General features: G+C 42.8%; 10 protein-coding genes and 1 long non-coding RNA gene across 11 annotated transcripts; 4 read left to right on the top strand and 7 right to left on the bottom strand.

The window, feature by feature from the left end:
- Window positions 1-2,394: 2,394 nt before the first annotated feature.
- On the bottom strand, window positions 2,395-13,548 carry LOC139286340 (ribonuclease inhibitor-like). Its single transcript, XM_070907092.1, has 10 exons — window positions 13,539-13,548; window positions 13,075-13,225; window positions 12,628-12,687; window positions 10,967-11,140; window positions 8,045-8,218; window positions 6,978-7,151; window positions 6,056-6,229; window positions 4,989-5,162; window positions 4,053-4,226; window positions 2,395-3,360 (listed from the first exon to the last, which is right to left on the bottom strand). The coding sequence occupies exons 1-10, from the start codon at window positions 13,546-13,548 to the stop codon at window positions 3,351-3,353; spliced, it is 1,275 nt and encodes a 424-aa protein (XP_070763193.1). The 3' UTR covers window positions 2,395-3,350.
- A 765-nt stretch (window positions 13,549-14,313) lies between these two features.
- LOC139286516 (NLR family CARD domain-containing protein 3-like) lies at window positions 14,314-19,451 on the bottom strand. Its single transcript, XM_070907337.1, is given in 5 exon segments — window positions 14,314-16,163; window positions 16,379-16,610; window positions 17,009-17,138; window positions 18,931-19,080; window positions 19,386-19,451. Coding segments are annotated over 4 exon segments (2,343 nt in total). The 5' UTR covers window positions 19,062-19,080; window positions 19,386-19,451.
- Window positions 19,452-35,866: 16,415 nt separating this feature from the next.
- LOC139286521 (uncharacterized) lies at window positions 35,867-45,367 on the top strand. Its single transcript, XR_011597384.1, has 3 exons — window positions 35,867-36,050; window positions 36,300-36,449; window positions 45,040-45,367. It is a non-coding gene; the product is annotated as an uncharacterized lncRNA (long non-coding RNA).
- An 8,071-nt stretch (window positions 45,368-53,438) lies between these two features.
- On the bottom strand, window positions 53,439-128,787 carry LOC139286502 (uncharacterized). The gene is given in 25 exon segments (XM_070907311.1): window positions 53,439-55,288; window positions 55,504-55,735; window positions 56,134-56,293; window positions 69,256-69,429; window positions 70,183-70,356; window positions 71,250-71,423; window positions 74,197-74,370; window positions 76,213-76,386; window positions 77,254-77,427; window positions 78,497-80,342; window positions 80,558-80,793; window positions 81,344-81,463; window positions 82,516-82,665; window positions 102,592-102,741; window positions 115,815-115,988; window positions 116,736-116,909; window positions 119,645-119,818; window positions 120,712-120,885; window positions 121,635-121,808; window positions 122,676-122,849; window positions 123,965-125,810; window positions 126,026-126,261; window positions 126,812-126,931; window positions 128,148-128,297; window positions 128,635-128,787. Coding segments are annotated over 24 exon segments (9,165 nt in total). The 5' UTR covers window positions 128,279-128,297; window positions 128,635-128,787.
- Window positions 60,331-88,975, top strand: LOC139286517 (NLR family CARD domain-containing protein 3-like). The gene is given in 6 exon segments (XM_070907338.1): window positions 60,331-60,523; window positions 60,783-60,932; window positions 64,866-64,878; window positions 86,167-86,280; window positions 86,679-86,910; window positions 87,126-88,975. Coding segments are annotated over 5 exon segments (2,340 nt in total). The 5' UTR covers window positions 60,331-60,523; window positions 60,783-60,801.
- LOC139286513 (NLR family CARD domain-containing protein 3-like) lies at window positions 104,611-208,542 on the top strand. The gene is given in 7 exon segments (XM_070907334.1): window positions 104,611-104,672; window positions 106,793-107,002; window positions 107,345-107,494; window positions 179,922-180,071; window positions 205,688-205,847; window positions 206,246-206,477; window positions 206,693-208,542. Coding segments are annotated over 5 exon segments (2,523 nt in total). The 5' UTR covers window positions 104,611-104,672; window positions 106,793-107,002; window positions 107,345-107,363.
- On the bottom strand, window positions 157,755-178,088 carry LOC139286514 (NLR family CARD domain-containing protein 3-like). Its single transcript, XM_070907335.1, is given in 7 exon segments — window positions 157,755-159,604; window positions 159,820-160,051; window positions 160,450-160,579; window positions 161,200-161,319; window positions 162,537-162,686; window positions 162,959-163,168; window positions 178,027-178,088. Coding segments are annotated over 5 exon segments (2,463 nt in total). The 5' UTR covers window positions 162,668-162,686; window positions 162,959-163,168; window positions 178,027-178,088.
- On the bottom strand, window positions 198,064-205,460 carry LOC139286515 (NLR family CARD domain-containing protein 3-like). The gene is made up of 6 exons (XM_070907336.1): window positions 205,399-205,460; window positions 202,545-202,754; window positions 202,087-202,236; window positions 200,915-201,034; window positions 200,129-200,364; window positions 198,064-199,913 (listed from the first exon to the last, which is right to left on the bottom strand). The coding sequence occupies exons 3-6, from the start codon at window positions 202,215-202,217 to the stop codon at window positions 198,064-198,066; spliced, it is 2,337 nt and encodes a 778-aa protein (XP_070763437.1). The 5' UTR covers window positions 202,218-202,236; window positions 202,545-202,754; window positions 205,399-205,460.
- Window positions 208,543-209,352: 810 nt separating the features above from the next.
- LOC139286339 (ribonuclease inhibitor-like) lies at window positions 209,353-216,392 on the top strand. The gene is made up of 7 exons (XM_070907091.1): window positions 209,353-209,362; window positions 209,676-209,826; window positions 210,715-210,786; window positions 211,856-211,936; window positions 212,691-212,867; window positions 214,711-214,884; window positions 215,952-216,392. Exons 1-7 carry the CDS (start codon window positions 209,353-209,355, stop codon window positions 215,959-215,961), a joined length of 675 nt encoding a protein of 224 aa, XP_070763192.1. The 3' UTR covers window positions 215,962-216,392.
- A 9,276-nt stretch (window positions 216,393-225,668) lies between these two features.
- On the bottom strand, window positions 225,669-227,134 carry LOC139286863 (C-C motif chemokine 4-like). Its single transcript, XM_070907794.1, has 3 exons — window positions 227,055-227,134; window positions 225,919-226,036; window positions 225,669-225,827 (listed from the first exon to the last, which is right to left on the bottom strand). The coding sequence occupies exons 1-3, from the start codon at window positions 227,119-227,121 to the stop codon at window positions 225,713-225,715; spliced, it is 300 nt and encodes a 99-aa protein (XP_070763895.1). The 5' UTR covers window positions 227,122-227,134; the 3' UTR covers window positions 225,669-225,712.
- Window positions 227,135-236,418: 9,284 nt separating this feature from the next.
- On the bottom strand, window positions 236,419-261,922 carry smpd3 (sphingomyelin phosphodiesterase 3). Its single transcript, XM_070907920.1, has 9 exons — window positions 261,621-261,922; window positions 259,034-259,285; window positions 257,960-258,914; window positions 245,562-245,637; window positions 242,157-242,318; window positions 241,540-241,629; window positions 239,331-239,394; window positions 238,309-238,477; window positions 236,419-236,520 (listed from the first exon to the last, which is right to left on the bottom strand). The coding sequence occupies exons 1-9, from the start codon at window positions 261,920-261,922 to the stop codon at window positions 236,419-236,421; spliced, it is 2,172 nt and encodes a 723-aa protein (XP_070764021.1).
- Window positions 261,923-276,739: the final 14,817 nt, after the last annotated feature.

The raw sequence follows: 276,739 nt of genomic DNA, 5'->3' as shown, positions 1-276,739 counted from the left end.
AGTACAATGACAATTGACAACCATAGCGCGGGATTTGGGCTCTTATTTTGAAAATAAATACACATCACGTCCGCTCTGCTATTGGATGCGTTGGCCAGCTTGGTGCATCTGCAGGGGTCCTGGATCCACCTTCCTATTGGTCAAACACGTATGTGGTCGGCCTCTTGGTCGCGTGTGAGGCCTTCAGTGTGCTGGAGGCGAAAATGTGCTGCCTTCAATGACTGTTGTGAATAGCGCGACTGAACAATTACCGACAACCGACAGCGTGGTGAATGACTTGACATTCATTTGGCCATACCAAGGAGTATCAAGTGAGACAGATGTTATTCCATTTCCTTAACAGCCACAAAATAAAGGAAATAAACTGTAGGCTGTCTTTGAAACGTAGGCTTACCAAACACATATTAGGGGATCTTAGGGGGTCTGGCTCTGAGGACATCATTTCCTGACATACATCAATGTGCCCTATATTAGTATTCTCCTTGATAACAACCAATCTGTTGCTAGATAGTCAGAATAAAGGCATTACTGTTGGTTTGGTGACAAATATGACCATAAGACGCAGGAATTTGTCCGTTGTCCTCGTCCCCTGTCTCATTCTTAGTGAGTGTGCTTCTGTTATCCAGTAAATCAATGTGATAAGATGTCTGGAATGAAACGCAGCAGAGTTATGAGGACCAGTCTGTCTGTGAGACATGCGATAAGACGTCATACCTTTCAACCAAAGGAAGCTGGAGTTTCTGTGGTGGCTCATGAAATATTTATGTCAGTTAATTTACTCCCACCTCTGTCCTGTGGTGCATCAACAAGTCATCGTTGGAGGCGACATTAAAGGCACCACATGTCTCCTCACCAAAGTTTCTGATGGGAACCTTTCTTGTTGTTTAGCCCCCCTGTTAACTGAACAGTCCCAAAGATTTGCATGCACTTGTGATCAGGTCTTTGTAGTGCGCCATTGTTTCTGTAAAGATATAAAAGGTCCATTGGCGCGCTCCAGTGGCAAAGAAAGAAAAACTGCTATCACACATGCTATCATGGATTTCACTTGTCGTTATATATACATAACTCCTGTGCTCTAGTCCACGTGTGACTGTAGGTGACTTTGCAAAGAGCATTTGTGCTGGGACAATAAGTATTTTGAAAGAGATCCTCTTCAAATGTTTACAGAATTGAATAACAAGTTCATACATACATATACAGACATTAAATAAAGTGCAGCCCTGACAAACACCACTTCTCTGGGTGATTCGTCAAGGAAATCTAGTGTTCTTTTATTTAGAATGCTGCGGAATAGTTCACCGAGACAACTGCTGACACCACGGTAGTTAGGAGGGTCTGATTTTGTCCCCACTCCCGTGAATGGGGGAAATGAGCCCTTTGCACCAGATGTCAGGAAAGCATCCTGACCGCAGTATGATTTTGAACCACTTCCACGCTGCACCCTGCATGTCTGGGGTGCTGCATTTGAGCATTTCATTTTTCATGCTGTCTGGGCCCACAAGCGTTCCTTGGCCGGAGAGATTTTGCCTGTGTGGTAGATTCTTCCCAAGTTTTTCTTTTGTAATACACTCATCTGAATTTGTTAGATTCATTGGTATGTCTGTCTGTCAGATTTTCAAAATGTGCTCTCCACATGTCACCATTTTGGATGCTTGTTGGTTTTCTTGGGCTACATGCAAACCAGAAGAGGTCAAGACTCCAGCAACACTTGTAGTATATAAAACAACTTTATTGTTTATTTTCATTAATGGCTCCATAGAAATATTGGAGAGTTGTTTGTTATTGCTGTCAAATAATGTTTATATAAAGTAATGACACTTAAAATGATGTTTCTGAAAGCTATTATCATGACAATTGTATTTTTTTGTACATTGTAAAAATAATATTGAGGAATTTACTGTAAAAAGATTGGATAATCACGTAAAAATAAAAGCCCAAAGCTGAAAGAAGCTAAAAGAGGGTATTTGAATGTAAGTTTACATAACATCCAGAAATATGTACTTTGATACACCACACAGTGGTCCAATAACTGACTGAGCGGGTGGATGAGCGTCCCTGTACTTGGTGGGTGGTGCTGTACCTGGATCAGAGTGTGCTGACTGTATAGTTGTGACATCACAACCTGACGGCTCGTTTAAAGGCTCAGTTTGTGAATACGGCCTGTGTGCATTTCTCCGTGGACTGAGCGTTTTGATACTTTCACAGTATTTATACAGCACCCAGATCTGCTTTATAAACAAACAAGACATGGAACCTCACTTTCTACAATGTGGGACCTTTAAAGAAGCCATGCAGATTTGTATTACAAGTAATACAAGTATTATGAGCAGAACATTATAGATAACATGAAAGACAAACAGCATGTTTTGAATAACACTGAAGCGTGACACAGAATATAAATATCAATCATTTATTTCCATAGAGCTCCTCCCTTCTTCATTTGGCCTCAAAAAACACAATTTATTTGTTTTCCAACAAAACCAGAGAGTCAGGATTATTTTCCAGTGTGTACTTCGAATTGAGTAACAATCAAACATCATTTTTGTACATTAACAATATACAAGATAAAATATTAGGTGCTGACATTCCACAAAGACATGATGTGTTTGTAGTCGGATGAGAAACTGAAGTGAAGCCTTGATTGAATCCAGACTTTGTTCAGGTTTTATCTTCTTCTTTCTGTTTGTTACAAGCAAATCTGTTAAAATATGAGAGAAGGCTGGTATTGGTGGTAATACCCAAACTTTACACATGCAATATCAACTTCCACTGTTATTTAAAAAGATTTGGAAATCAACTGCAACACTCCATCGTTCCACCGGGTGGAGCTGTGACAGAAATCAAAACAGAAATATCCATTTTAAATGTGTTCATCTGCAGTTTATGTTGTCACGAACAGAAGTTTGGGTTCCAAATAGCTGAATGAATAAAAGAATAAAGTCCAGGTCCAGGTCCAGGTCCAGGTCCAGGTGGAGGAAGTGGTTGCGTGTGGAGCAGGAGGAGTGGAGGAGTCTCAGTGAGTCTGCAGAGACTGTGTAGAAGGACAGAGCAGCAGCAGAGCAGTCCAGATACCCTGATGATACATACACAGGGAGGATGGTGGACTAGACATTGTGTCTGACAGTGGAGCTGATCTCAGAGCAGTTCAGGCTGCAGCACCGAGAGTCACCTCCACTTGTTGAGATTCCTCTGTCAGTCGCTGCTGGATGAAGCTCTCCTCTCCACTCTACCTCCCAGTAGCATGGCCCAGTCAGAGCCTCTCCACACACAAGCTGGTGCTGCTGCTTCAACCTCTGTGGATCATCAGGACACAGCTGACCCTCTCAACACCACCACCTTTCTGATCACTCTCACTTCCATCTGATGAGAGAAGAAGACAGAGAGCAGGAGTCATAAATCAGTGTTTACAGAGACCCCCTTCATCAGCTGTCAGTCAGTGATGCAGCACATCCAGCATGAAGACCAGCAGGGACTTCAGTCCTGTTCAGACCAGAAGTGGAGCGGCTGTGTAGCGTAGCCAGCTTCCTTTCAGCTCTCACGTAAACGTATTGGAGTGAACACACTGAGCAGGAAGCTCACAGACCTGCAGAGACTTTACGCATCCAGTCCCTGAAGTACACACGGGAGATAAAGTGCTGAGAGTCCCTGAACGCATCATTACAGAGAGATATTCACTGCTCACTTTAATGATGGATTTACTGTCAATGTTCAAAGCTGTGAAAACCATATCGTCTACTTTTGAAATGTTACATGACAAATGTGTAAATATGGAGTCTGTTAAAAAACAACAACAGTCGTCTTCACATCAACTCAAACACATGATCACAACAAGATTCTGGCTGATCTGATTGGCTGACTGTTCTCTCTCTCTCTCTGTCTTTCTGTCCAATCCTGAAGCCGGTCACCATTCTCCTCTCACAGCTTCACTGAGGAAAGCCGCCACTGAGAAGGTTGGAGGTTTACAGGAAATACTGGATCTTTGCTTTGATACTAACTGTGTTTAGTACAAAACTGCTGAAAGCAGCAGGGACTGAGTCCAAGCCTCTACTGACCTCAGAGTCTCCAGTCTACAGTGTGGACTCTTCTTCAGATCAGACAGCAGCTTCACTCTTGAATCCTGCAGCTCGTTGTTTCTCAGCTCCAGCTCTCTCAGATGGGAGGGGTTGGACTTCAGAGCTGAGGCCACAGAAGCACAGCTGATCTCTGACAACCTGCAGCCCCTCAATCTGAATAAAGAATAAATGATGAAGATAAAAATCTATTTACAATCCAATCAGATGTGTTCAGGTTTGAAATGTGTAGCTCAACATGACTTTGTCCTAATCAATGAGCTTTTCCCTCAAATGAGTAGAGAGACTTTGTCATTGTGTTATTGTGGATCATCATGATGTCAGCCTTCTACACACATCCACCAAATGTCACCACAACATTCACACACCTATTCATGTCAACACAGATTAATAACATGCTGCTGATCTCAGTCAAGTCTGGAACTACAAATACTATATTGATCCTTTAAACAGCTGCATTTGGAAATATGCATGGATCTCTGTGTTCTCGTGTGTGTGTGTGTGTGTGTGTGTGTGTGTGTGTGTGTGTGTGTGTGTGTGTTCTGAAGGATCAATATCACTGATCAGACATTATTTGTCAAAATGTATTGTAGTTAACATCATCAAAGAAATAGTTCTACTTCAGAAAGTAAACTTCATCAATTGAAAACAAAGATTAGTTCAGAGGATCTTCTGTATACAGATGTGACCATTTACCAAAAATCATAAACATTCATTTACTTGAACAACTAACAGTGGAAACATGTTCTACAGTTTCTTTAAGATACAGAAGTCTGTTGTGACTCCAGAAACATGGAAATATGAACAAAAGGAAATGTACAACTTTATGGATGTAAGTTATGTCTGAACATAAATTAGGTTCAACTGTTAATTAAACATATCAGATCTACAATAGAAGCAGAGAGTCAGTGAACTGACCTCAGAGTCTCCAGTCTACAGTGTGGACTCTCCAGAAAACCACACAGCAGCTTCACTCCTGAATCCTGCAGCTTGTTGTCACTCAGCTCCAGCTCTCTCAGATGGGAGGGGTTGGACTTCAGAGCTGAGGCCACAGAAGCACAGCTGATCTCTGACAACCTGCAGCCCCTCAATCTGAATAAAGAATAAATGATGTAACTTCAGAAGACAATGTTCCTGCGTGAAATCATTCAGTGTTTAATAATCCGTTCAGAGCTGAAGAAGGTTTAGAATGTAGAAGTTTAGAAAATGGAAACTCCAAACACCTGAACCCAACAGGATGCAGGTTCAAAACTGTAAAATACAAAAAGTGAAAAAGAGCTCTCATTAATATTAATGACAACGTGCTGCTACGTCAATAGAGACGTCGTGACTTCACCTCTTAAACGCTGTCAGCTCCACCAGTGGCTCCATCTATACAAACTCATGTTGTGCAGCCAAACACAAAGAAAAACCCACAGAAACTGATTTAAGATTCCACTCAAGATCCCAAAGTTTCCAAAGAGGACAAATGTGTCGGGAGGAATTTTGGAGAAATGTGAACAAAAGACATCCACAATATTTCTTTTAGGAAAAGTGGAGTCAGAAATTCAAAGCTTCTTCAGTTTAAACTATTCAGTCAGTATGAGCATCATACAGCTTCATAAAGATGTTGGAAATAGAAAACACTGAATATATTTGTTATTGTCTGACAGCTGAAACAGAGATTATTCATTTATGCTATATTATGATTGATTTTAGAAAGAAAACAACATGACACGAGAATTCAAGGTGAAAATGGAGAGTTGAAGAGTTCCAGAGTGAATTATCCAGTGTGTGTTTTTCTTCTTATATTGAGGTTTTAAATGTGTAGCTCAACGTTGCTCTGCCACAGTCAATGGACTAAACCACAGAAGAAGAAAATGGACTTCAGCATGAAGATACTCAGTGTGGATCAGTATAATATCAGCCTTATGTCTGCAGTTTAGTGTCGCCACAACTTTCACATCATATTAATCTCAGCACAGAAGTTAAACATGGTGTCTGACCTCAGAGTCTCCAGTCTACAGTGTGGACTCTCCAGAAAACCACACAGCAGCTTCACTCCTGAATCCTGCAGCTTGTTGTTTCTCAGCTCCAGCTCTCTCAGATGGGAGGGGTTGGACTTCAGAGCTGAGGCCACAGAAGCACAGCTGATCTCTGACAACCTGCAGCCCCTCAATCTGAATAAAGAATAAATGATGAAGATAAAAATCTATTTACAATCCAATCAGATGTGTTCAGGGTTTAAATGTGTAGCTCAACATGACTTTGTCCTAATCAATGAGCTTTTCCCTCAAATGAGTAGAGAGACTTTGTCATTGTGTTATTGTGGATCATCATGATGTCAGCCTTCTACACACATCCACCAAATGTCACCACAACATTCACACACCTATTCATGTCAACACAGATTAATAACATGCTGCTGATCTCAGTCAAGTCTGGAACTACAAATACTATATTGATCCTTTAAACAGCTGCATTTGGAAATATGCATGGATCTCTGTGTTCTCGTGTGTGTGTGTGTGTGTGTGTGTGTGTGTGTGTGTGTTCTGAAGGATCAATATCACTGATCAGACATTATTTGTCAAAATATATTGTAGTTAACATCGTCAAAGAAATAGTTCTACTTCAGAAAGTAAACTTCATCAATTGAAAACAAAGATTAGTTCAGAGGATCTTCTGTATACAGATGTGACCATTTACCAAAAATCATAAACATTCATTTACTTGAACAACTAACAGTGGAAACATGTTCTACAGTTTCTTTAAGATACAGAAGTCTGTTGTGACTTCAGAAACATGGAAATATGAACAAAAGGAAATGTACAACTTTATGGATGTAAGTTATGTCTGAACATAAATTAGGTTAAACTGTTAATTAAACATATCAGATCTACAATAGAAGCAGAGAGTCAGTGAACTGACCTCAGAGTCTCCAGTCTACAGTGTGGACTCTCCAGAAAACCACACAGCAGCTTCACTCCTGAATCCTGCAGCTCGTTGTCACTCAGCTCCAGCTCTCTCAGATGGGAGGGGTTGGACTTCAGAGCTGTGGCCACAGAAGCACAGCTGATCTCTGACAACCTGCAGTATCTCAATCTGAATAAAGAATAAATGATGTAACTTTAGAAGACAATGTTCCTGCGTGAAATCATTCAGTGTTTAATAATCAGTTCAGAGCTGAAGAAGGTTTAGAATGTAGAAGTTTAGAAAATGGAAACTCCAAACACCTGAACCCAACAGGATGCAGGTTCAAAACTGTAAAATACAAAAAGTGAAAAAGAGCTCTCATTAATATTAATGACAATGTGCTGCTACGTCAATAGAGACGTCGTGACTTCACCTCTTAAACGCTGTCAGCTCCACCAGTGGCTCCATCTATACAAACTCATGTTGTGCAGCTAAACACAAAGAAAAACCCACAGAAACTGATTTAAGATTCCACTCAAGATCCCAAAGTTTCCAAAAAGGACAAATGTGTCGGGAGGAATTTTGGAGAAATGTGAACAAAAGACATCCACAATATTTCTTTTAGGAAAAGTGGAGTCAGAAATTCAAAGCTTCTTCAGTTTAAACTATTCAGTCAGTATGAGCATCATACAGCTTCATAAAGATGTTGGAAATAGAAAACACTGAATATATTTGTTATTGTCTGACAGCTGAAATAGAGATTATTAATTTATGCTATATTATGATTGATTTTAAAAAGAAAACAACATGACACGAGAATTCAAGGTGAAAATGGAGAGTTGAAGAGGTCCAGAGTGAATTATCCAGTGTGTGTTTTTCTTGTTATATTAAGGTTTTAAATGTGTAGCTCAACGTTGCTCTGCCACAGTCAATGGACTAAACCACAGAAGAAGAAAATGGACTTCAGCATGAAGATACTCAGTGTGGATCAGTATAATATCAGCCTTATGTCTGCAGTTTAGTGTCGCCACAACTTTCACATCATATTAATCTCAGCACAGAAGTTAAACATGGTGTCTGACCTCAGAGTCTCCAGTCTACAGTGTGGACTCTCCAGAAAACCACACAGCAGCTTCACTCCTGAATCCTGCAGCTTGTTGTCACTCAGCTCCAGCTCTCTCAGATGGGAGGGGTTGGACTTCAGAGCTGAGGCCACAGAAGCACAGCTGATCTCTGACAAACTGCAGCCCCTCAATCTGAATAAAGAATAAATGATGAAGATAAAAATCTATTTACAATCCAATCAGATGTGTTCAGGTTTGAAATGTGTAGCTCAACATGACTTTGTCCTAATCAATGAGCTTTTCCCTCAAATGAGTAGAGAGACTTTGTCATTGTGTTATTGTGGATCATCATGATGTCAGCCTTCTACACACATCCACCAAATGTCACCACAACATTCACACACCTATTCATGTCAACACAGATTAATAACATGCTGCTGATCTCAGTCAAGTCTGGAACTACAAATACTATATTGATCCTTTAAACAGCTGCATTTGGAAATATGAATGGATCTCTGTGTTCTCATGTGTGTGTGTGTGTGTGTGTGTGTGTGTGTGTGAGTGTGTGTGTGTGTGTGTGTTCTGAAGGATCAATATCACTGATCAGACATTATTTGTCAAAATATTTTATAGTTAACATCATCAAAGAAATAGTTCTACTTCAGAAAGTAAACTTCATCAATTGAAAACAAAGATTAGTTCAGAGGATCTTCTGTATACAGATGTGACCATTTACCAAAAATCATAAACATTCATTTACTTGAACAACTAACAGTGGAAACATGTTCTACAGTTTCTTTAAGATACAGAAGTCTGTTGTGACTTCAGAAACATGGAAATATGAACAAAAGCACATTTACAACTTTATGGATGTAAGTTATGTCTGAACATAAATTAGGTTCAACTGTTAATTAAACATATCAGATCTACAATAGAAGCAGAGAGTCAGTGAACTGACCTCAGAGTCTCCAGTCTACAGTGTGGACTCTCCAGAAAACCACACAGCAGCTTCACTCCTGAATCCTGCAGCTTGTTGAAGTTCAGCTCCAGCTCTCTCAGATGGGAGGGGTTGGACTTCAGAGCTGAGGCCACAGAAGCACAGCTGATCTCTGACATCATGCAGTCTCTCAATCTGAATAAAGAATAAATGATGTAACTTCAGAAGACAATGTTCCTGCTTGAAATCATTCAGTGTTTAATAATCCGTTCAGAGCTGAAGAAGGTTTAGAATGTAGAAGTTTAGAAAATGGAAACTCCAAACACCTGAACCCAACAGGATGCAGGTTCAAAACTGTAAAATACAAAAAGTGAAAAAGAGCTCTCATTAATATTAATGACAACGTGCTGCTACGTCAATAGAGACGTCGTGACTTCACCTCTTAAACGCTGTCAGCTCCACCAGTGGCTCCATCTATACAAACTCATGTTGTGCAGCCAAACACAAAGAAAAACCCACAGAAACTGATTTAAGATTCCACTCAAGATCCCAAAGTTTCCAAAGATGACAAATGTGTCGGGAGGAATTTTGGAGAAATGTGAACAAAAGACATCCACAATATTTCTTTTAGGAAAAGTGGAGTCAGAAATTCAAAGCTTCTTCAGTTTAAACTATTCAGTCAGTATGAGCATCATACAGCTTCATAAAGATGTTGGAAATAGAAAACACTGAATATATTTGTTATTGTCTGACAGCTGAAATAGAGATTATTCATTTATGCTATATTATGATTGATTTTAAAAAGAAAACAACATGACACGAGAATTCAAGGTGAAAATGGAGAGTTGAAGAGGTCCAGAGTGAATTATCCAGTGTGTGTTTTTCTTGTTATATTGAGGTTTTAAATGTGTAGCTCAACGTTGCTCTGCCACAGTCAATGGACTAAACCACAGAAGAAGAAAATGGACTTCAGCATGAAGATACTCAGTGTGGATCAGTATAATATCAGCCTTATGTCTGCAGTTTAGTGTCGCCACAACTTTCACATCATATTAATCTCAGCACAGAAGTTAAACATGGTGTCTGACCTCAGAGTCTCCAGTCTACAGTGTGGACTCTCCAGAAAACCACACAGCAGCTTCACTCCTGAATCCTGCAGGTAGTAGTTGTCACTCAGGTCCAGCTCTCTCAGATGGGAGGGGTTGGACTTCAGAGCTGAGGCCACAGAAGCACAGCTGATCTCTGACATCATGCAGCCCCACAATCTGAATAAAGAATAAATGATGAAGATAAAAATCTATTAATAATCCAATCAGATGTGTTCAGGGTTTAAATGTGTAGCTCAACATGACTTTGTCCTAATCAATGAGCTTTTCCCTCAAATGAGTAGAGAGACTTTGTCATTGTGTTATTGTGGATCATCATGATGTCAGCCTTCTACACACATCCACCAAATGTCACCACAACATTCACACACCTATTCATGTCAACACAGATTAATAACATGCTGCTGATCTCAGTCAAGTCTGGAACTACAAATACTATATTGATCCTTTAAACAGCTGCATTTGGAAATATGCATGGATCTCTGTGTTCTCGTGTGTGTGTGTGTGTGTGTGTGTGTGTTCTGAAGGATCAATATCACTGATCAGACATTATTTGTCAAAATGTATTGTAGTTAACATCATCAAAGAAATAGTTCTACTTCAGAAAGTAAACTTCATCAATTGAAAACAAAGATTAGTTCAGAGGATCTTCTGTATACAGATGTGACCATTTACCAACAATCATAAACATTCATTTACTTGAACAACTAACAGTGGAAACATGTTCTACAGTTTCTTTAAGATACAGAAGTCTGTTGTGACTTCAGAAACATGGAAACATTAACAAAAGGAAATGTACAACTTTATGGATGTAAGTTATGTCTGAACATAAATTAGGTTCAACTGTTAATTAAACATATCAGATCTACAATAGAAGCAGAGAGTCAGTGAACTGACCTCAGAGTCTCCAGTCTACAGTGTGGACTCTCCAGAAAACCACACAGCAGCTTCACTCCTGAATCCTGCAGCTTGTTGAGACTCAGCTCCAGCTCTCTCAGATGGGAGGGGTTGGACTTCAGAGCTGAGGCCACAGAAGCACAGCTGATCTCTGACAACCTGCAGCCCCTCAATCTGAATAAAGAATAAATGATGTAACTTCAGAAGACAATGTTCCTGCTTGAAATCATTCAGTGTTTAATAATCAGTTCAGAGCTGAAGAAGGTTTAGAATGTAGAAGTTTAGAAAATGGAAACTCCAAACACCTGAACCCAACAGGATGCAGGTTCAAAACTGTAAAATACAAAAAGTGAAAAAGAGCTCTCATTAATATTAATGACAACGTGCTGCTACGTCAATAGAGACGTCGTGACTTCACCTCTTAAACGCTGTCAGCTCCACCAGTGGCTCCATCTATACAAACTCATGTTGTGCAGCCAAACACAAAGAAAAACCCACAGAAACTGATTAAAGATTCCACTCAAGATCCCAAAGTTTCCAAAGATGACAAATGTGTCGGGAGGAATTTGAGGGAAATGTGAACAAAAGACATCCACAATATTTCTTTTAGGAAAAGTGGAGTCAGAAATTCAAAGCTTCTTCAGTTTAAACTATTCAGTCAGTATGAGCATCATACAGCTTCATAAAGATGTTGGAAATAGAAAACACTGAATATATTTGTTATTGTCTGACAGCTGAAATAGAGATTATTCATTTATGCTATATTATGATTGATTTTAAAAAGAAAACAACATGACACGAGAATTCAAGGTGAAAATGGAGAGTTGAAGAGGTCCAGAGTGAATTATCCAGTGTGTGTTTTTCTTCTTATATTGAGGTTTTAAATGTGTAGCTCAACGTTGCTCTGCCACAGTCAATGGACTAAACCACAGAAGAAGAAAATGGACTTCAGCATGAAGATACTCAGTGTGGATCAGTATAATATCAGCCTTATGTCTGCAGTTTAGTGTCGCCACAACTTTCACATCATATTGATCTCAGCACAGAAGTTAAACATGGTGTCTGACCTCAGAGTCTCCAGTCTACAGTGTGGACTCTCCAGAAAACCACACAGCAGCTTCACTCCTGAATCCTGCAGCTTGTTGTCACTCAGCTCCAGCTCTCTCAGATGGGAGGGGTTGGACTTCAGAGCTGAGGCCACAGAAGCACAGCTGATCTCTGACATCATGCAGTCTCTCAATCTGAATAAAGAATAAATGATGTAACTTTAGAAGACAATGTTCCTGCTTGAAATCATTCAGTGTTTAATAATCCGTTCAGAGCTGATGAAGGTTTAGAATGTCAATCGCCCCCGCCCTTCCTCGGACCACATCCATCTTGTAATGTTTTGTGACTGCATCTTTCACGGTTGTGACGCTATCACGTTGACAACTTCTGTCCACATATAAACACCTGGCAAAGTACTCAAAACCGCTTCTGTGACAGCTCCGGCTGCAGAAGGTGTCTCCAGGAACACATTTTGCCCTGATGACACATAGACACTCAATAATAACATGGTGCTGATCTCAGTTAAGTCTGCATTTAGAGGATCATTATCAAATCAGACATGTTGGACTAAAAAACTGTTAATTATTTCATTCATGACATGATCTTCTTCTTACTGTATTTGGTAGCTTAGTAGGTAAATGCCATTCAAAGGAGAGGTCCATGTCCAAGTCTTTCTTGAAACAACAGCCACATGTCATATGTACATAAAAGAGTTATCATGCATCTTAGTAATCATTCTGTCTATACCGAGTGTGACGTGGTGCCTTACTAACACAACTACACTGTAAGAAATGACTTCATAAGTTCAGCTGAAACTAATATGAAGCTTCAGCAGTCTGAGTTAACCAAATCAAGTGGGTGTTACAGACTATTCAGTACCAAAATCCCTCTTTGGGTTACTACTCCTCCACTGAAACGGTGTCAAACACAAAATATTTACTCAACTATATACAAAAAAACTACATGCACTACCAGGAAATACTGGATCTTTGCTTTGATACTAGCTGTGTTTAGTACAATACTGCTGAAAGCAGCACAGACTGACTCCTCCCTCTACTGACCTCAAAGTCTCCAGTCTACAGTTTTGGCTCTCCAGTCCAGCAGACAGCAGCTTCACTCCTGAAACCTGCAGGTTGTTTTTACTCAGGTCCAGCTCTCTCAGATGGGAGGGGTTGGACTTCAGGGCCGAGGCCACAACTTCACAGTGAGTCTCTGAGATTCCACAGTCAGAAAGTCTGTCATGACACATATATTACAAAATATGTTATTATGGAAGAGGACACTTTATGTTTACTTCATGGATTTATTGTCAAAACTGTTTGATATATGCTGTTTTGATTAACATCTGCTCGTCATATCAGTGGTTCAGCTAATCTCATCTCACTTTGTTTGAAATAATAACTCTCATCACTCTCTCTCATACCTGCAGACTTTCAATCTTTGTTTTGCTTTAATCTTGCAGATGAAGGGAGACAAAATGTAGCACATTTAGGCTTCCATAACATCCACAGTCTGTCACTGTGACCTGATCCCATGTCTCCACAAAGTTAGCATGAGGTCATCTTGATTAGAAAACCATTTTTACGATTCAGTGAACAAATACAGTTGGGAAAGAGCTCTCTTTGCTAGCTACCCGCTGCTGTCAGATTAACGTCCATAGGCGACCGGTTCAGAAGTTAAACAAATCACTCGACAGCATTAGATCTGTATATAATAATAATAATCAATATCATTTAATGTGTTGATGTGCATGACAGACGACTGCATGATGTTTTGTTGTCATGATTCTTTTCTGAGCATCTGAAAAACTTTTTTAGCACAAAAAGAATCATCAAACCAATCTTTTTTAATTTTCAGCATATAGGTGCTTCCACTCAGCACACATGGGCACTTTTCTACCAAGAGCGACTGGTCATTTTCATTTCTAAAAAAATAAAGTAAATTAAAAAAGGCTAAAATGGCAGCTTGGGGGTCTCCTTGTGGCTTCGGGGGCCCTAAGCAACTGCATAATCCGCACATAGCAAGAGACGGCACTGGTTGTGATCAAATGCTGTTGTGATGAAACCTCAACCACAACCTCATTCATAGAAGAAAAAACTGTAAAATGAAAAACTGAATTTTTTTGCACTCAACATTTGAAACAGCTCAGGAGCATCTGTGACAAAATACAACGATAAATATTTTTTGCAATGAACATGCAGAACGTCATTTTAAGAATAACTAGAATTGTATAGCGTGTGTATATCTGAAGAACTAACCTGCTAATCTACACTGATTTATAATGTTAATCACATCTGGACTTACAGAGCCTTTCTGCAGTTCCTCACAGCTGGAATCAGTCTCCGTCGTCCCTCCACTGACGTGTTGTACTCATTCAGGACCAACTCGTCCAGAACCTCCTCTGATATCTGCAGCATGTAGGCCAGAGCTGAGCAGTGGATCTCAGAGAGTTCCTTCTCTGATCTGTTCTTTGACTTCAGGAACTGTTGGATCTCCTGATGTACTGACTGGTCGTTCATCTCCATCAGACAGTGGAAGATGTTGATGCTTCTGTCAGGAGAGATATCATCACTGTTCATGTCCTTCAGGCTGCTGATGGCTCTCTGGATGCTTCTTGAACTGCTCTTTGTCCGACCCAGCAGGCCTCCTAATAGTCTCTGGTTGGACTCCAGAGTGAGGCCATGAAGGAAGCGGACAAACAGGTCCAGGTGGCCATTTTGACTTTTAAGGGATTTCTCCATGGCGCTCCTCAGGAAGACATCCAGGTTATCATCGTATCCAAAAACCTTAGAAATCCTCTTGAGAGGAGACTTTGATTTTGAGTCCCTGTGTTTGTAGTCTTTTAGAAAAGCCTCCAGTACCTCTGCGTTGCTGTTGGCGTAGCAGTGGAACATGTAGACGGCAGCCAGAAACTCCTGAACGCTCAGATGAACAAAGCAGTAGACTGTTTTCTGGAAGATCACACACTCTCTTTTGAAGATCTCTGTACACACTCCTGAGTACACCAAGGCCTCCGTGACATCAAGACCGCACTGCTCCAGGTCTTCTTGGTAGAACATGATGTTTCCTTTCTCCAGATGTTCAAACGCCAGCCTCCCCAGCTTCAGAAGAACCTCCCTGTCAGCCTCCTTCAGCTCCTGCGGACTCCTCCCACGTCCCTCATCATACTTCTGCTTCTTCCTCTTTGTCTGAACCAGCAGGAAGTGTGAGTACATGTCAGTCAGGGTCTTGGGCAGCTCTCCTCTCTGGTCGGTAGTCAACATGTGGTCCAGGACGGTAGCAGTGATCCAGCAGAAGACTGGGATTAGACACATGATGTGGAGGCTCCTGGATGTCTTGACGTGTGAGATGATTCTGCCGGACAGCTCTTCATCACTGGATCTCCTCCTGAAGTACTCCTCCTTCTGGGCGTCAGTGAAGCCTCGTACTTCTGTCACCCTGTCGACACATGTCGGAGGGATCTGATTGGCTGCTGCAGGTCGGGAAGTTATCCAGACGAGAGCCGAGGGAAGCAGGTTCCCCTTGATGAGGTTTGTCAACAGAACGTTGACTGAGGACTTCTGTGTGACATCAGACACAACCTCGTCGTTGTGGAAATCCAATGAACGTCTGCTTTCATCCAGGCCGTCAAAGATGAACAAAGGTTTACAGACAGCGAGCTTCTCAGCTGTGACCTTCTGTAATGTTGGATGGAAAACATGGAGCAGCGTGAGAAGACTGTACCGCTCATCTCTGATCAAGTTCAGCTCCCTGAACGAAAGCAGAACCACCAGACTGACATCTTGGTTTTCCGAGCCCTCTGCCCAGTCCAGAGTGAACTTCTGCACTGAGAAGGTTTTCCCAACGCCAGCGACGCCGTTGGTCAGAACCACTCTGATGTGTCTCTGTTGGCCAGGTAAGGCTTTGAAGATGTCGTGGCACTTGATTGGAGCGTCATGGAGGGTCTCCATCCTGGAAGCCGTCTCAAGCTGCCTCACCTCATGTTGGGTATTAACCTCTTCACTCTGTCCCTCTGTGATGTAGAGCTCCGTGTAGATCTTGTTGAGGAGGGTTCCACTTCCTGCTTCATCACTTCCTTCAGTCACACGTTCACATCTCCTCCTCAGAATGATCTTATATTCACCTAAAACCTCCTGCAGACCACGATCTCCTGGAAGAGAAGAAAAATGTGAGGCTAAAGAAAAAGATTTTGAGAATCTGGTGATTATATTCATGACCAACATTAAAACAATACAAAAAAATAAAGAAAGGGTTTTAAATTCTGTGAGTTGTGGAAAGAGCTTTCATGTCTCTGCTGTACAACACAGCAAATCTCAATCCTGTTTTCAGACACGATGACATCAGCAGACAGATGTCCAGTCTTACTTTGTACAGTGCTGGTCTGACTGGTTGTTTGCGGTCCAGCTCTTGTTCTGGATCTTTCTCCACACTGGGGACAGGAGGAGTCTCCTGATGAACCAGACTGTTCCCAGTATGAGGTGACGCACTGTCGGCAGAACCGGTGTCCACAGCTGGTAGACACCGGATCCTTCAGGACGTCCTGACACAAGGCACAGCAGGACAGCTGCTCCTCCACAGAAACACCACGTTTCTTCTTCTCTCTGTAAAGACATTTCTTTGTAACTAAAATGTCACTCTGTCAGCTGTCTTGCTGCCATAAACATGTTTCAGCGCCCGTCAATTGATTTTCTAAACATGTATTTCTCTCCGTCTCTGCTGCTTTCTCTGCATTCTTCGATACACATCTTTACTGTGACTTCTACTTGAAGGCGCAGATAAATCCTTAATAAATAAGTGTCATCTCCAACATGGGGGACTGGTGTTGACATGCCTGAATCCGCCAACGGCTAACTGTGGAAATCAAGCTTGTGAATGTTCTTCAACATTCTCAAAGATTGAGATTGATAAGGAAATAACATGAGCATGCACTGCTTTAAAGTTTAATGAATCTGGCCGCTGGTATCTGTTTCCTTCAGGTCAGTTTACAGAAGAAACAGTCTCTCACTTTGTGGTTGAGGGTCCAGGGTCATTACTGAAGTGTGGAGGATGATCTTTGGACCAGTCACTCTTCATAGACAGACAGCTGGATGCTGGAGACTCTGCTCTCTGTCTGTGGTACTGACCTCTGCAAACAGCAAAATGTTTGTATTAATATTATTCAGCATAAATCACTGATGAAGTCTCTGCCTGTGACCCCTACACTGCCAATGCTCAATTGCCTAACAAAAGTAAACTACTGAGAGTGTGTTCATGGTAATGAAGGAACATGTCACCCAGTGCAGCAGTGTGGCTCATTGAGGTGTTTGTATGGTGTGTTTCCTGACTCATTATACCTCACCTTTGTTGCAAATCCAAACACTATTGCTCAGTTTCTACAGTTAAGCTTTGACATCCGCGACTCATCATTAAGGCTGTAAAATTACCTGCAAAATGTGTTCAATCTCTGTTAGACCCAAATTGATCAACTTTAACTTAAACACTGTTTGTTTCTTCTGCGGCTGTTTTTCTCCTCCACCACGGCCCTTTGATTGCTGATCTCTTTAAATCTCAAAGAGGTTAAAATACGTAAAAGGAAAACAGTCAAAATGTTCATTGTTAAGTATCAATACACTGAAATGCCAGAGGAACCGGGAAGAACTTAACGTTTGAAGAACCACGGCAGCTGTAACAGGCCGGACCTCAACACACTAAATGTGGTTCTAGCCGACAGTTTGGAGGTTCAAAGGTATGAAGCAGTTCTCTCACTTTGTGGTTGAGGGTCCAGGGTCATTACTGAAGTGTGGAGGATGATCTTTGGACCAGTCACTCTTCATAGACAGACAGCTGGATGCTGGAGACTCTGCTCTCTGTCTGTGGTACTGACCTCTGCAAACAGCAAAATGTTTGTATTCATATTATTCAGTATAAATCACTGATAAAGTCTCTGCCTGTGACCCCTACACTGCCAGTGTCCATTTGCCTAACAATAGCATCCTGTATCCTCGACCTCAGCTCGACTGTGTCAACATCTGGATCCCAACCTGTTAGCAATCCTCCCCCCCTGATGCCCTGGGAAAAATGAAATGGAAACAAAACAAATGGCTGCTGATGTGTCTGCACTTTTTGCCTATATTGCTTCTTTCCTTGACTTCAGGTTCATTACACACAAGGAGGCCTATTGTGAGTGAGGAAAACACCACATCCTGCTGCCGGCTTCATTTCACCATGACGTTGTTTAACTGACAAAGACACAGTTTGGCGTAGTTGCATTTGTATCCTATTATTCTACATTTTTGTTATTGACAATAAAGTCCATGAAAAGACCAAAACCAACAGAGTGTTAGTACGTCTCTCAATGCTCGCTGACTTCCCTACCCTACCGAAGATAAATTCTCACAAATACATAGTTTCATTTTAAAAAGGCTCAATCATTTCCTGAAACAGCTGCTCACTGTAGTTTTTAATCAAACAAACAGGAGGAAATAGTGCATTTGTTGGGGACTATTTTCAGCGGCGGAGTAATCCACATTTGGTGCTCTAATGAGTATTTGGGGCAGCAGCATGGTGTGTGTGGGACTGAGTCAAAGTAAACTACTGAGAGTGTGTTCATGGTAATGAAGGAACATGTCACCCAGTGCAGCAGTGTGGCTCATTGAGGTGTTTGTATGGTGTGTTTCCTGACTCATTATACCTCACCTTTCTCCTCCACCACGGCCCTTTGATTGCTGATCTCTTTAAATCTCAAAGAGGTTAAAATATGTAAAAGTTAACAGTCAAAATGTTCATTGTTAAGTATCAATACACTGAAATGCCAGAGGAACCGGGAAGAACTTAACGTTTGAAGAACCACGGCAGCTGTAACAGGCCGGACCTCAACACACTAAATGTGGTTCTAGCCGACAGTTTGGAGGTTCAAAGGTATGAAGCAGTTCTCTCACTTTGTGTCTGAGGGTCCAGGGTCATTACTGAAGTCTGGAGAATACTCTTTGGAGCGGTCACTCTTCATAGATAGACAGCTGGATGCTGGAGACTCTGCTCTGTCCTCCTCTTCCTCCACACAAACACTCATCTTCTGGACTTCAGTCGCTCTGAGAGGTAAAACAGTGACACTGACTGTGAGCTCAGAACACAAGAATCAAGACAAACAAGTCTGTTCAAGAGTCACAAACAAGACTGAGACAACAGGAAGTAACACACACACACACACGCACGCACACACACACAGTATATGTGCCACCCTGGACATTTTAGTGGCTAACATTATGAACAGAATTATTTTTATGTCAGATCCCCCCCCCATCATTAGTTATTCTTTTTAGTATCTTTTAAAATGCCTTGAGTCACTTCCAAACAGTGGAAATCTCACCTCCTTTACCTGCAGGGCGATATTCACTGTTGCCACTAGATGGCGGCAGCGGCTTTGGTACGTGAGTGACTGGCCGTAAATCCTTGTTGAGAATAAGGAAGTCAGCGCAGTCGCAACAGCGGACAGTCAGGATAACAGCAGAAGAAGCCGTGATTTATCCAAAGCTGTCTTCTTCTGGTTGTATTTCAGTACAGTAAAGTACTCTGGCACCTGGATGGACGTTTTCATCATTCAGTGTGTCACATATACAGTAAAATAAAAGCAGGCAGCTCTCCACCTGTCACTTCTCTTGAAATCTGGGCTTGTTTTCTTGGGTTACAGCAGGTTTAATGTGTTTAATGACCAAGGCACGTTTTAACCGTTTGTGTTTTGATGCATTTGACTCAGACAGAAACCGGAAACAGGCCGTTTTTTCGTTGTTTTAAATTTTGGACAAAAAACACAAATTCAGCAGGATTTCTTGTTTTCTGTTTTTGCTGACAAAACAAAGTTATCACTCAATGTTTCGTTTTCTTTGGTGGGTGGGCCTTCAGCGCTCCCTTGCTTCTGATTGGCTAGTGTGCTCTATCAATTGTGTTTGCGCTGTTTTCTTCAAAATAAAGGTTCTACCTCTTTGCCTTTAGACAGTGCAGTGTCAACACAAAAACAGATATATTGCGAAACATAAACAGACAGAAAGACAGACAGGGCTGCGTTACGATCACAGACCACATTTGTGTTGGTGGCTATCATTCAATTTTATTTATATATCGCCAAATCATAAAAGACATTATCCTAGGGCACTTTTCATACAGAGCAGGTCTCGACCAGACTCTTCGTAATATTATTTACAGAGACCCAAGAGTTCCCAGTTGGGCTGAGAGAGAAATAGAGAATGGAGAACATAAAGTAGCACAATGCAAGTTCCACAAAGAGATATAGAGTAATGGTAATAATATTAATTTATGATGCCCTTCAGCCTTTAATAATTGACTATAATTGAATAACAATTTAGTATTATGCTTTTACTGACAGGTGCCGCAGATAATTTTGTTTTATGACCTACAATGACTAGAACAAAAAAAAAAATCACAGAAAATGTTCTGTTGGTGCTGCAGCGTTTTACTGTGTTGCATGTTCATGTGCGGCTGAGTGACCATAACGCATCATGTATGTTTCGAAAATGAAAGTGCTTTAGTAAGTTTTAAAGTCTGTTCTTAATAATCAGGAAGAACAGCGGCATAGAACCGACAGCGGACACGTCAAAGGCAGTTACAAGAACTGACCAGCAGGTGTCGCGCTGTGAGAGCCTCCTGTGTGCACAGATGTGGCTGGACAGATTTTCCATTTCCACGTCTTTGTTTTAAAAGCCTGTTTGATGCTCAGTGTTCAGTGTTGATGGTAACTTGTGAATGAATTAAAATACTGTTTGAATATGTGTCAATTGTATATTTAAACAAGTGTTTAAACACAGGCAAACATACAGATACGCATCAGGTAAGTTATGCATGGACAGCAGCTACAGACATAATTGTGCTAAATGATAATATATGGGCTACAAAGCTCCAATGCCCCGTTTTTTCTGACTCAGCGATTTGGCAAAGTACAGATGCAGTCAGTCTGCTGGAGTCGACATGACAACTACGAGCTTCTCACAGCGCGACACCTGCTGGTCATTTCTTGTAACTACCTTCTTCCTGATCATTAACAACAGACTGTACTCTCCACAGCACATCCTGAGGAAAACTTACGGAAGTGCATTCATTTTCAGGATAGACATGACCATTACCATCACTCTATGTGGACCCCCCCCTCTCTTTCTCTCTGTCTGTTAAAGGTAGTTTTTCCTTACCGCCGTCGCCAAGTGCTTGCTCATGGTGGGAACTGTTGGGTCTGTGTAATAATGTTGTAGAGATTGATGTGTATTATTTGATACTAATCATAAAAGTAGTCTTTTCATAAAATGGTATGTAGTACAAAGTTGTCACGTATGCAATGTTCCAGGTAAATAACTAGCAGATGTTGGGGCCCCATACTGATAAGATTCATTATTGTTTGGGTGTCTCCCTTGGAATGTGGGAGTTATGCGATAGAGGTCTCTTTTCCTTGACCCCTAGACTGCTGTCCAAATAACTTGTATATCATAGGTTTTGGGGTACTGAGAGACCCTAGGGAAATATAAGTTTATAGATTCATGAGTTATAGTAGGACCCTATGTATGCCTAAATGTATAAAGGACGAGGTTGAACAGTGTTCGAGGCAGCAGTACTGATTCGGCTACGGGTGCTGTACAGGTCAAGATGCGCATGCCTGTTGATCCTGATCTTTGATGCAAATAAAGAATATTATGTGAAAAGTCAGTATCAGCGGAGTTTCCTTCCATCATCGAATCATCGCCTACATCTGGGGAATGAAGAAGAAATTGACGACATTACTTGGCGTCACGAACAGGATCTGCTGCATCCGAATTGACAGCTTAACCCACGAACTACCACATCAAGACGCCAGGTGAGGCTGGTTCGTTTGGTTAAAACTGTTGGTTGCACTAATAAGAAGAATCTGTGTTGATGTAGTGGTGTGTTGATGGTGAAAGTGAGACTCCGTCTAAATTAATGTAATACTAAGGATGTAAAAGATAGAAATAAGAAAAGTGAAAAGAGAGATGAGAAAAACATAAGGGAATAAGTTCAAGCGCTGGGGGTGTGTTTGAGAGCTGATGTGTGTGTGCTGCAGGATTTTTGTTGCTGGACGGTTTGCCTCTGTCTGTCTGTGTGTGTATGTTGTGTGGGGTATGGCAGTGTGTGTGTGAGGCTGTGGACTGTTAATGTGTACTTGATATATATGTAGTAGAATTTTTTAGACATATAGGTTGTGATTGGCTGCAGGAGATTAACAATTCATAAGGCAAGATATTTTTGTTGATCCAGTGTTAAAAAACCAATGAGCTCTTTTCGAAGGGACTTTATAATGTGATAAAAACATGAGCCCAAAAAGGAGGACATTTATAATTATATAAGAGAATGAGACCATTAAGGGACATTAATAGTTTGATAATATAATGAGCCTCTTTGGGACATTTTATAATAATAATAATAATAATAATAATAGTAAGATATGAGCCTTTGCTAGGTCTGAAGACCGGCAGGGACAGTTTGTTTGCATAACCACTAGACAATTAAAACAGGAAAGAAAATCTCCTGATAAAGAGTATTAAAATGTGTTCTTCTGTGGTTGGTGGATTGCGCAGAAAGTAGAGGAGAAGATTGGATGGTTAAAGGATAAATTCTGTATTTCGGCTGTTGATTGGTAAGATGTGGTTCTGGCTTTTGGGTGTACCTCGTCTTTGTGCTTCATACACTGAGTTAATTTTTCTTGAGGAGAGTTGGGCCGGATGTTTGCTCCCCGACAGTCAGTGTAAACTGGAAGTCTTTGTTACTTTCAAGAGGCGGAGAAAAGAGTGGTGTCTCATTTTTGAAGGCGGCTCCTTCTAAAAAGAAGAGAGCAGTGAGTGAGCCCCCCCACTTTTTTCTTTTTCTCTCTCTGTGTAAAACAGAAAGAGAAAAGGTACAGAGAACTAGAGGACACGCCAGATTGAAATTATATTAAAATACTTATTCTTTAAATTGAGATTAAGTGTTGAAATAATTTGGCAATTAAAGATTTTGTTTTTGGACCACTAAACCTTTGGTTTCCTTTGAGGTTGGCAAATTCAGTAGTTTTTTCTGGATTGTTTGTGATAATAAGGTGCTTCATAAATATACTTTTAATTTGGTTTTGATATAATACGAGAGTACAGGGAAGCCATCACAATGTCAAAGATGGACACTAAAATTATGAAAGCAATTACCCCTGTTGATGTAGTACAGAAGAATAATCCTCTTGTCAAAGGTGTTTCAGAAATGTCGAAAAAATGGAGCAAGCGTTGGCCGGACATTGATCAACCCTGGCCAGTGGAAGGCACTCTTAACCCAGATGTGATTAAAACAATGCAAGTGCTGGTGGCTACTTATAAAGTAGGGCAAAAGAAAGGTAAGAAGGGACAAAAACGTAAGGATAAGAGACAGACCGAGCTTGGCATTTTGCAGTTATTTGAGAGTGAGGGACAGAAAGTAGTAAAAGCCGCAAAGGAAAGGAGAGAAAGAACGGAAGAAGAAATAGGGAAAAATGTGAAGGAAACAGAAAAGTTCATGGCAAAGGTTAATGCTCCCTTCTCACATACTGTCTCAGTAAAGAAGCCCCCACCTTATGAGGAAAAGGTGCAGCTCACTGATGTGTATCCTCAGCTCCCAGTGATCAGCCAGGAGGGCAATTACCACATCAAAGATGAAGATGAGCGAATAATCGAAATGGGCAAAGCCAAAACAACCATAAAAATGTATCCGACCTCCAAATCCAAGAAGAAGAAGACACACCGGAGAGATTTGAGTAGACTGAGGTTCAAAAGGATGGAGTTGGGAGATGAGAGTCAGAATGACTCGGATGAGGCCATTGGGGGATACAGCCAAGCAGTCAAAAAGATGTTGACTAAAGCAGAAGAAAGAGGATGTAGATCAGTCAGGAGTCCAGAGGAGAGTGACACGGATGAGAGCGAAGATGGACCCAGTGATGAAGACTTGGAGGATGAGGGTCTTTTCCCTACAGAATCCAGTACTGGGAAAGAAGATGAGAGACAACAGGTCCTAAGAGAGGTTGAGAACACTCTGGGCAGATGTCAATTGGACCTGGAAGAATCTGTCAGCACAGAGCGCCGACAGGCATTGAAGAAGCAGATACAGGACCTGCGGGCAACAGGAAGAGAATTGCGAAAGAGAATAGTTCAAAAAGCAGACTCTTCAAAATACGCACTACGCCCAAGGAAGGAAAGGGATTTGGATAAGATGTGCCCAGTGGTCATTCGAGGTAGGAATCTGGAGTATAAGCCCTGGCAAAATACAGATATGTCTGACATTCTTGGAAAATTACCTACTCTTCAAGATGGAGCACATCCTTGGATCGCTAAGCTGGAAGAAGTTTTGGTGGGAACACAGCCTGCCATGGGAGACATTAAGAGACTTCTGGCCAGTCTCCTTGGGATCCCAACTATGCAAGAGATTCTGCAAAATGCAGGACTTGATCGATATATGGGGACTGCAGTAAATGATCCGGAGTTGTTTGCTGCCAGTAGAGGTCAATTTTGGAGAGCATTGAGAGACATGTTCCCAACAAATGTACATCCTGACAATATTCTCATTGAGCCATTGGGTCCACAGGAAAACCCGAGGGCTTACGTGTCAAGGGTTCATCAAGTTTGGAGAAATATAACAGGGAATGATCCGGATTTGAATCGGATGGAGCAATCAATCTTGCGAGTTAAGCTACAGAAAGGGCTGCCCCTGCCAGTGAGGAGCAAACTGGCCGAGGTGGTTGGACTTGGAAGCATGACAAGAGGTGTCTACATGGATCATATAGCACACCAAGTGGAACTATATCGGAAAAAGGAGCAAGACCAGAAAGAACAGGACCAGGAGACTCTCAGAAAACTTAATCAAATACAATTGGTAGATAACAAAAAGAAGGACAAAAACCAAGCCGTGGTTATGCAGAGTCAGTCCCAGCCAAATCAACCACCACAAACTCAGCCAGGACAGATCCAATTTCAACCACCACAGTCATCATTTGTGACTCCCATCGCTCCCTTTTCACAATCAGGTTTCGGCCAGTCACAATTGTGGAGAGGAAGAGGACAAGGAAATCAAGGAAGAGGAAGAGGAGGATATTTTAATCCCAATTTTCAACAGTCGACTGAAGGATGTTATAATTGTGGACAGATGGACCACTTTGCTCGTGAATGCTACAGGTCAAGAGGAGGCTTCAGAGGAGGCTTCAGAGGAGGCTACAGAGGAGGATTCAGAGGAGGCTACAGAGGAGGATTCAGAGGACAACCATGTCTACCCAGGGGACCGGTAAACCCTTATAGGGGTCCGGAACCAGAATTCTAGGGGTGCCCAGAAAACTTGCAAGGGAGGTGTCAGCTGGTAGTGTCAGGGCCGGAGCAAGATCCAATCGTAAAGGTGAAAATAAATGATCAACCATTAGAAATGATGGCAGATAGTGGAGCTGCTTTCACCTGTATTCGGCCTGAAGACGCTATACATCTCCCCATGTCTGGCCAATTGATACGGACAATCGGGTTTGAGGGTGTGAAACAGCTGGTTCCTCTCACAAAACCAATTGAGCTCCGCTGTAAAAATCAGAAGATTACAATACCTATATTGGTGTCAGAAAATACGCCAATTGCACTCTTGGGAAGAGATGCTTTGTGCAGATTAAAGTGTACGATACGATGCACACCAGACGGCTGTCTGGTGGAAATGCCAAGTGAAACTTATGACCAGTTATTGATGACAACAGAGACTGAGGCTTCTGAAGCCTATTGGATTGGAAATCTTAGTCCAGAACTACTGGAGCCGGTCAAGTTGTGGGAAGAATTCATCATAGCAAACATGCCTGATGCAAGACTTCCTGAGTGTCCACTACATTGCACTCTTAAGTATTTTAAGAGTGCTGCTGAATCAAATCCAGCAGAGTGGTTAAGTCAACAACCAGAACAAGTGCAGCTCGTTTCGGGTTGTATAATTTTGGGACCACAAGGAGCAGCAATGAAGATAAGCAGTAATGATTATCTTGACAAAGAGCATAATATCAAGAAAAGTGTTCCACATGTGTCTTTGAGAGTGGCTGAAGGATATGAACAAAAACATATAGGGACAATGATGACAGATGCGGAGAAAGCCATTTTTAAACCGATAAAGGAAAATCTTACTATCTGGAAAAGTGAAGATCAGCGATTTATAAAGATTATGATCTCAGCTCAAGGACAAGGGCAACCACAGACGGTGCAGATTACACATGAGTCAATCTTCAGTGCAAAATCAGACTCAGATGGTATGAGAGAGGAGATGCTGCGACAAGTTCCAGAATGTTTGTGGTCAAAGCACAGTACTGATATTGGACTTGTGAAGTCAGCCCAACCAGTGAAAGTTGAACTTCGACCAGGAACCAAACCACCTTGGAAAAGCCAATACCCACTGAAAGAGGAGGCAATTGAAGGGATTGGAGAATAAATTGAAGGACTGTTGCAAGCAGATGTTTTGACGATAACTTCAAACCCTCAGAGCAACACACCTTTATTGCCGGTAAAGAAGCCAGATGAGTCCTATCGTATGGTACATGACTTAAGAGCAGTAAATGAAGTGGTTGCTGATTTTCCAGCAGATGTGCCGGATCCACATACCTTGTTAGCTCAAATTCCCCCAGACGCTACACATTTCACAGTGTTAGATCTGTGTTCCACTAAGCGCAGAAAGTCGAGGTTTGTTTGGCTTTACATATAAGGGACAGTCTTATGAGTACAAGAGATTGCCACAAGGATTCAAACATAGTCCTCACATTTTCAACAAAGTGTTGAAAGATGATTTGGCGGGGATAGATCAGATCTTGCAAAATAGTACTGTTGGTCAGTATGTTGATGACATCATCATCTGCTCGCCAGGTAAAGAAACATGTCATGAGGACTCAGTTAAGTTGTTGCAGATATTGGCAGAAAAGGGACACAAGGCCTCCCAGAAGAAGCTGCAATACTGCCAGGAGAAAGTGATTTATTTGGGTCAAAACATAACACAAGGACGTAGAAGCATCTCTGACAAACATTTGGAGGCCATCCAAAGGGCTCCAAAGCCTAGGACAGTCAGAGAGATGATGACATTTCTTGGCATTGCTGGTTATTCTTCAGCATGGGTAGAGGATTATGCCAGTCTAACGGGGCCTTTGAGGGCCATGATCAAAGCTACTGGAAATACCCAACTTCATTGTAACCTGACCTGGACCCAGGAGGGTCTTGTGGCATTTGAGACCTTGAAGCAAAGGTTGCAGACGGCACCAGCACTAGCATTGCCAGACTATTCTAAGAACTTTTTGCTGTATGTGTCTACATCCACTGGGGGTAGCTATGCATGTGCAGTTCTTTGTCAGCCAACGGGTACGGGGACAAGTCCTCAGCCCATTTCTTATTACTCCACTGCTTATTCAGAAGCAGAGTTGGGGTTACCACTGTGCTACAGAGCAATGGTGGGAGTTCATTTGATGTATGACAAAGCGTCAGCTGTGACTATGGGTTATCCTGTGACAATTCTTACCCATCACAGTCTCAGAAATCTTTTAAATTATGGCAAATATACATTGACAATGCCTAGGCTCAGAGACTATCATAGACTCTTGGAACAGGAAGATGTTACCCTGGCAAGATGTGCCACAGTAAATCCAGCTGAAAATTTGCCAACTCCAGAGGATGGGGAGCCACACGATTGTGTTCTAGAAGCAGAGAAATACTCAAGACTCAGGTCAGATTTGCAAGCTCTTCCATTGCAAGAGGCAGATCTGGAGTATTGGACTGATGGGTCCTGCTATCGAGTAGGAGACACATTGAGTGCTGGCTATGCTGTAGTGAAAGCACAAGGAACTGAATTGGTTGTTGAGAAAGCAGAAGTAATACCACAGCCTGCATCGGCACAACTTGCTGAGCTAGTGGGGCTGACAGAAGCATGTTTGTTGGCAGAAGGAAAACGGGTGACAATATATACAGATTCTGCTTATGCGCATAATGTGTGTCACTTGTTTGGAGCAGTGTGGAGAAATCGAGGATTTAAGAAAACAGATGGTTCTCCTATACAGCATCATGCTCAGATAATGAAGTTGTTGCAGGCTATGATGAAGCCTAAAGAAATAGCAATAGCTAAGTGTGCTGCGCATAAAAAAGACATGTCAAGGGTCACACTCGGTAATAAAGCAGCAGATGAGGCTGCAAAAGCAGTCACAGGAGCAGATAAATTGGGCAAGGTCTTTCTGGTCACTCATGAGGTGGACTTGGAAGATAAAATTACACTCAGAGATGTGGTTTCAATGCAGGAAGCTGCCTCTAGGATAGATAAACAATTGTGGCAAGATCGAGGAGCCACCCAAGATTCCACTGGTATGTGGCGAAACCATGAAGGATTGATGGTAGCACCACCAGACCTACTAGGTTTGATGATTCAAGAAGAACATGGGCTAGCTTATGTCTCAAGGGGGGAAGTAAGGAGAAAGATAACAAAAGAGTATGGTTTTTGGGCACCTTATTTGCTTGAACAAATTGATTATGTCATAGGCAGATGCACTATCTGTTTAAAAAATAATGTTCGGAGAGGTTTGACAGTCCCTCCTGGTCACATTCCAACTCCGATAGGTCCCATGCGTGAGTTGGTTGTGGATTTTGTTGACATGATAAAACCAATTGAAGGCAAAAGATACATGCTTGTTGTAGTGGATAGATTTTCACGATGGCCTGAGGCTTGTCCTACCAAGCGGAAGGATGCTCAGTCTGTTGCTAAGTTCTTGTGTCGTGAGGTTATAAGTAGATGGGGACTTCCAGATCGTATATCCTCAGATAATGGTAAAGAGTTTGTGGATAAAACGGTAAGATTGATTCTACAGAAATTGGGAATTAAACAGCGTCTAGGAGCTGTTTACCATCCGCAAAGCCAAGGAGCTTGTGAAAAAATGAATGGTGTGTTGAAAAATCGCATTGTTAAGATATGCCAACACACGGGTCTAAATTGGGTAGCGGCGCTTCCATTGGCATTAATGGCTTGCCGTTCGAGTGAGCTCCGTGATTTGCACATGACACCCCATGAGTTGGCCACAGGTCGACGAATGCCAACACCTTGTTTACGCACCAGTGGAAAAGGTCCAAGTTTGGCCCTCTTGGAAGACGAAATGCGAATGTATGTTCAGTATATGGCTGCTTTACATAAGAAAATATCCACATATGTTTCTGACAGGCAAAAGCAGGAGGAGGTGCAAAAGAGGCTAGATGAGCAAAAGAGGAACACAGTGCAACCCGGAGACAAGGTGTTCGTGAAGGTGTTTAGAAGAAAGTGGTTTAACGAACGCCGCCAAGGACCATTTGAAGTTGTTCGCAGTACTGGAACTGCAGTGCAGGTTAGAGGGTCTCCGACTTGGTATCATTTATCGCATTGTGTTAAAGCACCAAAGGATGTTGACGGCTCAAGAGAGCCAGGAGAAGCAGAGGTTCATGAGGACCTCCAAGGTCAAAATCCGGATGGAGAAATTGACCATGTTGTGGACAGTCATGTTGGTGTTGATTACACTCCTAATGATGCCAGAGATGACTTATCAGTCAACGAGCAGGAAAGAAGATTTGGTGACATTGTGTTGCAACATGTCCCAGAAACAACAGGGCCTACTGCCCTGCGGAATGGCTTGTCAGAGATTCCAGAGGGCTGCAATACCTCACCTGGAAAATACACAGACCCAGCCAGGCCAAAAAGTCCAAGGCCCGTGCGGAGCAGGGTTAAACCGAAACGTTACGAGGACTAGAGTTGAGGTGGCCTTAGGAAAGTCAGTTCAGCTCCCCTGTCAGTGTACAGGAGAAAATAGCGGACAAGGGAAATATTGAGTACAGTGGGAAGATCCCCACGCAAGAGTCATTGATTTATCAGCAAAGTCACCAATTGGAAGATATGTGTTAATTAATGATAAAAGAAGATTGAAGGTTGAAGGAGACTGTAGTATTTATCTACGAGGGTCTCAGTTGGATGATCAAGGTGACTATAAATGTTCTTACTATGACCTACAAGCTGAGAGTGCGACATCAGAGATAGCCTACAAAACTTAGTGGTGATAGATAAGAGTAAGATCGCAGAGTCTCAAGTGATTAAGAACGCAAAAGAACAGACAACCATAACATCAACTCTTCCGTCAAAGACTATGAAAACGACACAAACGTCCACTTCTTTAGTTTTAAATGTTACTGATGCTAAGAATGTTTCATATTTAACTACAGTTTCAAGAACTACTAGTAGTATTAATATATCAACTCCGGCTATTACTCTAGCTACAATTTTGCTAGGAACAAATGTTACAGCTATGGTGGTGACAACTTCTATTCCTGAAGCATCCGGACATGTTACAAGTAAAATAGTGAAAACAGATACCTCTACAAGTAACATGACTATCATATCTCCAATGTATACAAAATTTCAGAACGTGACACTGACAACGGATATGACATTAAAAACATCTATGACATCTGCGACATCGAAGTTTGGATTGGAGTAATATTAGTAAGGAATTTGGAAATCATGAATTAACTGTTGAAAAGAATGATACAAAGTCATCTGAAACAGTTCAGCTGACTATGGCGGAAGTAGACAATGATGATTTAGATTCTGATTGGTCACCAGAAGACATGACTGAACGTTATCATGCACTACAGAAGCGTGAAGTTAAGTGGAAAGCATTTGGATTTGATTCTTCAATGTTGTGAATATCAGACCCATGGGCAAGTAGAAACTTATGGTTTCAGCAATTGACTCATTCTGTAAGATTAGCTACTAACATGAATTGTCCATGTATAGTGAAAGTTCCAGCTCCAGGCACATGGCCTTCAATTTTAGAGACGGTACCAGAACCGTTGAATATGGTTTGTCAAAGTAATGCATTATCATGGTTGCTTTATAAGCAACGAGCATCAGCAGATCCTCTGATGGCTTTGTCAAAGAATCTGTTTAGACCTCGACGTAATTGTTCTTGGTTGAATGATCTACCTTATGTGAATTTGCTCGATCAGCATGAAAATATTATGACAGCAGTCCCTGAAGCAATGGAAGTGACACCTGTCAAGGCCATGACTTGTTTTTGTTCAAACGATACCCATAACGGGGCTGGAATGTTTGTGGGGATATCAGAGTGTGATAAGTATGGGATGCAATTTGGATTTCATGATCAAGCAGTAGTTAATGAGATATATACAGTAACTTTTCATGCATCTCACCATAAATTGAGTAGAACGTTAAGTGTACAAAGTCAAGCTTTGCCAGTTAACGTGACTATTGGAAGTTTTAAGGATATTTGGTGGATTTGTGGTGATAAAGCATTTATATTTCTACCATATGGGTGGACTGGATGTTGTTATATGGCAATGTTGAAACTTCCCTATGAAGTTTTCTTTGTCCAACAGGGACAGGGTCCTGATGGGGACCAACCTAATGACGTTTCTGGAAATAGGAGGAAGAGAGATTTGGCACAGTTTCATAATCTGGAGTCCTATCATTGGAGGATAAGTTTAGCTGAGAAATGGGGTATAGGTTTGTTGCCATGGTATGGGGTAACATTCTTGGCTGATCATATTGATAATATCACCTACACCCTACAAGGTTTTGCAAATGAGACTATAAGAGGGTTTGACTACCTGTCAAATACTCAAAGAAGTCATAGGTTAACATTGTTGAAGCATGACATGGCTCTTGATTATATTCTGGCCAAACAAGGTGGCCTATGTGTGGCTTTAAACTTAACAGGGGATGCCTGTTACACTTTGATTCCTGACAGCTCTGACAACATAACTAGTGTCATAGAATCATAGAAGCACATTAGAGATGCGTTTGGTGCATCAGGAGGAGCTGGATGGTCAGCTAATGCTTGGTTGCAAGATAAATTAGGACCCATGGGAGCTGTATTGGTTCAAATTCTGGTGGCTCTTGTTTTGTCACTGTGTGTGATGTTTTGTTTTTGTACGTTGTTGTTGACTTTCGCAAAGGCTATGATACTGAGATGGGTAGGAGTGGTAATGCCGGCAGATAATGCCCAGATGCCACTGCTACGAAGAGATAACTTAGGTGAGGATGAGGAGGAAGTAGTGGCAGACGACATAGTGGATCAATATCCAGTTTTGGTTGTTTAACTTTGAAGTAGTCATAGCGACATTTATCTTTTAGGATTATTTTAGGATTTTTATCATTAGTGTTGACATATTAGTTTTTATTTGACTTTCTTTGGTTGGTGTATTCTGTATTATGTTTTGATCGTTGGAGTTACAGGTAGTGAGATTACTTGGGATGAATAAGTTTACATTCCAAATTGGATTTGGAAATAGAAAATTGAATTGTAACATTTGTAAAATTTCTCTACATTCCATTATACATTTCATAAATATGCCATCATTTTGACAATAGGATTATGAACTGAACATTGTGAAAATAGGAAAACAAGGTGAATTAATTGCAAACTACTATACTGCATCTGATGTTTTTGCAAAGATATTGGCTGGTGTTTTCTCTTTTCCCAGGACAATAATGGGGAGAGCAATGTGAAGGTGGCAGCTTGTCCAGGGATCCCCACAGTCTCCATGGACTCAAACACTCACACATGGATATTGAAAATGGACAAGGGGACCCTGAACAAGGATACTGTAACAATAAAATTGATAAATCTTATTCAGCACACTATGGGGACTATATTCAATTGTTTAGTATGTTAGTATAGTTTTTTATATTCATACGTTATTGCGTTTTGTTTATTAATTTGTAACCTGTGTTAGTAATAGCTACGTTATATGTCCTTATATACATCATTACAGGGGACATTGAAGCAGAACAATTAGTTTAGTCAACAATGATCTTGTTCAATTAAAGGTGTTCTTGACTTTTATATAATTACATGAGTGATAATCAAGTGTGTATAACATGGGGTATAAGACCGAGGAAAAGAAAATGTTTTTGGGGTTTATTCATTGTAATTGTTTTGAGTAGAATGTTTTCTGTTATGTTGTGGATACCTTAGGATCTCAGCTTTTTGTTTTGTTTCGGTGGTTAGGGATAGTAATGTTAGGTAGGGAAAGGTCCACTGGAAGGTGCGATGGGTCGACCAGCCTGACTTTGGACATTTTTAATTTTTTTCTGAGTATTTTTAGAACCCTTATTTCTTAATTATCTTGGAGTGCCTGATCGGTGGTTGCCTTGGGCAGAGGGACCGTGAGAGAGTTTTCCTGTCTCGATTGTTTGATGGATATTAAAGGAAAGATGGCTGCCAGACAGGTTTTTCGCTCTCATACTCCACAAATTTACCAAATTTCAAAATTTGCTATACTACAAAATTCATATATCACTGAGGCTATGCTGTGGATGGAAGGGATTTCATGAGTATTCTGTGTGTGTCATTAGATGACACTTACGTGGCTAATTGCAAATATGACTCTTATTTTTCATGTATTGCGGGACTTAAAAAGTCCCGAGGGGGGAAATATGATGTGTATTATTTGACCCTAATCATAAAAGTAGTCTTTTCATAAAATGGTATGTAGTACAAAGTTGTCACGTATGCAATGTTCCAGGTAAATAACTAGCAGATGTTGGGGCCCCATACTGATAAGATTCATTATTGTTTGGGTGTCTCCCTTGGAATGTGGGAGTTATGCGATAGAGGTCTCTTTTCCTTGACCCCTAGACTGCTGTCCAAATAACTTGTATATCATAGGTTTTGGGGTACTGAGAGACCCTAGGGAAATATAAGTTTATAGATTCATGAGTTATAGTAGGACCCTATGTATGCCTAAATGTATAAAGGACGAGGTTGAACAGTGTTCGAGGCAGCAGTACTGATTCGGCTACGGGTGCTGTACAGGTCAAGATGCGCATGCCTGTTGATCCTGATCTTTGATGCAAATAAAGAATATGATGTGAAAAGTCAGTATCAGCGGAGTTTCCTTCCATCATCGAATCATCGCCTACATCTGGGGAATGAAGAAGAAATTGACAACAAGATTCTGGTCTAGACCTGCTCTATACGAAAAGTGTCCTGAGGTCCTCCTTCTGTTGTGATTTGGGACTCTATAAATGAAATTGACTCATAGCCACCAATACAAGACTGGTCTGTGATCGTAACGTAGCCCTGTCTGTCTGTCTGTCTGTCTGTCTGTCTGTTTCGCAATATATCTGCACTGTCTCAAGACAAACAGGTAGAACCATCATTTTGAAGGGTACAGAGCACACTAGCCAATCAGAAGCCAGGGAGAGCTGAAGGCCCACCCACCAATGAAAACGAAACATTGAGTGGTAACTTTGTTTTGTCAGTAAGAACAGAAAACAAGAAATACAGCTGTATTTATGTTTTTTTGTCAAAAAATAATTCTCCACAGGGAGAAAACGGACTCAGAGACTTTGACAGTGAAATAATGAAAGTGTTGGATCAACACTCACCCTGCCTCAGCCTTCACTTTTCCTCCTTCCTCCCGACTGTCGACTCAGAATGGAGTTTGAACTGACACTGGACACTTTCACCCTCCCTGTCCTCATGTACCTGGATCACCTGGTCCATGTGGTTCCTCCCCTCTCATTTACAGGAAATCAGCTTTATCTACGCTGTGTGTGTGTGTGTGTGTGTGTGTGTGTGGACATGTATTACTCATGTTGTAGGGACATAAATGTGTTTACACAGTCACATTGTGGGGACTAGTGACAAGTCCCCATAATGTAAGTCACAAAATTCTAGGGTGAAGACTTGGTTTCAGGTCAGGTTTAGATAAGTAGGGCTTATAGTTAGGCTTAGGGTTAGTCTCCAGGAAATGAATGTTATTTGAATGCAATGTCCTCTGAAGTGAAAGAAACTGAAAGAGCGAGGACATATGTCATTTCCAGCAACCTGGACTTGGACATACAGTCTTGAAAACTTGGGGAACTGGTCAAAAACTTTTATTATTTTGCAACCAGATGTTCAGAAGAGTCTTTGCGGACCCTGGAAATATTGATTAAATGATTATAATTGAATAATAATGCATTATTATGCGCACATTTGTTTTATGGCCTACAATCACAATAAAAAATGTTTTTAATATCAAATGAACGCGCTGACTTTCGTTTTCAAATGTTCTGCAGGTGCCTGGATTATAAAGTCATGCTGCAGCGTTTCACTGTGTTGCCTGTTCATGTGCAGCTGAGTGACCAGAAGGCATCATGTCTGTTCTGAAAATGAATGCACTTTAGTAAGTTTTCCTCAGGATGTGCTGAGGACAGTGAAGTCTGTTGTTAATGATCAGGAAGAAGAACGGCAGAGAACCGACCGCAGGAACGTCAAAGGTAGTTACAAAGAAGGACCGAGGTACAGAGAGACCTCACCTGAGATCTGGTTCAACACAGGACACTGAACTTGAACACATCCAACATACTAAACTTGAGCTGCTGTCCTCTTTAGGGCAGGGACCTTAAAAAGACACTGCACTGTCTCAAGGCAAAGAGGTAGAACCTTTATTTTGAAGAATACAGCGCAAACATCATTGACAAGGCCACTAGCCAATCAGAAGCAAGTGAGCGCTGAAGACCCACCCACCAAAGAAAACGAAACATTGAGTGGTAACTTTGTTTTGTCAGTGAAAACAGAAAACAAGAAATCCAGCTGAATTTGTTTTTTGATCTTTGTCAAAATTAAAAAAAAGAAATTTAAAAACGGCCTGTTTCCGGTTTCTGTCTGAGTCAAATGCATCAAAACACAAACGGTTAAAACGTGCCTTGGTCATTAAACACATTAAACCTGCTGTAACCCAAGAAAACAAGCCCAGATTTCAAGAGAAGTGACAGGTGGAGAGCTGCCTGCTTTTATTTTACTGTATATGTGACACACTGAATGATGAAAACGTCCATCCAGGTGCCAGAGTACTTTACTGTACTGAAATACAACCAGAAGAAGACAGCTTTGGATAAATCACGGCTTCTTCTGCTGTTATCCTGACTGTCCACTGTTGCGACTGCGCTGACTTCCTTATTCTCAACAAGGATTTACGGCCAGTCACTCACGTACCAAAGCCGCTGCCGCCATCTAGTGGCAAAAGTGAATATCGCCCTGCAGGTAAAGGAGGTGAGATTTCCACTGTTTGGAAGTGACTCAAGGCATTTTAAAAGATACTAAAAAGAATAACTAATGATGGGGGGGGGGGGGTCTGACATAAAAATAAGTGTGTGTGTGTGTGTGTGTGTGTGTGTGTGTGTGTGTGTTACTTCCTGTTGTCTCAGTCTTGTTTGTGACTCTTGAACAGACTTGTTTGTCTTGATTCTTGTGTTCTGAGCTCACAGTCAGTGTCACTGTTTTACCTCTCAGAGCGACTGAAGTCCAGAAGATGAGTGTTTGTGTGGAGGAAGAGGAGGACAGAGCAGAGTCTCCAGCATCCAGCTGTCTGTCTATGAAGAGTGACCGCTCCAAAGATCATCCTCCAGACTTCAGTAATGACCCTGGACCCTCAGACACAAAGTGAGAGAACTGCTTCATACCTTTGAACCTCCAAACTGTCGGCTAGAACCACATTTAGTGTGTTGAGGTCCGGCCTGTTACAGCTGCCGTGGTTCTTCAAACGTTAAGTTCTTCCCGGTTCCTCTGGCATTTCAGTGTATTGATACTTAACAATGAACATTTTGACTGTTTTCCTTTTACATATTTTAACCTCTTTGAGATTTAAAGAGATCAGCAATCAAAGGGCCGTGGTGGAGGAGAAAAACAGCCGCAGAAGAAACAAACAGTGTTTAAGTTAAAGTTGATCAATTTGGGTCTAACAGAGATTGAACATATTTTGCAGGTAATTTTACAGCCTTAATGATGAGTCGCGGATGTCAAAGGTTAACTGTAGAAACTGAGCAATAGTGTTTGGATTTGCAACAAAGGTGAGGTATAATGAGTCAGGAAACACACCATACAAACACCTCAATGAGCCACACTGCTGCACTGGGTGACATGTTCCTTCATTACCATGAACACACTCTCAGTAGTTTACTTTGACTCAGTCCCACACACACCATGCTGCTGCCAAAATACTCATTAGAGCACCAAATGTGGATTACTCCGCCGCTGAAAATAGTCCCCAACAAATGCACTATTTCCTCCTGTTTGTTTGATTAAAAACTACAGTGAGCAGCTGTTTCGGGAAATGATTGAGCCTTTTTAAAATGAAACTATGTATTTGTGAGAATTTATCTTCGGTAGGGTAGGGAAGTCAGCGAGCATTGAGAGACGTACTAACACACTGTTGGTTTTGGTCTTTTCATGGACTTTATTGTCAATAACAAAAATGTAGAGTAATAGGATACAAATGCAACTACGCCAAACTGTGTCTTTGTCAGTTAAACAACGTCATGGTGAAATGAAGCCGGCAGCAGGATGTGGTGTTTTCCTCACTCACAATAGGCCTCCTTGTGTGTAATGAACCTGAAGTCAAGGAAAGAAGCAATATAGGCAAAAAGTGCAGACACATCAGCAGCCATTTGTTTTGTTTCCATTTCATTTTTCCCAGGGCATCAGGGGGGGGGAGGATTGCTAACAGGTTGGGATCCAGATGTTGACACAGTCGAGCTGAGGTCGAGGATACAGGATGCTTCTTCCAAGATGGCGCCGCGGATGGCTGCCTCGGTCTGTTGGAGCGCATTGTTTTGCCTTGTTTTGGTTCACGGAGCTCTTTCACCAGAGAAGAGCTCATGAACATCAGGGGAACATCTCCAGTGGATTTGTTTCCCGAATTTCTTCCACCTTTAACTGTTTTATGGGACATTCTGGTCAAAGGTGCTCTCACCTTTGCAGCTCTACGTCGACGTAGAGGGAAACGTGCCGGTGCGCTCGTGCGTCTTCGCCGGCGAGGACAACGCACACCGCTACCCGGAATATTTCTCTCTAACGTGCGCTCACTGGGGAATAAGATGGACGAGCTCCAGCTGCTGATGAGGAGAAACAAGGACTTTTATTCATCTGCTGTTCTGTGCTTCACGGAGACATGGCTGGGGGAAAGAACTCCCGACGCGGCGCTGCAGCTGGACGGATTCCAGCTTCTCCGAGCGGACCGCGACGCGCACCTCTCCGGCAAAACAAAGGGTGGAGGTATTTGTTTCTACATCAACAGCAGCTGGTGTAGCGACGTGACAGTGATCCGACGGCATTGCTCTCCTTCCCTGGAAACCTTTTTCATAAACTGTAAACCTTACTACTCCCCCCGTGAGTTCGCTTCATTCATTCTGGTCGGTTTGTGTGTCCACCGGAGGCCAACGTGCAGGACGCACAGCGCGCACTCGCCGATCAGATACTGGAAACGGAGCGGACCAACCCGGACTCCTTAGTTATTGTCCTCGGTGACTTTAACAAAGGTAATCTCAGACACGAACTCCCAAAATACAAACAGTTTATTAAATGCCCCACCAGGGAGGGGAACACTCTGGATCACTGTTACACCACAGTCAGTAACGCTTTTCACGCCGTCACCCGCGCTGCACTGGGACACTCTGACCACGACATGGTCCACCTGATTCCTGCACACAGGCAGAAATTAAAACTTTCTAAGCCTGTTGCGAGAACTTCGAAGAAGTGGACCAGTGAAGCTGCAGAGGACCTGAAGGCGTGTTTGGACTGTACTGACTGGGATGTTTTCAGGACTGCTACCAACAGTCTGGATGAGTACACAGAGGCTGTGACTTCATATATCAGCTTCTGTGAGGACTGCTGCGTACCAACTCGGACCAGGGTGAGTTACAACAACGACAAACCCTGGTTCACAGCAAGACTGCGACAGCTGAGGTTGGAAAAGGAAGAGGCGTTTAAGAGTGGCAACAGAGCGGAGTTTAAGGAAGCCAAGTACAAGTTTAGCAAGGCGGTGAGGGAAGCTAAACGACTGTACTCAGAGAGACTACAAGACCAGTTCTCCTCCAACGACTCTGCTTCTGTGTGGAGGGGGCTCAGGCAGATCACCAACTACAAGCCAAGAGCCCCCAACTCTGCTAACGACCGACGCCTCGCCAACAGCCTCAACGACTTCTACTGTCGCTTTGAAAGACAATGGGACAGTCCTGACACCATCCCCCACACCATCACCCACCAGCTCCAGCCCAACAGCCCCAACCCCCTCATCACACCTGGGGCTGAACTCTCACACCTCCTACCACCACAGCTGCCCCCCACAGCGCCCCCCACTCCTCCAGCATCGACACCTCTGTCTGTCCTTGAAAGAGATGTGAACAGACTCTTCAAGAGACAAAACCCGCGTAAAGCTGCTGGACCAGACTCCATCTCCCCATCCTGCCTGAAGCGCTGCGCCGATCAGCTGTCTCCGGTGTTCACGGACATCTTCAACACCTCACTGGAGACATGCCACGTGCCAGCCTGCTTCAAGGCCTCCACCATCATCCCCGTCCCCAAAAAACCAGGGCCCACAGGATTAAATGACTACAGACCCGTCGCCCTGACCTCTGTGGTCATGAAATCATTTGAACGCCTGGTTTTGTCCCACCTCAAATCCATCACAGACTCTCTGCTGGACCCCCTGCAGTTCACCTACAGAGCCAACAGGTCTGTAGATGACGCCGTCAACTTGGCCCTACACTTCATCCTCCAGCACCTGGACTCCGCAGGATCCTACGCCAGGATCCTGTTTGTGGACTTCAGCTCTGCCTTCAACACGATCGTCCCGGCTCTTCTTCAGGACAAGCTCTCCCAGCTCAACGTGCCTGACCCCCCCTGCAGGTGGATCACAGATTTCCTGTCTGACAGGAAGCAGCACGTGAAGCTGGGGAAACACGTCTCAGACTCGCGGACGATCAGCACCGGCTCCCCTCAAGGCTGCGTTCTTTCTCCTCTACTCTTCTCCCTGTACACCAACAGCTGCACCTCCAGTCACCAGCCTGTCAAGCTCCTGAAGTTCGCGGACGACACCACCCTCATCGGACTCATCTCTGGAGAGGATGAGTCTGCCTACAGGTGGGAGATTGACCACCTGGTGACCTGGTGCAACAGCAACAACCTGGAGCTTAACGCTTCAAAGACAGTGGAGATGGTTGTTGACTTTAGGAAGAGCGCAGCCCCACCCGCCCCCATCACCCTGTGTGACTCTCCAGTGGACACTGTGGAGTCCTTCCGTTTCCTGGGCTCCATCATCAGCCAGGACCTCCGGTGGGAGCTGAACATCAGCTCCCTCATCAAGAAAGCCCAACAGAGGATGTACTTCCTGAGGCAGCTGAGGAAGTTTAACCTGCCACAAAAAATGCTGGTTCACTTCTACACCGCCATCATACAGTCCATCCTCACCTCCTCCATCACCGTCTGGTACGCTGCTGCCTCCACCAAGGACAGACGCAGACTGCAGCGTATCATCCGCTCTGCAGAGAGGGTGATCGGCTGCAACCTCCCATCTCTTCAGGACCTGTACTCCTCCAGGACCCTGAGGAGAGCAGGGAAGATCGCTGCCGACCCCTCCCACCCCGGACACCATCTGTTCGACCCCCTCCCCTCTGGCAGGAGGCTGCGGTCCATCAGGACCAAAACCTCCCGCCACAAAAACAGTTTCTTCCCCTCTGCAGTCAACCTGACAAACTCTCACTGACACCGCCCCAGAACACTACCACAAGCTATACGTTATATTAACGTACATCACCCCTGTCCCCACTGCGTTACATTAACGCACCCACCCCCTACTGGACACTTTATCTGGACACTAGTGATGTTCGATACCACTGATTTCCTTTCCGATCCAATACTGAGTAAAATTCAGGCTGGTATCGGCGATACCGATACCGATACCGATATTTTATGCGACTACACCTAATATGTCTTTTAAATCTAAAAAAAGTAGTGTATTTCAAATCATAGCTTCCTTAAGAATACAAGGCAGAGTAATTTATTTATTTATTTATTTATTTTAAACTCTGAAGTATATTGAGGTAGCAGCCTCATTTACAATATAGTCGCACTAATACAACAATAGAAAAACCAGAGGACACAATCATACAAAATATGTGAAAATGGTGTTTCGAACTCTGAAAAAAAAGAAAAATAGTACAATTATAAAAACATTAAAATAAATTCTTGTTCTGGCAGCAGCACCTGAGGCGGACACTGAGATGCATTCTGTCTGCCTCATCGTTGTGTATGCTTCATATTCACTGTGGTGATTTAACCTGAGGTGTTTTACGAGGTTCGTTGTGTTGCCACAACTTCTTACTGTTTTCCTACAAACGTCACAGACCGCGTCTTGGCTGTTTGTGGAGCTGAAATAGCTCCACACATGACTCCGTTTGCGTTCTGCCATTGTGTCCACAGACTGTGACTGACTGAGAGCACGGAGCAGAGTGCCGCTGCACTTACGCATGACACACTTACTCATGCGGAAGAAAAAGTAGTCCCACCAACCGCGTGTCACTTAGACAACATCTCAATAGTTTAGTTACTTTTCAACGCGTTCCTGTTAAGGATATACCTTACCTCAAATGACTTAAGTATCAAAAGTATCGATATTTTGATTTGAGAATCGATTTTAGAGCATAAAGATCCGGTATCGGAGGTATCGATATTTCAGGATCGATCCGCACATCACTACTGGACACTTTACTTTATTCTGGTCACTGCACTGTTGTTATTTATCTTATCTTATTTTTATTTTTATTCTTATTCTTATTTTAGCTTTTATATTCTACTTATTTGTTATCAAAACATTAGCACCTTCAGACCACAGCAAATTCCTTGTAATGTATGTTACTTGGCAATAAACAGTTTCTGATTCTGATTCTGATTCTGAGATAGTCAGAATAAAGGCATTACTGTTGGTTTGGTGACAAATATGACCACAAGACGCAGGAATTTGTCCGTTGTCCTCGTCCCCTGTCTCATTCTTAGTGAGTGTGCTTCTGTTATCCAGTAAATCAATGTGATAAGATGTCTGGAATGAAACGCAGCAGAGTTATGAGGACCAGTCTGTCTGTGAGACATGCGATAAGACGTCATACCTTTCAACCAAAGGAAGCTGGAGTTTCTGTGGTGGCTCATGAAATATTTATGTCAGTTAATTTACTCCCACCTCTGTCCTGTGGTGCATCAACAAGTCATCGTTGGAGGCGACATTAAAGGCACCACATGTCTCCTCACCAAAGTTTCTGATGGGAACCTTTCTTGTTGTTTAGCCCCCCTGTTAACTGAACAGTCCCAAAGATTCGCATGCACTTGTGATCAGGTCTTTGTAGTGCGCCATTGTTTCTGTAAAGATATAAAAGGTCCATTGGCGCGCTCCAGTGGCAAAGAAAGAAAAACTGCTATCACACATGCTATCATGGATTTCACTTGTCGTTATATATACATAACTCCTGTGCTCTAGTCCACGTGTGACTGTAGGTGACTTTGCAAAGAGCATTTGTGCTGGGACAATAAGTATTTTGAAAGAGATCCTCTTCAAATGTTTACAGAATTGAATAACAAGTTCATACATACATATACAGACATTAAATAAAGTGCAGCCCTGACAAACACCACTTCTCTGGGTGATTCGTCAAGGAAATCTAGTGTTCTTTTATTTAGAATGCTGCGGAATAGTTCACCGAGACAACTGCTGACTACTTATATAAAGTAATGTCTGAAAGTTATTATCATGATGATCGTATTTTTTTTTACATTGTAAAAATATTTAATATTATATTTAGGAATTTACTGTAAAAAGATTGGATAATCACATAAAATAAAAGCTCAAAGCTGAAAGAAGCTAAAAGAGGGTATTTGAATGTAATTTTACATAACATCCAGAAATATGTACTTTGATACACCACACAGTGGTCCAATAACTGACTGAGCGGGTGGATGAGCGTCCCTGTACTTGGTAGGTGGTGCTGTACCTGGATCAGATGACCTGCTGGGGGCGTGGCCGAGTGTGCTGACTGTATAGTTGTGACATCACAACCTGACGGCTCGTTTAAAGGCTCAGTTTGTGAATACGGCCTGTGTGCATTTCTCCGTGGACTGAGCGTTTTGATACTTTCACAGTATTTATACAGCACCCAGATCTGCTTTATAAACAAACAAGACATGGAACCTCACTTTCTACAATGTGGGACCTTTAAAGAAGCCATGCAGATTTGTATTACAAGTAATACAAGTATTATGAGCAGAACATTATAGATAACATGAAAGACAAACAGCATGTTTTGAATAACACTGAAGCGTGACACAGAATATAAATATCAATCATTTATTTCCATAGAGCTCCTCCCTTCTTCATTTGGCCTCAAAAAACACAATTTATTTGTTTTCCAACAAAACCAGAGAGTCAGGATTATTTTCCAGTGTGTACTTCGAATTGAGTAACAATCAAACATCATTTTTGTACATTAACAATATACAAGATAAAATATTAGGTGCTGACATTCCACAAAGACATGATGTGTTTGTAGTCGGATGAGAAACTGAAGTGAAGCCTTGATTGAATCCAGACTTTGTTCAGGTTTTATCTTCTTCTTTCTGTTTGTTACAAGCAAATCTGTTAAAATATGAGAGAAGGCTGGTATTGGTGGTAATACCCAAACTTTACACATGCAATATCAACACTCCACTGTTATTTAAAAAGATTTGGAAATCAACTGCAACACTCCATCGTTCCACCGGGTGGAGCTGTGACAGAAATCAAAACAGAAATATCCATTTTAAATGTGTTCATCTGCAGTTTATGTTGTCACGAACAGAAGTTTGGGTTCCAAATAGCTGAATGAATAAAAGAATAAAGTCCAGGTCCAGGTCCAGGTCCAGGTCCAGGTGGAGGAAGTGGTTGCGTGTGGAGCAGGAGGAGTGGAGGAGTCTCAGTGAGTCTGCAGAGACTGTGTAGAAGGACAGAGCAGCAGCAGAGCAGTCCAGATACCCTGATGATACATACACAGGGAGGATGGTGGACTAGACATTGTGTCTGACAGTGGAGCTGATCTCAGAGCAGTTCAGGCTGCAGCACCGAGAGTCACCTCCACTTGTTGAGATTCCTCTGTCAGTCGCTGCTGGATGAAGCTCTCCTCTCCACTCTACCTCCCAGTAGCATGGCCCAGTCGGAGCCTCTCCACACACAAGCTGGTGCTGCTGCTTCAACCTCTGTGGATCATCAGGACACAGCTGACCCGCTCAACACCACCACCTTTCTGATCACTCTCACTTCCATCTGATGAGAGAAGAAGACAGAGAGCAGGAGTCATAAATCAGTGTTTACAGAGACCCCCTTCATCAGCTGTCAGTCAGTGATGCAGCACATCCAGCATGAAGACCAGCAGGGACTTCAGTCCTGTTCAGACCAGAAGTGGAGCGGCTGTGTAGCGTAGCCAGCTTCCTTTCAGCTCTCACGTTAACGTATTGGAGTGAACACACTGAGCAGGAAGCTCACAGACCTGCAGAGACTTTACGCATCAAGTCCCTGAAGTACACACGGGAGATAAAGTGCTGAGAGTCCCTGAACGCATCATTACAGAGAGATATTCACTGCTCACTTTAATGATGGATTTACTGTCAATGTTCAAAGCTGTGAAAACCATATCGTCTACTTTTGAAATGTTACATGACAAATGTGTAAATATGGAGTCTGTTAAAAAACATATTTGGACAAAACCAAAGACAAATGGACAGATAAATATATGATGTTAAAGGTCCAACATGTTCATACAAAGACGAAACAGCAAAACATCAGCTGTGATTACTGGACTTCAGCAGAGGTTCTGGTCTGTGGAAAGACCACCTGTTTAGAGACAGGAAAGGCGGGAGAGAGAGAGGACGACATGCAGCAAAGACTGATCTCAGAGCTGTGACAAAGATGAACTGATCAATAGTTTAGCGTTGAAGTGCGAGAACAAACACTTTGAGATCAGATTTGATGGTAGGACAGTTTGATGAATGAGGACCGCTGTCTCTACACATCTTGTAATGCTGTCAGCTGTAATCCAGCTCTTATTCCGTTAGACATGAACACAACAACAACAGTCGTCTTCACATCAACTCAAACACATGATCACAACAAGATTCTGGCTGATCTGATTGGCTGACTGTTCTCTCTCTCTCTGTGTCTTTCTGTCCAATCCTGAAGCCGGTCACCATTCTCCTCTCACAGCTTCACTGAGGAAAGCCGCCACTGAGAAGGTTGGAGGTTTACAGGAAATACTGGATCTTTGCTTTGATACTAACTGTGTTTAGTACAAAACTGCTGAAAGCAGCAGGGACTGAGTCCAAGCCTCTACTGACCTCAGAGTCTCCAGTCTACAGTGTGGACTCTTCTTCAGATCAGACAGCAGCTTCACTCCTGAATCCTGCAGCTCGTTGTTTCTCAGCTCCAGCTCTCTCAGATGGGAGGGGTTGGACTTCAGAGCTGAGGCCACAGAAGCACAGCTGATCTCTGACAAACTGCAGCCCCTCAATCTGAATAAAGAACAAATGATGAAGATAAAAATCTATTTACAATCCAATCAGATGTGTTCAGGGTTTAAATGTGTAGCTCAACATGACTTTGTCCTAATCAATGAGCTTTTCCCTCAAATGAGTAGAGAGACTTTGTCATTGTGTTATTGTGGATCATCATGATGTCAGCCTTCTACACACATCCACCAAATGTCACCACAACATTCACACACCTATTCATGTCAACACAGATTAATAACATGCTGCTGATCTCAGTCAAGTCTGGAACTACAAATACTATATTGATCCTTTAAACAGCTGCATTTGGAAATATGCATGGATCTCTGTGTTCTCGTGTGTGTGTGTGTGTGTGTGTGTGTGTGTGTGTGTGTGTTCTGAAGGATCAATATCACTGATCAGACATTATTTGTCAAAATATTTTGAAATAAACACCATCAAAGAAATAGTTCTACTTCAGAAAGTAAACTTCATCAATTGAAAACAAAGATTAGTTCAGAGGATCTTCTGTATACAGATGTGACCATTTACCAAAAATCATAAACATTCATTTACTTGAACAACTAACAGTGGAAACATGTTCTACAGTTTCTTTAAGATACAGAAGTCTGTTGTGACTTCAGAAACATGGAAATATGAACAAAAGGAAATGTACAACTTTATGGATGTAAGTTATGTCTGAACATAAATTAGGTTCAACTGTTAATTAAACATATCAGATCTACAATAGAAGCAGAGAGTCAGTGAACTGACCTCAGAGTCTCCAGTCTACAGTGTGGACTCTCCAGAAAACCACACAGCAGCTTCACTCCTGAATCCTGCAGCTTGTTGTCACTCAGCTCCAGCTCTCTCAGATGGGAGGGGTTGGACTTCAGAGCTGAGGCCACAGAAGCACAGCTGATCTCTGACAACCTGCAGCCCCTCAATCTGAATAAAGAATAAATGATGTAACTTTAGAAGACAATGTTCCTGCGTGAAATCATTCAGTGTTTAATAATCCGTTCAGAGCTGAAGAAGGTTTAGAATGTAGAAGTTTAGAAAATGGAAACTCCAAACACCTGAACCCAACAGGATGCAGGTTCAAAACTGTAAAATACAAAAAGTGAAAAAGAGCTCTCATTAATATTAATGACAACGTGCTGCTACGTCAATAGAGACGTCGTGACTTCACCTCTTAAACGCTGTCAGCTCCACCAGTGGCTCCATCTATACAAACTCATGTTGTGCAGCTAAACACAAAGAAAAACCCGCAGAAACTGATTTAAGATTCCACTCAAGATCCCAAAGTTTCCAAAGATGACAAATGTGTCGGGAGGAATTTTGGAGAAATGTGAACAAAAGACATCCACAATATTTCTTTTAGGAAAAGTGGAGTCAGAAATTCAAAGCTTCTTCAGTTTAAACTATTCAGTCAGTATGAGCATCATACAGCTTCATAAAGATGTTGGAAATAGAAAACACTGAATATATTTGTTATTGTCTGACAGCTGAAACAGAGATTATTCATTTATGCTATATTATGATTGATTTTAGAAAGAAAACAACATGACACGAGAATTCAAGGAGAAAATGGAGAGTTGAAGAGGTCCAGAGTGAATTATCCAGTGTGTGTTTTTCTTCTTATATTGAGGTTTTAAATGTGTAGCTCAACGTTGCTCTGCCACAGTCAATGGACTAAACCACAGAAGAAGAAAATGGACTTCAGCATGAAGATACTCAGTGTGGATCAGTATAATATCAGCCTTATGTCTGCAGTTTAGTGTCGCCACAACTTTCACATCATATTAATCTCAGCACAGAAGTTAAACATGGTGTCTGACCTCAGAGTCTCCAGTCTACAGTGTGGACTCTCCAGAAAACCACACAGCAGCTTCACTCCTGAATCCTGCAGCTTGTTGTCACTCAGCTCCAGCTCTCTCAGATGGGAGGGGTTGGACTTCAGAGCTGAGGCCACAGAAGCACAGCTGATCTCTGACAACCTGCAGCCCCTCAACCTGAATAAAGAATAAATGATGAAGATAAAAATCTATTTACAATCCAATCAGATGTGTTCAGGGTTTAAATGTGTAGCTCAACATGACTTTGTCCTAATCAATGAGCTTTTCCCTCAAATGAGTAGAGAGACTTTGTCATTGTGTTATTGTGGATCATCATGATGTCAGCCTTCTACACACATCCACCAAATGTCACCACAACATTCACACACCTATTCATGTCAACACAGATTAATAACATGCTGCTGATCTCAGTCAAGTCTGGAACTACAAATACTATATTGATCCTTTAAACAGCTGCATTTGGAAATATGCATGGATCTCTGTGTTCTCGTGTGTGTGTGTGTGTGTGTGTGTTCTGAAGGATCAATATCACTGATCAGACATTATTTGTCAAAATATATTGTAGTTAACATCATCAAAGAAATAGTTCTACTTCAGAAAGTAAACTTCATCAATTGAAAACAAAGATTAGTTCAGAGGATCTTCTGTATACAGATGTGACCATTTACCAAAAATCATAAACATTCATTTACTTGAACAACTAACAGTGGAAACATGTTCTACAGTTTCTTTAAGATACAGAAGTCTGTTGTGACTTCAGAAACATGGAAATATGAACAAAAGGAAATGTACAACTTTATGGATGTAAGTTATGTCTGAACATAAATTAGGTTCAACTGTTAATTAAACATATCAGATCTACAATAGAAGCAGAGAGTCAGTGAACTGACCTCAGAGTCTCCAGTCTACAGTGTGGACTCTCCAGAAAACCACACAGCAGCTTCACTCCTGAATCCTGCAGCTTGTCGTCACTCAGCTCCAGCTCTCTCAGATGGGAGGGGTTGGACTTCAGAGCTGAGGCCACAGAAGCACAGCTGATCTCTGACAACCTGCAGTAACTCAATCTGAATAAAGAATAAATGATGTAACTTTAGAAGACAATGTTCCTGCGTGAAATCATTCAGTGTTTAATAATCCGTTCAGAGCTGAAGAAGGTTTAGAATGTAGAAGTTTAGAAAATGGAAACTCCAAACACCTGAACCCAACAGGATGCAGGTTCAAAACTGTCAAATACAAAAAGTGAAAAAGAGCTCTCATTAATATTAATGACAACGTGCTGCTACGTCAATAGAGACGTCGTGACTTCACCTCTTAAACGCTGTCAGCTCCACCAGTGGCTCCATCTATACAAACTCATGTTGTGCAGCTAAACACAAAGAAAAACCCACAGAAACTGATTTAAGATTCCACTCAAGATCCCAAAGTTTCCAAAGAGGACAAATGTGTCGGGAGGAATTTTGGAGAAATGTGAACAAAAGACATCCACAATATTTCTTTTAGGAAAAGTGGAGTCAGAAATTCAAAGCTTCTTCAGTTTAAACTATTCAGTCAGTATGAGCATCATACAGCTTCATAAAGATGTTGGAAATAGAAAACACTGAATATATTTGTTATTGTCTGACAGCTGAAACAGAGATTATTCATTTATGCTATATTATGATTTATTTAAAAAAAAAAACAACATGACACGAGAATTCAAGGAGAAAATGGAGAGTTGAAGAGGTCCAGAGTGAATTATCCAGTGTGTGTTTTTCTTCTTATATTAAGGTTTTAAATGTGTAGCTCAACGTTGCTCTGCCACAGTCAATGGACTAAACCACAGAAGAAGAAAATGGACTTCAGCATGAAGATACTCAGTGTGGATCAGTATAATATCAGCCTTATGTCTGCAGTTTAGTGTCGCCACAACTTTCACATCATATTAATCTCAGCACAGAAGTTAAACATGGTGTCTGACCTCAGAGTCTCCAGTCTACAGTGTGGACTCTCCAGAAAACCACACAGCAGCTTCACTCCTGAATCCTGCATGTAGTAGTTGTAACTCAGCTCCAGCTCTCTCAGATGGGAGGGGTTGGACTTCAGAGCTGAGGCCACAGAAGCACAGCTGATCTCTGACAAACTGCAGCCCCACAATCTGAATAAAGAATAAATGATGAAGATAAAAATCTATTTACAATCCAATCAGATGTGTTCAGGGTTTAAATGTGTAGCTCAACATGACTTTGTCCTAATCAATGAGCTTTTCCCTCAAATGAGTAGAGAGACTTTGTCATTGTGTTATTGTGGATCATCATGATGTCAGCCTTCTACACACATCCACCAAATGTCACCACAACATTCACACACCTATTCATGTCAACACAGATTAATAACATGCTGCTGATCTCAGTCAAGTCTGGAACTACAAATACTATATTGATCCTTTAAACAGCTGCATTTGGAAATATACATGGATCTCTGTGTTCTCGTGTGTGTGTGTGTGTGTGTGTGTGTGTGTGTGTGTGTGTGTGTTCTGAAGGATCAATATTACTGATCAGACATTATTTGTCAACATATATTGTAGTTAACATCATCAAAGAAATAGTTCTACTTCAGAAAGTAAACTTCATCAATTGAAAACAAAGATTAGTTCAGAGGATCTTCTGTATACAGATGTGACCATTTACCAAAAATCATAAACATTCATTTACTTGAACAACTAACAGTGGAAACATGTTCTACAGTTTCTTTAAGATACAGAAGTCTGTTGTGACTTCAGAAACATGGAAATATGAACAAAAGGAAATGTACAACTTTATGGATGTAAGTTATGTCTGAACATAAATTAGGTTCAACTGTTAATTAAACATATCAGATCTACAATAGAAGCAGAGAGTCAGTGAACTGACCTCAGAGTCTCCAGTCTACAGTGTGGACTCTCCAGAAAACCACACAGCAGCTTCACTCCTGAATCCTGCAGCTTGTTGAAGTTCAGCTCCAGCTCTCTCAGATGGGAGGGGTTGGACTTCAGAGCTGAGGCCACAGAAGCACAGCTGATCTCTGACAAACTGCAGCCCCTCAATCTGAATAAAGAATAAATGATGTAACTTCAGAAGACAATGTTCCTGCTTGAAATCATTCAGTGTTTAATAATCAGTTCAGAGCTGAAGAAGGTTTAGAATGTAGAAGTTTAGAAAATGGAAACTCCAAACACCTGAACCCAACAGGATGCAGGTTCAAAACTGTCAAATACAAAAAGTGAAAAAGAGCTCTCATTAATATTAATGACAACGTGCTGCTACGTCAATAGAGACGTCGTGACTTCACCTCTAAAACGCTGTCAGCTCCACCAGTGGCTCCATCTATACAAACTCATGTTGTGCAGCCAAACACAAAGAAAAACCCACAGAAACTGATTTAAGATTCCACTCAAGATCCCAAAGTTTCCAAAGAGGACAAATGTGTCGGGAGGAATTTTGGAGAAATGTGAACAAAAGACATCCACAATATTTCTTTTAGGAAAAGTGGAGTCAGAAATTCAAAGCTTCTTCAGTTTAAACTATTCAGTCAGTATGAGCATCATACAGCTTCATAAAGATGTTGGAAATAGAAAACACTGAATATATTTGTTATTGTCTGACAGCTGAAACAGAGATTATTCATTTATGCTATATTATGATTGATTTTAAAAAGAAAACAACATGACACGAGAATTCAAGGTGAAAATGGAGAGTTGAAGAGGTCCAGAGTGAATTATCCAGTGTGTGTTTTTCTTGTTATATTGAGGTTTTAAATGTGTAGCTCAACGTTGCTCTGCCACAGTCAATGGACTAAACCACAGAAGAAGAAAATGGACTTCAGCATGAAGATACTCAGTGTGGATCAGTATAATATCAGCCTTATGTCTGCAGTTTAGTGTCGCCACAACTTTCACATCATATTAATCTCAGCACAGAAGTTAAACATGGTGTCTGACCTCAGAGTCTCCAGTCTACAGTGTGGACTCTCCAGAAAACCACACAGCAGCTTCACTCCTGAACCCTGCAGCTCGTTGTCACTCAGCTCCAGCTCTCTCAGATGGGAGGGGTTGGACTTCAGAGCTGAGGCCACAGAAGCACAGCTGATCTCTGACAACCTGCAGCCCCTCAATCTGAATAAAGAATAAATGATGTAACTTTAGAAGACAATGTTCCTGCTTGAAATCATTCAGTGTTTAATAATCCGTTCAGAGCTGATGAAGGTTTAGAATGTCAATCGCCCCCGCCCTTGCTCGGACCACATCCATCTTGTAATGTTTTGTGACTGCATCTTTCACGGTTGTGACGCTATCACGTTGACAACTTCTGTCCACATATAAACACCTGGCAAAGTACTCAAAACCGCTTCTGTGACAGCTCCGGCTGCAGAAGGTGTCTCCAGGAACACATTTTGCCCTGATGACACACAGACACTCAATAATAACATGGTGCTGATCTCAGTTAAGTCTGCATTTAGAGGATCATTATCAAATCAGACATGTTGGACTAAAAAACTGTTAATTATTTCATTCATGACATGATCTTCTTCTTACTGTATTTGGTAGCTTAGTAGGTAAATGCCATTCAAAGGAGAGGTCCATGTCCAAGTCTTTCTTGAAACAACAGCCACATGTCATATGTACATAAAAGAGTTATCATGCATCTTAGTAATCATTCTGTCTATACCGAGTGTGACGTGGTGCCTTACTAACACAACTACACTGTAAGAAATGACTTCACAAGTTCAGCTGAAACTAATATGAAGCTTCAGCAGTCTGAGTTAACCAAATCAAGTGGGTGTTACAGACTATTCAGTACCAAAATCCCTCTTTGAGTTACTACTCCTCCACTGAAACGGTGTCAAACACAAAATATTTACTCAACTATATACAAAAAAACTACATGCACTACCAGGAAATACTGGATCTTTGCTTTGATACTAGCTGTGTTTAGTACAATACTGCTGAAAGCAGCACAGACTGACTCCTCCCTCTACTGACCTCAAAGTCTCCAGTCTACAGTTTTGGCTCTCCAGTCCAGCAGACAGCAGCTTCACTCCTGAAACCTGCAGGTTGTTTTTACTCAGGTCCAGCTCTCTCAGATGGGAGGGGTTGGACTTCAGGGCCGAGGCCACAACTTCACAGTGAGTCTCTGAGATTCCACAGTCAGAAAGTCTGTCATGACACATATATTACAAAATATGTTATTATGGAAGAGGACACTTTATGTTTACTTCATGGATTTATTGTCAAAACTGTTTGATATATGCTGTTTTGATTAACATCTGCTCGTCATATCAGTGGTTCAGCTAATCTCATCTCACTTTGTTTGAAATAACAACTCTCATCACTCTCTCTCATACCTGCAGACTTTCAATCTTTGTTTTGCTTTAATCTTGCAGATGAAGGGAGACAAAATGTAGCACATTTAGGCTTCCATAACATCCACAGTCTGTCACTGTGACCTGATCCCATGTCTCCACAAAGTTAGCATGAGGTCATCTTGATTAGAAAACCATTTTTACGATTCAGTGAACAAATACAGTTGGGAAAGAGCTCTCTTTGCTAGCTACCCGCTGCTGTCAGATTAACGTCCATAGGCGACCGGTTCAGAAGTTAAACAAATCACTCGACAGCATTAGATCTGTATATAATAATAATAATCAATATCATTTAATGTGTTGATGTGCATGACAGACGACTGCATGATGTTTTGTTGTCATGATTCTTTTCTGAGCATCTGAAAAACTTTTTTAGCACAAAAAGAATCATCAAACCAATCTTTTTTAATTTTCAGCATATAGGTGCTTCCACTCAGCACACATGGGCACTTTTCTACCAAGAGCGACTGGTCATTTTCATTTCTAAAAAAATAAAGTAAATTAAAAAAGGCTAAAATGGCAGCTTGGGGGTCTCCTTGTGGCTTCGGGGGCCCTAAGCAACTGCATAATCCGCACATAGCAAGAGACGGCACTGGTTGTGATCAAATGCTGTTGTGATGAAACCTCAACCACAACCTCATTCATAGAAGAAAAAACTGTAAAATGAAAAACTGAATTTTTTTGCACTCAGCATTTGAAACAGCTCAGGAGCATCTGTGACAAAATACAACGATAAATATTTTTTGCAATGAACATGCAGAACGTCATTTTAAGAATAACTAGAATTGTATAGTGTGTGTATATCTGAAGAACTAACCTGCTAATCTACACTGATTTATAATGTTAATCACATCTGGACTTACAGAGCCTTTCTGCAGTTCCTCACAGCTGGAATCAGTCTCCATCGTCCCTCCACTGACGTGTTGTACTCATTCAGGACCAACTCGTCCAGAACCTCCTCTGATATCTGCAGCATGTAGGCCAGAGCTGAGCAGTGGATCTCAGAGAGTTCCTTCTCTGATCTGTTCTTTGACTTCAGGAACTGTTGGATCTCCTGATGTACTGACTGGTCGTTCATCTCCATCAGACAGTGGAAGATGTTGATGCTTCTGTCAGGAGAGATATCATCACTGTTCATGTCCTTCAGGCTGCTGATGGCTCTCTGGATGCTTCTTGAACTGCTCTTTGTCCGACCCAGCAGGCCTCCTAATAGTCTCTGGTTGGACTCCAGAGTGAGGCCATGAAGGAAGCGGACAAACAGGTCCAGGTGGCCATTTTGACTTTTAAGGGATTTCTCCATGGCGCTCCTCAGGAAGACATCCAGGTTATCATCGTATCCAAAAACCTTAGAAATCCTCTTGAGAGGAGACTTTGATTTTGAGTCCCTGTATTTGTAGTCTTTTAGAAAAGCCTCCAGTACCTCTGCGTTGCTGTTGGCGTAGCAGTGGAACATGTAGACGGCAGCCAGAAACTCCTGAACGCTCAGATGAACAAAGCAGTAGACTGTTTTCTGGAAGATCACACACTCTCTTTTGAAGATCTCTGTACACACTCCTGAGTACACCAAGGCCTCCGTGACATCAAGACCGCACTGCTCCAGGTCTTCTTGGTAGAACATGATGTTTCCTTTCTCCAGATGTTCAAACGCCAGCCTCCCCAGCTTCAGAAGAACCTCCCTGTCAGCCTCCTTCAGCTCCTGCGGACTCCTCCCACGTCCCTCATCATACTTCTGCTTCTTCCTCTTTGTCTGAACCAGCAGGAAGTGTGAGTACATGTCAGTCAGGGTCTTGGGCAGCTCTCCTCTCTGGTCGGTAGTCAACATGTGGTCCAGGACGGTAGCAGTGATCCAGCAGAAGACTGGGATTAGACACATGATGTGGAGGCTCCTGGATGTCTTGACGTGTGAGATGATTCTGCCGGACAGCTCTTCATCACTGGATCTCCTCCTGAAGTACTCCTCCTTCTGGGCGTCAGTGAAGCCTCGTACTTCTGTCACCCTGTCGACACATTGCAGAGGGATCTGATTGGCTGCTGCAGGTCGGGAAGTTATCCAGACGAGAGCCGAGGGAAGCAGGTTCCCCTTGATGAGGTTTGTCAACAGAACGTTGACTGAGGACTTCTGTGTGACATCAGACACAACCTCGTCGTTGTGGAAATCCAATGAACGTCTGCTTTCATCCAGGCCGTCAAAGATGAACAAAGGTTTACAGACAGCGAGCTTCTCAGCTGTGACCTTCTGTAATGTTGGATGGAAAACATGGAGCAGCGTGAGAAGACTGTACCGCTCATCTCTGATCAAGTTCAGCTCCCTGAACGAAAGCAGAACCACCAGACTGACATCTTGGTTTTCCGAGCCCTCTGCCCAGTCCAGAGTGAACTTCTGCACTGAGACGGTTTTCCCAACGCCAGCGACGCCGTTGGTCAGAACCACTCTGATGCGTCTCTGTTGGCCAGGTAAGGCTTTGAAGATGTCGTGGCACTTGATTGGAGCGTCATGGAGGGTCTCCATCCTGGAAGCCGTCTCAAGCTGCCTCACCTCATGTTGGGTATTAACCTCTTCACTCTGTCCCTCTGTGATGTAGAGCTCCGTGTAGATCTTGTTGAGGAGGGTTCCACTTCCTGCTTCATCACTTCCTTCAGTCACACGTTCACATCTCCTCCTCAGAATGATCTTATATTCACCTAAAACGTCCTGCAGACCACGATCTGCTGGAAGAGAAGAAAAATGTGAGGCTAAAGAAAAAGATTTTGAGAATCTGGTGATTATATTCATGACCAACATTAAAACAATACAAAAAAATAAAGAAAGGGTTTTAAATTCTGTGAGTTGTGGAAAGAGCTTTCATGTCTCTGCTGTACAACACAGCAAATCTCAATCCTGTTTTCAGACACGATGACATCAGCAGACAGATGTCCAGTCTTACTTTGTACAGTGCTGGTCTGACTGGTTGTTTGCGGTCCAGCTCTTGTTCTGGATCTTTCTCCACACTGGGGACAGGAGGAGTCTCCTGATGAACCAGACTGCTCCCAGTATGAGGTGACGCACTGTCGGCAGAACCGGTGTCCACAGCTGGTAGACACCGGATCCTTCAGGACGTCCTGACACAAGGCACAGCAGGACAGCTGCTCCTCCACAGAAACACCACGTTTCTTCTTCTCTCTGTAAAGACATTTCTTTGTAACTAAAATGTCACTCTGTCAGCTGTCTTGCTGCCATAAACATGTTTCAGCGCCCGTCAATTGATTTTCTAAACATGTATTTCTCTCCGTCTCTGCTGCTTTCTCTGCATTCTTCGATACACATCTTTACTGTGACTTCTACTTGAAGGCGCAGATAAATCCTTAATAAATAAGTGTCATCTCCAACATGGGGGGCTGGTGTTGACATGCCTGAATCCGCCAACGGCTAACTGTGGAAATCAAGCTTGTGAATGTTCTTCAACATTCTCAAAGATTGAGATTGATAAGGAAATAACATGAGCATGCACTGCTTTAAAGTTTAATGAATCTGGCCGCTGGTATCTGTTTCCTTCAGGTCAGTTTACAGAAGAAACAGTCTCTCACTTTGTGGTTGAGGGTCCAGGGTCATTACTGAAGTCTGGAGGATACTCTTTGGACCAGTCACTCTTCATAGACAGACAGCTGGATGCTGGAGACTCTGCTCTGTCCTCCTCTTCCTCCACACAAACACTCATCTTCTGGACTTCAGTCGCTCTGAGAGGTAAAACAGTGACACTGACTGTGAGCTCAGAACACAAGAATCAAGACAAACAAGTCTGTTCAAGAGTCACAAACAAGACTGAGACAACAGGAAGTAACACACACACACACACACACACACACACACACACACACACACACACACACTTATTATTATGTCAGATCCCCCCCCATCATTAGTTATTCTTTTTAGTATCTTTTAAAATGCCTTGAGTCACTTCCAAACAGTGGAAATCTCACCTCCTTTACCTGCAGGGCGATACTCACTTTTGCCACTAGATGGCGGCAGCGGCTTTGGTACGTGAGTGACTGGCCGTAAATCCTTGTTGAGAATAAGGAAGTCAGCGCAGTCGCAACAGTGGACAGTCAGGATAACAGCAGAAGAAGCCGTGATTTATCCAAAGCTGTCTTCTTCTGGTTGTATTTCAGTACAGTAAAGTACTCTGGCACCTGGATGGACGTTTTCATCATTCAGTGTGTCACATATACAGTAAAATAAAAGCAGGCAGCTCTCCACCTGTCACTTCTCTTGAAATCTGGGCTTGTTTTCTTGGGTTACAGCAGGTTTAATGTGTTTAATGACCAAGGCACGTTTTAACCGTTTGTGTTTTGATGCATTTGACTCAGACAGAAACCGGAAACAGGCCGTTTTTTCGTTGTTTTAAATTTTGGACAAAAAACACAAATTCAGCAGGATTTCTTGTTTTCTGTTTTCACTGACAAAACAAAGTTACCACTCAATGTTTCGTTTTCTTTGGTGGGTGGGCCTTCAGCGCTCCCTTGCTTCTGATTGGCTAGTGGCCTTGTCAATGATGTTTGCGCTGTATTCTTCAAAATAAAGGTTCTACCTCTTTGCCTTTAGACAGTGCAGTGTCAACACAAAAACAGATATATTGCGAAACATAAACAGACAGAAAGACAGACAGACAGGGCTGCGTTACGATCACAGACCACATTTGTGTTGGTGGCTATCATTCAATTTTATTTATATATCGCCAAATCATAAAAGACATTATCCTGGGGCACTTTTCATATAGAGCAGGTCTCGACCAGACTCTTCGTAATATTATTTACAGAGACCCAAGAGTTCCCAGTTGGGCTGAGAGAGAAATAGAGAATGGAGAACATAAAGTAGCACAATGCAAGTTCCACAAAGAGATATAGAGTAATGGTAATAATATTAATTTATGATGCCCTTCAGCCTTTAATAATTGACTATAATTGAATAACAATTTAGTATTATGCTTTTACTGACAGGTGCCGCAGATAATTTTGTTTTATGACCTACAATGACTAGAACAAAAAAAAAATCACAGAAAATGTTCTGTTGGTGCTGCAGCGTTTTACTGTGTTGCATGTTCATGTGCGGCTGAGTGAACATAACGCATCATGTATGTTTCGAAAATGAAAGTGCTTTAGTAAGTTTTAAAGTCTGTTCTTAATAATCAGGAAGAACAGCGGCATAGGACCGACAGCGGACACGTCAAAGGCAGTTACAAGAACTGACCAGCAGGTGTCGCGCTGTGAGAGCCTCCTGTGTGCACAGATGTGGCTGGACAGATTTTCCATTTCCACGTCTTTGTTTTAAAAGCCTGTTTGATGCTCAGTGTTCAGTGTTGATGGTAACTTTTGAATGAATTAAAATACTGTTTGAATACGTGTCAATTGTATATTTAAACACGTGTTTAAACACAGGCAAACATACAGATACGCATCAGGTAAGTTATGCATGGACAGCAGCTACAGACATAATTGTGCTAAATGATAATATATGGGCTACAAAGCTCCAATGCCCCGTTTTTTCTGACTCAGCGATTTGGCAAAGTACAGATGTAGTCAGTCTGCTTGAGTCGACATGACAACTACGAGCTTCTCACAGCGCGACACCTGCTGGTCATTTCTTGTAACTACCTTCTTCCTGATCATTAACAACAGACTGTACTCTCCACAGCACATCCTGAGGAAAACTTACGAAAGTGCATTCATTTTCAGGATAGACATGACCATTACCATCACTCTATGTGGACCCCCCCTCTCTTTCTCTCTGTCTGTTAAAGGTAGTTTTTCCTTGCCGCCTTCGCCAAGTGTTTGCTCATGGTGGGAACTGTTGGGTCTGTGTAATAATGTTGTAGAGATTCTGGTCTAGACCTGCTCTATACGAAAAGTGTCCTGAGGTCCTCCTTCTGTTGTGATTTGGGACTCTATAAATGAAATTGACTCATAGCCACCAATACAAGACTGGTCTGTGATCGTAACGTAGCCCTGTCTGTCTGTCTGTCTGTCTGTCTGTTTCGCAATATATCTGCACTGTCTCAAGACAAACAGGTAGAACCATCATTTTGAAGGGTGCAGAGCACACTAGCCAATCAGAAGCCAGGGAGCGCTGAAGGCCCACCCACCAATGAAAACGAAACATTGAGTGGTAACTTTGTTTTGTCAGTAAGAACAGAAAACAAGAAATACAGCTGTATTTATGTTTTTTTGTTTTTTTGTCAAAAAATAATTCTCCACAGGGAGAAAACGGACTCAGAGACTTTGACAGTGAAATAATGAAAGTGTTGGATCAACACTCACCCTGCCTCAGCCTTCACTTTTCCTCCTTCCTCCCGACTGTCGACTCAGAATGGAGTTTGAACTGACACTGGACACTTTCACCCTCCCTGTCCTCATGTACCTGGATCACCTGGTCCATGTGGTTCCTCCCCTCTCATTTACAGGAAATCAGCTTTATGTACGCTGTGTGTGTGTGTGTGTGTGTGTGTGTGTGGACATGTATTACTCATGTTGTAGGGACATAAATGTGTTTACACAGTCACATTGTGGGGACTAGTGACAAGTCCCCATAATGTAAGTCACAAAATTCTAGGGTGAAGACTTGGTTTCAGGTCAGGTTTAGATAAGTAGGGGTTATAGTTAGGCTTAGGGTTAGTCTCCAGGAAATGAATGTATTTGAATGCAATGTCCTCTGAAGTGAAAGAAACTGAAAGAGCGAGGACATATGTCATTTCCAGCAACCTGGACTTGGACATACAGTCTTGAAAACTTGGGAAACTGGTCAAAAACTTTTATTATTTTGCAACCAGATGTTCAGAAGAGTCTTTGCGGACCCTGGAAATATTGATTAATTGATTATAATTGAATAATAATGCATTATTATGCGCACATTTGTTTTATGGCCTACAATCACAATAAAAAATGTTTTTAATATCAAATGAACGCGCTGACTTTCGTTTTCAAATGTTCTGCAGGTGCCTGGATTATAAAGTCATGCTGCAGCGTTTCACTGTGTTGCCTGTTCATGTGCAGCTGAGTGACCAGAAGGCATCATGTCTGTTCTGAAAATGAATGCACTTCCGTAAGTTTTCCTCAGGATGTGCTGAGGACAGTGAAGTCTGTTGTTAATGATCAGGAAGAAGAACGGCAGAGAACCGACCGCAGGAACGTCAAAGGTAGTTACAAAGAAGGACCGAGGTACAGAGAGACCTCACCTGAGATCTGGTTCAACACAGAACACTGAACTTGAACACATCCAACATACTAAACTTGAGCTGCTGTCCTCTTTAGGGCAGGGACCTTAAAAAGACACTGCACTGTCTCAAGGCAAAGAGGTAGAACTTTTATTTTGAAGAATACAGCGCAAACATCATTGACAAGGCCACTAGCCAATCAGAAGCAAGTGAGCGCTGAAGACCCACCCACCAAAGAAAACGAAACATTGAGTGGTAACTTTGTTTTGTCAGTGAAAACAGAAAACAAGAAATCCTGCTGAATTTGTTTTTTGTTCTTTGTCAAAATTAAAAAAAAGAAATTTAAAAACGGCCTGTTTCCGGTTTCTGTCTGAGTCAAATGCATCAAAACACAAACGGTTAAAACGTGCCTTGGTCATTAAACACATTAAACCTGCTGTAACCCAAGAAAACAAGCCCAGATTTCAAGAGAAGTGACAGGTGGAGAGCTGCCTGCTTTTATTTTACTGTATATGTGACACACTGAATGATGAAAACGTCCATCCAGGTGCCAGAGTACTTTACTGTACTGAAATACAACCAGAAGAAGACAGCTTTGGATAAATCACGGCTTCTTCTGCTGTTATCCTGACTGTCCACTGTTGCGACTGCGCTGACTTCCTTATTCTCAACAAGGATTTACGGCCAGTCACTCACGTACCAAAGCCGCTGCCGCCATCTAGTGGCAAAAGTGAATATCGCCCTGCAGGTAAAGGAGGTGAGATTTCCACTGTTTGGAAGTGACTCAAGGCATTTTAAAAGATACTAAAAAGAATAACTAATGATGGGGGGGGATCTGACATAATAATAATTCTGTTCATAATGTTAGCCACTAAAATGTCCAGGGTGGCACATATACTGTGTGTGTGTGTGTTACTTCCTGTTGTCTCAGTCTTGTTTGTGACTCTTGAACAGACTTGTTTGTCTTGATTCTTGTGTTCTGAGCTCACAGTCAGTGTCACTGTTTTACCTCTCAGAGCGACTGAAGTCCAGAAGATGAGTGTTTGTGTGGAGGAAGAGGAGGACAGAGCAGAGTCTCCAGCATCCAGCTGTCTGTCTATGAAGAGTGACTGGTCCAAAGATCATCCTCCAGACTTCAGTAATGACCCTGGACCCTCAGACACAAAGTGAGAGAACTGCTTCATACCTTTGAACCTCCAAACTGTCGGCTAGAACCACATTTAGTGTGTTGAGGTCCGGCCTGTTACAGCTGCCGTGGTTCTTCAAACGTTAAGTTCTTCCCGGTTCCTCTGGCATTTCAGTGTATTGATACTTAACAATGAACATTTTGACTGTTTTCCTTTTACATATTTTAACCTCTTTGAGATTTAAAGAGATCAGCAATCAAAGGGCCGTGGTGGAGGAGAAAAACAGCCGCAGAAGAAACAAACAGTGTTTAAGTTAAAGTTGATCAATTTGGGTCTAACAGAGATTGAACATATTTTGCAGGTAATTTTACAGCCTTAATGATGAGTCGCGGATGTCAAAGGTTAACTGTAGAAACTGAGCAACAGTGTTTGGATTTGCAACAAAGGTGAGGTATAATGAGTCAGGAAACACACCATACAAACACCTCAATGAGCCACACTGCTGCACTGGGTGACATGTTCCTTCATTACCATGAACACACTCTCAGTAGTTTACTTTGACTCAGTCCCACACACACCATGCTGCTGCCAAAATACTCATTAGAGTACCAAATGTGGATTACTCCGCCGCTGAAAATAGTCCCCAACAAATGCACTATTTCCTCCTGTTTGTTTGATTAAAAACTACAGTGAGCAGCTGTTTCGGGAAATGATTGAGCCTTTTTAAAATGAAACTATGTATTTGTGAGAATTTATCTTCGGTAGGGTAGGGAAGTCAGCGAGCATTGAGAGACGTACTAACACACTGTTGGTTTTGGTCTTTTCATGGACTTTATTGTCAATAACAAAAATGTAGAGTAATAGGATACAAATGCAACTACGCCAAACTGTGTCTTTGTCAGTTAAACAACGTCATGGTGAAATGAAGCCGGCAGCAGGATGTGGTGTTTTCCTCACTCACAATAGGCCTCCTTGTGTGTAATGAACCTGAAGTCAAGGAAAGAAGCAATATAGGCAAAAAGTGCGCTCACTGGGGAATAAGATGGACGAGCTCCAGCTGCTGATGAGGAGAAACAAGGACTTTTATTCATCTGCTGTTCTGTGCTTCACGGAGACATGGCTGGGGGAAAGAACTCCCGACGCGGCGCTGCAGCTGGACGGATTCCAGCTTCTCCGAGCGGACCGCGACGCGCACCTCTCCGGCAAAACAAAGGGTGGAGGTATTTGTTTCTACATCAACAGCAGCTGGTGTAGCGACGTGACAGTGATCCGACGGCATTGCTCTCCTTCCCTGGAAACCTTTTTCATAAACTGTAAACCCTACTAGTCCCCCCGTGAGTTCGCTTCATTCATTCTGGTCGGTTTGTGTGTCCACCGGAGGCCAACGTGCAGGACGCACAGCGCGCACTCGCCGATCAGATACTGGAAACGGAGCGGACCAACCCGGACTCCTTAGTTATTGTCCTCGGTGACTTTAACAAAGGTAATCTCAGACACGAACTCCCAAAATACAAACAGTTTATTAAATGCCCCACCAGGGAGGGGCTCACTCTGGATCACTGTTACACCACAGTCAGTAACGCTTTTCACGCCGTCACCCGCGCTGCACTGGGACACTCTGACCACGACATGGTCCACCTGATTCCTGCACACAGGCAGAAATTAAAACTCTCTAAGCCTGTTGTGAGAACTTCGAAGAAGTGGACCAGTGAAGCTGCAGAGGACCTGAAGGCGTGTTTGGACTGTACTGACTGGGATGTTTTCAGGACTGCTACCAACAGTCTGGATGAGTACACAGAGGCTGTGACTTCATATATCAGCTTCTGTGAGGACTGCTGCGTACTAACTCGGACCAGGGTGAGTTACAACAACGACAAACCCTGGTTCACAGCAAGACTGCGACAGCTGAGGCTGGAAAAGGAAGAGGCGTTTAAGAGTGGCAACAGAGCAGAGTTTAAGGAAGCCAAGTACAAGTTTAGCAAGGCGGTGAGGGAAGCTAAACGACTGTACTCAGAGAGACTACAAGACCAGTTCTCCTCCAACGACTCTGCTTCTGTGTGGAGGGGGCTCAGGCAGATCACCAACTACAAGCCAAGAGCCCCCAACTCTGCTAACGACCGACGCCTCGCCAACAGCCTCAACGACTTCTACTGTCGCTTTGAAAGACAATGGGACAGTCCTGACACCATCCCCCACACCATCACCCACCAGCTCCAGCCCAACAGCCCCAACCCCCTCATCACACCTGGGGCTGAACTCTCACACCTCCTACCACCACAGCTGCCCCCCACTCCTCCAGCATCGACACCTCTGTCTGTCCTTGAAAGAGATGTGAACAGACTCTTCAAGAGACAAAACCCGCGTAAAGCTGCTGGACCAGACTCCATCTCCCCATCCTGCCTGAAGCGCTGCGCCGATCAGCTGTCTCCGGTGTTCACGGACATCTTCAACACCTCACTGGAGACATGCCACGTGCCAGCCTGCTTCAAGGCCTCCACCATCATCCCTGTCCCCAAAAAACCAGGGCCCACAGGATTAAATGACTACAGACCCGTCGCCCTGACCTCTGTGGTCATGAAATCATTTGAACGCCTGGTTTTGTCCCACCTCAAATCCATCACAGACTCTCTGCTGGACCCCCTGCAGTTCACCTACAGAGCCAACAGGTCTGTAGACGACGCCGTCAACCTGGCTCTACACTTCATCCTCCAGCACCTGGACTCCGCAGGATCCTATGCCAGGATCCTGTTTGTGGACTTCAGCTCTGCCTTCAACACGATCGTCCCGGCTCTTCTTCAGGACAAGCTCTCCCAGCTGAACGTGCCTGATCCCACCTGCAGGTGGATCACAGATTTCCTGTCTGACAGGAAGCAGCACGTGAAGCTGGGGAAACACGTCTCAGACTCGCGGACGATCAGCACCGGCTCCCCTCAAGGCTGCGTTCTTTCTCCTCTACTCTTCTCCCTGTACACCAACAGCTGCACCTCCAGTCACCAGCCTGTCAAGCTCCTGAAGTTCGCGGACGACACCACCCTCATCGGACTCATCTCTGGAGAGGATGAGTCTGCCTACAGGTGGGAGATTGACCACCTGGTGACCTGGTGCAACAGCAACAACCTGGAGCTTAACGCTTCAAAGACAGTGGAGATGGTTGTTGACTTTAGGAAGAGCGCAGCCCCACCCGCCCCCATCACCCTGTGTGACTCTCCAGTGGACACTGTGGAGTCCTTCCGTTTCCTGGGCTCCATCATCAGCCAGGACCTCCGGTGGGAGCTGAACATCAGCTCCCTCATCAAGAAAGCCCAACAGAGGATGTACTTCCTGAGGCAGCTGAGGAAGTTTAACCTGCCACAAAAAATGCTGGTTCACTTCTACACCGCCATCATACAGTCCATCCTCACCTCCTCCATCACCGTCTGGTACGCTGCTGCCTCCACCAAGGACAGACGCAGACTGCAGCGTATCATCCGCTCTGCAGAGAGGGTGATCGGCTGCAACCTCCCATCTCTTCAGGACCTGTACTCCTCCAGGACCCTGAGGAGAGCAGGGAAGATCGCTGCCGACCCCTCCCACCCCGGACACCATCTGTTCGACCCCCTCCCCTCTGGCAGGAGGCTGCGGTCCATCAGGACCAAAACCTCCCGCCACAAAAACAGTTTCTTCCCCTCTGCAGTCAACCTGACAAACTCTCACTGACCCCCCCCCAGAACACTACCACAAGCTATACGTTATATTAACGTACATCACCCCTGTCCCCACTGCGTTACATTAACGCACCCACCCCCTACTGGACACTTTATCTGGACACTAGTGATGTTCGATACCACTGATTTCCTTTCCGATCCAATACTGAGTAAAATTCAGGCTGGTATCGGCGATACCGATACCGATACCGTTATTTTATGCGACTACACCTAATATGTCTTTTAAATCTAAAAAAAGTAGTGTATTTCAAATCATAGCTTCCTTAAGAATACAAGGCAGAGTAATTTATTTATTTATTTATTTATTTTAAACTCTGAAGTATATTGAGGTAGCAGCCTCATTTACAATATAGTCGCACTAATACAACAATAGAAAAACCAGAGGACACAATCATACAAAATATGTGAAAATGGTGTTTCGAACTCTGAAAAAAAAGAAAAATAGTACAATTATAAAAACATTAAAATAAATTCTTGTTCTGGCAGCAGCACCTGAGGCGGACACTGAGATGCATTCTGTCTGCCTCATCGTTGTGTATGCTTCATATTCACTGTGGTGATTTAACCTGAGGTGTTTTACGAGGTTCGTTGTGTTGCCACAACTTCTTACTGTTTTCCTACAAACGTCACAGACCGCGTCTTGGCTGTTTGTGGAGCTGAAATAGCTCCACACATGACTCCGTTTGCGTTCTGCCATTGTGTCCACAGACTGTGACTGACTGAGAGCACGGAGCAGAGTGCCGCTGCACTTACGCATGACACACTTACTCATGCGGAAGAAAAAGTAGTCCCACCAACCGCGTGTCACTTAGACAACATCTCAATAGTTTAGTTACTTTTCAACGCGTTCCTGTTAAGGATATACCTTACCTCAAATGACTTAAGTATCAAAAGTATCGATATTTTGATTTGAGAATCGATTTTAGAGCATAAAGATCCGGTATCGGAGGTATCGATATTTCAGGATCGATCCGCACATCACTACTGGACACTTTACTTTATTCTGGTCACTGCACTGTTGTTATTTATCTTATCTTATTTTTATTTTTATTCTTATTCTTATTTTAGCTTTTATATTCTACTTATTTGTTATCAAAACATTAGCACCTTCAGACCACAGCAAATTCCTTGTAATGTATGTTACTTGGCAATAAACAGTTTCTGATTCTGATTCTGATTCTGAGATAGTCAGAATAAAGGCATTACTGTTGGTTTGGTGACAAATATGACCATAAGACGCAGGAATTTGTCCGTTGTCCTCGTCCCCTGTCTCATTCTTAGTGAGTGTGCTTCTGTTATCCAGTAAATCAATGTGATAAGATGTCTGGAATGAAACGCAGCAGAGTTATGAGGACCAGTCTGTCTGTGAGACATGCGATAAGACGTCATACCTTTCAACCAAAGGAAGCTGGAGTTTCTGTGGTGGCTCATGAAATATTTATGTCAGTTAATTTACTCCCACCTCTGTCCTGTGGTGCATCAACAAGTCATCGTTGGAGGCGACATTAAAGGCACCACATGTCTCCTCACCAAAGTTTCTGATGGGAACCTTTCTTGTTGTTTAGCCCCCCTGTTAACTGAACAGTCCCAAAGATTTGCATGCACTTGTGATCAGGTCTTTGTAGTGCGCCATTGTTTCTGTAAAGATATAAAAGTTTCCGGATGCATTGTAAAAGGTCCATTGGCGCGCTCCAGTGGCAAAGAAAGAAAAACTGCTATCACACATGCTATCATGGATTTCACTTGTCGTTATATATACATAACTCCTGTGCTCTAGTCCACGTGTGACTGTAGGTGACTTTGCAAAGAGCATTTGTGCTGGGACAATAAGTATTTTGAAAGAGATCCTCTTCAAATGTTTACAGAATTGAATAACAAGTTCATACATACATATACAGACATTAAATAAAGAGCAGCCCTGACAAACACCACTTCTCTGGGTGATTCGTCAAGGAAATCTAGTGTTCTTTTATTTAGAATGCTGCGGAATAGTTCACCGAGACAACTGCTGACTACTTATATAAAGTAATGTCTGAAAGTTATTATCATGATGATCGTATTTTTTTTTACATTGTAAAAATATTTAATATTATATTTAGGAATTTACTGTAAAAAGATTGGATAATCACATAAAATAAAAGCTCAAAGCTGAAAGAAGCTAAAAGAGGGTATTTGAATGTAATTTTACATAACATCCAGAAATATGTACTTTGATACACCACACAGTGGTCCAATAACTGACTGAGCGGGTGGATGAGCGTCCCTGTACTTGGTGGGTGGTGCTGTACCTGGATCAGATGACCTGCTGGGGGCGTGGCCGAGTGTGCTGACTGTATAGTTGTGACATCACAACCTGACGGCTCGTTTAAAGGCTCAGTTTGTGAATACGGCCTGTGTGCATTTCTCCGTGGACTGAGCGTTTTGATACTTTCACAGGATTTATACAGCACCCAGATCTGCTTTATAAACAAACAAGACATGGAACCTCACTTTCTACAATGTGGGACCTTTAAAGAAGCCATGCAGATTTGTATTACAAGTAATACAAGTATTATGAGCAGAACATTATAGATAACATGAAAGACAAACAGCATGTTTTGAATAACACTGAAGCGTGACACAGAATATAAATATCAATCATTTATTTCCATAGACCTCCTCCCTTCTTCATTTGGCCTCAAAAAACACAATTTATTTGTTTTCCAACAAAACCAGAGAGTCAGGATTATTTTCCAGTGTGTACTTCGAATTGAGTAACAATCAAACATCATTTTTGTACATTAACAATATACAAGATAAAATATTAGGTGCTGACATTCCACAAAGACATGATGTGTTTGTAGTCGGATGAGAAACTGAAGTGAAGCCTTGATTGAATCCAGACTTTGTTCAGGTTTTATCTTCTTCTTTCTGTTTGTTACAAGCAAATCTGTTAAAATATGAGAGAAGGCTGGTATTGGTGGTAATACCCAAACTTTACACATGCAATATCAACTTCCACTGTTATTTAAAAAGACTTGGAAATCAACTGCAACACTCCATCGTTCCACCGGGTGGAGCTGTGACAGAAATCAAAACAGAAATATCCATTTTAAATGTGTTCATCTGCAGTTTATGTTGTCACGAACAGAAGTTTGGGTTCCAAATAGCTGAATGAATAAAAGAATAAAGTCCAGGTTCAGGTCCAGGTCCAGGTCCAGGTGGAGGAAGTGGTTGCGTGTGGAGCAGGAGGAGTGGAGGAGTCTCAGTGAGTCTGCAGAGACTGTGTAGAAGGACAGAGCAGCAGCAGAGCAGTCCAGATACCCTGATGATACATACACAGGGAGGATGGTGGACTAGACATTGTGTCTGACAGTGGAGCTGATCTCAGAGCACTTCAGGCTGCAGCACCGAGAGTCACCTCCACTTGTTGAGATTCCTCTGTCAGTCGCTGCTGGATGAAGCTCTCCTCTCCACTCTACCTCCCAGTAGCATGGCCCAGTCGGAGCCTCTCCACACACAAGCTGGTGCTGCTGCTTCAACCTCTGTGGATCATCAGGACACAGCTGACCCGCTCAACACCACCACCTTTCTGACCACTCCCACTTCCATCTGATGAGAGAAGAAGACAGAGAGCAGGAGTCATAAATCAGTGTCTACAGAGACCCCCTTCATCAGCTGTCAGTCAGTGATGCAGCACATCCAGCATGAAGACCAGCAGGGACTTCAGTCCTGTTCAGACTAGAAGTGGAGCGGCTGTGTAGCGTAGCCAGCTTCCTTTCAGCTCTCACGTTAACGTATTGGAGTGAACACACTGAGCAGGAAGCTCACAGACCTGCAGAGACTTTACGCATCCAGTCCCTGAAGTACACACGGGAGATAAAGTGCTGAGAGTCCCTGAACGCATCATTACAGAGAGATATTCACTGCTCACTTTAATGATGGATTTACTGTCAATGTTCAAAGCTGTGAAAACCATATCGTCTACTTTTGAAATGTTACATGACAAATGTGTAAATATGGAGTCTGTTAAAAAACATATTTGGACAAAACCAAAGACAAATGGACAGATAAATATATGATGTTAAAGGTCCAACATGTTCATACAAAGACGAAACAGCAAAACATCAGCTGTGATTACTGGACTTCAGCAGAGGTTCTGGTCTGTGGAAAGACCACCTGTTTAGAGACAGGAAAGGCTGGAGAGAGAGAGGACGACATGCAGCAAAGACTGATCTCAGAGCTGTGACAAAGATGAACTGATCAATAGTTTAGCGTTGAAGTGCGAGAACAAACACTTTGAGATCAGGTTTGATGGTAGGACAGTTTGATGAATGAGGACCGCTGTCTCTACACATCTTGTAATGCTGTCAGCTGTAATCCAGCTCTTATTCCGTTAGACATGAACACAACAACAACAGTCGTCTTCACATCAACTCAAACACATGATCACAACAAGATTCTGGCTGATCTGATTGGCTGACTGTTCTCTCTCTCTCTGTGTCTTTCTGTCCAATCCTGAAGCCGGTCACCATTCTCCTCTCACAGCTTCACTGAGGAAAGCCGCCACTGAGAAGGTTGGAGGTTTACAGGAAATACTGGATCTTTGCTTTGATACTAACTGTGTTTAGTACAAAACTGCTGAAAGCAGCAGGGACTGAGTCCAAGCCTCTACTGACCTCAGAGTCTCCAGTCTACAGTGTGGACTCTTCTTCAGATCAGACAGCAGCTTCACTCCTGAATCCTGCAGCTTGTTGTTTCTCAGCTCCAGCTCTCTCAGATGGGAGGGGTTGGACTTCAGAGCTGAGGCCACAGAAGCACAGCTGATCTCTGACAACATGCAGCCCCACAATCTGAATAAAGAATAAATGATGAAGATAAAAAATCTATTTACAATCCAATCAGATGTGTTCAGGGTTTAAATGTGTAGCTCAACATGACTTTGTCCTAATCAATGAGCTTTTCCCTCAAATGAGTAGAGAGACTTTGTCATTGTGTTATTGTGGATCATCATGATGTCAGCCTTCTACACACATCCACCAAATGTCACCACAACATTCACACACCTATTCATGTCAACACAGATTAATAACATGCTGCTGATCTCAGTCAAGTCTGGAACTACAAATACTATATTGATCCTTTAAACAGCTGCATTTGGAAATATGCATGGATCTCTGTGTTCTCATGTGTGTGTGTGTGTGTGTGTGTGTGTGTGTGTGTGTGTGTTCTGAAGGATCAATATCACTGATCAGACATTATTTGTCAAAATATATTGTAGTTAACATCATCAAAGAAATAGTTCTACTTCAGAAAGTAAACTTCATCAATTGAAAACAAAGATTAGTTCAGAGGATCTTCTGTATACAGATGTGACCATTTACCAAAAATCATAAACATTCATTTACTTGAACAACTAACAGTGGAAACATGTTCTACAGTTTCTTTAAGATACAGAAGTCTGTTGTGACTTCAGAAACATGGAAATATGAACAAAAGGACATTTACAACTTTATGGATGTAAGTTATGTCTGAACATAAATTAGGTTCAACTGTAAATTAAACATATCAGATCTACAATAGAAGCAGAGAGTCAGTGAACTGACCTCAGAGTCTCCAGTCTACAGTGTGGACTCTCCAGAAAACCACACAGCAGCTTCACTCCTGAATCCTGCAGCTTGTTGTCACTCAGCTCCAGCTCTCTCAGATGGGAGGGGTTGGACTTCAGAGCTGAGGCCACAGAAGCACAGCTGATCTCTGACAAACTGCAGCCCCTCAATCTGAATAAAGAATAAATGATGTAACTTCAGAAGACAATGTTCCTGCTTGAAATCATTCAGTGTTTAATAATCCGTTCAGAGCTGAAGAAGGTTTAGAATGTAGAAGTTTAGAAAATGGAAACTCCAAACACCTGAACCCAACAGGATGCAGGTTCAAAACTGTAAAATACAAAAAGTGAAAAAGAGCTCTCATTAATATTAATGACAACGTGCTGCTACGTCAATAGAGACGTCGTGACTTCACCTCTTAAACGCTGTCAGCTCCACCAGTGGCTCCATCTATACAAACTCATGTTGTGCAGCTAAACACAAAGAAAAACCCACAGAAACTGATTTAAGATTCCACTCAAGATCCCAAAGTTTCCAAAGAGGACAAATGTGTCGGGAGGAATTTTGGAGAAATGTGAAGAAAAGACATCCACAATATTTCTTTTAGGAAAAGTGGAGTCAGAAATTCAAAGCTTCTTCAGATTAAACTATTCAGTCAGTATGAGCATCATACAGCTTCATAAAGATGTTGGAAATAGAAAACACTGAATATATTTGTTATTGTCTGACAGCTGAAATAGAGATTATTCATTTATGCTATATTATGATTGATTTTAAAAAGAAAACAACATGACACGAGAATTCAAGGAGAAAATGGAGAGTTGAAGAGGTCCAGAGTGAATTATCCAGTGTGTGTTTTTCTTGTTATATTGAGGTTTTAAATGTGTAGCTCAACGTTGCTCTGCCACAGTCAATGGACTAAACCACAGAAGAAGAAAATGGACTTCAGCATGAAGATACTCTGTGTGGATCAGTATAATATCAGCCTTATGTCTGCAGTTTAGTGTCGCCACAACTTTCACATCATATTAATCTCAGTACAGAAGTTAAACATGGTGTCTGACCTCAGAGTCTCCAGTCTACAGTGTGGACTCTCCAGAAAACCACACAGCAGCTTCACTCCTGAATCCTGCAGCTTGTTGTCACTCAGGTCCAGCTCTCTCAGATGGGAGGGGTTGGACTTCAGAGCTGAGGCCACAGAAGCACAGCTGATGTCTGACATCATGCAGCCCCACAATCTGAATAAAGAATAAATGATGAAGATAAAAATCTATTAATAATCCAATCAGATGTGTTCAGGGTTTAAATGTGTAGCTCAACATGACTTTGTCCTAATCAATGAGCTTTTCCCTCAAATGAGTAGAGAGACTTTGTCATTGTGTTATTGTGGATCATCATGATGTCAGCCTTCTACACACATCCACCAAATGTCACCACAACATTCACACACCTATTCATGTCAACACAGATTAATAACATGCTGCTGATCTCAGTCAAGTCTGGAACTACAAATACTATATTGATCCTTTAAACAGCTGCATTTGGAAATATGCATGGATCTCTGTGTTCTCGTGTGTGTGTGTGTGTGTGTGTGTTCTGAAGGATCAATATCACTGATCAGACATTATTTGTCAAAATGTATTGTAGTTAACATCATCAAAGAAATAGTTCTACTTCAGAAAGTAAACTTCATCAATTGAAAACAAAGATTAGTTCAGAGGATCTTCTGTATACAGATGTGACCATTTACCAAAAATCATAAACATTCATTTCCTTGAACAACTAACAGTGGAAACATGTTCTACAGTTTCTTTAAGATACAGAAGTCTGTTGTGACTTCAGAAACATGGAAATATGAACAAAAGCACATTTACAACTTTATGGATGTAAGTTATGTCTGAACATAAATTAGGTTCAACTGTTAATTAAACATATCAGATCTACAATAGAAGCAGAGAGTCAGTGAACTGACCTCAGAGTCTCCAGTCTACAGTGTGGACTCTCCAGAAAACCACACAGCAGCTTCACTCCTGAATCCTGCAGCTCGTTGTCACTCAGCTCCAGCTCTCTCAGATGGGAGGGGTTGGACTTCAGAGCTGAGGCCACAGAAGCACAGCTGATCTCTGACATCATGCAGTCTCTCAATCTGAATAAAGAATAAATGATGTAACTTCAGAAGACAATGTTCCTGCTTGAAATCATTCAGTGTTTAATAATCCGTTCAGAGCTGAAGAAGGTTTAGAATGTAGAAGTTTAGAAAATGGAAACTCCAAACACCTGAACCCAACAGGATGCAGGTTCAAAACTGTAAAATACAAAAAGTGAAAAAGAGCTCTCATTAATATTAATGACAACGTGCTGCTACGTCAATAGAGACGTCGTGACTTCACCTCTTAAACGCTGTCAGCTCCACCAGTGGCTCCATCTATACAAACTCATGTTGTGCAGCCAAACACAAAGAAAAACCCACAGAAACTGATTTAAGATTCCACTCAAGATCCCAAAGTTTCCAAAGAGGACAAATGTGTCGGGAGGAATTTTGGAGAAATGTGAACAAAAGACATCCACAATATTTCTTTTAGGAAAAGCGGAGTCAGAAATTCAAAGCTTCTTCAGTTTAAACTATTCAGTCAGTATGAGCATCATACAGCTTCATAAAGATGTTGGAAATAGAAAACACTGAATATATTTGTTATTGTCTGACAGCTGAAATAGAGATTATTCATTTATACTATATTATGATTGATTTTAAAAAGAAAACAACATGACACGAGAATTCAAGGAGAAAATGGAGAGTTGAAGAGGTCCAGAGTGAATTATCCAGTGTGTGTTTTTCTTCTTATATTAAGGTTTTAAATGTGTAGCTCAACGTTGCTCTGCCACAGTCAATGGACTAAACCACAGAAGAAGAAAATGGACTTCAGCATGAAGATACTCAGTGAGGATCAGTATAATATCAGCCTTATGTCTGCAGTTTAGTGTCGCCACAACTTTCACATCATATTAATCTCAGTACAGAAGTTAAACATGGTGTCTGACCTCAGAGTCTCCAGTCTACAGTGTGGACTCTCCAGAAAACCACACAGCAGCTTCACTCCTGAATCCTGCAGCTTGTTGTCACTCAGGTCCAGCTCTCTCAGATGGGAGGGGTTGGACTTCAGAGCTGAGGCCACAGAAGCACAGCTGATCTCTGACAACCTGCAGCCCCTCAATCTGAATAAAGAATAAATGATGAAGATAAAAATCTATTTACAATCCAATCAGATGTGTTCAGGGTTTAAATGTGTAGCTCAACATGACTTTGTCCTAATCAATGAGCTTTTCCCTCAAATGAGTAGAGAGACTTTGTCATTGTGTTATTGTGGATCATCATGATGTCAGCCTTCTACACACATCCACCAAATGTCACCACAACATTCACACACCTATTCATGTCAACACAGATTAATAACATGCTGCTGATCTCAGTCAAGTCTGGAACTACAAATACTATATTGATCCTTTAAACAGCTGCATTTGGAAATATGCATGGATCTCTGTGTTCTCGTGTGTGTGTGTGTGTGTGTGTGTGTGTGTGTGAGTGTGTGTGTGTGTGTGTGTGTGTGTGTGTGTGTGTGTGTGTGTGTGTGTGTGTTCTGAAGGATCAATATCACTGATCAGACATTATTTGTCAAAATATTTTGAAGTTAACATCATCAAAGAAATAGTTCTACTTCAGAAAGTAAACTTCATCAATTGAAAACAAAGATTAGTTCAGAGGATCTTCTGTATACAGATGTGACCATTTACCAACAATCATAAACATTCATTTACTTGAACAACTAACAGTGGAAACATGTTCTACAGTTTCTTTAAGATACAGAAGTCTGTTGTGACTTCAGAAACATGGAAACATGAACAAAAGGACATGTACAACTTTATGGATGTAAGTTATGTCTGAACATAAATTAGGTTCAACTGTTAATTAAACATATCAGATCTACAATAGAAGCAGAGAGTCAGTGAACTGACCTCAGAGTCTCCAGTCTACAGTGTGGACTCTCCAGAAAACCACACAGCAGCTTCACTCCTGAATCCTGCAGCTTGTTGTCACTCAGCTCCAGCTCTCTCAGATGGGAGGGGTTGGACTTCAGAGCTGAGGCCACAGAAGCACAGCTGATCTCTGACAAACTGCAGCCCCTCAATCTGAATAAAGAATAAATGATGTAACTTCAGAAGACAATGTTCCTGCTTGAAATCATTCAGTGTTTAATAATCAGTTCAGAGCTGAAGAAGGTTTAGAATGTAGAAGTTTAGAAAATGGAAACTCCAAACACCTGAACCCAACAGGATGCAGGTTCAAAACTGTCAAATACAAAAAGTGAAAAAGAGCTCTCATTAATATTAATGACAACGTGCTGCTACGTCAATAGAGACGTCGTGACTTCACCTCTTAAACGCTGTCAGCTCCACCAGTGGCTCCATCTATACAAACTCATGTTGTGCAGCCAAACACAAAGAAAAACCCACAGAAACTGATTTAAGATTCCACTCAAGATCCCAAAGTTTCCAAAGAGGACAAATGTGTCGGGAGGAATTTTGGAGAAATGTGAACAAAAGACATCCACAATATTTCTTTTAGGAAAAGTGGAGTCAGAAATTCAAAGCTTCTTCAGATTAAACTATTCAGTCAGTATGAGCATCATACAGCTTCATAAAGATGTTGGAAATAGAAAACACTGAATATATTTGTTATTGTCTGACAGCTGAAATAGAGATTATTAATTTATGCTATATTATGATTGATTTTAAAAAGAAAACAACATGACACGAGAATTCAAGGAGAAAATGGAGAGTTGAAGAGGTCCAGAGTGAATTATCCAGTGTGTGTTTTTCTTGTTATATTAAGGTTTTAAATGTGTAGCTCAACGTTGCTCTGCCACAGTCAATGGACTAAACCACAGAAGAAGAAAATGGACTTCAGCATGAAGATACTCAGTGTGGATCAGTATAATATCAGCCTTATGTCTGCAGTTTAGTGTCGCCACAACTTTCACATCATATTAATCTCAGCACAGAAGTTAAACATGGTGTCTGACCTCAGAGTCTCCAGTCTACAGTGTGGACTCTCCAGAAAACCACACAGCAGCTTCACTCCTGAATCCTGCATGTAGTAGTTCTCACTCAGCTCCAGCTCTCTCAGATGGGAGGGGTTGGACTTCAGAGCTGAGGCCACAGAAGCACAGCTGATCTCTGACAAACTGCAGCCCCTCAATCTGAATAAAGAACAAATGATGAAGATAAAAATCTATTTACAATCCAATCAGATGTGTTCAGGTTTGAAATGTGTAGCTCAACATGACTTTGTCCTAATCAATGAGCTTTTCCCTCAAATGAGTAGAGAGACTTTGTCATTGTGTTATTGTGGATCATCATGATGTCAGCCTTCTACACACATCCACCAAATGTCACCACAACATTCACACACCTATTCATGTCAACACAGATTAATAACATGCTGCTGATCTCAGTCAAGTCTGGAACTACAAATACTATATTGATCCTTTAAACAGCTGCATTTGGAAATATGCATGGATCTCTGTGTTCTCGTGTGTGTGTGTGTGTGTGTGTGTGTGTGTGTGTGTGTGTGTGTGTGTGTGTGTGTGTGTGTTCTGAAGGATCAATATCACTGATCAGACATTATTTGTCAAAATATATTGTAGTTAACATCATCAAAGAAATAGTTCTACTTCAGAAAGTAAACTTCATCAATTGAAAACAAAGATTAGTTCAGAGGATCTTCTGTATACAGATGTGACCATTTACCAACAATCATAAACATTCATTTACTTGAACAACTAACAGTGGAAACATGTTCTACAGTTTCTTTAAGATACAGAAGTCTGTTGTGACTTCAGAAACATGGAAATATGAACAAAAGGACATTTACAACTTTATGGATGTAAGTTATGTCTGAACATAAATTAGGTTCAACTGTTAATTAAACATATCAGATCTACAATAGAAGCAGAGAGTCAGTGAACTGACCTCAGAGTCTCCAGTCTACAGTGTGGACTCTCCAGAAAACCACACAGCAGCTTCACTCCTGAATCCTGCAGCTTGTTGTCACTCAGCTCCAGCTCTCTCAGATGGGAGGGGTTGGACTTCAGAGCTGAGGCCACAGAAGCACAGCTGATCTCTGACAACCTGCAGCCCCTCAATCTGAATAAAGAATAAATGATGTAACTTTAGAAGACAATGTTCCTGCTTGAAATCATTCAGTGTTTAATAATCCGTTCAGAGCTGATGAAGGTTTAGAATGTCAATCGCCCCCGCCCTTGCTCGGACCACATCCATCTTGTAATGTTTTGTGACTGCATCTTTCACGGTTGTGACGCTATCACGTTGACAACTTCAGTCCACATATAAACACCTGGCAAAGTACTCAAAACCGCTTCTGTGACAGCTCCGGCTGCAGAAGGTGTCTCCAGGAACACATTTTGCCCTGATGACACATAGACACTCAATAATAACATGGTGCTGATCTCAGTTAAGTCTGCATTTAGAGGATCATTATCAAATCAGACATGTTGGACTAAAAAACTGTTAATTATTTCATTCATGACATGATCTTCTTCTTACTGTATTTGGTAGCTTAGTAGGTAAATGCCATTCAAAGGAGAGGTCCATGTCCAAGTCTTTCTTGAAACAACAGCCACATGTCATATGTACATAAAAGAGTTATCATGCATCTTAGTAATCATTCTGTCTATACCGAGTGTGACGTGGTGCCTTACTAACACAACTACACTGTAAGAAATGACTTTATAAGTTCAGCTGAAACTAATATGAAGCTTCAGCAGTCTGAGTTAACCAAATCAAGTGGGTGTTACAGACTATTCAGTACCAAAATCCCTCTTTGAGTTACTACTCCTCCACTGAAACGGTGTCAAACACAAAATATTTACTCAACTATATACAAAAAAACTACATGCACTACCAGGAAATACTGGATCTTTGCTTTGATACTAGCTGTGTTTAGTACAATACTGCTGAAAGCAGCACAGACTGACTCCTCCCTCTACTGACCTCAAAGTCTCCAGTCTACAGTTTTGGCTCTCCAGTCCAGCAGACAGCAGCTTCACTCCTGAAACCTGCAGGTTGTTTTTACTCAGGTCCAGCTCTCTCAGATGGGAGGGGTTGGACTTCAGGGCCGAGGCCACAACTTCACAGTGAGTCTCTGAGATTCCACAGTCAGAAAGTCTGTCATGACACATATATTACAAAATATGTTATTATGGAAGAGGACACTTTATGTTTACTTCATGGTTTTATTGTCAAAACTGTTTGATATATGCTGTTTTGATTAACATCTGCTCGTCATATCAGTGGTTCAGCTAATCTCATCTCACTTTGTTTGAAATAATAACTCTCATCACTCTCTCTCATACCTGCAGACTTTCAATCTTTGTTTTGCTTTAATCTTGCAGATGAAGGGAGACAAAATGTAGCACATTTAGGCTTCCATAGCATCCACAGTCTGTCACTGTGACCTGATCCCATGTCTCCACAAAGTTAGCATGAGGTCATCTTGATTAGAAAACCATTTTTACGATTCAGTGAACAAATACAGTTGGGAAAGAGCTCTCTTTGCTAGCTACCCGCTGCTGTCAGATTAACGTCCATAGGCGACCGGTTCAGAAGTTAAACAAATCACTCGACAGCATTAGATCTGTATATAATAATAATAATCAATATCATTTAATGTGTTGATGTGCATGACAGACGACTGCATGATGTTTTGTTGTCATGATTCTTTTCTGAGCATCTGAAAAACTTTTTTAGCACAAAAAGAATCATCAAACCAATCTTTTTTAATTTTCAGCATATAGGTGCTTCCACTCAGCACACATGGGCACTTTTCTACCAAGAGCGACTGGTCATTTTCATTTCTAAAAAAATAAAGTAAATTAAAAAAGGCTAAAATGGCAGCTTGGGGGTCTCCTTGTGGCTTCGGGGGCCCTAAGCAACTGCATAATCCGCACATAGCAAGAGACGGCACTGGTTGTGATCAAATGCTGTTGTGATGAAACCTCAACCACAACCTCATTCATAGAAGAAAAAACTGTAAAATGAAAAACTGAATTTTTTTGCACTCAGCATTTGAAACAGCTCAGGAGCATCTGTGACAAAATACAACGATAAATATTTTTTGCAATGAACATGCAGAACGTCATTTTAAGAATAACTAGAATTGTATAGCGTGTGTATATCTGAAGAACTAACCTGCTAATCTACACTGATTTATAATGTTAATCACATCTGGACTTACAGAGCCTTTCTGCAGTTCCTCACAGCTGGAATCAGTCTCCGTCGTCCCTCCACTGACGTGTTGTACTCATTCAGGACCAACTCGTCCAGAACCTCCTCTGATATCTGCAGCATGTAGGCCAGAGCTGAGCAGTGGATCTCAGAGAGTTCCTTCTCTGATCTGTTCTTTGACTTCAGGAACTGTTGGATCTCCTGATGTACTGACTGGTCGTTCATCTCCATCAGACAGTGGAAGATGTTGATGCTTCTGTCAGGAGAGATATCATCACTGTTCATGTCCTTCAGGCTGCTGATGGCTCTCTGGATGCTTCTTGAACTGCTCTTTGTCCGACCCAGCAGGCCTCCTAATAGTCTCTGGTTGGACTCCAGAGTGAGGCCATGAAGGAAGCGGACAAACAGGTCCAGGTGGCCATTTTGACTTTTAAGGGATTTCTCCATGGCGCTCCTCAGGAAGACATCCAGGTTATCATCGTATCCAAAAACCTTAGAAATCCTCTTGAGAGGAGACTTTGATTTTGAGTCCCTGTATTTGTAGTCTTTTAGAAAAGCCTCCAGTACCTCTGCGTTGCTGTTGGCGTAGCAGTGGAACATGTAGACGGCAGCCAGAAACTCCTGAACGCTCAGATGAACAAAGCAGTAGACTGTTTTCTGGAAGATCACACACTCTCTTTTGAAGATCTCTGTACACACTCCTGAGTACACCAAGGCCTCCGTGACATCAAGACCGCACTGCTCCAGGTCTTCTTGGTAGAACATGATGTTTCCTTTCTCCAGATGTTCAAACGCCAGCCTCCCCAGCTTCAGAAGAACCTCCCTGTCAGCCTCCTTCAGCTCCTGCGGACTCCTCCCACGTCCCTCATCATACTTCTGCTTCTTCCTCTTTGTCTGAACCAGCAGGAAGTGTGAGTACATGTCAGTCAGGGTCTTGGGCAGCTCTCCTCTCTGGTCGGTAGTCAACATGTGGTCCAGGACGGTAGCAGTGATCCAGCAGAAGACTGGGATTAGACACATGATGTGGAGGCTCCTGGATGTCTTGACGTGTGAGATGATTCTGCCGGACAGCTCTTCATCACTGGATCTCCTCCTGAAGTACTCCTCCTTCTGGGCGTCAGTGAAGCCTCGTACTTCTGTCACCCTGTCGACACATTGCAGAGGGATCTGATTGGCTGCTGCAGGTCGGGAAGTTATCCAGACGAGAGCCGAGGGAAGCAGGTTCCCCTTGATGAGGTTTGTCAACAGAACGTTGACTGAGGACTTCTGTGTGACATCAGACACAACCTCGTCGTTGTGGAAATCCAATGAACGTCTGCTTTCATCCAGGCCGTCAAAGATGAACAAAGGTTTACAGACAGCGAGCTTCTCAGCTGTGACCTTCTGTAATGTTGGATGGAAAACATGGAGCAGCGTGAGAAGACTGTACCGCTCATCTCTGATCAAGTTCAGCTCCCTGAACGAAAGCAGAACCACCAGACTGACATCTTGGTTTTCCGAGCCCTCTGCCCAGTCCAGAGTGAACTTCTGCACTGAGAAGGTTTTCCCAACGCCAGCGACGCCGTTGGTCAGAACCACTCTGATGCGTCTCTGTTGGCCAGGTAAGGCTTTGAAGATGTCGTGGCACTTGATTGGAGCGTCATGGAGGGTCTCCATCCTGGAAGCCGTCTCAAGCTGCCTCACCTCATGTTGGGTATTAACCTCTTCACTCTGTCCCTCTGTGATGTAGAGCTCCGTGTAGATCTTGTTGAGGAGGGTTCCACTTCCTGCTTCATCACTTCCTTCAGTCACACGTTCACATCTCCTCCTCAGAATGATCTTATGTTCACCTAAAACCTCCTGCAGACCACGATCTCCTGGAAGAGAAGAAAAATGTGAGGCTAAAGAAAAAGATTTTGAGAATCTGGTGATTATATTCATGACCAACATTAAAACAATACAAAAAAATAAAGAAAGGGTTTTAAATTCTGTGAGTTGTGGAAAGAGCTTTCATGTCTCTGCTGTACAACACAGCAAATCTCAATCCTGTTTTCAGACACGATGACATCAGCAGACAGATGTCCAGTCTTACTTTGTACAGTGCTGGTCTGACTGGTTGTTTGCGGTCCAGCTCTTGTTCTGGATCTTTCTCCACACTGGGGACAGGAGGAGTCTCCTGATGAACCAGACTGCTCCCAGTATGAGGTGACGCACTGTCGGCAGAACCGGTGTCCACAGCTGGTAGACACCGGATCCTTCAGGACGTCCTGACACAAGGCACAGCAGGACAGCTGCTCCTCCACAGAAACACCACGTTTCTTCTTCTCTCTGTAAAGACATTTCTTTGTAACTAAAATGTCACTCTGTCAGCTGTCTTGCTGCCATAAACATGTTTCAGCGCCCGTCAATTGATTTTCTAAACATGTATTTCTCTCCGTCTCTGCTGCTTTCTCTGCATTCTTCGATACACATCTTTACTGTGACTTCTACTTGAAGGCGCAGATAAATCCTTAATAAATAAGTGTCATCTCCAACATGGGGGGCTGGTGTTGACATGCCTGAATCCGCCAACGGCTAACTGTGGAAATCAAGCTTGTGAATGTTCTTCAACATTCTCAAAGATTGAGATTGATAAGGAAATAACATGAGCATGCACTGCTTTAAAGTTTAATGAATCTGGCCGCTGGTATCTGTTTCCTTCAGGTCAGTTTACAGAAGAAACAGTCTCTCACTTTGTGGTACACTGAAATGCCAGAGGAACCGGGAAGAACTTAACGTTTGAAGAACCACGGCAGCTGTAACAGGCCGGACCTCAACACACTAAATGTGGTTCTAGCCGACAGTTTGGAGGTTCAAAGGTATGAAGCAGTTCTCTCACTTTGTGGTTGAGGGTCCAGGGTCATTACTGAAGTGTGGAGGATGATCTTTGGAGCAGTCGCTCTTCATAGACAGACAGCTGGATGCTGGAGACTCTGCTCTCTGTCTGTGGTACTGACCTCTGCAAACAGCAAAATGTTTGTATTCATATTATTCAGTATAAATCACTGATAAAGTCTCTGCCTGTGACCCCTACACTGCCAGTGTCCATTTGCCTAACAATAGCATCCTGTATCCTCGACCTCAGCTCGACTGTGTCAACATCTGGATCCCAACCTGTTAGCAATCCTCCCCCCCCTGATGCCCTGGGAAAAATGAAATGGAAACAAAACAAATGGCTGCTGATGTGTCTGCACTTTTTGCCTATATTGCGTCTTTCCTTGACTTCAGGTTCATTACACACAAGGAGGCCTATTGTGAGTGAGGAAAACACCACATCCTGCTGCCGGCTTCATTTCACCATGACGTTGTTTAACTGACAAAGACACAGTTTGGCGTAGTTGCATTTGTATCCTATTATTCTACATTTTTGTTATTGACAATAAAGTCCATGAAAAGACCAAAACCAACAGTGTGTTAGTACGTCTCTCAATGCTCGCTGACTTCCCTACCCTACCGAAGATAAATTCTCACAAATACATAGTTTCATTTTAAAAAGGCTCAATCATTTCCTGAAACAGCTGCTCACTGTAGTTTTTAATCAAACAAACAGGAGGAAATAGTGCATTTGTTGGGGACTATTTTCAGCGGCGGAGTAATCCACATTTGGTGCTCTAATGAGTATTTTGGCAGCAGCATGGTGTGTGTGGGACTGAGTCAAAGTAAACTACTGAGAGTGTGTTCACGGTAATGAAGGAACATGTCACCCAGTGCAGCAGTGTGGCTCATTGAGGTGTTTGTATGGTGTGTTTCCTGACTCATTATACCTCACCTTTCTCCTCCACCACGGCCCTTTGATTGCTGATCTCTTTAAATCTCAAAGAGGTTAAAATATGTAAAAGTTAACAGTCAAAATGTTCATTGTTAAGTATCAATACACTGAAATGCCAGAGGAACCGGGAAGAACTTAACGTTTGAAGAACCACGGCAGCTGTAACAGGCCGGACCTCAACACACTAAATGTGGTTCTAGCCGACAGTTTGGAGGTTCAAAGGTATGAAGCAGTTCTCTCACTTTGTGGTTGAGGGTCCAGGGTCATTACTGATGTCTGGAGGATGATCTTTGGACCAGTCACTCTTCATAGACAGACAGCTGGATGCTGGAGACTCTGCTCTGTCCTCCTCTTCCTCCACACAAACACTCATCTTCTGGACTTCAGTCGCTCTGAGAGGTAAAACAGTGACACTGACTGTGAGCTCAGAACACAAGAATCAAGACAAACAAGTCTGTTCAAGAGTCACAAACAAGACTGAGACAACAGGAAGTAACACACACACACACACGCACACACACACACACACACACACACACACACACACACACACACACACACACAGTATATGTGGCACCCTGGACATTTTAGTGGCTAACATTATGAACAGAATTATTATTATGTCAGATCCCCCCCATCATTAGTTATTCTTTTTAGTATCTTTTAAAATGCCTTGAGTCACTTCCAAACAGTGGAAATCTCACCTCCTTTACCTGCAGGGCGATACTCACTGTTGCCACTAGATGGCGGCAGCGGCTTTGGTACGTGAGTGACTGGCCGTAAATCCTTGTTGAGAATAAGGAAGTCAGCGCAGTCGCAACAGTGGACAGTCAGGATAACAGCAGAAGAAGCCGTGATTTATCCAAAGCTGTCTTCTTCTGGTTGTATTTCAGTACAGTAAAGTACTCTGGCACCTGGATGGACGTTTTCATCATTCAGTGTGTCACATATACAGTAAAATAAAAGCAGGCAGCTCTCCACCTGTCACTTCTCTTGAAATCTGGGCTTGTTTTCTTGGGTTACAGCAGGTTTAATGTGTTTAATGACCAAGGCACGTTTTAACCGTTTGTGTTTTGATGCATTTGACTCAGACAGAAACCGGAAACAGGCCGTTTTTTCGTTGTTTTAAATTTTGGACAAAAAACACAAATTCAGCAGGATTTCTTGTTTTCTGTTTTTGCTGACAAAACAAAGTTACCACTCAATGTTTCGTTTTCTTTGGTGGGTGGGCCTTCAGCGCTCCCTTGCTTCTGATTGGCTAGTGTGCTCTATCAATTGTGTTTGCGCTGTTTTCTTCAAAATAAAAGTTCTACCTCTTTGCCTTTAGACAGTGCAGTGTCAACACAAAAACAGATATATTGCGAAACATAAACAGACAGAAAGACAGACAGACAGGGCTGCGTTACGATCACAGACCACATTTGTGTTGGTGGCTATCATTCAATTTTATTTATATATCGCCAAATCATAAAAGACATTATCCTAGGGCACTTTTCATACAGAGCAGGTCTCGACCAGACTCTTCGTAATATTATTTACAGAGACCCAAGAGTTCCCAGTTGGGCTGAGAGAGAAATAGAGAGTGGAGAACATAAAGTAGCACAATGCAAGTTCCACAAAGAGATATAGAGTAATGGTAATAATATTAATTTATGATGCCCTTCAGCCTTTAATAATTGACTATAATTGAATAACAATGTAGTATTATGCTTTTACTGACAGGTGCCGCAGATAATTTTGTTTTATGACCTACAATGACTAGAACAAATAAAAAAATCACAGAAAATGTTCTGTTGGTGCTGCAGCGTTTTACTGTGTTGCATGTTCATGTGCGGCTGAGTGACCATAACGCATCATGTATGTTTCGAAAATGAAAGTGCTTTAGTAAGTTTTAAAGTCTGTTCTTAATAATCAGGAAGAACAGCGGCATAGGACCGACAGCGGACACGTCAAAGGCAGTTACAAGAGATGACCAGCAGTTGTCGCGCTGTGAGAGCCTCCTGTGTGCACAGATGTGGCTGGACAGATTTTCCATTTCCACGTCTTTGTTTTAAAAGCCTGTTTGATGCTCAGTGTTCAGTGTTGATGGTAACTTGTGAATGAATTAAAATACTGTTTGAATACGTGTCAATTGTATATTTAAACACGTGTTTAAACACAGGCAAACATACAGATACGCATCAGGTAAGTTATGCATGGACAGCAGCTACAGACATAATTGTGCTAAATGATAATATATGGGCTACAAAGCTCCAATGCCCCGTTTTTTCTGACTCAGCGATTTGGCAAAGTACAGATGTAGTCAGTCTGCTGGAGTCGACATGACAACTACGAGCTTCTCACAGCGCGACACCTGCTGGTCATTTCTTGTAACTACCTTCTTCCTGATCATTAACAACAGACTGTACTCTCCACAGCACATCCTGAGGAAAACTTACGGAAGTGCATTCATTTTCAGGATAGACATGACCATTACCATCACTCTATGTGGACCCCCCCTCTCTTTCTCTCTGTCTGTTAAAGGTAGTTTTTCCTTGCCGCCGTCGCCAAGTGCTTGCTCATGGTGGGAACTGTTGGGTCTGTGTAATAATGTTGTAGAGATTGATGTGTATTATTTGATACTAATCATAAAAGTAGTCTTTTCATAAAATGGTATGCAGTACAAAGTTGTCACGTATGCAATGTTCCAGGTAAATAACTAGCAGATGTTGGGGCCCCATACTGATAAGATTCATTATTGTTTGGGTGTCTCCCTTGGAATGTGGGAGTTATGCGATAGAGGTCTCTTTTCCTTGACCCCTAGACTGCTGTCCAAATAACTTGTATATCATAGGTTTTGGGGTACTGAGAGACCCTAGGGAAATATAAGTTTATAGATTCATGAGTTATAGTAGGACCCTATGTATGCCTAAATGTATAAAGGACGAGGTTGAACAGTGTTCGAGGCAGCAGTACTGATTCGGCTACGGGTGCTGTACAGGTCAAGATGCGCATGCCTGTTGATCCTGATCTTTGATGCAAATAAAGAATATTATGTGAAAAGTCAGTATCAGCGGAGTCTCCTTCCATCATCGAATCATCGCTTCATCTGGGGAATGAAGAAGAAATTGACAACAAGATTCTGGTCTAGACCTGCTCTATACGAAAAGTGTCCTGAGGTCCTCCTTCTGTTGTGATTTGGGACTCTATAAATGAAATTGACTCATAGCCACCAATACAAGACTGGTCTGTGATCGTAACGTAGCCCTATCTGTCTGTCTGTCTGTCTGTCTGTTTCGCAATATATCTGCACTGTCTCAAGACAAACAGGTAGAACCATCATTTTGAAGGGTGCAGAGCACACTAGCCAATCAGAAGCCAGGGAGCGCTGAAGGCCCACCCACCAATGAAAACGAAACATTGAGTGGTAACTTTGTTTTGTCAGTAAGAACAGAAAACAAGAAATACAGCTGTATTTATGTTTTTTTGTTTTTTTGCCAAAAAATAATTCTCCACAGGGAGAAAACGGACTCAGAGACTTTGACAGTGAAATAATGAAAGTGTTGGATCAACACTCACCCTGCCTCAGCCTTCACTTTTCCTCCTTCCTCCCGACTGTCGACTCAGAATGGAGTTTGAACTGACACTGGACACTTTCACCCTCCCTGTCCTCATGTACCTGGATCACCTGGTCCATGTGGTTCCTCCCCTCTCATTTACAGGAAATCAGCTTTATCTACGCTGTGTGTGTGTGTGTGTGTGTGTTACTTCCTGTTGTCTCAGTCTTGTTTGTGACTCTTGAACAGACTTGTTTGTCTTGATTCTTGTGTTCTGAGCTCACAGTCAGTGTCACTGTTTTACCTCTCAGAGCGACTGAAGTCCAGAAGATGAGTGTTTGTGTGGAGGAAGAGGAGGACAGAGCAGAGTCTCCAGCATCCAGCTGTCTGTCTATGAAGAGTGACCACTCCAAAGATCATCCTCCAGACTTCAGTAATGACCCTGGACCCTCAACCACAAAGTGAGAGACTGTTTCTTCTGTAAACTGACCTGAAGGAAACAGATACCAGCGGCCAGATTCATTAAACTTTAAAGCAGTGCATGCTCATGTTATTTCCTTATCAATCTCAATCTTTGAGAATGTTGAAGAACATTCACAAGCTTGATTTCCACAGTTAGCCGTTGGCGGATTCAGGCATGTCAACACCAGTCCCCCATGTTGGAGATGACACTTATTTATTAAGGATTTATCTGCGCCTTCAAGTAGAAGTCACAGTAAAGATGTGTATCGAAGAATGCAGAGAAAGCAGCAGAGACGGAGAGAAATACATGTTTAGAAAATCAATTGACGGGCGCTGAAACATGTTTATGGCAGCAAGACAGCTGACAGAGTGACATTTTAGTTACAAAGAAATGTCTTTACAGAGAGAAGAAGAAACGTGGTGTTTCTGTGGAGGAGCAGCTGTCCTGCTGTGCCTTGTGTCAGGACGTCCTGAAGGATCCGGTGTCTACCAGCTGTGGACACCGGTTCTGCCGACAGTGCGTCACCTCATACTGGGAGCAGTCTGGTTCATCAGGAGACTCCTCCTGTCCCCAGTGTGGAGAAAGATCCAGAACAAGAGCTGGACCGCAAACAACCAGTCAGACCAGCACTGTACAAAGTAAGACTGGACATCTGTCTGCTGATGTCATCGTGTCTGAAAACAGGATTGAGATTTGCTGTGTTGTACAGCAGAGACATGAAAGCTCTTTCCACAACTCACAGAATTTAAAACCCTTTCTTTATTTTTTTGTATTGTTTTAATGTTGGTCATGAATATAATCACCAGATTCTCAAAATCTTTTTCTTTAGCCTCACATTTTTCTTCTCTTCCAGGAGATCGTGGTCTGCAGGAGGTTTTAGGTGAACATAAGATCATTCTGAGGAGGAGATGTGAACGTGTGACTGAAGGAAGTGATGAAGCAGGAAGTGGAACCCTCCTCAACAAGATCTACACGGAGCTCTACATCACAGAGGGACAGAGTGAAGAGGTTAATACCCAACATGAGGTGAGGCAGCTTGAGACGGCTTCCAGGATGGAGACCCTCCATGACGCTCCAATCAAGTGCCACGACATCTTCAAAGCCTTACCTGGCCAACAGAGACACATCAGAGTGGTTCTGACCAACGGCGTCGCTGGCGTTGGGAAAACCTTCTCAGTGCAGAAGTTCACTCTGGACTGGGCAGAGGGCTCGGAAAACCAAGATGTCAGTCTGGTGGTTCTGCTTTCGTTCAGGGAGCTGAACTTGATCAGAGATGAGCAGTACAGTCTTCTCACGCTGCTCCATGTTTTCCATCCAACATTACAGAAGGTCACAGCTGAGAAGCTCGCTGTCTGTAAACCTTTGTTCATCTTTGACGGCCTGGATGAAAGCAGACTGTCATTGGATTTCCACAACGACGAGGTTGTGTCTGATGTCACACAGAAGTCCTCAGTCAACGTGCTGCTGACAAACCTCATCAAGGGGAACCTGCTTCCCTCGGCTCTCGTCTGGATAACTTCCCGACCTGCAGCAGCCAATCAGATCCCTCCGACATGTGTCGACAGGGTGACAGAAGTACGAGGCTTCACTGACGCCCAGAAGGAGGAGTACTTCAGGAGGAGATCCAGTGATGAAGAGCTGTCCGGCAGAATCATCTCACACGTCAAGACATCCAGGAGCCTCCACATCATGTGTCTAATCCCAGTCTTCTGCTGGATCACTGCTACCGTCCTGGACCACATGTTGACTACCGACCAGAGAGGAGAGCTGCCCAAGACCCTGAGTGACATGTACTCACACTTCCTGCTGGTTCAGACAAAGAGGAAGAAGCAGAAGTATGATGAGGGACGTGGGAGGAGTCCGCAGGAGCTGAAGGAGGCTGACAGGAAGGTTCTTCTGAAGCTGGGGAGGCTGGCGTTTGAACATCTGGAGAAAGGAAACATCATGTTCTACCAAGAAGACCTGGAGCAGTGCGGTCTTGATGTCACGGAGGCCTTGGTGTACTCAGGAGTGTGTACAGAGATCTTCAAAAGAGAGTGTGTGATCTTCCAGAAAACAGTCTACTGCTTTGTTCATCTGAGCGTTCAGGAGTTTCTGGCTGCCGTCTACATGTTCCACTGCTACGCCAACAGAAACACAGAGGTACTGGAGGCTTTTCTAAAAGACTACAAACACAGGGACTCAAAATCAAAGTCTCCTCTCAAGAGGATTTCGAAGGTTTTTGGAAACGATGATAACCTGGATGTCTTCCTGAGGAGCGCCATGGAGAAATCCCTTAAAAGTCAAAATGGCCACCTGGACCTGTTTGTCCGCTTCCTTCATGGCCTCACTCTGGAGTCTAACCAGAGACTATTAGGAGGCCTGCTGGGTCGGACAAAGAGCAGTTCAAGAAGCATCCAGAGAGCCATCAGCAGCCTGAAGGACATGAACAGTGATGATATCTCTCCTGACAGAAGCATCAACATCTTCCACTGTCTGATGGAGATGAACGACCAGTCAGTACATCAGGAGATCCAACAGTTCCTGAAGTCAAAGAACAGATCAGAGAAGGAACTCTCTGAGATCCACTGCTCAGCTCTGGCCTACATGCTGCAGATATCAGAGGAGGTTCTGGACGAGTTGGTCCTGAATGAGTACAACACGTCAGTGGAGGGACGACGGAGACTGATTCCAGCTGTGAGGAACTGCAGAAAGGCTCTGTAAGTCCAGATGTGATTAACATTATAAATCAGTGTAGATTAGCAGGTTAGTTCTTCAGATATACACACACTATACAATTCTAGTTATTCTTAAAATGACGTTCTGCATGTTCATTGCAAAAAATATTTATCGTTGTATTTTGTCACAGATGCTCCTGAGCTGTTTCAAATGCTGAGTGCAAAAAAATTCAGTTTTTCATTTTACAGTTTTTTCTTCCATCTGTCTTCCTTTGGGTGATGGAGACGACATGCAAACCTGGTAAAACAAATGAAGGACTTTAGAGGTTGTGGTTGAGGTTTCATCACAACAGCATTTGATCACAACCAGTGCCGTCTCTTGCTATGTGCGGATTATGCAGTTGCATAGGGCCCCCGAAGCCACAAGGAGACCCCCAAGCTGCCATTTTAGCCTTTTTTAATTTACTTTATTTTTTTAGAAATGAAAATGACCAGTCGCTCTTGGTAGAAAAGTGCCCATGTGTGCTGAGTGGAAGCACCTATATGCTGAAAATTAAAAAAGATTGGTTTGATGATTCTTTTTGTGCTAAAAAAGTTTTTCAGATGCTCAGAAAAGAATCATGACAACAAAACATCATGCAGTCGTCTGTCATGCACATCAACATTTTAAATGATATTGATACTTTATTAGATACAGATCTAATGCTGTCGAGTGATTTGTTTAACTTCTGAACCGGTCGCTTATGGACGTTAATCTGACAGCAGCGGGTAGCTAGCAAAGAGAACTGTATTTGTTCACTGAATCGTAAAAAATGGTTTTCTAATCAAGATGACCTCATGCTAACTTTGTGGAGACATGGGATCAGGTCACAGTGACAGACTGTGGATGCTATGGAGGCCTAAATGTGCTACATTTTCTCTCCTTTCATCTGCAAGATTAAAGCAAAACAAAGATTGAAAGTCTGCAGGTATGAGAGAGAGTGATGAGAGTTATTATTTCAAACACAGTGAGATGAGATTAGCTGAACCACTGATATGACGAGCAGATGTTAATCAAAACAGCATATATCAAACACTTTTGACAATAAATCCATGAAGTAAACATAAAGTGTCCTCTTCCATAATAACATATTTTGTAATATATGTGTCATGACAGACTTTCTGACTGTGGAATCTCAGAGACTCACTGTGAAGTTGTGGCCTCGGCCCTGAAGTCCAACCCCTCCCATCTGAGAGAGCTGGACCTGAGTAAAAACAACCTGCAGGTTTCAGGAGTGAAGCTGCTGTCTGCTGGACTGGAGAGCCAAAACTGTAGACTGGAGACTTTGAGGTCAGTAGAGGGAGGAGTCAGTCTGTGCTGCTTTCAGCAGTATTGTACTAAACACAGCTAGTATCAAAGCAAAGATCCAGTATTTCCTGGTAGTGCATGTAGTTTTTTTTGTATATAGTTGAGTAAATATTTTGTGTTTGACACCGTTTCAGTGGAGGAGTAGTAACTCAAAGAGGGATTTTGGTACTGAATAGTCTGTAACACCCACTTGATTTGGTTAACTCAGACTGCTGAAGCTTCATATTAGTTTCAGCTGAACTTATGAAGTCATTTCTTACAGTGTAGTTGTGTTAGTAAGGCACCACGTCACACTCGGTATAGACAGAATGATTACTAAGATGCATGATAACTCTTTTATGTACATATGACATGTGGCTGTTGTTTCAAGAAAGACTTGGACATGGACCTCTCCTTTGAATGGCATTTACCTACTAAGCTACCAAATACAGTAAGAAGAAGATCATGTCATGAATGAAATAATTAACAGTTTTTAAGTCCAACATGTCTGATTTGATAATGATCCTCTAAATGCAGACTTAACTGAGATCAGCACCATGTTATTAGTGAGTGTCTGTGTGTCATCAGGGCAAAATGTGTTCCTGGAGACACCTTCTGCAGCCGGAGCTGTCACAGAAGCGGTTTTGAGTACTTTGCCAGGTGTTTATATGTGGACAGAAGTTGTCAACGTGATAGCGTCACAACCGTGAAAGATGCAGTCACAAAACATTACAAGATGGATGTGGTCCGAGCAAGGGCGGGGGCGATTGACATTCTAAACCTTCATCAGCTCTGAACGGATTATTAAACACTGAATGATTTCAAGCAGGAACATTGTCTTCTAAAGTTACATCATTTATTCTTTATTCAGATTGAGATACTGCAGGTTGTCAGAGATCAGCTGTGCTTCTGTGGCCTCAGCTCTGAAGTCCAACCCCTCCCATCTGAGAGAGCTGGAGCTGAGTGACAACAAGCTGCAGGATTCAGGAGTGAAGCTGCTGTGTGGTTTTCTGGAGAGTCCACACTGTAGACTGGAGAGTCTGAGGTCAGTTCACTGACTCTCTGCTTCTATTGTAGATCTGATATGTTTAATTAACAGTTGAACCTAATTTATGTTCAGACATAACTTACATCCATAAAGTTGTACATTTCCTTTTGTTCATGTTTCCATGTTTCTGAAGTCACAACAGACTTCTGTATCTTAAAGAAACTGTAGAACATGTTTCCACTGTTAGTTGTTCAAGTAAATGAATGTTTATGATTGTTGGTAAATGGTCACATCTGTATACAGAAGATCCTCTGAACTAATCTTTGTTTTCAATTGATGAAGTTTACTTTCTGAAGTAGAACTATTTCTTTGATGATGTTAACTTCAATATTTTGTGACAAGTAATGTCTGATCAGTGATATTGATCCTTCAGAACACACACACACACACACACACACACACACACACACACACGAGAACACAGAGATCCATGCATATTTCCAAATGCAGCTGTTTAAAGGATCAATATAGTATTTGTAGTTCCAGACTTGACTGAGATCAGCAGCATGTTATTAATCTGTGTTGACATGAATAGGTGTGTGAATGTTGTGGTGACATTTGGTGGATGTGTGTAGAAGGCTGACATCATGATGATCCACAATAACACAATGACAAAGTCTCTCTACTCATTTGAGGGAAAAGCTCATTGATTAGGACAAAGTCATGTTGAGCTACACATTTCAAACCTGAACACATCTGATTGGATTGTAAATAGATTTTTTATCTTCATCATTTATTCTTTATTCAGATTGAGGGGCTGCAGGTTGTCAGAGATCAGCTGTGCTTCTGTGGCCTCAGCTCTGAAGTCCAACCCCTCCCATCTGAGAGAGCTGGAGCTGAGTGACAACAAGCTGCAGGATTCAGGAGTGAAGCTGCTGTGTGGTTTTCTGGAGAGTCCACACTGTAGACTGGAGACTCTGAGGTCAGACACCATGTTTAACTTCTGTGCTGAGATTAATATGATGTGAAAGTTGTGGCGACACTAAACTGCAGACATAAGGCTGATATTATACTGATCCACACTGAGTATCTTCATGCTGAAGTCCATTTTCTTCTTCTGTGGTTTAGTCTATTGACTGTGGCAGAGCAACGTTGAGCTACACATTTAAAACCTTAATATAAGAAGAAAAACACACACTGGATAATTCACTCTGGACCTCTTCAACTCTCCATTTTCACCTTGAATTCTCGTGTCATGTTGTTTTCTTTTTAAAATCAATCATAATATAGCATAAATGAATAATCTCTGTTTCAGCTGTCAGACAATAACAAATATATTCAGTGTTTTCTATTTCCAACATCTTTATGAAGCTGTATGATGCTCATACTGACTGAATAGTTTAAACTGAAGAAGCTTTGAATTTCTGACTCCACTTTTCCTAAAAGAAATATTGTGGATGTCTTTTGTTCACATTTCCCCAAAATTCCTCTCGACACATTTGTCATCTTTGGAAACTTTGGGATCTTGAGTGGAATCTTAAATCAGTTTCTGTGGGTTTTTCTTTGTGTTTAGCTGCACAACATGAGTTTGTATAGATGGAGCCACTGGTGGAGCTGACAGCGTTTAAGAGGTGAAGTCACGACGTCTCTATTGACGTAGCAGCACGTTGTCATTAATATTAATGAGAGCTCTTTTTCACTTTTTGTATTTTACAGTTTTGAACCTGCATCCTGTTGGGTTCAGGTGTTTGGAGTTTCCATTTTCTAAACTTCTACATTCTAAACCTTCTTCAGCTCTGAACGGATTATTAAACACTGAATGATTTCAAGCAGGAACATTGTCTTCTAAAGTTACATCATTTATTCTTTATTCAGATTGAGGGGCTGCAGTTTGTCAGAGATCAGCTGTGCTTCTGTGGCCTCAGCTCTGAAGTCCAACCCCTCCCATCTGAGAGAGCTGGAGCTGAGTCTCAACAAGCTGCAGGATTCAGGAGTGAAGCTGCTGTGTGGTTTTCTGGAGAGTCCACACTGTAGACTGGAGACTCTGAGGTCAGTTCACTGACTCTCTGCTTCTATTGTAGATCTGATATGTTTAATTAACAGTTGAACCTAATTTATGTTCAGACATAACTTACATCCATAAAGTTGTACATTTCCTTTTGTTCCTGTTTCCATGTTTCTGAAGTCACAACAGACTTCTGTATCTTAAAGAAACTGTAGAACATGTTTCCACTGTTAGTTGTTCAAGTAAATGAATGTTTATGATTGTTGGTAAATGGTCACATCTGTATACAGAAGATCCTCTGAACTAATCTTTGTTTTCAATTGATGAAGTTTACTTTCTGAAGTAGAACTATTTCTTTGATGATGTTAACTACAATATATTTTGACAAATAATGTCTGATCAGTGATATTGATCCTTCAGAACACACACACACACACACACACACACACACACACACACACACACATGAGAACACAGAGATCCATGCATATTTCCAAATGCAGCTGTTTAAAGGATCAATATAGTATTTGTAGTTCCAGACTTGACTGAGATCAGCAGCATGTTATTAATCTGTGTTGACATGAATAGGTGTGTGAATGTTGTGGTGACATTTGGTGGATGTGTGTAGAAGGCTGACATCATGATGATCCACAATAACACAATGACAAAGTCTCTCTACTCATTTGAGGGAAAAGCTCATTGATTAGGACAAAGTCATGTTGAGCTACACATTTAAACCCTGAACACATCTGATTGGATTGTAAATAGATTTTTTATCTTCATCATTTATTCTTTATTCAGATTGTGGGGCTGCATGTTGTCAGAGATCAGCTGTGCTTCTGTGGCCTCAGCTCTGAAGTCCAACCCCTCCCATCTGAGAGAGCTGGAGCTGAGAAACAACAAGCTGCAGGATTCAGGAGTGAAGCTGCTGTCTGATCTGAAGAAGAGTCCACACTGTAGACTGGAGACTCTGAGGTCAGTAGAGGCTTGGACTCAGTCCCTGCTGCTTTCAGCAGTTTTGTACTAAACACAGTTAGTATCAAAGCAAAGATCCAGTATTTCCTGTAAACCTCCAACCTTCTCAGTGGCGGCTTTCCTCAGTGAAGCTGTGAGAGGAGAATGGTGACCGGCTTCAGGATTGGACAGAAAGACACAGAGAGAGAGAGAACAGTCAGCCAATCAGATCAGCCAGAATCTTGTTGTGATCATGTGTTTGAGTTGATGTGAAGACAACTGTTGTTGTTTTTTAACAGACTCCATATTTACACATTTGTCATGTAACATTTCAAAAGTAGACGATATGGTTTTCACAGCTTTGAACATTGACAGTAAATCCATCATTAAAGTGAGCAGTGAATATCTCTCTGTAATGATGCGTTCAGGGACTCTCAGCACTTTATCTCCCGTGTGTACTTCAGGGACTGGATGCGTAAAGTCTCTGCAGGTCTGTGAGCTTCCTGCTCAGTGTGTTCACTCCAATACGTTAACGTGAGAGCTGAAAGGAAGCTGGCTACGCTACACAGCCGCTCCACTTCTGGTCTGAACAGGACTGAAGTCCCTGCTGGTCTTCATGCTGGATGTGCTGCATCACTGACTGACAGCTGATGAAGGGGGTCTCTGTAGACACTGATTTATGACTCTCTGTCTTCTTCTCTCATCAGATGGAAGTGGGAGTGGTCAGAAAGGTGGTGGTGTTGAGCGGGTCAGCTGTGTCCTGATGATCCACAGAGGTTGAAGCAGCAGCACCAGCTTGTGTGTGGAGAGGCTCTGACTGGGCCATGCTACTGGGAGGTAGAGTGGAGAGGAGAGCTTCATCCAGCAGCGACTGACAGAGGAATCTCAACAAGTGGAGGTGACTCTCGGTGCTGCAGCCTGAACTGCTCTGAGATCAGCTCCACTGTCAGACACAATGTCTAGTCCACCATCCTCCCTGTGTATGTATCATCATCAGGGTATCTGGACTGCTCTGCTGCTGCTCTGTCCTTCTACACAGTCTCTGCAGACTCACTGAGACTCCTCCACTCCTCCTGCTCCACACGCAACCACTTCCTCCACCTGGACCTGGACCTGGACCTGAACCTGGACTTTATTCTTTTATTCATTCAGCTATTTGGAACCCAAACTTCTGTTCGTGACAACATAAACTGCAGATGAACACATTTAAAATGGATATTTCTGTTTTGATTTCTGTCACAGCTCCACCCGGTGGAACGATGGAGTGTTGCAGTTGATTTCCAAATCTTTTTAAATAACAGTGGAAGTTGATATTGCATGTGTAAAGTTTGGGTATTACCACCAATACCAGCCTTCTCTCATATTTTAACAGATTTGCTTGTAACAAACAGAAAGAAGAAGATAAAACCTGAACAAAGTCTGGATTCAATCAAGGCTTCACTTCAGTTTCTCATCCGACTACAAACACATCATGTCTTTGTGGAATGTCAGCACCTAATATTTTATCTTGTATATTGTTAATGTACAAAAATGATGTTTGATTGTTACTCAATTCGAAGTACACACTGGAAAATAATCCTGACTCTCTGGTTTTGTTGGAAAACAAATAAATTGTGTTTTTTGAGGCCAAATGAAGAAGGGAGGAGCTCTATGGAAATAAATGATTGATATTTATATTCTGTGTCACGCTTCAGTGTTATTCAAAACATGCTGTTTGTCTTTCATGTTATCTATAATGTTCTGCTCATAATACTTGTATTACTTGTAATACAAATCTGCATGGCTTCTTTAAAGGTCCCACATTGTAGAAAGTGAGGTTCCATGTCTTGTTTGTTTATAAAGCAGATCTGGGTGCTGTATAAATCCTGTGAAAGTATCAAAACGCTCAGTCCACGGAGAAATGCACACAGGCCGTATTCACAAACTGAGCCTTTAAACGAGCCGTCAGGTTGTGATGTCACAACTATACAGTCAGCACACTCGGCCACGCCCCCAGCAGGTCATCTGATCCAGGTACAGCACCACCTACCAAGTACAGGGACGCTCATCCACCCGCTCAGTCAGTTATTGGACCACTGTGTGGTGTATCAAAGTACATATTTCTGGATGTTATGTAAACTTACATTCAAATACCCTCTTTTAGCTTCTTTCAGCTTTGAGCTTTTATTTTATGTGATTATCCAATCTTTTTACAGTAAATTCCTAAATATAATATTAAATATTTTTACAATGTAAAAAAAAATACGATCATCATGATAATAACTTTCAGACATTACTTTATATAAGTAGTCAGCAGTTGTCTCGGTGAACTATTCCGCAGCATTCTAAATAAAAGAACACTAGATTTCCTTGACGAATCACCCAGAGAAGTGGTGTTTGTCAGGGCTGCTCTTTATTTAATGTCTGTATATGTATGTATGAACTTGTTATTCAATTCTGTAAACATTTGAAGAGGATCTCTTTCAAAATACTTATTGTCCCAGCACAAATGCTCTTTGCAAAGTCACCTACAGTCACACGTGGACTAGAGCACAGGAGTTATGTATATATAACGACAAGTGAAATCCATGATAGCATGTGTGATAGCAGTTTTTCTTTCTTTGCCACTGGAGCGCGCCAATGGACCTTTTATATCTTTACAGAAACAATGGCGCACTACAAAGACCTGATCACAAGTACATGCAAATCTTTGGGACTGTTCAGTTAACAGGGGGGCTAAACAACAAGAAAGGTTCCCATCAGAAACTTTGCTGAGGAGACATGTGGTGCCTTTAATGTCGCCTCCAACGATGACTTGTTGATGCACCACAGGACAGAGGTGGGAGTAAATTAACTGACATAAATATTTCATGAGCCACCACAGAAACTCCAGCTTCCTTTGGTTGAAAGGTATGACGTCTTATCGCATGTCTCACAGACAGACTGGTCCTCATAACTCTGCTGCGTTTCATTCCAGACATCTTATCACATTGATTTACTGGATAACAGAAGCACACTCACTAAGAATGAGACAGGGGACGAGGACAACGGACAAATTCCTGCGTCTTATGGTCATATTTGTCACCAAACCAACAGTAATGCCTTTATTCTGACTATCTCAGAATCAGAATCAGAATCAGAAACTGTTTATTGCCAAGTAACATACATTACAAGGAATTTGCTGTGGTCTGAAGGTGCTAATGTTTTGATAACAAATAAGTAGAATATAAAAGCTAAAATAAGAATAAGAATAAAAATAAAAATAAGATAAGATAAATAACAACAGTGCAGTGACCAGAATAAAGTAAAGTGTCCAGTAGTGATGTGCGGATCGATCCTGAAATATCGATACCTCCGATACCGGATCTTTATGCTCTAAAATCGATTCTCAAATCAAAATATCGATACTTTTGATACTTAAGTCATTTGAGGTAAGGTATATCCTTAACAGGAACGCGTTGAAAAGTAACTAAACTATTGAGATGTTGTCTAAGTGACACGCGGTTGGTGGGACTACTTTTTCTTCCGCATGAGTAAGTGTGTCATGCGTAAGTGCAGCGGCACTCTGCTCCGTGCTCTCAGTCAGTCACAGTCTGTGGACACAATGGCAGAACGCAAACGGAGTCATGTGTGGAGCTATTTCAGCTCCACAAACAGCCAAGACGCGGTCTGTGACGTTTGTAGGAAAACAGTAAGAAGTTGTGTCAACACAACGAACCTCGTAAAACACCTCAGGTTAAATCACCACAGTGAATATGAAGCATACACAACGATGAGGCAGACAGAATGCATCTCAGTGTCCGCCTCAGGTGCTGCTGCCAGAACAAGAATTTATTTTAATGTTTTTATAATTGTACTATTTTTCTTTTTTTTTCAGAGTTCGAAACACCATTTTCACATATTTTGTATGATTGTGTCCTCTGGTTTTTCTATTGTTGTATTAGTGCGACTATATTGTAAATGAGGCTGCTACCTCAATATACTTCAGAGTTTAAAATAAATAAATAAATAAATAAATTACTCTGCCTTGTATTCTTAAGGAAGCTATGATTTGAAATACACTACTTTTTTTAGATTTAAAAGACATATTAGGTGTAGTCGCATAAAATATCGGTATCGGTATCGGTATCGCCGATACCAGCCTGAATTTTACTCAGTATTGGATCGGAAAGGAAATCAGTGGTATCGAACATCACTAGTGTCCAGATAAAGTGTCCAGTAGGGGGTGGGTGCGTTAATGTAACGCAGTGGGGACAGGGGTGATGTACGTTAATATAACGTATAGCTTGTGGTTGTGTTCTGGGGCGGTGTCAGTGAGAGTTTGTCAGGTTGACTGCAGAGGGGAAGAAACTGTTTTTGTGGCGGGAGGTTTTGGTCCTGATGGACCGCAGCCTCCTGCCAGAGGGGAGGGGGTCGAACAGATGGTGTCCGGGGTGGGAGGGGTCGGCAGCGATCTTCCCTGCTCTCCTCAGGGTCCTGGAGGAGTACAGGTCCTGAAGAGATGGAAGGTTGCAGCCGATCACCCTCTCTGCAGAGCGGATGATACGCTGCAGTCTGCGTCTGTCCTTGGTGGAGGCAGCAGCGTACCAGACGGTGATGGAGGAGGTGAGGATGGACTGTATGATGGCGGTGTAGAAGTGAACCAGCATTTTTTGTGGCAGGTTAAACTTCCTCAGCTGCCTCAGGAAGTACATCCTCTGTTGGGCTTTCTTGATGAGGGAGCTGATGTTCAGCTCCCACCGGAGGTCCTGGCTGATGATGGAGCCCAGGAAACGGAAGGACTCCACAGTGTCCACTGGAGAGTCACACAGGGTGATGGGGGCGGGTGGGGCTGCGCTCTTCCTAAAGTCAACAACCATCTCCACTGTCTTTGAAGCGTTAAGCTCCAGGTTGTTGCTGTTGCACCAGGTCACCAGGTGGTCAATCTCCCACCTGTAGGCAGACTCATCCTCTCCAGAGATGAGTCCGATGAGGGTGGTGTCGTCCGCGAACTTCAGGAGCTTGACAGGCTGGTGACTGGAGGTGCAGCTGTTGGTGTACAGGGAGAAGAGTAGAGGAGAAAGAACGCAGCCTTGAGGGGAGCCGGTGCTGATCGTCCGCGAGTCTGAGACGTGTTTCCCCAGCTTCACGTGCTGCTTCCTGTCAGACAGGAAATCTGTGATCCACCTGCAGGGGGGGTCAGGCACGTTGAGCTGGGAGAGCTTGTCCTGAAGAAGAGCCGGGACGATCGTGTTGAAGGCAGAGCTGAAGTCCACAAACAGGATCCTGGCATAGGATCCTGCGGAGTCCAGGTGCTGGAGGATGAAGTGTAGAGCCAGGTTGACGGCGTCGTCTACAGACCTGTTGGCTCTGTAGGTGAACTGCAGGGGGTCCAGCAGAGAGTCTGTGATGGATTTGAGGTGGGACAAAACCAGGCGTTCAAATGATTTCATGACCACAGAGGTCAGGGCGACGGGTCTGTAGTCATTTAATCCTGTGGGCCCTGGTTTTTTGGGGACGGGGATGATGGTGGAGGCCTTGAAGCAGGCTGGCACGTGGCATGTCTCCAGTGAGGTGTTGAAGATGTCCGTGAACACCGGAGACAGCTGATCGGCGCAGCGCTTCAGGCAGGATGGGGAGATGGAGTCTGGTCCAGCAGCTTTACGCGGGTTTTGTCTCTTGAAGAGCCTGTTCACATCTCTTTCAAGGACAGACAGAGGTGTCGATGCTGGAGGAGTGGGGGGCGCTGTGGGGGGCAGCTGTGGTGGTAGGAGGTGTGAGAGTTCAGCCCCAGGTGTGATGAGGGGGTTGGGGCTGTTGGGCTGGAGCTGGTGGGTGATGGTGTGGGGGATGGTGTCAGGACTGTCCCATTGTCTTTCAAAGCGACAGTAGAAGTCGTTGAGGCTGTTGGCGAGGCGTCGGTCGTTAGCAGAGTTGGGGGCTCTTGGCTTGTAGTTGGTGATCTGCCTGAGCCCCCTCCACACAGAAGCAGAGTCGTTGGAGGAGAACTGGTCTTGTAGTCTCTCTGAGTACAGTCGTTTAGCTTCCCTCACCGCCTTGCTAAACTTGTACTTGGCTTCCTTAAACTCTGCTCTGTTGCCACTCTTAAACGCCTCTTTCTTTTCCAACCTCAGCTGTCGCAGTCTTGCTGTGAACCAGGGTTTGTCGTTGTTGTAACTCACCCTGGTCCGAGTTGGTACGCAGCAGTCCTCACAGAAGCTGATATATGAAGTCACAGCCTCTGTGTACTCATCCAGACTGTTGGTAGCAGTCCTGAAAACATCCCAGTCAGTACAGTCCAAACACGCCTTCAGGTCCTCTGCAGCTTCACTGGTCCACTTCTTCGAAGTTCTCACAACAGGCTTGGAAAGTTTTAATTTCTGCCTGTGTGCAGGAATCAGGTGGACCATGTCGTGGTCAGAGTGTCCCAGTGCAGCGCGGGTGACGGCGTGAAAAGCATTACTGACTGTGGTGTAACAGTGATCCAGAGTGTTCCCCTCCCTGGTGGGGCATTTAATAAACTGTTTGTATTTGGGGAGTTCATGTCTGAGGTTACCTTTGTTAAAGTCACCGAGGACAATAACTAAGGAGTCCGGGTTGGTCCGCTCCGTTTCCAGTATCTGATCGGCGAGTGCGCGCTGTGCGTCCTGCGCGTTGGCCTCCGGTGGACACACAAACCGACCAGAATGAATGAAGCGAACTCACGGGGGGAGTAGTAGGGTTTACAGTTTATGAAAAAGGTTTCCAGGGAAGGAGAGCAATGCCGTCGGATCACTGTCACGTCGCTACACCAGCTGCTGTTGATGTAGAAACAAATCCCTCCACCCTTTGTTTTGCCGGAGAGGTGCGCGTCGCGGTCCGCTCGGAGAAGCTGGAATCCGTCCAGCTGCAGCGCCGCGTCGGGAGTTCTTTCCCCCAGCCATGTCTCCGTGAAGCACAGAACAGCAGATGAATAAAAGTCCTTGTTTCTCCTCATCAGCAGCTGGAGTTCCTCCATCTTATTCCCCAGTGAGCGCACGTTAGAGAGAAATATTCCGGGTAGCAGTGTGCGTTGTCCTCGCCGGCGAAGACGCACGAGCGCACCGGCACGTTTCCCTCTACGTCGACGTAGAGCTGCAAAGGTGAGAGCACCTTTGACCAGAATGTCCCATAAAACAGTTAAAGGTGGAAGAAATTCGGGAAACAAATCCACTGGAGATGTTCCCCTGATGTTCATGGGCTCTTCTCTGGTGAAAGAGCTCCGTGAACCAAAACAAGGCAAAACAATGCGCTCCAACAGACCGAGGCAGCCATCCGCGGCGCCATCTTGGAAGAAGCATCCTGTATCCTCGACCTCAGCTCGACTGTGTCAACATCTGGATCCCAACCTGTTAGCAATCCTCCCCCCCCCTGATGCCCTGGGAAAAATGAAATGGAAACAAAACAAATGGCTGCTGATGTGTCTGCACTTTTTGCCTATATTGCTTCTTTCCTTGACTTCAGGTTCATTACACACAAGGAGGCCTATTGTGAGTGAGGAAAACACCACATCCTGCTGCCGGCTTCATTTCACCATGACGTTGTTTAACTGACAAAGACACAGTTTGGCGTAGTTGCATTTGTATCCTATTATTCTACATTTTTGTTATTGACAATAAAGTCCATGAAAAGACCAAAACCAACAGTGTGTTAGTACGTCTCTCAATGCTCGCTGACTTCCCTACCCTACCGAAGATAAATTCTCACAAATACATAGTTTCATTTTAAAAAGGCTCAATCATTTCCTGAAACAGCTGCTCACTGTAGTTTTTAATCAAACAAACAGGAGGAAATAGTGCATTTGTTGGGGACTATTTTCAGCGGCGGAGTAATCCACATTTGGTGCTCTAATGAGTATTTTGGCAGCAGCATGGTGTGTGTGGGACTGAGTCAAAGTAAACTACTGAGAGTGTGTTCATGGTAATGAAGGAACATGTCACCCAGTGCAGCAGTGTGGCTCATTGAGGTGTTTGTATGGTGAGTTTCCTGACTCATTATACCTCACCTTTGTTGCAAATCCAAACACTATTGCTCAGTTTCTACAGTTAACCTTTGACATCCGCGACTCATCATTAAGGCTGTAAAATTACCTGCAAAATATGTTCAATCTCTGTTAGACCCAAATTGATCAACTTTAACTTAAACACTGTTTGTTTCTTCTGCGGCTGTTTTTCTCCTCCACCACGGCCCTTTGATTGCTGATCTCTTTAAATCTCAAAGAGGTTAAAATACGTAAAAGGAAAACAGTCAAAATGTTCATTGTTAAGTATCAATACACTGAAATGCCAGAGGAACCGGGAAGAACTTAACGTTTGAAGAACCACGGCAGCTGTAACAGGCCGGACCTCAACACACTAAATGTGGTTCTAGCCGACAGTTTGGAGGTTCAAAGGTATGAAGCAGTTCTCTCACTTTGTGTCTGAGGGTCCAGGGTCATTACTGATGTCTGGAGGATGATCTTTGGACCAGTCACTCTTCATAGACAGACAGCTGGATGCTGGAGACTCTGCTCTGTCCTCCTCTTCCTCCACACAAACACTCATCTTCTGGACTTCAGTCGCTCTGAGAGGTAAAACAGTGACACTGACTGTGAGCTCAGAACACAAGAATCAAGACAAACAAGTCTGTTCAAGAGTCACAAACAAGACTGAGACAACAGGAAGTAACACACACACACACACACACACACACACACACACACACACACACACTTATTTTTATGTCAGACCCCCCCCCCCCATCATTAGTTATTCTTTTTAGTATCTTTTAAAATGCCTTGAGTCACTTCCAAACAGTGGAAATCTCACCTCCTTTACCTGCAGGGCGATATTCACTTTTGCCACTAGATGGCGGCAGCGGCTTTGGTACGTGAGTGACTGGCCGTAAATCCTTGTTGAGAATAAGGAAGTCAGCGCAGTCGCAACAGTGGACAGTCAGGATAACAGCAGAAGAAGCCGTGATTTATCCAAAGCTGTCTTCTTCTGGTTGTATTTCAGTACAGTAAAGTACTCTGGCACCTGGATGGACGTTTTCATCATTCAGTGTGTCACATATACAGTAAAATAAAAGCAGGCAGCTCTCCACCTGTCACTTCTCTTGAAATCTGGGCTTGTTTTCTTGGGTTACAGCAGGTTTAATGTGTTTAATGACCAAGGCACGTTTTAACCGTTTGTGTTTTGATGCATTTGACTCAGACAGAAACCGGAAACAGGCCGTTTTTAAATTTCTTTTTTTTAATTTTGACAAAGATCAAAAAACAAATTCAGCAGGATTTCTTGTTTTCTGTTTTCACTGACAAAACAAAGTTACCACTCAATGTTTCGTTTTCTTTGGTGGGTGGGTCTTCAGCGCTCACTTGCTTCTGATTGGCTAGTGGCCTTGTCAATGATGTTTGCGCTGTTTTCTTCAAAATAAAGGTTCTACCTCTTTGCCTTGAGACAGTGCAGTGTCTTTTTAAGGTCCCTGCCCTAAAGAGGACAGCAGCTCAAGTTTAGTATGCTGGATGTGTTCAAGTTCAGTGTTCTGTGTTGAACCAGATCTCAGGTGAGGTCTCTCTGTACCTCGGTCCTTCTTTGTAACTACCTTTGACGTTCCTGCGGTCGGTTCTCTGCCGTTCTTCTTCCTGATCATTAACAACAGACTTCACTGTCCTCAGCACATCCTGAGGAAAACTTACGGAAGTGCATTCATTTTCAGAACAGACATGATGCCTTCTGGTCACTCAGCTGCACATGAACAGGCAACACAGTGAAACGCTGCAGCATGACTTTATAATCCAGGCACCTGCAGAACATTTGAAAACGAAAGTCAGCGCGTTCATTTGATATTAAAAACATTTTTTATTGTGATTGTAGGCCATAAAACAAATGTGCGCATAATAATGCATTATTATTCAATTATAATCAATTAATCAATATTTCCAGGGTCCGCAAAGACTCTTCTGAACATCTGGTTGCAAAATAATAAAAGTTTTTGACCAGTTTCCCAAGTTTTCAAGACTGTATGTCCAAGTCCAGGTTGCTGGAAATGACATATGTCCTCGCTCTTTCAGTTTCTTTCACTTCAGAGGACATTGCATTCAAATACATTCATTTCCTGGAGACTAACCCTAAGCCTAACTATAACCCCTACTTATCTAAACCTGACCTGAAACCAAGTCTTCACCCTAGAATTTTGTGACTTACATTATGGGGACTTGTCACTAGTCCCCACAATGTGACTGTGTAAACACATTTATGTCCCTACAACATGAGTAATACATGTCCACACACGCGCGCGCGCACACACACACACACACACACACACACACACACACACACACACACACACAGCGTAGATAAAGCTGATTTCCTGTAAATGAGAGGGGAGGAACCACATGGACCAGGTGATCCAGGTACATGAGGACAGGGAGGGTGAAAGTGTCCAGTGTCAGTTCAAACTCCATTCTGAGTCGACAGTCGGGAGGAAGGAGGAAAAGTGAAGGCTGAGGCAGGGTGAGTGTTGATCCAACACTTTCATTATTTCACTGTCAAAGTCTCTGAGTCCGTTTTCTCCCTGTGGAGAATTATTTTTTGACAAAAAAACATAAATACAGCTGTATTTCTTGTTTTCTGTTCTTACTGACAAAACAAAGTTACCACTCAATGTTTCGTTTTCATTGGTGGGTGGGCCTTCAGCGCTCCCTGGCTTCTGATTGGCTAGTGTGCTCTGTACCCTTCAAAATGATGGTTCTACCTGTTTGTCTTGAGACAGTGCAGATATATTGCGAAACAGACAGACAGACAGACAGACAGACAGACAGGGCTACGTTACGATCACAGACCAGTCTTGTATTGGTGGTTATGAGTCAATTTCATTTATAGAGTCCCAAATCACAACAGAAGGAGGACCTCAGGACACTTTTCGTATAGAGCAGGTCTAGACCAGAATCTCTACAACATTATTACACAGACCCAACAGTTCCCACCATGAGCAAACACTTGGCGAAGGCGGCAAGGAAAAACTACCTTTAACAGACAGAGAGAAAGAGAGGGGGGGTCCACATAGAGTGATGGTAATGGTCATGTCTATCCTGAAAATGAATGCACTTCCGTAAGTTTTCCTCAGGATGTGCTGTGGAGAGTACAGTCTGTTGTTAATGATCAGGAAGAAGGTAGTTACAAGAAATGACCAGCAGGTGTCGCGCTGTGAGAAGCTCGTAGTTGTCATGTCGACTCCAGCAGACTGACTACATCTGTACTTTGCCAAATCGCTGAGTCAGAAAAAACGGGGCATTGGAGCTTTGTAGCCCATATATTATCATTTAGCACAATTATGTCTGTAGCTGCTGTCCATGCATAACTTACCTGATGCGTATCTGTATGTTTGCCTGTGTTTAAACACGTGTTTAAATATACAATTGACACATATTCAAACAGTATTTTAATTCATTCACAAGTTACCATCAACACTGAACACTGAGCATCAAACAGGCTTTTAAAATAAAGACGTGGAAATGGAAAATCTGTCCAGCCACATCTGTGCACACAGGAGGCTCTCACAGCGCGACACCTGCTGGTCATTTCTTGTAACTGCCTTTGACGTGTCCGCTGTCGGTCCTATGCCGCTGTTCTTCCTGATTATTAAGAACAGACTTTAAAACTTACTAAAGCACTTTCATTTTCGAAACATACATGATGCGTTATGGTCACTCAGCCGCACATGAACATGCAACATAGTAAAACGCTGCAGCACCAACAGAACATTTTCTGTGATTTTTCTTTGTTCTAGTCATTGTAGGTCATAAAACAAAATTATCTGCGGCACCTGTCAGTAAAAGCATAATACTACATTGTTATTCAATTATAGTCAATTATTAAAGGCTGAAGGGCATCATAAATTAATATTATTACCATTACTCTATATCTCTTTGTGGAACTTGCATTGTGCTACTTTATGTTCTCCACTCTCTATTTCTCTCTCAGCCCAACTGGGAACTCTTGGGTCTCTGTAAATAATATTACGAAGAGTCTGGTCGAGACCTGCTCTGTATGAAAAGTGCCCTAGGATAATGTCTTTTATGATTTGGCGATATATAAATAAAATTGAATGATAGCCACCAACACAAATGTGGTCTGTGATCGTAACGCAGCCCTGTCTGTCTGTCTTTCTGTCTGTTTATGTTTCGCAATATATCTGTTTTTGTGTTGACACTGCACTGTCTAAAGGCAAAGAGGTAGAACCTTTATTTTGAAGAAAACAGCGCAAACACAATTGATAGAGCACACTAGCCAATCAGAAGCAAGGGAGCGCTGAAGGCCCACCCACCAAAGAAAACGAAACATTGAGTGGTAACTTTGTTTTGTCAGCAAAAACAGAAAACAAGAAATCCTGCTGAATTTGTGTTTTTTGTCCAAAATTTAAAACAACGAAAAAACGGCCTGTTTCCGGTTTCTGTCTGAGTCAAATGCATCAAAACACAAACGGTTAAAACGTGCCTTGGTCATTAAACACATTAAACCTGCTGTAACCCAAGAAAACAAGCCCAGATTTCAAGAGAAGTGACAGGTGGAGAGCTGCCTGCTTTTATTTTACTGTATATGTGACACACTGAATGATGAAAACGTCCATCCAGGTGCCAGAGTACTTTACTGTACTGAAATACAACCAGAAGAAGACAGCTTTGGATAAATCACGGCTTCTTCTGCTGTTATCCTGACTGTCCACTGTTGCGACTGCGCTGACTTCCTTATTCTCAACAAGGATTTACGGCCAGTCACTCACGTACCAAAGCCGCTGCCGCCATCTAGTGGCAACAGTGAATATCGCCCTGCAGGTAAAGGAGGTGAGATTTCCACTGTTTGGAAGTGACTCAAGGCATTTTAAAAGATACTAAAAAGAATAACTAATGATGGGGGGGGGGGTCTGACATAATAATAATTCTGTTCATAATGTTAGCCACTAAAATGTCCAGGGTGGCACATATACTGTGTGTGTGTGTGTGTGTGTGTGTGTGTGTGTGTGTGTGTGTGTGTGCATGTGTGTGTGTGTGTGTGTGTGTGTGCATGTGTGTGTATGTGTGTGTTACTTCCTGTTGTCTCAGTCTTGTTTGTGACTCTTGAACAGACTTGTTTGTCTTGATTCTTGTGTTCTGAGCTCACAGTCATGTCACTGTTTTACCTCTCAGAGCGACTGAAGTCCAGAAGATGAGTGTTTGTGTGGAGGAAGAGGAGGACAGAGCAGAGTCTCCAGCATCCAGCTGTCTGTCTATGAAGAGTGACTGGTCCAAAGATCATCCTCCAGACTTCAGTAATGACCCTGGACCCTCAACCACAAAGTGAGAGAACTGCTTCATACCTTTGAACCTCCAAACTGTCGGCTAGAACCACATTTAGTGTGTTGAGGTCCGGCCTGTTACAGCTGCCGTGGTTCTTCAAACGTTAAGTTCTTCCCGGTTCCTCTGGCATTTCAGTGTATTGATACTTAACAATGAACATTTTGACTGTTTTCCTTTTACATATTTTAAACTCTTTGAGATTTAAAGAGATCAGCAATCAAAGGGCCGTGGTGGAGGAGAAAAACAGCCGCAGAAGAAACAAACAGTGTTTAAGTTAAAGTTGATCAATTTGGGTCTAACAGAGATTGAACACATTTTGCAGGTAATTTTACAGCCTTAATGATGAGTCGCGGATGTCAAAGGTTAACTGTAGAAACTGAGCAATAGTGTTTGGATTTGCAACAAAGGTGAGGTATAATGAGTCAGGAAACTCACCATACAAACACCTCAATGAGCCACACTGCTGCACTGGGTGACATGTTCCTTCATTACCATGAACACACTCTCAGTAGTTTACTTTGACTCAGTCCCACACACACCATGCTGCTGCCAAAATACTCATTAGAGCACCAAATGTGGATTACTCCGCCGCTGAAAATAGTCCCCAACAAATGCACTATTTCCTCCTGTTTGTTTGATTAAAAACTACAGTGAGCAGCTGTTTCAGGAAATGATTGAGCCTTTTTAAAATGAAACTATGTATTTGTGAGAATTTATCTTCGGTAGGGTAGGGAAGTCAGCGAGCATTGAGAGACGTACTAACACACTGTTGGTTTTGGTCTTTTCATGGACTTTATTGTCAATGACAAAAATGTAGAGTAATAGGATACAAATGCAACTACGCCAAACTGTGTCTTTGTCAGTTAAACAACGTCATGGTGAAATGAAGCCGGCAGCAGGATGTGGTGTTTTCCTCACTCACAATAGGCCTCCTTGTGTGTAATGAATCTGAAGTCAAGGAAAGAAGCAATATAGGCAAAAAGTGCGCTCACTGGGGAATAAGATGGACGAGCTCCAGCTGCTGATGAGGAGAAACAAGGACTTTTATTCATCTGCTGTTCTGTGCTTCACGGAGACATGGCTGGGGGAAAGAACTCCCGACGCGGCGCTGCAGCTGGACGGATTCCAGCTTCTCCGAGCGGACCGCGACGCGCACCTCTCCGGCAAAACAAAGGGTGGAGGTATTTGTTTCTACATCAACAGCAGCTGGTGTAGCGACGTGACAGTGATCCGACGGCATTGCTCTCCTTCCCTGGAAACCTTTTTCATAAACTGTAAACCCTACTACTCCCCCCGTGAGTTCGCTTCATTCATTCTGGTCGGTTTGTGTGTCCACCGGAGGCCAACGTGCAGGACGCACAGCGCGCACTCGCCGATCAGATACTGGAAACGGAGCGGACCAACCCGGACTCCTTAGTTATTGTCCTCGGTGACTTTAACAAAGGTAATCTCAGACACGAACTCCCAAAATACAAACAGTTTATTAAATGCCCCACCAGGGAGGGGCTCACTCTGGATCACTGTTACACCACAGTCAGTAACGCTTTTCACGCCGTCACCTGCTCTGACCACGACATGGTCCACCTGATTCCTGCACACAGGCAGAAATTAAAACTTTCTAAGCCTGTTGTGAGAACATCAAAGCAGTGGACCAGTGAAGCTGCAGAGGACCTGAAGGCGTGTTTGGACTGTACTGACTGGGATGTTTTCAGGACTGCTACCAACAGTCTGGATGAGTACACAGAGGCTGTGACTTCATATATCAGCTTCTGTGAGGACTGCTGCGTACCAACTCGGACCAGGGTGAGTTATAACAACGACAAACCCTGGTTCACAGCAAGACTGCGACAGCTGAGGTTGGAAAAGGAAGAGGCGTTTAAGAGTGGCAACAGAGCGGAGTTTAAGGAAGCCAAGTACAAGTTTAGCAAGGCGGTGAGGGAAGCTAAACGACTGTACTCAGAGAGACTACAAGACCAGTTCTCCTCCAACGACTCTGCTTCTGTGTGGAGGGGGCTCAGGCAGATCACCAACTACAAGCCAAGAGCCCCCAACTCTGCTAACGACCGACGCCTCGCCAACAGCCTCAACGACTTCTACTGTCGCTTTGAAAGACAATGGGACAGTCCTGACACCATCCCCCACACCATCACCCACCAGCTCCAGCCCAACAGCCCCAACCCCCTCATCACACCTGGGGCTGAACTCTCACACCTCCTACCACCACAGCTGCCCCCCACAGCGCCCCCCACTCCTCCAGCATCGACACCTCTGTCTGTCCTTGAAAGAGATGTGAACAGGCTCTTCAAGAGACAAAACCCGCGTAAAGCTGCTGGACCAGACTCCATCTCCCCATCCTGCCTGAAGCGCTGCGCCGATCAGCTGTCTCCGGTGTTCACGGACATCTTCAACACCTCACTGGAGACATGCCACGTGCCAGCCTGCTTCAAGGCCTCCACCATCATCCCCGTCCCCAAAAAACCAGGGCCCACAGGATTAAATGACTACAGACCCGTCGCCCTGACCTCTGTGGTCATGAAATCATTTGAACGCCTGGTCCTGTCCCACCTCAAATCCATCACAGACTCTCTGCTGGACCCCCTGCAGTTCACCTACAGAGCCAACAGGTCTGTAGACGACGCCGTCAACCTGGCTCTACACTTCATCCTCCAGCACCTGGACTCCGCAGGATCCTATGCCAGGATCCTGTTTGTGGACTTCAGCTCTGCCTTCAACACGATCGTCCCGGCTCTTCTTCAGGACAAGCTCTCCCAGCTCAACGTGCCTGACCCCCCCTGCAGGTGGATCACAGATTTCCTGTCTGACAGGAAGCAGCACGTGAAGCTGGGGAAACACGGCTCAGACTCGCGGACGATCAGCACCGGCTCCCCTCAAGGCTGCGTTCTTTCTCCTCTACTCTTCTCCCTCTACACCAACAGCTGCACCTCCAGTCACCAGCCTGTCAAGCTCCTGAAGTTCGCGGATGACACCACCCTCATCGGACTCATCTCTGGAGAGGATGAGTCTGCCTACAGGTGGGAGATTGACCACCTGGTGACCTGGTGCAACAGCAACAACCTGGAGCTTAACGCTTCAAAGACAGTGGAGATGGTTGTTGACTTTAGGAAGAGCGCAGCCCCACCCGCCCCCATCACCCTGTGTGACTCTCCAGTGGACACTGTGGAGTCCTTCCGTTTCCTGGGCTCCATCATCAGCCAGGACCTCCGGTGGGAGCTGAACATCAGCTCCCTCATCAAGAAAGCCCAACAGAGGATGTACTTCCTGAGGCAGCTGAGGAAGTTTAACCTGCCACAAAAAATGCTGGTTCACTTCTACACCGCCATCATACAGTCCATCCTCACCTCCTCCATCACCGTCTGGTACGCTGCTGCCTCCACCAAGGACAGACGCAGACTGCAGCGTATCATCCGCTCTGCAGAGAGGGTGATCGGCTGCAACCTCCCATCTCTTCAGGACCTGTACTCCTCCAGGACCCTGAGGAGAGCAGGGAAGATCGCTGCCGACCCCTCCCACCCCGGACACCATCTGTTCGACCCCCTCCCCTCTGGCAGGAGGCTGCGGTCCATCAGGACCAAAACCTCCCGCCACAAAAACAGTTTCTTCCCCTCTGCAGTCAACCTGACAAACTCTCACTGACACCGCCCCAGAACACTACCACAAGCTATACGTTATATTAACGTACATCACCCCTGTCCCCACTGCGTTACATTAACGCACCCACCCCCTACTGGACACTTTATCTGGACACTAGTGATGTTCGATACCACTGATTTCCTTTCCGATCCAATACTGAGTAAAATTCAGGCTGGTATCGGCGATACCGATACCGATACCGATATTTTATGCGACTACACCTAATATGTCTTTTAAATCTAAAAAAAGTAGTGTATTTCAAATCATAGCTTCCTTAAGAATACAAGGCAGAGTAATTTATTTATTTATTTATTTATTTTAAACTCTGAAGTATATTGAGGTAGCAGCCTCATTTACAATATAGTCGCACTAATACAACAATAGAAAAACCAGAGGACACAATCATACAAAATATGTGAAAATGGTGTTTCGAACTCTGAAAAAAAAGAAAAATAGTACAATTATAAAAACATTAAAATAAATTCTTGTTCTGGCAGCAGCACCTGAGGCGGACACTGAGATGCATTCTGTCTGCCTCATCGTTGTGTATGCTTCATATTCACTGTGGTGATTTAACCTGAGGTGTTTTACGAGGTTCGTTGTGTTGCCACAACTTCTTACTGTTTTCCTACAAACGTCACAGACCGCGTCTTGGCTGTTTGTGGAGCTGAAATAGCTCCACACATGACTCCGTTTGCGTTCTGCCATTGTGTCCACAGACTGTGACTGACTGAGAGCACGGAGCAGAGTGCCGCTGCACTTACGCATGACACACTTACTCATGCGGAAGAAAAAGTAGTCCCACCAACCGCGTGTCACTTAGACAACATCTCAATAGTTTAGTTACTTTTCAACGCGTTCCTGTTAAGGATATACCTTACCTCAAATGACTTAAGTATCAAAAGTATCGATATTTTGATTTGAGAATCGATTTTAGAGCATAAAGATCCGGTATCGGAGGTATCGATATTTCAGGATCGATCCGCACATCACTACTGGACACTTTACTTTATTCTGGTCACTGCACTGTTGTTATTTATCTTATCTTATTTTTATTTTTATTCTTATTCTTATTTTAGCTTTTATATTCTACTTATTTGTTATCAAAACATTAGCACCTTCAGACCACAGCAAATTCCTTGTAATGTATGTTACTTGGCAATAAACAGTTTCTGATTCTGATTCTGATTCTGAGATAGTCAGAATAAAGGCATTACTGTTGGTTTGGTGACAAATATGACCATAAGACGCAGGAATTTGTCCGTTGTCCTCGTCCCCTGTCTCATTCTTAGTGAGTGTGCTTCTGTTATCCAGTAAATCAATGTGATAAGATGTCTGGAATGAAACGCAGCAGAGTTATGAGGACCAGTCTGTCTGTGAGACATGCGATAAGACGTCATACCTTTCAACCAAAGGAAGCTTGAGTTTCTGTGGTGGCTCATGAAATATTTATGTCAGTTAATTTACTCCCACCTCTGTCCTGTGGTGCATCAACAAGTCATCGTTGGAGGCGACATTAAAGGCACCACATGTCTCCTCACCAAAGTTTCTGATGGGAACCTTTCTTGTTGTTTAGCCCCCCTGTTAACTGAACTGTCCCAAAGATTCGCATGCACTTGTGATCAGGTCTTTGTAGTGCGCCATTGTTTCTGTAAAGATATAAAAGTTTCCGGATGCATTGTAAAAGGTCCATTGGCGCGCTCCAGTGGCAAAGAAAGAAAAACTGCTATCACACATGCTATCATGGATTTCACTTGTCGTTATATATACATAACTCCTGTGCTCTAGTCCACGTGTGACTGTAGGTGACTTTGCAAAGAGCATTTGTGCTGGGACAATAAGTATTTTGAAAGAGATCCTCTTCAAATGTTTACAGAATTGAATAACAAGTTCATACATACATATACAGACATTAAATAAAGAGCAGCCCTGACAAACACCACTTCTCTGGGTGATTCGTCAAGGAAATCTAGTGTTCTTTTATTTAGAATGCTGCGGAATAGTTCACCGAGACAACTGCTGACTACTTATATAAAGTAATGTCTGAAAGTTATTATCATGATGATCGTATTTTTTTTTACATTGTAAAAATATTTAATATTATATTTAGGAATTTACTGTAAAAAGATTGGATAATCACATAAAATAAAAGCTCAAAGCTGAAAGAAGCTAAAAGAGGGTATTTGAATGTAATTTTACATAACATCCAGAAATATGTACTTTGATACACCACACAGTGGTCCAATAACTGACTGAGCGGGTGGATGAGCGTCCCTGTACTTGGTGGGTGGTGCTGTACCTGGATCAGATGACCTGCTGGGGGCGTGGCCGAGTGTGCTGACTGTATAGTTGTGACATCACAACCTGACGGCTCGTTTAAAGGCTCAGTTTGTGAATACGGCCTGTGTGCATTTCTCCGTGGACTGAGCGTTTTGATACTTTCACAGGATTTATACAGCACCCAGATCTGCTTTATAAACAAACAAGACATGGAACCTCACTTTCTACAATGTGGGACCTTTAAAGAAGCCATGCAGATTTGTATTACAAGTAATACAAGTATTATGAGCAGAACATTATAGATAACATGAAAGACAAACAGCATGTTTTGAATAACACTGAAGCGTGACACAGAATATAAATATCAATCATTTATTTCCATAGACCTCCTCCCTTCTTCATTTGGCCTCAAAAAACACAATTTATTTGTTTTCCAACAAAACCAGAGAGTCAGGATTATTTTCCAGTGTGTACTTCGAATTGAGTAACAATCAAACATCATTTTTGTACATTAACAATATACAAGATAAAATATTAGGTGCTGACATTCCACAAAGACATGATGTGTTTGTAGTCGGATGAGAAACTGAAGTGAAGCCTTGATTGAATCCAGACTTTGTTCAGGTTTTATCTTCTTCTTTCTGTTTGTTACAAGCAAATCTGTTAAAATATGAGAGAAGGCTGGTATTGGTGGTAATACCCAAACTTTACACATGCAATATCAACTTCCACTGTTATTTAAAAAGACTTGGAAATCAACTGCAACACTCCATCGTTCCACCGGGTGGAGCTGTGACAGAAATCAAAACAGAAATATCCATTTTAAATGTGTTCATCTGCAGTTTATGTTGTCACGAACAGAAGTTTGGGTTCCAAATAGCTGAATGAATAAAAGAATAAAGTCCAGGTTCAGGTCCAGGTCCAGGTCCAGGTGGAGGAAGTGGTTGCGTGTGGAGCAGGAGGAGTGGAGGAGTCTCAGTGAGTCTGCAGAGACTGTGTAGAAGGACAGAGCAGCAGCAGAGCAGTCCAGATACCCTGATGATACATACACAGGGAGGATGGTGGACTAGACATTGTGTCTGACAGTGGAGCTGATCTCAGAGCAGTTCAGGCTGCAGCACCGAGAGTCACCTCCACTTGTTGAGATTCCTCTGTCAGTCGCTGCTGGATGAAGCTCTCCTCTCCACTCTACCTCCCAGTAGCATGGCCCAGTCGGAGCCTCTCCACACACAAGCTGGTGCTGCTGCTTCAACCTCTGTGGATCATCAGGACACAGCTGACCCGCTCAACACCACCACCTTTCTGACCACTCCCACTTCCATCTGATGAGAGAAGAAGACAGAGAGCAGGAGTCATAAATCAGTGTCTACAGAGACCCCCTTCATCAGCTGTCAGTCAGTGATGCAGCACATCCAGCATGAAGACCAGCAGGGACTTCAGTCCTGTTCAGACTAGAAGTGGAGCGGCTGTGTAGCGTAGCCAGCTTCCTTTCAGCTCTCACGTTAACGTATTGGAGTGAACACACTGAGCAGGAAGCTCACAGACCTGCAGAGACTTTACGCATCCAGTCCCTGAAGTACACACGGGAGATAAAGTGCTGAGAGTCCCTGAACGCATCATTACAGAGAGATATTCACTGCTCACTTTAATGATGGATTTACTGTCAATGTTCAAAGCTGTGAAAACCATATCGTCTACTTTTGAAATGTTACATGACAAATGTGTAAATATGGAGTCTGTTAAAAAACATATTTGGACAAAACCAAAGACAAATGGACAGATAAATATATGATGTTAAAGGTCCAACATGTTCATACAAAGACGAAACAGCAAAACATCAGCTGTGATTACTGGACTTCAGCAGAGGTTCTGGTCTGTGGAAAGACCACCTGTTTAGAGACAGGAAAGGCTGGAGAGAGAGAGGACGACATGCAGCAAAGACTGATCTCAGAGCTGTGACAAAGATGAACTGATCAATAGTTTAGCGTTGAAGTGCGAGAACAAACACTTTGAGATCAGGTTTGATGGTAGGACAGTTTGATGAATGAGGACCGCTGTCTCTACACATCTTGTAATGCTGTCAGCTGTAATCCAGCTCTTATTCCGTTAGACATGAACACAACAACAACAGTCGTCTTCACATCAACTCAAACACATGATCACAACAAGATTCTGGCTGATCTGATTGGCTGACTGTTCTCTCTCTCTCTGTGTCTTTCTGTCCAATCCTGAAGCCGGTCACCATTCTCCTCTCACAGCTTCACTGAGGAAAGCTGCCACTGAGAAGGTTGGAGGTTTACAGGAAATACTGGATCTTTGCTTTGATACTAACTGTGTTTAGTACAAAACTGCTGAAAGCAGCAGGGACTGAGTCCAAGCCTCTACTGACCTCAGAGTCTCCAGTCTACAGTGTGGACTCTTCTTCAGATCAGACAGCAGCTTCACTCCTGAATCCTGCAGCTTGTTGTTTCTCAGCTCCAGCTCTCTCAGATGGGAGGGGTTGGACTTCAGAGCTGAGGCCACAGAAGCACAGCTGATCTCTGACAACATGCAGCCCCACAATCTGAATAAAGAATAAATGATGAAGATAAAAAATCTATTTACAATCCAATCAGATGTGTTCAGGGTTTAAATGTGTAGCTCAACATGACTTTGTCCTAATCAATGAGCTTTTCCCTCAAATGAGTAGAGAGACTTTGTCATTGTGTTATTGTGGATCATCATGATGTCAGCCTTCTACACACATCCACCAAATGTCACCACAACATTCACACACCTATTCATGTCAACACAGATTAATAACATGCTGCTGATCTCAGTCAAGTCTGGAACTACAAATACTATATTGATCCTTTAAACAGCTGCATTTGGAAATATGAATGGATCTCTGTGTTCTCATGTGTGTGTGTGTGTGTGTGTGTGTGTGTGTGTGTTCTGAAGGATCAATATCACTGATCAGACATTATTTGTCAAAATATATTGTAGTTAACATCATCAAAGAAATAGTTCTACTTCAGAAAGTAAACTTCATCAATTGAAAACAAAGATTAGTTCAGAGGATCTTCTGTATACAGATGTGACCATTTACCAACAATCATAAACATTCATTTACTTGAACAACTAACAGTGGAAACATGTTCTACAGTTTCTTTAAGATACAGAAGTCTGTTGTGACTTCAGAAACATGGAAATATGAACAAAAGGAAATGTACAACTTTATGGATGTAAGTTATGTCTGAACATAAATTAGGTTCAACTGTTAATTAAACATATCAGATCTACAATAGAAGCAGAGAGTCAGTGAACTGACCTCAGAGTCTCCAGTCTACAGTGTGGACTCTCCAGAAAACCACACAGCAGCTTCACTCCTGAATCCTGCAGCTTGTTGTCACTCAGCTCCAGCTCTCTCAGATGGGAGGGGTTGGACTTCAGAGCTGAGGCCACAGAAGCACAGCTGATCTCTGACAAACTGCAGTATCTCAATCTGAATAAAGAATAAATGATGTAACTTTAGAAGACAATGTTCCTGCTTGAAATCATTCAGTGTTTAATAATCCGTTCAGAGCTGAAGAAGGTTTAGAATGTAGAAGTTTAGAAAATGGAAACTCCAAACACCTGAACCCAACAGGATGCAGGTTCAAAACTGTAAAATACAAAAAGTGAAAAAGAGCTCTTATTAATATTAATGACAACGTGCTGCTACGTCAATAGAGACGTCGTGACTTCACCTCTTAAACGCTGTCAGCTCCACCAGTGGCTCCATCTATACAAACTCATGTTGTGCAGCTAAACACAAAGAAAAACCCACAGAAACTGATTTAAGATTCCACTCAAGATCCCAAAGTTTCCAAAGATGACAAATGTGTCGGGAGGAATTTTGGAGAAATGTGAACAAAAGACATCCACAATATTTCTTTTAGGAAAAGTGGAGTCAGAAATTCAAAGCTTCTTCAGTTTAAACTATTCAGTCAGTATGAGCATCATACAGCTTCATAAAGATGTTGGAAATAGAAAACACTGAATATATTTGTTATTGTCTGACAGCTGAAACAGAGATTATTCATTTATGCTATATTATGATTTATTTTAAAAAGAAAACAACATGACACGAGAATTCAAGGTGAAAATGGAGAGTTGAAGAGGTCCAGAGTGAATTATCCAGTGTGTGTTTTTCTTGTTATATTGAGGTTTTAAATGTGTAGCTCAACGTTGCTCTGCCACAGTCAATGGACTAAACCACAGAAGAAGAAAATGGACTTCAGCATGAAGATACTCTGTGTGGATCAGTATAATATCAGCCTTATGTCTGCAGTTTAGTGTCGCCACAACTTTCACATCATATTAATCTCAGCACAGAAGTTAAACATGGTGTCTGACCTCAGAGTCTCCAGTCTACAGTGTGGACTCTCCAGAAAACCACACAGCAGCTTCACTCCTGAATCCTGCAGCTTGTTGTCAGTCAGCTCCAGCTCTCTCAGATGGGAGGGGTTGGACTTCAGAGCTGAGGCCACAGAAGCACAGCTGATCTCTGACAACCTGCAGTATCTCAACCTGAATAAAGAATAAATGATGAAGATAAAAAATCTATTTACAATCCAATCAGATGTGTTCAGGTTTGAAATGTGTAGCTCAACATGACTTTGTCCTAATCAATGAGCTTTTCCCTCAAATGAGTAGAGAGACTTTGTCATTGTGTTATTGTGGATCATCATGATGTCAGCCTTCTACACACATCCACCAAATGTCACCACAACATTCACACACCTATTCATGTCAACACAGATTAATAACATGCTGCTGATCTCAGTCAAGTCTGGAACTACAAATACTATATTGATCCTTTAAACAGCTGCATTTGGAAATATACATGGATCTCTGTGTTCTCGTGTGTGTGTGTGTGTGTGTGTGTGTGTGTGTGTGTTCTGAAGGATCAATATCACTGATCAGACATTATTTGTCAACATATATTGTAGTTAACATCATCAAAGAAATAGTTCTACTTCAGAAAGTAAACTTCATCAATTGAAAACAAAGATTAGTTCAGAGGATCTTCTGTATACAGATGTGACCATTTACCAAAAATCATAAACATTCATTTCCTTGAACAACTAACAGTGGAAACATGTTCTACAGTTTCTTTAAGATACAGAAGTCTGTTGTGACTTCAGAAACATGAAAACATGAACAAAAGGAAATGTACAACTTTATGGATGTAAGTTATGTCTGAACATAAATTAGGTTCAACTGTTAATTAAACATATCAGATCTACAATAGAAGCAGAGAGTCAGTGAACTGACCTCAGAGTCTCCAGTCTACAGTGTGGACTCTCCAGAAAACCACACAGCAGCTTCACTCCTGAATCCTGCAGCTTGTTGTCAGTCAGCTCCAGCTCTCTCAGATGGGAGGGGTTGGACTTCAGAGCTGAGGCCACAGAAGCACAGCTGATCTCTGACAACCTGCAGTATCTCAACCTGAATAAAGAATAAATGATGAAGATAAAAAATCTATTTACAATCCAATCAGATGTGTTCAGGTTTGAAATGTGTAGCTCAACATGACTTTGTCCTAATCAATGAGCTTTTCCCTCAAATGAGTAGAGAGACTTTGTCATTGTGTTATTGTGGATCATCATGATGTCAGCCTTCTACACACATCCACCAAATGTCACCACAACATTCACACACCTATTCATGTCAACACAGATTAATAACATGCTGCTGATCTCAGTCAAGTCTGGAACTACAAATACTATATTGATCCTTTAAACAGCTGCATTTGGAAATATACATGGATCTCTGTGTTCTCGTGTGTGTGTGTGTGTGTGTGTGTGTGTGTGTGTGTTCTGAAGGATCAATATCACTGATCAGACATTATTTGTCAACATATATTGTAGTTAACATCATCAAAGAAATAGTTCTACTTCAGAAAGTAAACTTCATCAATTGAAAACAAAGATTAGTTCAGAGGATCTTCTGTATACAGATGTGACCATTTACCAAAAATCATAAACATTCATTTCCTTGAACAACTAACAGTGGAAACATGTTCTACAGTTTCTTTAAGATACAGAAGTCTGTTGTGACTTCAGAAACATGAAAACATGAACAAAAGGAAATGTACAACTTTATGGATGTAAGTTATGTCTGAACATAAATTAGGTTCAACTGTTAATTAAACATATCAGATCTACAATAGAAGCAGAGAGTCAGTGAACTGACCTCAGAGTCTCCAGTCTACAGTGTGGACTCTCCAGAAAACCACACAGCAGCTTCACTCCTGAATCCTGCAGCTTGTTGTTACTCAGCTCCAGCTCTCTCAGATGGGAGGGGTTGGACTTCAGAGCTGAGGCCACAGAAGCACAGCTGATCTCTGACAAACTGCAGCCCCTCAATCTGAATAAAGAATAAATGATGTAACTTTAGAAGACAATGTTCCTGCTTGAAATCATTCAGTGTTTAATAATCAGTTCAGAGCTGAAGAAGGTTTAGAATGTAGAAGTTTAGAAAATGGAAACTCCAAACACCTGAACCCAACAGGATGCAGGTTCAAAACTGTAAAATACAAAAAGTGAAAAAGAGCTCTCATTAATATTAATGACAACGTGCTGCTACGTCAATAGAGACGTCGTGACTTCACCTCTAAAACGCTGTCAGCTCCACCAGTGGCTCCATCTATACAAACTCATGTTGTGCAGCTAAACACAAAGAAAAACCCACAGAAACTGATTTAAGATTCCACTCAAGATCCCAAAGTTTCCAAAGAGGACAAATGTGTCGGGAGGAATTTTGGAGAAATGTGAACAAAAGACATCCACAATATTTCTTTTAGGAAAAGTGGAGTCAGAAATTCAAAGCTTCTTCAGTTTAAACTATTCAGTCAGTATGAGCATCATACAGCTTCATAAAGATGTTGGAAATAGAAAACACTGAATATATTTGTTATTGTCTGACAGCTGAAATAGAGATTATTCATTTATGCTATATTATGATTGATTTTAAAAAGAAAACAACATGACACGAGAATTCAAGGAGAAAATGGAGAGTTGAAGAGGTCCAGAGTGAATTATCCAGTGTGTGTTTTTCTTGTTATATTGAGGTTTTAAATGTGTAGCTCAACGTTGCTCTGCCACAGTCAATGGACTAAACCACAGAAGAAGAAAATGGACTTCAGCATGAAGATACTCAGTGTGGATCAGTATAATATCAGCCTTATGTCTGCAGTTTAGTGTCGCCACAACTTTCACATCATATTAATCTCAGCACAGAAGTTAAACATGGTGTCTGACCTCAGAGTCTCCAGTCTACAGTGTGGACTCTCCAGAAAACCACACAGCAGCTTCACTCCTGAATCCTGCAGCTTGTTGTCACTCAGCTCCAGCTCTCTCAGATGGGAGGGGTTGGACTTCAGAGCTGAGGCCACAGAAGCACAGCTGATCTCTGACAAACTGCAGCCCCTCAATCTGAATAAACAATAAATGATGAAGATAAAAAATCTATTTACAATCCAATCAGATGTGTTCAGGTTTGAAATGTGTAGCTCAACATGACTTTGTCCTAATCAATGAGCTTTTCCCTCAAATGAGTAGAGAGACTTTGTCATTGTGTTATTGTGGATCATCATGATGTCAGCCTTCTACACACATCCACCAAATGTCACCACAACATTCACACACCTATTCATGTCAACACAGATTAATAACATGCTGCTGATCTCAGTCAAGTCTGGAACTACAAATACTATATTGATCCTTTAAACAGCTGCATTTGGAAATATGCATGGATCTCTGTGTTCTCGTGTGTGTGTGTGTGTGTGTGTGTGTGTGTGTGTGTGTTCTGAAGGATCAATATCACTGATCAGACATTATTTGTCAAAATATATTGTAGTTAACATCATCAAAGAAATAGTTCTACTTCAGAAAGTAAACTTCATCAATTGAAAACAAAGATTAGTTCAGAGGATCTTCTGTATACAGATGTGACCATTTACCAAAAATCATAAACATTCATTTACTTGAACAACTAACAGTGGAAACATGTTCTACAGTTTCTTTAAGATACAGAAGTCTGTTGTGACTTCAGAAACATGGAAATATGAACAAAAGGACATTTACAACTTTATGGATGTAAGTTATGTCTGAACATAAATTAGGTTCAACTGTTAATTAAACATATCAGATCTACAATAGAAGCAGAGAGTCAGTGAACTGACCTCAGAGTCTCCAGTCTACAGTGTGGACTCTCCAGAAAACCACACAGCAGCTTCACTCCTGAATCCTGCAGCTTGTTGTTACTCAGCTCCAGCTCTCTCAGATGGGAGGGGTTGGACTTCAGAGCTGAGGCCACAGAAGCACAGCTGATCTCTGACAACCTGCAGCCCCTCAATCTGAATAAAGAATAAATGATGTAACTTTAGAAGACAATGTTCCTGCTTGAAATCATTCAGTGTTTAATAATCCGTTCAGAGCTGATGAAGGTTTAGAATGTCAATCGCCCCCGCCCTTCCTCGGACCACATCCATCTTGTAATGTTTTGTGACTGCATCTTTCACGGTTGTGACGCTATCACGTTGACAACTTCTGTCCACATATAAACACCTGGCAAAGTACTCAAAACCGCTTCTGTGACAGCTCCGGCTGCAGAAGGTGTCTCCAGGAACACATTTTGCCCTGATGACACACAGACACTCAATAATAACATGGTGCTGATCTCAGTTAAGTCTGCATTTAGAGGATCATTATCAAATCAGACATGTTGGACTAAAAAACTGTTAATTATTTCATTCATGACATGATCTTCTTCTTACTGTATTTGGTAGCTTAGTAGGTAAATGCCATTCAAAGGAGAGGTCCATGTCCAAGTCTTTCTTGAAACAACAGCCACATGTCATATGTACATAAAAGAGTTATCATGCATCTTAGTAATCAATCTGTCTATACCGAGTGTGACGTGGTGCCTTACTAACACAACTACACTGTAAGAAATGACTTCATAAGTTCAGCTGAAACTAATATGAAGCTTCAGCAGTCTGAGTTAACCAAATCAAGTGGGTGTTACAGACTATTCAGTACCAAAATCCCTCTTTGAGTTACTACTCCTCCACTGAAACGGTGTCAAACACAAAATATTTACTCAACTATATACAAAAAAACTACATGCACTACCAGGAAATACTGGATCTTTGCTTTGATACTAGCTGTGTTTAGTACAATACTGCTGAAAGCAGCACAGACTGACTCCTCCCTCTACTGACCTCAAAGTCTCCAGTCTACAGTTTTGGCTCTCCAGTCCAGCAGACAGCAGCTTCACTCCTGAAACCTGCAGGTTGTTTTTACTCAGGTCCAGCTCTCTCAGATGGGAGGGGTTGGACTTCAGGGCCGAGGCCACAACTTCACAGTGAGTCTCTGAGATTCCACAGTCAGAAAGTCTGTCATGATACATATATTACAAAGTATGTTATTTTGGAAGAGGACACTTTATGTTTACTTCATGGATTTATTGTCAAAACTGTTTGATATATGCTGTTTTGATTAACATCTGCTCGTCATATCAGTGGTTCAGCTAATCTCATCTCACTGTGTTTGAAATAATAACTCTCATCACTCTCTCTCATACCTGCAGACTTTCAATCTTTGTTTTGCTTTAATCTTGCAGATGAAGGGAGAGAAAATGTAGCACATTTAGGCTTCCATAGCATCCACAGTCTGTCACTGTGACCTGATCCCATGTCTCCACAAAGTTAGCATGAGGTCATCTTGATTAGAAAACCATTTTTACGATTCAGTGAACAAATACAGTTGGGAAAGAGCTCTCTTTGCTAGCTACCCGCTGCTGTCAGATTAACGTCCATAAGCGACCGGTTCAGAAGTTAAACAAATCACTCGACAGCATTAGATCTGTATATAATAAAGTATCAATATCATTTAAAATGTTGATGTGCATGACAGACGACTGCATGATGTTTTGTTGTCATGATTCTTTTCTGAGCATCTGAAAAACTTTTTTAGCACAAAAAGAATCATCAAACCAATCTTTTTTAATTTTCAGCATATAGGTGCTTCCACTCAACACACATGGGCACTTTTCTACCAAGAGCGACTGGTCATTTTCATTTCTAAAAAAATAAAGTAAATTAAAAAAGGCTAAAATGGCAGCTTGGGGGTCTCCTTGTGGCTTCGGGGGCCCTATGCAACTGCATAATCCGCACATAGCAAGAGACGGCACTGGTTGTGATCAAATGCTGTTGTGATGAAACCTCAACCACAACCTCTAAAGTCCTTCATTTGTTTTACCAGGTTTGCATGTCGTCTCCATCACCCAAAGGAAGACAAAAAACTGTAAAATGAAAAATTGAATTTTTTTGCACTCAGCATTTGAAACAGCTCAGGAGCATCTGTGACAAAATACAACGATAAATATTTTTTGCAATGAACATGCAGAACGTCATTTTAAGAATAACTAGAATTGTATAGTGTGTGTATATCTGAAGAACTAACCTGCTAATCTACACTGATTTATAATGTTAATCACATCTGGACTTACAGAGCCTTTCTGCAGTTCCTCACAGCTGGAATCAGTCTCCGTCGTCCCTCCACTGACGTGTTGTACTCATTCAGGACCAACTCGTCCAGAACCTCCTCTGATATCTGCAGCATGTAGGCCAGAGCTGAGCAGTGGATCTCAGAGAGTTCCTTCTCTGATTTGTTCTTTGACTTCAGGAACTGTTGGATCTCCTGATGTACTGACTGGTCGTTCATCTCCATCAGACAGTGGAAGATGTTGATGCTTCTGTCAGGAGAGATATCATCACTGTTCATGTCCTTCAGGCTGCTGATGGCTCTCTGGATGCTTCTTGAACTGCTCTTTGTCCGACCCAGCAGGCCTCCTAATAGTCTCTGGTTGGACTCCAGAGTGAGGCCATGAAGGAAGCGGACAAACAGGTCCAGGTGGCCATTTTGACTTTTAAGGGATTTCTCCATGGCGCTCCTCAGGAAGACATCCAGGTTAACATCGTTTCCAAAAACCTTAGAAATCCTCTTGAGAGGAGACTTTGATTTTGAGTCCCTGTATTTGCAGTCTTTTAGAAAAGCCTCCAGTACCTTTGCGTTGCTGTTGGCGTAGCAGTGGAACATGTAGACGGCAGCCAGAAACTCCTGAACGCTCAGATGAACAAAGCAGTAGACTGTTTTCTGGAAGATCACACACTCTCTTTTGAAGATCTCTGTACACACTCCTGAGTACACCAAGGCCTCCGTGACATCAAGACCGCACTGCTCCAGGTCTTCTTGGTAGAACATGATGTTTCCTTTCTCCAGATGTTCAAACGCCAGCCTCCCCAGCTTCAGAAGAACCTCCCTGTCAGCCTCCTTCAGCTCCTGCGGACTCCTCCCACGTCCCTCATCATACTTCTGCTTCTTCCTCTTTGTCTGAACCAGCAGGAAGTGTGAGTACATGTCAGTCAGGGTCTTGGGCAGCTCTCCTCTCTGGTCGGTAGTCAACATGTGGTCCAGGACGGTAGCAGTGATCCAGCAGAAGACTGGGATTAGACACATGATGTGGAGGCTCCTGGATGTCTTGACGTGTGAGATGATTCTGCCGGACAGCTCTTCATCACTGGATCTCCTCCTGAAGTACTCCTCCTTCTGGGCGTCAGTGAAGCCTCGTACTTCTGTCACCCTGTCGACACATGTCGGAGGGATCTGATTGGCTGCTGCAGGTCGGGAAGTTATCCAGACGAGAGCCGAGGGAAGCAGGTTCCCCTCGATGAGGTTTGTCAGCAGCACGTTGACTGAGGACTTCTGTGTGACATCAGACACAACCTCGTCGTTGTGGAAATCCAGTGACGGTCTGCTTTCATCCAGGCCGTCAAAGATGAACAAAGGTTTACAGACAGCGAGCTTCTCAGCTGTGACCTTCTGTAATGTTGGATGGAAAACATGGAGCAGCGTGAGAAGACTGTACTGCTCATCTCTGATCAAGTTCAGCTCCCTGAACGAAAGCAGAACCACCAGACTGACATCTTGGTTTTCCGAGCCCTCCGCCCAGTCCAGAGTGAACTTCTGCACTGAGAAGGTTTTCCCAACGCCAGCGACGCCGTTGGTCAGAACCACTCTGATGCGTCTCTGTTGGCCAGGTAAGGCTTTGAAGATGTCGTGGCACTTGATTGGAGCGTCATGGAGGGTCTCCATCCTGGAAGCCGTCTCAAGCTGCCTCACCTCATGTTGGGTATTAACCTCTTCACTCTGTCCCTCTGTGATGTAGAGCTCCGTGTAGATCTTGTTGAGGAGGGTTCCACTTCCTGCTTCATCACTTCCTTCAGTCACACGTTCACATCTCCTCCTCAGAATGATCTTATATTCACCTAAAACCTCCTGCAGACCACGATCTCCTGGAAGAGAAGAAAAATGTGAGGCTAAAGAAAAAGATTTTGAGAATCTGGTGATTATATTCATGACCAACATTAAAACAATACAAAAAAATAAAGAAAGGGTTTTAAATTCTGTGAGTTGTGGAAAGAGCTTTCATGTCTCTGCTGTACAACACAGCAAATCTCAATCCTGTTTTCAGACACGATGACATCAGCAGACAGATGTCCAGTCTTACTTTGTACAGTGCTGGTCTGACTGGTTGTTTGCGGTCCAGCTCTTGTTCTGGATCTTTCTCCACACTGGGGACAGGAGGAGTCTCCTGATGAACCAGACTGCTCCCAGTATGAGGTGACGCACTGTCGGCAGAACCGGTGTCCACAGCTGGTAGACACCGGATCCTTCAGGACGTCCTGACACAAGGCACAGCAGGACAGCTGCTCCTCCACAGAAACACCACGTTTCTTCTTCTCTCTGTAAAGACATTTCTTTGTAACTAAAATGTCACTCTGTCAGCTGTCTTGCTGCCATAAACATGTTTCAGCGCCCGTCAATTGATTTTCTAAACATGTATTTCTCTCCGTCTCTGCTGCTTTCTCTGCATTCTTCGATACACATCTTTACTGTGACTTCTACTTGAAGGCGCAGATAAATCCTTAATAAATAAGTGTCATCTCCAACATGGGGGGCTGGTGTTGACATGCCTGAATCCGCCAACGGCTAACTGTGGTAATCAAGCTTGTGAATGTTCTTCAACATTCTCAAAGATTGAGATTGATAAGGAAATAACATGAGCATGCACTGCTTTAAAGTTTAATGAATCTGGCCGCTGGTATCTGTTTCCTTCAGGTCAGTTTACAGAAGAAACAGTCTCTCACTTTGTGGTACACTGAAATGCCAGAGGAACCGGGAAGAACTTAACGTTTGAAGAACCACGGCAGCTGTAACAGGCCGGACCTCAACACACTAAATGTGGTTCTAGCCGACAGTTTGGAGGTTCAAAGGTATGAAGCAGTTCTCTCACTTTGTGGTTGAGGGTCCAGGGTCATTACTGAAGTCTGGAGGATACTCTTTGGAGCAGTCGCTCTTCATAGACAGACAGCTGGATGCTGGAGACTCTGCTCTCTGTCTGTGGTACTGACCTCTGCAAACAGCAAAATGTTTGTATTCATATTATTCAGTATAAATCACTGATAACGTCTCTGCCTGTGACCCCTACACTGCCAGTGTCCATTTGCCTAACAATAGCATCCTGTATCCTCGACCTCAGCTCGACTGTGTCAACATCTGGATCCCAACCTGTTAGCAATCCTCCCCCCCCTGATGCCCTGGGAAAAATGAAATGGAAACAAAACAAATGGCTGCTGATGTGTCTGCACTTTTTGCCTATATTGCGTCTTTCCTTGACTTCAGGTTCATTACACACAAGGAGGCCTATTGTGAGTGAGGAAAACACCACATCCTGCTGCCGGCTTCATTTCACCATGACGTTGTTTAACTGACAAAGACACAGTTTGGCGTAGTTGCATTTGTATCCTATTATTCTACATTTTTGTTATTGACAATAAAGTCCATGAAAAGACCAAAACCAACAGTGTGTTAGTACGTCTCTCAATGCTCGCTGACTTCCCTACCCTACCGAAGATAAATTCTCACAAATACATAGTTTCATTTTAAAAAGGCTCAATCATTTCCCGAAACAGCTGCTCACTGTAGTTTTTAATCAAACAAACAGGAGGAAATAGTGCATTTGTTGGGGACTATTTTCAGCGGCGGAGTAATCCACATTTGGTGCTCTAATGAGTATTTTGGCAGCAGCATGGTGTGTGTGGGACTGAGTCAAAGTAAACTACTGAGAGTGTGTTCATGGTAATGAAGGAACATGTCACCCAGTGCAGCAGTGTGGCTCATTGAGGTGTTTGTATGGTGTGTTTCCTGACTCATTATACCTCACCTTTGTTGCAAATCCAAACACTATTGCTCAGTTTCTACAGTTAACCTTTGACATCCGCGACTCATCATTAAGGCTGTAAAATTACCTGCAAAATGTGTTCAATCTCTGTTAGACCCAAATTGATCAACTTTAACTTAAACACTGTTTGTTTCTTCTGCGGCTGTTTTTCTCCTCCACCACGGCCCTTTAATTGCTGATCTCTTTAAATCTCAAAGAGGTTAAAATATGTAAAAGGAAACAGTGAAAATGTTCATTGTTAAGTATCAATACACTGATATGCCAGAGGAACCGGGAAGAACTTAACGTTTGAAGAACCACGGCAGCTGTAACAGGCCGGACCTCAACACACTAAATGTGGTTCTAGCCGACAGTTTGGAGGTTCAAAGGTATGAAGCAGTTCTCTCACTTTGTGGTTGAGGGTCCAGGGTCATTACTGAAGTGTGGAGGATGATCTTTGGAGCGGTCACTCTTCATAGACAGACAGCTGGATGCTGGAGACTCTGCTCTGTCCTCCTCTTCCTCCACACAAACACTCATCTTCTGGACTTCAGTCGCTCTGAGAGGTAAAACAGTGACACTGACTGTGAGCTCAGAACACAAGAATCAAGACAAACAAGTCTGTTCAAGAGTCACAAACAAGACTGAGACAACAGGAAGTAACACACACACACACACACACACACACACACACACACACACACGCACACACACACACACACACACACACACACACACACACACACACAGTATATGTGCCACCCTGGACATTTTAGTGGCTAACATTATGAACAGAATTATTATTATGTCAGACCCCCCCCCCCCCCCATCATTAGTTATTCTTTTTAGTATCTTTTAAAATGCCTTGAGTCACTTCCAAACAGTGGAAATCTCACCTCCTTTACCTGCAGGGCGATATTCACTTTTGCCACTAGATGGCGGCAGCGGCTTTGGTACGTGAGTGACTGGCCGTAAATCCTTGTTGAGAATAAGGAAGTCAGCGCAGTCGCAACAGCGGACAGTCAGGATAACAGCAGAAGAAGCCGTGATTTATCCAAAGCTGTCTTCTTCTGGTTGTATTTCAGTACAGTAAAGTACTCTGGCACCTGGATGGACGTTTTCATCATTCAGTGTGTCACATATACAGTAAAATAAAAGCAGGCAGCTCTCCACCTGTCACTTCTCTTGAAATCTGGGCTTGTTTTCTTGGGTTACAGCAGGTTTAATGCGTTTAATGACCAAGGCACGTTTTAACCGTTTGTGTTTTGATGCATTTGACTCAGACAGAAACCGGAAACAGGCCGTTTTTTCGTTGTTTTAAATTTTGGACAAAAAACACAAATTCAGCAGGATTTCTTGTTTTCTGTTTTTGCTGACAAAACAAAGTTATCACTCAATGTTTCGTTTTCTTTGGTGGGTGGGCCTTCAGCGCTCCCTTGCTTCTGATTGGCTAGTGTGCTCTATCAATTGTGTTTGCGCTGTTTTCTTCAAAATAAAGGTTCTACCTCTTTGCCTTTAGACAGTGCAGTGTCAACACAAAAACAGATATATTGCGAAACATAAACAGACAGAAAGACAGACAGACAGGGCTGCGTTACGATCACAGACCACATTTGTGTTGGTGGCTATCATTCAATTTTATTTATATATCGCCAAATCATAAAAGACATTATCCTAGGGCACTTTTCATACAGAGCAGGTCTCGACCAGACTCTTCGTAATATTATTTACAGAGACCCAAGAGTTCCCAGTTGGGCTGAGAGAGAAATAGAGAGTGGAGAACATAAAGTAGCACAATGCAAGTTCCACAAAGAGATATAGAGTAATGGTAATAATATTAATTTATGATGCCCTTCAGCCTTTAATAATTGACTATAATTGAATAACAATTTAGTATTATGCTTTTACTGACAGGTGCCGCAGATAATTTTGTTTTATGACCTACAATGACTAGAACAAAAAAAAAAATCACAGAAAATGTTCTGTTGGTGCTGCAGCGTTTTACTGTGTTGCATGTTCATGTGCGGCTGAGTGACCATAACGCATCATGTATGTTTCGAAAATGAAAGTGCTTTAGTAAGTTTTAAAGTCTGTTCTTAATAATCAGGAAGAACAGCGGCATAGAACCGACAGCGGACACGTCAAAGGCAGTTACAAGAAATGACCAGCAGGTGTCGCGCTGTGAGAGCCTCCTGTGTGCACAGATGTGGCTGGACAGATTTTCCATTTCCACGTCTTTGTTTTAAAAGCCTGTTTGATGCTCAGTGTTCAGTGTTGATGGTAACTTGTGAATGAATTAAAATACTGTTTGAATACGTGTCAATTGTATATTTAAACACGTGTTTAAACACAGGCAAACATACAGATACGCATCAGGTAAGTTATGCATGGACAGCAGCTACAGACATAATTGTGCTAAATGATAATATATGGGCTACAAAGCTCCAATGCCCCGTTTTTTCTGACTCAGCGATTTGGCAAAGTACAGATGTAGTCAGTCTGCTTGAGTCGACATGACAACTACGAGCTTCTCACAGCGCGACACCTGCTGGTCATTTCTTGTAACTACCTTCTTCCTGATCATTAACAACAGACTGTACTCTCCACAGCACATCCTGAGGAAAACTTACGGAAGTGCATTCATTTTCAGGATAGACATGACCATTACCATCACTCTATGTGGACCCCCCCTCTCTTTCTCTCTGTCTGTTAAAGGTAGTTTTTCCTTACCGCCCTCGCCAAGTGCTTGCTCATGGTGGGAACTGTTGGGTCTGTGTAATAATGTTGTAGAGATTGATGTGTATTATTTGATACTAATCATAAAAGTAGTCTTTTCATAAAATGGTATGTAGTACAAAGTTGTCACGTATGCAATGTTCCAGGTAAATAACTAGCAGATGTTGGGGCCCCATACTGATAAGATTCATTATTGTTTGGGTGTCTCCCTTGGAATGTGGGAGTTATGCGATAGAGGTCTCTTTTCCTTGACCCCTAGACTGCTGTCCAAATAACTTGTATATCATAGGTTTTGGGGTACTGAGAGACCCTAGGGAAATATAAGTTTATAGATTCATGAGTTATAGTAGGACCCTATGTATGCCTAAATGTATAAAGGACGAGGTTGAACAGTGTTCGAGGCAGCAGTACTGATTCGGCTACGGGTGCTGTACAGGTCAAGATGCGCATGCCTGTTGATCCTGATCTTTGATGCAAATAAAGAATATTATGTGAAAAGTCAGTATCAGCGGAGTTTCCTTCCGTCATCGAATCATCGCCTACATCTGGGGAATGAAGAAGAAATTGACGACATTACTTGGCGTCACGAACAGGATCTGCTGCATCCGAATTGACAGCTTAACCCACGAACTACCACATCAAGACGCCAGGTGAGGCTGGTTCGTTTGGTTAAAACTGTTGGTTGCACTAATAAGAAGAATCTGTGTTGATGTAGTGGTGTGTTGATGGTGAAAGTGAGACTCCGTCTAAATTAATGTAATACTAAGGATGTAAAAGATAGAAATAAGAAAAGTGAAAAGAGAGATGAGAAAAACATAAGGGAATAAGTTCAAGCGCTGGGGGTGTGTTTGAGAGCTGATGTGTGTGTGCTGCAGGATTTTTGTTGCTGGACGGTTTGCCTCTGTCTGTCTGTGTGTGTATGTTGTGTGGGGTATGGCAGTGTGTGTGTGAGGCTGTGGACTGTTAATGTGTACTTGATATATATGTAGTAGAATTTTTTAGACATATAGGTTGTGATTGGCTGCAGGAGATTAACAATTCATAAGGCAAGATATTTTTGTTGATCCAGTGTTAAAAAACCAATGAGCTCTTTTCGAAGGGACTTTATAATGTGATAAAAACATGAGCCCAAAAAGGAGGACATTTATAATTATATAAGAGAATGAGACCATTAAGGGACATTAATAGTTTGATAATATAATGAGCCTCTTTGGGACATTTTATAATAATAATAATAATAATAATAATAGTAAGATATGAGCCTTTGCTAGGTCTGAAGACCGGCAGGGACAGTTTGTTTGCATAACCACTAGACAATTAAAACAGGAAAGAAAATCTCCTGATAAAGAGTATTAAAATGTGTTCTTCTGTGGTTGGTGGATTGCGCAGAAAGTAGAGGAGAAGATTGGATGGTTAAAGGATAAATTCTGTATTTCGGCTGTTGATTGGTAAGATGTGGTTCTGGCTTTTGGGTGTACCTCGTCTTTGTGCTTCATACACTGAGTTAATTTTTCTTGAGGAGAGTTGGGCCGGATGTTCGCTCCCCGACAGTCAGTGTAAACTGGAAGTCTTTGTTACTTTCAAGAGGCGGAGAAAAGAGTGGTGTCTCATTTTTGAAGGCGGCTCCTTCTAAAAAGAAGAGAGCAGTGAGTGAGCCCCCCCACTTTTTTCTTTTTCTCTCTCTGTGTAAAACAGAAAGAGAAAAGGTACAGAGAACTAGAGGACACGCCAGATTGAAATTATATTAAAATACTTATTCTTTAAATTGAGATTAAGTGTTGAAATAATTTGGCAATTAAAGATTTTGTTTTTGGACCACTAAACCTTTGGTTTCCTTTGAGGTTGGCAAATTCAGTAGTTTTTTCTGGATTGTTTGTGATAATAAGGTGCTTCATAAATATACTTTTAATTTGGTTTTGATATAATACGAGAGTACAGGGAAGCCATCACAATGTCAAAGATGGACACTAAAATTATGAAAGCAATTACCCCTGTTGATGTAGTACAGAAGAATAATCCTCTTGTCAAAGGTGTTTCAGAAATGTCGAAAAAATGGAGCAAGCGTTGGCCGGACATTGATCAACCCTGGCCAGTGGAAGGCACTCTTAACCCAGATGTGATTAAAACAATGCAAGTGCTGGTGGCTACTTATAAAGTAGGGCAAAAGAAAGGTAAGAAGGGACAAAAACGTAAGGACAAGAGACAGACCGAGCTTGGCATTTTGCAGTTTGAGAGTGAGGGACAGAAAGTAGTAAAAGCCGCAAAGGAAAGGAGAGAAAGAACGGAAGAAGAAATAGGGAAAAATGTGAAGGAAACAGAAAAGTTAATGGCAAAGGTCAATGCTCCCTTCTCACATACTGTCTCAGTAAAGAAGCCCCCACCTTATGAGGAAAAGGTGCAGCTCACTGATGTGTATCCTCAGCTCCCAGTGATCAGCCAGGAGGGCAATTACCACATCAAAGATGAAGATGAGCGAATAATCGAAATGGGAAAAGCCAAAACAACCATAAAAATGTATCCGACCTCCAAATCCAAGAAGAAGAAGACACACCGGAGAGATTTGAGTAGACTGAGGTTCAAAAGGATGGAGTTGGGAGATGAGAGTCAGAATGACTCGGATGAGGCCATTGGGGGATACAGCCAAACAGTCAAAAAGATGTTGACTAAAGCAGAAGAAAGAGGATGTAGATCAGTCAGGAGTCCAGAGGAGAGTGACACGGATGAGAGCGAAGATGGACCCAGTGATGAAGACTTGGAGGATGAGGGTCTTTTCCCTACAGAATCCAGTACTGGGAAAGAAGATGAGAGACAACAGGTCCTAAGAGAGGTTGAGAACACTCTGGGCAGATGTCAATTGGACCTGGAAGAATCTGTCAGCACAGAGCGCCGACAGGCATTGAAGAAGCAGATACAGGACCTGCGGGCAACAGGAAGAGAATTGCGAAAGAGAATAGTTCAAAAAGCAGACTCTTCAAAATACGCACTACGCCCAAGGAAGGAAAGGGATTTGGATAAGATGTGTCCAGTGGTCATTCGAGGTAGGAATCTGGAGTATAAGCCCTGGCAAAATACAGATATGTCTGACATTCTTGGAAAATTACCTACTCTTCAAGATGGAGCACATCCTTGGATCGCTAAGCTGGAAGAAGTTTTGGTGGGAACACAGCCTGCCATGGGAGACATTAAGAGACTTCTGGCCAGTCTCCTTGGGATCCCAACTATGCAAGAGATTCTGCAAAATGCAGGACTTGATCGATATATGGGGACTGCAGTAAATGATCCGGAGTTGTTTGCTGCCAGTAGAGGTCAATTTTGGAGAGCATTGAGAGACATGTTCCCAACAAATGTACATCCTGACAATATTCTCATTGAGCCATTGGGTCCACAAGAAAACCCGAGGGCTTACGTGTCAAGGGTTCATCAAGTTTGGAGAAATATAACAGGGAATGATCCGGATTTGAATCGGATGGAGCAATCAATTTTGCGAGTTAAGCTACAGAAAGGGCTGCCCCTGCCAGTGAGGAGCAAACTGGCCAAGGTGGTTGGACTTGGAAGCATGACAAGAGGTGTCTACATGGATCATATAACACACCAAGTGGAACTATATCGGAAAAAGGAGCAAGACCAGAAAGAACAGGACCAGGAGACTCTCAGAAAACTTAATCAAATACAATTGGTAGATAACAAAAAGAAGGACAAAAACCAAGCCGTGGTTATGCAGAGTCAGTCCCAGCCAAATCAACCACCACAAACTCAGCCAGGACAGATCCAATTTCAACCACCACAGTCATCATTTGTGACTCCCGTCGCTCCCTTTTCACAATCAGGTTTCGGCCAGTCACAATTGTGGAGAGGAAGAGGACAAGGAAATCAAGGAAGAGGAAGAGGAGGATATTTTAATCCCAATTTTCAACAGTCGACTGAAGGATGTTATAATTGTGGACAGATGGACCACTTTGCTCGTGAATGCTATAGGTCAAGAGGAGGCTTCAGAGGAGGCTTCAGAGGATGCTACAGAGGAGGATTCAGAGGACAACCATGTCTACCCAGGGGACCGGTAAACCCTTATAGGGGTCCGGAACCAGAATTCTAGGGGTGCCCAGAAAACTTGCAAGGGAGGTGTCAGCTGGTAGTGTCAGGGCCGGAGCAAGATCCAATCGTAAAGGTGAAAATAAATGATCAACCATTAGAAATGATGGCAGATAGTGGAGCTGCTTTCACCTGTATTCGGCCTAAAGACGCTATACATCTCCCCATGTCTGGCCAATTGATACGGACAATCGGGTTTGAGGGTGTGAAACAGCTGGTTCCTCTCACAAAACCAATTGAGCTCCGCTGTAAAAATCAGAAGATTACAATACCTATATTGGTGTCAGAAAATACGCCAATTGCACTCTTGGGAAGAGATGCTTTGTGCAGATTAAAGTGTACGATACGATGCACACCAGACGGCTGTCTGGTGGAAATGCCAAGTGAAACTTATGACCAGTTATTGATGACAACAGAGACTGAGGCTTCTGAAGCCTATTGGATTGGAAATCTTAGTCCAGAACTACTGGAGCCGGTCAAGTTGTGGGAAGAATTCATCATAGCAAACATGCCTGATGCAAGACTTCCTGAGTGTCCACTACATTGCACTCTTAAGTATTTTAAGAGTGCTGCTGAATCAAATCCAGCAGAGTGGTTAAGTCAACAACCAGAACAAGTGCAGCTCGTTTCGGGTTGTATAATTTTGGGACCACAAGGAGCAGCAATGAAGATAAGCAGTAATGATTATCTTGACAAAGAGCATAATATCAAGAAAAGTGTTCCACATGTGTCTTTGAGAGTGGCTGAAGGATATGAACAAAAACATATAGGGACAATGATGACAGATGCGGAGAAAGCCATTTTTAAACCGATAAAGGAAAATCTTACTATCTGGAAAAGTGAAGATCAGCGATTTATAAAGATTATGATCTCAGCTCAAGGACAAGGGCAACCACAGATGGTGCAGATTACACATGAGTCAATCTTCAGTGCAAAATCAGACTCAGATGGTATGAGAGAGGAGATGCTGCGACAAGTTCCAGAATGTTTGTGGTCAAAGCACAGTACTGATATTGGACTTGTGAAGTCAGCCCAACCAGTGAAAGTTGAACTTCGACCAGGAACCAAACCACCTTGGAAAAGCCAATACCCACTGAAAGAGGAGGCAATTGAAGGGATTGGAGAATAAATTGAAGGACTGTTGCAAGCAGATGTTTTGACGATAACTTCAAACCCTCAGAGCAACACACCTTTATTGCCGGTAAAGAAGCCAGATGAGTCCTATCGTATGGTACATGACTTAAGAGCAGTAAATGAAGTGGTTGCTGATTTTCCAGCAGATGTGCCGGATCCACATACCTTGTTAGCTCAAATTCCCCCAGACGCTACACATTTCACAGTGTTAGATCTGTGTTCCACTAAGCGCAGAAAGTCGAGGTTTGTTTGGCTTTACATATAAGGGACAGTCTTATGAGTACAAGAGATTGCCACAAGGATTCAAACATAGTCCTCACATTTTCAACAAAGTGTTGAAAGATGATTTGGCGGGGATAGATCAGATCTTGCAAAATAGTACTGTTGGTCAGTATGTTGATGACATCATCATCTGCTCGCCAGGTAAAGAAACATGTCATGAGGACTCAGTTAAGTTGTTGCAGATATTGGCAGAAAAGGGACACAAGGCCTCCCAGAAGAAGCTGCAATACTGCCAGGAGAAAGTGATTTATTTGGGTCAAAACATAACACAAGGACGTAGAAGCATCTCTGACAAACATTTGGAGGCCATCCAAAGAATCAGAATCAGAATCAGAATCAGAATCAGAATCAGATTCAGAAAAGAAAATCATCATCCAAAGGGCTCCAAAGCCTAGGACAGTCAGAGAGATGATGACATTTCTTGGCATTGCTGGTTATTCTTCAGCATGGGTAGAGGATTATGCCAGTCTAACAGGGCCTTTGAGGGCCATGATCAAAGCTACTGGAAATACCCAACTTCATTGTAACCTGACCTGGACCCAGGAGGGTCTTGTGGCATTTGAGACCTTGAAGCAAAGGTTGCAGACGGCACCAGCACTAGCATTGCCAGACTATTCTAAGAACTTTTTGCTGTATGTGTCTACATCCACTGGGGGTAGCTATGCATGTGCAGTTCTTTGTCAGCCAACGGGTACGGGGACAAGTCCTCAGCCCATTTCTTATTACTCCACTGCTTATTCAGAAGCAGAGTTGGGGTTACCACTGTGCTACAGAGCAATGGTGGGAGTTCATTTGATGTATGACAAAGCGTCAGCTGTGACTATGGGTTATCCTGTGACAATTCTTACCCATCACAGTCTCAGAAATCTTTTAAATTATGGCAAATATACATTGACAATGCCTAGGCTCAGAGACTATCATAGACTCTTGGAACAGGAAGATGTTACCCTGGCAAGATGTGCCACAGTAAATCCAGCTGAAAATTTGCCAACTCCAGAGGATGGGGAGCCACACGATTGTGTTCTAGAAGCAGAGAAATACTCAAGACTCAGGTCAGATTTGCAAGCTCTTCCATTGCAAGAGGCAGATCTGGAGTATTGGACTGATGGGTCCTGCTATCGAGTAGGAGACACATTGAGTGCTGGCTATGCTGTAGTGAAAGCACAAGGAACTGAATTGGTTGTTGAGAAAGCAGAAGTAATACCACAGCCTGCATCGGCACAACTTGCTGAGCTAGTGGGGCTGACAGAAGCATGTTTGTTGGCAGAAGGAAAACGGGTGACAATATATACAGATTCTGCTTATGCGCATAATGTGTGTCACTTGTTTGGAGCAGTGTGGAGAAATCGAGGATTTAAGAAAACAGATGGTTCTCCTATACAGCATCATGCTCAGATAATGAAGTTGTTGCAGGCTATGATGAAGCCTAAAGAAATAGCAATAGCTAAGTGTGCTGCGCATAAAAAAGACATGTCAAGGGTCACACTCGGTAATAAAGCAGCAGATGAGGCTGCAAAAGCAGTCACAGGAGCAGATAAATTGGGCAAGGTCTTTCTGGTCACTCATGAGGTGGACTTGGAAGATAAAATTACACTCAGAGATGTGGTTTCAATGCAGGAAGCTGCCTCTAGGATAGATAAACAATTGTGGCAAGATCGAGGAGCCACCCAAGATTCCACTGGTATGTGGCGAAACCATGAAGGATTGATGGTAGCACCACCAGACCTACTAGGTTTGATGATTCAAGAAGAACATGGGCTAGCTTATGTCTCAAGGGGGGAAGTAAGGAGAAAGATAACAAAAGAGTATGGTTTTTGGGCACCTTATTTGCTTGAACAAATTGATTATGTCATAGGCAGATGCACTATCTGTTTAAAAAATAATGTTCGGAGAGGTTTGACAGTCCCTCCTGGTCACATTCCAACTCCGATAGGTCCCATGCGTGAGTTGGTTGTGGATTTTGTTGACATGATAAAACCAATTGAAGGCAAAAGATACATGCTTGTTGTAGTGGATAGATTTTCACGATGGCCTGAGGCTTGTCCTACCAAGCGGAAGGATGCTCAGTCTGTTGCTAAGTTCTTGTGTCGTGAGGTTATAAGTAGATGGGGACTTCCAGATCGTATATCCTCAGATAATGGTAAAGAGTTTGTGGATAAAACGGTAAGATTGATTCTACAGAAATTGGGAATTAAACAGCGTCTAGGAGCTGTTTACCATCCGCAAAGCCAAGGAGCTTGTGAAAAAATGAATGGTGTGTTGAAAAATCGCATTGTTAAGATATGCCAACACACGGGTCTAAATTGGGTAGCGGCGCTTCCATTGGCATTAATGGCTTGCCGTTCGAGTGAGCTCCGTGATTTGCACATGACACCCCATGAGTTGGCCACAGGTCGACGAATGCCAACACCTTGTTTACGCACCAGTGGAAAAGGTCCAAGTTTGGCCCTCTTGGAAGACGAAATGCGAATGTATGTTCAGTATATGGCTGCTTTACATAAGAAAATATCCACATATGTTTCTGACAGGCAAAAGCAGGAGGAGGTGCAAAAGAGGCTAGATGAGCAAAAGAGGAACACAGTGCAACCCGGAGACAAGGTGTTCGTGAAGGTGTTTAGAAGAAAGTGGTTTAACGAACGCCGCCAAGGACCATTTGAAGTTGTTCGCAGTACTGGAACTGCAGTGCAGGTTAGAGGGTCTCCGACTTGGTATCATTTATCGCATTGTGTTAAAGCACCAAAGGATGTTGACGGCTCAAGAGAGCCAGGAGAAGCAGAGGTTCATGAGGACCTCCAAGGTCAAAATCCGGATGGAGAAATTGACCATGTTGTGGACAGTCATGTTGGTGTTGATTACACTCCTAATGATGCCAGAGATGACTTATCAGTCAACGAGCAGGAAAGAAGATTTGGTGACATTGTGTTGCAACATGTCCCAGAAACAACAGGGCCTACTGCCCTGCGGAATGGCTTGTCAGAGATTCCAGAGGGCTGCAATACCTGACCTGGAAAATACACAGACCCAGCCAGGCCAAAAAGTCCAAGGCCCGTGCGGAGCAGGGTTAAACCGAAACGTTACGAGGACTAGAGTTGAGGTGGCCTTAGGAAAGTCAGTTCAGCTCCCCTGTCAGTGTACAGGAGAAAATAGCGGACAAGGGAAATATTGAGTACAGTGGGAAGATCCCCACGCAAGAGTCATTGATTTATCAGCAAAGTCACCAATTGGAAGATATGTGTTAATTAATGATAAAAGAAGATTGAAGGTTGAAGGAGACTGTAGTATTTATCTACGAGGGTCTCAGTTGGATGATCAAGGTGACTATAAATGTTCTTACTATGACCTACAAGCTGAGAGTGCGACATCAGAGATAGCCTACAAAACTTAGTGGTGATAGATAAGAGTAAGATCGCAGAGTCTCAAGTGATTAAGAACGCAAAAGAACAGACAACCATAACATCAACTCTTCCGTCAAAGACTATGAAAACGACACAAACGTCCACTTCTTTAGTTTTAAATGTTACTGATGCTAAGAATGTTTCATATTTAACTACAGTTTCAAGAACTACTAGTAGTATTAATATATCAACTCCGGCTATTACTCTAGCTACAATTTTGCTAGGAACAAATGTTACAGCTATGGTGGTGACAACTTCTATTCCTGAAGCATCCGGACATGTTACAAGTAAAATAGTGAAAACAGATACCTCTACAAGTAACATGACTATCATATCTCCAATGTATACAAAATTTCAGAACGTGACACTGACAACGGATATGACATTAAAAACATCTATGACATCTGCGACATCGAAGTTTGGATTGGAGTAATATTAGTAAGGAATTTGGAAATCATGAATTAACTGTTGAAAAGAATGATACAAAGTCATCTGAAACAGTTCAGCTGACTATGGCGGAAGTAGACAATGATGATTTAGATTCTGATTGGTCACCAGAAGACATGACTGAACGTTATCATGCACTACAGAAGCGTGAAGTTAAGTGGAAAGCATTTGGATTTGATTCTTCAATGTTGCGAATATCAGACCCATGGGCAAGTAGAAACTTATGGTTTCAGCAATTGACTCATTCTGTAAGATTAGCTACTAACATGAATTGTCCATGTATAGTGAAAGTTCCAGCTCCAGGCACATGGCCTTCAATTTTAGAGACGGTACCAGAACCGTTGAATATGGTTTGTCAAAGTAATGCATTATCATGGTTGCTTTATAAGCAACGAGCATCAGCAGATCCTCTGATGGCTTTGTCAAAGAATCTGTTTAGACCTCGACGTAATTGTTCTTGGTTGAATGATCTACCTTATGTGAATTTGCTCGATCAGCATGAAAATATTATGACAGCAGTCCCTGAAGCAATGGAAGTGACACCTGTCAAGGCCATGACTTGTTTTTGTTCAAACGATACCCATAACGGGGCTGGAATGTTTGTGGGGATATCAGAGTGTGATAAGTATGGGATGCAATTTGGATTTCATGATCAAGCAGTAGTTAATGAGATATATACAGTAACTTTTCATGCATCTCACCATAAATTGAGTAGAACGTTAAGTGTACAAAGTCAAGCTTTGCCAGTTAATGTGACTATTGGAAGTTTTAAGGATATTTGGTGGATTTGTGGTGATAAAGCATTTATATTTCTACCATATGGGTGGACTGGATGTTGTTATATGGCAATGTTGAAACTTCCCTATGAAGTTTTCTTTGTCCAACAGGGACAGGGTCCTGATGGGGACCAACCTAATGACGTTTCTGGAAATAGGAGGAAGAGAGATTTGGCACAGTTTCATAATCTGGAGTCCTATCATTGGAGGATAAGTTTAGCTGAGAAATGGGGTATAGGTTTGTTGCCATGGTATGGGGTAACATTCTTGGCTGATCATATTGATAATATCACCTACACCCTACAAGGTTTTGCAAATGAGACTATAAGAGGGTTTGACTACCTGTCAAATACTCAAAGAAGTCATAGGTTAACATTGTTGAAGCATGACATGGCTCTTGATTATATTCTGGCCAAACAAGGTGGCCTATGTGTGGCTTTAAACTTAACAGGGGATGCCTGTTACACTTTGATTCCTGACAGCTCTGACAACATAACTAGTGTCATAGATGCATTAAAGCACATTAGAGATGCGTTTGGTGCATCAGGAGGAGCTGGATGGTCAGCTAATGCTTGGTTGCAAGATAAATTAGGACCCATGGGAGCTGTATTGGTTCAAATTCTGGTGGCTCTTGTTTTGTCACTGTGTGTGATGTTTTGTTTTTGTATGTTGTTGTTGACTTTCGCAAAGGCTATGATACTGAGATGGGTAGGAGTGGTAATGCCGGCAGATAATGCCCAGATGCCACTGCTACGAAGAGATAACTTAGGTGAGGATGAGGAGGAAGTAGTGGCAGACGACATAGTGGATCAATATCCAGTTTTGGTTGTTTAACTTTGAAGTAGTCATAGCGACATTTATCTTTTAGGATTATTTTAGGATTTTTATCATTAGTGTTGACATATTAGTTTTTATTTGACTTTCTTTGGTTGGTGTATTCTGTATTATGTTTTGATCGTTGGAGTTACAGGTAGTGAGATTACTTGGGATGGATAAGTTTACATTCCAAATTGGATTTGGAATGGTAAAGGGGGGAAATAGAAAATTGAATTGTAACATTTGTAAAATTTCTCTACATTCCATTATACATTTCATAAATATGCCATCATTTTGACAATAGGATTATGAACTGAACATTGTGAAAATAGGAAAACAAGGTGAATTAATTGCAAACTACTATACTGCATCTGATGTTTTTGCAAAGATATTGGCTGGTGTTTTCTCTTTTCCCAGGACAATAATGGGGAGAGCAATGTGAAGGTGGCAGCTTGTCCAGGGATCCCCACAGTCTCCATGGACTCAAACACTCACACATGGATATTGAAAATGGACAAGGGGACCCTGAACAAGGATACTGTAACAATAAAATTGATAAATCTTATTCAGAACACTATGGGGACTATATTCAATTGTTTAGTATGTTAGTATAGTTTTTTATATTCATACGTTATTGCGTTTTGTTTATTAATTTGTAACCTGTGTTAGTGATAGCTACGTTATATGTCCTTATATACAGTGCATCCGGAAAGTATTCACAGCGCTTCACTTTTTCCACATTTTGTTATGTTGCAGCCTTATACCAAAATGGATTAAATTCATTTTTTTCCTCAAAATTCTACACACAACACCCCATAATGACAACGTGAAAAAAGTTTATTTGAGATTTTTGCAAATTTATTAAAAATAAAAAACCTGAGAAATCACATGTACATAAGTATTCACAGCCTTTGCTCAATACTTTGTTGATGCACCTTTGGCAGCAATTACAGCCTCAAGTCTTTTAGAATATGATGCCACAAGCTTGGCACACCTATCTTTGGGCAGTTTCACCCATTCCTCTTTGCAGCACCTCTCAAGCTCCATCAGGTTGGATGGGAAGCGTCGGTGCACAGCCATTTTCAGATCTCTCCAGAGATGTTCAATCGGATTCAAGTCTGGGCTCTGGCTGGGCCACTCAAGGACATTCACAGAGTTGTCCTGAAGCCACTCCTTTGATATCTTGGCTGTGTGCTTAGGGTCGTTGTCCTGCTGAAAGATAAACCGTCGCCCCAGTCTGAGGTCAAGAGCGCTCTGGAGCAGGTTTTCATCCAGGATGTCTCTGTACTTTGCTGCATTCATCTTTCCCTCTATCCTGACTAGTCTCCCAGTTCCTGCCGCTGAAAAACATCCCCACAGCATGATGCTGCCACCACCATGCTTCACTGTAGGGATGGTATTGGCCTGGTGATGAGCGGTGCCTGGTTTCCTCCAAACGTGACACCTGGCATTCACACCAAAGAGTTCAATCTTTGTCTCATCAGACCAGAGAATTTTGTTTCTCATGGTCTGAGAGTCCTTCAGGTGCCTTTTGGCAAACTCCAGGCGGGCTGCTATGTGCCTTTTACTAAGGAGTGGCTTCCGTCTGGCCACTCTACCATACAGGCCTGATTGGTGGATTGCTGCAGAGATGGTTGTCCTTCTGGAAGGTTCTCCTCTCTCCACAGAGGAACTCTGGAGCTCTGACAGAGTGACCATCGGGTTCTTGGTCACCTCCCTGACTAAGGCCCTTCTCCCCCGATTACTCAGTTTAGATGGCCGGCCAGCTCTAGGAAGAGTCCTGGTGGTTCCGAACTTCTTCCACTTACGGATGATGGAGGCCACTGTGCTCATTGGGACCTTCAAAGCAGCAGAAATTTTTCTGTAACCTTCCCCAGATTTGTGCCTCGAGACAATCCTGTCTCGGAGGTCTACAGACAATTCCTTTGACTTCATGCTTGGTTTGTGCTCTGACATGCACTGTCAACTGTGGGACCTTATATAGACAGGTGTGTGCCTTTCCAAATCATGTCCAATCAACTGAATTTACCACAGGTGGACTCCAATTAAGCTGCAGAAACATCTCAAGGATGATCAGTGGAAACAGGATGCACCTGAGCTCAATTTTGAGCTTCATGGCAAAGGCTGTGAATACTTATGTACATGTGATTTCTTAGTTTTTTATTTTTAATAAATTTGCAAAAATTTCAAAAAAACTTTTTTCACATTGTCATTATGGGGTGTTGTGTGTAGAATTTTGAGGAAAAAAATTAATTTAATCCATTTTGGAATAAGGGTGTAACATAACAAAATGTGGAAAAAGTGAAGCGCCGTGAATACTTTCCGGATGCACTGTACATCATTACAGGGGACATTGAAGTAGAACAATTAGTTTAGTCAACAATTGATCTTGTTCAATTAAAGGTGTTCTTGACTTTTATATAATTACATGAGTGATAATCAAGTGTGTATAACATGGGGTATAAGACCGAGGAAAAGAAAATGTTTTTGGGGTTTATTCATTGTAATTGTTTTGAGTAGAATGTTTTCTGTTATGTTGTGGATACCTTAGGATCTCAGCTTTTTGTTTTGTTTCGGTGGTTAGGGATAGTAATGTTAGGTAGGGAAAGGTCCACTGGAAGGTGCGATGGGTCGACCAGCCTGACTTAGGACATTTTTAATTTTTTTCTGAGTATTTTTAGAACCCTTATTTCTTAATTAGCTTGGAGTGCCTGATCGGTGGTTGCCTTGGGCAGAGGGACCGTGAGAGAGTTTTCCTGTCTCGATTGTTTGATGGATATTAAAGGAAAGATGGCTGCCAGACAGGTTTTTCGCTCTCATACTCCGCAAATTTACCAAATTTCAAAATTTGCTATACTACAAAATTCATATATCACTGAGGCTATGCTGTAACAAGCATGGATGGCAGGGATTTCATGAGTATTCTGTGTGTGTCATTAGATGACACTTACGTGGCTAATTGCAAATATGACTCTTATTTTTCATGTATTGCGGGACTTAAAAAGTCCCGAGGGGGGAAATATGATATGTATTATTTGATACTAATCATAAAAGTAGTCTTTTCATAAAATGGTATGTAGTACAAAGTTGTCACGTATGCAATGTTCCAGGTAAATAACTAGCAGATGTTGGGGCCCCATACTGATAAGATTCATTATTATTTGGGTGTCTCCCTTGGAATGTGGGAGTTATGCGATAGAGGTCTCTTTTCCTTGACCCCTAGACTGCTGTCCAAATAACTTGTATATCATAGGTTTTGGGGTACTGAGGGACCCTAGGGAAATATAAGTTTATAGATTCATGAGTTATAGTAGGACCCTATGTATGCCTAAATGTATAAAGGACGAGGTTGAACAGTGTTCGAGGCAGCAGTACTGATTCGGCTACGGGTGCTGTACAGGTCAAGATGCGCATGCCTGTTGATCCTGATCTTTGATGCAAGTAAAGAATATTATGTGAAAAGTCAGTATCAGCGGAGTCTCCTTCCATCATCGAATCATCGCCTACATCTGGGGAATGAAGAAGAAATTGACAACAAGATTCTGGTCTAGACCTGCTCTATACGAAAAGTGTCCTGAGGTCCTCCTTCTGTTGTGATTTGGGACTCTATAAATGAAATTGACTCATAGCCACCAATACAAGACTGGTCTGTGATCGTAACGTAGCCCTGTCTGTCTGTCTGTCTGTCTGTTTCGCAATATATCTGCACTGTCTCAAGACAAACAGGTAGAACCATCATTTTGAAGGGTGCAGAGCACACTAGCCAATCAGAAGCCAGGGAGCGCTGAAGGCCCACCCACCAATGAAAACGAAACATTGAGTGGTAACTTCGTTTTGTCAGTAAGAACAGAAAACAAGAAATACAGCTGTATTTATGCTTTTTTGTTTTTTTGTCAAAAAATAATTCTCCACAGGGAGAAAACGGACTCAGAGACTTTGACAGTGAAATAATGAAAGTGTTGGATCAACACTCACCCTGCCTCAGCCTTCACTTTTCCTCCTTCCTCCCGACTGTCGACTCAGAATGGAGTTTGAACTGACACTGGACACTTTCACCCTCCCTGTCCTCATGTACCTGGATCACCTGGTCCATGTGGTTCCTCCCCTCTCATTTACAGGAAATCAGCTTTATCTACGCTGTGTGTGTGTGTGTGTGTGTGTGGACATGTATTACTCATGTTGTAGGGACATAAATGTGTTTACACAGTCACATTGTGGGGACTAGTGACAAGTCCCCATAATGTAAGTCACAAAATTCTAGGGTGAAGACTTGGTTTCAGGTCAGGTTTAGATAAGTAGGGGTTATAGTTAGGCTTAGGGTTAGTCTCCAGGAAATGAATGTATTTGAATGCAATGTCCTCTGAAGTGAAAGAAACTGAAAGAGCGAGGACATATGTCATTTCCAGCAACCTGGACTTGGACATACAGTCTTGAAAACTTGGGAAACTGGTCAAAAACTTTTATTATTTTGCAACCAGATGTTCAGAAGAGTCTTTGCGGACCCTGGAAATATTGATTAATTGATTATAATTGAATAATAATGCATTATTATGCGCACATTTGTTTTATGGCCTACAATCACAATAAAAAATGTTTTTAATATCAAATGAACGCGCTGACTTCCGTTTTCAAATGTTCTGCAGGTGCCTGGATTATAAAGTCATGCTGCAGCGTTTCACTGTGTTGCCTGTTCATGTGCAGCTGAGTGACCAGAAGGCATCATGTCTGTTCTGAAAATGAATGCACTTTAGTAAGTTTTCCTCAGGATGTGCTGAGGACAGTGAAGTCTGTTGTTAATGATCAGGAAGAAGAACGGCAGAGAACCGACCGCAGGAACGTCAAAGGTAGTTACAAAGAAGGACCGAGGTACAGAGAGACCTCACCTGAGATCTGGTTCAACACAGAACACTGAACTTGAACACATCCAGCATACTAAACTTGAGCTGCTGTCCTCTTTAGGGCAGGGACCTTAAAAAGACACTGCACTGTCTCAAGGCAAAGAGGTAGAACCTTTATTTTGAAGAATACAGCGCAAACATCATTGACAAGGCCACTAGCCAATCAGAAGCAAGGGAGCGCTGAAGACCCACCCACCAAAGAAAACGAAACATTGAGTGGTAACTTTGTTTTGTCAGTGAAAACAGAAAACAAGAAATCCAGCTGAATTTGTTTTTTGTTCTTTGTAAAAATAAAAAAAAAGAAATTTAAAAACGGCCTGTTTCCGGTTTCTGGATGGTGGACTTGACATTGTGTCTGACAGTGGAGCTGATCTCAGAGCAGTTCAGGCTGCAGCACCGAGAGTCACCTCCACTTGTTGAGATTCCTCTGTCAGTCGCTGCTGGATGAAGCTCTCCTCTCCACTCTACCTCCCAGTAGCATGGCCCAGTCGGAGCCTCTCCACACACAAGCTGGTGCTGCTGCTTCAACCTCTGTGGATCATCAGGACACAGCTGACCCTCTCAACACCACCACCTTTCTGATCACTCTCACTTCCATCTGATGAGAGAAGAAGACAGAGAGCAGGAGTCATAAATCAGTGTTTACAGAGACCCCCTTCATCAGCTGTCAGTCAGTGATGCAGCACATCCAGCATGAAGACCAGCAGGGACTTCAGTCCTGTTCAGACCAGAAGTGGAGCGGCTGTGTAGCGTAGCCAGCTTCCTTTCAGCTCTCACGTTAACGTATTGGAGTGAACACACTGAGCGGGAAGCTCACAGACCTGCAGAGACTTTACGCATCAAGGCCCTGAAGTACACACGGGAGATAAAGTGCTGAGAGTCCCTGAACGCATCATTACAGAGAGATATTCACTGCTCACTTTAATGATGGATTTACTGTCAATGTTCAAAGCTGTGAAAACCATATCGTCTACTTTTGAAATGTTACATGACAAATGTGTAAATATGGAGTCTGTTAAAAAACAACAACAGTTGTCTTCACATCAACTCAAACACATGATCACAACAAGATTCTGGCTGATCTGATTGGCTGACTGTTCTCTCTCTCTCTGTGTCTTTCTGTCCAATCCTGAAGCCGGTCACCATTCTCCTCTCACAGCTTCACTGAGGAAAGCCGCCACTGAGAAGGTTGGAGGTTTACAGGAAATACTGGATCTTTGCTTTGATACTAACTGTGTTTAGTACAAAACTGCTGAAAGCAGCAGGGACTGAGTCCAAGCCTCTACTGACCTCAGAGTCTCCAGTCTACAGTGTGGACTCTCCAGAAAACCACACAGCAGCTTCACTCCTGAATCCTGCAGCTTGTTGTCACTCAGCTCCAGCTCTCTCAGATGGGAGGGGTTGGACTTCAGAGCTGAGGCCACAGAAGCACAGCTGATCTCTGACAAACTGCAGCATCTCAATCTGAATAAAGAATAAATGATGAAGATAAAAATCTATTTACAATCCAATCAGATGTGTTCAGGGTTTAAATGTGTAGCTCAACATGACTTTGTCCTAATCAATGAGCTTTTCCCTCAAATGAGTAGAGAGACTTTGTCATTGTGTTATTGTGGATCATCATGATGTCAGCCTTCTACACACATCCACCAAATGTCACCACAACATTCACACACCTATTCATGTCAACACAGATTAATAACATGCTGCTGATCTCAGTCAAGTCTGGAACTACAAATACTATATTGATCCTTTAAACAGCTGCATTTGGAAATATGCATGGATCTCTGTGTTCTCGTGTGTGTGTGTGTGTGTGTGTGTGAGTGTGTGTGTGTGTGTGTGTGTGTGTGTGTGTGTGTGTGTGTGTGTGTGTGTGTGTTCTGAAGGATCAATATCACTGATCAGACATTATTTGTCAAAATATTTTGAAGTTAACATCATCAAAGAAATAGTTCTACTTCAGAAAGTAAACTTCATCAATTGAAAACAAAGATTAGTTCAGAGGATCTTCTGTATACAGATGTGACCATTTACCAACAATCATAAACATTCATTTACTTGAACAACTAACAGTGGAAACATGTTCTACAGTTTCTTTAAGATACAGAAGTCTGTTGTGACTTCAGAAACATGGAAACATGAACAAAAGGACATTTACAACTTTATGGATGTAAGTTATGTCTGAACATAAATTAGGTTCAACTGTTAATTAAACATATCAGATCTACAACAGAAGCAGAGAGTCAGTGAACTGACCTCAGAGTCTCCAGTCTACAGTGTGGACTCTCCAGAAAACCACACAGCAGCTTCACTCCTGAATCCTGCAGCTTGTTGTCACTCAGCTCCAGCTCTCTCAGATGGGAGGGGTTGGACTTCAGAGCTGAGGCCACAGAAGCACAGCTGATCTCTGACAACCTGCAGCCCCACAATCTGAATAAAGAATAAATGATGAAGATAAAAATCTATTTACAATCCAATCAGATGTGTTCAGGGTTTAAATGTGTAGCTCAACATGACTTTGTCCTAATCAATGAGCTTTTCCCTCAAATGAGTAGAGAGACTTTGTCATTGTGTTATTGTGGATCATCATGATGTCAGCCTTCTACACACATCCACCAAATGTCACCACAACATTCACACACCTATTCATGTCAACACAGATTAATAACATGCTGCTGATCTCAGTCAAGTCTGGAACTACAAATACTATATTGATCCTTTAAACAGCTGCATTTGGAAATATGCATGGATCTCTGTGTTCTCATGTGTGTGTGTGTGTGTGTGTGTGTGTGTGTGTGTGTGTGTGTGTTCTGAAGGATCAATATCACTGATCAGACATTATTTGTCAAAATATATTGTAGTTAACATCATCAAAGAAATAGTTCTACTTCAGAAAGTAAACTTCATCAATTGAAAACAAAGATTAGTTCAGAGGATCTTCTGTATACAGATGTGACCATTTACCAAAAATCATAAACATTCATTTACTTGAACAACTAACAGTGGAAACATGTTCTACAGTTTCTTTAAGATACAGAAGTCTGTTGTGACTTCAGAAACATGGAAATATGAACAAAAGCACATTTACAACTTTATGGATGTAAGTTATGTCTGAACATAAATTAGGTTCAACTGTTAATTAAACATATCAGATCTACAATAGAAGCAGAGAGTCAGTGAACTGACCTCAGAGTCTCCAGTCTACAGTGTGGACTCTCCAGAAAACCACACAGCAGCTTCACTCCTGAATCCTGCAGCTTGTTGTCACTCAGCTCCAGCTCTCTCAGATGGGAGGGGTTGGACTTCAGAGCTGAGGCCACAGAAGCACAGCTGATCTCTGACAACCTGCAGTCTCTCAATCTGAATAAAGAATAAATGATGTAACTTTAGAAGACAATGTTCCTGCTTGAAATCATTCAGTGTTTAATAATCCGTTCAGAGCTGAAGAAGGTTTAGAATGTAGAAGTTTAGAAAATGGAAACTCCAAACACCTGAACCCAACAGGATGCAGGTTCAAAACTGTAAAATACAAAAAGTGAAAAAGAGCTCTCATTAATATTAATGACAACGTGCTGCTACGTCAATAGAGACGTCGTGACTTCACCTCTTAAACGCTGTCAGCTCCACCAGTGGCTCCATCTATACAAACTCATGTTGTGCAGCTAAACACAAAGAAAAACCCACAGAAACTGATTAAAGATTCCACTCAAGATCCCAAAGTTTCCAAAGATGACAAATGTGTCGGGAGGAATTTGAGGGAAATGTGAACAAAAGACATCCACAATATTTCTTTTAGGAAAAGTGGAGTCAGAAATTCAAAGCTTCTTCAGTTTAAACTATTCAGTCAGTATGAGCATCATACAGCTTCATAAAGATGTTGGAAATAGAAAACACTGAATATATTTGTTATTGTCTGACAGCTGAAATAGAGATTATTCATTTATGCTATATTATGATTGATTTTAAAAAGAAAACAACATGACACGAGAATTCAAGGTGAAAATGGAGAGTTGAAGAGGTCCAGAGTGAATTATCCAGTGTGTGTTTTTCTTGTTATATTGAGGTTTTAAATGTGTAGCTCAACGTTGCTCTGCCACAGTCAATGGACTAAACCACAGAAGAAGAAAATGGACTTCAGCATGAAGATACTCAGAGTGGATCAGTATAATATCAGCCTCATGTCTGCAGTTTAGTGTCGCCACAACTTTCACATCATATTGATCTCAGCACAGAAGTTAAACATGGTGTCTGACCTCAGAGTCTCCAGTCTACAGTGTGGACTCTCCAGAAAACCACACAGCAGCTTCACTCCTGAATCCTGCAGCCCGTTGAGACTCAGCTCCAGCTCTCTCAGATGGGAGGGGTTGGACTTCAGAGCTGAGGCCACAGAAGCACAGCTGATCTCTGACAACCTGCAGCCCCTCAATCTGAATAAAGAATAAATGATGAAGATTAAAATCTATTTACAATCCAATCAGATGTGTTCAGGGTTTAAATGTGTAGCTCAACATGACTTTGTCCTAATCAATGAGCTTTTCCCTCAAATGAGTAGAGAGACTTTGTCATTGTGTTATTGTGGATCATCATGATGTCAGCCTTCTACACACATCCACCAAATGTCACCACAACATTCACACACCTATTCATGTCAACACAGATTAATAACATGCTGCTGATCTCAGTCAAGTCTGGAACTACAAATACTATATTGATCCTTTAAACAGCTGCATTTGGAAATATGCATGGATCTCTGTGTTCTCGTGTGTGTGTGTGTGTGTGTGTGTGTGTGAGTGTGTGTTCTGAAGGATCAATATCACTGATCAGACATTATTTGTCAAAATATATTGTAGTTAACATCATCAAAGAAATAGTTCTACTTCAGAAAGTAAACTTCATCAATTGAAAACAAAGATTAGTTCAGAGGATCTTCTGTATACAGATGTGACCATTTACCAACAATCATAAACATTCATTTACTTGAACAACTAACAGTGGAAACATGTTCTACAGTTTCTTTAAGATACAGAAGTCTGTTGTGACTTCAGAAACATGGAAATATGAACAAAAGCACATTTACAACTTTATGGATGTAAGTTATGTCTGAACATAAATTAGGTTCAACTGTTAATTAAACATATCAGATCTACAATAGAAGCAGAGAGTCAGTGAACTGACCTCAGAGTCTCCAGTCTACAGTGTGGACTCTCCAGAAAACCACACAGCAGCTTCACTCCTGAATCCTGCAGCTTGTTGTCAGTCAGCTCCAGCTCTCTCAGATGGGAGGGGTTGGACTTCAGAGCTGAGGCCACAGAAGCACAGCTGATCTCTGACAACCTGCAGTATCTCAATCTGAATAAAGAATAAATGATGTAACTTTAGAAGACAATGTTCCTGCTTGAAATCATTCAGTGTTTAATAATCCGTTCAGAGCTGAAGAAGGTTTAGAATGTAGAAGTTTAGAAAATGGAAACTCCAAACACCTGAACCCAACAGGATGCAGGTTCAAAACTGTAAAATACAAAAAGTGAAAAAGAGCTCTCATTAATATTAATGACAATGTGCTGCTACGTCAATAGAGACGTCGTGACTTCACCTCTTAAACGCTGTCAGCTCCACCAGTGGCTCCATCTATACAAACTCATGTTGTGCAGCTAAACACAAAGAAAAACCCACAGAAACTGATTTAAGATTCCACTCAAGATCCCAAAGTTTCCAAAGAGGACAAATGTGTCGGGAGGAATTTTGGAGAAATGTGAACAAAAGACATCCACAATATTTCTTTTAGGAAAAGTGGAGTCAGAAATTCAAAGCTTCTTCAGTTTAAACTATTCAGTCAGTATGAGCATCATACAGCTTCATAAAGATGTTGGAAATAGAAAACACTGAATATATTTGTTATTGTCTGACAGCTGAAATAGAGATTATTAATTTATGCTATATTATGATTGATTTTAAAAAGAAAACAACATGACACGAGAATTCAAGGTGAAAATGGAGAGTTGAAGAGGTCCAGAGTGAATTATCCAGTGTGTGTTTTTCTTGTTATATTAAGGTTTTAAATGTGTAGCTCAACGTTGCTCTGCCACAGTCAATGGACTAAACCACAGAAGAAGAAAATGGACTTCAGCATGAAGATACTCAGTGTGGATCAGTATAATATCAGCCTTATGTCTGCAGTTTAGTGTCGCCACAACTTTCACATCATATTGATCTCAGCACAGAAGTTAAACATGGTGTCTGACCTCAGAGTCTCCAGTCTACAGTGTGGACTCTCCAGAAAACCACACAGCAGCTTCACTCCTGAATCCTGCAGCTTGTTGTCACTCAGCTCCAGCTCTCTCAGATGGGAGGGGTTGGACTTCAGAGCTGAGGCCACAGAAGCACAGCTGATCTCTGACAAACTGCAGCCCCTCAATCTGAATAAAGAATAAATGATGAAGATAAAAATCTATTTACAATCCAATCAGATGTGTTCAGGGTTTAAATGTGTAGCTCAACATGACTTTGTCCTAATCAATGAGCTTTTCCCTCAAATGAGTAGAGAGACTTTGTCATTGTGTTATTGTGGATCATCATGATGTCAGCCTTCTACACACATCCACCAAATGTCACCACAACATTCACACACCTATTCATGTCAACACAGATTAATAACATGCTGCTGATCTCAGTCAAGTCTGGAACTACAAATACTATATTGATCCTTTAAACAGCTGCATTTGGAAATATGAATGGATCTCTGTGTTCTCATGTGTGTGTGTGTGTGTGTGTGTGTGTGTGAGTGTGTGTGTGTGTGTGTGTTCTGAAGGATCAATATCACTGATCAGACATTATTTGTCAAAATATTTTATAGTTAACATCATCAAAGAAATAGTTCTACTTCAGAAAGTAAACTTCATCAATTGAAAACAAAGATTAGTTCAGAGGATCTTCTGTATACAGATGTGACCATTTACCAACAATCATAAACATTCATTTACTTGAACAACTAACAGTGGAAACATGTTCTACAGTTTCTTTAAGATACAGAAGTCTGTTGTGACTTCAGAAACATGAAAACATGAACAAAAGCACATTTACAACTTTATGGATGTAAGTTATGTCTGAACATAAATTAGGTTCAACTGTTAATTAAACATATCAGATCTACAATAGAAGCAGAGAGTCAGTGAACTGACCTCAGAGTCTCCAGTCTACAGTGTGGACTCTCCAGAAAACCACACAGCAGCTTCACTCCTGAATCCTGCAGCTTGTTGTCACTCAGCTCCAGCTCTCTCAGATGGGAGGGGTTGGACTTCAGAGCTGAGGCCACAGAAGCACAGCTGATCTCTGACAACCTGCAGCCCCTCAATCTGAATAAAGAATAAATGATGAAGATAAAAATCTATTTACAATCCAATCAGATGTGTTCAGGTTTGAAATGTGTAGCTCAACATGACTTTGTCCTAATCAATGAGCTTTTCCCTCAAATGAGTAGAGAGACTTTGTCATTGTGTTATTGTGGATCATCATGATGTCAGCCTTCTACACACATCCACCAAATGTCACCACAACATTCACACACCTATTCATGTCAACACAGATTAATAACATGCTGCTGATCTCAGTCAAGTCTGGAACTACAAATACTATATTGATCCTTTAAACAGCTGCATTTGGAAATATGCATGGATCTCTGTGTTCTCATGTGTGTGTGTGTGTGTGTGTGTGTGTGTGTGTTCTGAAGGATCAATATCACTGATCAGACATTATTTGTCAAAATATATTGTAGTTAACATCATCAAAGAAATAGTTCTACTTCAGAAAGTAAACTTCATCAATTGAAAACAAAGATTAGTTCAGAGGATCTTCTGTATACAGATGTGACCATTTACCAAAAATCATAAACATTCATTTACTTGAACAACTAACAGTGGAAACATGTTCTACAGTTTCTTTAAGATACAGAAGTCTGTTGTGACTTCAGAAACATGAAAACATGAACAAAAGCACATTTACAACTTTATGGATGTAAGTTATGTCTGAACATAAATTAGGTTCAACTGTTAATTAAACATATCAGATCTACAATAGAAGCAGAGAGTCAGTGAACTGACCTCAGAGTCTCCAGTCTACAGTGTGGACTCTCCAGAAAACCACACAGCAGCTTCACTCCTGAATCCTGCAGCTTGTTGTTACTCAGCTCCAGCTCTCTCAGATGGGAGGGGTTGGACTTCAGAGCTGAGGCCACAGAAGCACAGCTGATCTCTGACAACCTGCAGTTTCTCAATCTGAATAAAGAATAAATGATGTAACTTTAGAAGACAATGTTCCTGCTTGAAATCATTCAGTGTTTAATAATCAGTTCAGAGCTGAAGAAGGTTTAGAATGTAGAAGTTTAGAAAATGGAAACTCCAAACACCTGAACCCAACAGGATGCAGGTTCAAAACTGTAAAATACAAAAAGTGAAAAAGAGCTCTCATTAATATTAATGACAACGTGCTGCTACGTCAATAGAGACGTCGTGACTTCACCTCTTAAACGCTGTCAGCTCCACCAGTGGCTCCATCTATACAAACTCATGTTGTGCAGCTAAACACAAAGAAAAACCCACAGAAACTGATTTAAGATTCCACTCAAGATCCCAAAGTTTCCAAAGAGGACAAATGTGTCGGGAGGAATTTGAGGGAAATGTGAACAAAAGACATCCACAATATTTCTTTTAGGAAAAGTGGAGTCAGAAATTCAAAGCTTCTTCAGATTAAACTATTCAGTCAGTATGAGCATCATACAGCTTCATAAAGATGTTGGAAATAGAAAACACTGAATATATTTGTTATTGTCTGACAGCTGAAATAGAGATTATTCATTTATGCTATATTATGATTGATTTTAAAAAGAAAACAACATGACACGAGAATTCAAGGTGAAAATGGAGAGTTGAAGAGGTCCAGAGTGAATTATCCAGTGTGTGTTTTTCTTCTTATATTGAGGTTTTAAATGTGTAGCTCAACGTTGCTCTGCCACAGTCAATGGACTAAACCACAGAAGAAGAAAATGGACTTCAGCATGAAGATACTCAGTGTGGATCAGTATAATATCAGCCTTATGTCTGCAGTTTAGTGTCGCCACAACTTTCACATCATATTGATCTCAGCACAGAAGTTAAACATGGTGTCTGACCTCAGAGTCTCCAGTCTACAGTGTGGACTCTCCAGAAAACCACACAGCAGCTTCACTCCTGAATCCTGCAGCTTGTTGTCACTCAGCTCCAGCTCTCTCAGATGGGAGGGGTTGGACTTCAGAGCTGAGGCCACAGAAGCACAGCTGATCTCTGACATCATGCAGTCTCTCAATCTGAATAAAGAATAAATGATGTAACTTTAGAAGACAATGTTCCTGCTTGAAATCATTCAGTGTTTAATAATCCGTTCAGAGCTGATGAAGGTTTAGAATGTCAATCGCCCCCGCCCTTCCTCGGACCACATCCATCTTGTAATGTTTTGTGACTGCATCTTTCACGGTTGTGACGCTATCACGTTGACAACTTCTGTCCACATATAAACACCTGGCAAAGTACTCAAAACCGCTTCTGTGACAGCTCCGGCTGCAGAAGGTGTCTCCAGGAACACATTTTGCCCTGATGACACATAGACACTCAATAATAACATGGTGCTGATCTCAGTTAAGTCTGCATTTAGAGGATCATTATCAAATCAGACATGTTGGACTAAAAAACTGTTAATTATTTCATTCATGACATGATCTTCTTCTTACTGTATTTGGTAGCTTAGTAGGTAAATGCCATTCAAAGGAGAGGTCCATGTCCAAGTCTTTCTTGAAACAACAGCCACATGTCATATGTACATAAAAGAGTTATCATGCATCTTAGTAATCATTCTGTCTATACCGAGTGTGACGTGGTGCCTTACTAACACAACTACACTGTAAGAAATGACTTCATAAGTTCAGCTGAAACTAATATGAAGCTTCAGCAGTCTGAGTTAACCAAATCAAGTGGGTGTTACAGACTATTCAGTACCAAAATCCCTCTTTGAGTTACTACTCCTCCACTGAAACGGTGTCAAACACAAAATATTTACTCAACTATATACAAAAAAACTACATGCACTACCAGGAAATACTGGATCTTTGCTTTGATACTAGCTGTGTTTAGTACAATACTGCTGAAAGCAGCACAGACTGACTCCTCCCTCTACTGACCTCAAAGTCTCCAGTCTACAGTTTTGGCTCTCCAGTCCAGCAGACAGCAGCTTCACTCCTGAAACCTGCAGGTTGTTTTTACTCAGGTCCAGCTCTGTCAGATGGGAGGGGTTGGACTTCAGGGCCGAGGCCACAACTTCACAGTGAGTCTCTGAGATTCCACAGTCAGAAAGTCTGTCATGACACATATATTACAAAATATGTTATTATGGAAGAGGACACTTTATGTTTACTTCATGGATTTATTGTCAAAACTGTTTGATATATGCTGTTTTGATTAACATCTGCTCGTCATATCAGTGGTTCAGCTAATCTCATCTCACTGTGTTTGAAATAATAACTCTCATCACTCTCTCTCATACCTGCAGACTTTCAATCTTTGTTTTGCTTTAATCTTGCAGATGAAGGGAGACAAAATGTAGCACATTTAGGCTTCCATAACATCCACAGTCTGTCACTGTGACCTGATCCCATGTCTCCACAAAGTTAGCATGAGGTCATCTTGATTAGAAAACCATTTTTACGATTCAGTGAACAAATACAGTTGGGAAAGAGCTCTCTTTGCTAGCTACCCGCTGCTGTCAGATTAACGTCCATAGGCGACCGGTTCAGAAGTTAAACAAATCACTCGACAGCATTAGATCTGTATATAATAATAATAATCAATATCATTTAATGTGTTGATGTGCATGACAGACGACTGCATGATGTTTTGTTGTCATGATTCTTTTCTGAGCATCTGAAAAACTTTTTTAGCACAAAAAGAATCATCAAACCAATCTTTTTTAATTTTCAGCATATAGGTGCTTCCACTCAGCACACATGGGCACTTTTCTACCAAGAGCGACTGGTCATTTTCATTTCTAAAAAAATAAAGTAAATTAAAAAAGGCTAAAATGGCAGCTTGGGGGTCTCCTTGTGGCTTCGGGGGCCCTAAGCAACTGCATAATCCGCACATAGCAAGAGACGGCACTGGTTGTGATCAAATGCTGTTGTGATGAAACCTCAACCACAACCTCATTCATAGAAGAAAAAACTGTAAAATGAAAAACTGAATTTTTTTGCACTCAACATTTGAAACAGCTCAGGAGCATCTGTGACAAAATACAACGATAAATATTTTTTGCAATGAACATGCAGAACGTCATTTTAAGAATAACTAGAATTGTATAGTGTGTGTATATCTGAAGAACTAACCTGCTAATCTACACTGATTTATAATGTTAATCACATCTGGACTTACAGAGCCTTTCTGCAGTTCCTCACAGCTGGAATCAGTCTCCGTCGTCCCTCCACTGACGTGTTGTACTCATTCAGGACCAACTCGTCCAGAACCTCCTCTGATATCTGCAGCATGTAGGCCAGAGCTGAGCAGTGGATCTCAGAGAGTTCCTTCTCTGATCTGTTCTTTGACTTCAGGAACTGTTGGATCTCCTGATGTACTGACTGGTCGTTCATCTCCATCAGACAGTGGAAGATGTTGATGCTTCTGTCAGGAGAGATATCATCACTGTTCATGTCCTTCAGGCTGCTGATGGCTCTCTGGATGCTTCTTGAACTGCTCTTTGTCCGACCCAGCAGGCCTCCTAATAGTCTCTGGTTGGACTCCAGAGTGAGGCCATGAAGGAAGCGGACAAACAGGTCCAGGTGGCCATTTTGACTTTTAAGGGATTTCTCCATGGCGCTCCTCAGGAAGACATCCAGGTTATCATCGTATCCAAAAACCTTAGAAATCCTCTTGAGAGGAGACTTTGATTTTGAGTCCCTGTATTTGTAGTCTTTTAGAAAAGCCTCCAGTACCTCTGCGTTGCTGTTGGCGTAGCAGTGGAACATGTAGACGGCAGCCAGAAACTCCTGAACGCTCAGATGAACAAAGCAGTAGACTGTTTTCTGGAAGATCACACACTCTCTTTTGAAGATCTCTGTACACACTCCTGAGTACACCAAGGCCTCCGTGACATCAAGACCGCACTGCTCCAGGTCTTCTTGGTAGAACATGATGTTTCCTTTCTCCAGATGTTCAAACGCCAGCCTCCCCAGCTTCAGAAGAACCTCCCTGTCAGCCTCCTTCAGCTCCTGCGGACTCCTCCCACGTCCCTCATCATACTTCTGCTTCTTCCTCTTTGTCTGAACCAGCAGGAAGTGTGAGTACATGTCAGTCAGGGTCTTGGGCAGCTCTCCTCTCTGGTCGGTAGTCAACATGTGGTCCAGGACGGTAGCAGTGATCCAGCAGAAGACTGGGATTAGACACATGATGTGGAGGCTCCTGGATGTCTTGACGTGTGAGATGATTCTGCCGGACAGCTCTTCATCACTGGATCTCCTCCTGAAGTACTCCTCCTTCTGGGCGTCAGTGAAGCCTCGTACTTCTGTCACCCTGTCGACACATGTCGGAGGGATCTGATTGGCTGCTGCAGGTCGGGAAGTTATCCAGACGAGAGCCGAGGGAAGCAGGTTCCCCTTGATGAGGTTTGTCAACAGAACGTTGACTGAGGACTTCTGTGTGACATCAGACACAACCTCGTCGTTGTGGAAATCCAATGAACGTCTGCTTTCATCCAGGCCGTCAAAGATGAACAAAGGTTTACAGACAGCGAGCTTCTCAGCTGTGACCTTCTGTAATGTTGGATGGAAAACATGGAGCAGCGTGAGAAGACTGTACCGCTCATCTCTGATCAAGTTCAGCTCCCTGAACGAAAGCAGAACCACCAGACTGACATCTTGGTTTTCCGAGCCCTCTGCCCAGTCCAGAGTGAACTTCTGCACTGAGAAGGTTTTCCCAACGCCAGCGACGCCGTTGGTCAGAACCACTCTGATGTGTCTCTGTTGGCCAGGTAAGGCTTTGAAGATGTCGTGGCACTTGATTGGAGCGTCATGGAGGGTCTCCATCCTGGAAGCCGTCTCAAGCTGCCTCACCTCATGTTGGGTATTAACCTCTTCACTCTGTCCCTCTGTGATGTAGAGCTCCGTGTAGATCTTGTTGAGGAGGGTTCCACTTCCTGCTTCATCACTTCCTTCAGTCACACGTTCACATCTCCTCCTCAGAATGATCTTATGTTCACCTAAAACCTCCTGCAGACCACGATCTCCTGGAAGAGAAGAAAAATGTGAGGCTAAAGAAAAAGATTTTGAGAATCTGGTGATTATATTCATGACCAACATTAAAACAATACAAAAAAATAAAGAAAGGGTTTTAAATTCTGTGAGTTGTGGAAAGAGCTTTCATGTCTCTGCTGTACAACACAGCAAATCTCAATCCTGTTTTCAGACACGATGACATCAGCAGACAGATGTCCAGTCTTACTTTGTACAGTGCTGGTCTGACTGGTTGTTTGCGGTCCAGCTCTTGTTCTGGATCTTTCTCCACACTGGGGACAGGAGGAGTCTCCTGATGAACCAGACTGCTCCCAGTATGAGGTGACGCACTGTCGGCAGAACCGGTGTCCACAGCTGGTAGACACCGGATCCTTCAGGACGTCCTGACACAAGGCACAGCAGGACAGCTGCTCCTCCACAGAAACACCACGTTTCTTCTTCTCTCTGTAAAGACATTTCTTTGTAACTAAAATGTCACTCTGTCAGCTGTCTTGCTGCCATAAACATGTTTCAGCGCCCGTCAATTGATTTTCTAAACATGTATTTCTCTCCGTCTCTGCTGCTTTCTCTGCATTCTTCGATACACATCTTTACTGTGACTTCTACTTGAAGGCGCAGATAAATCCTTAATAAATAAGTGTCATCTCCAACATGGGGGGCTGGTGTTGACATGCCTGAATCCGCCAACGGCTAACTGTGGAAATCAAGCTTGTGAATGTTCTTCAATATTCTCAAAGATTGAGATTGATAAGGAAATAACATGAGCATGCACTGCTTTAAAGTTTAATGAATCTGGCCGCTGGTATCTGTTTCCTTCAGGTCAGTTTACAGAAGAAACAGTCTCTCACTTTGTGTCTGAGGGTCCAGGGTCATTACTGAAGTGTGGAGGATGATCTTTGGACCAGTCACTCTTCATAGACAGACAGCTGGATGCTGGAGACTCTGCTCTCTGTCTGTGGTACTGACCTCTGCAAACAGCAAAATGTTTGTATTAATATTATTCAGCATAAATCACTGATGAAGTCTCTGCCTGTGACCCCTACACTGCCAATGCTCAATTGCCTAACAAAAGTAAACTACTGAGAGTGTGTTCATGGTAATGAAGGAACATGTCACCCAGTGCAGCAGTGTGGCTCATTGAGGTGTTTGTATGGTGTGTTTCCTGACTCATTATACCTCACCTTTGTTGCCAATCCAAACACTATTGCTCAGTTTCTACAGTTAACCTTTGACATCCGCGACTCATCATTAAGGCTGTAAAATTACCTGCAAAATGTGTTCAATCTCTGTTAGACCCAAATTGATCAACTTTAACTTAAACACTGTTTGTTTCTTCTGCGGCTGTTTTTCTCCTCCACCACGGCCCTTTAATTGCTGATCTCTTTAAATCTCAAAGAGGTTAAAATACGTAAAAGGAAAACAGTCAAAATGTTCATTGTTAAGTATCAATACACTGAAATGCCAGAGGAACCGGGAAGAACTTAACGTTTGAAGAACCACGGCAGCTGTAACAGGCCGGACCTCAACACACTAAATGTGGTTCTAGCCGACAGTTTGGAGGTTCAAAGGTATGAAGCAGTTCTCTCACTTTGTGGTTGAGGGTCCAGGGTCATTACTGAAGTGTGGAGGATGATCTTTGGACCAGTCACTCTTCATAGACAGACAGCTGGATGCTGGAGACTCTGCTCTCTGTCTGTGGTACTGACCTCTGCAAACAGCAAAATGTTTGTATTCATATTATTCAGTATAAATCACTGATAAAGTCTCTGCCTGTGACCCCTACACTGCCAGTGTCCATTTGCCTAACAATAGCATCCTGTATCCTCGACCTCAGCTCGACTGTGTCAACATCTGGATCCCAACCTGTTAGCAATCCTCCCCCCCCCGATGCCCTGGGAAAAATGAAATGGAAACAAAACAAATGGCTGCTGATGTGTCTGCACTTTTTGCCTATATTGCTTCTTTCCTTGACTTCAGGTTCATTACACACAAGGAGGCCTATTGTGAGTGAGGAAAACACCACATCCTGCTGCCGGCTTCATTTCACCATGACGTTGTTTAACTGACAAAGACACAGTTTGGCGTAGTTGCATTTGTATCCTATTATTCTACATTTTTGTTATTGACAATAAAGTCCATGAAAAGACCAAAACCAACAGAGTGTTAGTACGTCTCTCAATGCTCGCTGACTTCCCTACCCTACCGAAGATAAATTCTCACAAATACATAGTTTCATTTTAAAAAGGCTCAATCATTTCCTGAAACAGCTGCTCACTGTAGTTTTTAATCAAACAAACAGGAGGAAATAGTGCATTTGTTGGGGACTATTTTCAGCGGCGGAGTAATCCACATTTGGTGCTCTAATGAGTATTTGGGGCAGCAGCATGGTGTGTGTGGGACTGAGTCAAAGTAAACTACTGAGAGTGTGTTCATGGTAATGAAGGAACATGTCACCCAGTGCAGCAGTGTGGCTCATTGAGGTGTTTGTATGGTGTGTTTCCTGACTCATTATACCTCACCTTTGTTGCAAATCCAAACACTATTGCTCAGTTTCTACAGTTAACCTTTGACATCCGCGACTCATCATTAAGGCTGTAAAATTACCTGCAAAATGTGTTCAATCTCTGTTAGACCCAAATTTATCAACTTTAACTTAAACACTGTTTGTTTCTTCTGCGGCTGTTTTTCTCCTCCACCACGGCCCTTTGATTGCTGATCTCTTTAAATCTCAAAGAGGTTAAAATATGTAAAAGGAAACAGTGAAAATGTTCATTATTAAGTATCAATACACTGAAATGCCAGAGGAACCGGGAAGAACTTAACGTTTGAAGAACCACGGCAGCTGTAACAGGCCGGACCTCAACACACTAAATGTGGTTCTAGCCGACAGTTTGGAGGTTCAAAGGTATGAAGCAGTTCTCTCACTTTGTGTCTGAGGGTCCAGGGTCATTACTGAAGTCTGGAGGATGATCTTTGGACCAGTCACTCTTCATAGACAGACAGCTGGATGCTGGAGACTCTGCTCTGTCCTCCTCTTCCTCCACACAAACACTCATCTTCTGGACTTCAGTCGCTCTGAGAGGTAAAACAGTGACATGACTGTGAGCTCAGAACACAAGAATCAAGACAAACAAGTCTGTTCAAGAGTCACAAACAAGACTGAGACAACAGGAAGTAACACACACACACACACGCACACACACACAGTATATGTGCCACCCTGGACATTTTAGTGGCTAACATTATGAACAGAATTATTATTATGTCAGATCCCCCCCCATCATTAGTTATTCTTTTTAGTATCTTTTAAAATGCCTTGAGTCACTTCCAAACAGTGGAAATCTCACCTCCTTTACCTGCAGGGCGATATTCACTTTTGCCACTAGATGGCGGCAGCGGCTTTGGTACGTGAGTGACTGGCCGTAAATCCTTGTTGAGAATAAGGAAGTCAGCGCAGTCGCAACAGTGGACAGTCAGGATAACAGCAGAAGAAGCCGTGATTTATCCAAAGCTGTCTTCTTCTGGTTGTATTTCAGTACAGTAAAGTACTCTGGCACCTGGATGGACGTTTTCATCATTCAGTGTGTCACATATACAGTAAAATAAAAGCAGGCAGCTCTCCACCTGTCACTTCTCTTGAAATCTGGGCTTGTTTTCTTGGGTTACAGCAGGTTTAATGCGTTTAATGACCAAGGCACGTTTTAACCGTTTGTGTTTTGATGCATTTGACTCAGACAGAAACCGGAAACAGGCCGTTTTTTCGTTGTTTTAAATTTTGGACAAAAAACACAAATTCAGCAGGATTTCTTGTTTTCTGTTTTTGCTGACAAAACAAAGTTACCACTCAATGTTTCGTTTTCTTTGGTGGGTGGGCCTTCAGCGCTCCCTTGCTTCTGATTGGCTAGTGTGCTCTATCAATTGTGTTTGCGCTGTTTTCTTCAAAATAAAGGTTCTACCTCTTTGCCTTTAGACAGTGCAGTGTCAACACAAAAACAGATATATTGCGAAACATAAACAGACAGAAAGACAGACAGACAGGGCTGCGTTACGATCACAGACCACATTTGTGTTGGTGGCTATCATTCAATTTTATTTATATATCGCCAAATCATAAAAGACATTATCCTAGGGCACTTTTCATACAGAGCAGGTCTCGACCAGACTCTTCGTAATATTATTTACAGAGACCCAAGAGTTCCCAGTTGGGCTGAGAGAGAAATAGAGAGTGGAGAACATAAAGTAGCACAATGCAAGTTCCACAAAGAGATATAGAGTAATGGTAATAATATTAATTTATGATGCCCTTCAGCCTTTAATAATTGACTATAATTGAATAACAATTTAGTATTATGCTTTTACTGACAGGTGCCGCAGATAATTTTGTTTTATGACCTACAATGACTAGAACAAAAAAAAAAATCACAGAAAATGTTCTGTTGGTGCTGCAGCGTTTTACTGTGTTGCATGTTCATGTGCGGCTGAGTGACCATAACGCATCATGTATGTTTCGAAAATGAAAGTGCTTTAGTAAGTTTTAAAGTCTGTTCTTAATAATCAGGAAGAACAGCGGCATAGAACCGACAGCGGACACGTCAAAGGCAGTTACAAGAAATGACCAGCAGGTGTCGCGCTGTGAGAGCCTCCTGTGTGCACAGATGTGGCTGGACAGATTTTCCATTTCCACGTCTTTATTTTAAAAGCCTGTTTGATGCTCAGTGTTCAGTGTTGATGGTAACTTGTGAATGAATTAAAATACTGTTTGAATATGTGTCAATTGTATATTTAAACAAGTGTTTAAACACAGGCAAACATACAGATACGCATCAGGTAAGTTATGCATGGACAGCAGCTACAGACATAATTGTGCTAAATGATAATATATGGGCTACAAAGCTCCAATGCCCCGTTTTTTCTGACTCAGCGATTTGGCAAAGTACAGATGTAGTCAGTCTGCTTGAGTCGACATGACAACTACGAGCTTCTCACAGCGCGACACCTGCTGGTCATTTCTTGTAACTACCTTTGACGTGCCTGCTGTCGGTTCTCTGCCGTTCTTCTTCCTGATCATTAACAACAGACTGTACTCTCCACAGCACATCCTGAGGAAAACTTACGGAAGTGCATTCATTTTCAGGATAGACATGACCATTACCATCACTCTATGTGGACCCCCCCTCTCTTTCTCTCTGTCTGTTAAAGGTAGTTTTTCCTTACCGCCCTCGCCAAGTGCTTGCTCATGGTGGGAACTGTTGGGTCTGTGTAATAATGTTGTAGAGATTGATGTGTATTATTTGATACTAATCATAAAAGTAGTCTTTTCATAAAATGGTATGTAGTACAAAGTTGTCACGTATGCAATGTTCCAGGTAAATAACTAGCAGATGTTGGGGCCCCATACTGATAAGATTCATTATTGTTTGGGTGTCTCCCTTGGAATGTGGGAGTTATGCGATAGAGGTCTCTTTTCCTTGACCCCTAGACTGCTGTCCAAATAACTTGTATATCATAGGTTTTGGGGTACTGAGAGACCCTAGGGAAATATAAGTTTATAGATTCATGAGTTATAGTAGGACCCTATGTATGCCTAAATGTATAAAGGACGAGGTTGAACAGTGTTCGAGGCAGCAGTACTGATTCGGCTACGGGTGCTGTACAGGTCAAGATGCGCATGCCTGTTGATCCTGATCTTTGATGCAAATAAAGAATATTATGTGAAAAGTCAGTATCAGCGGAGTTTCCTTCCATCATCGAATCATCGCCTACATCTGGGGAATGAAGAAGAAATTGACAATAGAACATGGCGTCACGAACAGGATCTGCTGCATCCGAATTGACAGCTTAACCCACGAACTACCACATCAAGACGCCAGGTGAGGCTGGTTCGTTTGGTTAAAACTGTTGGTTGCACTAATAAGAAGAATCTGTGTTGATGTAGTGGTGTGTTGATGGTGAAAGTGAGACTCCGTCTAAATTAATGTAATACTAAGGATGTAAAAGATAGAAATAAGAAAAGTGAAAAGAGAGATGAGAAAAACATAAGGGAATAAGTTCAAGCGCTGGGGGTGTGTTTGAGAGCTGATGTGTGTGTGCTGCAGGATTTTTGTTGCTGGACGGTCCGTCTCTGTCTGTGTGTGTATGTTGTGTGGGGTATGGCAGTGTGTGTGTGAGGCTGTGGACTGTTAATGTGTACTTGATATATATGTAGTAGAATTTTTAGTAGACATATAGGTTGTGATTGGCTGCAGGAGATTAACAATTCATAAGGCAAGATATTTTTGTTGATCCAGTGTTAAAAAACCAATGAGCTCTTTTCGAAGGGACTTTATAATGTGATAAAAACATGAGCCCAAAAAGGAGGACATTTATAATTATATAAGAGAATGAGACCATTAAGGGACATTAATAGTTTGATAATATAATGAGCCTCTTTGGGACATTTTATAATAATAATAATAATAATAATAATAGTAACATATGAGCCTTTGCTAGGTCTGAAGACCGGCAGGGACAGTTTGTTTGCATAACCACTAGACAATTAAAACAGGAAAGAAAATCTCCTGATAAAGAGTATTAAAATGTGTTCTTCTGTGGTTGGTGGATTGCGCAGAAAGTAGAGGAGAAGATTGGATGGTTAAAGGATAAATTCTGTATTTCGGCTGTTGATTGGGAAGATGTGGTTCTGGCTTTTGGGTGTACCTCGTCTTTGTGCTTCATACACTGAGTTAATTTTTCTTGAGGAGAGTTGGGCCGGATGTTCGCTCCCCGGCAGTCAGTGTAAATTGGAAGTCTTTGTTACTTTCAAGAGGCGGAGAAAAGAGTGGTGTCTCATTTTTGAAGGCGGCTCCTTCTAAAAAGAAGAGAGCAGTGAGTGAGCCCCCCCACTTTTTTCTTTTTCTCTCTCTGTGTAAAACAGAAAGAGAAAAGGTACAGAGAACTAGAGGACACGCCAGATTGAAATTATATTAAAATACTTATTCTTTAAATTGAGATTTAGTGTTGCGCTGAAGTGTTGAAATAATTTGGCAATTTAAGATTTTGTTTTTGGACCACTAAACCTTTGGTTTCCTTTGAGGTTGGCAAATTCAGTAGTTTTTTCTGGATTGTTTTTGATAATAAGGTGCTTCATAAATATACTTTTAATTTGGTTTTGATATAATACGAGAGTACAGGGAAGCCATCACAATGTCAAAGATGGACACTAAAATTATGAAAGCAATTACCCCTGTTGATGTAGTACAGAAGAATAATCCTCTTGTCAAAGGTGTTTCAGAAATGTCGAAAAAATGGAGCAAGCGTTGGCTGGACATTGATCAACCCTGGCCAGTGGAAGGCACTCTTAACCCAGATGTGATTAAAGCAATGCAAGTGCTGGTGGCTACTTATAAAGTAGGTCAAAATAAAGGTAAGAAGGGACAAAAACGTAAGGACAAGAGACAGACCGAGCTTGGCATTTTGCAGTTTGAGAGTGAGGGACAGAAAGTAGTAAAAGCCGCAAAGGAAAGGAGAGAAAGAACGGAAGAAGAAATAGGGAAAAATGTGAAGGAAACAGAAAAGTTAATGGCAAAGGTCAATGCTCCCTTCTCACATACTGTCTCAGTAAAGAAGCCCCCACCTTATGAGGAAAAGGTGCAGCTCACTGATGTGTATCCTCAGCTCCCAGTGATCAGCCAGGAGGGCAATTACCACATCAAAGATGAAGATGAGCGAATAATCGAAATGGGAAAAGCCAAAACAACCATAAAAATGTATCCGACCTCCAAATCCAAGAAGAAGAAGACACACCGGAGAGATTTGAGTAGACTGAGGTTCAAAAGGATGGAGTTGGGAGATGAGAGTCAGAATGACTCGGATGAGGCCATTGGGGGATACAGCCAAACAGTCAAAAAGATGTTGACTAAAGCAGAAGAAAGAGGATGTAGATCAGTCAGGAGTCCAGAGGAGAGTGACACGGATGAGAGCGAAGATGGACCCAGTGATGAAGACTTGGAGGATGAGGGTCTTTTCCCTACAGAATCCAGTACTGGGAAAGAAGATGAGAGACAACAGGTCCTAAGAGAGGTTGAGAACACTCTGGGCAGATGTCAATTGGACCTGGAAGAATCTGTCAGCACAGAGCGCCGACAGGCATTGAAGAAGCAGATACAGGACCTGCGGGCAACAGGAAGAGAATTGCGAAAGAGAATAGTTCAAAAAGCAGACTCTTCAAAATACGCACTACGCCCAAGGAAGGAAAGGGATTTGGATAAGATGTGTCCAGTGGTCATTCGAGGTAGGAATCTGGAGTATAAGCCCTGGCAAAATACAGATATGTCTGACATTCTTGGAAAATTACCTACTCTTCAAGATGGAGCACATCCTTGGATCGCTAAGCTGGAAGAAGTTTTGGTGGGAACACAGCCTGCCATGGGAGACATTAAGAGACTTCTGGCCAGTCTCCTTGGGATCCCAACTATGCAAGAGATTCTGCAAAATGCAGGACTTGATCGATATATGGGGACTGCAGTAAATGATCCGGAGTTGTTTGCTGCCAGTAGAGGTCAATTTTGGAGAGCATTGAGAGACATGTTCCCAACAAATGTACATCCTGACAATATTCTCATTGAGCCATTGGGTCCACAAGAAAACCCGAGGGCTTACGTGTCAAGGGTTCATCAAGTTTGGAGAAATATAACAGGGAATGATCCGGATTTGAATCGGATGGAGCAATCAATTTTGCGAGTTAAGCTACAGAAAGGGCTGCCCCTGCCAGTGAGGAGCAAACTGGCCAAGGTGGTTGGACTTGGAAGCATGACAAGAGGTGTCTACATGGATCATATAACACACCAAGTGGAACTATATCGGAAAAAGGAGCAAGACCAGAAAGAACAGGACCAGGAGACTCTCAGAAAACTTAATCAAATACAATTGGTAGATAACAAAAAGAAGGACAAAAACCAAGCCGTGGTTATGCAGAGTCAGTCCCAGCCAAATCAACCACCACAAACTCAGCCAGGACAGATCCAATTTCAACCACCACAGTCATCATTTGTGACTCCCGTCGCTCCCTTTTCACAATCAGGTTTCGGCCAGTCACAATTGTGGAGAGGAAGAGGACAAGGAAATCAAGGAAGAGGAAGAGGAGGATATTTTAATCCCAATTTTCAACAGTCGACTGAAGGATGTTATAATTGTGGACAGATGGACCACTTTGCTCGTGAATGCTATAGGTCAAGAGGAGGCTTCAGAGGAGGCTTCAGAGGATGCTACAGAGGAGGATTCAGAGGACAACCATGTCTACCCAGGGGACCGGTAAACCCTTATAGGGGTCCGGAACCAGAATTCTAGGGGTGCCCAGAAAACTTGCAAGGGAGGTGTCAGCTGGTAGTGTCAGGGCCGGAGCAAGATCCAATCGTAAAGGTGAAAATAAATGATCAACCATTAGAAATGATGGCAGATAGTGGAGCTGCTTTCACCTGTATTCGGCCTAAAGACGCTATACATCTCCCCATGTCTGGCCAATTGATACGGACAATCGGGTTTGAGGGTGTGAAACAGCTGGTTCCTCTCACAAAACCAATTGAGCTCCGCTGTAAAAATCAGAAGATTACAATACCTATATTGGTGTCAGAAAATACGCCAATTGCACTCTTGGGAAGAGATGCTTTGTGCAGATTAAAGTGTACGATACGATGCACACCAGACGGCTGTCTGGTGGAAATGCCAAGTGAAACTTATGACCAGTTATTGATGACAACAGAGACTGAGGCTTCTGAAGCCTATTGGATTGGAAATCTTAGTCCAGAACTACTGGAGCCGGTCAAGTTGTGGGAAGAATTCATCATAGCAAACATGCCTGATGCAAGACTTCCTGAGTGTCCACTACATTGCACTCTTAAGTATTTTAAGAGTGCTGCTGAATCAAATCCAGCAGAGTGGTTAAGTCAACAACCAGAACAAGTGCAGCTCGTTTCGGGTTGCAATGAAGATAAGCAGTAATGATTATCTTGACAAAGAGCATAATATCAAAAAAGTGTTCCACATGTGTCTTTGAGAATGGCTGAAGGATATGAACAAAAACATATAGGGACAATGATGACAGATGCGGAGAAAGCCATTTTTAAACCGATAAAGGAAAATCTTACTATCTGGAGAAGTGAAGATCAGCGATTTATAAAGATTATGATCTCAGCTCAAGGACAAGGGCAACCACAGACGGTGCAGATGACACATGAGTCAATCTTCAGTGCAAAATCAGACTCAGATGGTATGAGAGAGGAGATGCTGCGACAAGTTCCAGAATGTTTGTGGTCAAAGCACAGTACTGATATTGGACTTGTGAAGTCAGCCCAACCAGTGAAAGTTGAACTTCGACCAGGAACCAAACCACCTTGGAAAAGCCAATACCCACTGAAAGAGGAGGCAATTGAAGGGATTGGAGAACAAATTGAAGGACTGTTGCAAGCAGATGTTTTGACGATAACTTCAAACCCTCAGAGCAACACACCTTTATTGCCGGTAAAGAAGCCAGATGAGTCCTATCGTATGGTACATGACTTAAGAGCAGTAAATGAAGTGGTTGCTGATTTTCCAGCAGATGTGCCGGATCCACATACCTTGTTAGCTCAAATTCCCCCAGACGCTACACATTTCACAGTGTTAGATCTGTGTGGAGCATTTTTTAGTGTTCCACTAAGCGCAGAAAGTCGAGGTTTGTTTGGCTTTACATATAAGGGACAGTCTTATGAGTACAAGAGATTGCCACAAGGATTCAAACATAGTCCTCACATTTTCAACAAAGTGTTGAAAGATGATTTGGCGGGGATAGATCAGATCTTGCAAAATAGTACTGTTGGTCAGTATGTTGATGACATCATCATCTGCTCGCCAGGTAAAGAAACATGTCATGAGGACTCAGTTAAGTTGTTGCAGATATTGGCAGAAAAGGGACACAAGGCCTCCCAGAAGAAGCTGCAATACTGCCAGGAGAAAGTGATTTATTTGGGTCAAAACATAACACAAGGACGTAGAAGCATCTCTGACAAACATTTGGAGGCCATCCAAAGGGCTCCAAAGCCTAGGACAGTCAGAGAGATGATGACATTTCTTGGCATTGCTGGTTATTCTTCAGCATGGGTAGAGGATTATGCCAGTCTAACAGGGCCTTTGAGGGCCATGATCAAAGCTACTGGAAATACCCAACTTCATTGTAACCTGACCTGGACCCAGGAGGGTCTTGTGGCATTTGAGACCTTGAAGCAAAGGTTGCAGACGGCACCAGCACTAGCATTGCCAGACTATTCTAAGAACTTTTTGCTGTATGTGTCTACATCCACTGGGGGTAGCTATGCATGTGCAGTTCTTTGTCAGCCAACGGGTACGGGGACAAGTCCTCAGCCCATTTCTCATTACTCCACTGCTTATTCAGAAGCAGAGTTGGGGTTACCACTGTGCTACAGAGCAATGGTGGGAGTTCATTTGATGTATGACAAAGCGTCAGCTGTGACTATGGGTTATCCTGTGACAATTCTTACCCATCACAGTCTCAGAAATCTTTTAAATTAGGGCAAATATACATTGACAATGCCTAGGCTCAGAGACTATCATAGACTCTTGGAACAGGAAGATGTTACCCTGGCAAGATGTGCCACAATAAATCCTGCTGAAAATTTGCCAACTCCAGAGGATGGGGAGCCACACGATTGTGTTCTAGAAGCAGAGAAATACTCAAGACTCAGGTCAGATTTGCAAGCTCTTCCATTGCAAGAGGCAGATCTGGAGTATTGGACTGATGGGTCCTGCTATCGAGTAGGAGACACATTGAGTGCTGGCTATGCTGTAGTGAAAGCACAAGGAACTGAACTGGTTGTTGAGAAAGCAGAAGTAATACCACAGCCTGCATCGGCACAACTTGCTGAGCTAGTGGGGCTGACAGAAGCATGTTTGTTGGCAGAAGGAAAACGGGTGACAATATATACAGATTCTGCTTATGCGCATAATGTGTGTCACTTGTTTGGAGCAGTGTGGAGAAATCGAGGATTTAAGAAAACGGATGGTTCTCCTATGCAGCATCATGCTCAGATAATGAAGTTGTTGCATGCTATGATGAAGCCTAAAGAAATAGCAATAGCTAAGTGTGCTGCGCATAAAAAAGACATGTCAAGGGTCACACTCGGTAATAAAGCAGCAGATGAGGCTGCAAAAGCAGTCACAGGAGCAGATAAATTGGGCAAGGTCTTTCTGGTCACTCATGAGGTGGACTTGGAAGATAAAATTACACTCAGAGATGTGGTTTCAATGCAGGAAGCTGCCTCTAGGATAGATAAACAATTGTGGCAAGATCGAGGAGCCACCCAAGATTCCACTGGTCTGTGGCGAAACCATGAAGGATTGATGGTAGCACCACCAGACCTACTAGGTTTGATGATTCAAGAAGCACATGGGCTAGCTCATGTCTCAAGGGGGGAAGTAAGGAGAAAGATAACGAAAGAGTATGGTTTTTGGGCACCTTATTTGCTTGAACAAATTGATTATGTCATAGGCAGATGCACTATCTGTTTAAAAAATAATGTTCTGAGAGGTTTGACAGTCCCTCCTGGTCACATTCCAACTCCGATAGGTCCCATGCGTGAGTTGGTTGTGGATTTTGTTGACATGATAAAACCAATTGAAGGCAAAAGATACATGCTTGTTGTAGTGGATAGATTTTCACGATGGCCTGAGGCTTGTCCTACCAAGCGGAAGGATGCTCAGTCTGTTGCTAAGTTCTTGTGTCGTGAGGTTATAAGTAGATGGGGACTTCCAGATCGTATATCCTCAGATAATGGTAAAGAGTTTGTGGATAAAACGGTAAGATTGATTCTACAGAAATTGGGAATTAAACAGCGTCTAGGAGCTGTTTACCATCCGCAAAGCCAAGGAGCTTGTGAAAAAATGAATGGTGTGTTGAAAAATCGCATTGTTAAGATATGCCAACACACGGGTCTAAATTGGGTAGCGGCGCTTCCATTGGCATTAATGGCTTGCCGTTCGAGTGAGCTCCGTGATTTGCACATGACACCCCATGAGTTGGCCACAGGTCGACGAATGCCAACACCTTGTTTACGCACCAGTGGAAAAGGTCCAAGTTTGGCCCTCTTGGAAGACGAAATGCGAACGTATGTTCAGTATATGGCTGCTTTACATAAGAAAATATCCACATATGTTTCTGACAGGCAAAAGCAGGAGGAGGTGCAAAAGAGGCTAGATGAGCAAAAGAGGAACACAGTGCAGCCCGGAGACAAGGTGTTCGTGAAGGTGTTTAGAAGAAAGTGGTTTAACGAACGCCGCCAAGGACCATTTGAAGTTGTTCGCAGTACTGGAACTGCAGTGCAGGTTAGAGGGTCTCCGACTTGGTATCATTTATCGCATTGTGTTAAAGCACCAAAGGATGTTGACGGCTCAAGAGAGCCAGGAGAAGCAGAGGTTCATGAGGACCTCCAAGGTCAAAATCCGGATGGAGAAATTGACCATGTTGTGGACAGTCATGTTGGTGTTGATTACACTCCTAATGATGCCAGAGATGACTTATCAGTCAACGAGCAGGAAAGAAGATTTGGTGACATTGTGTTGCAACATGTCCCAGAAACAACAGGGCCTACTGCCCTGCGGAATGGCTTGTCAGAGATTCCAGAGGGCTGCAATACCTGACCTGGAAAATACACAGACCCAGCCAGGCCAAAAAGTCCAAGGCCCGTGCGGAGCAGGGTTAAACCGAAACGTTACGAGGACTAGAGTTGAGGTGGCCTTAGGAAAGTCAGTTCAGCTCCCCTGTCAGTGTACAGGAGAAAATAGCGGACAAGGGAAATATTGAGTACAGTGGGAAGATCCCCACGCAAGAGTCATTGATTTATCAGCAAAGTCACCAATTGGAAGATATGTGTTAATTAATGATAAAAGAAGATTGAAGGTTGAAGGAGACTGTAGTATTTATCTACGAGGGTCTCAGTTGGATGATCAAGGTGACTATAAATGTTCTTACTATGACCTACAAGCTGAGAGTGCGACATCAGAGATAGCCTGCAAAACTTAGTGGTGATAGATAAGAGTAAGATCGCAGAGTCTCAAGTGATTAAGAACGCAAAAGAACAGACAACCATAACATCAACTCTTCCGTCAAAGACTATGAAAACGACACAAACGTCCACTTCTTTAGTTTTAAATGTTACTGATGCTAAGAATGTTTCATATTTAACTACAGTTTCAAGAACTACTAGTAGTATTAATATATCAACTCCGGCTATTACTCTAGCTACAATTTTGCTCGGAACAAATGTTACAGCTATGGTGGTGACAACTTCTATTCCTGAAGCATCCGGACATGTTACAAGTAAAATAGTGAAAACAGATACCTCTACAAGTAACATGACTATCATATCTCCAATGTATACAAAATTTCAGAACGTGACACTGACAACGGATATGACATTAAAAACATCTATGACATCTGCGACATCGAAGTTTGGATTGGAGTAATATTAGTAAGGAATTTGGAAATCATGAATTAACTGTTGAAAAGAATGATACAAAGTCATCTGAAACAGTTCAGCTGACTATGGCGGAAGTAGACAATGATGATTTAGATTCTGATTGGTCACCAGAAGACATGACTGAATGTTATCATGCACTACAGAAGCGTGAAGTTAAGTGGAAAGCATTTGGATTTGATTCTTCAATGTTGTGAATATCAGACCCATGGGCAAGTAGAAACTTATGGTTTCAGCAATTGACTCATTCTGTAAGATTAGCTACTAACATGAATTGTCCATGTATAGTGAAAGTTCCAGCTCCAGGCACATGGCCTTCAATTTTAGAGACGGTACCAGAACCGTTGAATATGGTTTGTCAAAGTAATGCATTATCATGGTTGCTTTATAAGCAACGAGCATCAGCAGATCCTCTGATGGCTTTGTCAAAGAATCTGTTTAGACCTCGACGTAATTGTTCTTGGTTGAATGATCTACCTTATGTGAATTTGCTCGATCAGCATGAAAATATTATGACAGCAGTCCCTGAAGCAATGGAAGTGACACCTGTCAAGGCCATGACTTGTTTTTGTTCAAACGATACCCATAACGGGGCTGGAATGTTTGTGGGGATATCAGAGTGTGATAAGTATGGGATGCAATTTGGATTTCATGATCAAGCAGTAGTTAATGAGATATATACAGTAACTTTTCATGCATCTCACCATAAATTGAGTAGAACGTTAAGTGTACAAAGTCAAGCTTTGCCAGTTAATGTGACTATTGGAAGTTTTAAGGATATTTGGTGGATTTGTGGTGATAAAGCATTTATATTTCTACCATATGGGTGGACTGGATGTTGTTATATGGCAATGTTGAAACTTCCCTATGAAGTTTTCTTTGTCCAACAGGGACAGGGTCCTGATGGGGACCAACCTAATGACGTTTCTGGAAATAGGAGGAAGAGAGATTTGGCACAGTTTCATAATCTGGAGTCCTATCATTGGAGGATAAGTTTAGCTGAGAAATGGGGTATAGGTTTGTTGCCATGGTATGGGGTAACATTCTTGGCTGATCATATTGATAATATCACCTACACCCTACAAGGTTTTGCAAATGAGACTATAAGAGGGTTTGACTACCTGTCAAATACTCAAAGAAGTCATAGGTTAACATTGTTGAAGCATGACATGGCTCTTGATTATATTCTGGCCAAACAAGGTGGCCTATGTGTGGCTTTAAACTTAACAGGGGATGCCTGTTACACTTTGATTCCTGACAGCTCTGACAACATAACTAGTGTCATAGATGCGTTAAAGCACATTAGAGATGCGTTTGGTGCATCAGGAGGAGCTGGATGGTCAGCTAATGCTTGGTTGCAAGATAAATTAGGACCCATGGGAGCTGTATTGGTTCAAATTCTGGTGGCTCTTGTTTTGTCACTGTGTGTGATGTTTTGTTTTTGTACGTTGTTGTTGACTTTCGCAAAGGCTATGATACTGAGATGGGTAGGAGTGGTAATGCCGGCAGATAATGCCCAGATGCCACTGCTACGAAGAGATAACTTAGGTGAGGATGAGGAGGAAGTAGTGGCAGACGACATAGTGGATCAATATCCAGTTTTGGTTGTTTAACTTTGAAGTAGTCATAGCGACATTTATCTTTTAGGATTATTTTAGGATTTTTATCATTAGTGTTGACATATTAGTTTTTATTTGACTTTCTTTGGTTGGTGTATTCTGTATTATGTTTTGATCGTTGGAGTTACAGGTAGTGAGATTACTTGGGATGAATAAGTTTACATTCCAAATTGGATTTGGAATGGTAAAGGGGGGAAATAGAAAATTGAATTGTAACATTTGTAAAATTTCTCTACATTCCATTATACATTTCATAAATATGCCATCATTTTGACAATAGGATTATGAACTGAACATTGTGAAAATAGGAAAACAAGGTGAATTAATTGCAAACTACTATACTGCATCTGATGTTTTTGCAAAGATATTGGCTGGTGTTTTCTCTTTTCCCAGGACAATAATGGGGAGAGCAATGTGAAGGTGGAAGCTTGTCCAGGGATCCCCACAGTCTCCATGGACTCAAACACTCACACATGGATATTGAAAATGGACAAGGGGACCCTGAACAAGGATACTGTAACAATAAAATTGATAAATCTTATTCAGCACACTATGGGGACTATATTCAATTGTTTAGTATGTTAGTATAGTTTTTTATATTCATACGTTATTGCGTTTTGTTTATTAATTTGTAACCTGTGTTAGTAATAGCTACGTTATATGTCCTTATATACATCATTACAGGGGACATTGAAGTAGAACAATTAGTTTAGTCAACAATTGATCTTGTTCAATTAAAGGTGTTCTTGACTTTTATATAATTACATGAGTGATAATCAAGTGTGTATAACATGGGGTATAAGACCGAGGAAAAGAAAATGTTTTTGGGGTTTATTCATTTTAATTGTTTTGAGTAGAATGTTTTCTGTTATGTTGTGGATACCTTAGGATCTCAGCTTTTTGTTTTGTTTCGGCGGTTAGGGATAGTAATGTTAGGTAGGGAAAGGTCCACTGGAAGGTGCGATGGGTCGACCAGCCTGACTTAGGACATTTTAAATTTTTTTCTGAGTATTTTTAGAACCCTTATTTCTTAATTATCTTGGAGTGCCTGATCGGTGGTTGCCTTGGGCAGAGGGACCGTGAGAGAGTTTTCCTGTCTCGATTGTTTGATGGATATTAAAGGAAAGATGGCTGCCAGACAGGTTTTTCGCTCTCATACTCCGCAAATTTACCAAATTTCAAAATTTGCTATACTACAAAATTCATATATCACTGAGGCTATGCTGTGGATGGAAGGGATTTCATGAGTATTCTGTGTGTGTCATTAGATGACACTTACGTGGCTAATTGCAAATATGACTCTTATTTTTCATGTATTGCGGGACTTAAAAAGTCCCGAGGGGGGAAATATGATGTGTATTATTTGATACTAATCATAAAAGTAATCTTTTCATAAAATGGTATGTAGTACAAAGTTGTCACGTATGCAATGTTCCAGGTAAATAACTAGCAGATGTTGGGGCCCCATACTGGTAAGATTCATTATTGTTTGGGTGTCTCCCTTGGAATGTGGGAGTTATGCGATAGAGGTCTCTTTTCCTTGACCCCTAGACTGCTGTCCAAATAACTTGTATATCATAGGTTTTGGGGTACTGAGAGACCCTAGGGAAATATAAGTTTATAGATTCATGAGTTATAGTAGGACCCTATGTATGCCTAAATGTATAAAGGACGAGGTTGAACAGTGTTCGAGGCAGCAGTACTGATTCGGCTACGGGTGCTGTACAGGTCAAGATGCGCATGCCTGTTGATCCTGATCTTTGATGCAAATAAAGAATATTATGTGAAAAGTCAGTATCAGCGGAGTCTCCTTCCGTCATCGAATCATCGCCTACATCTGGGGAATGAAGAAGAAATTGACAACAAGATTCTGGTCTAGACCTGCTCTATACGAAAAGTGTCCTGAGGTCCTCCTTCTGTTGTGATTTGGGACTCTATAAATGAAATTGACTCATAGCCACCAATACAAGACTGGTCTGTGATCGTAACGTAGCCCTGTCTGTCTGTCTGTCTGTCTGTTTCGCAATATATCTGCACTGTCTCAAGACAAACAGGTAGAACCATCATTTTGAAGGGTACAGAGCACACTAGCCAATCAGAAGCCAGGGAGCTCTGAAGGCCCACCCACCAATGAAAACGAAACATTGAGTGGTAACTTTGTTTTGTCAGTAAGAACAGAAAACAAGAAATACAGCTGTATTTATGTTTTTTTGTCAAAAAATAATTCTCCACAGGGAGAAAACGGACTCAGAGACTTTGACAGTGAAATAATGAAAGTGTTGGATCAACACTCACCCTGCCTCAGCCTTCACTTTTCCTCCTTCCTCCCGACTGTCGACTCAGAATGGAGTTTGAACTGACACTGGACACTTTCACCCTCCCTGTCCTCATGTACCTGGATCACCTGGTCCATGTGGTTCCTCCCCTCTCATTTACAGGAAATCAGCTTTATCTACGCTGTGTGTGTGTGTGTGTGTGTGTGTGTGGACATGTATTACTCATGTTGTAGGGACATAAATGTGTTTACACAGTCACATTGTGGGGACTAGTGACAAGTCCCCATAATGTAAGTCACAAAATTCTAGGGTGAAGACTTGGTTTCAGGTCAGGTTTAGATAAGTAGGGGTTATAGTTAGGCTTAGGGTTAGTCTCCAGGAAATGAATGTATTTGAATGCAATGTCCTCTGAAGTGAAAGAAACTGAAAGAGCGAGGACATATGTCATTTCCAGCAACCTGGACTTGGACATACAGTCTTGAAAACTTGGGAAACTGGTCAAAAACTTTTATTATTTTGCAACCAGATGTTCAGAAGAGTCTTTGCGGACCCTGGAAATATTGATTAATTGATTATAATTGAATAATAATGCATTATTATGCGCACATTTGTTTTATGGCCTACAATCACAATAAAAAATGTTTTTAATATCAAATGAACGCGCTGACTTTCGTTTTCAAATGTTCTGCAGGTGCCTGGATTATAAAGTCATGCTGCAGCGTTTCACTGTGTTGCCTGTTCATGTGCAGCTGAGTGACCAGAAGGCATCATGTCTGTTCTGAAAATGAATGCACTTCCGTAAGTTTTCCTCAGGATGTGCTGAGGACAGTGAAGTCTGTTGTTAATGATCAGGAAGAAGAACGGCAGAGAACCGACCGCAGGAACGTCAAAGGTAGTTACAAAGAAGGACCGAGGTACAGAGAGACCTCACCTGAGATCTGGTTCAACACAGAACACTGAACTTGAACACATCCAACATACTAAACTTGAGCTGCTGTCCTCTTTAGGGCAGGGACCTTAAAAAGACACTGCACTGTCTCAAGGCAAAGAGGTAGAACTTTTATTTTGAAGAATACAGCGCAAACATCATTGACAAGGCCACTAGCCAATCAGAAGCAAGTGAGCGCTGAAGACCCACCCACCAAAGAAAACGAAACATTGAGTGGTAACTTTGTTTTGTCAGTGAAAACAGAAAACAAGAAATCCTGCTGAATTTGTTTTTTGTTCTTTGTCAAAATTAAAAAAAAGACATTTAAAAACGGCCTGTTTCCGGTTTCTGTCTGAGTCAAATGCATCAAAACACAAACGGTTAAAACGTGCCTTGGTCATTAAACGCATTAAACCTGCTGTAACCCAAGAAAACAAGCCCAGATTTCAAGAGAAGTGACAGGTGGAGAGCTGCCTGCTTTTATTTTACTGTATATGTGACACACTGAATGATGAAAACGTCCATCCAGGTGCCAGAGTACTTTACTGTACTGAAATACAACCAGAAGAAGACAGCTTTGGATAAATCACGGCTTCTTCTGCTGTTATCCTGACTGTCCGCTGTTGCGACTGCGCTGACTTCCTTATTCTCAACAAGGATTTACGGCCAGTCACTCACGTACCAAAGCCGCTGCCGCCATCTAGTGGCAAAAGTGAATATCGCCCTGCAGGTAAAGGAGGTGAGATTTCCACTGTTTGGAAGTGACTCAAGGCATTTTAAAAGATACTAAAAAGAATAACTAATGATGGGGGGGGGATCTGACATAAAAATAAGTGTGTGTGTGTGTGTGTGTGTGTGTGTGTGTGTGTGTGTGTGTGTGTGTTACTTCCTGTTGTCTCAGTCTTGTTTGTGACTCTTGAACAGACTTGTTTGTCTTGATTCTTGTGTTCTGAGCTCACAGTCAGTGTCACTGTTTTACCTCTCAGAGCGACTGAAGTCCAGAAGATGAGTGTTTGTGTGGAGGAAGAGGAGGACAGAGCAGAGTCTCCAGCATCCAGCTGTCTATCTATGAAGAGTGACTGGTCCAAAGATCATCCTCCACACTTCAGTAATGACCCTGGACCCTCAACCACAAAGTGAGAGAACTGCTTCATACCTTTGAACCTCCAAACTGTCGGCTAGAACCACATTTAGTGTGTTGAGGTCCGGCCTGTTACAGCTGCCGTGGTTCTTCAAACGTTAAGTTCTTCCCGGTTCCTCTGGCATTTCAGTGTATTGATACTTAACAATGAACATTTTGACTGTTTTCCTTTTACATATTTTAACCTCTTTGAGATTTAAAGAGATCAGCAATCAAAGGGCCGTGGTGGAGGAGAAAAACAGCCGCAGAAGAAACAAACAGTGTTTAAGTTAAAGTTGATCAATTTGGGTCTAACAGAGATTGAACACATTTTGCAGGTGATTTTACAGCCTTAATGATGAGTCGCGGATGTCAAAGGTTAACTGTAGAAACTGAGCAATAGTGTTTGGATTTGCAACAAAGGTGAGGTATAATGAGTCAGGAAACACACCATACAAACACCTCAATGAGCCACACTGCTGCACTGGGTGACATGTTCCTTCATTACCATGAACACACTCTCAGTAGTTTACTTTGACTCAGTCCCACACACACCATGCTGCTGCCAAAATACTCATTAGAGCACCAAATGTGGATTACTCCGCCGCTGAAAATAGTCCCCAACAAATGCACTATTTCCTCCTGTTTGTTTGATTAAAAACTACAGTGAGCAGCTGTTTCGGGAAATGATTGAGCCTTTTTAAAATGAAACTATGTATTTGTGAGAATTTATCTTCGGTAGGGTAGGGAAGTCAGCGAGCATTGAGAGACGTACTAACACACTGTTGGTTTTGGTCTTTTCATGGACTTTATTGTCAATAACAAAAATGTAGAGTAATAGGATACAAATGCAACTACGCCAAACTGTGTCTTTGTCAGTTAAACAACGTCATGGTGAAATGAAGCCGGCAGCAGGATGTGGTGTTTTCCTCACTCACAATAGGCCTCCTTGTGTGTAATGAACCTGAAGTCAAGGAAAGAAGCAATATAGGCAAAAAGTGCAGACACATCAGCAGCCATTTGTTTTGTTTCCATTTCATTTTTCCCAGGGCATCAGGGGGGGAGGATTGCTAACAGGTTGGGATCCAGATGTTGACACAGTCGAGCTGAGGTCGAGGATACAGGATGCTTCTTCCAAGATGGCGCCGCGGATGGCTGCCTCGGTCTGTTGGAGCGCATTGTTTTGCCTTGTTTTGGTTCACGGAGCTCTTTCACCAGAGAAGAGCTCATGAACATCAGGGGAACATCTCCAGTGGATTTGTTTCCCGAATTTCTTGCACCTTTAACTGTTTTATGGGACATTCTGGTCAAAGGTGCTCTCACCTTTGCAGCTCTACGTCGACGTAGAGGGAAACGTGCCGGTGCGCTCGTGCGTCTTCGCCGGCGAGGACAACGCACACCGCTACCCGGAATATTTCTCTCTAACGTGCGCTCACTGGGGAATAAGATGGAGGAACTCCAGCTGCTGATGAGGAGAAACAAGGACTTTTATTCATCTGCTGTTCTGTGCTTCACGGAGACATGGCTGGGGGAAAGAACTCCCGACGCGGCGCTGCAGCTGGACGGATTCCAGCTTCTCCGAGCGGACCGCGACGCGCACCTCTCCGGCAAAACAAAGGGTGGAGGTATTTGTTTCTACATCAACAGCAGCTGGTGTAGCGACGTGACAGTGATCCGACGGCATTGCTCTCCTTCCCTGGAAACCTTTTTCATAAACTGTAAACCCTACTACTCCCCCCGTGAGTTCGCTTCATTCATTCTGGTCGGTTTGTGTGTCCACCGGAGGCCAACGTGCAGGACGCACAGCGCGCACTCGCCGATCAGATACTGGAAACGGAGCGGACCAACCCGGACTCCTTAGTTATTGTCCTCGGTGACATTAACAAAGGTAATCTCAGACACGAACTCCCAAAATACAAACAGTTTATTAAATGCCCCACCAGGGAGGGGAACACTCTGGATCACTGTTACACCACAGTCAGTAACGCTTTTCACGCCGTCACCCGCGCTGCACTGGGACACTCCGACCACGACATGGTCCACCTGATTCCCACACACAGGCAGAAATTAAAACTTTCTAAGCCTGTTGTGAGAACTTCGAAGAAGTGGACCAGTGAAGCTGCAGAGGACCTGAAGGCGTGTTTGGACTGTACTGACTGGGATGTTTTCAGGACTGCTACCAACAGTCTGGATGAGTACACAGAGGCTGTGACGTCATATATCAGCTTCTGTGAGGACTGCTGTGTACCAACTCGGACCAGGGTGAGTTACAACAACGACAAACCCTGGTTCACAGCAAGACTGCGACAGCTGAGGCTGGAAAAGGAAGAGGCGTTTAAGAGTGGCAACAGAGCAGAGTTTAAGGAAGCCGAGTACAAGTTTAGCAAGGCGGTGAGGGAAGCTAAACGACTGTACTCAGAGAGACTACAAGACCAGTTCTCCTCCAACGACTCTGCTTCTGTGTGGAGGGGGCTCAGGCAGATCACCAACTACAAGCCAAGAGCCCCCAACTCTGCTAACGACCGACGCCTCGCCAACAGCCTCAACGACTTCTACTGTCGCTTTGAAAGACAATGGGACAGTCCTGACACCATCCCCCACACCATCACCCACCAGCTCCAGCCCAACAGCCCCAACCCCCTCATCACACCTGGGGCTGAACTCTCACACCTCCTACCACCACAGCTGCCCCCCACAGCGCCCCCCACTCCTCCAGCATCGACACCTCTGTCTGTCCTTGAAAGAGATGTGAACAGGCTCTTCAAGAGACAAAACCCGCGTAAAGCTGCTGGACCAGACTCCATCTCCCCATCCTGCCTGAAGCGCTGCGCCGATCAGCTGTCTCCGGTGTTCACGGACATCTTCAACACCTCACTGGAGACATGCCACGTGCCAGCCTGCTTCAAGGCCTCCACCATCATCCCCGTCCCCAAAAAACCAGGGCCCACAGGATTAAATGACTACAGACCCGTCGCCCTGACCTCTGTGGTCATGAAATCATTTGAACGCCTGGTCCTGTCCCACCTCAAATCCATCACAGACTCTCTACTGGACCCCCTGCAGTTCGCCTACAGAGCCAACAGGTCTGTAGATGACGCCGTCAACCTGGCTCTACACTTCATCCTCCAGCACCTGGACTCTGCAGGATCCTATGCCAGGATCCTGTTTGTGGACTTCAGCTCTGCCTTCAACACGATCGTCCCGGCTCTTCTTCAGGACAAGCTCTCCCAGTTGAACGTGCCTGACCCCACCTGCAGGTGGATCACAGATTTCCTGTCTGACAGGAAGCAGCACGTGAAGCTGGGGAAACACGTCTCAGATTTGCGGACGATCAGCACCGGCTCCCCTCAAGGCTGCGTTCTTTCTCCTCTACTCTTCTCCCTGTACACCAACAGCTGCACCTCCAGTCACCAGCCTGTCAAGCTCCTGAAGTTCGCGGACGACACCACCCTCATCGGACTCATCTCTGGAGAGGATGAGTCTGCCTACAGGTGGGAGATTGACCACCTGGTGACCTGGTGCAACAGCAACAACCTGGAGCTTAACGCTTCAAAGACAGTGGAGATGGTTGTTGACTTCAGGAAGAGCGCAGCCCCACCCGCCCCCATCACCCTGTGTGACTCTGCAGCGGACACTGTGGAGTCCTTCCGTTTCCTGGGCTCCATCATCAGCCAGGACCTCCGGTGGGAGCTGAACATCAGCTCCGTCATCAAGAAAGCCCAACAGAGGATGTACTTCCTGAGGCAGCTGAGGAAGTTTAACCTGCCACAAAAAATGCTGGTTCACTTCTACACTGCCATCATAGAGTCCATCCTCACCTCCTCCATCACCGTCTGGTACGCTGCTGCCTCCACCAAGGACAGACGCAGACTGCAGCGTATCATCCGCTCTGCAGAGAGGGTGATCGGCTGCAACCTTCCATCTCTTCAGGACCTGTACTCCTCCAGGACCCTGAGGAGAGCAGGGAAGATCGCTGCCGACCCCTCCCACCCCGGACACCATCTGTTCGACCCCCTCCCCTCTGGCAGGAGGCTGCGGTCCATCAGGACCAAAACCTCCCGCCACAAAAACAGTTTCTTCCCCTCTGCAGTCAACCTGACAAACTCTCACTGACCCCCCCCCAGAACACTACCACAAGCTATACGTTATATTAACGTACATCACCCCTGTCCCCACTGCGTTACATTAACGCACCCACCCCCTACTGGACACTTTATCTGGACACTAGTGATGTTCGATACCACTGATTTCCTTTCCGATCCAATACTGAGTAAAATTCAGGCTGGTATCGGCGATACCGATACCGATACCGATATTTTATGCGACTACACCTAATATGTCTTTTAAATCTAAAAAAAGTAGTGTATTTCAAATCATAGCTTCCTTAAGAATACAAGGCAGAGTAATTTATTTATTTATTTATTTATTTTAAACTCTGAAGTATATTGAGGTAGCAGCCTCATTTACAATATAGTCGCACTAATACAACAATAGAAAAACCAGAGGACACAATCATACAAAATATGTGAAAATGGTGTTTCGAACTCTGAAAAAAAAGAAAAATAGTACAATTATAAAAACATTAAAATAAATTCTTGTTCTGGCAGCAGCACCTGAGGCGGACACTGAGATGCATTCTGTCTGCCTCATCGTTGTGTATGCTTCATATTCACTGTGGTGATTTAACCTGAGGTGTTTTACGAGGTTCGTTGTGTTGACACAACTTCTTACTGTTTTCCTACAAACGTCACAGACCGCGTCTTGGCTGTTTGTGGAGCTGAAATAGCTCCACACATGACTCCGTTTGCGTTCTGCCATTGTGTCCACAGACTGTGACTGACTGAGAGCACGGAGCAGAGTGCCGCTGCACTTACGCATGACACACTTACTCATGCGGAAGAAAAAGTAGTCCCACCAACCGCGTGTCACTTAGACAACATCTCAATAGTTTAGTTACTTTTCAACGCGTTCCTGTTAAGGATATACCTTACCTCAAATGACTTAAGTATCAAAAGTATCGATATTTTGATTTGAGAATCGATTTTAGAGCATAAAGATCCGGTATCGGAGGTATCGATATTTCAGGATCGATCCGCACATCACTACTGGACACTTTACTTTATTCTGGTCACTGCACTGTTGTTATTTATCTTATCTTATTTTTATTTTTATTCTTATTCTTATTTTAGCTTTTATATTCTACTTATTTGTTATCAAAACATTAGCACCTTCAGACCACAGCAAATTCCTTGTAATGTATGTTACTTGGCAATAAACAGTTTCTGATTCTGATTCTGATTCTGAGATAGTCAGAATAAAGGCATTACTGTTGGTTTGGTGACAAATATGACCATAAGACGCTGGAATTTGTCCGTTGTCCTCGTCCCCTGTCTCATTCTTAGTGAGTGTGCTTCTGTTATCCAGTAAATCAATGTGATAAGATGTCTGGAATGAAACGCAGCAGAGTTATGAGGACCAGTCTGTCTGTGAGACATGCGATAAGACGTCATACCTTTCAACCAAAGGAAGCTGGAGTTTCTGTGGTGGCTCATGAAATATTTATGTCAGTTAATTTACTCCCACCTCTGTCCTGTGGTGCATCAACAAGTCATCGTTGGAGGCGACATTAAAGGCACCACATGTCTCCTCACCAAAGTTTCTGATGGGAACCTTTCTTGTTGTTTAGCCCCCCTGTTAACTGAACAGTCCCAAAGATTTGCATGCACTTGTGATCAGGTCTTTGTAGTGCGCCATTGTTTCTGTAAAGATATAAAAGTTTCCGGATGCATTGTAAAAGGTCCATTGGCGCGCTCCAGTGGCAAAGAAAGAAAAACTGCTATCACACATGCTATCATGGATTTCACTTGTCGTTATATATACATAACTCCTGTGCTCTAGTCCACGTGTGACTGTAGGTGACTTTGCAAAGAGCATTTGTGCTGGGACAATAAGTATTTTGAAAGAGATCCTCTTCAAATGTTTACAGAATTGAATAACAAGTTCATACATACATATACAGACATTAAATAAAGAGCAGCCCTGACAAACACCACTTCTCTGGGTGATTCGTCAAGGAAATCTAGTGTTCTTTTATTTAGAATGCTGCGGAATAGTTCACCGAGACAACTGCTGACTACTTATATAAAGTAATGTCTGAAAGTTATTATCATGATGATCGTATTTTTTTTTACATTGTAAAAATATTTAATATTATATTTAGGAATTTACTGTAAAAAGATTGGATAATCACATAAAATAAAAGCTCAAAGCTGAAAGAAGCTAAAAGAGGGTATTTGAATGTAATTTTACATAACATCCAGAAATATGTACTTTGATACACCACACAGTGGTCCAATAACTGACTGAGCGGGTGGATGAGCGTCCCTGTACTTGGTGGGTGGTGCTGTACCTGGATCAGATGACCTGCTGGGGGCGTGGCCGAGTGTGCTGACTGTATAGTTGTGACATCACAACCTGACGGCTCGTTTAAAGGCTCAGTTTGTGAATACGGCCTGTGTGCATTTCTCCGTGGACTGAGCGTTTTGATACTTTCACAGGATTTATACAGCACCCAGATCTGCTTTATAAACAAACAAGACATGGAACCTCACTTTCTACAATGTGGGACCTTTAAAGAAGCCATGCAGATTTGTATTACAAGTAATACAAGTATTATGAGCAGAACATTATAGATAACATGAAAGACAAACAGCATGTTTTGAATAACACTGAAGCGTGACACAGAATATAAATATCAATCATTTATTTCCATAGACCTCCTCCCTTCTTCATTTGGCCTCAAAAAACACAATTTATTTGTTTTCCAACAAAACCAGAGAGTCAGGATTATTTTCCAGTGTGTACTTCGAATTGAGTAACAATCAAACATCATTTTTGTACATTAACAATATACAAGATAAAATATTAGGTGCTGACATTCCACAAAGACATGATGTGTTTGTAGTCGGATGAGAAACTGAAGTGAAGCCTTGATTGAATCCAGACTTTGTTCAGGTTTTATCTTCTTCTTTCTGTTTGTTACAAGCAAATCTGTTAAAATATGAGAGAAGGCTGGTATTGGTGGTAATACCCAAACTTTACACATGCAATATCAACTTCCACTGTTATTTAAAAAGACTTGGAAATCAACTGCAACACTCCATCGTTCCACCGGGTGGAGCTGTGACAGAAATCAAAACAGAAATATCCATTTTAAATGTGTTCATCTGCAGTTTATGTTGTCACGAACAGAAGTTTGGGTTCCAAATAGCTGAATGAATAAAAGAATAAAGTCCAGGTTCAGGTCCAGGTCCAGGTCCAGGTGGAGGAAGTGGTTGCGTGTGGAGCAGGAGGAGTGGAGGAGTCTCAGTGAGTCTGCAGAGACTGTGTAGAAGGACAGAGCAGCAGCAGAGCAGTCCAGATACCCTGATGATACATACACAGGGAGGATGGTGGACTAGACATTGTGTCTGACAGTGGAGCTGATCTCAGAGCAGTTCAGGCTGCAGCACCGAGAGTCACCTCCACTTGTTGAGATTCCTCTGTCAGTCGCTGCTGGATGAAGCTCTCCTCTCCACTCTACCTCCCAGTAGCATGGCCCAGTCGGAGCCTCTCCACACACAAGCTGGTGCTGCTGCTTCAACCTCTGTGGATCATCAGGACACAGCTGACCCGCTCAACACCACCACCTTTCTGACCACTCCCACTTCCATCTGATGAGAGAAGAAGACAGAGAGCAGGAGTCATAAATCAGTGTTTACAGAGACCCCCTTCATCAGCTGTCAGTCAGTGATGCAGCACATCCAGCATGAAGACCAGCAGGGACTTCAGTCCTGTTCAGACTAGAAGTGGAGCGGCTGTGTAGCGTAGCCAGCTTCCTTTCAGCTCTCACGTAAACGTATTGGAGTGAACACACTGAGCAGGAAGCTCACAGACCTGCAGAGACTTTACGCATCCAGTCCCTGAAGTACACACGGGAGATAAAGTGCTGAGAGTCCCTGAACGCATCATTACAGAGAGATATTCACTGCTCACTTTAATGATGGATTTACTGTCAATGTTCAAAGCTGTGAAAACCATATCGTCTACTTTTGAAATGTTACATGACAAATGTGTAAATATGGAGTCTGTTAAAAAACATATTTGGACAAAACCAAAGACAAATGGACAGATAAATATATGATGTTAAAGGTCCAACATGTTCATACAAAGACGAAACAGCAAAACATCAGCTGTGATTACTGGACTTCAGCAGAGGTTCTGGTCTGTGGAAAGACCACCTGTTTAGAGACAGGAAAGGCTGGAGAGAGAGAGGACGACATGCAGCAAAGACTGATCTCAGAGCTGTGACAAAGATGAACTGATCAATAGTTTAGCGTTGAAGTGCGAGAACAAACACTTTGAGATCAGGTTTGATGGTAGGACAGTTTGATGAATGAGGACCGCTGTCTCTACACATCTTGTAATGCTGTCAGCTGTAATCCAGCTCTTATTCCGTTAGACATGAACACAACAACAACAGTCGTCTTCACATCAACTCAAACACATGATCACAACAAGATTCTGGCTGATCTGATTGGCTGACTGTTCTCTCTCTCTCTGTGTCTTTCTGTCCAATCCTGAAGCCGGTCACCATTCTCCTCTCACAGCTTCACTGAGGAAAGCCGCCACTGAGAAGGTTGGAGGTTTACAGGAAATACTGGATCTTTGCTTTGATACTAACTGTGTTTAGTACAAAACTGCTGAAAGCAGCAGGGACTGAGTCCAAGCCTCTACTGACCTCAGAGTCTCCAGTCTACAGTGTGGACTCTTCTTCAGATCAGACAGCAGCTTCACTCCTGAATCCTGCAGCTTGTTGTTTCTCAGCTCCAGCTCTCTCAGATGGGAGGGGTTGGACTTCAGAGCTGAGGCCACAGAAGCACAGCTGATCTCTGACAACATGCAGCCCCACAATCTGAATAAAGAATAAATGATGAAGATAAAAAATCTATTTACAATCCAATCAGATGTGTTCAGGGTTTAAATGTGTAGCTCAACATGACTTTGTCCTAATCAATGAGCTTTTCCCTCAAATGAGTAGAGAGACTTTGTCATTGTGTTATTGTGGATCATCATGATGTCAGCCTTCTACACACATCCACCAAATGTCACCACAACATTCACACACCTATTCATGTCAACACAGATTAATAACATGCTGCTGATCTCAGTCAAGTCTGGAACTACAAATACTATATTGATCCTTTAAACAGCTGCATTTGGAAATATGCATGGATCTCTGTGTTCTCATGTGTGTGTGTGTGTGTGTGTGTGTGTGTGTGTGTGTGTGTTCTGAAGGATCAATATCACTGATCAGACATTATTTGTCAAAATATATTGTAGTTAACATCATCAAAGAAATAGTTCTACTTCAGAAAGTAAACTTCATCAATTGAAAACAAAGATTAGTTCAGAGGATCTTCTGTATACAGATGTGACCATTTACCAAAAATCATAAACATTCATTTACTTGAACAACTAACAGTGGAAACATGTTCTACAGTTTCTTTAAGATACAGAAGTCTGTTGTGACTTCAGAAACATGGAAATATGAACAAAAGGACATTTACAACTTTATGGATGTAAGTTATGTCTGAACATAAATTAGGTTCAACTGTAAATTAAACATATCAGATCTACAATAGAAGCAGAGAGTCAGTGAACTGACCTCAGAGTCTCCAGTCTACAGTGTGGACTCTCCAGAAAACCACACAGCAGCTTCACTCCTGAATCCTGCAGCTTGTTGTCACTCAGCTCCAGCTCTCTCAGATGGGAGGGGTTGGACTTCAGAGCTGAGGCCACAGAAGCACAGCTGATCTCTGACAAACTGCAGCCCCTCAATCTGAATAAAGAATAAATGATGTAACTTCAGAAGACAATGTTCCTGCTTGAAATCATTCAGTGTTTAATAATCCGTTCAGAGCTGAAGAAGGTTTAGAATGTAGAAGTTTAGAAAATGGAAACTCCAAACACCTGAACCCAACAGGATGCAGGTTCAAAACTGTAAAATACAAAAAGTGAAAAAGAGCTCTCATTAATATTAATGACAACGTGCTGCTACGTCAATAGAGACGTCGTGACTTCACCTCTTAAACGCTGTCAGCTCCACCAGTGGCTCCATCTATACAAACTCATGTTGTGCAGCTAAACACAAAGAAAAACCCACAGAAACTGATTTAAGATTCCACTCAAGATCCCAAAGTTTCCAAAGATGACAAATGTGTCGGGAGGAATTTTGGAGAAATGTGAAGAAAAGACATCCACAATATTTCTTTTAGGAAAAGTGGAGTCAGAAATTCAAAGCTTCTTCAGATTAAACTATTCAGTCAGTATGAGCATCATACAGCTTCATAAAGATGTTGGAAATAGAAAACACTGAATATATTTGTTATTGTCTGACAGCTGAAATAGAGATTATTCATTTATGCTATATTATGATTGATTTTAAAAAGAAAACAACATGACACGAGAATTCAAGGAGAAAATGGAGAGTTGAAGAGGTCCAGAGTGAATTATCCAGTGTGTGTTTTTCTTGTTATATTGAGGTTTTAAATGTGTAGCTCAACGTTGCTCTGCCACAGTCAATGGACTAAACCACAGAAGAAGAAAATGGACTTCAGCATGAAGATACTCTGTGTGGATCAGTATAATATCAGCCTTATGTCTGCAGTTTAGTGTCGCCACAACTTTCACATCATATTAATCTCAGTACAGAAGTTAAACATGGTGTCTGACCTCAGAGTCTCCAGTCTACAGTGTGGACTCTCCAGAAAACCACACAGCAGCTTCACTCCTGAATCCTGCAGCTTGTTGTCACTCAGGTCCAGCTCTCTCAGATGGGAGGGGTTGGACTTCAGAGCTGAGGCCACAGAAGCACAGCTGATCTCTGACATCATGCAGCCCCACAATCTGAATAAAGAATAAATGATGAAGATAAAAATCTATTAATAATCCAATCAGATGTGTTCAGGGTTTAAATGTGTAGCTCAACATGACTTTGTCCTAATCAATGAGCTTTTCCCTCAAATGAGTAGAGAGACTTTGTCATTGTGTTATTGTGGATCATCATGATGTCAGCCTTCTACACACATCCACCAAATGTCACCACAACATTCACACACCTATTCATGTCAACACAGATTAATAACATGCTGCTGATCTCAGTCAAGTCTGGAACTACAAATACTATATTGATCCTTTAAACAGCTGCATTTGGAAATATGCATGGATCTCTGTGTTCTCGTGTGTGTGTGTGTGTGTGTGTGTTCTGAAGGATCAATATCACTGATCAGACATTATTTGTCAAAATGTATTGTAGTTAACATCATCAAAGAAATAGTTCTACTTCAGAAAGTAAACTTCATCAATTGAAAACAAAGATTAGTTCAGAGGATCTTCTGTATACAGATGTGACCATTTACCAAAAATCATAAACATTCATTTCCTTGAACAACTAACAGTGGAAACATGTTCTACAGTTTCTTTAAGATACAGAAGTCTGTTGTGACTTCAGAAACATGGAAATATGAACAAAAGCACATTTACAACTTTATGGATGTAAGTTATGTCTGAACATAAATTAGGTTCAACTGTTAATTAAACATATCAGATCTACAATAGAAGCAGAGAGTCAGTGAACTGACCTCAGAGTCTCCAGTCTACAGTGTGGACTCTCCAGAAAACCACACAGCAGCTTCACTCCTGAATCCTGCAGCTCGTTGTCACTCAGCTCCAGCTCTCTCAGATGGGAGGGGTTGGACTTCAGAGCTGAGGCCACAGAAGCACAGCTGATCTCTGACATCATGCAGTCTCTCAATCTGAATAAAGAATAAATGATGTAACTTCAGAAGACAATGTTCCTGCTTGAAATCATTCAGTGTTTAATAATCCGTTCAGAGCTGAAGAAGGTTTAGAATGTAGAAGTTTAGAAAATGGAAACTCCAAACACCTGAACCCAACAGGATGCAGGTTCAAAACTGTAAAATACAAAAAGTGAAAAAGAGCTCTCATTAATATTAATGACAACGTGCTGCTACGTCAATAGAGACGTCGTGACTTCACCTCTTAAACGCTGTCAGCTCCACCAGTGGCTCCATCTATACAAACTCATGTTGTGCAGCTAAACACAAAGAAAAACCCACAGAAACTGATTTAAGATTCCACTCAAGATCCCAAAGTTTCCAAAGAGGACAAATGTGTCGGGAGGAATTTTGGAGAAATGTGAACAAAAGACATCCACAATATTTCTTTTAGGAAAAGCGGAGTCAGAAATTCAAAGCTTCTTCAGTTTAAACTATTCAGTCAGTATGAGCATCATACAGCTTCATAAAGATGTTGGAAATAGAAAACACTGAATATATTTGTTATTGTCTGACAGCTGAAATAGAGATTATTCATTTATACTATATTATGATTGATTTTAAAAAGAAAACAACATGACACGAGAATTCAAGGAGAAAATGGAGAGTTGAAGAGGTCCAGAGTGAATTATCCAGTGTGTGTTTTTCTTCTTATATTAAGGTTTTAAATGTGTAGCTCAACGTTGCTCTGCCACAGTCAATGGACTAAACCACAGAAGAAGAAAATGGACTTCAGCATGAAGATACTCAGTGAGGATCAGTATAATATCAGCCTTATGTCTGCAGTTTAGTGTCGCCACAACTTTCACATCATATTAATCTCAGTACAGAAGTTAAACATGGTGTCTGACCTCAGAGTCTCCAGTCTACAGTGTGGACTCTCCAGAAAACCACACAGCAGCTTCACTCCTGAATCCTGCAGCTTGTTGTCACTCAGGTCCAGCTCTCTCAGATGGGAGGGGTTGGACTTCAGAGCTGAGGCCACAGAAGCACAGCTGATCTCTGACAACCTGCAGCCCCTCAATCTGAATAAAGAATAAATGATGAAGATAAAAATCTATTTACAATCCAATCAGATGTGTTCAGGGTTTAAATGTGTAGCTCAACATGACTTTGTCCTAATCAATGAGCTTTTCCCTCAAATGAGTAGAGAGACTTTGTCATTGTGTTATTGTGGATCATCATGATGTCAGCCTTCTACACACATCCACCAAATGTCACCACAACATTCACACACCTATTCATGTCAACACAGATTAATAACATGCTGCTGATCTCAGTCAAGTCTGGAACTACAAATACTATATTGATCCTTTAAACAGCTGCATTTGGAAATATGCATGGATCTCTGTGTTCTCGTGTGTGTGTGTGTGTGTGTGTGTGTGTGTGTGTGAGTGTGTGTGTGTGTGTGTGTGTGTGTGTGTGTGTGTGTGTGTGTGTTCTGAAGGATCAATATCACTGATCAGACATTATTTGTCAAAATATTTTGAAGTTAACATCATCAAAGAAATAGTTCTACTTCAGAAAGTAAACTTCATCAATTGAAAACAAAGATTAGTTCAGAGGATCTTCTGTATACAGATGTGACCATTTACCAACAATCATAAACATTCATTTACTTGAACAACTAACAGTGGAAACATGTTCTACAGTTTCTTTAAGATACAGAAGTCTGTTGTGACTTCAGAAACATGGAAACATGAACAAAAGGACATGTACAACTTTATGGATGTAAGTTATGTCTGAACATAAATTAGGTTCAACTGTTAATTAAACATATCAGATCTACAATAGAAGCAGAGAGTCAGTGAACTGACCTCAGAGTCTCCAGTCTACAGTGTGGACTCTCCAGAAAACCACACAGCAGCTTCACTCCTGAATCCTGCAGCTTGTTGTCACTCAGCTCCAGCTCTCTCAGATGGGAGGGGTTGGACTTCAGAGCTGAGGCCACAGAAGCACAGCTGATCTCTGACAAACTGCAGCCCCTCAATCTGAATAAAGAATAAATGATGTAACTTCAGAAGACAATGTTCCTGCTTGAAATCATTCAGTGTTTAATAATCCGTTCAGAGCTGAAGAAGGTTTAGAATGTAGAAGTTTAGAAAATGGAAACTCCAAACACCTGAACCCAACAGGATGCAGGTTCAAAACTGTCAAATACAAAAAGTGAAAAAGAGCTCTCATTAATATTAATGACAACGTGCTGCTACGTCAATAGAGACGTCGTGACTTCACCTCTTAAACGCTGTCAGCTCCACCAGTGGCTCCATCTATACAAACTCATGTTGTGCAGCCAAACACAAAGAAAAACCCACAGAAACTGATTTAAGATTCCACTCAAGATCCCAAAGTTTCCAAAGAGGACAAATGTGTCGGGAGGAATTTTGGAGAAATGTGAACAAAAGACATCCACAATATTTCTTTTAGGAAAAGTGGAGTCAGAAATTCAAAGCTTCTTCAGATTAAACTATTCAGTCAGTATGAGCATCATACAGCTTCATAAAGATGTTGGAAATAGAAAACACTGAATATATTTGTTATTGTCTGACAGCTGAAATAGAGATTATTCATTTATGCTATATTATGATTGATTTTAAAAAGAAAACAACATGACACGAGAATTCAAGGAGAAAATGGAGAGTTGAAGAGGTCCAGAGTGAATTATCCAGTGTGTGTTTTTCTTGTTATATTGAGGTTTTAAATGTGTAGCTCAACGTTGCTCTGCCACAGTCAATGGACTAAACCACAGAAGAAGAAAATGGACTTCAGCATGAAGATACTCAGTGTGGATCAGTATAATATCAGCCTTATGTCTGCAGTTTAGTGTCGCCACAACTTTCACATCATATTAATCTCAGCACAGAAGTTAAACATGGTGTCTGACCTCAGAGTCTCCAGTCTACAGTGTGGACTCTCCAGAAAACCACACAGCAGCTTCACTCCTGAATCCTGCATGTAGTAGTTCTCACTCAGCTCCAGCTCTCTCAGATGGGAGGGGTTGGACTTCAGAGCTGAGGCCACAGAAGCACAGCTGATCTCTGACAAACTGCAGCCCCTCAATCTGAATAAAGAACAAATGATGAAGATAAAAATCTATTTACAATCCAATCAGATGTGTTCAGGTTTGAAATGTGTAGCTCAACATGACTTTGTCCTAATCAATGAGCTTTTCCCTCAAATGAGTAGAGAGACTTTGTCATTGTGTTATTGTGGATCATCATGATGTCAGCCTTCTACACACATCCACCAAATGTCACCACAACATTCACACACCTATTCATGTCAACACAGATTAATAACATGCTGCTGATCTCAGTCAAGTCTGGAACTACAAATACTATATTGATCCTTTAAACAGCTGCATTTGGAAATATGCATGGATCTCTGTGTTCTCGTGTGTGTGTGTGTGTGTGTGTGTGTGTGTGTGTGTGTGTGTGTGTGTGTGTGTGTGTGTTCTGAAGGATCAATATCACTGATCAGACATTATTTGTCAAAATATATTGTAGTTAACATCATCAAAGAAATAGTTCTACTTCAGAAAGTAAACTTCATCAATTGAAAACAAAGATTAGTTCAGAGGATCTTCTGTATACAGATGTGACCATTTACCAACAATCATAAACATTCATTTACTTGAACAACTAACAGTGGAAACATGTTCTACAGTTTCTTTAAGATACAGAAGTCTGTTGTGACTTCAGAAACATGGAAATATGAACAAAAGGACATTTACAACTTTATGGATGTAAGTTATGTCTGAACATAAATTAGGTTCAACTGTTAATTAAACATATCAGATCTACAATAGAAGCAGAGAGTCAGTGAACTGACCTCAGAGTCTCCAGTCTACAGTGTGGACTCTCCAGAAAACCACACAGCAGCTTCACTCCTGAATCCTGCAGCTTGTTGTCACTCAGCTCCAGCTCTCTCAGATGGGAGGGGTTGGACTTCAGAGCTGAGGCCACAGAAGCACAGCTGATCTCTGACAACCTGCAGCCCCTCAATCTGAATAAAGAATAAATGATGTAACTTTAGAAGACAATGTTCCTGCTTGAAATCATTCAGTGTTTAATAATCCGTTCAGAGCTGATGAAGGTTTAGAATGTCAATCGCCCCCGCCCTTGCTCGGACCACATCCATCTTGTAATGTTTTGTGACTGCATCTTTCACGGTTGTGACGCTATCACGTTGACAACTTCAGTCCACATATAAACACCTGGCAAAGTACTCAAAACCGCTTCTGTGACAGCTCCGGCTGCAGAAGGTGTCTCCAGGAACACATTTTGCCCTGATGACACATAGACACTCAATAATAACATGGTGCTGATCTCAGTTAAGTCTGCATTTAGAGGATCATTATCAAATCAGACATGTTGGACTAAAAAACTGTTAATTATTTCATTCATGACATGATCTTCTTCTTACTGTATTTGGTAGCTTAGTAGGTAAATGCCATTCAAAGGAGAGGTCCATGTCCAAGTCTTTCTTGAAACAACAGCCACATGTCATATGTACATAAAAGAGTTATCATGCATCTTAGTAATCATTCTGTCTATACCGAGTGTGACGTGGTGCCTTACTAACACAACTACACTGTAAGAAATGACTTTATAAGTTCAGCTGAAACTAATATGAAGCTTCAGCAGTCTGAGTTAACCAAATCAAGTGGGTGTTACAGACTATTCAGTACCAAAATCCCTCTTTGAGTTACTACTCCTCCACTGAAACGGTGTCAAACACAAAATATTTACTCAACTATATACAAAAAAACTACATGCACTACCAGGAAATACTGGATCTTTGCTTTGATACTAGCTGTGTTTAGTACAATACTGCTGAAAGCAGCACAGACTGACTCCTCCCTCTACTGACCTCAAAGTCTCCAGTCTACAGTTTTGGCTCTCCAGTCCAGCAGACAGCAGCTTCACTCCTGAAACCTGCAGGTTGTTTTTACTCAGGTCCAGCTCTCTCAGATGGGAGGGGTTGGACTTCAGGGCCGAGGCCACAACTTCACAGTGAGTCTCTGAGATTCCACAGTCAGAAAGTCTGTCATGACACATATATTACAAAATATGTTATTATGGAAGAGGACACTTTATGTTTACTTCATGGTTTTATTGTCAAAACTGTTTGATATATGCTGTTTTGATTAACATCTGCTCGTCATATCAGTGGTTCAGCTAATCTCATCTCACTTTGTTTGAAATAATAACTCTCATCACTCTCTCTCATACCTGCAGACTTTCAATCTTTGTTTTGCTTTAATCTTGCAGATGAAGGGAGACAAAATGTAGCACATTTAGGCTTCCATAGCATCCACAGTCTGTCACTGTGACCTGATCCCATGTCTCCACAAAGTTAGCATGAGGTCATCTTGATTAGAAAACCATTTTTACGATTCAGTGAACAAATACAGTTGGGAAAGAGCTCTCTTTGCTAGCTACCCGCTGCTGTCAGATTAACGTCCATAGGCGACCGGTTCAGAAGTTAAACAAATCACTCGACAGCATTAGATCTGTATATAATAATAATAATCAATATCATTTAATGTGTTGATGTGCATGACAGACGACTGCATGATGTTTTGTTGTCATGATTCTTTTCTGAGCATCTGAAAAACTTTTTTAGCACAAAAAGAATCATCAAACCAATCTTTTTTAATTTTCAGCATATAGGTGCTTCCACTCAGCACACATGGGCACTTTTCTACCAAGAGCGACTGGTCATTTTCATTTCTAAAAAAATAAAGTAAATTAAAAAAGGCTAAAATGGCAGCTTGGGGGTCTCCTTGTGGCTTCGGGGGCCCTAAGCAACTGCATAATCCGCACATAGCAAGAGACGGCACTGGTTGTGATCAAATGCTGTTGTGATGAAACCTCAACCACAACCTCATTCATAGAAGAAAAAACTGTAAAATGAAAAACTGAATTTTTTTGCACTCAGCATTTGAAACAGCTCAGGAGCATCTGTGACAAAATACAACGATAAATATTTTTTGCAATGAACATGCAGAACGTCATTTTAAGAATAACTAGAATTGTATAGCGTGTGTATATCTGAAGAACTAACCTGCTAATCTACACTGATTTATAATGTTAATCACATCTGGACTTACAGAGCCTTTCTGCAGTTCCTCACAGCTGGAATCAGTCTCCGTCGTCCCTCCACTGACGTGTTGTACTCATTCAGGACCAACTCGTCCAGAACCTCCTCTGATATCTGCAGCATGTAGGCCAGAGCTGAGCAGTGGATCTCAGAGAGTTCCTTCTCTGATCTGTTCTTTGACTTCAGGAACTGTTGGATCTCCTGATGTACTGACTGGTCGTTCATCTCCATCAGACAGTGGAAGATGTTGATGCTTCTGTCAGGAGAGATATCATCACTGTTCATGTCCTTCAGGCTGCTGATGGCTCTCTGGATGCTTCTTGAACTGCTCTTTGTCCGACCCAGCAGGCCTCCTAATAGTCTCTGGTTGGACTCCAGAGTGAGGCCATGAAGGAAGCGGACAAACAGGTCCAGGTGGCCATTTTGACTTTTAAGGGATTTCTCCATGGCGCTCCTCAGGAAGACATCCAGGTTATCATCGTATCCAAAAACCTTAGAAATCCTCTTGAGAGGAGACTTTGATTTTGAGTCCCTGTATTTGTAGTCTTTTAGAAAAGCCTCCAGTACCTCTGCGTTGCTGTTGGCGTAGCAGTGGAACATGTAGACGGCAGCCAGAAACTCCTGAACGCTCAGATGAACAAAGCAGTAGACTGTTTTCTGGAAGATCACACACTCTCTTTTGAAGATCTCTGTACACACTCCTGAGTACACCAAGGCCTCCGTGACATCAAGACCGCACTGCTCCAGGTCTTCTTGGTAGAACATGATGTTTCCTTTCTCCAGATGTTCAAACGCCAGCCTCCCCAGCTTCAGAAGAACCTCCCTGTCAGCCTCCTTCAGCTCCTGCGGACTCCTCCCACGTCCCTCATCATACTTCTGCTTCTTCCTCTTTGTCTGAACCAGCAGGAAGTGTGAGTACATGTCAGTCAGGGTCTTGGGCAGCTCTCCTCTCTGGTCGGTAGTCAACATGTGGTCCAGGACGGTAGCAGTGATCCAGCAGAAGACTGGGATTAGACACATGATGTGGAGGCTCCTGGATGTCTTGACGTGTGAGATGATTCTGCCGGACAGCTCTTCATCACTGGATCTCCTCCTGAAGTACTCCTCCTTCTGGGCGTCAGTGAAGCCTCGTACTTCTGTCACCCTGTCGACACATTGCAGAGGGATCTGATTGGCTGCTGCAGGTCGGGAAGTTATCCAGACGAGAGCCGAGGGAAGCAGGTTCCCCTTGATGAGGTTTGTCAACAGAACGTTGACTGAGGACTTCTGTGTGACATCAGACACAACCTCGTCGTTGTGGAAATCCAATGAACGTCTGCTTTCATCCAGGCCGTCAAAGATGAACAAAGGTTTACAGACAGCGAGCTTCTCAGCTGTGACCTTCTGTAATGTTGGATGGAAAACATGGAGCAGCGTGAGAAGACTGTACCGCTCATCTCTGATCAAGTTCAGCTCCCTGAACGAAAGCAGAACCACCAGACTGACATCTTGGTTTTCCGAGCCCTCTGCCCAGTCCAGAGTGAACTTCTGCACTGAGAAGGTTTTCCCAACGCCAGCGACGCCGTTGGTCAGAACCACTCTGATGCGTCTCTGTTGGCCAGGTAAGGCTTTGAAGATGTCGTGGCACTTGATTGGAGCGTCATGGAGGGTCTCCATCCTGGAAGCCGTCTCAAGCTGCCTCACCTCATGTTGGGTATTAACCTCTTCACTCTGTCCCTCTGTGATGTAGAGCTCCGTGTAGATCTTGTTGAGGAGGGTTCCACTTCCTGCTTCATCACTTCCTTCAGTCACACGTTCACATCTCCTCCTCAGAATGATCTTATGTTCACCTAAAACCTCCTGCAGACCACGATCTCCTGGAAGAGAAGAAAAATGTGAGGCTAAAGAAAAAGATTTTGAGAATCTGGTGATTATATTCATGACCAACATTAAAACAATACAAAAAAATAAAGAAAGGGTTTTAAATTCTGTGAGTTGTGGAAAGAGCTTTCATGTCTCTGCTGTACAACACAGCAAATCTCAATCCTGTTTTCAGACACGATGACATCAGCAGACAGATGTCCAGTCTTACTTTGTACAGTGCTGGTCTGACTGGTTGTTTGCGGTCCAGCTCTTGTTCTGGATCTTTCTCCACACTGGGGACAGGAGGAGTCTCCTGATGAACCAGACTGCTCCCAGTATGAGGTGACGCACTGTCGGCAGAACCGGTGTCCACAGCTGGTAGACACCGGATCCTTCAGGACGTCCTGACACAAGGCACAGCAGGACAGCTGCTCCTCCACAGAAACACCACGTTTCTTCTTCTCTCTGTAAAGACATTTCTTTGTAACTAAAATGTCACTCTGTCAGCTGTCTTGCTGCCATAAACATGTTTCAGCGCCCGTCAATTGATTTTCTAAACATGTATTTCTCTCCGTCTCTGCTGCTTTCTCTGCATTCTTCGATACACATCTTTACTGTGACTTCTACTTGAAGGCGCAGATAAATCCTTAATAAATAAGTGTCATCTCCAACATGGGGGGCTGGTGTTGACATGCCTGAATCCGCCAACGGCTAACTGTGGAAATCAAGCTTGTGAATGTTCTTCAACATTCTCAAAGATTGAGATTGATAAGGAAATAACATGAGCATGCACTGCTTTAAAGTTTAATGAATCTGGCCGCTGGTATCTGTTTCCTTCAGGTCAGTTTACAGAAGAAACAGTCTCTCACTTTGTGGTACACTGAAATGCCAGAGGAACCGGGAAGAACTTAACGTTTGAAGAACCACGGCAGCTGTAACAGGCCGGACCTCAACACACTAAATGTGGTTCTAGCCGACAGTTTGGAGGTTCAAAGGTATGAAGCAGTTCTCTCACTTTGTGGTTGAGGGTCCAGGGTCATTACTGAAGTGTGGAGGATGATCTTTGGAGCAGTCGCTCTTCATAGACAGACAGCTGGATGCTGGAGACTCTGCTCTCTGTCTGTGGTACTGACCTCTGCAAACAGCAAAATGTTTGTATTCATATTATTCAGTATAAATCACTGATAAAGTCTCTGCCTGTGACCCCTACACTGCCAGTGTCCATTTGCCTAACAATAGCATCCTGTATCCTCGACCTCAGCTCGACTGTGTCAACATCTGGATCCCAACCTGTTAGCAATCCTCCCCCCCCTGATGCCCTGGGAAAAATGAAATGGAAACAAAACAAATGGCTGCTGATGTGTCTGCACTTTTTGCCTATATTGCGTCTTTCCTTGACTTCAGGTTCATTACACACAAGGAGGCCTATTGTGAGTGAGGAAAACACCACATCCTGCTGCCGGCTTCATTTCACCATGACGTTGTTTAACTGACAAAGACACAGTTTGGCGTAGTTGCATTTGTATCCTATTATTCTACATTTTTGTTATTGACAATAAAGTCCATGAAAAGACCAAAACCAACAGTGTGTTAGTACGTCTCTCAATGCTCGCTGACTTCCCTACCCTACCGAAGATAAATTCTCACAAATACATAGTTTCATTTTAAAAAGGCTCAATCATTTCCTGAAACAGCTGCTCACTGTAGTTTTTAATCAAACAAACAGGAGGAAATAGTGCATTTGTTGGGGACTATTTTCAGCGGCGGAGTAATCCACATTTGGTGCTCTAATGAGTATTTTGGCAGCAGCATGGTGTGTGTGGGACTGAGTCAAAGTAAACTACTGAGAGTGTGTTCATGGTAATGAAGGAACATGTCACCCAGTGCAGCAGTGTGGCTCATTGAGGTGTTTGTATGGTGTGTTTCCTGACTCATTATACCTCACCTTTCTCCTCCACCACGGCCCTTTGATTGCTGATCTCTTTAAATCTCAAAGAGGTTAAAATATGTAAAAGTTAACAGTCAAAATGTTCATTGTTAAGTATCAATACACTGAAATGCCAGAGGAACCGGGAAGAACTTAACGTTTGAAGAACCACGGCAGCTGTAACAGGCCGGACCTCAACACACTAAATGTGGTTCTAGCCGACAGTTTGGAGGTTCAAAGGTATGAAGCAGTTCTCTCACTTTGTGGTTGAGGGTCCAGGGTCATTACTGATGTCTGGAGGATGATCTTTGGACCAGTCACTCTTCATAGACAGACAGCTGGATGCTGGAGACTCTGCTCTGTCCTCCTCTTCCTCCACACAAACACTCATCTTCTGGACTTCAGTCGCTCTGAGAGGTAAAACAGTGACACTGACTGTGAGCTCAGAACACAAGAATCAAGACAAACAAGTCTGTTCAAGAGTCACAAACAAGACTGAGACAACAGGAAGTAACACACACACACACACGCACACACACACACACACACACACACACACACACACACACACACACACAGTATATGTGGCACCCTGGACATTTTAGTGGCTAACATTATGAACAGAATTATTATTATGTCAGATCCCCCCCATCATTAGTTATTCTTTTTAGTATCTTTTAAAATGCCTTGAGTCACTTCCAAACAGTGGAAATCTCACCTCCTTTACCTGCAGGGCGATATTCACTGTTGCCACTAGATGGCGGCAGCGGCTTTGGTACGTGAGTGACTGGCCGTAAATCCTTGTTGAGAATAAGGAAGTCAGCGCAGTCGCAACAGTGGACAGTCAGGATAACAGCAGAAGAAGCCGTGATTTATCCAAAGCTGTCTTCTTCTGGTTGTATTTCAGTACAGTAAAGTACTCTGGCACCTGGATGGACGTTTTCATCATTCAGTGTGTCACATATACAGTAAAATAAAAGCAGGCAGCTCTCCACCTGTCACTTCTCTTGAAATCTGGGCTTGTTTTCTTGGGTTACAGCAGGTTTAATGTGTTTAATGACCAAGGCACGTTTTAACCGTTTGTGTTTTGATGCATTTGACTCAGACAGAAACCGGAAACAGGCCGTTTTTTCGTTGTTTTAAATTTTGGACAAAAAACACAAATTCAGCAGGATTTCTTGTTTTCTGTTTTTGCTGACAAAACAAAGTTACCACTCAATGTTTCGTTTTCTTTGGTGGGTGGGCCTTCAGCGCTCCCTTGCTTCTGATTGGCTAGTGTGCTCTATCAATTGTGTTTGCGCTGTTTTCTTCAAAATAAAAGTTCTACCTCTTTGCCTTTAGACAGTGCAGTGTCAACACAAAAACAGATATATTGCGAAACATAAACAGACAGAAAGACAGACAGACAGGGCTGCGTTACGATCACAGACCACATTTGTGTTGGTGGCTATCATTCAATTTTATTTATATATCGCCAAATCATAAAAGACATTATCCTAGGGCACTTTTCATACAGAGCAGGTCTCGACCAGACTCTTCGTAATATTATTTACAGAGACCCAAGAGTTCCCAGTTGGGCTGAGAGAGAAATAGAGAGTGGAGAACATAAAGTAGCACAATGCAAGTTCCACAAAGAGATATAGAGTAATGGTAATAATATTAATTTATGATGCCCTTCAGCCTTTAATAATTGACTATAATTGAATAACAATGTAGTATTATGCTTTTACTGACAGGTGCCGCAGATAATTTTGTTTTATGACCTACAATGACTAGAACAAAAAAAAAATCACAGAAAATGTTCTGTTGGTGCTGCAGCGTTTTACTGTGTTGCATGTTCATGTGCGGCTGAGTGACCATAACGCATCATGTATGTTTCGAAAATGAAAGTGCTTTAGTAAGTTTTAAAGTCTGTTCTTAATAATCAGGAAGAACAGCGGCATAGGACCGACAGCGGACACGTCAAAGGCAGTTACAAGAAATGACCAGCAGGTGTCGCGCTGTGAGAGCCTCCTGTGTGCACAGATGTGGCTGGACAGATTTTCCATTTCCACGTCTTTATTTTAAAAGCCTGTTTGATGCTCAGTGTTCAGTGTTGATGGTAACTTGTGAATGAATTAAAATACTGTTTGAATACGTGTCAATTGTATATTTAAACACGTGTTTAAACACAGGCAAACATACAGATACGCATCAGGTAAGTTATGCATGGACAGCAGCTACAGACATAATTGTGCTAAATGATAATATATGGGCTACAAAGCTCCAATGCCCCGTTTTTTCTGACTCAGCGATTTGGCAAAGTACAGATGTAGTCAGTCTGCTGGAGTCGACATGACAACTACGAGCTTCTCACAGCGCGACACCTGCTGGTCATTTCTTGTAACTACCTTCTTCCTGATCATTAACAACAGACTGTACTCTCCACAGCACATCCTGAGGAAAACTTACGGAAGTGCATTCATTTTCAGGATAGACATGACCATTACCATCACTCTATGTGGACCCCCCCTCTCTTTCTCTCTGTCTGTTAAAGGTAGTTTTTCCTTGCCGCCGTCGCCAAGTGCTTGCTCATGGTGGGAACTGTTGGGTCTGTGTAATAATGTTGTAGAGATTGATGTGTATTATTTGATACTAATCATAAAAGTAGTCTTTTCATAAAATGGTATGCAGTACAAAGTTGTCACGTATGCAATGTTCCAGGTAAATAACTAGCAGATGTTGGGGCCCCATACTGATAAGATTCATTATTGTTTGGGTGTCTCCCTTGGAATGTGGGAGTTATGCGATAGAGGTCTCTTTTCCTTGACCCCTAGACTGCTGTCCAAATAACTTGTATATCATAGGTTTTGGGGTACTGAGAGACCCTAGGGAAATATAAGTTTATAGATTCATGAGTTATAGTAGGACCCTATGTATGCCTAAATGTATAAAGGACGAGGTTGAACAGTGTTCGAGGCAGCAGTACTGATTCGGCTACGGGTGCTGTACAGGTCAAGATGCGCATGCCTGTTGATCCTGATCTTTGATGCAAATAAAGAATATTATGTGAAAAGTCAGTATCAGCGGAGTCTCCTTCCATCATCGAATCATCGCCTACATCTGGGGAATGAAGAAGAAATTGACAATAAGATTCTGGTCTAGACCTGCTCTATACGAAAAGTGTCCTGAGGTCCTCCTTCTGTTGTGATTTGGGACTCTATAAATGAAATTGACTCATAGCCACCAATACAAGACTGGTCTGTGATCGTAACGTAGCCCTGTCTGTCTGTCTGTCTGTCTGTCTGTTTCGCAATATATCTGCACTGTCTCAAGACAAACAGGTAGAACCATCATTTTGAAGGGTGCAGAGCACACTAGCCAATCAGAAGCCAGGGAGCGCTGAAGGCCCACCCACCAATGAAAACGAAACATTGAGTGGTAACTTTGTTTTGTCAGTAAGAACAGAAAACAAGAAATACAGCTGTATTTATGTTTTTTTGTTTTTTTGCCAAAAAATAATTCTCCACAGGGAGAAAACGGACTCAGAGACTTTGACAGTGAAATAATGAAAGTGTTGGATCAACACTCACCCTGCCTCAGCCTTCACTTTTCCTCCTTCCTCCCGACTGTCGACTCAGAATGGAGTTTGAACTGACACTGGACACTTTCACCCTCCCTGTCCTCATGTACCTGGATCACCTGGTCCATGTGGTTCCTCCCCTCTCATTTACAGGAAATCAGCTTTATCTACGCTGTGTGTGTGTGTGTGTGTGTGTTACTTCCTGTTGTCTCAGTCTTGTTTGTGACTCTTGAACAGACTTGTTTGTCTTGATTCTTGTGTTCTGAGCTCACAGTCAGTGTCACTGTTTTACCTCTCAGAGCGACTGAAGTCCAGAAGATGAGTGTTTGTGTGGAGGAAGAGGAGGACAGAGCAGAGTCTCCAGCATCCAGCTGTCTGTCTATGAAGAGTGACCACTCCAAAGATCATCCTCCAGACTTCAGTAATGACCCTGGACCCTCAACCACAAAGTGAGAGACTGTTTCTTCTGTAAACTGACCTGAAGGAAACAGATACCAGCGGCCAGATTCATTAAACTTTAAAGCAGTGCATGCTCATGTTATTTCCTTATCAATCTCAATCTTTGAGAATGTTGAAGAACATTCACAAGCTTGATTTCCACAGTTAGCCGTTGGCGGATTCAGGCATGTCAACACCAGTCCCCCATGTTGGAGATGACACTTATTTATTAAGGATTTATCTGCGCCTTCAAGTAGAAGTCACAGTAAAGATGTGTATCGAAGAATGCAGAGAAAGCAGCAGAGACGGAGAGAAATACATGTTTAGAAAATCAATTGACGGGCGCTGAAACATGTTTATGGCAGCAAGACAGCTGACAGAGTGACATTTTAGTTACAAAGAAATGTCTTTACAGAGAGAAGAAGAAACGTGGTGTTTCTGTGGAGGAGCAGCTGTCCTGCTGTGCCTTGTGTCAGGACGTCCTGAAGGATCCGGTGTCTACCAGCTGTGGACACCGGTTCTGCCGACAGTGCGTCACCTCATACTGGGAGCAGTCTGGTTCATCAGGAGACTCCTCCTGTCCCCAGTGTGGAGAAAGATCCAGAACAAGAGCTGGACCGCAAACAACCAGTCAGACCAGCACTGTACAAAGTAAGACTGGACATCTGTCTGCTGATGTCATCGTGTCTGAAAACAGGATTGAGATTTGCTGTGTTGTACAGCAGAGACATGAAAGCTCTTTCCACAACTCACAGAATTTAAAACCCTTTCTTTATTTTTTTGTATTGTTTTAATGTTGGTCATGAATATAATCACCAGATTCTCAAAATCTTTTTCTTTAGCCTCACATTTTTCTTCTCTTCCAGGAGATCGTGGTCTGCAGGAGGTTTTAGGTGAACATAAGATCATTCTGAGGAGGAGATGTGAACGTGTGACTGAAGGAAGTGATGAAGCAGGAAGTGGAACCCTCCTCAACAAGATCTACACGGAGCTCTACATCACAGAGGGACAGAGTGAAGAGGTTAATACCCAACATGAGGTGAGGCAGCTTGAGACGGCTTCCAGGATGGAGACCCTCCATGACGCTCCAATCAAGTGCCACGACATCTTCAAAGCCTTACCTGGCCAACAGAGACACATCAGAGTGGTTCTGACCAACGGCGTCGCTGGCGTTGGGAAAACCTTCTCAGTGCAGAAGTTCACTCTGGACTGGGCAGAGGGCTCGGAAAACCAAGATGTCAGTCTGGTGGTTCTGCTTTCGTTCAGGGAGCTGAACTTGATCAGAGATGAGCAGTACAGTCTTCTCACGCTGCTCCATGTTTTCCATCCAACATTACAGAAGGTCACAGCTGAGAAGCTCGCTGTCTGTAAACCTTTGTTCATCTTTGACGGCCTGGATGAAAGCAGACTGTCATTGGATTTCCACAACGACGAGGTTGTGTCTGATGTCACACAGAAGTCCTCAGTCAACGTGCTGCTGACAAACCTCATCAAGGGGAACCTGCTTCCCTCGGCTCTCGTCTGGATAACTTCCCGACCTGCAGCAGCCAATCAGATCCCTCCGACATGTGTCGACAGGGTGACAGAAGTACGAGGCTTCACTGACGCCCAGAAGGAGGAGTACTTCAGGAGGAGATCCAGTGATGAAGAGCTGTCCGGCAGAATCATCTCACACGTCAAGACATCCAGGAGCCTCCACATCATGTGTCTAATCCCAGTCTTCTGCTGGATCACTGCTACCGTCCTGGACCACATGTTGACTACCGACCAGAGAGGAGAGCTGCCCAAGACCCTGACTGACATGTACTCACACTTCCTGCTGGTTCAGACAAAGAGGAAGAAGCAGAAGTATGATGAGGGACGTGGGAGGAGTCCGCAGGAGCTGAAGGAGGCTGACAGGAAGGTTCTTCTGAAGCTGGGGAGGCTGGCGTTTGAACATCTGGAGAAAGGAAACATCATGTTCTACCAAGAAGACCTGGAGCAGTGCGGTCTTGATGTCACGGAGGCCTTGGTGTACTCAGGAGTGTGTACAGAGATCTTCAAAAGAGAGTGTGTGATCTTCCAGAAAACAGTCTACTGCTTTGTTCATCTGAGCGTTCAGGAGTTTCTGGCTGCCGTCTACATGTTCCACTGCTACGCCAACAGAAACACAGAGGTACTGGAGGCTTTTCTAAAAGACTACAAACACAGGGACTCAAAATCAAAGTCTCCTCTCAAGAGGATTTCGAAGGTTTTTGGAAACGATGATAACCTGGATGTCTTCCTGAGGAGCGCCATGGAGAAATCCCTTAAAAGTCAAAATGGCCACCTGGACCTGTTTGTCCGCTTCCTTCATGGCCTCACTCTGGAGTCTAACCAGAGACTATTAGGAGGCCTGCTGGGTCGGACAAAGAGCAGTTCAAGAAGCATCCAGAGAGCCATCAGCAGCCTGAAGGACATGAACAGTGATGATATCTCTCCTGACAGAAGCATCAACATCTTCCACTGTCTGATGGAGATGAACGACCAGTCAGTACATCAGGAGATCCAACAGTTCCTGAAGTCAAAGAACAGATCAGAGAAGGAACTCTCTGAGATCCACTGCTCAGCTCTGGCCTACATGCTGCAGATATCAGAGGAGGTTCTGGACGAGTTGGTCCTGAATGAGTACAACACGTCAGTGGAGGGACGACGGAGACTGATTCCAGCTGTGAGGAACTGCAGAAAGGCTCTGTAAGTCCAGATGTGATTAACATTATAAATCAGTGTAGATTAGCAGGTTAGTTCTTCAGATATACACACACTATACAATTCTAGTTATTCTTAAAATGACGTTCTGCATGTTCATTGCAAAAAATATTTATCGTTGTATTTTGTCACAGATGCTCCTGAGCTGTTTCAAATGCTGAGTGCAAAAAAATTCAGTTTTTCATTTTACAGTTTTTTCTTCCATCTGTCTTCCTTTGGGTGATGGAGACGACATGCAAACCTGGTAAAACAAATGAAGGACTTTAGAGGTTGTGGTTGAGGTTTCATCACAACAGCATTTGATCACAACCAGTGCCGTCTCTTGCTATGTGCGGATTATGCAGTTGCATAGGGCCCCCGAAGCCACAAGGAGACCCCCAAGCTGCCATTTTAGCCTTTTTTAATTTACTTTATTTTTTTAGAAATGAAAATGACCAGTCGCTCTTGGTAGAAAAGTGCCCATGTGTGCTGAGTGGAAGCACCTATATGCTGAAAATTAAAAAAGATTGGTTTGATGATTCTTTTTGTGCTAAAAAAGTTTTTCAGATGCTCAGAAAAGAATCATGACAACAAAACATCATGCAGTCGTCTGTCATGCACATCAACATTTTAAATGATATTGATACTTTATTAGATACAGATCTAATGCTGTCGAGTGATTTGTTTAACTTCTGAACCGGTCGCTTATGGACGTTAATCTGACAGCAGCGGGTAGCTAGCAAAGAGAACTGTATTTGTTCACTGAATCGTAAAAAATGGTTTTCTAATCAAGATGACCTCATGCTAACTTTGTGGAGACATGGGATCAGGTCACAGTGACAGACTGTGGATGCTATGGAGGCCTAAATGTGCTACATTTTCTCTCCTTTCATCTGCAAGATTAAAGCAAAACAAAGATTGAAAGTCTGCAGGTATGAGAGAGAGTGATGAGAGTTATTATTTCAAACACAGTGAGATGAGATTAGCTGAACCACTGATATGACGAGCAGATGTTAATCAAAACAGCATATATCAAACACTTTTGACAATAAATCCATGAAGTAAACATAAAGTGTCCTCTTCCATAATAACATATTTTGTAATATATGTGTCATGACAGACTTTCTGACTGTGGAATCTCAGAGACTCACTGTGAAGTTGTGGCCTCGGCCCTGAAGTCCAACCCCTCCCATCTGAGAGAGCTGGACCTGAGTAAAAACAACCTGCAGGTTTCAGGAGTGAAGCTGCTGTCTGCTGGACTGGAGAGCCAAAACTGTAGACTGGAGACTTTGAGGTCAGTAGAGGGAGGAGTCAGTCTGTGCTGCTTTCAGCAGTATTGTACTAAACACAGCTAGTATCAAAGCAAAGATCCAGTATTTCCTGGTAGTGCATGTAGTTTTTTTTGTATATAGTTGAGTAAATATTTTGTGTTTGACACCGTTTCAGTGGAGGAGTAGTAACTCAAAGAGGGATTTTGGTACTGAATAGTCTGTAACACCCACTTGATTTGGTTAACTCAGACTGCTGAAGCTTCATATTAGTTTCAGCTGAACTTATGAAGTCATTTCTTACAGTGTAGTTGTGTTAGTAAGGCACCACGTCACACTCGGTATAGACAGAATGATTACTAAGATGCATGATAACTCTTTTATGTACATATGACATGTGGCTGTTGTTTCAAGAAAGACTTGGACATGGACCTCTCCTTTGAATGGCATTTACCTACTAAGCTACCAAATACAGTAAGAAGAAGATCATGTCATGAATGAAATAATTAACAGTTTTTAAGTCCAACATGTCTGATTTGATAATGATCCTCTAAATGCAGACTTAACTGAGATCAGCACCATGTTATTAGTGAGTGTCTGTGTGTCATCAGGGCAAAATGTGTTCCTGGAGACACCTTCTGCAGCCGGAGCTGTCACAGAAGCGGTTTTGAGTACTTTGCCAGGTGTTTATATGTGGACAGAAGTTGTCAACGTGATAGCGTCACAACCGTGAAAGATGCAGTCACAAAACATTACAAGATGGATGTGGTCCGAGCAAGGGCGGGGGCGATTGACATTCTAAACCTTCATCAGCTCTGAACGGATTATTAAACACTGAATGATTTCAAGCAGGAACATTGTCTTCTAAAGTTACATCATTTATTCTTTATTCAGATTGAGATACTGCAGGTTGTCAGAGATCAGCTGTGCTTCTGTGGCCTCAGCTCTGAAGTCCAACCCCTCCCATCTGAGAGAGCTGGAGCTGAGTGACAACAAGCTGCAGGATTCAGGAGTGAAGCTGCTGTGTGGTTTTCTGGAGAGTCCACACTGTAGACTGGAGACTCTGAGGTCAGACACCATGTTTAACTTCTGTGCTGAGATTAATATGATGTGAAAGTTGTGGCGACACTAAACTGCAGACATAAGGCTGATATTATACTGATCCACACTGAGTATCTTCATGCTGAAGTCCATTTTCTTCTTCTGTGGTTTAGTCCATTGACTGTGGCAGAGCAACGTTGAGCTACACATTTAAAACCTCAATATAACAAGAAAAACACACACTGGATAATTCACTCTGGACCTCTTCAACTCTCCATTTTCACCTTGAATTCTCGTGTCATGTTGTTTTCTTTTTAAAATCAATCATAATATAGCATAAATGAATAATCTCTGTTTCAGCTGTCAGACAATAACAAATATATTTATTTTTTTTTTATTTCCAACATCTTTATGAAGCTGTATGATGCTCATACTGACTGAATAGTTTAAACTGAAGAAGCTTTGAATTTCTGACTCCACTTTTCCTAAAAGAAATATTGTGGATGTCTTTTGTTCACATTTCCCCAAAATTCCTCTCGACACATTTGTCATCTTTGGAAACTTTGGGATCTTGAGTGGAATCTTAAATCAGTTTCTGTGGGTTTTTCTTTGTGTTTGGCTGCACAACATGAGTTTGTATAGATGGAGCCACTGGTGGAGCTGACAGCGTTTAAGAGGTGAAGTCACGACGTCTCTATTGACGTAGCAGCACGTTGTCATTAATATTAATGAGAGCTCTTTTTCACTTTTTGTATTTTACAGTTTTGAACCTGCATCCTGTTGGGTTCAGGTGTTTGGAGTTTCCATTTTCTAAACTTCTACATTCTAAACCTTCTTCAGCTCTGAACGGATTATTAAACACTGAATGATTTCAAGCAGGAACATTGTCTTCTAAAGTTACATCATTTATTCTTTATTCAGATTGAGGGGCTGCAGGTTGTCAGAGATCAGCTGTGCTTCTGTGGCCTCAGCTCTGAAGTCCAACCCCTCCCATCTGAGAGAGCTGGAGCTGAGTGACAACAAGCTGCAGGATTCAGGAGTGAAGCTGCTGTGTGGTTTTCTGGAGAGTCCACACTGTAGACTGGAGACTCTGAGGTCAGTTCACTGACTCTCTGCTTCTATTGTAGATCTGATATGTTTAATTAACAGTTGAACCTAATTTATGTTCAGACATAACTTACATCCATAAAGTTGTAAATGTCCTTTTGTTCATATTTCCATGTTTCTGAAGTCACAACAGACTTCTGTATCTTAAAGAAACTGTAGAACATGTTTCCACTGTTAGTTGTTCAAGTAAATGAATGTTTATGATTGTTGGTAAATGGTCACATCTGTATACAGAAGATCCTCTGAACTAATCTTTGTTTTCAATTGATGAAGTTTACTTTCTGAAGTAGAACTATTTCTTTGATGATGTTAACTACAATATATTTTGACAAATAATGTCTGATCAGTGATATTGATCCTTCAGAACACACACACACACACACACACACACACACACACACACACACACGAGAACACAGAGATCCATGCATATTTCCAAATGCAGCTGTTTAAAGGATCAATATAGTATTTGTAGTTCCAGACTTGACTGAGATCAGCAGCATGTTATTAATCTGTGTTGACATGAATAGGTGTGTGAATGTTGTGGTGACATTTGGTGGATGTGTGTAGAAGGCTGACATCATGATGATCCACAATAACACAATGACAAAGTCTCTCTACTCATTTGAGGGAAAAGCTCATTGATTAGGACAAAGTCATGTTGAGCTACACATTTAAACCCTGAACACATCTGATTGGATTATTAATAGATTTTTATCTTCATCATTTATTCTTTATTCAGATTGTGGGGCTGCAGGTTGTCAGAGATCAGCTGTGCTTCTGTGGCCTCAGCTCTGAAGTCCAACCCCTCCCATCTGAGAGAGCTGGAGCTGAGTGACAACTACTACATGCAGGATTCAGGAGTGAAGCTGCTGTGTGGTTTTCTGGAGAGTCCACACTGTAGACTGGAGACTCTGAGGTCAGACACCATGTTTAACTTCTGTGCTGAGATTAATATGATGTGAAAGTTGTGGCGACACTAAACTGCAGACATAAGGCTGATATTATACTGATCCACACTGAGTATCTTCATGCTGAAGTCCATTTTCTTCTTCTGTGGTTTAGTCCATTGACTGTGGCAGAGCAACGTTGAGCTACACATTTAAAACCTTAATATAACAAGAAAAACACACACTGGATAATTCACTCTGGACCTCTTCAACTCTCCATTTTCTCCTTGAATTCTCGTGTCATGTTGTTTTCTTTTTAAAATCAATCATAATATAGCATAAATGAATAATCTCTATTTCAGCTGTCAGACAATAACAAATATATTCAGTGTTTTCTATTTCCAACATCTTTATGAAGCTGTATGATGCTCATACTGACTGAATAGTTTAAACTGAAGAAGCTTTGAATTTCTGACTCCACTTTTCCTAAAAGAAATATTGTGGATGTCTTTTGTTCACATTTCCCCAAAATTCCTCCCGACACATTTGTCCTCTTTGGAAACTTTGGGATCTTGAGTGGAATCTTAAATCAGTTTCTGTGGGTTTTTCTTTGTGTTTAGCTGCACAACATGAGTTTGTATAGATGGAGCCACTGGTGGAGCTGACAGCGTTTAAGAGGTGAAGTCACGACGTCTCTATTGACGTAGCAGCACGTTGTCATTAATATTAATGAGAGCTCTTTTTCACTTTTTGTATTTTACAGTTTTGAACCTGCATCCTGTTGGGTTCAGGTGTTTGGAGTTTCCATTTTCTAAACTTCTACATTCTAAACCTTCTTCAGCTCTGAACGGATTATTAAACACTGAATGATTTCAAGCAGGAACATTGTCTTCTGAAGTTACATCATATATTCTTTATTCAGATTGAGATACTGCAGGTTGTCAGAGATCAGCTGTGCTTCTGTGGCCTCAGCTCTGAAGTCCAACCCCTCCCATCTGAGAGAGCTGGAGCTGAGTCTCAACAAGCTGCAGGATTCAGGAGTGAAGCTGCTGTGTGGTTTTCTGGAGAGTCCACACTGTAGACTGGAGACTCTGAGGTCAGTTCACTGACTCTCTGCTTCTATTGTAGATCTGATATGTTTAATTAACAGCTGAACCTAATTTATGTTCAGACATAACTTACATCCATAAAGTTGTACATTTCCTTTTGTTCATATTTCCATGTTTCTGGAGTCACAACAGACTTCTGTATCTTAAAGAAACTGTAGAACATGTTTCCACTGTTAGTTGTTCAAGTAAATGAATGTTTATGATTGTTGGTAAATGGTCACATCTGTATACAGAAGATCCTCTGAACTAATCTTTGTTTTCAATTGATGAAGTTTACTTTCTGAAGTAGAACTATTTCTTTGATGATGTTAACTACAATATTTTGTGACAAATAATGTCTGATCAGTGATATTGATCCTTCAGAACACACACACACACACACACACACACACACACACACACACACACACACACACACACACACACACACGAGAACACAGAGATCCATGCATATTTCCAAATGCAGCTGTTTAAAGGATCAATATAGTATTTGTAGTTCCAGACTTGACTGAGATCAGCAGCATGTTATTAATCTGTGTTGACATGAATAGGTGTGTGAATGTTGTGGTGACATTTGGTGGATGTGTGTAGAAGGCTGACATCATGATGATCCACAATAACACAATGACAAAGTCTCTCTACTCATTTGAGGGAAAAGCTCATTGATTAGGACAAAGTCATGTTGAGCTACACATTTAAACCCTGAACACATCTGATTGGATTGTAAATAGATTTTTATCTTCATTATTTATTCTTTATTCAGATTGAGATACTGCAGGTTGTCAGAGATCAGCTGTGCTTCTGTGGCCTCAGCTCTGAAGTCCAACCCCTCCCATCTGAGAGAGCTGGAGCTGAGAAACAACGAGCTGCAGGATTCAGGAGTGAAGCTGCTGTCTGATCTGAAGAAGAGTCCACACTGTAGACTGGAGACTCTGAGGTCAGTAGAGGCTTGGACTCAGTCCCTGCTGCTTTCAGCAGTTTTGTACTAAACACAGTTAGTATCAAAGCAAAGATCCAGTATTTCCTGTAAACCTCCAACCTTCTCAGTGGCGGCTTTCCTCAGTGAAGCTGTGAGAGGAGAATGGTGACCGGCTTCAGGATTGGACAGAAAGACACAGAGAGAGAGAGAACAGTCAGCCAATCAGATCAGCCAGAATCTTGTTGTGATCATGTGTTTGAGTTGATGTGAAGACGACTGTTGTTGTTGTGTTCATGTCTAACGGAATAAGAGCTGGATTACAGCTGACAGCATTACAAGATGTGTAGAGACAGCGGTCCTCATTCATCAAACTGTCCTACCATCAAACCTGATCTCAAAGTGTTTGTTCTCGCACTTCAACGCTAAACTATTGATCAGTTCATCTTCGTCACAGCTCTGAGATCAGTCTTTGCTGCATGTCGTCCTCTCTCTCTCCAGCCTTTCCTGTCTCTAAACAGGTGGTCTTTCCACAGACCAGAACCTCTGCTGAAGTCCAGTAATCACAGCTGATGTTTTGCTGTTTCGTCTTTGTATGAACATGTTGGACCTTTAACATCATATATTTATCTGTCCATTTGTCTTCGGTTTTGTCCAAATATGTTTTTTAACAGACTCCATATTTACACATTTGTCATGTAACATTTCAAAAGTAGACGATATGGTTTTCACAGCTTTGAACATTGACAGTAAATCCATCATTAAAGTGAGCAGTGAATATCTCTCTGTAATGATGCGTTCAGGGACTCTCAGCACTTTATCTCCCGTGTGTACTTCAGGGACTGGATGCGTAAAGTCTCTGCAGGTCTGTGAGCTTCCTGCTCAGTGTGTTCACTCCAATAGGTTAACGTGAGAGCTGAAAGGAAGCTGGCTACGCTACACAGCCGCTCCACTTCTGGTCTGAACAGGACTGAAGTCCCTGCTGGTCTTCATGCTGGATGTGCTGCATCACTGACTGACAGCTGATGAAGGGGGTCTCTGTAAACACTGATTTATGACTCCTGCTCTCTGTCTTCTTCTCTCATCAGATGGAAGTGAGAGTGATCAGAAAGGTGGTGGTGTTGAGCGGGTCAGCTGTGTCCTGATGATCCACAGAGGTTGAAGCAGCAGCACCAGCTTGTGTGTGGAGAGGCTCCGACTGGGCCATGCTACTGGGAGGTAGAGTGGAGAGGAGAGCTTCATCCAGCAGCGACTGACAGAGGAATCTCAACAAGTGGAGGTGACTCTCGGTGCTGCAGCCTGAACTGCTCTGAGATCAGCTCCACTGTCAGACACAATGTCTAGTCCACCATCCTCCCTGTGTATGTATCATCAGGGTATCTGGACTGCTCTGCTGCTGCTCTGTCCTTCTACACAGTCTCTGCAGACTCACTGAGACTCCTCCACTCCTCCTGCTCCACACGCAACCACTTCCTCCACCTGGACCTGGACCTGGACCTGGACCTGGACTTTATTCTTTTATTCATTCAGCTATTTGGAACCCAAACTTCTGTTCGTGACAACATAAACTGCAGATGAACACATTTAAAATGGATATTTCTGTTTTGATTTCTGTCACAGCTCCACCCGGTGGAACGATGGAGTGTTGCAGTTGATTTCCAAATCTTTTTAAATAACAGTGGAAGTTGATATTGCATGTGTAAAGTTTGGGTATTACCACCAATACCAGCCTTCTCTCATATTTTAACAGATTTGCTTGTAACAAACAGAAAGAAGAAGATAAAACCTGAACAAAGTCTGGATTCAATCAAGGCTTCACTTCAGTTTCTCATCCGACTACAAACACATCATGTCTTTGTGGAATGTCAGCACCTAATATTTTATCTTGTATATTGTTAATGTACAAAAATGATGTTTGATTGTTACTCAATTCGAAGTACACACTGGAAAATAATCCTGACTCTCTGGTTTTGTTGGAAAACAAATAAATCGTGTTTTTTGAGGCCAAATGAAGAAGGGAGGAGGTCTATGGAAATAAATGATTGATATTTATATTCTGTGTCACACTTCAGTGTTATTCAAAACATGCTGTTTGTCTTTCATGTTATCTATAATGTTCTGCTCATAATACTTGTATTACTTGTAATACGAATCTGCATGGCTACTTTAAAGGTCCCACATTGTAGAAAGTGAGGTTCCATGTCTTGTTTGTTTATAAAGCAGATCTGGGTGCTGTATAAATACTGTGAAAGTATCAAAACGATCAGTCCACGGAGAAATGCACACAGGCCGTATTCACAAACTGAGCCTTTAAACGAGCCGTCAGGTTGTGATGTCACAACTATACAGTCAGCACACTCGGCCAGCAGGTCATCTGATCCAGGTACAGCACCACCCACCAAGTACAGGTCAAGTCATCCACCCGCTCAGTCAGTTATTGGACCACTGTGTGGTGTATCAAAGTACATATTTCTGGATGTTATGTAAACTTACATTCAAATACCCTCTTTTAGCTTCTTTCAGCTTCGGGCTTTTATTTTATGTGATTATCCAATCTTTTTACAGTAAATTCCTAAATATAATATTAAATATTTTTACAATGTAAAAAAAAATACGATCATCATGATAATAACTTTCAGACATTACTTTATATAAACATTATTTGCAATAACAAACAACTCTCCAATATTTCTATGGAGCCATTAATGAAAATAAACAATAAAGTTGTTTTATATACTACAAGTGTTGCTGGAGTCTTGACCTCTTCTGGTTTGCATGTAGCCCAAGAAAACCAACAAGCATCCAAAATGGTGACATGTGGAGAGCACATTTTGAAAATCTGACAGACAGACATACCAATGAATCTAACAAATTCAGATGAGTGTAGAAAAACTTGGGAAGAATCTACCACACAGGCAAAATCTCTCCGGCCAAGGAACGCTTGTGGGCCCAGACAGCATGAAAAATGAAATGCTCAAATGCAGCACCCCAGACATGCAGGGTGCAGTGTGGAAGTGGTTCAAAATGACATCTGGTGCAAAGGGCTCATTTCCCCCATTCACGGGAGTGGGGACAAAATCAGACCCTCCTAACTACCGTGGCGTCAGCAGTTGTCTCGGTGAACTATTCCGCAGCATTCTAAATAAAAGAACACTAGATTTCCTTGACGAATCACCCAGAGAAGTGGTGTTTGTCAGGGCTGCACTTTATTTAATGTCTGTATATGTATGTATGAACTTGTTATTCAATTCTGTAAACATTTGAAGAGGATCTCTTTCAAAATACTTATTGTCCCAGCACAAATGCTCTTTGCAAAGTCACCTACAGTCACACGTGGACTAGAGCACAGGAGTTATGTATATATAACGACAAGTGAAATCCATGATAGCATGTGTGATAGCAGTTTTTCTTTCTTTGCCACTGGAGCGCGCCAATGGACCTTTTATATCTTTACAGAAACAATGGCGCACTACAAAGACCTGATCACAAGTGCATGCAAATCTTTGGGACTGTTCAGTTAACAGGGGGGCTAAACAACAAGAAAGGTTCCCATCAGAAACTTTGCTGAGGAGACATGTGGTGCCTTTAATGTCGCCTCCAACGATGACTTGTTGATGCACCACAGGACAGAGGTGGGAGTAAATTAACTGACATAAATATTTCATGAGCCACCACAGAAACTCCAGCTTCCTTTGGTTGAAAGGTATGACGTCTTATCGCATGTCTCACAGACAGACAGACTCTGCTGCGTTTCATTCCAGACATCTTATCACATTGATTTACTGGATAACAGAAGCACACTCACTAAGAATGAGACAGGGGACGAGGACAACGGACAAATTCCTGCGTCTTATGGTCATATTTGTCACCAAACCAACAGTAATGCCTTTATTCTGACTATCTAGCAACAGATTGGTTGTTATCAAGGAGAATACTAATATAGGGCACATTGATGTATGTCAGGAAATGATGTCCTCAGAGCCAGACCCCCTAAGATCCCCTAATATGTGTTTGGTAAGCCTACGTTTCAAAGACAGCCTACAGTTTATTTCCTTTATTTTGTGGCTGTTAAGGAAATGGAATAACATCTGTCTCACTTGATACTCCTTGGTATGGCCAAATGAATGTCAAGTCATTCACCACGCTGTCGGTTGTCGGTAATTGTTCAGTCGCGCTATTCACAACAGTCATTGAAGGCAGCACATTTTCACCTCCAGCACACTGAAGGCCTCACACGCGACCAAGAGGCCGACCACATACGTGTTTGACCAATAGGAAGGTGGATCCAGGACCCCTGCAGATGCACCAAGCTGGCCAACGCATCCAATAGCAGAGCGGACGTGATGTGTATTTACTTTCAAAATAAGAGCCCAAATCCCGCGCTATGGTTGTCAATTGTCATTGTACTTGGGCATAAAGCCGTTTCTTTTATTGCTCTTCTTGAAACGCTGAAATATGATACTGGAGTTTGGGTTTTTTTTGTGCACATTTGAACCTGAACTGATACATTTACTACCGTGAAGATGTGCGCACATCTACATTTTGCAAAACAACAAGTATTGAGTTCAGTGCTAACAACATAAACATTGTGACGTGTTACTTTAAAAAGTAAAATTAATGTATTTAAGAAAACTAACTGAAGTCTGCAGTCAGTCCATCAGTAATGTGTGCAGTGTGAGGGTGTGTGTATGTGCAGGTATAAGAAAACAAAACGAAACCAACCAAAGTCCAAACAAACCAAGTGACCCAGGGATGAGAGAGGGACTGGCTGCTCAGGCACCTATAGGTGAGGCGTCACACCACCCCAGGTGTCAGCCATGACTCCTGATAAGACACTCCCCAGATCCCAAACACCTGATGATCAGACAATAGGCCTTGAAGCCGGGGGGCTGTTACACGGGTAGAACCTTTTATTTTGAAGAGTACAGCGCAAACATAATTGATAGAGCACACTAGCCAATCAGAAGCAAGGGGGCGCTGAACGCCCACCCACCAAAGAAAACGAAACACTGAGTGGTAGTGGTGTGCGATACTGCAAGATTTGGTACTTTTGGTACCGCCGATACTTTTTAATAATTAAAGTTGATACATCATCAAATTGCTAAATCTGAATGAATTTTCATGACCATGTAAGTGTTTTTGTGATTTTTCCTTTGGATTATTAATTAGTTAAAACCCAGGACAGAATTTGGGCAAAGTTTATAGGTAAATAGAAAATACTTCATAATTATAAAAGTTTTTGTTCAGAAACAATAGAACAGTAACGAAACAATTTCCCCCCATACATTGTCATGTCTGGATTTTTTTCTTAAATAGAGAAAGTGCACAAAATTATCACTCGAGAACAAATTAAAACAAATTATGTTTTTGAGGTAGAGTGTTCAGAAACTACAATACAAAAATTAAATAAAATTTCTCCCTTCAGTGCGCTTCTTTTCTGGATTTCTGGACTCTGTGCTGCTTGTGTGTGTGTGTGTGTGTGTGTGCTGCTGGCCGGGCCTGGCGGCTGAGCCTGCTCGCTTGTTTGCCTGGCGCCGCTGAGTCACGTGATGGTACAACATCAAAACACAAGAGGGGGGAGGAGGAGCAAAGTGTCGATCTCATTACACTGGTATCGATCAATACCAATACCAACGTTGGTATCGATATTATCGATATTTGTATCGATCCGCCCACCACTACTGAGTGGTAACTTTGTTTTGTCAGTGAGAACAGAAAACAAGAAATCCTGCTGAATTTGTGTAGTTTTTTTTTGTTGCTTAAAACAACAACAACAACGAAGAAATGATCTGTTTCTGCTTTCTGTCTGTGTCAAATGCATCAACAAAAAAAAGAAAGACAAACGGTTAAAAGGGACCTTGGTCCTTACACGTCCCAAACCTCTCTGCTGCCACCAACTGTTGATTAAGTGGAATAGCACAGCCCGATTGGCAGGACTGATTCCAAGTCAAAGCCACTGTCTGATCTGTATCAACTCTTGAGGCCAACTAAAGATATATTAGCACTTGACTTCAACCTTATTGTACAATAAAGTTCCAACTGCTAAGCGCAAAACACCCCTTCACTTTGTTTTCTGAGGTACAGTTTGATTTTAATGTGGCATGGAAAATTCAACAATTCGTTCAGTCATTAAAGACAGCAAGCTAAATAATTGAACTTTTAACATTGTGACATCCAAACCGCATACTGTCATGGCACTGATGAAGTCGTTTGTTGTTAGGTCCAGAGGATATAATTACATTACATATGTAGATGTACAATTAACAATGTGGTTCATAAAACACAAACATCTGAAAACAGAGCCACAATACTGTGCACACAAGTATAAGAAACAAAAGAAATATAACACACCTCCACCAGTGTTAATATTCAACTTAATTTGGGATAAGCGGTGTCAGTGGCTTGTTGTGCCCCCTTGTGGTTGAACTGGAACATTGTTCTAAGTGGAGGGATGGGCGGTGTTGTGGACTCAGGTGGGTCCTCTCCTGCTCGTAATGATCCACGTTGTGCTTTTCATGTGGAGGTATGTGTGTCTGTGTCTTCGGTGTTTTCAAGTTGTAGTTTGATGTTCCGTTTTACAGATTTGCCTGATTCATTTGGCTAATTTGAGGCAAATGTTTGTAGCACCGAGCTGTCGGTGTTTCTCTGGTCTTTGACCGACTAGTGTGACGCAGCTTTTATTTCTGTAGTTTGTCATTTCATGTATGTTTTCTGTTGCTTGATTAGTCCTTGGAAAGTTTAGCGCTGTCTTATTGCACAGTTACGTGGCTGATTATTTACATTCCTGATTTGATATTGAAGTTATAAGCTGAATTGTCATGTCTCAGTGCTCATAAAGGACAGTAGAGTCTGGTCGAGACCTGCTCCATATGAAAAGTGCCCTGGGGTAACGTCTTTTATGATTTGACGATATATAAATACAGTTATTATGTGGTCTGTGATCGTAACGCAGCCCTGTCTGTCTGTTTGTGTTTCGCAATACATATGTATTTATATAGACACTGCGGTGTCTGAAGGCAAAGAGGTAGAACCTTTATTTTGAAAAGTACAGAGCAAACATAAGTGACAGAGCACACAATGTAGCCCATACATTGGGAAGATGTGTTCCTCCCCTCCTCAACACAGATCTTACATCCCACCAGGCTCCGGCAGCAGGAGGAAAACATGGGCTGAGTCACTGTATCTTAAAAAAGACATGTAAATGGGACATTTATGTTGAAATATCATGGACTCCACACCAGAAATCATTTATAAAAGAGTGTAATATGAAGATACTGAGATCACAATTAAAAGGTAGACACATTTCCATCTTGTCACTTGATGTCATTAATAGTTAAATGTCAAACACATTTGAAAGTTAACACACAGTAAGCAGTGTTATTACTGATGACCATGCCAACTGTAAAAGGTCATAAAAGTCATTACATTCCAACAGGAAATAACCAAGGAGTCTGGTTGAACAGACTAGCCGTACAGTAGTCCTTTAAAGCAACTTTGTTCAAAGATGGATCTAATTATGTTATTGTCTGAAAACACAAGTCTGTTTTCAATTGTTTTTCATTTTCTTTCTAAATCCATCTTTTTTTTTTTTTTACTTAAAGTCAAATTGTTACGTAGTCACTGTTTTGTCAAATTGATTCATTTTCAAGACAATTGTTCCAACACTAATTCTTACATTACATTTGATTCTTTCCGTTTTACATTGAGCAAATATTCAAAAAGATGCAGAATGGAAGCAATACCTCTGCAGATCAAACAGGGAAATGCCTGTTTGACCTCTGACCTTTGTACTACCGTCAAGTCACGGCTGGCAGCCACTCTGTCAGGGATCTTCTTCAGTGACTTCATCCAGGCCATGAGACGCCTCCAGCAGGTCCTCCACTTGGTCCCTCAGTGTGTGGACTTCAGGTTGCTCATTTCTGCATTTGGCACATTTTGCAAGTAGCGAGCAGATCAAGTAATTGCAGCCATTTAAGACAGATTGATAAACTGTAGCAGTGTGTTGTTTACGAAACAATACCTGATTCTTGATCGTCTTTGACGCCTGATTGCCTGAATGCAGAAATCTCAACAGCATGGATTTTCCTTGCATTTTGCCTCCAGTAAAAAGACCCTTCATGAGAGAGATGCAGAGTCTAAATTAACAAGGGGGTACATTGTTTTACTGCCACTACTTTCAGACCATTGGCATGAATACATACAGTATGTATTTGGCACAAATAAACATTTAATTCACCAGTTGTCCCTTCAGATTCCACAATTCCATCCCCAAGATTGTCTGTAAAGATGTAGTCTTCATCGTTTCCCATGGCCACCTTCACTTTGTCGACTCTGCTTCCACAAATCGAACCACGACTACCCTCGTGGATACCATCTTTTATGTAACGGAGTTATAAAAATGCACTTTATTAGTTATTATTTCCAATTCATGTCTGTGAATCTTATTTATCATTTAATGATTATGTTGAGTATTTGTGAATTTTGTCTCAGTGAGGTATTTTTATTTACTGTTATTTTATTCATTTGTCCTGTGGAAATGACCTTTCTGCACTCTGCCTTTTCCGTACCTCCGGGGCTTCCGTAGCTCCTCCCTTGTACCACCTCACAGTAACCCTAACCCTTTTGTGTTTTGACCATTAATATAAGTTTTATAGACGTTTTTAGTTTCACTTTGTCTGGCGCGATTTGGCTAGCAGTCTGCCCTGTGTCGCGTAACTCATGCAGCGCAGCTTGTTATTCCGAGTGTGAACACTGTGCGTGTTTGCATGTTTAGGAGCAGAAGTGCAGAAGGAAAAAGGACCAGAAGGCGATTAATGAGTTTTAATCTCTTCTGCAGGTATGTGTTTTATTTAAAGTTATACATTTTGACCCTGTTTAGTCACTCCACCCCGTGCACTGTTACTGTGGCCACCAGGTGGCATCGTTTTTCCTCTTGTATGTGGCTTTCTTTATTGTTTTGATAAAGAACAACACAACATTTGTCAACAGAAGGCATCACATTCCTCTTTAATATGGCCTGGTATTTCTGGGAATCCATGATGCCAGGTACACGATCTAGATTGCCTGTTCCTGCCGCAGAAAAACAGCCCCACATCATCAGTGACCCACCTCCATGCTTGACCGTGGGGATGGAATTCTTCTGGTCATAAGCCTGGCCTTTGGCGCACCAGACATACCGCTGGTCCATAGAACTGTCTCCCAAAACTCTGTGGTCTTACAATTCCTCCTGGCATATTCTAGTTGACTTTTGGTGTTCCTTGTGGTCAAGAGTGGAGTGCGTCTTAGGAGTACGGCCATGAAGTCCTTGTTTATTCAGTGCACGTCTTATAGTTGCCACTGAAGCACTTGTACCAGCCTTCATCACGTCATCCTGTAGGTGTCTTGCAGTCTTAGTTATCCTGACTAAGTTGCTAAGGGCCCCTGATGAAATTTTGAGGCAGGTTTGCAGCTGTTCCATAAGTTTTAAACTTCCTTATAATGCTCCCAATGGTGTCTCTTGGAATGTTACATTTTTTTTGAAATCTTCTTATAGCCAAGGCCCTTCAGGTGTGATGAAATAATCTCCTCTCTCAGCTTTTGTGGAAGCTCCTTTGTCTTTCCCATGATTGCAACTAACCTTGAATACCTTCATGGGGGGGGGGGGGGTTATATATGCATCACAGCTGAAGCAAATGAAGGATCATTATAGAGTTGCCAAAGGCTTAATTATGTTTCAACTCCACGTTAGGCCGTGAATACTGTCAGAAAGCTTTAAAAACAACAATATTATATAGGGGTTGAATAATTGTGACAAAATTTACTGTTATACACAAATACTACATCATGCATTTTCTGTGTTGATTTTATGTATCACTCAACTCATAAAGAAGTCATCCAAAGCAGAATCTTGCTCTTTGAAAAAAATCTAATTGATAAATCCTTAAAATCAAGTTACGTACAGATGTTAAGTGTTGGCTTCCAAATCACGTCACGCCAAACCTCGTAGCTAGCTAGCATAGCAGCCGAGTGCTGCGTCAGACGTTTTGCTGCTCTGATTTGGTTGAAGCCCCTTGGAAATTGAAAATTAACTGAGGGGTTCCAGACTAATTTGCATTTGCGAATTGGTCTGTCGATGCCACACATGTAGGCTGGTTAATACAACATTAAAAGGGGAATGGACACGTGGAAAAATGTCGAATAAATACCAGTCGTGGCAAGGAAAGAGAGAAAACCACAGGGCCAAACTTTGATATATTGTCTTGCTTTAATGAAGAGAATCAAATCAGTAGCATTAGCATACAGAAATAATTGATTTTGTCAAATTGCGTTACTTTTCTGTACAAGGAACAGAGTTCAAAACATGCCTGTAAATAGAAAATAAAAAAACACCATCACTTTAGTTTGTGTAGAAACCAAGACAAAGAGCTCACAGTGGGTCATTGTAGAAACAGTGGCGTAACCCATAGCTTATACTCTGCTGATGTTGACAAGTGGCGTTGGGAGGCATTGCTCTTTTACAGTGAATGCAGTCAAGTCAAATGACAATGCAACAGTAGTTCACAGTGCTGACGGTCGGGCTTTGAGTGTTATATCAAGCAAAAATATACCCATTCTTCCGTATACTAAAATTTAACTTTTAGAAAATAAATAGAAAAAATATATATATGTGGTGTAAATGTCAATATTAAAAGAAAAACCTACATTTGGACTTCAATCATTCAACATCATGTTTAGCATATATTTTGCATATAGATAGACAGAGAGCTGCTGTTCAGCTTATGATCCCCCCCCCCCCCCCAGCATCACTGCACACTAACTGGCCTGGTTTTCTTCACTGGAGGCTCTCATAGCGGGTGTGGTGTTGCCGTGGTCACAGGTGGGAAGCCTCTCCTGGGACAGCGCTGGCGTCCAGGTTGCGGATGAGCTCCTTCACCCAGGGGGCCGAAGGCCGGGCGCACAGCTGGCGACCTGCCACCGTCGTCAACCTGAACGCGCACAGGGAGAAGAAGACGGGTCAGGCTCAGTGCACCCCTGAGCAGATACAGGGGATGCTGGTGACACAGGCGGTGTACTTACAAGACGGCAGGGTTGACGCACCGCTGGCTGGTCCTGATGTAGCCCACCACTCTGCCCTTAGGCAGCGGTTTCTCATTGAAACCAAAGCAGCATTTCTTTGGTCCAGGACCTCGCAGACCTACCAACAAACGCGTACAAATGAACAACTTGCAACTGACACAGACTCATAGACATCATCTGCTTCTTCCTTTTCGTTCCCTTTTTGTAATTTCCTGTGGGCCTGCATGAGGTCATATCTGATACTGTTTGTTTTTTTTTTTTTGTGCCACTGCTCAGATGTTCCATCACGTGTGTTACTCTGCTGTTTAAATGTTTCTATTGAAGAAAGCAAGCTGTTCAATACTACGAAAAATTCCATTTTAATCATATTTTAAGGGGGACTTTCTCTTTACAAATGAGATTGAATATATATACGGCTAGCGTACATGGTGCTGGATCCAACAAATCAACATTTAAAGGCCCATTCATAGACTTTTTTTTTCTTTTTTTTTGGCTGAACAAGCCATACTACCACCTCATACAGTTATGGTAAATATGTTAGCAAACAGTTGCCTATTTACACATCAAGAAAAGACAGAGCAACATTAGCATTCACGTGGAGTCATATTTGTGTAAGTCCAATATTCACACTTGTTTTAGCGGCATTCCATTACGTTGGCCAGATCGCCACTAACTTGGTCTGTCTGTCCGTCTGTCTGTTTAGTTGTGAGTTTATCAGAGCCTCTTCACTGAAAACAGCTGCCGCTGCAGCTGTAAATCAGGCTCATGCGAGCCGTGAGATTAAACCAAAACAGTGAAGCTGCAGCCTGACAAACTAAAAAAGGAGAGGAACTGCAGAGTTGGTGGTGGGTCTCGCTATGAGTGACCTTTTCTCCCATTGCACACCGTCATTTGATCCACTGTTTCTCTGAAAATGTTGATCAATGGGCCGTGACTTCGTTTTTAGGCTCAAAAAAAAAAAAAAAAAAAAAAAAATCTCGTGACCCCAGCTGTTAAGAGGTCACGCAGACCAGACTGAATCATATCCACCACATCGAATGTTTGAATGTGACGATGAACATAAGCAAATAAGATCACGCGTTTCCCCGCTTCTCTCTCAAGCCGATTGAATGTGTTATTGTCAAGCTCCGTCTTACCTTCAGTCAGAGCGATGGCAGCCAGCATCAGCACGAACACAGACAGGGCGAGACGAGGAGCAGCCATCCTGAAGTGTGTGTGCGTGTGTTTACCAGTGAGTAAAAGTCTCAGTTTAGCCTCCACATTTATACAATCCAAACGGAAAGCCAAGCATGGTGGGACTTAACTATGACGTGTCGGTAACACCTATCGGACTGTGGGGGTTTTACCGGGAGTTTTGTGCGTGGGCCTTTTTTAAAAATTTTTTTAAAGGCCTTTCACTTCCCTTAACACACTGACATTCACTGATGCACCCTGTGATCAACGTTTGAAAAGAGGAAGAACATTTTCTTTTCAAACGTGGTTTCCCTGTCCATTACGCCTTGCTTGTGAGGTTGCGCCCGAAGCTTCGGTCACATGCGGTACTTTTTCTCTCTGACATCACTGACCTTTTGCAGTTGTTAAGTGTGCTGCTGTGAGTGCAGTAGCACTCCGCAGTAGCTCATCGCAAACCACTGTGGGGTCGTGAATATCAGTTGTTAACTGCTGCACGGATAATCCTACTAAATGGATCAAAATAAGTCAGGAAACCCACTTATAGTCAGAGTACAATAGTGTGTCTGTGCAGACAGGTGGAATAGAATAGACTGATATAGATAATAGGGAGTAGGTATATGAATCTAACAATTATAACAGTTGTTATAATTGTGCAAAATAGGCTTAGCAACTTTAAATTTCCACATGTAATACTGAACATTTTGCCTGGCAGAACTCATTCCAGTTTCTAATTGTGTCAGTAAACCTTGGGAATATTCAGCAGTCTGAGTCGTGGCGGTGGTGAGGACATGACTTATCTGATTGGCATTCAACACAGCTTCCACTACAACGGAAGTTAAAATTGCACAGCGGCAAAACCGGTCCGGGGATTCTCGAGGGTTTTCCGCATAACAATAACAATTATGTCATCAACACATGGACGAAGATTCCGTTTTCGCGGTTTGGACGGAATCAGTGGTTCCCAACCTGGGGGTCGGGACCCCCAATGGGGTCTCAAGGTGAGACGCTGTTATTATCTCCGACTTGACAGAGCGTCCTCCAGAGCCACAGAAGACATTATGTAGCAGTTTTTACAGTATGAGTACTTCTTCCACGAGGAGTGAACTGTATATATATTGTGTTATATTTTTGTTTGTTTGTTTGTTTGTTTTCTCTTACAGCTTTTCTAATTTTTGCTTTTTGTGTTTTGTTCACATCTTCAGGCCAGTCAAAATCCTTAACGTCAAATAATCTTACAGGGAAAAAATATTTTTTTGGTTGATCCACTAAGGCAATAACCTGTGAAGTGGGTTCATAAGTAGATATAGTTTCATTTGAAGGGGTTACAAGCCAAGAAATTGTTTATACATATACAGCGCTTAACAAATGTATTAGACCACCTGTCATAAAAATGAGAAAACACAAATATTTTAGAAATCTGTCAAAAACTTGTTTCAAACTAAAGATTGTGTTGTTATTTATTAGGCAAATAACAAACTGGAACAACTAAATAGTCCTTATTCACATATATTAACCACAAATCTTAATATTTTGTATGATGTCAATGCATCTCAATCAAAAAATAATAATGTGCTTTACTATTTTATTCTGTTTTTTTTGTAAAACAGTAAATTTGAGAATTCATGGATAACAACAATAATTATATTTCAGCATTAAAGAGATCATTTTGATTAAAGAGCTTGGCTTGCACATACTGGTGGATTAACCATTACAGAGACATCAAATATTTTGGTCATCAGCAATACTGTTCATTTAGGGCAGCGGGGGCAAACACCTTACACTGGGTGGTGGTCTAATACATTTGTTAAGCACTGTATATGTATATATGTGTGTATATATATATATATATATATACACTAAAGTATCTTTTTTTTTAAATTTATTAAAAACAGTCAATAACAGGTGGGCTTTGTGGGAGAACTCTAGTACATCTGTATGAGGGCTTGCTGTATGTCTGACTCATGACGCTGCTCTATACGTTTTAGCATGATTTAGTCATAGTAATCCTCTTGCCAGGTTTGAGCGAGCCACATGTGAACATACCTTGCAGCAGCCCGAGGAGCTGTCTGTGACGAAATGATGATCTAGACTGGACGATTCAGTTAGTTTCATGTGCAGAGATTAAGCAATCCTAATGTTTCCTCCTTCCACTTCAGTTTTGCCGCGGCTCGAAACAAAATAACCTCACTCTGTTGGGCAAGAAAACGATTCTTTTACGGATGTTATTCTTCAATTATATTGAAATAAATAATAAATAATCTCAAGTTAGTCTACATCAGCATTGAAGATGGGTGAAGACCATGTGGTTGAAAGCTCAGAAAATTGTATTATTATTCATTTCATTTGAAACGTATTATTTGGGTCAAAAATACCAATGTCAAGAGCGGTTGATTATTACATGGAAGAAAAAAAGCCGAAAATGACGCGATTCCCAAAAAGTCTTTCAGGTAGCATTAATCGTTTCTTTGGTTACGTGTTGCCAGTGCACCAAGCTGTAAACACAACACTGACATATATAGCAAGCATTTTCCCAAACACTTGCTTATTTACACATCCGGCAGAGATGGAGCAACATTAGCATTCATTTAAAGCTGTGTTTCTGTCCACTTGCTAACGTCCAGTATTCCCTCTTCTTTTAGCTGTTTTGGTCACCACCAACCGCTGAGGGAAACATTTTTAGCTGCTAAATGCGCCACTGTGCTCACCAGCTAGTCGATGACTGGGGAGCCTGAAAGGAAAGTGGTGAAACAAGCTAAGAACTCATCATTGTCACATTATTATTAAAGTTGTTATGTATCAAAAAAAAAAAGTAGCTTATGTTCACCGGCTAGCCGCTAACAGCGTCTTTCCACTGGTCGGTGCTGTTCAGGTAAAGAGTACACTGGGTTTTTGTTGTTTTGCTGGAAACAGCTGTCGAAGGTGGCGAGACCGAACCAAAACATTAAAGTTGTGGGCCGTTAAACCAAAACAGTGTGGTAAAAGACACTACAAAGCTTCATAGAACTGCAGAGTTGGGTGATAATACTCTCTGGGTATGTCCCTATGTGCAACTTCTTTGACATTACACACTTTTATTTGTCCGGTTGTTCATGTGAAAATATTGACCAGTGCAGCTTTAAAATCTTTCTTTTTGGCTCTACATGCTGGTATCAGAGAATCAAAGGAATATGTCGCAATGCCCTTTAGGTGTACTGGGCATTATTTGGAAAATCAAACAAAGCCCTTTGACATGTTTTCAGTCGAATGATTTTGTCTGTGTCATATACGACTGATCTGACTTTAGTTTCAGTGCGAGGGGAGTTTTCCGCACTTGACAGAGTACCATATGTAAATGTTTACTGCGAGATTTCTCCCTCTGCTCATCAAAAGCAGAAGGACTCCCTGAAGGCTTCTTTCACTTCTACATTCTTTGTCCTTTAAGAGAGACAAACAAAAGATTCTTTTTAGTCTAACCTCAAAAATGTATTCAAATAGCAGCCACACTTGAGTGCCTTAGACCCAGTGAGACATATCGTGAGTATGAATATAAACTTAAACACAGTCACCTGAGTGAAACTTAGGGTCAGCCACTGCTTCCGCTGACCACAAGTCAGTGGCACTAACGTCACTGCTATATGTTATATTGACGAGTTATTTCCATACATGCTTTGACAGCGGCCCAGCGAATGACCCCTGAACGAACGCCCGGAGCTCTAATAACGACACAGAGACACAGGTAAAGAGGGAAAACTCCTTTGTTTTTGTTTTTTAAAAAGCTGAAGAAAATAAGCAGGTTGTTGAAGAAACTTAGAAAGAGGAAATAAAAGCTAGTGACCCCCCCCCCCCCCCCAATTCAAAGACATAAATCAATCAAAAAAAAAAACATGAACAGAGACAAATAATAGAAAATCAAACCAGAAAAGCCAAAAACCAAAAACCGCAAATTGAAGCATCATTTCTACTGAAACTACAAGCCCGAAGCGTTATTACACAGTACATGCAGCTACAAAAGCTCAGAGCTCAGCTAACTGCAGAATAATTCTGTCCTGAACTTGGCGTGGGCACAAGGGGACAGCGACTGGTGATCAGAAACGTTACAAAATAACTCAAAACAGAGATTTGCCGGCGGTTGATTACCATTGCTTAGCTTACTTCAGACTGCAGACACCAAAGTAATGCCGGAGCACCCGGCTAGTTATTCGCTGAAATGCATCGTGAATTATAGTGCTACTTTAACCACGAGTGCGCATGTCTGACGTACATGTTCTCTCTTTATAATCCTGATTATCAAGCAGCATAATATTTGTGCTAGCATTCAGCACTGGGGGTGCACAGATCATTTTGGTGTCTCCGTTCCCATCACGTAGAAAGTTCGATGACCATCAGGGCAATCGAATTCCCTTGCGCGTTCCGTTAATGACACTGTTTTGACAAAGGTTTTGAGAAAAAGATCCCTGATTGGGGTGTGACATCCTCCTCCACGGCCGTTCTCTCATGCTTGACTCCTTCAGGAAAAACCTGTGCTGTGTTTGCTCGTGGCGCTGGCGGTGCAGGGGGGCCTGTGTGTAGCTCCACAGAGGTGCCTCTGAAGTGCTGGTTAATTCCATTACCATGAAACACTGTCCCTCTGTGGAGATACTGGGCACAGCTAGCCCTGATCCAGACCTGTCATGGTATGTATCATGGTCCTAAATGGCAACATGATAGGACATTTCGGTCACTCAGGCGTTCATAGTATTTGTGATGGGGGTAGGCAATCCTTCATCTTAGAAACCGTTAAGAAGACTGCCTACCGACTGAAATGTCAGGGTCCCACCCATAGACTGTATATGAAGATGGACAAAATGACAGCTCACCAAAAGTGAAGCCAAAAGGTCTCGATCCCCCCCCACCCCCTCCATGTTAGCGGATGGGACATGGGCCAAAGTAAACAAATGTATTTTCCCCAAAGATGGTTTCTGTCATTGTAGGTAGTTCTTATCACACTGATGTTTGTTTCATTTTTCTGCTACGTTTGGTTTTAATTAGTTATCTGATGCTATAAAAAGGGGGCGAGACGCCATGATTGACACAGGTGTGGTTGACTGTGGTGTGCGGGTGTATGGGCGGGACCTCGATACTGTAGCTGCCCCCCCCCCCCCCCCCCCCCCGACCACTGCGCAGATTTTTTTGCACAGTGGGAGGAAGTGGAGACGCGTCGTCCATCTTTACATACAGTCTGTGGTCCCTCCACAGCCTTCCTGTATTAAGGACAGGGCTCACCATGAACATCCAACACCAACGAAAACCAAAGATTTGCCTTTACGCCTTCACTTTTAATCAACCAATCAGCTTCTTTGCCCACCACTGTCTTCAGTCTGTTGTTAAAAAAAACAAAAAAAACACAGAACAATTAGCCAAACAAAATAGACCCCAAATGATACAATTCATCACCTCCGCTTTCCAACTTTTTTGAACAACAACACAAAAGTGTCCCGCTGTTTGGATGCCTGCTGCGCTGTCTCTCCACGCTTACTGATGAATTGTTAGGCAGTATTCAGGTGTTGTGAAATAGAATCGGACAGCCAAAAAGTAAAGGTTATCAAGTCAATTTTTACATCGGCAACCACTGTGAACCCCCCCCCCCCCAACCATAACTTATTTGCCCTAAGAGCAAATCCTCAGGGAAACTCTGGCACCTTTCTGTAACTCACTATAGACCTATAGTGTATTTACATGACTATTTACCAAGTAAATAATAAATATTCTAGCATTTGATCTCATTTGAGTGGTGATTCGCAAAAGAACCCGACACAGAATCAACATAAGAAACCAACCCCCCCCCCCCAAAAAAAAAACATGGTGAAGCTTGAATCGAACAAAAAAAAAAAAACACAGATGCAAACCTTAGTAATATGAATACTATATTAGTCATAATAATCATCATAATGTGACTCATAAAGAGACGCCGAGAACGCCAGCGCAGCCAGGTGACCTGTGGACTCATACTGCATGTGGAAATGACGGTTGAACAAACATAACAGAACAACCAGTGTGTTTCCCACATTCACTCACACACACACACACACACACACACACACACAAACACACACACACACACATACAGGATGTGTGCTCCTGAAATCACATCTATAAACGCATACTGTACTGTCCATTCTATTATCTAGTATTTAAAAAAAACAAAAACAATACATGATGAGCTGCCCAAACACACACACACACACACACACACACACACACACACACATCCGTGTTGAAACTGACACTTGAAAAGCTCGCCTCTGGTGCCAAGAAACAGGCAGGCAGGTCAAAAAACTGTTGTAAACATTGTTCACCGTGCAGACCATGGAAATCAAACAGTGTCTGAAAACCTAAACTGTTACTGTAATACATGTTTTATTCAGAGAAACAGGCTTCTACATGACTGCTTTTTTTTTTTTTTAAATTTCATTTTATTTTATTTTTTTTTACACACACCTCTAAAAGAAATACACAGCATGGTTTTGGTAGTTTATCCCATGTTGACTGGCGACAACACGGACACCGGTACGATCCATGTGTTCCCAGCAGGGTAGATCATTCATGTGGAGTTTCCTGCTAACTTGTTGGCATGCGTGATGCGGAGTGATAGGGGGGCCGTCGTTACTAAAAACCGCCCAGCCTTCAAACGCAAACTTCCTCTTGAAAAACTAAAAGTTGGAGTCAGGTTTTGCCGCCTCTCGTGGTCTGGTGCGACCGGCAGCTTGTGGTGGCTAATGTTAGCTTACGTTTCCTGTTAGGATCCGGCTGTATCTCTATTTCGGATGACTGATGAATTTAGGGTTAACTGCTTGCTACTTTTCCGATCGGATCTATCACTCATACATAGCGCATGCTCACAGGGAGCACCATGGCCAACATGGTCCACGGTCTGCAGGGGACACAAGGACACTTTTAGTATCTACAGGTCTTTTGATAGTTACACCGACTAAACACTGCTCTTTACAAAGTTCCAGCTCCTGTTTGACACCATGGTCTGTGTGGGTCCATAACAGAGTGGGAGTTGAATGCTAACGTGAATGCTATGCTACAATAGCATTATCATGTGTCATAATATTCCAACGGCTGCAATCTCTGCAAATTGTTGTCCAACCGGCAGCAGAAGCAGTGTGTCAATACTGAAACACATAGACAGGCGAGGCCGGCAGAATTCTGAAGGTGTGTTCAGACTGAATGCGCAGCACATTTTTTTGGGGGGGGGGGGGCAAATTTGGCTGTATGTGTCAATTTGGCCGCAAACAGCCTTTTTGAAGTCTGTACAGACGTTCTTTCCGTGTGTTTTCTTACAGGCCCTTCTCCTTTTCTTCCTGCTGTTCGCTCATAAAATTGGAGCTTCGGGATAAAGGCAAAGTTTCCCCCCGAAGTTGAAACCTTCATGACTCGGGCGGACGCGTCTTGCCTCGTTTCGTGTCACCCAGAGCGAAATGAAATGTGCTCAGCTGTGTTCAGTCTGAACACACCTTAAGTTGTGTTGCATTGTAGTATTGCACTACTTCATGTATTTGTGCACTTGGTATGTCGTGTGGCTGTACTCATCAGCCTTTGCACTTCTTGGAATCTGTATATTTGTGGGCGGGCTGTCTTAAATCTTTGGGACCGACATTGTGGGACGTGTTTACGTGTACTTGGCATGTTGTACAGGGTGTGCGCAGCCTGTGTGCGTCTTCAAAATGTTTCTGTCTCATGAGGTTTTGCAGTTGCGTCACAATATGGCTGTCATCATGGTGATCCACTGGGCAACTGGCCGCGCCCCAGACCAAAAAAACAAACAAACAAACTGGGCTGTATACTGCACGCTAGCTAGTGCGCAAAAATCTGACGCGCTTACGAGATGGCGGCGGCTCGCTAACCAGATAGCTACAGTGGTTTGTTGGCTAACAAGCTCACAACATCTACCCCCTCAAAGATAGAAAGAAGTCACGTGCTGCCATCGGAGGACCTCCAATATGGCCGCCAGAGGGTACGTCACGTCCCTCCGTACGTGACGCAGTTGTGTGCCTGCTTTATGTAAATCCTCAGTATGTGTTTTGTGCATACCTTTCATGTGTGTCATCAGCAGGGTGGAGTCTCACATGCGCAATTGCCACGCTGGCACGCGGTTAAGTGCGTGTTCCAGGGCAAAAATGCTCCCCCCCCCGACTTGTCAAGCAGCCGGACTCAAGCAAGCGAGTGTATCGTGCCGCTATATTTAATGTTTGTAAACTGGCACCGTTTCCCATCATGCATCAGCAAAGCCTCAGTTTCCGCGATTGCGCCAAAAATGTCCCATTTACCTTTCACCAGTCATGGCTGGTAAAACATGCTATACGCATTGCATCAAACGAACAACGTTTTTTTTTTTCTCCAATGTCAAGTCCCTTTATACAATACTTCATTTTAGAAACATACCATATAGTATTAAACAGGCATTTAAACTCCCTATAAAAAGTGGTGTGGCGACAATAGAAATTGTATCATATTGTTTTTCTCCTTTTAGAAAGACTAGTTTTATTTCTTTATTTCTTTATTTTATTTCTTTATTTTTTAGAAAAAAAGACACTTGTTGAGGTTCCTGGGACTGACGCGGGAGTAAGTAAGGTGAACGACTGACGGCGGAACTGACCAATAGCCTTTCAGGGAGGAGCACGACACGAGGACGCAGGCGGCCGTCCGCTGCGCGCTTCACTCTCGTCACTTAAATGATGTGTCTCCCTTTTTACTAAAGTCACTAAAGAGCATCCGACTGTCCCTGAAGGTAGAATCATAAAAAATAGAAATAAAAAATAAAAATACAAATCATACTTAACACTACGGCTAAAACAGATAAATTGTAAATTGGCTACATTGAAACAATTCACTGTAAATCAAAACCCTCTGGATTCAGTTCAACAGGGGGTGTTGGAGGAGAGGCCGGGCGATATTCAACAGTCAAAATGTCCATCAGCTGCGTGGGTGTTTCAGGTACTAGATTGAGTGTGTGTTTGTGTGTGTGGGTGGTTTACCCAGGAAGAGGAATATCTTTCTGGCGAAACTGAATTCCCCTACCTATCTCTCCCCCTCCTGAGTCTTTCTCTTTCATATCGCTCCTCTGCCGCCCGCTCCCCACTACCTCCTTTGTATCCATGAACCCGCTGAGCGCTCCTCCAGTGATTCATCCGTCCATTCCGCTGTCCCGTCAATCCTCCCGCTGAACTGCATTTTGTCTCTCTGAAGCAGCTCCATATCTGTAAACTCCCTCCTCTCTGGCCGCGTCTGTCATTTCCTCCATGGCAGTAATTTGAAAAACAAAACGAAACAAAAACGAAACAAAGAAAAGCTCAGGTGGTCAATCTAAGGCTCCTCTTCCCCGGTGGAAACAGCCAATCGCATGGCCACAGACAGGTGGTCGGTGAGGCCGGCCAGCTGGGTGACGAAGCTGAACTCCTCGATTTCCTGCAGGAGGAGGAAGAGGAGGAGGAGAGAGCTGCCATCAAATCAGTATGAACTCATCACATTCTGTTATAAATTTAAAGCGGCATCTATTGATTTTTTTTTTGGTTGGCCGCTTGAAAGCATCTCCCACATGGCCATATAAAGTTGTTATAGCCAACTTTCTGTCACCTATTGTCTAATCCTGCGGACACAGAGCGACATTAGCATGTATTTGGAGTTTTGAGATGAATATCGGACTCTTCAGCTAGCTGCTAACTTGTCTGCTGTTTGGTGCTGGGCAGGTAGTGTACGCTGGGTTTTTTCCCCCCTGGAAACTGGGAACGGTTTATGATAGCAGGGTCTGAGGCTACAGTTGTAATAATATAAAATATGTCTACATAGGACAAATTCTAATTGTTGACAAATACTGTACATTAATAAACACTTAAAAATGCCCTTACAGCTGTTTACAACACCATCATATATATATATATACACACACACACATTAATTGTTATTGTATATATGTTTTACTTTCACTTCAATATTGTAAAAGTATAGATTTTATTTTTTGTATCTTTATTTGTACATACTTCTCATTTCTAAATGTATGCTACTTTTCAGCTCTTGAATAGGATCATAGTGTTTTATAAACCATTATATGTTGTGGGAGGGTGGGATGGGGGGGGGGGGGGGGGGGGGGCAGTTCCGCATGGACCTGGCTTTGGAAGGAAGCATGAGGTGAGGAAGCAAAACAGCGGCATATTTGATCAGTATCACGTGGCTGATGATGTTGCAGTAACTACATTCTGGCACACGGTGGCATCAGGTGGCCGTGGTTTGGGACGACACAGGGCGAGTCAGGCAGAGAGAGGGAAGGAGAGAGAGAGAGAGAGAGAGAGGGACGTTCTATGTAAATGATGTGATTTGGTTTTCCAATCCTCTCCAATCCCTCACACAGACAGACAGACAGACATGGCAGCGTTGCCCTCCTTCCTTTCCGTTTGCGCTGTTCTCCTCTCTCTCGCTCTCTTTTGTGTCTTTAAAATCTCTTTTCTCCTTTAAACGAGTCAAACATTCGCCTGTGGAAACACCGACTGAGCGTCTTGTTGCTAGGAAGTGGATCAGGAACAGGTCACTTCCCCGCTGAAGTGAAAGTGGCACACAGGTCGGCGGAGGTCTTGCACTAAGCTTCCCTGAATGGAAGCGCAATAAGTTCACCCCGTTTGCGGACGTCTAAGGGGTTTGATGGAGCAAAGATTGCAGAACTCAGATGGTTCTAAAACGCTTTAAATATTTAACTTAAGCTGTGTTTCTACCACAAGAACTTTCCCCAAGGGACTGGGAACCTTTGGAGGAACTCAGTGCCAGTCTAAATTGAGTACCCAGGACATTAGGGGGCTAGTACTTTCCAAAAGTACAGGAACTTTGGGGGGCGGGGCTCGCGGCGCTGAACATTTCTGATCAGTCAAGTACTTGCCACCATTTTTTTTAAAAACCTGCAGCCGCAAACCATTAGTAGTGGTTGTTGAACATTCTGGGGAAACAGGCGGATTTGCTTTCTCGCCGAGAGTTACATGAGATGGGAAAACAATTAGCTTAGCTTAGCTTAGAAAGACTGGTCACAGGGGGGAGATGGAGCTCACTCATTAATACGTTATATATCTTGTTTGCTGAATCCGTACTAAATCTGAAAGACGTAACTGTTTGTAAAACCATAAAGGGGTTCATAGATTTACATTTTCGGTCTTCATTTCAGACAACTGAAGACGGGACAATGTTTCGATTTCCTTATGCTGTAATCCATACCAGTTTCCAGTCCTGCTGCAGACCCTCGTCGCTGTAGAGGATGTAGTCGATCCTGCGTCCGTTGCCCTTCAGTGGGATCTTCCTCCCCTTCTGACTGCTGGCGGGACACTGGCTTTTACTGGGAGGAAACACCAGGTACTCCTTCCTCCCCTCCTCGTTCTCCATCACTCTGGCGGACACACACACAGTGGCGGGGGGCAAGGCTCAGTAGACGGTAAAATCACAAATCAATCAAGTGCAGTGCTTAGGTCAAAGGTCAGCTTTTGACTGGGACTTAGAATGTGATGACAGGTGATGCAGTTAATACCTATGAAAGTCTAAACCTGCTACTGTGTTTCCAGTCAGACAGCTGCTACTGACTGTACTACTGCCTGCTGTTCCATTCAGGTGCACTGTTACATTCTAGTGGCTTCCACCAACATCTTTCACAAAGCAGAGGAAGGCACTGAGTCAGTATGATCCCCACACAGTCAGATCTGGCAGAATGCAACGACAAACATGCGGTGGAACAGAAAAAAGACGATACAATTAAGTGGGGTCCGTTGAGTTAAGTTGGGTTTTAAGGAATGAATGTGGGACCCGCGAAGCGTGCGCTCCTGACTGTTCCGTCTTTGTAAGGACCAGCCTTGATTTTAGACCTCGAATGGAGACATTTTTGCAAAGTGAGGACGTTTTAGTCGTCAAACAGCCTTTCACGGGCCTTGGGTTTAGATCCAGGTTTGGGTTTAGATCCAGGTTTGCGTAAAGGTTAAGGCTGAGCCAGACCTGTGGCAAGGGCAATCCTCACAAGCACAGCGGGAGAAATGTGTGCGCATACGTGTGCTCACATTGCGGTGCCAAATAGTTAGTCAAACAGCTGCATTACGGGGACTATGGGGTTAAAACCTTTGATTAAGACGAGTTCCAGCATGTGGTGTGATGCGGTAAAGGTTCGAGTGAGTCTCCCGGGAATTAACGCGAGTCAATGAACTGTCATCCTAAGTTTGTGTGTGTGTGTGTGTGTGTGTGTGCGCGTGACTTACTTTTGTAAACTTTCAGGTGAACTGACCTCGTCGTCATAAAGGCCACTGGGATCCAGTAAAGTACCTGTTGGGTGACACATGGAAATCACAGTGCAGGCAGACTCACACATTTCCAACCATCCCAACATTTTTGAAAAGACTCCGAAACGGAAACTATCCAAAGGGGCACATTTTCTGTCCTTCACCTTCACTTTCCTCGCCTTCCTACTTCCTGCTACCCATTGCCTGCTTTCGCTACTGAACGGAAACCTCTCAGATGAGACGGGGGGGGGGGGGTCATGCTTTGAGCGACTGTCAGGACCAAGATTCAGATAGACGAACTGACCCTTCATCTCCACCCCACGTTTTTTTTTCCATTCGCAGCAGCATACCTGCAAATATGGCGACCATTATTTTCGGCAGCCTGTTTATTGATCTGGCGTATGCTTTACAATCCGCCCCCTCGGTGCGGCGAGCGGCCTCTCCCTCCCCGAGTGACGCTGCTCTAAAAATACAGCTTGGGGTTCTTTCAGCGCGGCAGTGTGGGCGCCAGCAGACATTGCTCCGAGAGCATATATCTCCACCTTTATGGTCCTCAGACCACAATCCACTGTCATCAACCAGTGAAATATAACAGCCAGAGAGAGAGAGAGATGGGCACTCAGAGATCCTTTTGACAATGAGGATGCGAGGCCGTGGGCTGGATAATGTGTTTAAAACGCCCCGTATGAAGAGAGTCTGAAGTTACTCCAGTCAATTCGCAAGGAGTGGTAGCTCTTAGGAAAACTAGGCGTCTGATGCACAGCCGGCACTTTTCACAAGTCTAAGAGCAGGTTTTAGATCAGCGAAACAAAGATGGTGAGGTGTTAGGCAGGCAGCCACACAGACTGGCTGCTGCCTGTCTGCTTTGCTAGTTTCAGCTCGTTTGGGAAAGTGTAGATATACACGAGATTCCCTCTTTTAGGTGGTTAACACGACCTCAGCTTCTCTGTCCTCATAAATCCCGGAGTCAACGGCAAGCTGTAGTGTATGTGTGGGGAAGAAAATAAATGTTCTTTCACACCAATTTCGACCGCAACTCCTAAAATACATGGGGAGCCACAGTCACCGTACTCGTTGGGTTTGTTGGTTTGCGGGTTGACGTGTTTAATCTGCCATCAAACATGAACTCAAACGCATCGGGGGGGGGGGGATCCGTGTCAGTTGGGAGCAGAGAAGACGGATTTCGCTGGAACCTTTTAATTTTCACAGCTTCAATCAAACACTGTGTGAGTTTGCTTCCATGTTGCCGCTTTTTAACTACCAAGTGGTCCCAGGCCGGGTGCAATTCCCACGTGACTTGAACGCAGCACAAGTCCTGCAGCCCGTCTGTCTTACTGGGGCGGCTGGGTGGGCTGGCACCAGAAGGTTCCTGGAGCTCTCAGAGTTCGGCGCATTTCAGGGAATCTATCGACACGCCGCCAGTGCAACATCTGACAATAGCTGGCAGTCTGGCTCTCTGCCTGCCTGTGTTTTTGGGCTCGATATTGTATTCATTTAGGTCTAATCTTCTTTGGATACGCTTTACGAAATGGGATAATCTTTCTTCCCTTTCTTTCATTGATTCGTTGAACCATTCTTCTTTTTTTTGAAGAATGGTCCCCCCCCCCCCCCCCCCCCATATTCCTCTCCTGGCTAATAGGGAGAGGCGCAGATCCGTTCCCCTGGATCGCCGAGCGAAATGCTCCTCTCCAAATAAATAAGCCCTTCTCCGAACGAGCCCTTTCACTCTGCCCTGCCCACACTGTCCCCGAAATACCGCTGGCCTAAATAATGCTTCACATCCAGACCAAAACCCTCCAGTCTTTGCGTCACTAATGCCCATGTATCAGCACGCTGCACTGGGTGTATTTTAATTCACACAGTGGGTGCATCCTGATTCAACCAGACAGAGCCAGATTAGAGTCTGCTCTGCTGCGCTCTGCTGTGCACGGTATGGATCACCAGATTTCACCAGAGCTGCTGGGGTTTATGTGAGACTAGCACCTGCCTTTCAGGATGAAATGTGACGGAGTAGTTTGTGGCGTTGATGTGTATATATTTCTCTGAGAATGCATGCATGTATTGGATGTTTCATGTGCGTGAAGAACTACAGCATGGATGATGTCCGACTGTGTTCCTGGAGGACCAAGTGGCGGATGTGCGGATTTGGTGTGTGTGTGTGTGTGTGTGTGTGTGTGCGTGTTATTACCGAGAGCCCATGGTTTGTCCTCCCCTGGCCCCAGGCGACACGGGTCCTTGTATTGAGTAAAAAGTGCATGCTGCTGCTCCAGCTTGTCCTCTGGAAAAAGACACGAGAGAGCGTGCAACTTAACACACACGGTCACAGTTTTGGTCTAAACAGCACAAAAGATGTAACACATTCCTGACTCTTCTTTTCAAGACGTTACATGAGTTCTTAAGTAATCGCTGCCTGATAAGTAAGTAAGCATTAATGATCAGGACAGCGCGGTTTCCATGGGAACGCAGCCGTCGAGGCTTTCGTCACAAAATACTAAATACAATAAGTAAAGTACGTTTTTTTTCTCTGAATATTGATATTTTTAACATGTATTTTTCATTTAATTATGTAGAGCAGATGCAGATATACAAAAAGGAAATACATATAACTAAGTGTATTTTATTTCACGTTATTTCTTTGTTTGATTTGTCTTTATTCAGGCATTTTAAATCTTCCATACGCACACAGCGAGTTGCGGAGGAAGGGATACTGGGAGATGAAATCCCCATCACGCTAGTGTGTGTGTGTGTGTGTGTGTGTGTGTGTGTGTGTGTGTGTGTGCTGTTCGGACTGACACAACTGCGTACCTGAGGAGCAGTTATCAAAGTTGAGGTCTCCCAGGATGACATCAAAGGCCACCAGGTCATCCAGCGCCTTCTCCCCCGCGGGTGGCTGGGACGAGGATTGGCGGAACTCAGCCCCCCACTGGAGCAACAGGTCCAGCTGCTCACAGCGCACGGGCGCATCACCTGGTAGACAGCGCAGCGGGTGTGTTTGAGGGAGGAAGCGAAGGGAGCAAACGGATACAAAACGTTTGCCATAAAGTCACCAAAGCAACGTCTGTATCAGTGCTATGAGCGAGAAATGTGTGGAATTAGCATACAACATATTATGATGCGAATACCACACTTTAGGGTACGATGACACCTTGTTCAGCATGTGTTTTTTGTACTTTCTCTTGTGTATCTGTTGTTGACTTTTATGTATTTTAAAGGCCCATCTAGGGGCGGCCATGGCAAATTAGCTCAGGCTATAAAAGCTGTGGCGTGTGGCATTGATTTATGCTACATTCTTGCCCCTGTACAAATAAATAAATACATAAACACAATATGGTATGAGGCAATATAGAATAGTCTATTACACAACACAACGGGACACAATGTGACGCAACAGAGCACGGGAAAAAAGAAATCCAGCAAAACGATGCAGTCTGATCTGCAAAACAGGTTACGACATACAGCACCCCTTATGCTTGGAGCCGCTCCCACGCATTTAAAGCTGCGCTAGTCAATATTTCCGCATGCTAACGTCGCTCTGTGTCTGCGAGACGCGTGAAAGGCAACTGTTTGCTATCACAGTAGCCAGAGCGACGTCGCAAGGTAATAATATGTCCACATTGTCTTTACATTTTGTTGCCCCCAAGTGGCCCAAAAAAAAAAAAAAAAAAATATATATATATATATATATATATATATATATATATATAGCTTTACTATGCATTACAGTGACATCACTTATACGAATGGAGGTTTGTATGTATTCTTGGTGGACTGTTACATGTTCAAACTACAAACCGCGCAAAACTGTCCCCGGTTTTACTGACCGTTTCCGTCTCCTCCGTTACACTTATGAACTCAGTCCTTCAGTGCGTTTATTACGTTACTGACATTAAGTCCCTTTTGGTGCTGTTTTGCCTCGGCAGCCGCGTTCTTCTGTCCGCTCTTCCGCCAGCAGATTTGATACATCGGAGTTCGAGAGAGAAGGGAGGAGGTGAGCAGAGGGAGGCGGTGGGTGAGAGCGTGTGCGAGAGAAATAACAGCCGAATAGTGGAGAGTGTGAGAAACAAAGAGGTGTCAAGATATTGGTGGGTGAGTAGGTGGCTTTGGCTTTGATTACTCTCAGCCCCAGCTCAAGTGCATGTGAAATGCAACGTGTTGTGTTTTATTTGCGTGTGTCTGGATCACTTAGAGATAGAAGAAGCTGGGGCTTTGCGGGGGTGTGTTTGCTGTACATTTGCCTGTGTGTGTGTGTGTGTGTGTGTGTGTGTGTGTGCGCACGCTAGATTGTCTCAGCTCTCTGTGTGTGAAAACTCACGTGTGAGGAGAACTTGCCTGGGAAACTTGGATGATGTCTATTTAGAACTGAACGGTATAATAATCGGTACACGTGCCTCGCTCCAAAGGCCCCTCCAGATCCAGGTGGGCAACGCTGCCCCTCTTTTGTCCGACTTTGGAAGACGCTCCCTGTGGGTCCCGGCGCTCTCGGCGCTAGAAAACGTGTTCAGTGTTGCACCCTTCGCATTTCCGGGTTTACTACGGGGAGGTCATGGGCGACGTTTCACTTCAACGCGCGACGGCCAACTTGCAAATGGGGTTTCGTGCTGGTAGTAAATATTTGAATACCACCTCCCATCGTGTTTAATCCTCAGCAGACTGTCTCGCTTTAGGGAGGAGGTGCTCTGAATCGCTGCCTACATCTTCCCTTGTTCTTTCAGCAGCTCAAATGGGTCTGGTGTTGGGCCCATCGACGACCGCTCTCCGAGTTGTAAAAACAAGCAGCCAGTCAGAATGGAGACAAATCTCACTTTAAACTAAATATGGACAGGTGTACAACAACAACAACAGATATGTCGCCCCTTCTCCGGATTGGTCGGGACCAAGCAGAACAAACTAACCTCCACCGCCCCAAAAACAGAAATCGACTGACGCCACGAGGCTGGATAATGGCGTGGCATGAGATGGCAAAGCCGCCGAAGAACACGGCTTCGTAGGCTGCATTTTTCAAAGAGGGCAGCCCCTTCTCAAAATGGGACACAGATGGTCCTTTGATCAAAACGGAAAGACTTGTTGAAATCGCTGCTCAGACGCCATTAATGGGACGCGAAAACCCGTCAATCAAGATTTTCTCGAATCAAGCTTCCTCACACACTTACACTTCCATACACTACTTACTGTGTGGGAGCATGGGGGAATGGATGCAAATCCAATTTTTATACTTCAGAAGGGAGCCTTGAGACTTGTAAACAAAAGCACTTACAAGGAACCTGCGGACCCGATCAAACCTAAACAACTTGGGACAAATAGGTAGGCGCCATGCGCTGTAGCTTCAGCCTGCGGCTCTTTGGTCCTTAGAAAGTGCTGTATTGTGTCGCTCTCTGCTCTACAGTTTAAGGAGTAATCGCTACTTATTCACGTCGCGATAATAGATCGCGATTACTGTAACTGACATAACCCCCGTTGACAGTCAGCGTAGTATTGAGTTGGGTGCATGTTCTGCGCATGTGGTCAGTCACCCGGCATCATGACCCGTGCACTCATGCAGGAAAGATTACTCATGTACAACTCCTTCCTCTCAGAAAAGAATCAGGTCTCTGTGCTCCTCCCCCCGTTTGCGCTGTCTTACCCCCCCCCCCCCCCCCCCCCCAAAGGCTTTATGTTTGATGTATCTTTAGAAACAGCCCTGGCACTGCTATTTTTAGCCCTGTGAGAAGCGTAGGAGGAGCCCAGAATAGCAGGCAAAGGGGGGAGCCGTGTCTCTGGTAAAAAATGAGGGAGGCATCGACCGGAGGCTTTAAATAGGGCTGTGACGCCTTAAAAAGCTTGAGCCAGTCTCCATGGGAACAGCAGGAGGAGGCACGCAGGGGTTTTGATGTGCCCATTTATCTAGCTATCTGGACATACAACCACACACATATACAGGGCTGTGTGTGTGTGGCGGCGAAGGGGGGGGGGGGGGTTGTCGCTATCTGGCTAGAGGAAGAGAGACAATCACAAAGACACACTCACACAAAGATGTTCTCCACTCTTTGTACAAGACAGGCTTGAAAAGTGAAAGGCAACGTCATGGAAATCATATGAATACATTTATGTGTGCATGTGCCTTCCCTTGTGTGTGTGTGTGTGTGTGTGTGTATGTGTGTGTGTGTGTGTGTGTGTGTGTGTTTGACAGAGAGAGAGAGAGAGTTTGGACGGCTGTAGAACATGCCACTGTACCTTCTATGGCGTGGAGGTGCGTACACGTGAGGTATCCCACGACCCTTTGCTCCTGACCGGAGGTGCCCACGTGGACCTGCGGGAGAGCGGAGACAAACATGTAGCGACGTCACGGCGACATTCAAAGCCCACTCGGAGCGCGCCGCCAATCAGATCGGGCAAGGCGTAATGACGATAATCATGAAATAGTTTGCTTGTGATTACGAGATGTGGGTCTTGTAATTGAGATTGTCCATAATTATGACAAACGGAAGATCTCCAATTTGCCTCCGTCAAGCAAGTACAATATCATAACAGAGGACTCACAGAAAAGAACCACATCAGATATCAGATGAGAGGGACACGAGAATGTGGAGAAAACAACAACAACAACAACAACAAAAAGGATTTCTAAATTACACATACACGTGACTAAAAACTGAAACTGGATTGCACATTTCGGGATGTAGCCTGTGAAAAATAAATGGTTATACATGTGAAATGAAGTCCAAACGAAGTCTCTAACGCTGGATATATTGTTCATGTGGCGCCTTGTACGTGATGAAAATGTATGCCTCATTTTAAAAAATGAATTTGCACGCGCTCCTCTCCCTCCGCGCTGGTTGCGGGCGGAACGTTAGCGTTGGCATTTTGCTGCAGTTGACCGATGTCGCAAAAAAAAAAAAAAAAAAAAAAAAAAAAAAGGCAAGAAGCATCGAGCCCCGTTTGTCTCTGCTGATCAGCATCCGACATCCAGACACGGCATCTGCCGCTTGTGTTCCGCCTCAGACGTACAGCAGCACTTAGAGCAAACATTTGTGGTATGAATTATAAATATACATTATGAAACAATTGTCAGATGCACTCAGTGCCCATTGCTGTGGCTTTTCGGCACTTTACTTTAGATCGCCTGCCAATCAAACAGTATCCAGTTTGGTCTCTCTCATTGTCTATCACTGCAAAGGCTAACTACCCAGTTGTTCCCCCGCAGATGAAATATAACACACATCACTTGGAGGGATGTTGTTGGCTTTGGCCCAGGCTGAAATATGAGGTTGACGTTTATGGATCCGAGCTTAAAGTCTCCGCAAGTATTAGATGGATTGCCGTGAAATTCGGTACAGAAAGTCGTTGCCCCCTCGGGGTGAATTGCAATATTTATAATTAATGCTCATTGTTAAACGCTTGCATTGCTGCGCCTTGAACCGTGAACGCGGGAAACATTACGCCTGCTTAGCATCAGTATGTTAGCATTAGTCATTGTGAGCACGTTAGCAGGTCGAGGTTAGCATTTAGCTCAGCAAAGCTGCTAGCGCGGCTGGTTATGACTCATGGTCTTGTTGTACAACACAGGATTTTAGACAGTAGAGCCAAGAACCAGCCGACACTGTGATTAGAACAAAAAAAAAAAAATAAGGTAAACATGTTCTGAATTCTGGTATGTGTTATCGTACCAAAAGCAAAAAAAAGAAAAGAAAAGAAAGCAGTTTCCTACATGAAAATGGTGTTGATTATCATTTAAAGGGAAAAATGTTAGATTTTCCCTCCCTGACATTTGCAGTCTTGACATTTTACGCTGCATTATGTATGGTCTGCCATGGTCCCAGGGGCATGGAAGATTTTTCTATCAGCGGGGGGGGGGGACGGACGGACGGACGGGGGGGGGTCAGCTATTGATCATGGTAAACACAAGGCAAAATGGAGGCTTCAAATAACAGTCCAGTGAAAGACTTAAAGATGATGTATTTGCATTGGAGTGAGAAAACCCAACTAAGTGAAGTGAAGAGAGAAGAGAGTGTTAATTCTTTCTAGGTGTGTTCAAGTACGACACAGTAGTAGTAGGCTTTTTTTTATTCTTTCTACATGTCCTCATACACGTTACACATTTTTCAGTACTCCTTCCAGAACTCAATTCCTCCATCCCCCGAGCAGCAGCAAGCGCGCGAGCAAAGCTGCGATAAATTGAACATCACTCGAGATTTAATCAGACACCTTTAGCATCAGTGTTGAGAAGTGCTTCAGCGACACAGAAACAAGACACGGAGCGAAGCTGAGGCCGGCTGGCAGCTCTGAAGTGCCGGTGGGTGGATGCAGACTGATGAGGAGGAGGGGGAGGAGGAGGAGGAATAAAGGGTTGCAAAGAAAGGGAGATGGTAATTGTGGGGTGGTTAGTTTGAAGTGGGAAGGTGTCTGGGTGGAGTCGATCTGTAACCGGACAGAATACACCCTGTCAGACCCTGGACAGGAGTATCCTCATATAGCCCCATCGTCACAATCAAATCATAATCTAAGCAACAAGACTGTTGCCAGTTGCAGCACAATGGTAATTTAACATGCTGTTTATCCATTGAATGGAAGCTTTTTACATTTGCTGCTCTAAAAGCTTGTGGTCTGGCGAGGTTTTTGCCAGGAATAATCCTCAGGAAAATGGGACTTTCACCTTTCTGTTTGTTTTATCTTTTTATTGTTTTTTTTTTTTTGGGATTTAACAGAAGAACAGCTGGCCTTTTTGCGTAAGGATTGCATTGTTCTCCCTGTGCCTGCATGGGCGTTCCAGTGTGGTTAACCCCCCAAAGAGCAATAAAGTCGCGGTCCCTAAAAATGAGCTGAAGGATGCTACGCAAAAAGCTCCGTGCAGCTCCGTGTGGTGATGATTCTCTGTGGGTTCGTCACTACAGGCGACACCTTTCCCAACACGCGCAGTGAATAGATCCATTGGTACTACAAAAACAACAACTGAAGCTGCAATAAAATGTAGAAAAAGAAAAAAAAAAAACAGAACTTAAAATATGAACACTCTTCTCTAAACCACTGCGATTTCTGATTTCTTTCGCAGTGACTTGTGCTTGTTGCGTGACGCTCCCGTTCAGTCGAATGAATGCGCATAATTTAAGGGGAGCGGATCGATTCATGCCTGCCACGATGAAGAAAGAACTCAGCATTTATCTCTCCGATGAATTAGCACGGCATTAAAGCACCCCACAGAGGAGAGGACTTTTATTTAGACAAATGGAAACTGATTGCCAGTAATGGGATGGCTGTTTTGGCTTGGTATCCGGGCGGAGCTCCCAGTGGAAAAAAAAAAATCCTAAAGGCCATAATAAAGCATTAGCCTAATTAGCTTGACTCTAATACCCGACACAAAAGCTTGTGTTGTGGACTTGAAGTACAGTAAATACACCTTACAGCAACGGGCCGCACCTTTCCCTCAGAAGATCCGAGGCACTAATTCAATTACTCTTAATGGAATGAGTGTTTCGTGAGAATGGGCTGGTTGGGAGAGCAGAGAAAAAAACAAAACAAAAAACTCATCCAATTTTGTTAAACGCAGAAATCAGATGGTGCATTAACTTTTCTAATAGTGTGATGTGATTTCGAAGATGCGAGTCAATGAAGATTTGTGAGGCCGTGTTGGTTGACACCCGAAACCTGGGGTGTAAAACTTTATAACGTTTCCATATTTCCATACATAATGACTATGACACGTTGGTGAATGCACTACCAGTATTGTTAGCTACAGCCAGGAGATGCTTAGCTTAGCTTAGCGTAAAAGACTGGGAACAGGGGGAAACGGCTAACCTGGCTCTGCTCAAAGCTCGACTAAGCCAACTAACACGTCATATCTTGTTTTTACAATTTGTCTCTTGTGTGGCTTAAACAAGTGAGATTTAGAGGTGCTGGTAGACTGATCCAGGCTAGCTAGTCTTAATGCTAACCTAAGCTAACCAGCCCTAAATGTTGGCAGGAGAGTCTTTCTCACTCAGTCCGCTTTAAATAGCAGAAAAAGTAGCATTAAAGCCCATATTTGTTTCTATTACATGACTTTTATTCCTTCATTGCTTTTTATTTCTCACCAAAGGGGAGCATCAAAGTTTCATCTAATCATCTTGTCTTTCCACCCCCCCCATCCCCCCCACCCCCATCACTCCGACTCTGTCCTCATTCTTTCTGTTGCTCCTTCTCTCCCTCTGCCTCCCCGTCTGCTCTTCTCTCTATCTGCATACCGTGCCTTGTATTAATATTTCAGGGGGGTTATCTATGCTTCAATAGGTGTGTGTGCACCCTGAAACTGACAAGAGGCCTGAGGGGATTCTTGTGTGAGTGTGTGCATGCATACAAGACAGAGTGGACTTTTCAATGTGTTTATATTGTCCGTGGTCTATGCAGAGGATGCCGTTCGGATGATGTCAGAACGCAGGATATGGGGGGCTAAAACTTCCCAAGACTCCCTCCCATTACAGGCCACTGAGACAGAACCGAGTGGAACTGAAATGAGCTATGAGAGGCGATTTCACACTGGAAGCCAACCAAACCGAGCGGAGTTAGAAAAGCCTAATTATGAAACCTCCGAGGCTGCTGTAACTAATTACCTCAACTCCGCCATCAGACGCGGAGTGAGCCGAGATTTCACCTCGCATTACTCGCATGAGTGTGATCGCTTAACTTGAGAACCGAGCAGCAACACTGTCATGATGACAGACAGGCGGCAGAAAGCAGCAGGGTGACAGATGAGCTGTGGTTTTGTTGGTCAGTCTTTGCAGATGAACCGAACCACAGTCGTTCTTATATTTCAGTCTTTTCAATGTAAGCTCGGCAGCAGTGTTATCTTTAGGGAATGTAGTGTAGAAGTAATGTAAGGGCGTTTTTTTTTGCTGCTGTAAATCCTATGCTGTGCTAAAGATTTACTGGTGTTCTGGGTAGAATCCTGCCTGCAGCTGAACTTCACTGTGTCAGACAATTTGTTGATTAACTTGAAGAATGTTCAAGTCCAATCAACATCCCAAATGTCTCTCCAAGTTGCATCCATTTCACTCTGTTCCCGTTCATTACACACTGTATACGACAGGACTGCTAAGTCTTTTGGGCCAGTTCAAATCCTCTCAAAGCTCAAGCCAAATCCTGGATCAGTTGATACAAGTCAAATCTCGAGTCAACTGAGACAAGTCCGGGTCAAGTCTCAAGTCAAGCGAGAAAAGTCAAGAGTCACGAGTCAATTGAGACAAGTTCAGGCCAAGTCCTGGATCAGTTGATACAAGTCAAATCTCGAGTCAATTGAGACAAGTCCAAGTCTTGAGTCAAAAGGAAGTTCAAGTGGAATCTCAAGTCAATCAAAACAAGTCCAATTCAGATGGCTCGAGTCAATCAAGACGAGTCTAAGTCCTTGAGGACAAGTCCAAGTTAAGTCTTAAGTCGTCAGGTCTTACAAGTTGCAAGCCTTTCAGGCCTCTGAATGCTGAACATTAAAATGACTTGGCATTCAGACACTTTCCTTTAAATCTTCTGTTAATAACGTTGAAGGTTTGTCAGTAGTTTGTTAATTGCAAGTCTGCCGATTCCAGTGAGCAGTCAAGTCCAATTCAAGTCTCAGGTCCTCATTTTCATCACTTAAGTCAGACTCAAGTCGAGTCTCAAGTCCGTAGCTCTGGGATGTCACGTAGTTATTATTAGAGAAGTGAGCAGGAATAACTTGGAAATCCACCACAAAAGAACGGCGTGAACGCAACCACAGATGAGCCATGCATCTGCTGCACCACTGCACCACTGTGCTGCCCCCATTGATTTCCATTTTATCCAATCTAGATTTGAGTGTGTCCCTGTTTTGAAGCCTAATCCGTAGTAATGCATTCAAACTGTACACACACACACACACACACACACACACACACACACACACACACACACATGACTCTTCAACCATGCACTTAGTAGTTTGAAATAATTATAAGAGGGGATAAATGTTGAGACTGAAAAGCTTTAATTACGGAGCCAGCGCTGGCTGTCTCTTTAGGGAAACATTTTTTTAATTAATATTCTATCTCTGCCTCTCTCTCTCTCTCTCTCTCTCCCCCTCTCTCTCCCCCTCTCTGGTGCGTCACTTCTCGACAAGAGACAACGTTGCTGACCTGCTGCTGCTCTCCAGGTAAATACATCCATGGGGAAATTATGAGAATGCCCGTGTTTGTGCCCCAAGTTAGATTTGAGACTGGATTGGTACAAGAAGAACAGCATATGAATGTGCTTAGAATTGAAATAAACCAGTGTGGGAATAGCAGAGGATGGCTGGAGGTAGACTTTTGACATCGTGGGCTTAGTTGGTATTAAATTCAGTTCATTGTAGTAATAAACATAAATCATGTGCTCGGTAGTAAGTAGCCCAAACTGAAATAAAGTAACGCAGATAAAACTCATCATAAAAACGTCATACGTGATACAGTGCCGGAGAAATGAGAACATTCTCAGAACAAACCTGCGGCCAGAGAAAAAAGTCAATATTGGTTTGATCATTGCAAACCCCCGAACAATGTTCATCAATGTAAGGAAAATGCATGTAAAATGTCCACTTCCTGGGTATCTTCCCATGGTAACTTACATATGATTAAGGTTGTGGAAAGGTTAAGGTTAAGGTATGGGCATGGTTAGATGACTTAAGCGCTTGGTTAAGGTCAGGGAAAGGTCGCGGTTACAGTTAACGAAAACATTAATTGCACATCTGCGATGGGAAACAAACTAACTACGGCCTCATGATGGAAAGTCAGGCGTGCCACTTGCCCGTCCACCACCCTGACCAACGTGCCCTTAGCTTTCGCCTTGCTACATGAAGGCACACTACTTTCTGCTTTGGCACCTAATGTTGGAATTTGAAATATAATTAAAGGTTGATCCTTGGGGTCACATCATCCCGCCCCCCCACCTATCTATGTTGAAAAAAATGAAACGTTTCATTCAGTTATGGGACACTGAGTCAGTACATTGTTTGGTTCCAATGCAGTTTTAGGTCATTTAAAAGTCTTAATTGTCCATTTTTCAGTCACATGAGCCTTTAAACTGATATTAGTTCATCCAAGTTTTTACATTTGGCGTCTTGGCAAGAGCTACAAAATTTGCGTGCAGGTTCGAGACTCTCTCTTTGTCAGATTGGAGAAGCTGTGCGTACCACATGGCCCTGCTCTATGAATCCCAGCCTTTGTGAAAGCGTGCACATGTCCATGAGCCTTGCCTCCAGTTAGCCATACGGTTTAGATGAAGCACAGTTTCACTTGATGTCTGTGCCAAAAAATAAACAAAAATGTTGCAATGTTGATCCGTGTGTGTAGCTCTTTTTATGATTACAGTGTGTTTGAAATAAATGGAAGAACTGAGTAGTTCACCTATGGAAGCCTCATCAACGGAAAATCCATGGAAGATGGGTGTTGCTGTTCCGCCCACAATGTTTTGACCGATGTGATGTCTGCAAAAGCACCACAGCAATGAGTGCTTAGTATCAAGCCACACAAAATTGACAAAAGGACGAATTTGAAGGGGCTACCGCTTCGACGACGACTTCTGACTGAGCGTCCCTGTTTGTGTTTGATATGACAGAACAAACACAGCGTCAGCGTGAACATCAGGTACATCAAATGAACTGCATCTAATGAGAGGCATCCCAGCTGGCCGGCGGAGCCAGCCGGAGCGTCGGGTAGCGATGAGCGAGAATGGCCAAAGGTCCGCGGAGGGGACGCGACAAGATGCCGCCCTTGGAAGGCTGCCAAGAGGGGCGAGGGATGAACAGCAGGCACATGAAAGCCTGCACATGAAAGCCTGGCCAGGAAGGGGGGGGGGGGGCATGGGTTATAAGGAAGGGCTAGCAAAGGCCGATGCTGAACGAGCATACAGTACTAAGAAATCAACAGCGTGGCTCTAAAAGATCGGTCAATATTGATGGTTGAGAGCGCGGCACACGAAAAAATGGCTCTTAACAGCGTCTCAAATGTCCATTTGAACTCTGGCACATTGACTAACTTGCCTGGGTATTTGATAGCGACACAATAAACTGAATTTATGGAACTGCCGTCATTATCAATGGCTTGCCAACCTTAAGTAACTCTTACGCCAATCTTTCGTTATTACATTGTCTGATTCTCAAATAATTCCACCGACAATAGCTATATCAACATATGGCATGGCCCGGTTTAAAAAAAAACAAATCCAAAAAACAAGCAAGCAAACAATTCTTTACTGGCAAATGACGCACCAATGAATCGAAACCAAAATGCAACATTTTAGCGATGCTAGCCTCAGCCTATCATTTTGTTGCAGCTCACTGGGAATAAACATCCAGAGAGCATGAAGACCAGCTGAGGAAGATTTTACAGCAAAAGGGGGTGTAAGAAGTATACAGATCCTTTACTTAAAGTACAAATACCACCAATACCGCTGTGAAAATACTCCACTACAAGCAAAAGTCCCACATTTAGGCTAAAGTCACATAAAGTATCAAAAGTGAAAGCACTGATTATGCAGAAAAATGGTTGAGAACACTTATTTCTTCAGTTTATCAGAACAATATATATTCCAAATCACCAGATTTGGAGTTTTTCACTGGACAGGAGGGGTGTGAAAAATTGTAATCTGAAATGCAACTAGTAGCTAAAGCTGTAGTGGTGCAGGAAAAAGTGCCTCTGAGATGTAATGGAGTAGCCTATGAAGTTGTAAGTACAGCACTTGCAGTAAATGCACTTAGTTGCAGGCATGTCAGTCATGCTGGATTGGGAGCCATGTGGGTCTAGCTGCAGTCTAAATACCTGTGTCCTGGCAGTAAGGGAGAATCAGTTTGTTTAACATTGTTTGGTTTCCCTCTCTGTCAGTTAGGGGAGTATAAGCAGCTTGCATTGAGACATGCGCCTGCCAGCTGGCTGGCAGCCAGCTCGTCAGGGGGACCTGGAGTGACCTCATATACGAGGAGGCAGTGAAACGGGGATGCGAGGCCGGCTTGTAAACTGCAGTGACAGTCAGCAGGCAGCAGGGCTAACAGGATGAGACTGTCAGCATGTACGCTGTGATGGAGTGTGTCTTTATTAGATCTGGTTTGTGTAAGGGCATGTACGGACACAAACAACCAGCAGGCCCGCACGCGTACACACACACACACACACATGCAGGTGCCCGTCGTCAGCATCAGGTCACGTAAAGCGGATCCGTCCCAGCGGGAACTGGATCGGATCCAGACTCACATCCTGACAGTCACAGTACGCCACTGATTAATGAACTCAAGAGACTGTCAACGCTCATCACAGGGACACACACACACACACACACACACACACAAACAACGGGACGTACACACCCAACCGCTGCTCGCTTCATCACTGACTCACTACGCGTTGTCTTTACATCGTGCACTACCGCTTCTTCTCTCCAAGCAGAACACAGAGTAAAAAAGGACTCCAGCGGCAAGAAGCATGAATCAAACTCGGACAAGAAAAACTAGACAGGAAGCCACTGTAGAACTCCCATCCCTCTGCTTGTAGCCCACATCAGTTCACTGGTAGCCATGTCATGAACCCATCCTGCTCCCTCGGCTTGTATAACCAGAGTGAAAGTACCTTCCGCATTAAGACTACATGTCTTGTCATATCTACATCGGAAGTGTCTTCCTGCTGAAAGTGCCTAATGGACTGCTTGACTTAGACGTCAGAGGACCCTTCTGACTGCATTAAGAAACATGACAGGATGTCCCTCAGTTACCATCGGGAGCAACTGGAGCAACTCTTAAGCCTCCACAAGTAATAACTTTGTGTGCAATGTTTTTCAGTGTCTCCATGCATAACAAACATACATATAAGATAATGCGCAACAACATATTAAGGAAAGCAAAATGTCCCACTGCTCTTACTACAGAGCTGACCTGGGTGCAGACCTGGATGATTCCTGAACCACTGACAAAAACTTGCCACACAAAAGGCACGCGACTGAGCAAATAAATCAATCACAGTAGCTCAAAATGACCGCGAATGAACCTGTCGTAAGGTAATAAATGAATATGATACTGAATATCAAATAAATGAAGAGACTAAAGTGGTTGATGTCAGGTTGGTGGGAGGTGGGATACATCAGTGACGTCATTTCTAAAATGTCGTTGTGTCCAGACTGAAATACCTCAACAACCATTAAATTTGGTATGAACGTTCATGGTCCTCGGAGGATGAATCTGACTGGCTTTGCCATCACCAAGTACAAACTGCAAGCTGTCCATCCCATCAGCCTCAGCTGTGCGCTTTGTGCTAATGAGCCAACACTAGCAATGCTAACCTGCTAAGCTAAGATGCCTGCCCAGCGTTCCAACATTCCTGCTGCCATATAGTAATAACTGTTGAAATGGATTCAGATGGGAGCGTAACGTTGTTTTCCAGCCCCTCAAATATGTGGATGATATGAGGGGTAAACCTTTGGGGTTTGGACCATGGGTCGGACAAACCAAGGCGATTTGAAGGCATCACCTCGGGCTCTGGGGAGTTGTGATGGACATTTTTCATCATTTTTGGACATTTTATCAGTTGAACTATTAATCAAGAGAAAAATATCAAGAGATTCAGATTAGTTGCGGCTCTAAACAGAATCACAGTGTACTCACTGCCGTTCTCTCAGGTGGGAGAGTCTGGGAAGGGCCAGTTAATGGATATGAATGCTTGAAAGTTATTTTGGTAGCTGTGTTCACGTCTGAATAGATTTAAACAGCTGAGAGAACACACATTCACGGTAAACAGACATTTTAGCTGCAAATGATACCATGAGTGCCGTGTTTTCAATACGACACACAGCACATGTGGAATTATGGTAATTTCTTAACAAACTCGCAATGCTGAAGACCTTGAAAACACACGGCGACGTGTATTATTATTTTGCTTTTTCCACACAGCAGCGGGAGATGTGGAAAGGTTGTGAGTGTTCTGTAATTACTGCGGTGCGTGCACTCACCACAATGACAGATGCGTAACGTGTGAATGGATGTGGGTGTAAGTAAGTGCATTTACCAAGAACTGTATGCAATCTGCGGATTCTCCATCGCTGCAACATTGTGGCAACAGTGCGTTGAGTGGATTTATTGACACGAGGGCATCAAATGGGTTATGAAACAGAGCAAATACTGTAGATACTGGGGTATCAAAGTTTTTGTAGCAGGAAGAAAATGTTTTGCAGTGTGGCGCCTTTGCCACACTACGGAGATCTGCTGTAATTAATGCGGACAGCTGGCAGGTCACTTTAACTCTGACTCTCTGTCCCGCTTTCACACTCTCGCTCACACTCACACTCTCTTTCACAAATGTATAACAAGTTAATTTAGTATAAAAAGACTTAATGGGCAGATTCAATTACCGCCTTGCCAAAGTTACAGATAGCAGCATCAGAGATGACAAGATTAGCTTTCGGCTGAAACGGCACCAAGCAGCGATCAGAGCAGAGACACATCTGCTGCAGGAGAAGCATAAAATTAGGCCCACAGTGACATTTAGTTCTAATTCAGCTCAGTTTGAATGAAATGAGATGGGGGGGGGGGGCAAGGATCTTCTTCCTGTTACACCTGCAGTATGAATAGAAAGGCAGACCCTGAATACAAAAATGATTCCAGGATAACGGTAAGGAGTGAAAGTCGTCTCGCTCTTTTGACTCAAAAATCACTGCTGTGCAGTCTGGTCAAAGTCTCCAAAAAGAATAGCCCGGTCTAAAAATAGACACGTGAAACGTTACAACGTGACAACTTATATTGTTGAAACGTGAATGAGGAAACGGCGCGTGGAGAGCGGATACATTGTGGAATATGGCTCATTTACATGATTTGATTAAGTTCCGCTTCATGCTTGAGACTTGGCACGAAGGTGGATGATATTATGATAAGGCTGAGGATACGGTGATGAGTATGCGTACACTAAGAAGGATTGTAAGATGCATGGGGCTGTAAAGAAGGAAGGATGAGTCATTGATCAGCTGGAGGGGCACGGACGTTATACAATAAACACCAGGGGTTAAAATGGGATCTGTTATGTGGGGGTGCGAAGCGTGAAGCAGGATGTAGTCTATATAAATACCCTCACTGGGTCTGTCTGGTACCACAAGCACAAACACACACTCACTTCACGAGATGGAACAATAAGGGCTTCATGTCCAGCTCCGTGCCACGCGCAATAGCGCATAGCACTCCAGATGCGCCACAGTGGCACCAAAGGACAACAAAGGAATACGTGAATATTTTGGGAAATGTGTTCCTTCACTTTCCATTTCATGTCTGTCCGTTCACTATGAGAACGAATCCAGGAGACGTTTAGCTTAGCCTAGCTTAGCATAAAGACTGGTAGCAGGAGGAAACAGCAAGCCTGGCTCTTTCTAAAGGTAAACAAATCTGCCTACTAGCATTATTAACACGTTTTTATATATATATATATATATATATGTGACTTATATATATACAGTGACTTCCTGGAGTTCGTCACTGTCAGGTTGCCTCATCAAGTTTTAACCATCCTCTTGTTGTGATATCAATATTCTCATACAATTTCCTAAAATGTCGAACTATTCCTTCAAATAAGACTAGAATTTGCAGTGTGCATCAATACAGTTCAAACAAGCAAAAGAGTAGGTAAAGAAGGTAAAGTAAAATTTCTGACCTTGGCAAACAGCGCCCCCTTAGCTGCCAGTGCGTCCTCTCCTTTCCCGTTGGGGTAACACATGTACCGTGCATCCAGAATTGGGTAGCGGCTGGCCAGCATCAGCCCACTGTTCAGGAATTTGAACCTTGAGCAGCAGCCTTTCCAGCCGTACCGCCCAACATCACTCAGCACGTAGGGGAAGTAGCGATGCAACTGCCGCCGCAGTCTAGTCGTTGCTCCGTGGTCAAACACTTCCTGTAGAGCCAGGAAATCCAAATTGGCAGGGAAAAAGGCAGAGATCTCGTGGTCGAACGTCTCATCTCCGTGGCGGCGTTTTCGGCCAGGGCGCTTAAAGATTGACGTGCGGGGGACGTGAGAGAGAGTGTTGTTGGAGGATATCCCTACGCCGCCGTCACTTCCATGGTAACGAGCGAGGGATTCCCTGGAGGCAGTCATGCTGCCCGAGTCTCCTGCCTGCTCCCCAGGCCGATGGTTTCCTGTTTCGGCCTCCTCTTCCTGGGGGTCCGGCTCTGGGGCACTGATGCTGATTTGAACCCCTGAGGTGTGAAGTGGGCAGTCTGGGTAAGGTTTTGGCTGGGTCCCTTCCCCATGCATGGGGCAGTCATGATGGCCTTGACCACTCTGAGCCCCTGTGGAATGCATGGGGCAGTCTGGAGCCTCCCCTGAGGTGTGAACGGGACAGTCTGAGTTGCTGTTAGTCCCTGTAGGGTGGAGGGGGCAGTCTCCTGTCTTGTCTGCTCCGTCTGGGTGAAGGGGGCACTCAGAGGAGGCCTGGTCTCCTGCAGAGGGGTGAACGGGGCAATCAGTGGCACCTGAGGGGTGAATTGGGCACTCTGTGAGGGGTTCGATTTCAGTTTCGGCTGGGCCGTTGGTGGTGTGTGTTTGGTCTGGACGCTGGTCCAGAGAGGAGGTGCGGCGGAAACCTGTGGCAAGGCTGCTGAAGGATGCCGCACTGATGAACAGAACAGAAAGAAAGAAAGAAGGAAAGATAGAAGTATTCAAAATGTATTCCTTTGATTGATATTTACGTCAAGAATAAATGCTTGTAGCCCAAGAGAAAGCTCTCCTCACCTGATGGAAGTGTTGGTAGGTGAGTCAATGTAGATTTTAATCTGAGGCCGACTTGCACCGTTGCGGATCCTCCTCCCCAGGTCCCGGGCTCTCCTGTGGGTGTCTGACAGGTTGTTGAACCTGGCCAGGGAGTCTGGCAGCAGGCATACGTTGGCACTACAGAAACAGAAGCTTTTGCCCTGTGGCCTCCATTCCCCGATCCCAACACCCCCTGGCCCGGCCTGGCCCTGCTCGGCTTGATGTTTGTCTGGTCTGCACAAGGTAAGCAACAAAACACAATATCACAATAAGTTAAATAGAAGCTCAGGGGCACCCTAATACACCTCCATAATGCTTTAAAAGAAAAGTCTGATATTTTAGGAAATACGCTTATTCACGTGAGGTTTACATGAGAACATCGATAGATCATGTTTGTATGCTAAATATGAAGATAAAGCCAGCAGCCGATTAGCTTAGCTTAGCATAATGAGCAGGAAGCAGGAAGAAAAAGCTAGCCTGGCTCTGTCCCAAGGTAAAGAAATTCGTCATCTCTAAAGCCTGTTTATTAACATGTTATATTTCATTTCTTTAATCTTAAAAGAGTGTTAAGACAACCAATGTGTTGTTTTACATGTAGTCATGTACTGAATCTGGGCCACTGACTTCCTGGAGTCTCAGCCGGTTGCCTGGCAACCTCATAAAATAGTTCCCAGAGAAATCATTTCAGGGCAAGGCCAGTCGCTTCCAGTCTTCTTTATGTTAAGCTAAGCTAATCGGCTGCTGGCTCTAGCTCCGTTCTTAGCGTAATCCCCAAAATGTCGAACTATGTCAACATATTTGTCTGAACTCATGACATGGACAGTATTACTGTACTGCATAAGCTGCGTCTCCTAAAGCACTGGGGTGATAAAGTAGTTTCAAGGTTTCTCCTCATTAATATACAGGTTTACACAGCAAGGTGCGGTAAAACCTGATCAGATCAGCTGCCCTGTGGCGAAAAGCCGTGGTGAGTTTTATTAAGTTTATGTCACCTTGAGTTTCTGCCTTTAGAGGGGACATGCAGACTTGGCCAACATGCACCAGCATGATTTAAACTGGTCACGGAAACCACCACTAGATATCAACTCAATCTCAAAGGCCTCAAAACAGTTCACTGACAACAGCGAAACTTTTCTCTTTATATACAAGTCTCGATAAGCCCCCGACTGTCCCCCCATCTCCTTGATCTACAGTATCCTGTATGTGACACAAACATGAGAGTGTGGTATCCTGCCTTATTAGTTCAAATTTGAATAACAGACTGGAAAGTGAGTTTTGACAGCCGGATATTTCAGCACCTGGAGTTCAATCCCCAACACGCTGTGCTGATATGTCCTGGTTATGTTTGGTGCGGAAAAATACGAATCTAGATAGTTACGCGGGATAATCTCTGCACCAATTGATTTTACATTGTGTGCCACCAGGAAATCTGCTGAGCTACTGGAAGACAGTGCTGCTATTCCACAGCAAACAGAGCCAAATCCAGTATTTCAGAGTTTGCGGTTTTAGTGGGTAGCCACTTGAGAGCTGGATGAGCCTGGCAGCTGGAAAGCCAGACCAATGAGCAAACTATTTGCAGTAGATTGAAATCTTGAAATCTGCAAACCTTGTGAACAACAGGCACCTCAGACATAGAACGAAGGTTTCTTTTGCTAATATTCTTAATGTTACCCAACATATAAACACATGAGTTAATTCTAAACATAGTAAACAGACATTGGTTTGAATTATTTCAACCTTGTTTCTGAGAATCCTTTTCATAAAAACATGAAACTTGGTACAGTTGTGCAGTTTGGAGCCATCCCAAAAAACGCCTCATGGCGGCCATTTTACTCTCTGCCATCGCCGAATGATGTATTTTGCATCGTATCTCCTGAACCAAACGTGATAACACAGAAAAGGTGACGTCTACCCTGATGTTTAGATGGTCAGGGATTACAGTGATACCATATACAGCATCATAAACTGTTCAGGTTAATAGATAATGGTGAATTCAGGGACGTTGTGAGAAGGAATTCAGAGTATCTGAGAACCTTGGCTCGACTTTATAATATCATGTCGGTTGCATGCATGTTGTGTAGAGTTAAAAAGCTGAAAAAGCTTTAAAGCTTAATCCTTTTGTTCATTATACAGCGACTGTAACGGGTAGAACAATATTCAACATGACCGTGGCAGCTTAGCTTAAAAAGAATGTGTCAAACAAAGAATTCAGAAACACATTTGTTTGATTGTTGTCATAAGCTCAACAAAAGTTGAAGTTTAGGATTGGCGATGTTTTTTTGTTTTTTTTACCAAAAAGTACAGTTGGGAGTCGTAGTTGATTTCATGTTATGTTTTGAGTTTTTGTGTGCACTTTTACTGTTTTTATCAAAGAACCAGATATCTTCTAATACAGTTAGAGTTAGAGAGTTTCCCCGTGTCCCGGGACTCTCCTATGGTGTGAATTTAGAGAAAATTAGCACTCGCAACACCACAGGCAAGAGATCAAATATCTAATTTGGTTGAAAACAAGTAGTACAAACCCCCCCCCCAAAAAAAACCGTGCCATTCTACCAAGGTCCACACTAACCTGCGGTAGGTGTACAGGTAGGGCTGGCGGATGGCCTGCAGGGGAGCCCAGATGATGAAGCCCAGCAGGGCGAAGGGCAGGGAGGCGAGGAGGAGGAGCAGGTACAGGGGCGCAGAGATCAGGACACACAGCGTGAGGAAGGAGCAGGGGTCCTGGGAGCGTTGGCGCTTCTCCAGCGAGGTGGCCACGCAGGAGGCCAGGAGCCGGTCCAGGAGCCAGTAGCAGGGGAACACCAGGCTCCACGACAAGCCATCCAGGAAGTGCAGACAGGCACTGGAGTAAGGGGTGGTGTGGAGGACCATCTCTTTCCTTCTTTCTCTCTCTTTCTTCCTCTCTGTCGCTTTCTCCTCACCTCACACGCTCTGTCCACACCCACTCTTTAAACAAGCTAACGCTGCTCTGCTCCAGAGATTACATCAACAGAAATAAATAAAAAAGAAATCAGACTCGAATGTAGACCCTCCCCCCTCCTTGAAGAGAGGCACACTACATGGTTTGGGTGATTTTTATCTTAACGGGCAAGCTTGTCTCTGTCTCACTACCCCTCCCTCAGCAATTACACCCTCTACAGGAGTAGTCATGGAGCGCTGTCTGGAGGTAGGGGGTTTCCATGATGAGAGCTTTTCCGCTGATGATGGATCTATGATTGCGACGACGCCAACAACCTCGGGAGGGGGCGGCCATTAAGCATCACCATTTCCTCTGGATCTGGAGAAAGTGAGTAAATTGAGAGGAATAGAGCAAGGAAATGGGGGGGGGGAGAAAAAAGAGGCAGGCGATCAGTGATTGACTTGCTCTGATGTTAGCATGCTGGGAGCAAAATGAACCTTGTAAATTTGATATAATAAATATATGTTCCCACTGCTACAGCTTCGCCTTGTGGTCCGGATAAGAGAATTCTGTTACAGTGTGTTTTGTTTTTTTTCATATTTTTGAAGACATCCAGGTTTTCAACGCTGCAGAAAAACTACAGATTGGTATGGTCAGCTTTTTGTGGCTAACGTACAAGTACAAATAGGCTAATTTCGAAAACCCTCTGCGCTTAGGTTCCCTTACATTTTCAGACATTTCTTGACACATTATGTAAAAACGGACCCCTGATATTCATGTCAGCTTTCAGCTGCTGTTAAAAACACGAATGTAGCCATCTTTGTTATTCAGTGGAATTCGTGCGGTACACTAAAAAAAACGTGCTACCAGGGCTGGCAAACACAACTAGCTACACAACAATTAGGCTAACACAAAAGTGTCGCCTACCTGGCCAGAAGGTGTCATTTAACTGAATGTCTTAATACGAAGTGTGTGCTATGGGTGTAGTGAATAGATAAATGTGAATAAACAGCTTATAGATAAATGTATGTAAGCTACAATGTTAATACTGAAGTTCTGCTAACTAGCTAATAAAAGCTATTGCAACACAGTAACAACAGAAATGATTCTCCCACCACATTTGAATAATTCAGGTCCCTTTTCAATAGGATATGGGCAGCGGCAATTAATCCTTGAAGTACAGGTAACAAATGGCCACAAAAAGGTTGACGATGTGACGCTACTAGATCTTATTTTCTTCCTGGCCACAGATGACTTAACCAGAAATTACAGTCCTTGAATGCTTTTCAACAGACTATAATGCCAACACAGGCCAGAGTGGGAAGAGAATCAATTCCACCAGCATGAATAAATAATGAATAGATGAATTCAGTCATGTCAACAGCCGGGGGTTTAGGAAGGCACGAAGAGAGCTTTGACCTCAGCGTAACCTCATATACCCTGCAGGGATCGGCGCAACACACACACCACATCCTCAAGCTTTTAAGTTAACACGGTGTCACGTCGACGGCACGACAAACATGACTCCATAATCCATCAAACTGCACCGCTGAAGCTCACCATATGTTGTGCATGCACATACCATGTTAAAATAAAACTCCAATTACACTAAGCAACTGTGCTAATACTGTCAAATAATAACAGCTTGTAATCGTAGTCTTTATCCAACTGACTCTGCACTCTGTTTTATTTTTAATAATTAGCTGGCGATCTATTCTTTCACGTTCAATTGTGTGGCTGTATAACTACACCTTGCCCCCACACAGGACAAGGGCGACATGTCATACATCCATTCACAAAAAATCCAAAAGGATAACACGTCAAAGTGAAAACACTCACTTCCAAAATGGTCCCAAGATGTTAGAAGACAAGACAAACACAAGAGAAACACAAGGCGTTCAACATCCAAAACTAAACAGCAACATCCCGAAATCCAAAAGCACATCACCACAATTTAAGAAATAAAAGATAACTCCCACATCAAAAACAAGAACAGTCACAATATCATTGCAAATTTCATAATAAGTCTGTTCCATACAAAAAAAAAAGAAGTTCTAACTGGAACTTCTCACTACATTATTCACTCGAGGCACTGTACATGAACGCACGCTGGCCCTGGTATTATGGCTATGCTGAATATGGACCATTGTTGTCTGAGAACACAAGAAGTTAGGAACATACCCATTGATAATATTGTACATATGATGCCGCTTCTGTTGTTCTACTCAGAGCTGCACTGGCAGCAGTCCTACCCTTCTGAATTCACCACTACCAACATGGGTATTCACTTAAATATAATATCATATTAAATAAATGTTATTTTACGTCACCTGCAGCTTGTTCCTCGCTGTCAAACCACTGCACCAAGAAGTAGATGCATATTCGAAGTTACACTGCATCAATAATGACACGAGAAGTTTCTTAATGGAAAAGTCGAGAAGCCAGGAACTTTTGCGGGCACACTTAGGTAATATTTCAGCAGCGATAGATCCACAGGAGAGTGACTGTTAGAATGTTATTATTTAAATATGAGACACATGTTCTTCACAGCTTCTTCTTAGATCAAACAAGATTACGCAGAATCATCAGCATACAACAAGAGCTTGCATTTCACAGCCGCTGGCATATCATTTACATACTCGAGAAATAAAAGAGGCCCTAGAATAGGACCTTGCGGCACCCCACATGTGATGTCCTGAGATTCTGATATAACCCCTTCAACATCACAGACTTGAGGTCTTCCTGTAAGGTAAGAACACTTTTCAACAAAACACCCCTGTGTGAGCCATTTGTCATAACAATCTGCAATTTTCTCTCAAAATGAGACTCTTTTGTTAGACAGGCTCATCTTCTGAATAGCACATCTATATCAGAATAACAATCATCACTCTCTCCTCCAGCCTAGTAATCTTCTTCTGAGCAGTCAAAACCTTTGTGCATGGTAATGATTCATGATACAACAGAACAGCTGCCTGTTTAGTAAGATGACTGACTTGCTTTCTGCCTGCTACTGATCGACTTCTTGGTGTGCTTGGTGTTGACCGGGTGAGAAATGAAGAGATGACCTGGTGACCCTCCAGCAGGCCTGCCGGGCATGATTGCTGTGCGTCCAGCTGACTGACTGACTAACTGACTGTTTTACTGTCTGGCAGATTAGCGGGTCGACAGACAGTCATTTTAACAGGGTAAATACACCCTCCTGGTAGTCTGTGACATCGTGCTTAGGACTGAGGTAATGACCTTTGATTATTGTATATTTAAGAATGTGAATATGATTGCGATGGTAATGGGTTCAAACACATTTAACCCACTTATCGATGAAACTCTGGTATCCATTTAGCATGAGCAAAGCAGTCAGTGAATTTAAATGACGCAAACAGAAGGCTTACCTCCCAATGTTGTAGTAAATTGTATTCATCACATCAAATGTAATCATATCTAATGTTAAGGTTTGCGCCAAATTATATTTGTTGGAGCATGTAACCTGAAAGTTATAAAGTGGGACGTACCTGATCCCAGATACATTGGTGTCAGCAATCATGTCTGGACTTTGTCCAGTGGGGGGGCTGGACAATCTCAAATTCGGATGATATTTTGATTGGTGATTTTTTTTGGAGAAGAAGGTGGAGAATTCGCCATTCACCACCTAGAAAGGTGGGCTCTCTTGGGCTACATAAGTGCGAGCACAGTCATTCTGTCTTCAGTTCAGTTCCGATCTCTTGAGAAAGAACGAACCCTATTGCAGTGAACTCTGATCATCTCCTGGGATTTCTTCGAACCTGTAGAGACTCCAGTCGTGCTGTAGACTTAAGTGTTGGTAAAGAGGTCCAGACTCGTACTCTGGCCCAGACCTGGACATCCTTTTTTCAACACCTACATAAACTGCAATCCAGACAAATTCACTTAATGCACCACTGCCTTGCATTTAAGCCCCAATTTGCAGCCTTTCCTCATTAAAATGTGCCATTTATAGCTCGCTGTCTTCGGTTTCGCCAAATAACACATGGATAATTCAAAAGAAATAGATCTGTTTAAACTGATTTTATTTGGAATGTTCTTGAAAAACTGTTGCTAAAGGACATTGTTCACCACAGTTTACTGTAAACAAGGTCATCCGATGGTGAGGGCAGCTCAGAAAATGCATCCATTAATAGAAAATGGAAAAGTAGGCTGGAAACAGCTAGCCTGGCTCTGTCCAAAGGAGGAAGTCACTGGAGTTGACAAAATAGTTCCAGCGTGTAATTTCCATTTTGGTTTTTGTACGGATTAAAAAGATAGGTGTAATGTGTTCATTCAGAGGTTTTGTTATCTTTCAGTTTTTACAAAGTTGAAAAGCAGGAAAGAAAAGAAAACAGTTAACAGTTAACTAAAATATCAGCACTGCTTTGATTAGTGTAGTTTGGCTGCATTTCCCATCTTCCTTGGATGGCATTTCACGGCAGGCGGCCCACCAACATGAATGACAAGTGTTGGCGGGTGAGGCTGGCCAACTGAGAGGGGGCCGAACGGTTAATTGCAGTCCAGGCTTTGTCCACGTCATGCGTCTTTTATTGTGTTGCGTTAAATCCAATAACCCACTGTTTTCTCAGACTCTGCGAAGAACGTTCCTTTTGGAACTGCAGATGCCATCAACGGCCAGACCCAGAAGAACTCCCATCAGTCACAGCTGGTATATCAACGAGCCCAAACTGTCACACTTAGCCTTATCAGGGGAAACGCAGCGTACATAATTCATACCCAAACACACTGGCTTATCGGGAGAGACTGAAATACACAGCGACGGGGGAAAAGATCCAAGAGAATGTCAGCAGACATTTTAGTGGCAAAAACACACGCATTCAGGCACACAGAACAACAACAACAAAACAGTCCAAAGACGCATGCACGCTTTAGACGTATACATGTTTACAGTGAGTCAGTTTTGTGCTACAGAGAAATCCTTTGCTGCGCTGCATTATGCTGAGGAACTAATTAGAGCAACTGTCTTTGAAATCCTGCTGCCACCGAGGTTTCACCAGAGCAACGATGTCGACTAATGGAGACAAACATTGTGTCTGTAATTCCATCTCCTGTTCCGGAAGACTAGAATTTAAACGGTCTCCCCTGAGTTTACTGACAGTGCTCTACTTTCACTTTCACCAAAAAAAACAAACATCTTGAAAACCAAAACCATTCTGTTCTGCAGGCCGGAGGAAGAGTTTAGAGGCCAAACTGGCCTCCGCAGAAATTGCAAGGTTGTTTTGTGCTACGGGGCCCCAGAAAGATATGAACGACACCTTCAGATGTACGTAGGTCACCAAAGCCTTAATGTAGAGAATTCTCCAAGATGTGATTTTCTTTCCTCTTGGACTGAACTACCGAGTGCACTTTAGAGGTCTGCAGCTTGGCTTGAATCTGATGGGCCGGGTTCAGGCCAGATTCAGGAGGATTTTGGTGTGCGTCCTCTGGGTTCAGGTTTAAAATATCAATATCACAGTTAAACATTTACTACTTTACGTTACATGTTGAAATTGTAATGATACCGTATTTACAATGAAGAAGGAAACATTAGTTCTTGCCTCGTATGATCTTTTTATTAAGCTTAATGGTTGATTATTAGTCAGCAGAACGAGCTGGAAACACATCACTGGCATATTAGCACCTTGTAAAGTTGTAAAAGGGAACGTGTTGGCAAACAGTTGCTTATTTACACGTTCAGCAGATACGGAGCAACATTAGCATTCATTTGGAGTCATGCCGAGTCCAGTTTTGGTCTCCACCAACCAGAAAAGCATCTGGCTTTTTAGCTGAATGCTTGTTGTCTGTTCAACGGCAAGTTGCTAACTCCGTCTGTCTGCTGTTTGGTAGTGGGCAGGTAGCAAACAAATGGTTTTATCTGAGCTTTTTTTCCCCCCGCTAAAAATAGCCTCCGGCAGACGCCCGAAATGAGGCTGGCAAGAGCTTGTGGGTTGCAAAACCAAAACAAAGCTCAACGAGGCTAAAAAACAACAACTAGAAACTTCATTAACTCTCTGTGGATCGTTACACATGGTCATTTAAAATGTTGTTCATATAAAAATATTGATTAGTGCAACTTTAAGGGTGGACAGGGGTTAAAAAAAAATATGCTTTAGGGTCTGGTTCAGGCTGAAAAAATGTGATAGGCTGGCTGGAGCTGCCACCTTGAAAACCGTGCCATTCCCAGTAACCTGCGACCAACAGAAACGCTATCAAACTACTAAAATGACGTCCCTGTGCAGCATATTTTTCCAGTCATACATTTTAATAGACCTTTAACCACAATTACTCTGTTAAGAGGTGCCTAAGGACAGGCTAAGTCACTGTGAGTATTATTTCTGAGGTGGCTTTTTAAAAAAATAGTTAATATTTCGTTAGCTATGTGCCTCGTGCTATTAATGAATCCCCAGAGAGAGGCCTGTTTTACAATACAGAGTGATGAAAACTCGCAGCTAGTGTCCAATGTGAAGTCAATACGATGAGTGGTGCTTTAATCAAAGAGCAGCGTGGGAGTTTGTCTCCTAATTAGGCAAAAAACAATGAGACCTCAAAATTACCTTTCGCTCATTTACATACGGAGCAACGTGAATAGAGCAACACGTTGTGGGGGGATAGAACACTTTTTCCTCCTTGCCCTACTTTTACTTCCTTTATTCTATGCTAGTTGTGGGAAAAGGAGAGCTATCAATTCCATCTCGGCTATTTCGGCCTGTATTTCATGAGGCACGAACGCGCCAACAGTCTGCAGCGAGACGAGCGGCGACACGGCGCTGAGGCGCAGCATGGGCTGACAACAGCGCTTTCACCTCGCTAATCACACACCCAAACACACCTCCTAATGGGATGCAAGCCTCACTGTGCTGGGAAGCTCATTAGGACGCACAAATCGACAGGCAGGAAGGCGAGATGATGGATGGCCGTGTCAGCTTGCGGACTGCAGTTTGTTAAAGTTTTCCCACAGATCTACTTCAGAGAGCCCCCCCCCCCCCCCCCCCCCCCAAATCGATACCGCCTGTCTGGATGAGCGGGAGAAAAACCTGTGTGTGAGCGCTCGCTGCTTCAGAGTTTGAGCCCATCAATAGCCTGTCTGTGTGTGTGTGTGTGTGTGTGTGTGTGTGTGTGTGTGTGTGTGAGGCATGAACCATTGTGAGTGTGTTTATCGGTACAATGTAGTGTAGCGGCTGAAGGGAGTATAGAGGTGAGGAGAGAGAATAGAGCATTGAGTGACACACACACACACACACACACGGCTCAGAAATCTACGATGGGGGAATAGTGATAAGACAAATAAGACCATCTGGCAGAAACTAAAATAGTGCTGGAGTGCACATCAGAGTAATTACACCCTCTCTGCATCTAATGCATCTTTTAATTCTCCTCACTGTCAGTCTTTTGTCTCTTCTCGTCTTTGTTTCTGCCCTCGCTGTGCTCTCTCCCTCCCTTTCTTCTTCTTCTCTTTTCATTTCCTGTGTCTCTTTCTCACACGCAGCGCACTACAGCAGCTTCTGCGGGGCCAGCAGTTAATTCAGCGAGTGCCACATGTACTGTACACACACACACACACGCACGCACGCATGCAAAGGCCAGTGACGTCACTCTGCTCTCAGCATGCTCCAGGGAGTTCTGTTGTCATGGTGACCTAGTCGCATGCACTTAGTAACTGTACTTGTGTGGCTGCCTGTCAGTGTACAGAGAACACACAGGGGCACAGCCAGGACACAGCTTTGGCTCTCACACACAGCGCACACTGAAGTGTTTGCAGTGCATCCATATAATGCAGGTGCATGTGCTCTGCTACAGTGGCACACGACGAGGTGTTTAGTTCGCGCTTTGTGGCCCAACGGGGGCTACACTCGAAACAAGGGATATCCGTGTCACATGTCTGGCACGTCATGGCTATTTTCCAATCAATTAAGGATTGTGGCTCTTTCGGTGGCTACACGTTTCCATCAACAACACAGCAATCGGGGCTGAGATCAGGCCTGTGGGAACAGCGGGGCGGAACAACCGCCTCCCCATGAGCGCTCTGGCTTCTCAACTGGACTGGATAAACTGTCAAATTATTTATCATCAGCCGGAGGAGAGCCTGCAGCTAATTGCCCCCGATATTTCACAGCCGCGTTGCAGCCCGTCTCAGGAGGCTGCATGAGCAGCACGTGTGTGTGTGTGTGTGTGTGTGTGCGTTTTTGCGCTGCACAGTATGCTGTATGGTATGTGTTTGTTTATGGTAAGATGGGAAACCACCAGCAAACACAATGTATTACTGCTGGAGAAACGTGTGTGTTTGTGTCTGTACATGTTGCTGTACATTTTCCTCTTGGTGTCCAGCAAGAGGCTCCATAGCCAGTAAGTTTACACGAAAATGCAGCTGCAATATACACTTTTTAAAAATCATTTCCTGGCTATAAAGGAACCTGTTTGCACTGGCGGGGGGGTCATAAAATTGTGCATATGTTTCAGCCTTCTCATTCCACCTCATGTCCAGTTTCCATGTCACTTGTTAGCCTAGGTGGACCCACAAAGCACCGCGAAAAACCCCCGTTAACCCTCTTTTCATATGTAAAGATGTAAGGATACTATACACCAAACTACATCTTAATGGAGATTCTGTGGTGGAGTCTGTAGTTAGACAATAAGTCTAACATTTGCTAATGTAAACGGAACCATATTAGAGTCTACAGCCATGCTAGCAGCTCTGTGAGGCCGCACTCAAGCACAGTGTGGGGGCTAACATCAGCATGCTAACATGCTCGCAATGACAAAGCCAACATGTTGATGGTTAGCAGGTGTAACGGTCAGTATCTTAGTTTAGCGTGTTAGCATGCTAACATTTGCCAATTGGCGCAAAAAAACATAAACCGAATGTAACTGGTTTAGAAAACATTTATATACACTCCTTTTATATATAATACTTAAGATATAAAGTCAGGATATCACCAGAGCTACAGTCCATCCTAGGGATTTAACGTTTCCATCCAATAGTTATTTAACAATATTCGGATATTTAAGTGAACATTTTGAACTGCCGGTGGTGCCAGGGAAGTTGGGGGATCAAACCAAAGGCATTAGAATTTCATACTCAAGGGGGCGGTGATTATCTGTCGCAGATTTCACGGCAATCCGTCTGACAATTGTCAAGCTAGACAATTGTCTGGCGGAGGAAAATGGCAGGGGATCGCCAAATTCAGTTGGATTCAACCTGTGGGGACCATGAATGTCTGTGTGAAAGTTCATGGCAATCCATCAAACAGCTGTTGAGATAGTTCAGTCCAAACCAAAGCAGAAATACAGCAAAGAGACAAGAGACCATAGAAGCGCTTTATATTTGCACTCTGATCCTCCCCAAAAAAAAAGGACTACACTTGGCTCTGGTCGCTAATGTTGCAAAAAAAAACAAAAAAACATCCTATACCAAATGAACACAACTTTGTGCCATTTTCAGGAAACGAGAGGCCGAGTTCTGAATGGCTGGGTGTTAAAGATTTAACATTCACACTCTCTCTCTGTGTTGTTATCACATTAATCTACAGTATCTCCCACACTTTAAGTTTCCGCGAGCATCCCGAGAGCTATCAAGAGATCACGGCCTCCTCCTCTGTCTCTCCGTCTCTCTGTCTCCTTCGTCAGTGCAATTGCGTTTGTATAACATGGTTAGCGGACGCATATAATACCATCACTATGAGAATCAATGTAATCAGTGCGGTAATGCGATCAGGACCTGCTGCCACCTGCTCTTGAGCAACGTCGCTCTCATGGCAACAAATGAACTGGGCGAGGCTGGCTCACAGCCGGAGGGGACACGCAGAGGTTTCGGTCGACTGGTAGGTTTTTTTTGTTTGTTTGTTTGTTGTAGCTCTGCCGCTGGTCCCGAAAACCTCAGATTGTTGCATTGAAAAGGCTATAAAAATTAGATATGAGGAGAAAAGCAATTTTACTGTTTCATACAAAAGGGACCCATTTAAGTCTTAATCTTGAGCTCTTCTGACAATAGCCACCTGCAACCGCCTTAAATCACGACTAGCTGTGATTAAAAAAAAAAAAAGACGTCATTATGATGGATGATCTGTCTCAAACATGTTCTCATCACATGGAAATGGCCGTATACCAGCAACTGACTGGTTATAAACGCATCCAAAAGTCCGAACTATGGTTTAGGAAACGGTCAGACAGAATTTGGAGTAAATGGGTTAGAACATCCCTGCAATGGCCCTTTAACTGAGTGACATTATAGCTTTGATTCTAACCCATGACCTTTTGTTTCATGTTGTCCCCTCCTTCATGTCTCAGTCTGGCTCGCTGTCTCTCTCTCTCTCTCTCTCTCTCTCTCTGTCTCTCTCCCACATTTGCCGCCTCTCTTTCCTGCCCATGATCTAATGAATCGCTCTGCAGGGCGGGCACAGTGTCACCTCTGCACTTTTACGCACAACATAAAAGGCTGCTGTTACGGCCTTTCTACCATTAACCTGCTTTCGATTTAGGGCCCCGCGGTTGTCACTCCAAACCCGCACACGTTTTCTCGTCGCCCGACATTAAAGGGGAAAATGTGTAGTCTGTCTGCTACAGCTGGAAACAACGACGATAAGAGCCGTGAGATTGAACCAAAAACAGCTGCAGGCCATGAAACCAAAACAGCGAGCTGAAAGACGCTAAAACAAACTGCACAGCTGGGTGACAATTCTCTGCGGGCTGATCGCTACAAGTGAGCCCTATCTCATACAAGTAGTAACGCGATCCAGTGTTAGCATAAGAATATAATAAAAAAGGACCAATGGCAACGTCACTGACCGTATTCTGGGATTTTGCAGAATCCTCCATGGGGGTTGTTCTCTGATGCCCCCTTATTGGGGCATAGACAGACTTATTGGCCCACTTTGCTGTCCACAATGAGCAGGTGCCAGCTGCGAATGCCCATCTCATTGCCAGGCAATAGCTTACAGGTCACCTCGAACTCCTCAGAATGGTCCCAGGATGGGTTTCATGACCTTCCAATCATGCACGAGGAGCTCCCTGTAATCACAGCTGAAGCACTTCGACATGTTTCATGTGCCAGTGGAGTTTTACCTGCTTGCTTTAGGGTGTCATGACCAGTAGGATGTGGTTTATAACCTATTCCACCTTCTACAAAAGAACACTGCTCGAGGGTGCAATGTTTCATCTTAACCCGTATTACCCTTTTATTTCTCTGCTACAAGTCTCAGTCCCCCCCCCCCCCCCCCCCCCCCATCTCCCCCTTTTCTCCCCTTTCTTCTCTGTCATTACAAGAGATCCCAGAGACAGAAGGTGCCCCCCATCCTCCACCTGCCTCTCCTCAACCCTCTGTCTGTTTTCAATAAATAAATAAGTGGCTTGGTAATTTTCTTTTTTTTTTTTTTTTTTACAAAGATCTTGTGAGGACAAGGAAACAAACAGAGAAAGTAAAGCCAAATCAAGAACTGTCTCGCCTCCTTTGTGCGTCGCCCCCTTCTGTTCTATACGGGCCGACCGTTCGCCACTAATTGGCATCACAGTCGAACAGGGAAGCGGTTTAAAAACAAACAAACAAAAAAGTAAAGCAAAGTACGCAACGAAGCCACTCAGTTACACTAACAAGAGTCGCCGTCGCCCTTCCTCGCTTTCTACAAATAATTATCTACATTATAGTTATCTCAATCACTTCAGGCTTACCCACCGCAAAGCGCAGTCTTACTTGCCACGTTCATGTTTAGCGGATTGTAATCACGACGCACAATTACCCAACAGCCCTCCATGCGGGCTCAGAGCATGCAGCAGTAGAGCTCAGACGAACAGTGTGTGTGTGTGTTTCCTCAAGCCTTCTGCCTGTATGCACACTTGCATGAATGTGTGCAGAGCTGCCGCCGTGTTTGTTCTGCGTAATCCCGAGCAGCCAGTTTGCAGAGGATCAATACCTCAGACATGACGGGTGTCAGTCTCGCAGCAGGCTGCTCAATATCGCAATATAGCCTGTTGTAAGATGTCGTGGCGGGCGCTTTCCGTGTGTGTGTGTACGAGAATTGGATAATGGACCCGTTCATTCGAAGGAAAATGCGTAATGCGTAACACGTAAGCCAAAAAAGGTTTTCTGTCTCCTGGGTTTGCTTTCACACTGTGGGCTCCACCCCACTCAGCCTAGTAGGCTTTACACTAAGATGATGTCATGCACACCTTTTGCAAATATAAAGCCTCCGTTGTTGAAAAGTTGCCTGTTAGCTGTACTTGCATTTAATTCATTTCTGTGAAGAAGACCAACTAAGTGTGAGGGTTATTTATTTACTTATTATAAGACGTATGTATGATAGTGAAATTAAAAGAGAATCATGATGCAGGCATAGAGTTGTGTTCCTAAAAATATAAGGAAAAAACGCTCTGATGCACTGCAATATCCAGAGGAAATGTTTTACACAAACTTCCTGCAGGAAGTTTTTAAGTTCACTATTTCGGTTCATAGTACAGTTAATAGTTCTGTGCTGTTATTGTTTTTTTTTTTTTTTTTTAATGCAATGAATATAATGAAGCATACATTAAGATATGTCAAAAGAAGTAGGCCACTTTTTGCCCCTTTTCATGTGGGTCGGGGTCGTCAGTGTACATACAACGGTAAAATGGGGGTCCCTCAAGAAAAAGCTTGTAGATTCCCCGTCAGATGGATCCAGAGGTTTGTGTCGGAAGCGGAAATCCTTTACACCAGCTGTATGTGCGGGCAAATGGCGAGGACACATACACATAGGGACTAGAATCATGTAGTCAAATAAAGAGCAGTGCCGGGGGAACAGCGGATGGACAAATATGTGGTGAAACGGCCACTTTCTCTTGTTTTTCTTGTTTTTTTTCTCCTTCCCTTTTCCCCCTTCACCCGTCTGCCCCCATCATCCTCTCTCGCTTCTCTTTTTCTCCTTCCGTTTTCAATCTCATGCTTCGCTGTCCTACTGAACTCTGACCTTACCCCCCCCCCCCCCCCCCCCACCTCCCTTTATGTACACACCCACACAAACGGACAGCCCAATAACAGGAGACACGGAGACATGGATGCAGACAGAGACATGAGTTTTCACTCTCGGTGCATTAAGCCATCGATACTTGGACCGAGGCATTAAGTTGCACATTATCTGCACACACAAGTACAAACACAAACACACACGCACACACACACACACAAACACACGGACGCCATGCCAGCCCAGAAACACACACTCCACATACACATCAGCCACAGTCACACTCCCACTCTGTACTCTGCTCTCCGGCCTGGCTGCAGGCGGAGCAGTATAGATTGTTCGCCATTGATTTGCTCTACATTTGTCACAGCTAACAGCTGCGTGCTGATCCACTGTCAAAACACAATCACACAAGAACAATTTCACTCCCAGTCGGACCAAGGGAATGTATTTTGTGCCCGCTTGCCACATGGGCTGCTGCGCTCTAATATTCACAAGCCACTTTCCCTATTTTACCACCGCGCTTGACGTTTCTGATGGCCTGGGACTTTAATTACGTTTGGGTTCCTGCGCAAATAGCCTCAGAACAGAGAAACCTACCATCATGTGGCCTAAATTAGAAAACATATTGCCTGCGGTCATTTCCCAACATGCTTCCAGTAGCAGGGCCGTATTTTTTGATGTCAGATGAAAAAACCCTGTACATCAGCTTTGCCACAAAACAAAACATCGTGGGAAATCACGCTGCGACAAGCGGGCATTTTCTTTTTCTTCTTCTTCTCCCTAACTCCTCAACAGGTCGCGAATGTGGAGCTCTCAAGTGAAAACACTGAGAAAAGAAAGGCAGAAAAAGGAGTTCCCACACGGAATCCGCCGAGGCCAAACCAGCGAGGAGAGCGGTTGTCTTTGAACTCAAATTAGAAAGGCAGACAGACTGAAACAGAAGAAGAAGAAGAAGAAGAAGAAGAAGAAGAAGAACAGTGATGTACAATCTGTATTGGTGGCTAGAACAAGTTTGTCACTTGTCATTACTTAAAAAGCACTTCGGGACCAGTTTTGTGTTCATGTCTGTCTATCTTTTTTTCAACCTGGGTTTTATTGTGGCCACTGTGACTACGGGTCACGCTAACTTGCACTCGCAAGCCTTCCATAGAAACTTAGATTTTATATAAATAACTTTAAAGGCTTTGTCTCCGAGTGCGACCCGGGACTCGCCGCATAGAGAGTAGCTGTTGTTTTACCAGAGTTATCACATTTTTTACATGGTAAGTTCACAGTTGGCATGGCCCATAATCACAATGCCCGGAATTATGACAATAAGGTTAACCCAGGTTATAACATACTGGTATTTTCCTTTATTTTCTCATGTATAAAAGCCCCAACGTCCACACTGACTCAACACACACTTTTGGCTGAGTTTTCTTCTCACAAAAAAGTGTATGATTGAACAGTGCAGTTAACATTAGGCGGGCAAAACAGACTTAACGCCTAGTAGAGAAGTGAGGAACTGGAGCAAAGGTGCAGTATTTTCATTCCCAGAGCTTCTTAAACCAGCGCACGGGTCACCGAGTGGCAGTGTCACTTCCCCACTTCCTACACACATGAGCACACATATACGGGGAATAGAGACATTCTATTTTTAAGATGCAGAACCAAAACAAAGGCTAACCTCGCTTCTTTAAACACAGGAAAAGAGCCCACACCAACGTCGCCTCGGGGCCATATGAGGATAGCTGCTAATGCGCGTACACATTAAAGGAAACTGAATGAACCCACACAGGAAATATAGACTAATCTTAAATCTTAGAGGAAATAATAGACCAATGGTCCAGTTTGCAGTCCAGGGTTCAATAACTTGAA

Source organism: Enoplosus armatus, chromosome 6 (assembly GCF_043641665.1).
Source record: "Enoplosus armatus isolate fEnoArm2 chromosome 6, fEnoArm2.hap1, whole genome shotgun sequence".
Classification (NCBI taxonomy): Eukaryota; Metazoa; Chordata; class Actinopteri; order Centrarchiformes; family Enoplosidae; genus Enoplosus; species Enoplosus armatus.
Note: the sequence above shows the minus strand (reverse complement) of the source record. Positions and strands in the feature narration are given on the sequence as shown.

Bases quoted from the DNA above. Each gene is read 5' to 3' on its own strand.
- LOC139286340 (XM_070907092.1), bottom strand. The intron at 12,688-13,074 runs GTCAGTAGAGGG...TGTTGTTTCAAG, and splicing joins TGTAGACTGGAGACTTTGAG to AAAGACTTGGACATGGACCT. The intron at 11,141-12,627 runs GTAAGAAGAAGA...TTCTTTATTCAG, and splicing joins CTACTAAGCTACCAAATACA to ATTGAGGGGCTGCAGGTTGT.
- LOC139286515 (XM_070907336.1), bottom strand. From the start codon at position 202,217: ATGAGTGTTTGTGTGGAGGAAGAGGAGGACAGAGCAGAGTCTCCAGCA. The intron at 201,035-202,086 runs GTGAGAGAACTG...TGCTGTTTGCAG, and splicing joins CCTGGACCCTCAACCACAAA to AGGTCAGTACCACAGACAGA. The intron at 200,365-200,914 runs GTGAGAGAACTG...ATGTCTTTACAG, and splicing joins CCTGGACCCTCAACCACAAA to AGAGAAGAAGAAACGTGGTG.
- LOC139286339 (XM_070907091.1), top strand. The intron at 209,827-210,714 runs GTCAGTAGAGGG...ACTGCAGGTTGT, and splicing joins TGTAGACTGGAGACTTTGAG to CAGAGATCAGCTGTGCTTCT. The intron at 211,937-212,690 runs GTCAGTTCACTG...TTCTTTATTCAG, and splicing joins TGTAGACTGGAGACTCTGAG to ATTGTGGGGCTGCAGGTTGT.
- LOC139286863 (XM_070907794.1), bottom strand. From the start codon at position 227,121: ATGGCTGCTCCTCGTCTCGCCCTGTCTGTGTTCGTGCTGATGCTGGCT. The intron at 226,037-227,054 runs GTAAGACGGAGC...GTTTGTTGGTAG, and splicing joins TGCCATCGCTCTGACTGAAG to GTCTGCGAGGTCCTGGACCA. The intron at 225,828-225,918 runs GTAAGTACACCG...GTGCGCGTTCAG, and splicing joins TGCGTCAACCCTGCCGTCTT to GTTGACGACGGTGGCAGGTC.
- smpd3 (XM_070907920.1), bottom strand. From the start codon at position 261,922: ATGGTCCTCCACACCACCCCTTACTCCAGTGCCTGTCTGCACTTCCTG. The intron at 238,478-239,330 runs GTAAGTCACGCG...TGTGTCCGCCAG, and splicing joins TCACCTGAAAGTTTACAAAA to AGTGATGGAGAACGAGGAGG. The intron at 236,521-238,308 runs GTATGGATTACA...CTCCTCCTGCAG, and splicing joins TGCAGCAGGACTGGAAACTG to GAAATCGAGGAGTTCAGCTT.